This window comes from Leucoraja erinacea, chromosome 3 (genome assembly GCF_028641065.1).
Source record: "Leucoraja erinacea ecotype New England chromosome 3, Leri_hhj_1, whole genome shotgun sequence".
Lineage (NCBI taxonomy): Eukaryota > Metazoa > Chordata > Chondrichthyes > Rajiformes > Rajidae > Leucoraja > Leucoraja erinaceus.
The window spans coordinates 18,355,313-18,643,670 of record NC_073379.1 but is presented as its reverse complement, the minus strand read 5'-3'; the positions used below and the strand labels follow the sequence as shown (position 1 = coordinate 18,643,670).

At 44.5% G+C, this 288,358-nt stretch overlaps 1 protein-coding gene across 1 annotated transcript; it reads right to left on the bottom strand.

Moving 5' to 3' along the window:
* Positions 1 to 96,108: 96,108 nt before the first annotated feature.
* Positions 96,109 to 220,872, bottom strand: LOC129695357 (trans-2,3-enoyl-CoA reductase-like). Its single transcript, XM_055632232.1, has 12 exons — positions 219,649 to 220,872; positions 176,565 to 176,616; positions 171,632 to 171,676; positions 146,068 to 146,171; positions 134,007 to 134,122; positions 125,669 to 125,774; positions 122,816 to 122,888; positions 112,962 to 113,005; positions 99,900 to 99,957; positions 97,991 to 98,076; positions 96,904 to 96,949; positions 96,109 to 96,798 (listed from the first exon to the last, which is right to left on the bottom strand). The coding sequence occupies exons 1-12, from the start codon at positions 219,859 to 219,861 to the stop codon at positions 96,671 to 96,673; spliced, it is 1,071 nt and encodes a 356-aa protein (XP_055488207.1). The 5' UTR covers positions 219,862 to 220,872; the 3' UTR covers positions 96,109 to 96,670.
* Positions 220,873 to 288,358: the final 67,486 nt, after the last annotated feature.

Here is a 288,358-nt window from a genome sequence, read left to right as displayed (position 1 = left end):
TGCAATAATTGAATTTGCATAATCAGGAAACACATCAAAAGGATCAAAACTTGACTGAACTGGGCAATTTAGAAAAAAAAAACTAAAATCAGTAATTCTTTTACAACCATGTCTCAGATATATTGTGCAGTAAACCGCTGCTCATATACTTAGCAACAGTAATGCAGAAAAGTCCCAGATCTTTTTAGTTTTGAAGTTGTTACGGACAATATGAATAATCCTGAACTAGTCGAATGGAAACAGTTTTGAGTACACTTTGCAGTAAGCTTTGGCACTGATAACTCAGAGCCTAATGGACCTGTCCCACTTAGGCGATTTCTTTTCGGCGACCACCGGCAACAATCACAGTCGTAGCAGGTCACCGAAAAACTGGCGACTGGACCCCCCCTCCGACAACGTCTACGACAACCTACCACCTAGTCGACGTCAAGTCAAGTCAAGTTTATTTGTCACATACACATACGAGATGTGCAGTGAAATGAAAAGTGGCAATGCTCGCGGACTTTGTGCAAAAAGACAAACAAACAAACAACCAAACAAACTATAAACACAATCATGAACACACACGTATTCTTTTACATATTAAATATTGGAAGGAAAAACTTTCAGTAAAGTTAGTCCCTGGTGAGATAGGAGTTTACAGTCCGAATGGCCTCTGGGAAGAAACTCCTTCTCAACCTCTCCGTTCTCACAGCATGGCAACGGAGGCGTTTGCCTGACCATAACAGCTGGAACAGTCCGTTGCATGGATGGAAGGGGTCTCCCATGATTTTATTGGCTCTGGAGTTGTACCTCCTGATGTATAGTTCCTGCAGGGGGGCAAGTGAAGTTCCCATAGTGCGTTTGGCGGAATGCACTACTCTCTGCAGAGCCTTCTTGTCCTTGGCAGAGCAATTCCCAAACCAGATGGTAATATTTCCGGACAAGATGCTTTCCACAGCCGCTGCGTAGAAGCACTGGAGGATCCTCGGAGACACTCTGAATTTCCTCAATTGCCTGAGGTGGTAAAGGCGCTGCCTTGCCTTACTCACGAGTGCTGCGGCGTGTGATGTCCATGTCATATCCTCAGGGTTATGGACTCCCAGATATTTCAAACAGCTCACCCTATCCACAGGATCCCCATTTATACTCAATGGAGTGTACGTCCTCGGATGATGTGCCCTCCTAAAGTCCATGATCAGCTCCTTCATTTTTTTCATGTTCAAGAGGAGGCTGTTATCCTGGCACCAGAGTGCCAGATCAGCCACCTCCTCCCAGTAGGCCTTCTCATCATTGTCTGAGATCAGGCCCACCACCACAGTGTCATCAGCAAACTTAATTATTGAGTTGGAGCTGAACCTAGCCACACAGTCATGTGTGTACAGGGAGTACAATAGGGGGCTGAGGACGCAACCCTGGGGCGATCCTGTGCGCAGGGTGAGGGACTTCGATGTATTCCCTCCCATCTTGACTACCTGGGGCCTGGCGGTGAGAAAGTCCAGGACCCAGGCCCACAGGGAGTTGTTGAGCCCAATTCCATTAGCTTCCCGGCCAGTCTGGTGGGGACTATCGTGTTGAAGGCTGAACTGAAGTCTATGAACAGCATCCTCACGTAGCCCCCCTTCTGGCTGTCAAGATGAAAGAGAGCGGCATGCAAAACCTGGGAGACCGCATTGTCCGTGGATCTGTTCGGACGGTATGCGAACTGCTATGGCAAGCTACCGACACCTGGCGACCCATTAGGACATCCACCTACGACCACACAGGTGACAACCTACAACAACCGAAGTCAACCTACGTCCACCTGTGACAAACTACGACAATCTACAGTCCTGTAAACGACAACTGAAGACAATTCAGTCGCCGGTACCTGTTGCCGGTTGGCGTAGGTTGACGTAGTCCATAGTCGCCAATGGAATTCACAGATGTCATCACCTGGCGACAGCCTACTTTACCTGGTGACAACCTGTGTCATCCTGGCGACAAGCTACGACAGAACCTATGACAGTAGACAAGCTACGTCAAGCCCACAGTCGCCGAAAGGTTTCGAACATTTAAAAATCCAGCGGCAACAAGAAAAAAGCTACGACTCTTTAGGCGTCTTGAGGAGACTACTCAAGACCATACAGGCGGCACCCCGCGACCATGTGGTGACAGTCTAGTCACCTGTAGTTGCCGAAAAAATCACCTAAGTGGGACAGGCTCTAAAGTCTCACTGCCTTTCCAAATCCAAACTTTTGTACATTTGGTATCCTCCCCTGTAAAGCAAAATTCATGTTATTCACTGAAGAAGGAGCAGTTTGAGCAATTATAACATCACAATAAACTGGAAGCTGCACAGCTGAATTTTAAACATCATCAGCCTATGATTTATTGTTCCAAATCTCAGTCAAGTTCATCCAATTTCAACAGTTGTGCAAATGAGTTAACAATTAACTTAACTCTGTTAGGAACAGGCAAAGGTTAATTGTAGTTTTACCATGTCTATCATTCTATCCCTGGCATCATTAGCGTTAAACAATTAACTTAAGTATATCTGGACATACATACATTTGAAAACAACAAACATAAGCAGAGACAAAGGAACTCTAGATGTTGGAATCTTGTCTAGAGCACAAAGTGCTGGAGTAACTCAATGGGTCAGGCTGCATATCTGGAGGACATGGTTAGGTGATATTTTGGATCCTTCTTCAGACTGATTGTAGTAAGGGGAGCAAGCTGGAAACAATGTGGGGGGGTGGCGCAACAATAGACACAAAATGCTGAAACAACTCTGCGGGACAGGCAGCATCTCTGGAGAGAAGGAATGGGTGACGTTTCGAGTCGAGACCCTTCTTCAGACTCCAGATTCCAGACTCCAGACAACAGTCTTTCTGTTACTCCAGGTTTTTGTGCCTGTCTGTTACTCCAGGTTTTTGTGTCTATCTGTTACTCCAGCTTTTTGTGTCTAGCGTCGGTTTAAACTAGCATCTGCAGCTCCTTCCTACATGGGTGGAGAAAAGCCTGGCAAGCGATAGCTTACCACTCAGGTGATGGGAGTTTTGTTTGGCAGATACGTGGACAAATGCTTGAGATGAAAATGAGACAAAAGGGAGACAATTGTGTGAGATAGAGAGAAGATGGTGAAATATAGTCAGAGAGGGGGATATAGGCGTAGAGGACTAGGGTGTGGGGATGCGGAAGAGAGGATGGGAGGGACATCAGTGGAGGTCTTGTATAGTATAGCTGAATTTTTCCTCTTGGAACCAAACAGTGCAGAGGATGGATGTCAAGTTGAGTTTATTGCGATATGCACAAGTATAGAGAGGTGCAATGAAAATCTTGCTGACAGAAGCATTGCAGGCAATATAGACGTGTAGGAAAGAACTGCAGATGCTGGTTGAAATCGAAGGTAGACACAAATTGCAGGCAATATAGACTTGGACCGCACATGGGATATAAATTGTACATAAATTGTGCAAGATAGTCAAAAGAAAATGTGAAAAAAAACACAACGTTAGAGCAAAAACACAATTAGAAATAAGTCCATGTGGCAGTGTAAGATAGACAGAATATGCTGGAGTAACTCAGCAATGGAGTAGCCACCAGATTCAGGGGCAGTTCCTTCCTGTGTATTGGTGCCGTGTTTGATCACACAGCCATGGGTCCAACAAGCATAAAGTAGAGGTTAAACACATGGCATTGTGTTGTACCCATGTTGATGGTCATTGAGGGGGAGATGTTGCAACCAATCTACACTGATAGAGTCGAAGAGCAGGCTCGGCGATCATTTCGCTGAATAGCTCTGCTCAGTCTGCCTAAACCCAGATGATCTCTCAGTTGCTAAACACTTTAACTCCCCCTCCCATTCCCATCCTGACCTCTCTGTCCTGGGCCTCCTCCATTGTCAGAGAGAGGCCCAGTGCAAATTGGAGGGTCAGCACCTCATATTTCGCTTGGGCGGCTTACAACCCAGCGATATGAATATCGACTTCTCTAACTTCAACTAATCCTTGCTTTCCCTCTCTCTCTGTCCCTCTGACCAGTCTGACTGTCTTCCTGATTAAGTTTTATCTCTGTATGCTTTATTGTCACCTTCTCCTAGCTAACGATGATCTATTCTCCATTTCCCTTGATATTCGTCCTCTTTGATGTCTCGTTTTCACATCTAACCCTACCATATCTCTGTGTCTCCCTCTCCCCTGGAACTCAATCTGAATAAGGGTCTTGACCCGAAATGTCACTAACTCCTTCTATCCAGAGTTGCTGCCTGACCTCCTGAGCTGCTCCAGCATTTTATGCCTTGGGACTGGACTTTGCGCCTTCCCTCATAATGGGAACCATTGTGGGGGGATGTTTTTATGATTATTGTTAAATTCTTTAATGTCGTGTCTTATCTTTATCTGTGTGCTTCATGGCAAGACAAATTTCACTATACCAATTGGTGTATGTAACAAATAAATGTCCTTTGTTCTTTGTCCTTTGTTTGTCCTATCCACAGCTAGTGGTGTGCTGGTGAAAAGAGGTCAAGGATCCAGTTGCAAAAGGACGATAGAGGTTCAGGTCTTGGAGTTTGGTTATGAGTTTGGAGGAAATTATTTTGTTGTCCACCAAGCTGTAGCTCACGAACAGCATCCTGATGCAATAGTGGTTCCTAGTATCTAGATGGACCAGAGTAGAGTGAAGAGCCTGTAAAATAGTATCTGTAGTTGTTGATCTGTTGCGGCAATAGGCAACTTGAATCTAATCATCTCTTTTGTGGCAGGTTTGTTTAGCCTAGCCAGTCCCAAGTGTCATAGATAAATCCCGCAGCAGATTATGAAACTGAATAAATGAATGAATACTTTATAGTCACATGTGACCGTCACAGTGAAATTCTTTGCTTGCACACCCAAGGTATGCAAATAGTCATCACATAGAAGGCGCTGATAAAGTTATAAAGTACTCCCGCTCCAGTTCCCTCATTGTTCTCCCAATCTCCTTCTCCCTCATGATGGTCCCCCCACGCCAGGTCCTCCTTTGTTCCTTCCGTCGGCAGCGGCGTCCTCACTTCCACATGTCTGTCCTCGTCTGTCGGTCGGCGCCATCATCGACCGCCACACCGACCTCTCCACTATCGCCATCGTGTCCTCTCCAGACAACTCTGTGCTGCTGACCCAGCCCCCAGCTGCAGGCTCTGCAGATCCAGCGGGCTCCGTCGACCCACGATGCTCCACCTCCAACCCACGAGGACCCGACCCGCGAGGCCCGGGTTCTGACCCTTGAGGCTCTGGCCTTGGCTTATCAGTGGCACCTCGGGAAGGTGTCTCACTTCGCTCATCCAGGGCTTCTGGTTGGAAAAGACTCAGGATGTTTTTGTATGCGGTGTGGAGTCGAGGACAATGTTCGACAGTTCGACACAGTGACCGCACAAACACTGGCAGTAGGCTTAACTCGCGTGGTTTGTTCTATTTACAGTGGTAAGGAAGTCCAAGACCCTCACAAGAGCAATGACTTGGGCAATCTCAAGCTCACCCCAGCAGCTTAGTCCTGGGTCTTGAAAGCAGTAAACCTGGCAATGGCAGGCATCTTCCTGCAGTTTGCCCTTGCATAAAGCGAGAGGCTGACAGATAGACACAAAAAGCTGGAGTAACTCAGCGGGGCAGCCAACATCTCTGGAGAGAAGGGTCGAGACCCTTCTTCAAAACCTTCTTCAAAATGGAAACGCAAGATAGAGACGATGATGTAGAGAGATAAAGGTACACGTTTCTTGCTGGCGGTTCAGCTTTGAGCTTGGAGAGGCAACTCTGTTGGTCTTTGGATTATCATGGCAGCCAGTCTTTGCCTCTGCGTGTGTGTGTGTGGGCACAATCCCTCATTATCTGTGGGCAGGAAGAGTTTCTGGCATCTCAAGCTTGTCTCGGCCACTCAGTCTTAGCCTTAAGTAAAGCCTTAGCCTGTCTCGGCACTTCTTTGCCCAGCAGCCCAGTCCAGCCCATACAGTGGTGCTAGTGGTCTCAGGTCTGCCCCTGTGGCTCAGTCTTCCTCATACTTATGGCAGTGGAACACAGGTAGGAGCGAAGAAGCCCACTTTATCTCCCTTCCTCACTCTCCCCTTCCCCTTCTCCCCGCTCCCCTCCCCACTCCCCGCTCCCCTCTCCCCACTTTCCCCTTCCCCTTCCCCTTCCCCCTTCCCCCTTCCCCCTTTCCCATTTCCTCTTCCCTCTTCCCTCTTCCCTCTTCCCTCTTTCCCATTTCCTCTTCCCTCTTCCCTCTTTCCACTTTCCTTTCCTCCTCCCTATTTCCTTTCATTTTCCCTCTTTCTTCTTTGCTCTTTCATCTTTCTCTTCTGCTTTCTCTCACATTTTCACCCAGCCTGGCCTGAAAGTTTGGGTTTTGTAGCGAGTAGGCTGACAAGGTTTAAATGGCCCCACATTTGCACTAAAGCTGGGAATTGGCCACCTCACGCCTGCCAGCTAGTCAAAGGGATCAGAACAACCTGCAAGGGAGAGGGTGCTCTCGGGCCGAGGATGTCCTGGTTGGGTTGCACCTGGGCTTGGCAGAGCTGGCCATCCGCGAGTCACGGCGTGAGGAGGAAGAGGGCTCGGTGCCAGGAGGGAAGAGGGAGAGGGACTACGCGCTGTCCACGGGTGCCCTGGGGGATTTCCGGGACTGCTGGGCACCGCGGGGGGTTAAATGCATCCAGCCTGGGATGTCAGGACTGTCTTATGAAGAAAGACTGGATAGACTTGGTTTATACTCTCTAGAATTTAGAAGATTGAGAGGGGATCTTATAGAAACTTATAAAATTCTTAAGGGGTTGGACAGGCTAGATGCTAGAAGATTGCTCCCGATGTTGGGGAAGTCCAGGACAAGGGGTCACAGCTTAAGGATAAGGGGGACATCCTTTAAAACCGAGATGAGAAGAACTTTTTTCACACAGAGAGTGGTGAATCTCTGGAACTCTCTGCCACAGAGGATAGTTGAGGCCAGTTCATTGGCTATATTTAAGAGGGAGTTAGATGTGGCCCTTGTGGCTAAGGGGATCAGGGGGTATGGAGAGAAGGCAGGTACGGGATACTGAGTTGGATGATCAGCCATGATCATATTGAATGGCGGTGCAGGCTCGAAGGGCCGAATGTCCTACTCCTGCACCTAATTTCTATGTTTCTATGTTTGACAAGGAGTGTAAGATACAGTAATTGTATAATAATTTATAATTTGTCATGTATTATGGTGGTGGGTTCTGTTTGGTTTTTGCTGTACTGTATATATTAGTTTAATATTTGAATAAATATTTTTAATTAAAAAAAGGAACAGGGTGCGGTCACAGTAGACGCATCCATGCATTTCTTCATGAGTCAGTGATGATTGTGGCATATTCAGTCAGATCTCCTGACAAATCCTTGAACATGGCCTAGTCTACGTGTGCAGTTTTGTTCTCCTAATTTGAGGAAGGACATTATTGCTATTGAGGGTTTGCAGCGTAGGTTCACCGGGTTAATTCCCGGGATGGCGGGACTGGCATATGATGAAAGAATGGATGGACTGGGCTTGTAGTAACTGGAATTTAGAAGGAGGCGAGGGGATCTTATAGAAGCATATAAAATTCTTGAGGGATTGGACAGGCTAGATGCAGGAAAAATGTTCCTGATGTTGGGGGAGTCCAGAACGAGGAGTCACAGTTTAAGAATAAGGGGTAGGCCATTTCGGACTGAGATGAGGAAAAACATTTTACCCAGAGAATTGTGATCTCTGTGGAATTCTCTGCCACTGAAGGCAGTGGAGGCCAATTCACTGGATGTTTTCTGGAGAGAGTGGGATATAACTCTTAGGGCAAATGGAATCAAGGGATATGGGGAAAAAGCAGGAATGGGGTACTGATTTTGGATGATCAGCCATGATCATATCAAATGGCCTACGCCCACTGCACCAATTTTCTATGTTTCTATGTTTCCACCGATTGAAGTATTTCCTTAAGCCCCTGTCCCACTTACGTGTCCTTGGCACGCTAATTAGACGCGACGATCCCGCAAAGGTCGCTCGCGACTTCATGCACCCGCACAGCCGTCTGGAGCGCGTGACGTCATTTGAAGATGGAAACAAAATGCTGGAGTAACTCAGCGGGACCGGCAGCATCTCTGGAGAGAAGCAATGGGTGATGTTTCGGGTCGAGACCCTTCTTCAGTCTGAAAGACCTGAAACGTCATACATTGCTTCTCTCCAGAGATGCTTCCGGTCGCGCTGAGTTACTCCAGCATTCTGTGTCTATCTTCAATTTTCTTGGCCCCGCTCTGGGAGTAGAAGTGGGGACGGATCCGGACCGCAACGGCTCTGAGCCCCAGGCCGAGCTCGGCGATCGTTTGCCTGCTTCTGCTGCTGTTGGATATGAGACGTGGTGTCACACGAGGGTGTTGGGCCTTTCCCACTATGGCTGTCAATTACACGACAGGCCGGTGGTGCACAAAGATTTTGTTCGCTACAAAATTTCGGAGCGCCGGGCAATACCGCGCACAATTCCATACCCCTCCGCGATTCTCAGTGGGACCGGCCCCATGCGGCCACACGATGCCCGTGTGCCTCAACACGACGACAAGGTCGCGTAATTTGCATGCCAAGAGCACGTAAATGGGACAGGGCCTTTAATCGTCCTCTGCCTTCTCTAACCTGCTCTGGTTAGTCCTCCTTTGCTGGTGCCACCCTCAGGCAATGGAAAGAAATGGTTTGGAGAGATATGGACTAATTCTAGGCAAATAGGACGAGCCTTGGTCGGCATGGATGAGTTGGGCTAAAGGGCCTGTTTCCATGCTGAATAACTCTATGACTCACTTCATTAACAACAAGTGCTTGGACTTCCAACAAACACCCACTTACCTCAGCATAAAGCTGGACAGGTCGCTTACATTTCGTCAATACCTGGCTGGTCTCCGCGACAAGGTCATGGCACATAGTGGCCTAATCCATCGCCTGGCAGGAACAGGTTGGGGAGCCAGTCCATCGACTCTTTGCACCTCTTCCTTAGCTCTTGTGTATGCCCCAGCTGAGTACTGTGCATCTGTATGGAGTAGCAGTAGACAGACTAGCCTGGTAGACATGAGCCTGAACACTTATCATTGATGTCAAAACCTGAGACATCATCTCTGTTGTTGTCTGTTTTTTATCGTCTGGATCCTGTTTCCTGGTTCGTGGTTCTTAATTCCAGATTCCAGATACCAGTTACCAGATTTGAGATTTGAGATTCCAGATTTGAGATTTGTGATTCCTGATTCTTGATTCTTGATTCCTGATTCTTTCACTTCACACGGTGAATAGTGTAGAGCCAGGCGAAGATGGGAGTGGTCTTCTTGAGAGAGAGAAGTTTAAGGGGAATGTCATACGGATGTTGGAAATCAAGAAGGGTTTTTGTAATACAGATTGCCAGAAATTGGCAAAGGAGACAGCAATTAGAGGACAAAGATTTAAGTTAATCAGCAAAAACACGTGGAGATGTGATTTTTTTTTCTTCTGTGGGGTTTGTTTTAGTTTAGTACAGAGATACAGCGCGGAAACAAGCCCTATCGGCCCACTGGGTCCGCGCCGACCAGCGATCCCTGCACATTAACACTATCCTATACCCACTAGGGATGTTCTTTACATTTACCAAGCCAATTAACCTTCATACCTGTACGTCTTTGGAGTTTGAGGGGAAACCAAAGATTACAGAGAAAACCCACGCAGGTCACGGAGAGAATGTACAAACACCGTACAGACAGCACCCGTGGTCAGGATCGAACCCAGGTCTCCGGCGCTGCGTTCGCTGTAAGGCAGCAACTCTACCACTGCACCACCGTGATGAGGAATGAAACTCATTGCCTTTCCTGGAAGTAGACAGGGAATTTCAATATTTGGAAAACGTAATCATTCACTGGGAAAAAACCAAGAGAGCGGGATGACATGGATTATCTATTCAAAGTATTAAGATGGACACATTCATCTAAATGGTATCCAATTGCGTGTGTTGTTCTATTCTACATGGTGAACCTTTCCTCCTTCAGAAAGCTGGAAACACCGAGAGTATTGAATAAAGAATCCGCACAGTCATCACCCGTACACCATGAGCATTATGTAGTTAATTTAAAATAACTTGTACTTTGCATGCAAAATGTTTGATACTGGTGAAAGTTCTTGCTCGAATGAAAACATTTGTGCAAGATTTGATGAATATATTGCTTGCTTCCACATTAATTATTACTGACGGAATGAATATTTTATTCAGACAAAACCCTGTGATACAGTGATGTAATACATTTTCCACATTAACTGATATCTGTAATATCCCAAGCGGCCATGCTTTAATGAGGGACTTTTTCCTGCTCTGTACAGGTTGATTTTTTTCCGCACAGATTTGCATCCCATCTTGCTGTTCATTAGTGTGGCAAACACTGCAATTCTCTGTGGTAATTTACCATCTGACAAAGATCCAAGAGATTACACTATTACTACTTATAAACCATCTCTTGAATTTGACAAAAGAGCAGCTGACTACCAGAGTGAGTGAGGATATAAAATTTAAAGTAATTAGCATGTACACCTGCAAACCAGTTGTGATAGATTTGGTGCATTACTGCCATCTAGGGTTTAGAAGACATCAGCGCTGGCTCATTCCTAAATCCAACATATTCGCTGCGAACTGACTCTAATCAAAGCACGTCAGTAATCAAAGAGCCGTTGACCTGAGTCATTGTGTATCTCCTTAACCATCGCGTTGAAGGATTGTGAAATGAACAGTGAAATAAGAGTAAATTATGGCAGTGAATTCAATGTCAAATTAGGTACAGATAGGGAAGAGAGAAATAGAAATAACATTGAATCAAAGGGACAGAATTTAGAGGCATTATACTTTGAAAATCTCCAACAGGAATCAAACTGTGAAGGCATAATGTTTACAGCATCAAAGTATCCGGATGTGGTGATTAATAAATATTTTGTTGTAACAGAATCTTCGAATCATACGGTGCGGAATCAGGCCCTTCAGCCCAACTTGCCCTTGCCTACCAAGATGGCCCATCTACGCTAGTCCCACTTGCCCATATTTGGCCCATATCTCTCTAAACATCTCCTATTCATACACTAGTCCAGATGTTTTCTAAATATTGCTATAGTGCCTGCCTCAACTAACTCCTGAGGCACCATGTTCGATGCGCCCACCACACTATATGTGAAAAAGTTGGCCCTGAGGTTCCTATTCAATCTGTCCCCTCTCACCTTAAACCTATGTCCTCTGGTTTAATAGTAAGATTAAACGAGTACTTACCAGTACGAAGTTTGATCTGTATTTTATGAGGAGTTACGGTGAGGGATTAAGTGAAGACCCCAGCTCCAGTGCGCATGCGGCATACTTCGAAGCAGCGGTGTGAAATCACAGAATAGACACAATATTTGAAGTAAGATAGTAAAGATCACGAGACATCAGTTTATTAGCTTGATCTGTATAATGAGGGTGGGAGCGGCGGGCACTTAATCCCTCACCGTAACTCCTCATAAAATACAGATCAAACTTCGTACTGGTAAGTACTCGTTTAATCTTACTATTTTACTTCGGAGTCACGTGAGTGATTCCGTGAAGACTTCAAAGGTCTGTGATTTCAAACCGTGTAACAGTTTTTATTTCACTCACTGCCGAAGTTTATGAGGGAGGAAGTGTTATCGTAATCAACCAGTGGATCTGCTTTCAAAAGAAACAGAAAGGTATTTGTTAACAATAACAACATAACAGAGCTCCTCTGAGCTTAAATTAATATTGCAGTTTGTAATATTCTCCTGCAATTAAATCAGGTTTATCAACGGTTTATAATAAAAAATGTTCTGAACGCGGTTCCCTTGACCATTCTGCTGTATTGAAAATGTGGTCAACCGGGATGTCCATTCGTTCAGCCGCTGATATCAATGCTGCCCTAGTGGAATGGGATTAAATGTATTATTATCTATTCCGGCAGCTTTCAGTACCTGTTTGAGCCACCTTGGAGTGGTTTGGCTCGTACCCCGTTTTGGGTTACTGTGGTTGACCCATAGGCTTCCTCTCCCTCTAAGATAGTGGGTTGTGTCTATATATAGTAGTAGATGGGTCACCACACTCAACCTGGACTCTGGTGGGTAGGCCCGGAATCCCACCAGTGAATCGGGCGTTCCTGGTCCATATAGCCATATAACGACTACAGCACGGAAAACACAGGCGATCTCGACCCTGCTAGTTCGTGCCGAATCCATATACCTGCGAGTTAGATTTTACCAGACCTAAATATGAACTTGATGCGTCTGGGGTAATCACCATGTATCCAGTCTAGTTTATGGAGTGACCGGACTCTTTGAGCGTGTACGAGAGCCATAAGCATGAGCCTTTTTTAAAACATAGATTAAGCAAGCTGAGGGATCTGGCTGGTGCCATTCTCTGAGGTATGTCAATATCACACCAATATCCCATACATGGGTATATACCTGGGTGTTTGGGGCTTATATTATAGTTGCCCTTCATAAGTTTACCTTCAGTGGATGGGATCCCATGCTCTGCTGACATGCGGTTTTAGATAAGCAGATAAGGCGCTCCATGCTGTATTTACGGCACTGTAACTCAACTTTTAGTCATGGTGTAGATGTTCCAGGAACTCCAATACGTCAGTGGTTGAATAGTTCGTTGTCCCTGCGTCGTGGCAGTATTTTACCCATGTTAGCTTTTAGTGACTGTTCGCAGGGATGCCGACATGGTGGTAATGGTTCCTTTGGATAATCCCAGTCCCTGGTAAGGTCTATTCAGAACCTGCACCCAGGAGTTTGATGTTTCCCTGGCATGGGTGGCTTATGCCTGATACTGGGTTGAGTCAGCAACCATGGTCCACTAGGGAAATCCATAGGTGACTCGCCCACCGTGTCGTGATGAACTGGGAACCATGGCTGTAGGCCGGTCGGGCACGTTCAATATCTCGGAGACAGATCCCATCTGTATTGCGAAGTGCCCGACGGATGAGGCAGAAGGGAGGAAGGCAAAGCAGAAATTCCCCCTTCCAGCGTATAGGCATCTATCGCTGCTGCCTCTAATCTGGTTCCTAAGTCACATACATGGGTTACTGGTGATTCCGTCTTGTGCAACCAAATTGATATCTGGCTTTCAAACTGCTTAATAAATTTAGCAGATATTTTGGGTTATGACATCTATTCAATGTAATCATAAATTGTACCCCGTGACATGGTGTCTCCTACTGTGTTCTAGCTTCCTAGGACATAGGCAGCTGATAGTTAAAATGTCTTTTGACACACCATTGACAGATTTGTTTGACCAATTTGTTGCACAATAATGATTATTATGCTCCCCATATGGTTGATATAAGCCACCACCATAGTATTATCAATCCGTAACCACATATGTACGTGCTGCATTTGAAATGCATATGCTTTTTAGCCCAATAGGCGATCACCAATCCCAAGAAGTTGATGCCCGGTATGTGTAGTAACGATGTTTGTGACTTGGTCCATCTGTTACCTGTGCTGGATATGGAGTTTAGTTGCTCCCCAGCCTAAAGTACTGGCATTGGTTTTTAAAAATAACCAAGTTGGGATTGGTGATGATAATAGGGCTGAAAACTATGCCAAATATATGTCTGCCCACCACCTTAATTGTGATATAGCTTCAGTGGGTACATTCATGATTTGATTATAGTGACCCAAGTGTCTTGGCAAAGTAACAGTCATATGGACGGAATTGTTATTGAAGCCCAGATAATCCTTGGTAGTAACGCTTCAATCCTGGCTTATCTGGGCGTGGGATGAACCTCAGCTTTAGGGAGCTGTTTCGTAGCTAGAACTGCTCCACAGCTAATTCCTTTGTTTCCCCTAATATGAGGATATCATCCAATATGTGCCATGATTATGCTTGTTTTCTTAATATTTTCATGGCCATTTTTAATAGTTTAGGGCGGAGGTTTAGACCATATGAAATGCTATATGCTCCCATGGTTGCCCTAACCGGGATATCCATGATCCAGGTAAATATATTTAGGTATCTATAATGATCCTAGTGTATGGTATAAGATAGTTAGCATCTCCCATATCAATGCTCCCCATAGGTATCCTAGGGAGATCAGATGTCTGGCAGTGACAAAACTCCACCTCCATCTTAAAGTGGATATACTCAACAGATTTATTTAGTGATATTAGATCAATGATGATGCTACATTCATCATCTTTTATAGTTTTGGTGAATATATTCGATACAAATTCCAATCCGTTTAGTAATGTGCCTGTTTAGTTCAGCTTGCCTTCTCACTTCTCTTTTCTTAGAGGGAGAAACAGCCCTTTGGGCGCATTGCTGAACTGGCAGTAAAATGCCCAATTTGAATTCGTTTTTATCCTCTAATGCTGTTGAGTATATTTTGGTTATTTGTGACAGCATCCCATGCTTAGCCCACTCCCCATGCAGTTTAGTAGAACACCCTTGTTTTAGTGTAAACTGGGAGGAACCAGACTACCTACCTCCATGCTTGTTGTTTTTCATGAAGGCGTAGTTTGCTGGTATGCTGGTGCTGTCGGTGGGGCGGCGCATCTTCCCACGGCTCCGCTCTGGGCCCCGTCTAAAAAGAACTATGGGGATCTGCAGCGGTCACCAGGCTTTCACCAGTCCTTGTTTGATATTGCTGGTGGATGCCAAGGGGTGCTGCCAGCTGGGTGTTGGATGTGATGTCCTGCTCGTCCCATAGCCTGCTCCCTCTTCCCCGCAGCAGCGGTTTGCATAGCCCCATATATTCGGGGTTGCGGGCAGGTCTATATGCACCATCGTTCAGTCGAGTATCCCAAATATGGGAACATCTTAGGCGTCAGCACCAAAGGCGAGCAAAGGTGGTAACATCTTGACCTTCTGTAGAATTCGCTGCTTGTCTGTGAGTCTACGAGACCCAGCTGCCTGCGGATTTGCCTCTGGAAAGGCCTGTTCCTGCAGGGCTTTTGTTGGGAAGATGGTCGCGTGGAGGAGCCATGTAGTGGCCCACGACACCCAGTGGCTCTTCCTGATCCTGCTCCCCTGGCATACTGCTGTTCTCGTCCGCCTGCCCAGCACTTAAGCCAGCCCAGCCCTGGCCTCCTTAGCCCTTAAAAAAGGAGCATAAAGGATGCACTAAATGGGAGGAGGCAAAGCACTCCACTCCGCTGTTGCATCAATCCCTCGACAAGGGAGGTGGCTAGTGCAATAGCACTGGGGTAAGAGTCAGCTCCCTTGGCATTCAGCCAGTGCCCCTTTACACCGGCGGCACAGGGAGCGGCTCGGTGTCGAGTGAGCGGGAGCATTGAAATAGCTCCACCGCTACCGGTGGCTGCCTCCCAGATAAGGACCCTCGTGTGGAGTTGGGCAGGCAGTCCTTCTCCTGGAGGTGAACTTCATGACCTCCTCTGGCTTGGGGAGACAGACATACTCATTTTTGCTGTCTCCAACCTGTTCCAGCTTGGAGGAAGATGGCTCCTGTAGAACCTGTAAATTGGTAAGATTTCCCCTTACCTGCATGTAGAGGCTGCCTGCCGTTTTCCAGGCGGCGTTGTGGCGGTTCCCGGGCGGTGATTCTCCTGGTCAGGAGTCTGCAGGGCTGCCGGTCGGGTTTTTTTAAAATTTCCCGCAGGTCCGCGGCTGTACGGAACAGCTGTTCAGCGGACCGGCATAGCGCAGCTCCTAGCAGCGGTCCGCAGCGTTAGCGGTCCGGGTGGCACCTTTGGTCCGCAGCGTTAGCGGTCCGGGTGGCACCTTGTCCCCGTCACTGTCGGCCCCACGCTGGAGTCGAAACGGGGCCCGCTCACCATGCCTCACTTTGCTCCCCCTGGAGCAAAAACCACAAGGCCCGATTAAGGTAAGTACTTACCTCACGTCCTTGGATGCGGGAGCTGCCGACTCCCGCTGGGCCGCGTTCTGCACGCTGTGCGATAATGCCGCATGCGCACTGGAGCTGGGGTCTTCACGGAATCACTCACGTGACTCCGAAGTAAAATCTATTGGTTGGCACGGTAGCTCAACAATAGAGTTACTGCCTTACAACGCTTACAGAGCCTGAGACCCGGGCTCGATCCCGACTACGGGTGCTGTCTGTACGGAGTTTGTACGTTCTCCCCGTGACTGTGTGGGTTTTTGCCAAGATCTTCGGTTTTCCCCCCACACTCCAAAGACGTCCAGGTTTGTAGATTAATTGGCTTGGTATACATGTAAATAGTCCTTAGTGTGTTTAGGTTAGTGTGCAGTCGTTGCAGACTTGGTGGGTCAAAGGGCCAGTTTCCGCACTGTATCTCTAAACTAAAATAAAAACAAATATGTTGTTTAACAGATATTTAGACTTAAAATGCTTTAACTAATGTCCTCAGGTTCATCATTGCCTGCAGGTGCCCCAGCCTCAGTGGTGACAGGTCTCTAACATCTCCTCAGCTCCATCACTGTCCTCAACTCCATCACTGTCCTCAACTCCATCACTGTCCTCAGCTCCATCACTGTCCTCAACTCCATCACTGTCCTCAGCCCCATCACTGTCCTCAACTCCATCACTGTCCTCAGCTCCATCACTGTCCTCAACTCCATCACTGTCCTCAACTCCATCACTGTCCTCAACTCCATCACTGTCCTCAACTCCATCACTGTCCTCAACTCCATCACTGTCCTCAACTCCATCACTGTCCTCAGCTCCATCACTGTCCTCAGCTCCATCACTGTATTAGCTCAATCATTGTCCTCAGGAGATCCTCTTATAGAAACTTACAACATTCTTAAGGGGTTGGATAGGCTAGATGCAGGAAGATTGTTCCCGATGTTGGTGAAGTCCAGGACGGACAAGGGGTCACAGTTTAAGGATAAAGGGGAAATCCTTTGGGACCAAGATGAGAAAAACATTTTTTCACACAGAAAGTGGTGAATCTCTGGAACTCTCTGCCACTGAAGGTAGTTGAGGCCAGTTCATTGGCTATATTTAAGAGGGAGTTAGATGTGGCTCTTGTGGCTAAAGGGATCAAGGGGTATGGAGAGAAGGCAGGTACAGGATACTGAGTTGGATGATCAGCCATGATCATATTGAATGGCGGTGCAGGTTCAAAGGGGCGAATGGCCTACTCCTGCACCTATTTTCTACGTTTTCTATGTTTTCTATCTCCCTGAGGCTCAGCACTTCAACTCCCCGTCCCATTCCGAAACCGACCTTTCCATCCTGGGCCTCCTCCATGGCCAGAGTGAGCACCACCGGAAATTGGAGCAGCAGCACCTCATATTCCACTTAGGCAGCCTGCATCCTAGCAGCATAAATATTAAGTTCTCCAATTTCTGGTAGTCCTTGCTGTCTTCTCCCCTTCTCAGCTCTCCCTGAGCCCTCTGGCTCCTCCTCTTCCTTTCTCCCTTCTTCTCCCCTCCCCCCCTACATCAGTCTGAAGAAGGGTTTTGGCCTAAAATATTGCCTATTTCCGTTGATCCATAGGTGCCGCTGCACCCGCTGAGTTTCTCCAGCACTTTTGTCTAACTCCATCACTGTCTCAGCTTCATCACTGTCTCAGCTTCATCACTGTCCCAACTCCATCACTGTCCTCAGCTCCGTCACTGTCCCAACTCCATCACTGTCCTCGGCTCCATCACTGTCCTCAGCTCCGTCACTGTCCCAACTCCATCACTGTCCTCAGCCCCATCACTGTCCCAACTCCATCACTGTCCTCTGCTCCATCACTGTCCTCAGCTTCATCACTGTCCCAACTCCATCACTGTCCTCAGCTCCATCACTGTCCCAACTCCATCACTGTCCTCGGCTCCATCATTGTCCTCAGCTCCATCACTGTCCTCAGCTCCATCACTGTCCCAACTCCATCACTGCCCTCGGCTCCATCATTGTCCTCAGCTCCATCACTGTCCTCAGCTCCATCACTGTCCTCAGCTCCATCACTGTCCTCAGCTCCATCACTGAGCTCAGTCACTATCCTCAGGCCAGTCACAACCCTCGGTTCCATCACTGTCTCAGTTCAGTCACTGCCCTCAGGTCAATCTCTCTCTTTAGGTCCAGCATTCATAGGTTCATAAGTGATAGGAGCAGAATTAGGCCATTTGGCCCATCAAGTCCACTCCGCCATTCAATGATGTCTAATCTATCTCTCCCTCCTCACCCCATTCTCCTGCCTTCTCCCCATAACCCCTGACACAATGACTCCGACATTGCTGTTAGGTCCAACATTTCCTTAGATTCGACGGCTGCCACTCATTCCACCTGCAAAGAAGCTTGGGTAAAATGTACAACATTTTATTGATAAAACCATTGATTCTTCTTGTTTAGGTATATTTAGTTATACCTAGATACATTCATTAGAAGATTTAATCTACTGATGTTATCAATAAAACCCTTAACGTTATTTGACATTAAATGACAAATGCATTTGATCTCTCGATGCTGCGCAGTTATTAATAATGATCCTTTCTAACTGAAGTAGACAGTGAATTGGCATCAATAAAATCATCAACATAATTAAAATGTTGACAAAGAAATAACATTGTCTTGCTCAATATACCTAGGTTAACATATAGTTATAATTAAGAGTAAATGCCTATTATTTTTAATTGAGAGTTGTCTAAGATCCTAGAAAATGCAATTGTGAATGTATAACTTTCTTCAGAAGTATACCTGGAATATATCCTAATAAAAGAAAATCAATGTGCAGAAATAAACTACCAAAAGGAGAGGAAATGCCCCGGGATTATCAACAGGCTGAAATTTTGATCTTGTTAGTTTTTCCAGAAGATTTGTCAAATAGAGATGGACTGATAAAGCCCTGCCCCACTGCACGAGTTCATTCAAGTGCTCTCCCGAGTTTAAAAAAAAAATCAAGTTTGTGGTAAGCACGTAGAATGAACGTAGCAGGTACGTCGGAGCTCGGGGACGTCTCTTAGCGGCTCGTAACACTAACTGCAGGTACTCGGGAAACGCGGTAAGCTCGGGAAGACGTGAAGATTTTTCAACATGTTGAAAAATGTCCACGAGAGCCCCGAGTACCTACGAGTGGCCATTACCGTAAATCTCCGAGTTTGAATCAGGGCAAACTCGGGAGAATTCTTGAATGAACTTGTACCGTGGGACAGGTCTTTAATCCTACAAGTTGACCTTTTAAAATGTCTGCAGACATGATTACAGAACTACTGTAACTGCTCCTAAGGAGAGAAAACAAGACTGGCAATTATGCTATTGTCACCTTCAATCCCCAAAAAACGCTTGCAACATAACTTACTATTGCTTACACTTAACCAAAATAAGACAACCTAGTAACCAAAAATTAGTTAACTATTCATATCCATTAACCCAAACTGGGTCCACTAATAAAATCTATCAGCCTATAATAAGCTAACTAATAAAATCTATTTAGCTTTAATGGAGAGTGAATGCAGAGTAAACACACAGGCAAAAGAAGCAACCAACCTTGGTAAAGCCAAGGGTTTAGAGGTTATTTTGCTCAATGGTTTATAACTGCAATAATAATTATGGGCTTGTCCCACTTAGGTGAGTTTTCAGCAGACTGCGGGCGACTGTCAAGTTGCCGGCAGTCGCCTGAAAAACCAGCAACTGGAACGGGGACTGTCAGAGTGGAACACACACACACAAACACATCGCAAAGGTGGGACCAGGGCAAGCGCTGTCTGAAATTCACACAGTGCAAAGCCAAGGTGATACAGACACACACCGTGATGAACAGGAAGGTTGTAATTGTTGGCCCTCTGTAATTAAGACGGCTAAAGCACAGTGCACGGTAAGTCCTTTAAAAGAGGGGGTGAGAAGGGGGGAGAAGGGGGGAGAAGGGGGGCAAAGGTGTGAAGCCAACTTTTAAGAAGCCAGCCAACTTTGATTAAGACAGAGTTACACGCATGTGAAGTTCGGCGGACATTTAACATTACCGGTCGGTAATGCTTGGTTCTGAAAACTCCTGCTTACGTTTGTTTTTCCCCAATGTGCCAATGAAAATGACTTCAGCAAAGGCGATTAATTAAAACCACATACGACTACCCCCTCCACCCCCCCCTTTTCCCACACCGGGTCCCCGTCTGTTCTCCTACCGCCCCGCACGGTGGTCCCCCCCACACTGGGTCCCCATTGTCTTCCACTCCCCTCCCTTCCCTCACGCTCATCAGCCACTGATTATAGGTCAATCGTGAGGCCCCACCACCGCCGAGGCTCCCACCACTGCCGAGGCTTCCATTGAGGCTCTGAAGATAAACACAAAATCCTGGAGTAAATCAGCGGGACAGGCAGCGCTTAGGAGGGAAGAAATGGGTGACCTTTCGGGTCGGGACCCTTCTTCAGACTGAAGAATCTGATTTCCTCCAGCATTTTGTGCCTGTCTATAAGGTCGGAGATTGTGGCTTCAGGATGAGCCCGCTGAGCTGATCGTCTGCTCACACTGAAGGTCCAGCGGATCATAGCATCAGGGGAGCCGGCCCCATGTGGCTGAACGGAAGAGTGGGCGGATCGAGGCATGCAGGAGGAAGTCACCAAGCCGGCCCTCGGTTCATCAGACCCAGCGGACTGCCAGCCTGTAAGGGGAATCCGCCAAGCAAACCCCTACCATCCACCGTAGACCAGAGACTCTGAGGATGGTGCCAGACCAGGCAAGGAGTGAGCTCAGTGGAAGAGGAGAGGGAACCAGGGTCTGACCTCCCTCGTGATCAGCTGCGGGAGGCTCCTCCGGGGAACAAAGGTGGACGGGCGAGGAGAGGGACATGGCATCCAAGGAAGCAGAGGGCCAACAACAGCCTGGGTCTCGCCTGGAACAGGTACCACTCATACGAACTGGAGCATAAACTTTGAACATGCCCCCTGCATGCGACTCTGTGGATTATTCTGTACACTTGCCAATTGGGGATCGGGGGTATGGCGATACTCAACTGGACACTTTGTAAGGAGAATAATTTAAATTAATTAACAATTAAGGATTGCACGGTGGCGCAGCGGTAGAGTTGCTGCCTTATAGCGCTTGCAAAACCAGAGATCCAAGTTCGATCCTGACTACGGGTGCTGTCTGTACAGAGTTTGTTCGTTCTCCCCGTAACCTGCGCAGATCTCAGAGATCTTCGGTTTCCTCCCAAACTCCAAAGACGTAGAGGTTTGTAGGTTAATTGGATTGGAAAATGTAAAAAATTGTCCCATGTTTATAGGATAGTGCGGGGAGTGCTGGTCGGCACAGATCCCAGTGGGCCGAAGGGCCTGTTTGCGTGCTGCATCTCTAAAAAATGAAATAAAAATTACATATGTGACAATAAAAAGAACCATTGACCATTGACTCTTGGTTAGCGGGCAATACATTTGAATGGCTTACTCAGCGAACTTAGCGGGAAGTGAAAAGTCATTCAAATCAGTTTAGTTTCATTTATTATTGTCACGTGTACCGAGGGACAGTGAAAAGCTTGATGGTTTCAAGGTCTCAAAGAAGTAGATAGGATGGTAGCTCAAGACCGCTCTCCAGTTGGTGGTAGGGTGGATTGGTTGCTTGAAAACAGCTGGGAAGAAACTGTCTGCAGGTTACAATGGCATGTCCCCAACATCAATAAATAATTATTTTTCCCCAGAATAAGTACTTTAACTGATGGCAGATATTTTCAGATATTTAAACCTGGTCTCCATTTTTTAATTGGCCACATAATGATTGGCTTAAAAACACCCCCTTGCCTGTGTTCAACCTTCACCTGACATGCTTTATCCTGCCTCTCTTATTGAATTCATAGTCAGAGAGTGATACAGTGTGTAAACAGGCCCTTCAGCCCAACTCGCCCACACCGGCCAACAATGTCCCAGCTGCACTAGTCCCACTTGCCTGCACTTGGTCCATAACCCTCCAAACCTGTCCTATCCATGCACCATTATTATTCTAGCATTCTTGCCCCCACCCCTACAATCACTCTGAAGAAGGATCCCAACTTGAAATGTACCTATCCAAAGATAGACACAAAAAGCTGGAGTAACTCAGTGGGTCAGACAGCATCTCTGGAGAAAAGGAATAGGTGATGCTTCTTCAGAAAGAAGAGTCTCGACCTGAAACATCACCTATTCTCCAGTGATGCTGTCTGACCTACTGAGTTACTCCAGCTTTTTGTGTCTATCTTCAGTTTAAACTTGTAGGATAGAATCTGCAGTTCTATCCATCGTGTCCCTATCCATGTTCTTCAGGAATGCCGCCTGGCGTGTTGAGTAACTCCAGCATTGTGTCCTTCTTTGGTAAACCAGCATCTGCAGTTACTTGTTTCTAAATGATCATAATTTATTTTCTCTTGGTTATTAGTCCAGACTTGAGATTTTCTGTTTTAGTAATAAAGCCATTCCTCTACCTGTTGAGGCTGCTGATACAAATTATGCATGTGCAAAATGGGGCAAGTCATGTAATACCTTTAACTGAATCATCCCACCAACAACTAAAGAGCAGTGCTGAATTACTATCTACCTCCTTCGTGACCCTTGGACTATCTTTGATGATGCTGCCTCAAAAAGGCTGGCAGCATCATGAAGGACCCACACCATCCAGGCCACACACTCATATCCCCGCTACCTTCAGTTAGAAGGTACAGGAGCCTGAAGACTGCAACGTCCAGGTTCAGAAATAGCTATTCCCCCACAGCCATCCGGCTATTAAACTCAAATGAAACAAAACTCTGAAAATCAATAGACCATTATCTGTTTATTTGCACTTTATCTGTTTATTTATTCATGTGTGTATATATTTATATAACGGTATATGAACACACTGATCTGTTCTATATTCATGCCTACTATATTCTGTTGTGCTGAAGCAAAGTAAGAATTTAATTGTCCTATCTGGGACACATGACAATAAACTCTCTTGAATCTTTACTTTACTGGCTTTACCTTGCACTAAACATTATTCCCTTACCATGTGAATGGATCGATTGTAATCATGTATCGTCTTTCCGCTGACTGGTTAGCACGCAACAAAAGCTTTTCATTGTACCTCGGTACAATAAACTAAATTGATCTGAAAAAGATGCCTCTGGAGGACAAGAAGCCGTGGAAGGGTGAAGGATTGCGGGACGACCAGAATGGAGGTAACGGCTGCAAAGGGTCTTTGTGGCCAAGAACAGCTGTGACTATAATGTTGTAAGAAAGAACTGCAGATGCTGGTTTAAATCGAAGGTGGACACAAAATGCTGGAGTAACTCTGCGGGTGAGGGAACATCTCTGCAGAGAAGGAATGGCTGATGTTTATGTCCAAAGAATGGTCTCGACCCGAAACGTCGCCCATTCCTTGTCTCCAGAGATGCTGCCTCACCTGCTGAGTTACTCCAGCATTTTGTGTCTAAGCTAGGACTGTAAAATGAAAAATGAACTTGGTGGGCTGATCTGTAAACTCTGTACTGTCTGGTGGATTGTGCTAATGTACGTGGATATTCTTGCTGAGCTGTATGCAAAAATTTGTTTCACTGTACCTGGTACACGTGACAATAAGGAAGCTATTGACCATTGAAGTTAGACCCCAATGTGAATCACTGCTTTCCTCGTGAGGACTGTAGAGGTCGTGTGAGTCTTTGGCCCACCGATTACCGAGTACATTGACACTATCCTGCACACTAGTGACAAGTTACAATTGTTACCAAAGCAAATTAAATTACAAACCTGCACTTCTTTGTAGTGTGGGAGGAAACTGGAGCACCTGGAGAAAACCGCAGCATAACGTACCAACTCCAGACAGACAGAACTCTGAGTCAGGATCAAACCCACATCTCTGGCACTGCAAGGCAGTAACCCTACCACCGTGCCACTGCGCTTCCATTGACAAGAGGAAGCAAACTACTCATTAAAACACCTATCGAAAGTGGACGTATCTACTGTTGATGGGAGCAGTTCATAGTCGATGTGGAAGGAAACACTTTAGACAGGAGGACCTCTGTTAGACCCTCCTGTGGGTGAAGTGGAGAGTCAGGTAGAATGTCACTGCAGCAGCTAATTGGATCCTAGACTATCATTCAACTTGCTTTATTGAACCTCAGTGTAATACAGTAGATGTTGCCCCTTGCTACATCTGTAGGGTGAGCATTGGTGAGCCACCTGAAGGAGATAACAGATGCTTCAAACATGCACTGCTATTTTCGACAGATGAGCTCTGCTGCGGGTACATTCTGCTTCCAGCAAACATTGTGAACATTTATTTATGGTCCAGTTATTCAGGTTATTTGTAATAACCAATTGTTAAATATCTGTGGTGAATTTGTAAAAGTTTGTTACCAATTATTATTAGAGCCTCTGACAATAACTCAAAATCAAAATATTTGAAGGTCTCAAGTTAATTTAGCGCAAAACTGTAAAGGCAAGGGATTTATCAGTCTGACGAAGGGTCTCAACCTGAAACGTCACCCATTCCTTCTCTTCAGAGATGCTGCCTGAGTTACTCCAGCATTTTTTGTGTCTCTCTCGGGAAAGGGAGCGAGGCAATAACGAGTTGTTTTTTGTGATTTTTTTTCAGAAATTGTTCTTTGCTCAGCTGTTCAGATGAAAGCTGGACTGGATACAGAACTGATGCCTTCCATTTCTGATTGATTGATTGCAAGATACAGTATGAAACAGGCCCTTCGGCCCAACAAGTCCATGCTGACCATCGATCACACTGGTTCTATGTTATACCATTTTCACATCCACATTTACAGACGTCAATTAACCTACAAACCTGCACATCATAGACACAAGAAGCTGGAGTAACTCAGCAGGTCAGAGAGCATCTCTAGAGAGACAGCATAGGTGACGTTTCGGGTAGAGGCCCTACTTCAGACTCGACCCTGAAACGTCACCCATTCCTTCTCTATAGAGATGCTGTTTGATCTTACCCCAGCTTTTTGTGTCTATCTTCGGTTTAAACCAGCATCTGCAGTTCCTTCCTATACAAACCTGCACATCTCCACGATGTTGGAGGAAACCCTAGTAGTCATAGGGAGAACGTGGAAACTCCGTTCACAGACAGCACCTGAGGTCAGGATTGTAACCGGGTCTCTGGCACTGTGTGGCAGCAACTCTACCAGCTGCACCACTGTGCTGCCCGCAGGTGATTTGGAATATTCCTTTGTTTCTCTCATGTTATTAAGGTCATGTGATAGGAGCAGAATTAGGCCATTTGGACCATCAAGTCTGCTCCGCCATTCAATCATGGCTGATGTACTGTATCTCTCCCTCCTAAACCTATTCTCCTGCCTTCTCCCCATAACCCCTGATGCCCATACCAGTCAGCAATACTTCTATCTCTGCTTTAAAAATATCCATTGATGGCCTCCACATCCTTCTGTGACAAAGAATTCCACAGATTCACCACCCTATGATTAAAGACATTTCTCCTCATCTCCTTCCTAAAAGGACGTCTTTTAATTCTGAGGCTATAACCTCAATCCTAGACTCTCTCACTAGTGGAAACTTCCTCTCCCCATCTACTCTATCCAAGCCTTTCACTATTTGGATAAGATATTTTAAGATATGTTGTAAGATATCTTTTATTTTAAGATGAAATTTAAGACGTTTAAGATATTTTAAGAAAATGTTGAAGTGTCACCTCTCCTTCCGGATGCTCACTAGTCCCCGGCACTAGTCACTGGTCAGAGAAGGGGGAGTCCCCTCTTTCCCAGTTCTTCAACCAGTCCACTGGTCCCTCCTTCTCCTCGCCTGCCTGCCACTCCCCTCTCATCAGCCCAATTCTCCTCACCTGTTGCACTCAGTTGCCTCTGATCACCTGTTAATATAGTATATAGACTCTCCTCACCGTTCACACAGTGCCAGATTGTTCTCAGCATTCATGCAAGACTCTCCAGTGATTTCGAACCTGCCTGCCCTGACCATTCCGTCCTGTCGTCTTCCCGGATATCACCTCAGCCTTCTGTCCCCGACCACGGCCTTCGTCCCGTACCTCCTGGTTTCTGTCTGCCTCTCTCCTGGGCTGTTTGGTGTACCCCTGCAACGGCTCCTCGACTTCCTGCCTGGCTTCGACTCTCCTTTCGTCTGTCCCTCGCTGGTTTGTTTGCATCATGTGTTGGATCTCCTGGTTACCGGACCTTCTGCTACCCCAACTACGTCTCCTGCCTGCCCCTCTTGGGAACCCTCGCTCTATCCTGAGCCTCTGTGTGAGTACGGTGTACCCATTCCTGTGTTACTACTCTGTGTTACAGTATCGTAATAAAATTCATTACCAATTATACCTGCCTGATTCTGTGCTGCTATTAGGTCCAAGCTATACCCGTTACAAAAATGTAATTTTGAAATAATGAAATAATGAAAGATGGAATAAAAATGAAAAATAAAAATGATTAATGAAGGGTGGAATAAAAAGGCAAGACGAGAGAGTGAACGGACAAAGGAGAGTAGATTGATTAAAAGTAATGTGTAGGATGAAACTGCAGATGCTGGTTTAAACCGAAGATAGACGCCAAAAGCTGGAGTAACTCAGTGGGACAGGCTGCATTTCTGGAGAAAAGGAATAGATGACATTTCGGGTTGAGACCCTTCTTCAGACATTCAAAACTAAATGTTCTGCATTTATCATTTGAAGTTATGTGTGCTGTTGTAATTAACAACTTCAAATCCCTTAACATTAGTATTGTGAAATATTTTTAATTGTAATATATGATTGTTGCTTGGGAATTTTCATGGATATAGAATTGAACTGCATTTCATTTTAATAGTTAATGTAGGCTCCGCCAATGTAAAAACTCTCTGGTCAAAAAGCACATTTCTTTCCTGGTGAAGAAAACTGAGTGTAAACTATTCAATTTAATATTTTTTTTATTGGTTTCGGACTGTTGGCTGCTCACAATGCCTTCCTCTATCCCATGCAACCAGAGTTGATTACTTGTGTAAATATCCATAGTCAGCAGATTTGAAAGCTCTGGTAAGCCCAGCATCGATTAAAACTGCTCCTCAATGTCAGGGGAATTGTTTTAAGCTAATTAAAAAATGGAGCACTAAAACATAGCGAGAGGATGTTCAAGCGAAAGAAAGGAAAAATAATATTGCAAATACATTTTTATTTTAAAAGATGAAATAAATGAAAATATCTAGAGTTGAATAAAGTTAGATACATTCTTGGTAGAAAATCAGCAAGGTCTTGGTTAAAGAATGATGTGGAAAAATGAAGAGGGACTCCACGACCTTTGAATCATGAGGAGAACGATGGTCTCATTATTTACATGGCTAGAAACTCGCTATCCATTTCATTCTCTCCATTCATTATTAATTTTGAAATAAAGTTATTGTTTTTGGTGCATTTCCCTGACTGCAATATAGTACTTCACAGGCAATACAGAGGCTTGGTTGCCTCAGATGCAGTGTAAGAAATGTGGAAATGTGAAAATAAGAAATGGTGAGGGTGTAGTCTTGGGCATCATTTAAAAGGACAAAAGTTGACGATAATTCCAGAATATAATGGTTGTTCTTTAAACTTACCAATTACACAGTACTACATAGTATGCAAGGAAAATCAATATGATTACAGAAGAGGAAATTAGTTTAGTTTATTGTTGGCCCATGAACTGAGGTAAAATGAAAAGATTTTGTGTGCATGCTATCCAGCCAAAGAAAAGACTTGAAGGGCAACATTTTCCATGCAAAGGGTAGTGATGGTGGCGTGGTACAACATGTTAAAGCCATTTGGACAGGTGCTTGAATAATAAAGGTTTAGAGGGATATGGTCCAAAGACAGGCAAATGGAACAAGCTCAGATGTATATGGACAACTTGGTCAGCATGGATGAGTTGGGCCAAAGGGTCTGTTTTCATGCTGTATAACTCTATCACTTCACAAATTTATGAAACAATACATTGAAGTATAAAATATTTTTTAAAAACAAGGCAAATTAGATTAGGATGGTACAGTGGCTCAGCGGTAAAGTTGTTGCCTTGCTACACTTGCAATGCCGGAGACCCGGGTTCAATCCCGACTACAGGTGCTGTCCGTAGGGAGTTTGTGCGTTCTCCCCGTGACCGCGCGGGTTTTCTCCGAGATCTTCGGTTTCCTCCCACACTCCAAAGATGTACGGGTGTGTAGGTTAATTGGGTTGGTATAATTGTAAACTATCCCTAGTGTGTGTAGGATAGTGTTAATGTGTGTGGGTTGTTGGTCGGTGCGGACTTGGTGGGCCGAAGGGCCTGTTTCGCTAAACTAAACTAGAATGTGATTTGAAAAATAGGAGACAAGAAGGTCAAGGGGCTGTCCCACTGCGGCAATCTAAGTTAAGAAAAGTGCCTTCGACCTTCAAGCTCAAGGGCACATGCCTGGAAAACCTCGAGCTGGATCGACCGTCCGCGTTGAAACCGCGAGCTCGATCGACCGACCGCACACAGACACACACACACTCACAAACACATCACAAAGACGGGGGCTGGGGAAAGCGGGGGAGCGATGTCTGAAAGTCACATCCGCGATGAAGAGGAAGGTAAACAGCTGCACAATGTACGTAATGTAAGTCCTTTGGAGAGCGTGGGGGGGGGGGGGGGGGTGAGGAGAAAGGGGGAGAGAATGAGGAAGAAGGGGGGGGAGTTGGGGAGAGAAAGGGGGGGAAAAAATGGAGACTTTTAATAACGTTAAGCGGGCATTTTACTTGTTGGGTTTCCCTGGTCGTAAAAACTCCAATGAGCCAATCAATATGCCCGGTCAGGAAAGGAGATTGCCTACGGCTGCCCTCGACTGCCTGTAACTACACAGCGACCCCACTCCACTGCACTACGAGTTCAAAAAGAACCACGCCAACCAAATTTTACTTGCGGAAAATGTTTCAACTTGCTGAAAAGATTTCTGCGACCTAGCTGAGGCCATGAGTATTCGAGAACTTATCTCGAGCATGAAGGAGAGTTCCAGTGACCTCATAGGACCTCCCAGGACCTTGTGTCCACCATGCTGCGAGTTAGAGTCGAGGGCAAAATCATCTAAACGCGCAGATTAGGTCACCGTAATGGCATTGAAAGTGGGAAGAAATAAATATTTTGGGGAAGGAGATCGGAGAATGACTGGTCATTGGAAGTATGAGATGTGAATTAATTTTCAAACGTAACCAGATATATTAGATGATTGTCTGAATAGACATGCTGATACAAGTAAGTTGATATCTTACATTTATAACACTCTCTTAAATGTTGATACCCCACTCTCTGAGATGTATAGGCGAGCACGGGAAGACCATGGGAAGACGAGTTGGGTTTATCTATTTCAAAAGATATATGGGAGGAAAGGGGGGGGGAGCGGGGGGGGAGGACAGTGGGACATAGCTCAGTTTTTTTATTTTGGGGGGGGGGTGTTTCTCATCTTTTTTTCTTCTTTGGCAGTTCAGGGATCTTTTCTTATCTCTTTTTTGTATCTTTCTTCTTTTCATTCTTTCCTTTTTTCTCTTTTTCTCGATTTATCTATCAATTTATTCTTATCGATTTATGTATCAATTTATAATATGTTAAAAATGAAGCTGTACGAAAATTGTATAATTGTCATGCCGATTGCTTTATTCGTGTACAATTGCTTCTAATAAAATAAACATATTAAAAAAAAAAAAAAAAAAAAAAGAATTTTCAAACGTAGAAGTTGATTAATTGTAATCAATAAGCCTATTTTTGGAAGGCTATGACGGAATCAAAATGAATTGAGAGCAATTCGACAAGTGGTTGACTTGGTTACAAAAACTTAATAGCTCATTTGGGTGATTCAGGTGTGGTTTAAAAAATAATAAATCAATCTTTACACATTAATATCCCAGCAGTTTGTTTTCCACAAAACAATCAGTTGATAGAAGATGCACACTGAACTAATGTGACATTCAAAGGATTTTTATTGGAGTTATACAAGATGTGTGTGATTAAAATGCAAACTAAATGTTTTTTTCACTGATCAATGCTATTGCATTTATTCCAGGAATAATTACATTGGTTCTTGAATATATTTACATTGAGCAATGCTGTATCATGTCATCATTCAATCAAACAATCAGAAATGAAGAGATTGGCGTTGGTAAATGCTGACACTATCATTATATATTGTTACATTTAGTTATTGCAGCACTTCCTGATATTTAATTACCATAACTTTGAGCCTCTTTAACATAGTGATTTATATAATGTGCAGGAAGGAATTGCAGTTGCTGGTTTAAACTGAAGATAGACACAAAAAGCTGGAGTAACTCAGCGGGACAGGCAACATCTCTGGAGGGAGGGTGACATTTCAGGTCGAGACCCTTCATCAGTCTGACGTCAGGAGAGTGGACGGGATAAAGATAGAATGCAGTCGGTGGCAGTAAGACTGGTGGGGGGACTGGGAAGGGGAAGGAAATGGAGAGAGAAAGCAAGGGCTATCTGAATGTTAGAGAAGTCAATGTTCATACCGCTGGGGTTCAAACTACCCAAGCGAAATATGAGGTGCTGTTCCTCCATTTTAAATTGGCATTATAGTTAGCACAGACATTGTGGGTCGAAGGGCTTGTTCCTGTGCTGTTCTATTCTATTGCATGCAGGTCACACAAGACACCATTATTCACTTGAAGATAATCCAATAAATGCAGAATGGAACAGATATTGCGTGATTGTCAATTCTTCATAGAGATTAGCATCACTTGTACTGAAAAATAAAAACCATCCTTGATATTTGGCATCCTATGCATCCTATTGCAGACTGGATGCTACTAAGAATTATTCTTGATGTTACAATTTAGTCCTGGCAATTTATATTGCAGAGGACCATTTTATCACATACAACCTTGGGTCTGAAGAAGGGTCTCAACCTGAAACGTCACCCATTCCTTCTCTCTATAGATGCTGCCTGACCCGCTGAGTTACTCAAGCTTTTTGTGTCTATCTTAGAAGTGAGAAGATGTAATGTTATATTCAAGCAGATAACGATTTATCCTGAGGACATTTTTTTCGACTTATTATTGTGATAACGTCATTGTAGGACATCAGCTCAAATTCCACTGATGTACTGGCATTATCTTTTCTTGACCATTCGTTGTCTCAGAATATTATACTGATGTAATGAAGTGTTTTGAGCGACTGGTTATGCAGCATATCAAAAATAGTCTACCTGCCGACCTAGACCCACTGCAGTTCGCCTACAGAGCCAACCGATCCACTGAGGACGCAGTCTCAACAACACTGAACCTCGTACTGTCACACCTTGATTGCAAAAATACTTATGCCAGGATCCTCTTCATAGACTTCAGCTCTGCTTTTAACACAATCATTCCGCAGCAGCTGGTGGAGAAGTTGGAGCTATTGGAGGTTGATGCTGGCACATGTAACTGGGTCCTGAACTTTCTATCGCAACGGCAGCAGACAGTCAGGGTGAGCAGTAGGACATCAAAAACCATAGCCGTGAGCACTGGCTCGCCCCAAGGCTGTGTCCTAAGCCCCCTGCTGTTTAGTCTGCTTACACACGACTGTACTGCTAGATTCAACAACAACTTCATCAACAAGTTCGCTGATGACACAACAGTGGTGGATCTCATCAGTGACAATGATGAGTCGGCGTACAGGATGGAGGTGGAGCTGCTCACAGGATGGTGCAAATCCCACAACCTCATTCTCAACGTGGGAAAAACTAAGGAGATGGTGGTTGACTTCAGGAGGGTGGGAAAACAACACCATTCACCTCTGGACATCGATGAAGCTGATGTGGAAAGGGTCAGCAGCGTGAATTTCCTAGGACTCCACCTGTCAGATGACCTGACATCCACGACCAACACCACAGCCCTGGTCAAGAGAGCCCAGCAGCGACTACACCCTCTCCGAAGACTACGGAAAGCAGGTCTCCCCACTACACACCTACGAACTTTTTATAGGGGAACAATCGAGAGCACATTAACCTATGGCATCACTTCCTGGTTCAGCAGCTGCAAGGAGTACGAACGGCACCAACTAGACAGGATTGTGAAGACCGCCAGCAGGATTATTGGTGCTCCACTCCCTTTCCTGCTGGACATATAGAGGAAGAGATGTATCAGCAGAGCCATCTCCATCATCAAAGACCCCTACCATCCATCGCATCACGTATTCTCCATCCTGCCATCTGAGACGAGGTACAGGAGCATTACTGCAAAACCAGCAGGATGCTCCTCAGCTTCTTCCCGCAGGCTATAAGACTGATAAATGGACTTTGCCCCCTGCCAAAGTATCGCGCACCAACCACCAATCTGGACACACTGCAGCAGAGCCACTGTCGTGCCGCTGCCGATCAGAACGCCTGTTGATGTTTAGTAGAGAGTAGAGTGTTTAATTTGTTCATGATATATGTATTTTTATTTCTATTTGTTTTTCTACTGCACACTGAATGGACACTGGTTGAGCAACATTTTTTTGTTTCCTCTGGGTATGCGAGTACTCGGGAAAATGACAATAAAGATATACTACTATACTTATACTCCCTCTATCTATCAATCTTTTTTTTGTCTCTCTCTCATTTATTATATTGGTTACATTGTATTATGTTTACATATTCTGTTGTGCTGCTGCAAGTAAGAATTTCATTGTTCTGTCTGGGGCACATGACAATTAAACACTCTTGCCTCTTGACTCTTGACCATCTCGTGTGTAGCACCAGATTATCGGAAACTCCCTCAGGCCTAAATTGGTTTACTATCACTTCGTCATCGATTCCAACCTACTCCATTATCTCTGCCCAAGCTGACCGCTCGTGACCTTGGCATCTTATATCATCATCTTTTCCAATATGGCATATAGTGGCACATGGTGGCAGCACACTGGCTCAACTGTAGAGTTGCTGCCTTACAGCGCCAGAGACCCGAAATCAATCCTGACCTGCTGTCAGACAAATTGCCTCTCTCCTCTGAAACTCCAGCAAAAAACAATCCAAGTTCTTCCAACCTTTCTATGTAGCTCATTCATTCTGATCCTCTGCACCCTCTCCAATTCTCTACATCTATATTACTAAAAGTCTGATCTTGACCACTTCCTGTTGTTCTGTATATTGATTTTCGAAAAAACGCTGCCACTTACAGCTGTGACTTTTGGCCAACTTACTCGGTTCCCCTCTGCTGCATAGGGCAAGCAGATTTTTCTCATCGATGAAAAATAAAAGAGATATTAGTATTTAAAAAATGTTGAGATTTTCTCTCTCCTGAAGGCCACGCCCCTTCCGGAGGGGCGATAAAACCCGGAAGTGTTCAGTGCCTCAGTCAGTCTCTGCAAGATGGGGGAGCAAAAGGGTCACGTCTCTCAGCCTCGGCTGTGAATAACACTGAACACATGTCTACTAAACTGTGAGTGATTTTACTGATGTGTCAGTGCCCTTAATGTGGTTTGAAAATATATATAGTTTGGAAATGCTAAAGCTGTGTTGCCTTTGGTTTGGAAATGCTAAAGCTGTGTTGCCTTTAATTAAAGTTGCCTTGCCTAATTGAAGTTACTTTGCCCAATTAAAGTCGCCTTGCCTAATTAAAGTTGCCTGGCCTTCTATATAATTAAAAGTCTAATCTTAACTACTTCCTGTTTACGCTTTATATTTATTTTAGAAAAAAACGCTACCACGTATGGCTGTGATTTTTGGCCATCTTACTCGGTCCCCCTCCGCTCATCAGGTGCCAAGGATTTTATCCATCGATGAAAAATAAAAGTTATTAATGTTTAAATAAGGATGGGATTCTCACGCCATGAAGGCCACGCCCCTTCTTGTGGGAGGGGGAGGGACTATAAAACCCAGAAGTGTGGGCGTGGCTCAGTCTCTGCAAGATGGAGGAGGGAGAGGTCACGACTCGCTGTTTTTAGTGGCCTTGCACCCTGTTTGAAATGGTATAAAAGTGCACTTGAATTTGGTGGCCTTGCTCCCTGCTTGAAATGGAATTTCAAGGAACAGCCGTGAGTCAACTGCCAGCCCACCAGGCGTGAGCGAGTGAGCTGCCAGCACAACTGCTTGAGTGACTGAACCGCCAGCCCAGGAAACCATTCGGCCGTGATGTCAACTGCCAGCCCAGTCCCTTAGCCCTCTGGAACCAGTCCCTTCAGCCCACAACCCCCCCCCCCCCCCCCCCCCCCCCCCCCCCCCCCCCCCCCCCCCCCCCCCCCCCCCCCCCCCCACTGGCCATCAATATTGGAATTGGTGGAGAGGTGGAATATTGTGTTGGGGGAACAGCCCTCCCGTGTGATGCTGGGGCCCAACGGGTCCCACTTAGTCTAGTATTTCTTGGAATAGTGTCCCAAACTACACACAATATTTCAAATGTTACCAAACCAAAGTTCAACATGACTACCTGACTATTATACTCAATGCCCTGACTGGTGAAGGCAAGCATACCATATGCCTTCTTTATCATTTAATCTACACTTTCACATAGTTATGGAGTTTTGGTGCTGTCTGTATGGAATTTGCACGTTCTCCCCGTGACCTGCATAGGTTTTCTCCAGGTCCTTCAGTTTCCTTCCCCCCTCCAAAGACGTACAGATTTGTAGGTTAATTGATTTGATAACATTGTAAATTGTCCCTAATGTGTGTAGGATAGTGTTAGTCCGCGGGGCTCGCAGGTCCGCATGGACTTGTTGGGCCAAAGAGCCTGTTTTTGTACTGTATCTCTAAATTAAACTAAATTCCATCTCCGAAACATTGCCATTTCCACCATCTTTCATTGATACACAACCATTGTGCATTGTTATTCACCTCACCCACATTAATTCGAGTTTGTTTAAAACTGTTCATTTTTTAATCTTTGCACTCTGTTTATTTTGTCTTTTGCACAACCTGTTCAATTTAGTTTTTTGTCACGTGTACTGAGGTGCAGTGAAAACTTTTGTTGCGTGTTAACCAATCAGCAGAATGACAATACATGATTACAATCGAGCCATCCACAGTGTTCAGATACATGATACATTTAGTGCAAGATAAAGCCAGTAAAGTCTGATCAAGGATAGTTCGGGGGGGTTGATAGTACTTAGTAGTTCAGCACTGCTCTCTGGTTGTAGTAGGATGATTCAATGCCTGATAACAGCTGGGAAGAAACTGTCCCTGAATCTAGAGGTGTGCGTTTTCACACTTTTATATATTTTGCCCGATGGGAGAGGGGAGAAGAGGGAGTGGCCAGGGTGTGACTCATCCTTGATTATGCTGCTGGCCTTGCTGAGGCAGCATGAGGTGTAAATGGAATCAATAGAAGGGAGGTTGGTTTGGGTGATAGTCTGGGCTGCGTCCACAATTTGCTGCAATTTCTTGCGGTCTTGGATGGAGCTGTTCCCAAACTAAGCTGTGATGTACCCTGGTAAAATGCTTTCTACACCTGTTGTACTCGTATACGATTTCATTTCATTCTCACCGTATCTTAATACACGTGATAACAGTAAACCAATAACCAATAAAGTAAATCTATGTTATATGCAGAGTCGGTAATCTTTTTACACTTTATATATAATTAGTTATCGTATTTTGTAAAGATTTTTTCAAATCAGAAGATGAAAATGTATTGAAAATCATGAACTCATTTCAACCACTGCACATACTTTCAAAGTGCTCATATTATTGAACTGTCTGAGTATTACATTAAATGTGAAAGCACAGTGTCTGCTGATAGTCCCAAACTGAAGGATCATTGTGTTATATTGAAATTTTCATTAGGCGAGAAATAGTATTGGGTAGGCTAATGAGACTGAAGGATGATAAATCCCCTGGGCCTGATGGTCTGCATCCCAGGGTCCTCAGGGAGGTGGCTCTAGAAATAGTGGACGCATTGGTGATCATTTTCAATAGACTTAGGATCAGTTCCTGTGGACTGAAGGATAGCTAATGTTATCCCACTCTTCAAGAAAGGAGCGAGAGAGAAAACAAGGAATTACAGACCAGTTAACCTGACTTCGATGGTGGGAAAGATGCTGGAGTCAATTACTAAAGAGGTAATAATGGGGCATTTGGATAGCAGTAAAAGGATTAGTCCAAGTCAACATGGATTTATGAAAGGGAAATCCTGCTTGACTAATCTTCTGGAAATTTTTGAGGATGTGACAAGTAAAATGGATGAAGGGGTGCCAGTGGATGTAGCATATCGAGACTTTCAGAAAGCCTTTGATAAGGTCCTGCACGGGAGACTGGTGACTAAAATTAGAGCAAATGGTATTGGGGGTAGGGTGTTGACATGGATAGAAAATTGATTGGCAGACCGGAAAGAGTAGGAGTGAACTGGTCCTTTTCAGAATGGCAGGCAGTGGCGAGTGGAGTGCCGCAAGGCTTGGTGTTGGGGCCGCAACTGTTTACCATATATATTAATGATTTGGAAGAGGAAATTAGGAGCAACACTAGCAAGTTTGCAGATGACACAAAGCTGGGTGGCAGTGTGAACCATGAAGAGGATGTTAGGAGGTTGCAGAGAGACCTGGACAGGTTGAGTGAGTGGGCAGATGCGTGGCAGATGCAGTATAATATAGATAAATCTGAGGTTATCCACTTTGGAGGCAAAAACAAGGGGGGTGATTATTATCTCAATGGGGTTAGGTTGTTCGGTAAGGGGGAGATGCAGCGAGACCTGGGCGTCCTTGTGCACCGGTCACTGAAATTTGGCTTACAGGAGCAGGCAGTGAAGAAAGCTAATGGAATGTTGCCCTTCATAACAAGAGGATTTCAGTATAGGAGTAAAGAGGTTCTTCTGCAGTGGTATAGGGCTCTGGTGAGACCACATCTGGTGTATTGTGTACAGTTTTGGTTTCCTAATTTGAGGAAGGACATCCTTGTGATTGAGGCAGTGCAGCGTAGGTTCACGAGATTGATCACTGGAATGGTGGGATTATCATATGAGGAAAGATTGAAAAGACTAGGCTTGTATTCACTGGAGTTCAGAAGGATGAGGGGGAATCTTATGGAAACATATAAAATTATAAAATGACTGGACAAGCTAGATGCAGGAAATATGTAGGAATCCACAAACCTGACTGTCCCGGTAGACCCATTGTCTCTGCCTGTTCGTGCCCCACTGAACTCATCTCCACATAAGTTGACTCCATCCTATCCCCCTTGGTTAAATCCCTTCCTAACTATATTCAAGACGCCTCAGACACTCTCTGCCGCCTCTGCACATTCCATTCTCTAGGCCCTCACCCCCTCATCTTCGCCATGGACGTCCAGTCACTCTACACCTCCATCCCCCACCAGGATGGTCTCAAAGCCCTCCGGTTCTTCCTCGACCAGAGGAGCAACCTATACCCAGCCACTGACACTCTCCTCCGCCTAGCAGAGTTGGTCCTCGTCCTCAACAACTTCACGTTTGACTCCTTACATTTCCTCCAAACACAAGGCGTAGCTATGGGCACACGCATGGGCCCCAGCTACGCCTGCCTCTTTGTCGGGTATGTCGAACAATCCTTGTTCAATATTACCAGGGCCCCATCCCCGACCTCTACCTCCGTTACATCGACGACTGCTTTGGTGCCACCTCCTGCACCCACACACAACTGACTGACTTCATCCACTTCACCACTAACTTCCATCCGGCACTCAAATACACCTGGACTATTTCCGACACTTCCCTAACATTCCTTGACCTCACTATCTTCATCGCAGGTGATAGACTTCTGACCGATATCCACTATAAACCCACTGACAACCATGGCTATCTGGACTACACTTCTTCCCACCCTGCTTCCTGTAAGGACTCCATCCCCTACTCCCAATTTCTCCGTCTACGCCGCATCTGCTCCCAGGATGAGGCGTTCCACACCAGGGCATCTGAAATGTCCTCATTCTTCAGGGAATGGGGGTTCCCCTCCTCCACCATAGATGAGGCTCACACCAGGGTCTCTTCCATACCCCGCAACACTGCTCTCTCTCCCCATCCCTGCACTAGCAACAAGGGCCGAGTCCCCCTAGTCCTCACCTTTCACCCCACCAGCTGTCACATACAACAAGTAATCCTCCGTCAGTTTTGCCACTTCCAACGTGACCCCAACACTCACCACATCTTCCCATCTCCCCCCATGTTTGATTTCCGCAAAGACCGCTCCCTCCTAAACTCCCTTGTCAATTCTTCCCTTCCCTCCCGTACCACCCCCTCCCCTGGCACTTTCCGTTGCAACCGCTAGAGATGCATTACCTGTGCTTTTACCTCCCCCCTCGACTCCATTCAAGGACCCACGCAGTCGTTCCAGGTGTGACAGAGGTTCTCCTCCAACCTCATCCACCTATCTCCTCCAACCTCATCTATTGCATCCGCTGCTCTAGATGTCAACTGATCTACATTGGTGAGACTAAGCGGAGTTTGGGCGATCGTTTCATCGATCACCTACGCAAGAACCTACCTGACCTCCCGGCTGCTCAGCACTTCAACTCCCCCTCCCATTCCCAATCCGACCTCTCTGTCCTGGGTCTCCTCCATGGCCAGAGTGAGCAACACCGGAAATTGGACGAACAGCACCTCAGCACCACTTGGGGAGTCTGCATCCTACGGGCATGAACATTGAATTCTTCCAATTTTATTAGCCCATGCTGTCTCCTCCCATTCCTCAGCCCTCGGGCTCCTCCTCCTCCTTTTTCCTTCCTCCCCGCCACCTCCTATCAGTCTGAAGAAGGGTTTCGGCCCGAAATATTGCCTATTTCCTTTGCTCCATAAATGCTGCTGCACCCGCTGAGTTTCTCCAGCATTTTTGTGTACCATAGAAACATAGAAACATAGAAATTAGGTGCAGGAGTAGGCCATTCGGCCCTTCGGGCCTGCACCGCCATTCAATATGATCATGGCTGATCATCCAACTCAGTATCCCGTACCTGCCTTCTCTCCATACCCCCTGATCCCCTTAGCCACAAGGGCCACATCTAACTCCCTCTTAAATATAGCCAATGAACTGGCCTCAACTATCCTCTGTGGCAGAGAGTTCCAGAGATTCACCTTCAATTTTCCAGCAACTGCAGTTCTTCCTTGAACAATATGTTCTTAATGTTGGGCGAGTCCAGAAACAGGGGCCACAGTCTTAGAATAAAAGGGAGGTCATTTATGACTGAGGTGAGAAAAAACGTTTTTACCCAGAGAGTTGTAAATTTATGGAATTCCCTGCCCCAGAGGGCAGTGGAAGCCAAGTCACTGGATGGATTTAAGAGAGAGTTAGATAGAGCTCTAGGGCTAGTGGAGTCAATGGATATGGGGAGAAGGCAGCACGGGTTATTGATAGGGGACGATCAGCCATGATCACAATGAATGGTGGTGCTGGCTCGAAGGGCCAAATGGCCTCCTCCTGCACATATTTTCTATGTTTCTATGTTTCTTAATTCATTCATTTTTAGTCAATTTATTGTCCCATATATTATGCGACTATTTGGCTGTAAAAGATTATTCTGAACAAACTGTCTTGTCTAATATATATTTGATTACATTGTAAGTACTTCAAATGATGAAGTTTTGCATTGTATTAGAAGATCACGTCCATAGCCCAGTCAGTAAAATTATTTCTGATGCGCCTCAAAGCAATTAATTTAAAAAATGTCTCTCCACTGTTTGACCGATTGTTGATCGAATGTAAATAACGGCATTTGTTTGTAGCTAAACAGTGCAATCTTTTCAAGTTGAAATGAAAACAAATTGGTCGGGCTGTGTGTCTAATGGGGCCATTTATTTTCATCTCCCTGCCTAAGCACATTATTGCACAGGAACTAAGCACTTGCACGGTTTTCTTTTTGTTTGTGGAGATTTGTTATAATTATGTATGCCCAAAATAATAAAGATAAATTACTTATTGGTGGAAGTATATACATCATAGCATTCTTAGTTTCCATGTCAAATGTCTCCCACAGTGACTCATGCACACAAATAGAATGAAAAGCAGATTTAATATAAGCATTAACGATATCTTTAAAATCATTCTTCCACAGACTGAAGTACATTTATGCCCCTGTCCCACTTAGGAAACCTGAACAGAAACCTCTGGAGACTTTGCGCCCCACCCAAGGTTTCCATGCGGTTCCCGGAGGTTGCAGGTGGTTGCCGGAGGTTGCGGGTAGTGGAAGCAGGTAGGGAGACTGACAAAAACCTCTAGGAACCTCCATAAACAGCACAGAACCCTTGGGTTGGTCACAAAGTATCCAGAGGATTCCGTTCAGGTTTCCTAAGTGGGACAGGGGCATTAGGGTGGCGCAGCTGACAGAGATGTTGCATCGCAGCACTAGAGACCCGGGCCGATCTGCCTGTGTGGGCATTTGCACGTTCTCCCTGTGACCGCATTGGGTTTTTTCTGGGTGCTCTGGTTTGCTCCGAAATCCGGAAAAAACATGTGCGAGTTTCTAGGTCATTCGGCCTCTGTAAACTTCCCCTCATGTATTAAGGTGGAGATGAATAGGTGGGATATCTTACAACTAGGGTAAACAAGTGATCGATGGTCAGCGTGGACTCTGTGGCCTGAAGGGCCTGTTTCCATGCTCCATCTCTAAAGTAGACTAAAATTTACTATTGATAGACACGAAGTTCTGGAGTAACTCAGTGGGGTCAGGCAGTATCTCTGGAGAAAAAGTATGGGTGACGTTTCTGGTTGGGACCCTTCTTCAGCTATAAAATAAGGGTGCAGAGCTGGATGCAAGAAAAGAACAGGGTCATTTCCAGCTCTTCATAAAATCTTTCCCCCCCCCTCTACTTTCAGTCTGAAAGCGCGTTATTCCAAAAATGCGTAAATCAAAATGCCAGGCGTTTTGGCACCCTTTTGGCACAAGGACACAATCAGAAATGTCATTAAAAAATGATAATTAACAAGATTTTGTTGGTTTCAAGTTTAGGTAGCTCGGCATCCTTGATTGTTAAACTCGCTCAGAAAATTATCAATGGATACATTTTGATGTTTTTTGCTTAATCTAAATCAAAGTTGTCATCTCTTTAATTTGGCTCGGGAGAGAAAAAAAGATGGTTGTTATTAGACTTTGGTGACTTTCATCAGTTAATCACATACTGTGTGTCCTAATGATAGTTCAATCTTGCTATGAAAATTCAAAGTTACTGCCAATAATATGATGTCTCCTGCTGGGGAGTGTCAGTTGCTACTGTGACAGCTTTTTGCTGCACAGTGTCATGCCTCGGGCATCGAACAATCAAAAAAACCGTCTATTCATAGAAATGTAACAATGTAGTTCCCGAATTATTTCACAAGTTCACAAGTTATAGCAGTAGAATCAGGCCATTCGGCCCATCATGTCCACTCCACCATTCAATCATGGCTAATCTCTGCCACCTACTCCGATTTTCCTGCCTATGACCTCCCTATAACCATTAACACCCGTTCTAATCAAGAACTTGTCTATCTCTGCCTTAAAAATATCCATTGACTTGGTCTCCACAGTCCTCTGTGCAATGAGTTCCACAGATTAATTACCTTCTGACTAAAGAAGTTCCTCCTTACCTCCTTTTTAAAGGAGCACCTTTTAATTCTGAGGCTATGACCTCTGGTCCTAGACTCTCCCACCAGTGGAAACCTCCTTGGTACGGCACTGTAATGAAACAAGCCGGTTTCGAGGATACGGATCAATGATGGAGAAAGAATACTTCACCTGTTAAAAATGAAGCGTTTATTAAAAGAACAATAAAACAGAAGCATAACAACAAAACAATGAGCCTAGCTCTCTGCTACTGCATGTTAGGGACTTGTTTAACAGCGGCCTGGTCAATAGAACTCAAGGTCCCTGACACCAAGGGTTGCCAACTTTCTCACTCACAAATAAGGGACTAAAGGTCAAAATACGGGACAAATTCCCGACGGCAATTCGTTGACCGACTCGGCCATGGCTGGGTGAATGATGAGTAGGCCCGGGTGTTGAACTGTACACAAAGCCCAGCCGGAGGGCCAGCTGAGGAATTTTGGCCCCCGTGACATCACAAGCAAAGTCCAGCACCCCCTCCAACTCATGAACCGAGAATGTCCCGGCTAATACGGGACAGTTGGCAACCCTACTAGCATCATCTCACACATAGGAGATTAGTAGGCAACATTAGAGCACATGGTATTGGGGGTAGAGTGCTGACATGGATAGAAAATTGGTTGGCAGACAGGAAACAAAGAGTAGGGATTAACAGGTCCATTTCAGCATGGCAGGCAGAGACTAGTGGGGTACCGCAATGCTCAGTGCTGGGACCGCAGCTATTTACAATATATATCAATGATTTAGATGAAAGGATTCAAAGTAACATTAGCAAATTTGAGGAGGACACAAAGCTTGGTGGCAGTGTGAACTGTGAGGAGGATGCTATGAGAATGCAGGGTGACTTGGACAGGTTGGGTGAATGGGCAGATGCATGGCAGATGAAGTTTAATGTGGATAAATGTGAGGTTATCCACTATGGTAGCAAAAACAGGAAGGCAGATTATTATCTAAATGGTGTCAAGTTGGAAAAAGGGGAAGTACAACGGGATCTGGGGGGGCTTGTTCATCAGTCAATGAAAATAAGCATGCAGGTACAGTAGGCAGTGAAGAAAGTGAATGTCATGTTGGGCTTCATAACAAGAGGAGTTGAGCATAGGAACAAAGAGGTAATTCTGCGGTTGTACAGGGCCCGAGTTAAACCACACCTGGAGTATTGTGTGCAGTTTTGGTCCCCTAATTTGAGGAAGGACATTCTTGCTATTGAGGGAGTGCAGCATAGGTTTACAAGGTTAATTCCCGGGATGACGGTACTGTCATATGCTGAGAGAATGGAGCGGCTGGGCTCGTATACTCTGGAATTTAGAAGGATGAGAGGGTATCTTATTGAAACATATAAGATTATTAAGGGTTTGGACATGCTAGGAAACCTGTTCCCGATGGCAGGAAACCGGTTCCTGATGTTGGGGGGTCCAGAACCAGGGGCCACAGTTTAAGAATAAGAGGTAAATCATTTAGAACGGAGGTGAGGAAATATTTATTCACACAGAGAGTTGTGAGTGTGGAATTATCTGCCTCAGAGGGCGGTGGAGGCCAGTTCTCTGAATACTTTCAAGATAGAGCTCGATAGGGCTGTTAAAGATAGCGGAGTCAAGATATACGGGGAGAAGGCAGGAACGGGGTACTGATTGGGGATGATCAGCCATGATCAATTTGAATGGCGCTGAATGGCCTACTCCTGCACCTATTGTCCATTGTCATTCGAGATACAGGTGTGAGATGGTCCACACATGGCTTGGTCTTATATACTCAATTTACCATTGTTTCTTCCCTGATATATAAACACCAGTCAATCGTGCTTTAAACTAGGTATGTGAAGAGGGTGGATTCCGTTGAGCTAAATCTAAGATATTTGTGGGAAGATAAGTTTATCCGTAATGGCACCTAGGGCTTCCAGGAACAGAAACATTTGGGAGCTTCTTCAGAAATCTAGACTTGATGGCATCATTTAGATCACATGGGCCTCCTGCACCTGGTGCCCCTTTGATACCTCAGCAGAGTTTGACCTTTTTCACAGAAGCCTGCCATTTCCAAAGTACCCAAACCCCTGCATATCTACTGGAACCAACCAGAATTACATTAACCTGCCTGGTATAACCCTAAATTATAATTAAGAATCTTCACTGGAAAAAAAACCCAATGACATTTCAACTCCTGCCCTGAACACAAATTTATAGCTCAAAGACTAAAGCCATGTATCGTCTTCAGTGCAAATTCAAAAGTAGCCTTGATGGGCGACACTGTGGCACAGCTGAAGAGTTGCTGCCTTACAATGCTTGCAGCAGCAGAGACCCAGGTTTGATCCCAACTACGGGTGCTGTCTGTACGGAATTTGTACGTTCTCCCCGTGACCTGTGTTGGTGTTCGGTTTCCAAAGATGTACAAGAATGGAGTGGAATGGAAAGGAACACTTTACCGTCACATGTGACAAGTCACAGTGAAATTCTTTGCATGCATACCCAAGGTATGCATATAGTCGCCCACATACACGGCGCTGACAATGTTACAATGTACCTGTGTTTCCTCCCCCCTCCCAGTGATCCACCCACGCCGGCTCCACCTTACGAGGCTCCATCCAGTGTGGATTCTGACACAGCCCCCAACTTTCTCCAGATTTCAATCTCGCTCTTCTCTATTTTCTTTTTACTCCGAATAATATTGGTACAAAACCCGTCAAGGGCAAGAGACAAGGTATATGAGGAAACCCAATTTTACTCTAATGGCCTGTAATTGTATCAGTCAGCCACCCATTGATGTGATCAGGGAGATGGTGTGTGCCTCGGCTATCTGTCTCCTGTTACAAATGGATTCCTGATATTTTGATAATTGCTATTTGTACATTTAATTTCTGAACTGCTGTGAAGGACTCTTTCTTCTGCTCCTTGCTTCCAATGGAGTTAGATTTAGCTTTTAGCAGGAACAGGGTACTGATTTTGGATGATCAGCCATGATCATATTGAATGGCGGTGTTGTCTCGAAGTGCCGAATGGCCGACTCCTGCACCTATTTTCTATGTTTTTATGTTTCTATGTTTCCTTTACCTCATGGAAATGTTTTGTTCTGAGTGAGGTGGTCAAGTAATCGTAGGGGAAACCTGATTTTTCGACATTTTCCCTGCCTCCCTCACTATTCATTCCTTCGGTGTGGGAAGGAACAGCAGATGCTGGTTTACACCGAAGATAGACACAAAAAGCTGTAGTGACTCAGCTGGTCAGACAGCATCTCTGGAGAAAAGCAATAGGTGACGTTTCAGTTCGAGACCCTTCTTCAGATTCAAGACTTAGACTCAGACTCTGAAGAAAGGCCACTAACTGAAATGTCATGTGGATATATATCATGTTTCACAGAGCTCAGTATACAAATTACCCTCAATGAAGTATTAAAATATGCGATTTGCAAAGCATTGACTCGGGTTACTTCAGCAACTGAGCAAAGAAAACGTTTTCAAGTCCACACAAAATACAGGCAGCATCTCTGGAGAGAAGGAATGGCTAGAGTTTCGGGTCGAGACCCTTCTTCAGAATGAGAGTTGGGGGAGAGGGAAACTAGAGACATGGAAGAGTAAAGTGTGAAAATGACAGATCACAACAGACGATGATCAAGGAAACATAGAATAGTGCAAGGTGACAACGAGGCATTGGATCAGTAAAATTAATCAGTAGAACAACAAATCTAATGGGAGAACTGGGGTGGGGAGGGAAAGCAAGGGTTGCTTGAAGTCTGAAGAAAGACATTCTTGCCATAGAGGGAGTACAGACTGACAGTTCACCAGACTGATTCCTGGGATGTCAGGACTTCCATATGAAGAAAGACTGGATAGACTCGGCTTGTACTCGCTAGAATTTAGAAGATTGAGGGGGTATCTAATAGAAACTTACAAAATCCTTAAGGTGTTGGACAGGCTAGATGCAGGAAGATTGTTCCCGATGTTGGGGAAGTCCAGAACAAGGAGTCACAGTTTAAGGATAAGGGGGAAATCTTTTAGGACCGAGATGAGAAAAAACATTTTTCACACAGAGAGTGTTGAATCCGTGGAATTCTCTGCCACAGAAGGTAGTTGAGGCCAGTTCATTGGCTATATTTAAGAGGGAGTTAGATGCGGCCCTTGTGGCTAAAGGGATCAGGGGGTATGGAGAGAAGGCAGGTACAGGATACTGAGTTGGATGATCAGCCATGATCATACTGAATGGCCTACTCCTGCACCTATTTTCTATGTCAATGTTTCTATGTAAGTGAGAGAGTTTTCAAGTATTGACATTTTCAAGTACTGGCAACAAAGTAAAGAACAAAAGTTCTTGTCAGCAGTATCGGAACCAAAACCAAATTCATATCTAGCCTCTGTTATAGAATGTAAATCATGTATTTTCACATATCATTCTTTTTTATGGAGCATAATTTGAGTTGCTGGATTGTTAATACTCCGCAGTTCCTTTACCAGTTATCACCACTGATAAAATTAACTGAGCAAGAATTTTATGATGGAGAATATAGGCTGTTATCTCAGAGGTAAAGTGTTCCTTTCACTATAGTATTATTTGACTTAATACAAGTTACTTAGCTCTTTAGACTTTAGAGATACAGCACAGAAACAGGCCTTTTAGCTCACCAAGTCTGTGCTGACCAACGATCACCCCTTACACTAACATAATCCTACACACTAGGGACAATTTACAATTTTACCGAATCCAGTTATCCTGTACATCTTTGGAGTGTCAGAAGAAACCGGAGCACCCGGAGAAAACCCATGCATTCTTAAGGAGAACGTACAAACTCTGTACAGACAGCACCCATAGTCAGGATCGAATGCTGGTCTGTGGCTCTGTAAGGCAGTAACTCTAACGCTGCGCCACCATGCCGCCCTTGAGCACAACATTTAGCTTTCGCTGTGATTTAGATGCAAACAAACTAATGGAGTACGTTTGATTGACCCTGTTTTGTTTAATGGGCATTCAATTCACAATAAATGTCCCTTATGGTGTGTTAAAAGGGCAGAGGAGCTCTCAAGTGAGTGATCTTTGCTGCTGAATGTGGCCTTCTCTTGCAAAGCTTCCCTACTGTGGCACAAGAAGATGTGTCACCTGAAACTGTCTTCAAACAATTCAATTGTAACCTTTGCAACCAAGGTTCAAATCAAGTATATTTGGGACCTACAGATTAAGGACCACTCTGGGAAAAGTTGCTCTTGGCACCAGCTAAATGTCAACTGTTGATTGTGTTTTAGCTACCTGTCAAATACAATCAGAGGTGCTCAGTTTTCAGATTTAATTCCTGTTCTGAGGAATGCCTTGGAAGCAGAATGTAAAGGTCAACCACGGTGATATTGCGACCTTCTGACCCACTCACAGCTTCACCTTGCTGATTTACTTTCCAGGTGGCTCATGTCCAACAATACAGCCATCCCACAATAGTCATAGTGCTTACAGAGCTGCCAATAGTCTGGTTTTGACTGTCAGTAGAAAGGAAATGCACAGATTAAATGAAACAAATGTGTTCATCACTACAGAATGGAGACCACGTTGATATCCACATAGAGTCATAGAGCGATACAGTGTGGAAACTGGCCCTTCGGCCCAACTTGCCCACACTGGCCAACATGTCCCAGCTACACTAGTCCCACCTGCCTGCGGTTGGTCCATATCCCTCCATACCTGTCCTATCCATGTACCTGTCAAACTGTTTCTTAAACATTGGGATAGTCCCAGCCTCAACTACCCCCTCTGGCAGCTTGCTCCATACACGCACCACCCTTTGTGTGAAAAAGTTACTCTTCAGATTTCTATTAAATCTTTTCCTTTCAACAAACCTACAGGATGTCCTTTGGTCCTCGATTCACTGACTCTGGTCAAGAGACTCTGCATCTACGCGATCTATTCCTGTCATGATTTTATACACCTGTATAAGATCACCCCTCATCCTCCTGCGCTCCAAGGAATGGAGACCCAGCATGCTCACCCTCTCCCTATAGCACAGACCCTCTAGACCTGGCAACATCCTAGTCCTCATAAAGAGGTATAACCATTTAAAAATGGAGGAACAACACCTCATATTTTGCTTGGGTAGCTCACACCATAGCGGTATGAGTTTGATTTCTCTAACTTCAAGTAACCGTCACATCCCCTCTCTCTCCGTCCCTCCCCCACCCTAGTCATTCTACTAGTTTCACTGTCATCCTGCTGAGCTTCACTGTTTGCATCCACTCGTTATCACCTTCCCCACAGCCAACAATGGACCATTGTGGGCTCCACCTTTCCTTGATCACCGTTGCTGACTTTAATTTGTTTTTTTGTACCTTTCATTAATTTCTTCTTTGTACCTTTACATATCTCTAGTTTCCCTCTCTCCTGACTGTCAGTTTGAAGACAGTCCCAACCTGAAATGTTACCGTTCCTTTTCTCCAGAGATCCCACCTGACCCACTGAGTTACTCCAGCATCTTTTGTCTATATTCAGTGTAAACCAGCATCTGCGGTTCCTTCCTACACTAACCATTTTAAAAATTGTGTAAGATTACTGTGGGTGGCACAGTGGCACAGCGGTAGAGTTGTTGCCTTACATCACCAGAGACCCGAGTTCAATCCTGACTATGGGTGCTATGTGAATGAAGTTTGCATGTTCTGCCTGTGACCACATGGATTTTCACCGGGTGCTCTGATTTCCTCCCATATTCCAAAGACGTATGGGTTCGTAGGGAAATTGATTTTGGTAGATTGCCCCTACTGTGCAAGATAGTTTCATGTATTTTGTTTGTTTCATGTATTTTGTGACTGTTGGCAGATCAATTTCCCTCCTGGGATAATTAAAGTTCGATTGTATCTTATCCGAAAGCAATTGTACTGATGATCAATGGTCGGCATGGACCTGATGGGCTGAAGGGACTGTTTCTACGCTGCACTTCTAAACTGCAAATTAAGCAAAGCTAAATTTCAGAGAGAAACGTAACTGATGGAAATTTCTATTCCTTGCAGAAGGACCTTGGTTCAATTCCATATAGACAATATTGAGAGTGTATGAAATAAATGTGATTTCACAAGTAACCAAAAGCTGCAGCTTCTGAAAGGTTAAACATATCACATCGTGCAGAGTGGGGAAAAGTGATGAGCTGCAATTTACTTTTCAGGCACTGACATAAATCACAAAACACTATAGTGCCAATAAAGTGAAGTTGTTAAAAATAGAACTGAGACTGTGGGAGTTGTTGTAGCGACCTTTCTGCCCTGTGTTGTATGATTGAAGGAGAAGTGCACACCAATGTCCTAAATGACACTGGATGGTGAAAACAGCATTGCAGAGAAAATATTATGATAAATTAGGAACAAACTTCCACCCTCGAAGGGTTCTTTAACCCAAGAAAGAAGTGCCTGCTGTTTTACCAAGATAATGAGGGAGCACCTTTTATTAAATAACTAGTGGGGCCATCAGAAATGTAGAGGTAGTATCAGAGTCATAGAATCATAGAGTGATACAGTGTGGAAACAGGCCCTTTGGCCCAACTTGCCCACACCGGCCAACATGGCCCAGCTACATTAGTCCCACCTGCCAGCGCATCTACCCGATCTATTCCTCTCATGATTTTATACATATTGTCTCTGAAATTAAGCGCAGGAATCGGGATGACACCTTGGCAAGGTGGAAGAGTGAAGAGTGTAGTTATTGTGCCCTGTCTCCGCAGTTCAGTTCACCGATTGGCATAATCAGAGAAGCATGGAGATGTACAGATTGGAAACAGGCCCTTCGGTCCACTTTGCCCATGCTGGCCAGGTAGGCATACTGGGCAATCCCCATTGGGCTGCATTTGGACCATATCCCTCTCAACCCTTTCCATATATCAGTCCATTTTGGCGTTATCTTTCTCAACCCTTTCCATTATCTGTCCATTGAGTTTCTACATTGAAGAAAGAGTAGAATATTAAACTGTGGACCCGCGCTCCTCACAGATGGCCACAGAAGGTCTCTGCTTGGTACCATATTATCAGTTGAAGGAAAGTTCTCAGTTGCCCGATGGCATCATCTCTTTGCTTAATTTCTATCTTTGTGTTATGGTTTGCGGATGGAGATCCTGGCACTTCACGGACTTGTGAATGTGTAAAACTGCAATGGAAAACTATTCTTGGTTGAAATACAGAAAAGGAGGTCATAAGGTCATAAGTAATAGGAGCAAAATTAGCCATGTGGCCCATCAAGTCTACTCCGCCATTCAATCATGGCTGATCTATTCTCTCCCTCCTAACCCCATTCTCCCCATAACCTCTGACTAATCAAGAACTAATCAAGTACTAATCAAGAATTTATCTATCTATCTATCGGCCTTAAAAATATCCATTGGCTTGGCCTCCACAGCCATTTGTGGTAAAGAATTCCACAGATTCCAACCCTCTGACTAAAGAAATTCCTTCTCATCTCCTTCCTAAAGGAATGTCTTTTAATTCTGAGGCTGTGCCCCCTGGTCCTAGACTCTCCCAATAGTGGAAACATCCTCTCCACATCCACTTTATCCAAGCCTTTCACTATTGAATAAACGAAAATGGGGAAATTTCCTCCATTACAAGTTCACTGCTGTATAATTGCATGATGCTTTGCAAAATGTTAGTTTAGTTTATTATTGTCACGTGTACAGAGTTACAGTAAAAACCTCATGTTTGCATAAAGTTATTTGTTAATGCAAGATAAAGTCCGAATAGAGATAGCTCAAAGTCTCCAATGATCTAAACAGGATGTCAGGGTCGCACTCTAACTAATGAGTGGATCATTCAGCAGCCGGATAACAACTGGGAAGAAACTGTCCCTGAATCTGGACGTGTGCATTTTCAAACTTCTGTACCTCTTCCCTGTGGAGAGAGGGGGAAGACTGACTGACGGGGGTGTGGGACTGATTCTTGATTATGCTGAGGCAACGTGAAGTGTTGGTGGAGTCAATAGAATGGAGGTTGGAATGTGTTGGTGATATTTATTCCAGGCAAATGAGAAAATCGATTATGTTTATTGGATATTCAGATCATAAATGACATTTATTTCGCTGTGCTAACTTTCCTGTTAAATTGCAACTATTGTTTAACCCTCATTTGGAGGAGCCTGTGCAATTTTTTGTATTTTTTAAAATTATTTTATTTTAGTTGTAGGTGTAGGCCATTCGGCCCTTCGAGCCAGCACTGCCATTGACTGTGATCATGGCAGATCATTCACAATAAGAACCCCGTTCCTGCCTTCTCCCCATATCCCTTGACTCCACTATCTTTAAGACCTCTATCTAACTCTCTCTTAAAAGTGTAGACAATTGCCCCCCACTGCCTTCTGAGATATAGAATTCCACAGATTCACAACTCTCTGAAAATGTTTTTCCTCATCTCCATTCTAAATGGCCTTCCCCTTATTGTTAAACTGTGGCCCCGGTTCTGGACTCCCCCAACATCGGGAACATGTTTCCTGCCTCTAGAGTGTCCAATCCCTTAATAAGCTTATATGATTCAATAAGATATCCTCTCATCCTTCTAAACTCCTGAGTATACAAGGCCAGTCGCTCCATTCTCTCAGCATATGACAGTCCCGCCATCCCGGGAACTCACCTTGTAAGTATAGTTGCCCCATTACCAGGAGGATGAGAAGGCTTTGGAGAGTGTGCAGAAGAGATTTACTAGAAGGCTGTCTTGATTAAGGGGTATAAGCTGCCAAGAGAGGTTGGCTGGACAACTTGGATTGTTTTCTCCAGAACAGAGAAAGTTGAGGGGAGACCTGCTGGAAGTATATAATATAATGAGAAGCCTGGATAGGGAATAAAGACAGAAACATTTTCTCGGTATAGTTTATGGTGACAGGGGAAAAGTTTAAAAGAGATGTGCAGGGACATCTAACTGTGTGTGTAGACCGGTTTTGTGGTAGGAACAATTCCTGCTTCACTGAAGCCGCTGATTATAAAAGTGCAGTTTTCATTTGGTTCTCTTCCTCTCTCTAGTAATTGCTTCTCCTGCAGGGACGGAGTGAAGACTCCTGAGAAAATGATCAGTGTTCCTCCTTGTGGTGGAGATGATGAGGGTGACACCAATTAGGGCAAGGGATGACATCTCGGATGGACCGACGTCTCGATGATATATAACAGCGAGGAAGTAGCAATGTCCATTGACACAGAGGGATTGGTGGAGTTGCGACGATAAGTTGACAAATCTGACATTAGTTCTGGACAAGTGGCAAGTTGTGGACAATTGGGGATTTAAGAGAGAGTTAGATTTAGCTCTTATGGCTAAGGGAATCGAGGGATATGGGGAAAAAGCCGGAACGGAGTACTGATTCTGGATGATCAGCCATTATTATATTGAATGGCGGTGCTGGCTCGAAGGAACGAATGGCCTATTCCTGCACCTATTTTCTATGTTTCTATGTTATAAACCAAACCTACTGTTCACTTATTGATATTTACTGTCATCCATGTATTTCCTTGCAACTTGGAAATTAGCTACTGGAATGAAAACTAGAGAATATAATTATTTGCCCAAAATTCAATTGTTACAATTCTTACAGTTTTCGAGCAGGCCTTAGTTTAGATGGCAGGGATTCTGACCAGAAACAGGCATGTAGGTTTGATACACATACTTTGTTCACTATCTCATGATGTATTTAAAATTACAGAGCATATGTAATGCACAAGCCACTATCTGTGATGTTGAATATATATGAAAGATCAACCAATCTCTCATAAATCTGCTGTTGAAGGCCAGTTTATTTTAGTTTTTAGTTGTAGAGATACAGATCAGAAACAGGGCTTTCGGCCCACCGAGTCTGCACCGACCAGTGATTCCAGCACATTAATACTCTCCTGCACACAATTCTTAGTGTCACCTGCAAAATGACAAATCATTTTGTGTACGTTCTCATCTAAGTCACTGACGCAGATACCACATTTCAAAGTTGTTTGATGATTGATGAAACTGTAGGATGAAACACATCCTGTAACAGCAATACTGGATTTCGAAAATGGGTGCGCTGAAGGATAAAAAAAAAGATGTTAAGATGTATTTTAATCTCTTTTAAGAATCTCTAATGTCTAAAGTAAAGTATAAAGTTTGAGAATAATTGGTTTGGGCAGGAAACAATAGGGCTTCGTGGTTGCCAGTTATAGGTACATTCTTTCTACATTTGCATGTTTAAAAGAAAACTTTTCTGTGGAACAGGAATTGATAGAATGGAGCGGCTGGGCTTGTATACTCTGGAATTTAGGATGAGAGGAGATCTTATTGAAACATATAAGATTATTAAGGATTTGGGTTTGCTAGAGGCAGGAAACATGTTCCCGATGTTTGAGAGAGTCCAGAACCAGGGACCACAGTTAAGAATAAGGGGTAAGCCATTTAGAACGGAGATTGAGGAAAATCTTTTTCACACAGAGAGTTGTGAGTCTGGAATTCTCTGCCTCAGAAGGTGGTGGAGGCCGGTTCTCTGGATGCTTTCAAGAGAGTTAGATAGAGCTCTTAAAGATAGCGGAATCAGGGGATATGGGGAGAAGGCAGGAATGGGGTACTGATTGTGGATGATTGGCTATGATGACAGTGAATGGCGGTGCTGGCTTAAAGGGCCGAATGGCCTACTCGTGCACCTATTGTCTAGTGTCTATTACCATCTTTCCTTCTTGAACCTACGTTACAGCAGTTGATTTGAACATTAATCTTAATTCAAGAGCATCTTCCTTGTCTCTGAATTAGGCATTTACGGACCAAATCCTCCTCCCCGAACATCAATGTCAACACCCTTGCCTTGGACTGAAAGACACCTGCACTATATCCTACATTGCGGTCTCATCTTCTCCTGCAGGTAAATGCTAAAGATCCTGTAGTCTTATTCCAAAGAAGAACACAGAAACTATTTCTAGAGACCAGACCAATATCAGCCCTGCAGAATGATAAAGTATTAGGCCATGGCGGCATTGTCCAGTCTGTGAGACAGAGCTACAACAATAACTTAATCTCAAAGGTACTTCAGTAGTTAAGTACATAAACTGTTGTAATAACAATAGTCTTCCTTTTATCACATTGCACATGTGAGGATGAAATGTTTGAGAGATGTTGACCATGAAACTCATTTAATTAACAGCACTCCACCACAAAATAAAATGTTACACAGAGGACAGCTAACTCCCTAGTTCTTTGTGGAGAAGCCCTTTTAAAGTGCCCTAAACTTTATTTATTTTGAAATAGACTGGGTAGATGCTGGAAAAGACTGGGCAGATGGACAGAGCCTCTTGTCCAGAGAAGGGTAATCGAGGAGCAGAAGACATAGGTTTAAGGTGAAGGGGGAAAAATGTAATAGTAATCTGAATGGTGACTTTTTCACACAAAGGATGGTGGGTGTGTGGAAGGAGCTGCCAGAGGAGGTAGTTGAGGCAGGTACTATCACAATGTTTAAGAAACAATTGAGACAGATACATGGATAGGACAGGCTTGGAAAGATATGGGCCAAACACAGGCAGCTGGGACTAGTGTAGATGGGACAAGTTGGTCAGTGCAGGCAAGTTGGGCCAAAGGGCCTAATTCCATACTCTTTGACTATGACTCTGTGACCTGTGATGTTTGCGGCCCTGAGATCAATGAAAGTGAAAATGTCGCCAACCACACATGAACATCATGCTTTGTATGCATGTACAAAGATATGCATCTACAGTCTATAGCTATGCATCTATAGTTTGACATGCATCTATCGTCTTCACATTCAATTTTGAAGTGTATTGTCATTTCCAAAAAGTGTATCTGTTAAGCTTGACAAGATTAGCTCAGTGCAGTTCGCTGAGGTGCAAGGGAAGCAGATTAAATTTATCAAGCCTGAAGTCTTTTAAGTTGAGGGAAGTGTCAGGAATTGTTTGTCATTACTCAATGTATACACAATGGCCCTAAGTTAGACAAAGATAAATTTGAACCTTGAGCAACAGTGTAAAATGGATGATAGCAACTTGGCAACCCATTTAAAACCTTTGCCGTGTAGGAAAGAACTGCCGATGCTGGTTTAAATCGAAGATAGACACAAAATGCTGGAGTAACTCTGGGGGACAGGCAGCACCTTGGGAGAGAAGGAATAGGTGACGTTTTGGGTCGAGCCTTCTTCAGACTGATGTCAGGGGAGTGGTACAGAGATAGAATGTAGTCGGAGACAGTAAGACAGGTAGGAGAACTGGGAAGGGGTAGGGGATGGAGAGAGATGGAAAACAAGGGCTACTTGAAGTTAGAGAAGTCAATGTTCATACCGCTGGGAGGTAAACTACCCAAGCAAAATATGAGGTACTGTTCCTCCAATTTATGCTGGGCCTCACTCTGACAATGGAGGAGTTCCAGGACAGAAAGGTCAGTGTGGGAATGGGACGGTGAGGTGGTAAAGTGCTAAGTCATTGGGAGATCAGGTAGGTGGACTTGGCGAAGGTGTTCAGTGAAACCTGACTCCAAATGGTTGAAATTCTGGAGAGTTATCCAGCAGGAGCCATCTAACACCATTACTCCCAAATTTACCTGTTCCTACTTGTTAACCTGCAAAAAAGGCCGAGCATCTTTCGTGTCCAAAGTTCACTTAGTTTTTGCAAGTCCGTTCAGTGCACATGTCTGCAAACACAGCCCTGGCAGAGATCAATTAATATGGTGTCCACCAAAATAACGAATCAGGAGGGTACATGATAAGACCTGTAAATTGCATGCTTGGTAGCTGGAGAACAATTATTCATTATACACATTTAATTATGGCCATTTAATTAATTAATTAAGCATGTACTTAAATACTGAATTATTTGGGAGGCACGGTGGTGCAGCTTTAGAGCCGTTGCCTCGCAGCGCCAGAGATTCGGGTTCGATCCTGACCTCGGGTGCTGTCTGCACGGAGTTTTCCTGTTCTCCCTGTGACCACGTGGGTTTCATTCGGGTGCTCTGGTTTTCTCCCACATTCCAAATATGTAAATTAATTGGCCTTTGTAAAATTGCCCCCCCCCCCCCCCCGTGAGGAGGAAGTGGATGAGAAAGTGGGATAACATAGAACTATTGGCCTGGTCTTGGTGGGCTGAAGTGCCTATTTCCATGCTGTATCTCTGAACTAAACCCAAATAAACTAAACTAAAATATGTAAATCACTGTGTAAATTTGGCTGTCGTAATCTTCTCCAACTCCGACAAAAGTAATGAAAGTTCTGAAACAGCATCTTTCAAAAATCACTGCAAATCTTTATTTCTGTCTTCTAGACCACATGACCCCTGTAGGTTGTTTCTCTGTCCTCTTGGTTGGAGGAGCTTCCCTGACCCAGTCGTCTCAGAAGATGTTCATAAGGCCATAAAGTGATTGGAGCAGAATTCAGCCATTTGGCCCATCAAGTCTACTCCGCCATTCAATCATGGATGAGCTATCTCTCCCTCCTACCCGCTTCTCCTGCCTTCTCCCCCTAACCCCTGACACCTAAACTAATCAATGTTGTCTTCAGCAGTCCTTCAGCATAATTTCCATGATCTTGCCAAGGTTCCTGGTCATGCTTTGAATCATCCAGTAACCATTGCTTGAATTTGTCTAAGTGTAACATATACGTTTAGAGATACAGCACGGAAGCAGGCCCTTCGACCATCAGACCAGTGATCGATGACTTGCTGGTGGACAACTTGCCCTTCTGCTCCTGACAGTCGCCTTGAAGCCTCCTGCATCACACCAGGAACCCACTTCAATCCCAAAGCTGAAGCTACGAGCAAATACTAAAGGGCCTGTCCCACTTGGGAGTCATTTGCCCATCACGCAGGTGGTGCGTGAAGATTTCGTGAATCCCAAAATCCTGGGGCACCGCGTGAGACCGCGCATCACCCTCTACGCCACCACATCTCACCACACGCCATGCACGCGTAATGCTTGCCATGCGCGCGTCATGTGCGCGTCACCACGCATGCGTCGTGCATCGTGACGCGTAAATTATCCCACGTAGATTACGCGCAAATAACGCCCAAGTGGGACAGGCCATTAATTGTGCACTGCTATTGTGAAATTGTATTCAGTTCTATTTGTTTGTTCTATATTTTGATTTTCATGTTGGGAGTGGTAATATCTGTAGATGAGCTTGCCGTGAGTAACTCTGTGGGAGACTGTCTAGTTATTGAGTGCAGTGCAATGCGATAACCAAACAGGAATTACAACACTTTGATTTCAGAAGTGCCTCCTTCTTGTTTCATTTCTTTGTAAATCCAAACAACTCTCACCCGTACTCCATCAGAGGAAGTGACACATCATATGGGTTTGTACTACTTAGAGTTTATAGACAGGCCCTTCGGCACACCGAGTCCGCTCTGGCCAGAGATCCCTGTACACCAGCACTATCTTACACACACTGGGACAATTTACAATCTTTTATCAAAGCTAATTAACCGACAAACCTGCACGTCTGTGGAGTGTGAGAGGAAACCAGAGCTCCTGGGGAAGACCAACGCAGTCACGGAAAAAACGTACATTCTCCATTAGACAGCACCCGTAGTCAGGATCGAACCAGGTGTCTGGTGCTGTAAGGCAGCAACTCTACCGCTGTGTCACTGTGCCACTCCTTAATTTCAGTTGATGAACTCCTCAACCCCTTTGATTTTAAAGCAGGTAAGTGCGATTTTGGCAAGTCAGACCAAAGCAGGGCCTTCACCATTAATGGGAGGGCCCAGGGGTATGTTCTAGAGCAGAGGGATCTAGAAGTGCAGGTATATAGTTCCTTGAAAGTGGCTTCACTGGTAGATAGGGTGGTCAAAAAGGCTTTTGCTGCATTAGCATCAGTCAGGGTATTGGGTATAGACGTTGAGGCTTATGTTGCAGTTGTACAAGACATTGGTGATTTTCCAGTATCATGTTCAATTTAGGTTGTCCTGATTTAGGAAGGATGGTGTTAAGCTAGAAAGAGTGCAGAAAAGATTTACGAGGATGTTGCCAGGATGAAGGCCTGAGCTATAGCAAGAGGTTGGGCTATAGCAAGAGGTTGGGCAGGCTAGGATTTTATAGAGGTGTATAAAATAATGAAGGGAATATGTAGGGAGTTTGCAGTCTTTTACCCTTTTACAATCTTTTACAATAGGGGAATCCAGAACCAGAGGACATAGAATTAAGACAAGAGGGGATGGATTTAATGTGAACCTGACGGACAATTTTTCCACAAAGGAAGTGGTGGGTATATGGAATAAGCAGCCAGATTAGATACAGTGCATTCAGAAAGTATTCAGACCCCTTCACTTTTTACAAATATTGTTACGTTACAGTCTTATTTTAAAATGGATTACATTCTTTTTTTTTATCACCAATCTACACACAATACCCCAGAATGAAGAAGTGAAAACGGGTGTTTAGAAATTATTGCAAAGTAATTAAAAATAAATAACCGAAATATCACATTTACATAGGTATTCAGACCCTTTGCTATGGCACTCAAAATGGAGCTTAGGTTCATCCTGTTTCCATTGATTATCCTTGAGATGTTTCTGCAACTTGATTAGAATCCACCAGTGGTAGATTAAATTGATTGGACATGATTTGGAAAAGCACACACCTGTCAATATAAGGTCCCACAGTTGACGTGCATGTCAGAGCAAAAACCAAGCCATGATGACGAAAGAATTGTCCGTAGACCTCCGAGACAGGGTTGTGTCGAGACACAGATCTGGGGAAGGGTATAAAGCAATTTCTGCAGCATTGCAGGTCCCGAAGCGCACAATGGCCTCCGTCATTCTTAAATGGAAGTACTTTGAATCCACCAGGACTGCTCATAGAGCTGGCCGCCCGGCCAAACTGAGCAATTGGGGGAGAAGGGCCTTGGTCAGGGAGGTGACCAAGAACCTGATGGTCACTCTGACAGAGCTCCAGATTTCCTGTATGGAGATGGGAGAACCTTCCAGAAGGTACAACTATCTCTGCAGCACTCCACCAATCAGGCTTTATGGTAGTGGCCAGACGGAAGCCACTCCTCAGTAAAAGGCACATGACCGCCCGCTTGGAGTTTGCCAAAAGGCATGAGAAACGAGATTCTCTGGTCTGATGAAACCAAGATTGAACTCTTTGGCCTGAATGCCAAATGTCACGTCTGGAGGAAACCAGGCACCTCTCATCACCTGGCCATTACCATATCTATGGTGAAACATGGTGGTGGCAGTATCATGCTGTGGGGATGTTTTCAGCGGCAGGAACTGGGAGAGTAGTTATTATCAAGAGAAAGATGAATGGAGCAAAGAGTTCAATTTTGGTTTCATCAGACCAGAGAATCTTGTTTCTCATGCAGGAAAACTGGAGCTCTGTCAGAGTCTACATTCTTTCTCTACAGGGATATTGCCTGTCCCACTGAGTTACTCCAGCATTTTGTGTCCATCTGCCACTGTAACCTAGTCCCATTTACTCACAGTTAGCTTGAACCCTTCTAAACCTTTCCTATCCATGTACCATATATTTTAAGTGCTGTTATTGTACCTTTTGTAACTACTTCTTCCGGCAGCTTTATTTCATATACCCACCTCCCTTTGTGTGAAACAGTTGCCCATCAAGTACTTAAATCTTTCCCCTCTCACCGTTAAACTATGCCGTCTAGTTCTTGATTTCTCTTCCCTGGGAACAAGACTCAGTACATTCACCCCATCTATTCCCTTTATTATTTTGTACAGTTCTATGAGATCACACTTCAGAGCCTTGCTTATCAAAGAATAAAATCCTAGCCTGCTCAAACTCTCCCTGTAACTGAGGCCCTTGAGTCCAGGCAACAACCTCGTAGATTTTCTCTGCAGATTGACAGATTAGTTTTGATTGGTTTAGTTTGGGTTAGAAACAGCAAAAACTGGAAATAGGACCTTCGGCCCACCGAGTCCGTCCCGTTGAGGGAACACTGTTACACTGGCTCTATCCTGCACACTAGGGACGATTTACAGAAGTCAATAAGCAAGTTTGGTATTCCGACTGCACATGCCCCAGGTCACTTTGCATAAACCATTGCTGGATGTGTACAAAGAGACCTTCATTTCTTCCGTTTGTTCCAGATTTGATTCTTCTAGGTAAGAAAATACTGCTTTCAAACTATAAATTTGTTATATTTATTGTTCCTTCGTTAAAAGGTAAGATTATTTTGTCATTTTTGTTGCTTTATGCTTTGGTGAATGACCGAGATTGTGCTCGTCCGTGGTCGGGCCTGGATCTCCGACGCTGCAGGCGCTGTTGAGTTGCTGCTGGCCTGTATCCCGTCCCCTCCCAGATGTCCCATCGCTGTCCGGGGGTGGCCGGAGGTGGCTGGAGGTGTCAGGCCGGGCTCTGGGAGGAGGCGCTGGGTCGAGTTCCCTGGAGGGGGGGGGGGGCATTCCCCGGCAGGCCGGGGACCATTGGCTGTGCTTCTTTTCTTGTCCAGTGTCAAGAGTCAAGAGTCAATTTAATTGTCATTTGGACCCCTGGAGGTCCAAACGAAATGCCGTTTCTGCAGCCATACATTACACACAAATAGACCCCAGACACAACATAATTACATCACAAAACTTAACATAAACATCCATCACATAACTGTGATGGAAGGCCAAAAAAACTTATACCTCCACTGCACTCTCCCCCCCCCCCCCCCGATGTCAGAGTCAAAGTCAAAGCCCCCGGCTGGCGATGGCGATTGTCCCGCGGGCCATTGAAGCCACGCGCCGGGTGGTGTGAGGTCGCAGCACTGGTGCTCGCAAAGTCCCGCGGCCGGATGCGGGGCAATGGTGTTAGGCCCTGCTCCAGGAGCTCTTCGACCCCGCAACAGGCGGGAGAATTCGCCGTTGAGCGAAAAGGGTTGGCGCGTTTTTCTCCACCGCAGTGGCTGAGGGCCTGGTCCAGGGTCATCGGTCCAGGTTCGCCCCGGACGTTTCCGGCCGCCCCCCGGGCAGGGTTTGGACAATCGGGGGGGACGTGGGTGACGGGGCAGTCAAGTGGTGGTTCAGCAGCTCTTGCTGCATCGGGGACCCAGGTTCGATCCTGGCTGCGGATGAGACACGGGTCTGTGTGCGCACTCTGCCCCGTCTCTCACTCACATCGGCCCCCTCTCTTTCTCTCGCTGTTACATCCTGCTTTCCCACTACTGTTCTTTAGGGGGGGGGTGAGGAGTTGACCATTTATGGGAGTCTCTCTGTAATCGAGAATTTAATTGCTCGTTCGTATTCATAGATGAGGCTGAAAAAATCCATTGCCTTGAAATAGTGAAATTCGACTCAGAAACTATCATCATTGTGTTCCAGGGGAAACAAAAATGCTGGAGAAACTCAGCGGGTGAGGCAGCCTCTATGGAGCGAAAGAAATGGGCAATGTTTCGGATCGAAACCATTCTTCAGACCTTCTTCAATCTGAAGAAGGGTTTTGACCCGAAACGTTGCCTATTTCCTTCGCTCCATAGAGGCTGCTCACCCGCTGAGTTTCTCCCCTGGAAACAAAAACCTTCGATTTTCCAGCATCTGCAGTTCCTTCTTAAACTTCATTGTGTTCCAGTCTGAAATACATTAATTTTCCTATAATGTGACCACACGGCACCCCCGTTTCTCAGATTAAATACATTTCTACACATAAATTATGAATAAAGATAAGAATTCAAACACAGTTTCTTCAGCCAGCGCTTCATTCGCTTTTTCTTTATGGTGAATGACCTTTGACAAATCCCATGATTCCTTGCAATTTTTGGAATACCGAACTCACTTATTAACCTCCAAACCTGCACGTCTTTGGAATGTGGGAGGAAACTGGAGCACCTGGAGAAAAACCATGCAGGTCAAGGGGAGAACATACAAACTCAATACAAACAGCACCCATAGTCAAGAGCTAATTCAAGTCCCTGGCATTGTAAGGCAGCAAATCTACCGCTGCGCAACCTTGCCAGCCAATTCAGAGAAACCTTTGTAGAGAAGAGAAAATCTATCCTTCAGCACGGGTGGTACAATGGCACAATGGTAGAGTTACTGCCTTACAGCACCAGAGACCTAGATTCAATCCCGACTATGGATGCTGTCTGTACGGAGTTGTACGTTCTTCCCGTGAACTGCATGGTTTTCGCCAGGTGCTTCAGTTTCCTCCCACACTACAAAGATGCACAGGTTTGTAGGTTAATTGACTATAAAACCCCGGATGCCTGGACGTGACTCAGTCTCTCTGCAAGATGGTGAGGGAGTGGCCACGATTCTCATTCTAAGCTGAGAATCAACTGAACTGTGAGTCTGCAATGTACATGAATAAATTATTTGCTAGCCCTTAATGAAAATGAAATGAGTTGTTTGGCCTGCTGCCCTGTCTGTACTTGAAATTACAATGCTTTATTAGATCCGACTGTGTTTGATTCAAAAGTCCCGCTCATTTCGAGGCTTCCGCTTAGTGGACAGGTCGCGCTGATTGCATAATTTCTGGTGAGTGCAGAGGTCATGCAGATTGCGGAAGTGACGCTGACTGCGGAGGCCCCAAAGTGGACAGGCCGCGCTGAGCCATGCGATTAAATTCAAGATAGTTCACTGCCATATATATGGTGTCTGTGTCTGTGTGAGTGTGTCTGTGTGAGTGTGTCTGTGTGAGTGTGAATATGTGTGAATGTGTGTTAATGAGTGTGTGTTTGTGTGTATCTGTGTTTGTGTTTGTGTGTGTGTGTGTGTGTGTGTGTCTGTGTTTGAATGTATGTGTGTGAGTGGGTGTGTGTCTGTGTGTGGGTGTCTGTGTGTGGGTGTGTCTGTGTGTGGGTCTGTCTGTGTGTGGGTCTGTCTGTGTGTGGGTCTGTCTGTGTGTGGGTCTGTCTGTGTGTGGGTCTGTCTGTGTGTGGGTCTGTCTGTGTGTGGGTCTGTCTGTGTGTGGGTCTGTCTGTGTGTGGGTCTGTCTGTGTGTGGGTCTGTCTGTGTGTGGGTCTGTCTGTGTGTGGGTCTGTCTGTGTGTGGGTCTGTCTGTGTGTGGGTCTGTCTGTGTGTGGGTCTGTCTGTGTGTGGGTCTGTCTGTGTGTGGGTCTGTGTGTTTGTGTGTCTGTTTGTGAGTTTGTGTGTCTGTTTGTGAGTTTGTGTGTCTGTTTGTGAGTGTGTGTTTGTGAGTGTGGGTGTGTGAGTGTCTGTGTGTGAGTGCTGTGACATTGGATTTGCTGCCTGCACTCTGCTTGAAATGCTGTGACATTGAATTTGCTGCCTGCACTATGGTTGAAGTGCTGTGACATTGGATTTGCTGCCAGCACTGAGTGATGACTTTTGAGTGAAATTGTCTCTTTTTTTATGGACAGCAAAGAGACATCAAGAGGCAGTGAGCAGCAGAACACGACAAGAGACACAACAATAAATCATCTTTAACATTTAAATTGTTGTTATATTTCAAGAGTCATTCACATTTTAAACTTTAATAAATCCTTTTTCCACTAGCCATGCCTGCGTTTTCTTCATCAAAATGGGTACCTTATAGGCAGGAATGCCTGCGCTGTCAGAGCCACTAAGAGTGCATGGCGGGGGAGGTTGAGGGGAGATGGACTGAATGTGTGGGGGGAAGGAGCAGAGTGGGGGTGGGGTGAAGGGAGGAGGGGTGAGTGAGTGAACTGCCGCCACACCAGCTGTGAGTGACTGGACTGCCAGCCCACCAGCCATGAGTAAGTGAACTGCCATCCCACCAGCTGTAAGTGAGTGAAGTGCCAGCCCACCAGCCATGACTTAGTGAAATGCCAGCCCACCAGCCATGACTCACTAAACTGCAAGTCCAAGAATCCATTTAGTCCACAATGTCCATACTAGCCCTCTGGAAACCAGTCCCTTTGACCCACAACACCCATGCTAGCGCTCCAGAGATCCACGCAAGGATAAACTCTCCTCCTTCATTGGTGTGATCTAAAAAAAGATGAAAATGTCTTAAATTGATTGTCCACCCTCTCCCCCTTCTCTCTCACACAGTCTGTCACCTGTTTTCGGCAGAATATCTGGCAGTTTCTGAGCTGCCAACCCACCAGGTCTGAGTGACTGAGCTGCCAGTCCAAGGTTCCATTTGGCCCCCAATATCCATGCTGGCCCTCTGGAACCCAATCCCTTCCCAACCACACCCATGCCCCCCCCCCCCCCCCCCCCAATGGCCTGCAATATTAAAATTGGTGGAGAGGTGGAATATTGTGTTTGGGGGACAAGCCCTCCTGTGTGAAACTGGGACCCAACGAGTCCCATTTAGTCTAGTGAACATAAACTCAGAGCTGTGTCCAGTTATGTGCAATCAGCCATTGCACATGTAGACTGTTCCTCAAACACCATCTGCTGATATGCATGATGCCTATCCAATTTAATGAACTCCTTACATCTAAACTCACTGAAGATAATTCTTCCAATGTAGAAAAGTAACACTGTGAGTCGGAAGAAGTGTCTCGACCTGAAACGTCACTCATTCCTTTTCTCCAGAGATGCGGCCTGTCCCGCTGAGTTGCACCAGCATTTTGTGTCGATCTTTGGTGTAAACCAGCATCCGCAGTTCCTTCCTACACTATAGATCAGCAGTTCAATAAGTTGGATGAAACATGCATGTTGACAGTTAATGCTGAGGCACTGCCTCAGAGATTTTTCAGCTGGGCTGAAGGGCCCGTTTCCATGCTGTATCTTTAAACTAAACTAAACTAAACTAAAACCCGAAACATCACCTGTCCATTCCCTCCACAGATGCTGTCGAGCCCACTGTTCCCCCAACACTTTGTATTTTTTTCAAAAATTAAAAAGCCAATTTTCCAGAATTTCCTTTCACAATAAAATATAGGGATAAGTCTCTTAAAGTGTAGGCAAAGGGAAACAATACAAAATACATCGAACTCTCATTTGGAACTCAGGCACGTTTCCTTAAGTACAATGCAATAAGTATTGTTGAACATATGTATTTTTAATGTGAAGGAACTGCGGATGCTGGAGATTAAACTGAAGTTAGACACAATATGCTGATTGGGTCAGCTGGCAACTCTGCAGAAAATGAATAGGAGACGTTTCAGGTCGAGACCCTTCTTCAGACTGAGAGACTGGGGAAGGGATACTAGAGTTATGAAGAGGTACAAAGACCAAATGAAAGAAAGGTGTAGCAAGAATCTATGTGTTGGTTTAAATCGAAGATAGACACAAAAAGCTGGAATAATTTAGCGGGTCAGACAGCATCACTGGAGAAAAGGAATAGGTGACGTTTCGGGTCAAGACCCTTCTTCAAAGATATGAAAAGAACAACTCAAAGCCAGCAACGATGATCCAGGATAGGTGGAGCCCTCAATGGTCCATTGTTGGCTGTGGAGAAGGTGATAACGGGTCGATACAAACAGTGAAACAAAGCTGGATGGCAGTGAAACTAGTAGGATGACTAGGGTGGGTGAGAGACGGACGGAGAGGGAATATCATGTTTTTCTGACAGAACCCTCTCAAGCCTAAAGCTTTGACTAGTTCCCCACTGATAATTTCACAACATCCTGCCAAGACGAATGATGGCTAAAGCTGCAGGAGGCAACTCTAGCCTGTTACAAAAAGAGTATGAGTGAATAGACACCAATCCGGAGTTGTCAACTTAAACACAGAGAGGATTTCAGTATCAAGTGCCGTGTCAATGAGCAACAAGCCTGCTTCACACATGACTGCCACAAAAACTCTCTCCCAGTGAGTTCCGGACAGATACAAACGTGCGTGTGACCCGAGATGTGTGCAAAACATTGTCTATTCTTTTAACTTTCCTGCCAATTAATGATTTGAGTCAATGTGGGATTGATGCGTAAAGTTATCACTGCTGCAGTGCACAAACTATCTTCGACAATGTTAGCACGCCAACACCTTTGCCAATGAGACAAAATCAATGCCAGATTATAAAGGGCAGTATTTGCAACTTTGTGCAACATATGTTTGAATTGAGTATAATTCTTATCCAGAGATAGTGTCAAGTAAGCGTAATCATTTTACATGATTTCCATTATGTATGAATCCAAACTCAAACAAATGTTTATCATTTTGCATTTTCAACAGATGGGTATCCAAGAGGGTTAATCTTTGAATGTGAAGATTATTACTTTACTTTTAGTTTTGAGCTAGCCACCGTAGAATTGTTTGTAGAAGTGTGCGTGTGCGTGCTCTGTTTGTTTAGTTTTAGTTCAGAGATACAGCGTGGAAACAGGCCCTTCGGCCCACAAAGTCAGTGTTGACCAGTGATTCCCGCACACTAACACTATCCTACGCACACTCGCGACAATTTACATTTATGCCAAGACAATGAACCTACAATCCTGTATGTCTTTGGAGTGCGGGAGGAAACCGAAGATCTCGGAAAAAACCCACGCGGCCGTGGGGAGAACGCGCAAACTCTGTACAGACAGCACCTCTAGTCGGGATCGATCTGTTGCCACTGTGCCACCTTGCCGCTGTTAGTGTGTTCAAATTTAATGTCTCTACAATGGGCTATGATTAAAATATTAGCAAAACTGCTTCTACAAATTCTACAATAGCTTCTACAAATTCTTATCAATGCATACAAGATTTAAAGCATAAGCTTCACTGATTTCTGTAAGTGCTGATATATTGTGTTATACCAACTAATTATTTCAGCCATTTAATTATAACAGAAAAAACCTACAATTAGTTAGTTTTTAGATATGTAACAAAATAATCATTTATCTGCCTTCTCTACACTAATGTGCTAATATTATTTATATTTATTTCAATCATAAACTACAACAAAGCTTCTCAATCTTTCCGATTTAAATTGCATTTGCTGAATAAATGCCTTCTTATTGAAGAATTATTTTTCAGCAGAAGATCATGGTTTCAACTGCTGGTTTCTTTCCTCTGTTTCAAGGATCCATTGTGCATGCAAAATAACCCTGAGCCAGAGGAATGGGTCTGACAAAACCCAATTCAACAGGCACACTTTGAATGTGGCACAGCGGCAGAGTTGCTGCCTTACAGCACCGGAGACACAGGTTCAATCCCGACTATGGGTGCTATCTGTACAGAGTTTGTACGTTCTCCCCATGACCGCGTGGTTTTTCTCTGGGATCTTAGGTTTCCTCCTACACTCTAAAGATGTACAAGTTTGTAGTTTAATTAGCTTGGTATAAGTGTAGAATTGTCCCTAGTGTGTGTGGGGTAGTGTTAATGCGCGGGGATCGCTGGTCAGTGCGGACTCGGTGGGCCGAAGGGCTTGTTTTCGCGCTGCATCTCTAAACTAAACTAAACTAAACTTACCTTGACTATGATCTAACATGGCAATAAATATCACACCGAGGTTTTAGTCACAAGAGCACAATTTTGGGGATGCCACTTCCTTTTCTCGTATTTTAGAATTAATGGCAATAAAGTATGCTTTGACCTTCATCTTTCATTACTAATACATTCTGCTCCAAATACACTCTTCCATTAAACAAAGCTTTATGCCAAGAGTACTCGATCATAACAACCAACAGTATAAATAGACTGCAAAGCATGGATCAGTGTCTTATGGAAAAAGCATTATCTTTATCTTGATGAAACTGTTTGCTTCATGCCTATGGCTAGTTCATGCATTAACTAGTTAGCGTGCATTTTCCATAAACCATCAGTACCTCAGTGCATTATCTCCTAATTCTCGTCCCTTGTTCCTTTATTGTATGAGACGTATTTCTGTTTAATTAGTTGAATATTAATTTTATTAGGAAGAAATGCAGCTTGTGGAAAATTGGATGTTTGTCTGGGTTCATCGTGTCATCCCATATTCGGAGTATAAAGCAAAAATCATTCAGTTATATTTTATATCTATAGGATTTTAGGACGGCTATCAATAATCATGGGTTGAATTGGCAGCTCATTAAATAAAGAGTGCCTTTGTACATGGTTTCTTACTGATTAGGTAGGAAGGAACAGCAGATGCTGACTCCCCAATATATTTTATCTCTCTTTGCTTTGTTGTTACTGTACCTTCTCCCAGCTAACAATGATCTATTCTACATTTTCCTTGATCTCCATTCCCCTTTTCCTGTTTTCACACCTTACACTTCCATTTCTATATCTCCTTTTCCACTGACATCAGTCTGAAGAAGGGTCTTGACCCAAAACATCACCCATTCCTTCTCTCTAGAGATGCTGTCTGTCCCGTTGATTTTCTCCAGCATTTTGTGTCTATCTTCGGAACAATGTCTATTTATTGCAACTAGTCACGGTGGCGCAGCGGTAGAGTTGCTGCCTTACAGCGAATGCAGCACCGGAGACCCGTGTTCGATCCCGACTACGGGTGCTGTCTGTACGGAGTTCGTATGTTCTCCCCATGACCTGTGTGGGTTTTCTCCGAGATCTTCGGTTTCTTCCCACCCTCCATAGACATACAGGTTTGTAGATTAATTGGCTTGGTAAATGCAAAAATTGTCCCTAGTGGGTGTTAATGTTAATGTGCGGGGATCGCTGGTCGGCGTGGACCCGGTGGCTAAAGGGCCTGTTTCCATGCTGTATCTCTAAACTAAATTAAACTAAGCTAAACCATTACCTCGCTGTGCTGTAGTGGGAGAAGTTTATCAGCCTGTCGCTTCCCCTGTCAACCAGGCAGCGACATCAAGCATCATTTGGTGCAGATCTGCTCGAGAGGACTGTCCTCTCAGGGGACACCCCCCAAACAAGGGAAGGGATATCAATAGACAATAGACAATAGGTGCAGGAGTAGGCCATCCAGCCCTTTGAGCCAGCACCCCAGAGGACTGCATGAGTGGCAAAGGCGTTTCATGTTTGGGCAGGGACTAACACTACTGGGTATATCATGAGCAACATTGAATGTATAGATACAAAAAATGCATTAAGAGTTTTTCTATACAGTGTTTTTATTTTTGAATAAGTTTGACATGTAAATAAAAATGTTCTAGTCACCTAGTTAAAGGAAGGAAATGGAGGTTTTGGAGAAGGTGCAGACAAGGTTTACGAAAATGCAGCCTGGATTACAGGGTATTAGTTATAAGAAGAGGTTGGACAAACTTAGTTAAGTTTATTAGTTTAGTTTAGAGAAACAGCGTGGAAACAGGCGCTTCGACCCACCGATCTCCGCCGACCAGCGATCCCCGCAAATCACCTTCCCCGAAGAAAAAAAATCAATGTCACGTGATTTAATTTAATGTCACTGACTCCATCCCATACTGCCAATTCCTCTGCCTATGCCACATCTTAAGGATGAGGTGTTCCAAACCAGGGCATCGGAGATGTCCACATTCTTTAGGGAACGGGGTTTCCCCTCTTCGACTATAGATGAAGCTCTCTCCAGGGTCTCCTCTATATCCCGTAGCACTGCTCTCACTCCCCATCCCCCACTTGTAACAAGGACAGAGTCTCCCTAGTCCTCACCTTCCACCCTATCAGCCATCACATACAACAGATAATCTTCCGACGTTTTCGCCACCTCCAACGGGATCCCACCTCTGGCCACATCTTCCCATCTCCTCCCTTTTCGGCTTTCCGCATAGACCGCTCCCTCCATAATTCCCTGGTCAATTCGTCCCTTCCCATCCAAACCACCACCTTCCCTGGTACCTTTCCTGGCAACCGCAGTCGCTTTACCTCCCCTCTAGATTCCATTCAAGGACCCAAGCAGTCTTTCCAGGTGAGGCAGAGGTTCTCCTGCACCTCCTCCAACCTCATCTATTGCATCCGCATTTCTGGGTGTCAACTGCTCTACATCGGTGAGACCAAGCCCAGGCTTGGCGATTGTTTCGCCCAACACCTCTGCTCAGTTCGCATTAACCAACCTGACCTCCCGGTGGCTCAGCACTTCAACTCCCCTCTTATTCCGAATCCGACCTTTCTGTCCTGGGCCTCCTTCATGGCCAGAGTCCCACCGCAAATTGGAGAAGCAGCACCTCATATTTTGCTCGGGTAGATTACACCCCAGCGGTATGAACATTGCCTTTTCAGGTAGTCCTTGTTTCTCCCTCCTTCCCTTCCCCTTCCTAGCTCTCCCATAGCCTACTATCTCCACCTCTTCCTTTCTTCTTCCTGCTCCCCACCCTCCCACATCAGTCTGAAGAAGGGTCTCGACCCGAAACGTCACCTATTCCTTTGCTCCATAGATGCTGCCTCATCCCCTGAGTTTATCCAGTATTTTGTCTTTGATTTTTCCAGCATCTGCAGTTCTTTCTTAAACTTAATATCACCGATGTTATATTGAGCTTGATTGGAAAGTCCAAATCCATCAGTTGATTCTGTGACGTCAGAGCTGATCTGAAGCCACTAGTATTTAACATTTCTAACACGTGTGCTTTTACATTCCCATTTTAAAATTGTAATGATATGAGTCAACTATTCACTATTGATCTGGAAAATAATATTAATGAGTTCCCTGACTTGAATTCAATTTTAATGATTTTAATCATTAATCTTAGTATTTTTTGATTTAATCATTCCTAACAGTTTTCATAGTTTTAATGCCAACATTGATGTTTACATTGAAACAATGAAGAAGGTTCTCAACCCAAAACGTCACCTATTCCTTTTCACCAGAGATGCTGCTTGACCTACTGAGTCACTCCAGCTTTTTGTGCCTACCTTCGGTTTAAACTAGCATCTGCAGTTCCTGCCAACACATGATGTTTGCCATGTTGGTAATAATAAGTATAATGAATTACTTGCTGATAAATTGCATTAGTATAAATTGCATGAATTTTTAATATCTATTTGAATTCTTATTTGGTGGATTCTGTAACATAGGATTTTCTAGACCTACAGCTTTTATTAAATATAAAATATGTAAATATTAAATCTATCCGCTTGAAGTTATCTTTAGCAAAAATATAATGAATGGGCAGTTTCCATGCAATTGCGTGTTACTTTGCTTCGCGGATCAGGTGGACAATGTTTCAGATAAACTGCTGTCTTCCATGGTCAAATTTATTTGAGTCGATAACAGTTCTTTCAATAGTTATTGCCCAAAATAATTGCCGTAACCAACCAGAGATTAGTTATTTAAGAAAGAACTGCAGATGCTGGTAAAATCGAAGGGACACACGAAAAACTGGAGAAACAGCGGGTGAGGCAGCATCTATGGAGAGAAGGAATTGGCGACGTTTTGGGTCCAGACACTTCTTCAGACTGATGTCAGGACAAAGAAAGAATGTAGACGGAGACAGTGGAACTAGTGGGAGAACTGGAAGGAGGAGGGGATGGAGAGAGAAAGCAAGGGCTATCTGTAGTTAGAGAAGTCAATGTTCATACCACTGGGGTGTAAACAACCCAAGTGAAATATGAGGTGCTGTTCCTCCAATTTGCACTAGGCCTCACTCTGACAATGGAGGAGGCCCAGGACAGAAAGGTCAGATTGGGAATGGGAGGGGGTACTGAAGTGCTGAGCCACAGGGAGATCAGTTAGGTTAAGACGGACTATGCAGAGGTGTTCAGCGAAGCGATCGCCAAGCCTGCGGTGGTCTCGCTGATGTAGAGAATTTGTCACCTGGAACAGCGGATGCAGTAGATGAGGTTAGAGGAGGTGCAAGTGAAACTCTGCGTCACCTGGAAAGACTGTTTGGGTCCTTGGATGGAGTCGATGGGGGGAGGTAAAGGGGCAGGTGTTGCATCTCCTGCAGTTGCAGGCGAAAGTTTGGGTGGGAAGGGACGAGTTAACCAGGGAGTTACGGAGGGAATGGTCTCTGCGGAAAGCAGAAAGGGGTGGAGATGGGAAGATATGGCCAGCAGTGGGATCCCGTTGGAGGTGGCGAAAATTTTGGAGGATTATATGCTGTATGCGACGGCTGATGGGGGGGGGGGGTTGGGTGCGATTGGACCAGGGGGGGGATAGGATGGAGTCGAGGTATGTAGACATTAATTCAGTAGGGCATGAACAAGCAGTGGGTCTGCCAGGGCAGTTCTGTTTGTGGATTTTGGGAAGAATATAAAATCGGGCTGTGCGGGGCTGGGGAACGATAAAGTTGGAGCCTTTAGGGGGCAGAGAACCGGAAGTAATGGTCAGTTATGGTGCTCTAGATTAAGGCCTGGTGCTCGTCTGTGGGGTCATGGTACAAGGATAAGTAGGAGGAGATATCTGAGTGTTGTCACCTGGCCTCAGTACGCGAGAGGTTAGCGCGTTATAGGACTCGTTAAAAAGTGTCATACATATTGGTCAATCAACACCTAAAGATTAAAAACAAAACTCTGACCAAAAGAGGACTGGAAGAATTAGAGCTTAGATTTGAATTCTGTAACAATATTATTTTTAGTAGTTTTCTTTAGTTTAGACATACAGTGCGGAAATAGGCTCATTGGTCCACTGACTGCGTGCCGATCAGTGATCCCCGCACATTAACACTATCCTACACACATTACGAACAATTTACAAATATACCAAGCCAATTAAACTACAAACCTGTACGTCTTTGTAGTGTGGAAGGAAACCGAAGACCTCTGAGAAAACTCACGGGGCGAACGTATAAACTCCGTACAAATAGCACCCGTAGTCAGGATCAAACCAAGGTCCTTGGCGCTGTATGGCAGCAACTCTACCGCTGCGCCAACGTGCCACCCTTATGATTTGTAAAATTCTAATAGTTAAAACTAATTAACAATTGAGATAGAAGATTTAAGACATATGTTAAGAAAGGAGTAATGGTATGACTACTGTCATAGATATTCCAAGAAAATTAATGGATATTATTGCATTGCTGATATTACTGCAGCCAATTATAATATTGCAATCAGGGGGTTATTAATAAACTAGAAAATCGTGTTAGTAATTGAGAAGTGGGTATTTGTAAGTCTGTGGTTAATCTGCGTCCAATTAAAATACTAATTTTACAATTACTTAATAATAAAAGGCTCTAAGTTATACTTAGAAAAGCTGCAGGATACCTATATGATTGCTTTTGATTAAAAAGGTAGGATAATATTCAGGGCCACATATTGAAGGCCACATAATTATTGCCAAGAAGAATAGCAAGGTTGATATGGATGTGACTGATGTTGATATGGATGTGACTCATAATTTACTCAAAACTGAAATAAATAGGAATAATAGGAATATTACTATATATATTGGCTGGAAGGTCTTTTTTGAACAAACCTAGGTCTTTTAAAATTAAAAAAACAGAAGAAACTGATATAGTTTGATTTAGTTTAGTTTAGAGATGCAGCGCAGAAACAGGCCCTTTGGCCCACCGAGTCCGCACCGACCAGTGATCCCCACACATTAAAGCCCCTGTCCCACTTACGTGTCCTTGGCACGCTAATTACGCGACCTCGTGATCGCGTTGAGGTGCACGATTTCATGTGTCCGCACAGCCGTCTGGAGCGCGTGATGTCATTTGAAGATGGCACAAAGCTGGAGTAACTCAGCGGGACCGGCAGCATCTCTGGAGAGAAGCAATGGGTGATGTTTTGGGTCGAGACCCTTCTTCAGTCTGAAAGAAGGGTCTTGACCTGAAACGTCATCCATTCCTTCTCTCCAGAGATGCTGCCGGTCGCGCTGAGTTACACCAGCATTTTGTGTCTATCTTCAATTTTCTTGGCCCCACTCTGGGAGTAGAAGTGGGGGCGGATCCAGACCGCAATGGCCGTGAGTCCCAGGCTGAGCTCGGCGATCGTTTGCCTGCTTCTGCTGCTGTTGGAGGTGAGACGTTGCGTCGCGCCAGGGTCTTGGGCCGGTCCCACTTTGGCCATCAGTTACGTGACAGGCCGGTGGCACGCAAAGATTTAGTTCGCTACAACATTTCAGAACGGCGCGCGATACAGCGCACAACTCCATGCCCCTCCGCTCTTCTCAGTGGGACCGGCCCCGCGCGGCCACACGATGCCCGTGCGTCTCAACGCGACGATGAGGTCGTGTACTTTGCGTGCCAAGGACACGTAAGTGGGACAGGGCCTTTACACTGTCCTACACCCGCTACGGACAATTTTACATTAATACCAAGCCAATTAACCTACAAATCTGTATGTCTTTCGAGTGTGGGAGGAAACCGTAGATCTTGGAGAAAACCCACGCACTCAAGGGGAGATCGTGCAAACTCCGTACCAATAGCACCGATGTCAGGTTCGAGACAGGGTCTCTGGCACAGTAAGCACTGTAAGGCAGCAACTCTACCGCTGCACCACCGTGCCGCTTCATGTCTAAATTGTCCAAGGAAAATAATGAAATTGATATAAAGAAATTACTGTAGCTCTAGCATTAAATTGAAAATTAATGTGGGTATCCTGAATCTCATTGGATATAAAGGAAACTTTAAAAAGGGTACATCTTTTAGGAACTACACCTCATATTTTGAATGTGTAGCTTACAACCTAGCGGCATGTACATTGAATTCTCTAATTGTAATTAACTTAATCTCTTAATCCCCTCCCCTCACCCTCCCTCCTTGTCTCCTTCCCCCTCCCTAGTCGTTTTATCAGTTCCATAATTCTCTACATTGTTTCTCTTGAGATCATACCTTTCCTAGCCAACAATGGCCGTACCAGGCAACGTTCTGCCTGAGAACGTTTGTGGCTGGAACTGTTTGGTCCTGGTCTTTTCTCACCTCCAGTACTTCACCTTCCTTCCTCCTCCAGCCCTTGCTTTAACCTGACCCGAAACGTCACCCATCCTTTTTCTCCATAGATACTGCCTGACCCGCTGGATTTCCGCAGCACTTTGTGACTCTCTTAGGACCTGTTGGCCTTATCTGTGGACATAGGAGATTATATAGTGCAGAGATAGGACTTTCTTCCAAATAGCCCGTGTTTGCATTTTTTGCTTCTCTCAAGTAACCTCACATCTTTCAATATCTAAATACATCAGCAAAATCTCTGATAAGCAGATTTATGATGTGATGGATTAAAAGGAAAATGTACCCAGTATGATTTTGAGAAATGATTTTAATACATTTAAACACGAATAAAATTGGAGTCTATTACAGTAAATTCAATGTTGCTCTGATCGTTCACTAGATTTAAGATAAGGATATCTCTGAGATTATATCTTTAACTCTCAGGTTGAAGGATTCTATCTCTGTGATGCAGCAGTGAGACTTCAAAACGCAATAATGCGTATTCAGTCCTTGTCGTCTTTTAAAAAAATCAGTCAAGCAAAAGCATTTGCTTCCGTCGAACACAGTTCATATCGGAGCCAATTTATATAAATAAATATTGATCTAATTGGCGATATTTTTAAACATGAGCCTCATTATAGATGAGGGAAACAATTCACTGAGCCCGTTTTGGCTGGGAACATATTAAAGTCAGGTTAATAGTTACCTGCGAGATTTAACTTCCTGATAAAATGATAATTAGTGTACTTTTGGGAATAAGCAAGTTGGCTAATATTATGATAACATGACTTTAACATGCATCTCTTTCGCATTTGTTGACGTTATTGCTATATTTAGTGATTCACATAATGGTGTGGCTATTAGTCTAGGCTTTTTAAAATCAGATTTAAAATCAATATTAATAAAATAGCAGGATTTTACACGACAGCATGCAAAGAACTAATTTATAATTCAATATACATGTTGATTTTTAAGCTGCATTTTATTGACTCATGTTATATTGAAATGTATTTAGGCACATAATCAATCCTTGATCATGTGTAAGAAGTGATCAATGACATAGAAATACATCAAATTGCAGGACTAACTCAACTTGTCAGGCAGCATCCCTGGAGAACATGGATAGGCGGCATTTCAACTTGAGATCCATCTTCAGACCTGAAGAAAGGTCCCAACCCGAAACGTCACCTATCGATGTTTTCCAGGGATGCTGCCTCACCCGCTGAGTTACTCCAGCAATTTGGTGTCTTTCCTTGGCAAACCAACATCTGCAATCCCTTGTTTCATCATCTTGAGCAATGACATAGATAGTTTGATCAAAGACATAGAGGCTACTATGTTTAAAATCAATACACAGGCTTAACATTTTAAAAATCTGCATTATTGCCCAGGTTTTATTAACATTTATCCTCAGCCAAGATTTCTCATGATCCATTAACAGATCTACAAAAAAATGAGGTAAAGTCCTTCACCCCTCTCCAATGGCATTCATCATCACTTCCTAAATTGAATGTCCTGGTTCTACTTGCCAGGTTTAAAAATGGTTGACTTTAAGCCAAGCTCCACTCCATTACTTAAGATTCTTCCTGGGTTCAATCTGAAACAGAAAATTGAAATTTTAGAAATGTAATCATTTTTGGTGACGTCATAGAACCATTTCTTGATGCAGCAACTACAATGGAAGGCCCATCGAGTCATGGTTTGAATTTTAAAGAGAGTAAGCCAAGATGGAAACTGAATGTGATGCCTCAAATAGTTCAGTGATACTTTATTGTCACATGTACCTGGATACAGTGGAATCTCTTCTTTGCACGCAGTTTAGTAACAAACTTACTTAGCATAGGCACAATCATATTTAAGTACAAGAATATTAGATTACATTGAGACAGTAGACAAGAATCGCCACGTTACTGGTACCTTTTTGATCAGTTAATACGTACATAGGAGCAGAATTATGCCATTTGGCCCATCAAGTCTACTCTGCCATTCAATTATGGCTGATCTATCTTTCCCTCACAACCCCATTCTCCTGCCTTCTCCCCTAACCCCTGAAACCCATACTAATCAAGAATCTGTCAATCTCCGCCTTAAAAATGTCCATTGACTTGGCCTCCACAGCCTTCAGTGGCAAACAATTCCACAGATTCACCACCCTCTGACTAAAGAAATTCCTCCTCATCTCCTTCCTAATGTGTGATCCAAGTCCAAAGTTGTTCACAGTGTAGCGTCTAACCTTGGCCATAAAGGCCCATTGTCCTGGCGGCGGCACTGGGTCGGAGTTGCAGGGTCGACTTGACCAGGCGATGTTGTTGGTATCTTCCACTGCTGTTCCATCACTCCGTGCCACTATGGGCATCCGATGTCCAATGCCCCTTATCCTGTCGCTATTTTCTGTATTACTAAGGATAGAATGAACCAACTGCAACTACCGCAATTTAAGGAGACTTCGCCACCACAGCAACACATATTCGGTAATAATAACATGTGTAAGAAGGAACTACAGATGCTGGTTTAAATGTTCATTAATTAATAAGCCTTCCCAGAAAAACACATTTATTAAAAATATGGACGTGCACCTTTCTTAATGAGTGATTTTCTGGAATAATACTACTGGAAGGTACAGGCATATAGTTTCATTGTATCTATTTGTAAACCTTGATACAGCATTCAAATCACATATAAATCAGGTACACAAAAAAGCTGGAGAAACTCAGCGGGTGCAGCAGCATCTATGGAGCGAAGGAAATAGGCAACGTTTCGGGCCGAAACCCTTCTTCAGACCTAGGCAACGTTTCGGCCCGAAACGTTGCCTATTTATTTCGCTCCATAGATGCTGCTGCACCCTCTGAGTTTCTCCAGCTTTTTTGTGTACCTTCGATTCTCCAGCATCTGCAGTTCCTTCTTAAACACATATAAATCAGGGTCTGAAGAAGGGGCCCGAACCAAAATGTCACCCATCCATGTTCTGCAGGGACGCCGGCTGAACCTCTAAATTATCCCAGCCTTTCCTTGGAAAACCTGCATCAAAGTTCCTTGTCTCTACATATATGTCCATTGGGGACACATATTCTAAATTCATGCCAGAGACCAGGGAAATTGCGGGGGGAGAAGGGGGGGGGGGGTCTACATTGTATATCCATCACATTCATACTTTCTATTAACCATTAATTGAGGGATGGTCTTGGGAGATTTATACCTCTAAATACGGAAAATGTAAGGTTGTTCCATAGAATGAAATCTTGAGGAGCATTGCAAAATCCTAAAGTGACTGCAATGAATTAATTGCATTTGCATAGAATTTGCAGCGTTGAAATAAGATAGCACAATGAACTTAATTGGGCTATCTGTCAGAGAAATGGCTCATTAACTGACATCCTCATTGATAGTGTTTTGGCCTGTTGGGAGAAGGCAGTATCTCCAACCTCCAGAATACTGGCATGAGACATTTCTATAACCAGTGTAGATGTGTGCTTAAGTACTTACCCTTATTAAAATATATATTTACATGCCCCCGCTCCGATTAGTTTCAGTTTTCTCCTTGTTTTAATGAACCTCGTACCTTCAGCTGGAAGATCACATGAGCTTTCTACATTTGCTCTCACCCAGTTTTTGTGGCTATATCTACAATATCTCACAGTATGTAGTTCTTAGCTGTATAACAGATATCACAGGAGCTCTCTGTGCAAAGCGTCAATTTCCTCACCACCCATTCGTAGGAACAGTAGACATAACAAGGGCAATGACCAATCTTTTCCCTGGGTTAGAGAAGTCGAAATCTGGCGGTTAGACACAAAATTTTGGAGTAACTCAGCGGGTCAGTCAGCATCTCTGGAGAACAAGGTGAGGTTTTGTGTCAAGACCATTCTTTAGAGTGTCTGAAGCAGGGTCTTAAGCCGACACATTCCCCTATCAATATTTTATAGAGATGCTACCGGCCCTGCTTAGTTACTGCAGTGTTTTGAATGGTTGAATGAATGAATATGTTTAAGAAGGAACTGCAGATGCTGGAGAATCGAAGGTACACAAAAAAGCTGGAGAAACTCAGCGGGTGCAGCAGCATCTATGTAGCGAAGGAAATAGGCAACGTTTTGGGCCGAAACCCTTATGTTTGGCTGTGGCAGCTTTGACAGTCCAGAGTCACCTTCAGGAGGGAAGTGATTTCAAAAGGTTTGTGGCCACGGTGAGCGGGGTCACAGACGATCTTATCCGCTCGCTTCCTGGACCTTGCAGTGTAAAGTTCGTCAATGGATTGAAGGTTGCAGCCAACAACCTTCTCAGCTGATCGGACGATTCGCTGCAGCCTCCAGGTGTCGTGCGTGGTGGCTGAGCCAAACTAGGTCATGATGGAGAAGGTGAAAACAGACAACGATGGCCGTATAGAATTGGACCATCATTGCCTGTGGCAAATTGTGCTTCCTCAGCTGCCACAGGACGTACATCCTCTGTTGTGCCGTTTTGATTGTGGAGTCGATGATGCCCCCTATTTAAGGTCCTTGGAGAAGATGGTTCTCAGGAACTTAAAAGACTCCACAGATGTGACTGTAATGTTGTTGATGGTGAGTGGGGTGAGGGGAGGGGGAGCTCCCCTAAAGTCTATCTTTGGTATAAACCAGCATCTGCTGTTCCTTTCTATTACATTTTAAACCAAAACGAGAGGGCACGTTTAAGGTAGGAGGGGAAAAGGGTCCAGAGGGGAATGCTTTACACATGGTGGTGGATGGTGCACATATAGAATGAGCTGCCTGAGGGGAAGGTAGAGGCAGGTACCTTTACAACATTTAAAAGACATTTGGAAAGATTTAAGGATAGGAAGAGCTTGGAGGGATATGTGAAAAATGCATGCTAATGGGATTAATGTAGATGGGCATCTTGATTGGAAGTAGTTGGTTCAAAGTATTTGTTTCGGTATTGTGTAACTATGTGAACATATGAAGGGTGAATATATACAGGGTGCGAAGGATTCCCTGATGCAGGTATCATGGACTGGACGCTCACTGTTCTCTAGATGCCATGCCACAGTGGCGCAGCGGTAGAGCTGCTGCCATACACTGCCAGAGACCAAGGTTCTATCCAGACTGTGGGTGCCATCTGTAAGGAGCTTGTACATTCGACCTGTGACCGCGTGGGTTTCCTCCGGGTGCTCAGGTTCCCTCCCACACTAAAGACGTACAGGTTTGTAGGTTAATTGGCTTCTGTAAATTGTCCCCAGTGTGTAGAATAGAAATAGTGTACGGGTGATTGATCAGTGAGGGCCAAATAGCCTGTTTCTACGCTGTATCTCCAAACTAAACTAAACTAAACTCTGCCATGTACACCGAGTGAAAAGATTCAGTTTAGACGCAGTAACAAAATATATGTAGAATTCAAGGATTCGGTTCAATGAGCCCATCTTAAAGAGCACAAATAAATATTTATTCAATTACAAGTGAAATACAGAAAAACAATTAATAAAGAAACAGTACAAAATAACAAATCTTAATCATAATCATAATCGTACTTTATTAGCTTAGTATGTTTTGCAACATACGAGGAATTTGATTTGCCATAGTCATACCATTAAAAAGCAACAAAACACACAAAATACATTTTAACATGAACATCCACCACAGTGACTCCTCCATATTCCTCACTGTGATGAAAGGCGAAAAAAAATACAACGCCCCTCTGCATATTCACATTTCCTCTCTGCATTAGCTAACACTACTGTCCAAGTTCTCTCTCTCTCTCTCTCTCTCTCTCTCTCTCTCTCCCTATGGATGAGGTCCTCTCTCTCCCCGAAGGTGAAGCCCCCCTCTAATGGTGGAAGCATGCACTTATACAATAACTTTATCTCTAAGAACAACGGGTAACTATGTGTCAAACTAGCTCCCTTCCTTGGAACCATAATGGGGTGAGTTATTTGTCCTATCAGAAATCAAGCTAGACTAAGATGTCTCTGTTTTTGTCAACTGTACAGAGCAGTGATCAGATGTAAAAATCAGAAAAAAAGAATTGTTCATTTGTCCTTTTATCCAGCTCTACACTAACCATGGCCATGGCTGATGGAATCTAGGCCACATATCCATATTCCTGTCTGCTCCTCGGAAACCTTACTGTTTTACAACAAACATACATTTTCTTTAATTATATTCAATAATTCTGACTTCTCAGGTCTCCTGAATTCAAAGACCTATGCGCTTCTGAAAAAAAAAATGCTTTTCCCGTCCAATTTAATTAGATCTCTACTCCACGTTGCATGACCAGGGAAGATGTCTGCTAACATCTACTTTCTCAACCCACCCCCTCAAAAGGTTATATCTTTCAATGAGTTTGCCTATTATTTTTCTAACTTCTAATGAACACGTCATGAGAAAATAATAGGAGTAAGGTTGGTCCCAAAAAGACTACCTCACCATTCAATTGCATGTCTAATCCATCTCGGATCTCAATTCTGCACATGGTCCTCTTAATCTTTCAAAAATGTATCCAATTCCTCCTTAAATATCTCCACTTATCTAGTTTCCACAATTCTCTGGGGTACATAATTCCATCAATTCACCATCCTCTGAAACAAATTCCTAGCTTCTCAGTTTCCAATAAGCAATTCCTTGGTTTTTAACCTCATTCCCACTGGGGAAAAGGGAAAAGCATTTAACCTGGAAAGATCAACATTTTTGCACAGTTTGTAAGATTATTGAATGAAAGTGGAATTGTATTGTCTTTCATTATTTTATTGCGCATTCTGCTATTATTTTGAGTTTATTTTGTGACTGGTCATCTTTCCACTGCCCTCTCACATTATAACAAGAAGTACACAAAAACAATTGTCCTCACCTCACCTTTGTCGTTTTGCAAACATTAAAAAGCTGCTTTTATTCTCTCAAAGTTCAGTTCAGTGGACTCAATTGTGTTCAGTTCTGGGCACCATGTTGTAGGAAAGATGTCGAGCTGGAAAGGGTACAGAGAAGATTTACGAGGATGTTGTCAGGACTGGAGGGTGTGAGCTATAGGGAGAGGTTGAGTTGGATGGGACTCTATTCCTTGGAGCGCAGGAGGATGAGGGGTGATCTTATAAAGGTGTATAAAATTATTAGGGGAATAGATCGGATAGATGCACAAAGACCCTTGCCCAGAGTAGGGGAATTGAGGACCTGAGGTCATAGCTTTAAATTGAAGGGCAAAAGAAAAGGAATCTGAGGGGTACATTTTTCACACAAAAGGTGGTGGGTGTATGGAACAAACTGCCAAAGGAGGTAGTTGAGGTTGGGACTATCGCACCATTTAAGAAACAATTAGACAGGTACTTGGATAGGACAGGTTTGGAGGGATATGGAACAAATGCGGGCAGGTGGGACAAGTGTAGTTGGGACATGTTGGCCGGTGTGAGCAAGTTGGGCCGAAGGGTCTGTTTCCACACTGTATCACTCTCTGACTATGAAGCTTTTTCACTGGGAATCAAGTTTTTTTTTTTACTTAATTGAATTCCTTCCTCATTATGTGTGCCACTAGTAAACCTTCCCTTCACACAACGAGATTGATCAAGACCTTCAAGTACTTTATGCTCCTCATAAAGTCTTCACAATGTATTGAGAGGCAGAAAATACGTGTCCAAAAAGATAGATGTTCCTTCACACGGCAACCTTTAACTATTTACGTTGAATCTTTAAGCTGCAACTGTGTGAACAAGTATATAAATGTCCATAATAAAGATATATTGTTGAGTGTAAGGTGCACTACATCAATCTGGACCCCAAATGCTTCACAGTTCCGGGAATGGATACAGGGAAAACCAGTTTCCTTCAAAAACAAGGAACTACAGTTGCTAAACGCACATCACCAGATTCAGGGACAGTTTCTTCCCAGCAGTTATCAGGCAACTGAATCATCCTACCACAACCAGAGAGCAGTGCTGAATTACTATCTACCTTTTTGATGACCCTCAGACTATTTTTGATCAGACCTTGCTGGCTTTACCTTGCACTAAACGTTATTCCCTTATTATGTATCTGCATACTGCAAATGGATTGATTGTAATCATGTATTGTTCTTCTGCTGACTGGTATGCACACAACAAAAGCATTTTGCTGTACCTCGGTACACGTGACAATAAACTAAACTGAACTGGTTTACCAAAAAAGACAAAGTGCTGGAGTAATTCAGTGGGTCGGACAGCATCTCTGGAGAACACGGATAGGTGATGTGTTGGAAGAAACTGCAAGTGCTGGTTTATACCGAAGATAGACACAAAATGCAGGAGTAACTCAGCAGGTCAGACGGCATCTCTGGTGATAACAAAATGGATGGCATTTCGGGACGAGACCCTAAACATCACCTCTTAATTTTTTACAGAAATGCTGCCTGATCCACTGAGTTACTCCAGCATATTGTGTCAATCTTTATGGATAGATGATGTTTCGGGTTGGGACCCTTCTTCAGACTCAGCCTGGGAAATGAGGGTCCACGCCCGAAACATCACCAATCCACGTTCTCCAGAGATGCTGCCTGACCCACTGAGTTACTCCAGCACTTTGTGTTTTTTATTTATCTTCTAATATTTATGTCAGTACATCATTAAATGTTTCTCCGTGCACTACCTTTAAAATTGTATCAATTACAATTAAAGTCAATGGATATTTTTAAGGCAGAGAGATAGAGTCTTGATTAGTGTGGGTGTCAGGAGTTATGGGGAGAAGGCAGGAGAATGGGGTTGAGAGGGAGAGATAGATCAGCCATGATTGAATGGCGGAGTAGACTTGATAGGCTGAATAGCTTAATTCTTCTCCTATCACATGAACTTACAGACTGAAAATATAGGCAATGATGTAAAATAGAACTAGTGAAACAGTTGATCAATAGTCGATGTAGGACCCAAGGGGCTTCATCTTATCCCGTATCTTTAAATAACATGCTACGGTTAGCATTTATTTCTCATCCATATGTAACACCTTTAATGTGGTAAAAAAAATCACATCTCACTGTTAGCAAACAAAATTTGTTGCCAAATTTCATAGATGAATATCGAGGCAGATAACTGAAAGTTCTTGGAGACAACAGCTTCTGCAGATGTCAGAATCTGGAGCAAAGCTGTGGATTTGCTGCACTAGAGACCGGGGTTCGATCCTGACTCTGGGTGCTTGTCTGTATGGACTTTATATGTTCTTCCTGTGACCTATGTGGATTTTCTATGAGATCTTCTGTTTCCTCCCACACTCCAAAGATGTACAGGTTAATTGGCTTGGTATAAATGTAAATTGTTCCTAGTGTGTGTAGGATAGTGATAATGTGCGGGGATCACTGGTTGGTACGGACTTGGTGGGCCGAAGGGCCTGTTTCCGCATTGTATCTCTAAATTAAACTAAACTAAAGAACACAGGGGCCAGACAGCATCTGTGGACCCAGAGGGGAAGTCAGCATAGTACGTCGAGACCCTACCTCCACAGGCAGGCAAAGTACAAGCTGAGAATAGGAATCAGAGCTGTCAAGGAAAGGTATTCTGACAAGTTGATGAGCAGGTTCTCAGTTAGTGACTCTTCTTCACTTTGGAAGAGCTTGCAAGAAATCACCAGATACAAGAGGAAAGCCCCCCGCTCTTTGGACAATCGTCAACTGACCAATGTCCTGAATGAGTTCTACTGCAGGTTTGACAAGAAAAAACGTAACCCTGGTACCCCTTCCCCCCCCTCCCCAACCAACACAGCCAGACCCTGCAAAGACTGGACCCTTCTACACCCACTCCTCGCCATTCACCACTTCACACCTACTTAAAACAAGACTCCAGTCTGAAAAGACTGGACTCATTCCCACCCACCCCTCTCCAATCACCACTTCACACCCAATTACCCACCCCCTCCGTGCAGCACAACATCACTTTTCCATCATCAACCATATAAATGGAGGAGGTGGGGAGGCTGTTCAGAAGACAGAATAGCCAGAAATCTTCGGACCGGACAATGTTTCCCCCTCTACTGTCAAGTTCTGTGCTGAACGACTGGCACCGGTCTACACAGACATTTTCAACCAGTCCCTGCAAACCTGTACTGTCCCTGCCTGCTACGAAGTCTCCACTATTGTCCCTGCACACAAAAAGTCAAAGATTACTGGTCTTAATGACTACAGGCCTGTTGTACTGACCTCTGTAGTTACAAAGACCCTTAAAAGGCTTGTGCTGGCCAAGCTGAAAAATATTACGAACCCCCTACTGAACCCTCTGCAGTTTGCACATCGGGCCAATGGATCTGTGGATGAGCAGTCAACCTGGGCCTGCACTTCATCCTCCAGCACCTAGACCGCCAGGGCACCTATGCAAGGATTTTGTTTGTTGATTTTAGCTCTGCATTCAACACCATTGTGCCAGAGCTACTACACTCCAAACTTTCCGAGTTGACTGTGCCTGAATCCTTCTTTCGGTGGATCACCAGCTTCCTGACAGACAGGAAGCAGCATGTGAGGCTGGGAAAGCACATCTCGGACCCGCAAACACTCAGCATAGGAGCACCGCAAGGCCGCGTACTCTCCCCTCTCCCTCTACTCTCTCTACACCAATGACTGCACCTCCACTGATTCCTCTGTCAAGCTTTTCAAGTTTGCGGAGGTCACAACCCTGATTGGACTGATCCAGGATGGGGAGGAATCTGCCTACAGACAGGAAGTGTCACAGCTGGCGTCCTGGTGCCATCACAACAACCTAGAGCTCAATGCTCTTAAGAGTGGAATTGATTGTACACTTTAGGAGAGCTCCCCCTCCCCTCACCCCACTCACCATCAACAACACCACAGTCACATCTGTAGAGTCTTTTAAGTTCCTTGAAACCATCATCTCCAGGGACATTAAATGGGGGGCTACCATCGACTCCACAGTCAAAAAGGCACAAGAGGGGATGCACTTCCTGCGGCAGCTGAGGAAGCACAATCTGCCACAGGTAATGATGGTACAATTCTATAGGGCCATCGTGGTCTATCCTCACCTTCTCCATCATGGTCTGGTTTGGCTCAGCCACCAAGCACGATATCCGGAGGCTGCAGCGAATCGGCCGATCAACTGAGAAGGCTATTGGCTGCAACCTTCCCTCCATTGATGAACTCCATTATATAACTGTACACTTCAAAGGCCAGGAAGTGAGCGAGTAAGATCATCTCTGACCCCTATCACCCTGGCCACAAATTATTTGAATCACCTCCCTCTGGAAGGTGACTCCGGACTGTCAAAGCTGCCTAACCAGATATATACAGCTTTTTTCCCATGAGTGGTAGCTCTACTCAATAGCCAAAAATCTGTAGCCTCATTTTGCTCTGGTATTTTATTTAATTCACATGTTTAATCAATAATGTTTTATTATTAATGTTTAATGTGTTGTGTGTCATTCCTAACTGTCACTATATGTCATTGTCACTTGTGGGTGGAGTACCAAGGCAAATTCCTTGTATGTGAATACTTGGCCAATAAACGTACTCATTCATTCATTCATTCATAATGTGCGGGGATCACTGGTTGGTACGGACTCGGTGGGCCGGAGGGCCTGTTTCTGTGATATATCTCTAAATTAAAGGCAAACTAAAGAGCACAGGGGCCAGGCAGCATCTGTGGACCCAGAGGGGAAGTCAGCATAGTAGGTCGAGTCCCTACCTTAGGTCCTCCACACTTGCTACCTGTCCTGTTGAGTTCCTTCGGCAATTTATTTTCTAGCAACTGAAGAAACTCTTTATTGTTTGGAGATTATCTTATCAACAAATCCCAAACTTATGTGTTCCATGTCACAATCAAATCCTGGCAGCATAAAAATGTGCAGCTCTGTTTATCATGGCTACAGACACAATGCTAAAGTCGCCAAACTCTGCAAATACGAAAATAATGTAAAATGATCATACGAACAAAGCAAAACAAGCAAATAAAGTTTTGCTTTCACCTTATACAAAGGCCACGGAGGAATGTCAGGATAAAAACTGTTTTGCCATTTGAAGTGACACAGCACCTCCCCTCTAGCTTCCGCTTTTTTGGTGGGCATGACCTAGGAAAGGCAGGACTGATATGAGAAGAGCTCGACGGGGCACCACTTAGGGTGCAAATCTAGGCAGCCAGTAGAGAAACATATCATGCTTTTTCAGTCAAGAGCGAACCAGTACCGACCTAGGTTCAATCCTAAACAAACCTCGGATGGAACATTAGGCTGTGTGGAGTTTTGCACGTTCTCATTGTAACCGTGTGGGTTTCCTGCAGGTGCTCCAGTTTCATCCCAAAGATGTACAGGTCTGTAGATTGAATGGCCGCTGTGAAATTGCCCCCTAGAATGCAGGGAGTGGAAGCAAAAGTTGGCTAACATAGAACTAGTGTGAACAGGTGATCGATGGTCACCATGGGCTCTGTGGGCCAAAGGGCCTGTTTCCACGCTGTGCCTTTCAATCAAAATGACATTCTAAATTTACATTACAATGAACATGAATAACTTATTAAGAGAACTAATCAGCTTCCTGTACACATCCGAGTTTAAACACTTAAGCAGTAGTTCAGAAAATTCTGCATGGGTAGGATGTTACAGTGTTTACTGGTTAACAGTGTGTGCATAAACTCCTTGGGAAAACTATCATCTCACAAACTAGAAATTGCAGATGTCTGGCAAAACAAAATGTCGATATCTGTGTATTATTGTCTTCAAACAGACCCATGTTTTTCTGTCTTTTATATTTTGTGGTTTAGTTTAGTTTAATTTATTTAGTTTAGAGATACAGTGCGGAAATAGGCCCTTCGGCCCACTGAGTCCGCACCGACCAACCAATCCCCGCACTGATTTTAAATAAGAATTTATGGTAGGAACAAGGATATAATATGTATCGGGGGACTGCAGATGCTGGCTTTCACCGAAGATAGACAAAGAATGTTGGAGCAACTCAGCAGGACAGGTAGCATCACTGGAATAAAAGGATGGGTGACGTTTTGGGTCAGGACTTTTCTTGAGACTGAATACTCAGAGGGGAGGATACTGGAGGTAGGAAAAGGATATAATAATTGCTTATTGATAAGGTGGATGATTAGTTAACTGAATAATACTAAATGCCATAAATAAGCATCCATATATTTAAAGGTAGAAAGACTCAAGGGATAGTGCTATAGCAAAAGAGTAATTTGACAATTAAATGATTGTGAAACCTAACCAATTATAAATCTCTACTATGAATTCAATAGGTATATACAAAGTAACGTGTAACCTAAAATTCTCGTGTAGGCTTTATGTAATATAAAAGGGAAAAGGCTAGCTTTGAACTGAAGACTTTGTTCTAATTGCAGAATAGATGATAGCTCATAACTAACATCTGTAATTCAATGAGTTACAAAGAGAAAGATTCTGTTATGGTTTATTCCTCAATAATTTAAATTATGTTACTCACTGGTCTGTGAAGAATGTCAAAACTTTGCTTTAAATTGTTTAGTTTGTCAACATGATTTCCTAATTTGGAATACTTTGCCAATCAAATCAAACAAAGTTTCACTTATTCATGGTTTTATCCACAGAGTCTTACATCTATGAATCTTTTGTAGGTGCTGGCACATCATGTTATACACAGATATCAGACTACTCTTTTATGTGATATGGTACACAATGATAAGCAATGGAATTAAAGTATTGGCACTCCATCTTGACTTCAAAGAAAGCTGCTCAAAAGGAGCTTGGCATCTCTTTACAACACGTTTCATCTTTCTCAACGTTGCTTGGTGTCAGGCATCGGTCCTGTACCATGAAACCCTGGAGTCTGACAACCGTGGTGCCATCAAACTAGATGAGCAGCAATTCACACTGAAGAAATTTGATATCTCGGAAACCAGAAAGAGTCACACAGTCTTTAACTACTATTTAACTTGTTTGTTTATTGGCACGTGCACCGAGGTACAATGACAAGCTTGTGCTGCGTGCTAACTAGTTATTGGAAAGGCAAAACATGATTACAGTCAAACCATCCACAGTGTATAGATACATGATAAATGGAATAACGTTTAGTGCAAGATAAAGTCCAGTAAAATGCGATTGCAACTGAAGAAGGGTCTCGATCAGAAACGTCATCAATTCCTTTTCTCCAGAGAAGCTGTCTGAGCCGCTGAGTGGGGTGGAAGATTGCAACCTTCACCTGGTCCACCCTGTTTTGACGAATGCAATCAACCTGGCGTGCACAATAAAATAAGACCAAATAGTTGTCCTACAACTTCAGAATGCGCACGCCATATGCAAAAGGAAGAAGCTTTTTGTGTCTATCTGCGATTAAAGATAGTATGAGAGTCTCCAGCAAGGTAGATGGTAGCTAAAGACCGCTCTCTAGTTGTTGATAGGATGGTTCAATGAAAATGGGATTGTTGGAAGCAGAGATAATTATGAAATTTATGAAACATTTATGTAACCAATTTTATCTTTTATTATCTTAAATAATTTTGACATATTTATCATGTACTTTTAGTTTAGTTTAGTTTAGTTTAGAGATACAGCACGGAAACAGGCCATTCAGCCCACTGGGTCCGTGCCGACCAGTGATCCCCACACAATAACACTATCCTACACCCACTAGGTACAATTTTTACATTTACCAAGCCAATGAACCTACATACCTGTACGTTTTTGTAGTGTGGGAGGAAAAAGAAGATCTCAGAGAAAACCTACTCAGGTCGATGGTGAGAACGTACTAACTCTGTACAGACAGCACGACAGAACCCATAGTCAGGATCGATCCAGGGTCTCCAGCACTGCATTCGCTGTAAGGCAGCAACTCTACCGTGGTGCCACCGTGAATGGTATGCTTGCCTTCACAAGTTAGGGGATTGAGTACAGACTTAGAAAGTCATGTTGCAGTTTTATAAGTTAGATACATTTGTAGTATTGTGTGTAGTTTTTAGCATTCACAGTGTATTTCTTAGCATTCATAGCAAAAGGAATTTGAGTATAGGAGCAGGGAGGTTCTACTGCAGTTGTACAGGGTCTTGGTGAGACCACACCTGGAGTATTGCGTACAGTTTTGGTCTCCTAATCTGAGAAAAAAACATTCTTGCCATAGAGAGAGTACAGAGAAGGTTCACCAGACTGATTCCTGGGATGTCAGGACTTTCATATGAAGAATGACTGGATTGTATTCGTTAGAATTTAGAAGATTGAGGGGGGATCTTAAAGAAACTTACAAAATTCTTAAGGGGTTGGACAGGCTAGATGCAGGAAGATAGTTCCCGATGTTGGGGAAGTCCAGAACAAGGGGTCACAGTTTAAGGATAAGGGGGAAATCTTTTCGGACCGAGATGAGAAAAACATTTTTCACACAGAGAGTGGTGAATCTCTGGAATTCTCTGCCACAGAAGGTAGTTGAGGCCAGATCTTTGCCTATATTTAAGAGGGAGTTAGATGTGGCCCTTGTGGCTAAAGGGACCAGGGAGTATGGAGAGAAGGCAGGGGGAGAGAAGGCAGGTACAGGATACTGAGTTGGATGATCAGCCATGATCATATTGAATGGCGGTGCAGGCTCTGCATCTAATTTCTATGTTTCTATGTTTCTATGTTCTGGTCACCATATTACAGGAAGGATGTGAAGGTTTAGAAAGGGTGCAGAAGGTTTACTGGAATGTTGCCTGAGATTAATTATCAGGTAAAGTTGGACAAACGTAGACACAAAGAACTGTAAATGCTGGTTTTAAAAAAGGACATAAAGCACTGGAGTAACTTAGTGGGTCAGGCTGCATCACTGGAGAACATGGGTGATATTTCGGGTGGGAATTCTCGTCAGTCTGAAGAAGGATCTGGACTTAAAGTGTCTTCTATCCAAGCTCTCCAGGGATGGTGCCAGACCCACTGAGTTACTCTAGCACTTTGTATTTTTTTGGAAGAACTTAGATTGATTTATCTAGAGTCTTGAAAGTTGAGGGGGGACCTGATAAAGTATGTTAAATTATGAGAGGCAAAAATAGGGTTTGCAGGAGGCACCTGTCAAAGACTAGAGGCCATACCTTTAATGTGAAAGGGGCAAAGTTTAAAGGATATGAGGTAGGAAGGTTTTTGCACATAGAATGGTGAGTGCCTGGAATGTGCTGCCAGGCGTGATGGTGGAGGAAGACATAAGAGGTGGATTTAAGAAGCTTTTAAATAGGCCTATAGATATGCAGGAAATGGACAGGTGGGATTAGTGTAGATGGGGTATCTTGGTCAGCATGGGCTAGTGATGCAAAGAGCCTGTTTCCATGCTGTAAGATTCCACGCTGCTTCACTTTAGACTTTAGACATTAGACTTTAGAGATACAGAGTGTAAACAGGCCCTTCAGCCCATCGAATCCACACCAACTAGTGATCACCCAGTGCACGAGCACTATCTAACACTAGGAAAAATTTACAATTTTACCGAAGCCAATTAGCCTACAAACCTGTACATCTTTGTAGTGTGGGTGGAAACCGGAGCTCCCGGAGAAAACCCACGCGGTCAGAGGAGAGCCTACAAACTCCGTATAGGTGGCACCCATAGTCAGGATCGAACCTGGGTCGCTGGCGCTGTAAGGCAGCAACTCTACTGTGCTGCCACTCTATTGTGGGGAAGTCACTTCCGCCGTGAGGTTGAATAGTAAATTGACCTGGCAGCAACTAAGGATACATCTACAACTTAGGAGCGTGTGTACCGTCCAGGGCTGGTAGTGTGTTCCATGCCTTTGGCGTAGCTACGGTTCTGATGGAAAAGGCCACAGGTTAGGCAGCTGAGTTGCTGCAGAGTTTAGTTTTCCAGCTGGTGCTACGTGGTGGAAGCTGGGTGGAGGGATGGAAGATATTGAATGGGTCCAACATGCTTGGCCTTGATTAGTTTAGTGGCTCTTCAATGCTTTTGGATCTGTTCTCATTCAGGGGGGGATCAAATATTACTTTCAGATTCCTTCCTTGCAGATGGCCCTGTGCTCTCATCACACTGTGTACAACTTCATGAGATGCGGCCCTGGTCCACTGGGATGCACTTGGCTGATGAATGGAAATTATATGCGCTGTATAAATTATACATGTGGCATAAAAATAATGAGGTGTCTACCCTGAATGGCTCCCAGGCCAATACGATACATTTACAGCATGCAAGGCAAGGTCCTAATAGGCAAACATGCCGCACACTGTCAGCAGAGATGCGGGCAACGGAAGAGAGAGGTCCAAGCAAAGTTCCGGCCCCGTGCAGTCAATGTTAACGCTGTCTAATTCTCTGATCACTGATTCTATTTTGCTAATAACTTTGATGCAAGATTGAACTAATAAATTATAATCTGTTATACCTTAACCTTTGTCTTTAGAGATACGGGATTGAACCAGGCCCTTCGGCCCATCAAGTCCGCGACGACCGGCGATTGCCGTACACCAACACTATCCCACACACTCGAGGAAGAATTTACAATTTTTACCGAAGCCACTTAACCTACAATCCTGTACGTCTTTGGAGTATGGGAGTAAACCGGAGCACCTGGAGAAAACCCACGTGGTCACAGGGAGAACGTACAAACTCCATAGTGACAGCACCCGTAGTCAGGAACGAACCTGGATCTCTAGCGCTGTGAGGCAGCAACTGTACGCTTATGTCATTTCGGTAGAAAACTCAACCACACAATTCTCTGAAGAACTCAAGTCGGAAGAAGGGTCCCCTCCTAAAAAGTCACCTGTAACCTTCACACAAATGGTAATATTTGTATGGAACAAGCTGCCAGAGCTGTGTGGGGATCGCTTCTCAGCGCATCCTCGATGGGCCGAAGGGCCTGTATCCGCACTGTATATCGCTAAACTAAACTAAACTTACACTACACACTATGTGGCTGCTCCTTGGTTCAACTCATTCGAGACACACTTCGGGAGTTGGCCGGATCCTGACATAGTCTGTCACGATACTGATTGCCACAAAAACCAAAAATGTAGCAATCTCTGTTTCCGTTCAGTTAAGTTTATTGTAACCTCCACTGAGGTACAGCGAAAAGCTTTTGTTGCATGCTAACCAGTCAGCAAAAAGACAATCCATGATTACAATCAATCCATTTGCAATGTACAGACACATGTTAAGGGAATAACGTTCAGTGCAAAGTAAAGCCAGCAAAGTCCGAGCAAAGATAGACCAAGAGACATCAAAGAGGTCTATAGTAGTTCAGAACTGCTCTCTGGTTGTGGTAGGATGATTCAGTCACTTGATCACAGCTGGGAAGAAACTGTCCCTGAATCTGTACGTGCGCATTTTCACACTTCTATATTTGTTGCCTGATGGGAGGGGGAGAAGAGGGAGTGGACAGGGTGCGGCACGTCCTTAATTATGCTGCCGGCGTTGCCGAGGCAGCCTGAGGTGTAAATGGAGTCAATGGAAGGGAGGTTGAATCAATAGGAAGGGAGGCTGCGCTGTTTCGAGTCACTGTAACCGACCCATTGCACTCAGTTGGTCTTTTTTAAACAAGAGCACATACTTTGGTTGCTGTAACCTGCTCGTCAGCTCATCCAGCTGGGTGAAGGGCATCTACTGAACTGTGAAGGCGACATAATGAATGGACCTTGGGATTTACGCGGTGAGAGTCTGTACCTGGCACATGGATCCGTCGCTCTGGGAAATGACAGGGTCGTTTGATCACGAGTGTGTCGTTTGATCACACAAGTGTGTCAGGGACTGGCTGAAAGATGGACAAGGGGAGATGACAAGGCCCTTTCATTCACAACATTCTAAAGGAACCACTTAGTGACATTGGCATTCACTGTTGCAGCAGGTCCATGCTCGATATCATTACTGTGATGATTAACAGTGCCAATTTATAATGCCACCAACCCCCATGGTTGTCACTTGCTGTCGCCATTGAAGTTTCTATGACGGTGATTCGCAAAGAAGTATCATCCAGGACACAGTTCGTCTTTGAAATAATGATGTGCAATCTTTGATGTCTACCTGAGAAAGCAGACAAGGCCTCAACTTGATGCTTCACCCAAAAGTTGGCAGTCCAGCAAGGCAGCATCAATAATTTATATGGCTGTCAATGCTAGAATTCTAAGCTGATATCTCTGACATCCGAATGCTCCAGAGCTTCTGACAAAAGAGACTATCGTGCTACCAACTTGGACCAAAGCTGACAACTTACAGGCTTTTCGGTGCCTAAGATGAGGGCCTAGGTATTAGGCAAGGCTGTCACATAGCCGAAGGCCCCATGGCTTTGACCCACGGGCCCCTCAGCCCATCCTTCATCAAAACAATCTCCGGAAATTCAGCAAGATTACCCTGGTCGTTGTGTTCAGCAACATTACCCTGGTAAGGTGACTCCTGGTCACCTGAATTCACAGAGGAATGGGTGGAAATGGGAGGAGGAGAGAGAGGAAGATAACAGGATAACATCCAAAAATGGGTCAGTTTCCACACATGTTAGCTGATAATCCTCTCACCTCTGCGAATCCCTGAACTCTTTCTGGACCTATTGGTCTTGCTTGTTCGGCACCCAATTCGACACTCAGGATTTTCAGTTCATTAAACCTTGGGTAATCTTGAGCTCTTGCCCACATCACGTGCCACAGTCCACAACTATGGCTGAAATTTCTCAGATTGCCACAGGAGGGTAGTTGACAGTTCATTGCTATATTTAAGAAGTTTGATCCCTTTGCAGGGGATCAGAGGGTATGGAGAGAAGGCAGGTAATACTGAGTTGGATGATCAGCCATGATCATATTGAAAGCAGGCTCGAAGGGCCGAATTGACTCCTGCACCAGATGTTTCTATGTTTCTGACCTTGGGAACCTTGATCTATTTGCAGGTTCCAATGGACAGAAATAAAATCAATCTTCAGAAAGAAAGACATTAAGCCAGAATTCTCTGAAATAGATTCAGAGAGCCATAGAGTTATACAGCGTGGAAACAGGCCCTTCCGGCCAACATGTCCTAGCTACACTAGTCCCACCTGCCCATGTTTGGTCCGTAACCCTCCAAATCTGTCCTATCCATTTACCTGTCTAATTGTTTATTATACGTTGTGATAGTCCCAGCCTCAACTACCTCCTCTGGCAACTTGTTCCATACACCCACCATCCTTTGTGTGAAAAAGTTACCCCTAAGATTCCTATGAAATATTTTCCCCTTCACCATAAACCTATGTCCTTTGGTCCTCGATTCACCTACTCTGGGCAAAAGGCTCTGTGCATCTAGCCGATCTATTCCTCTCATGATTTTATGATTTCATGATTCTATACACAATGAAACCAGCAATGGCTGCCTCGCCAACAGTCTGTCTGTCCCTTCTTTGTTGTTTGACAAGTATGTGTTACATGTATGTCTGTGTTCTTTAGCTTGTTTTATGTATGGGGGGGGGGGGGGGGGGGGGGGGGGGGGGGGGGTGGGGGGGTTGGGGGAAAACTAAAAAAAAATTATCTTACCTCGACAGAGATGCAATTTATTTCTGTATCGTATCTCCAAATGCACAATGGCCTAACATTGGAGTTGGCGGCCTCTGCTAGAGACCGACTTCGGGAGCTCCAACTACGGGAGCCTGTGGAACTTACCATCATGGAGCTGGCGGTCTCTGGTTAGAGACCGACTTCGGGAGCTCCAAGCCGCAGAAGCTTCGACCGCCCCAACGCGGGAGCTTTGACTGCCGGCAGTGGGAGCATCGGTCGCCCTGACGGATGGTTCGACTTCCCCGACCGCGGGAGAATAAAGAGGAAGAAGATAGGACTTTATTGCCTTCCATCACAGTGAGGAACATGGGGAATCCGCTGTGGTGGATGTTTATGTTAATTTTCATGTAGTTGTGTGTCTTGTTGCATTTTTTTTTGGATGGCTGTATAGTAAATCAAATTTCACTGGACCTTAATTGGCACCCGTGAAAATAAACTGACTTTGACCTTGAAATCTTGAAACATCTGACAGCAATGAACCTAACTGGGATTGATGCCAATTGCATATCATGTTCTAGCAGCACCTTTTTCATGGAACTGCGAATGGACAATATTATTTAATACTAATGGCACAGAGTCAACTGAAAATTAAAATTCTCTTGTATAAGATGTTGAGAAACCAGTGGCAAGATGGGGTGGTACAGTGGTGCAGCAGCTGAGTTGCTCCCTTACAGCGCCAGAGACTCAGGTTCGATCCTGACTACGGGTGCTGTGTGTACGGTGCTTTTACATTCTCTCCCTGTGACTGCAGTACGTGGGTTTTCTCCAGGTGCTCCGGTTTCCCCCCACACTCCAAAGATGTACCGGTTTGTAGGTTAATTGTAAACTGACCCTAGTGTGAGTAGGTCAGTGTACTAGATGATCGCTGGTCGGCACGGACTTGGTGGGCAGAAGAGCCTGTTTCTGCACTTTACAGGGTAAAGTCTAAAGTCTACATTACCCTGTGACTTGTAAAGCTCCACAGTTTCTGGATTATTTGTATCAATCCACCATTTACCATGTAAATAGCAGACCATTCTCACAAAATTGTTGCACTTAAATCATTTTAATTATCAAGTCTAAATTTAAAGGGTGTAAACTCTTTCTAGAAATGTTTAACTATATTTTTACTATATATTTTTTTTCTAAAGTTCTCAATTACTCTCCCCAGGAGGAAATTGGACAAATGATGCTCCAAGTAGACTGCATTACTTGGTGAAGTGATTTGTTGCTATTTCAGCTAGGAGGGGCAGTTATTATTGCACGAATTGGCACCCATTAAAAATGTTGCGAGATTAATTTCTATCATCAATCACGCAATGTTACAACATGCCATAGCTGCCCAATGGTGGGAAGGGAGTAACATTGCAACTCTTTCATCAGAGCCATTAGATTTCTGTAGAAATGAAGAACTGCAGAGGCTGGTTCATACCAAAGATAGACACAAAGTGCTGGAGTAACTCACTGGGTCACGCAGCATCTCTGGAGATAAAGGATAGGCGACATTATGGGTTGGATACCTTCTTTAAACTGAACAAAATAGGTGGGGGGAAGGTGAGGGGGAAAGTCTGGAACAAATCAGGACCAGCAACAGATGACCTCAGGCAGGGTGCTTCCCTGATTCCTGGTCATATCCCTTTATTACAAACTAATCAGGACAAATGCCATTAATAGAAGATAGACACAAAATGCTGGAGTAACTCAGTGGGACCGGCAGCATCTTTGAAGAGAAGGAATGGGTAATGTTTCGGGTCGAGACCCTTCTTCAGGCTCCAGGGCACAGCGGAGGAGTTGTTGCCTCACAGCCCCTGTAGCGCCAGAGGCCCGGTTTCGATCCCGACTGCGGGTGCTGTCTGCACGGAGTTTGTACGTTCTCCCCATGACCTGTGTGGGTTTTCTCTGAGATCTTCAGTTTCATCCTACACTCCAAAGACGTACAGGTTTGCAGGTTAGATTCAGATTCAGATTCAGATTCAATTTTAATTGTCATTGTCAGTGTCCAGTACAGAGACAACGAAATGCATTTAGCATCTCCCTTGAAGAGCGACATAGCAACGATGTTCTCCCCGTAACCACATTGGTTTTCTCCAAGATCTTCAGTTTCCTCCCACACTCCAAAGACGTACAGGTTTGCAGGTTAATTGGCTTGATAAATGTAAACATTCTCCCTAGTGTGTGTAGGATAGTGGTAATATGCGGGGGTCGCTGGTCGGCACAGACCCAGTGGGCTGAATGGCCTGTTTCTGCGCTGTATCTTTAAAACTAAAAAAAACTAAAAGTGTCTCGACCAGCAATGTCATCCATTCCTTCGCTCCAGAGATGCTGCCTGAGTTACTCCAGCAATTTGTACCTATCTTCAATGTAAACCAGCATCTGCACTTCCTTCCTACACTCCCTGCCATCAACTTTCATCAGGTTTATCAGCAGCTTCTGTCTCCTTATGTTTGCTTATTGCTCACGTTACCATGGCTACACTGACAATCTCTGCTTCTTCCTGTCTAACACAATAGCACCACCGTTGCTCATGAGTTTGTGCAATAGTGCAGGCCCATTGAAAGCGAGTCACCATCTTTCCATTTATTTATTTTCACTGCAGTCGAAGCTTAACATCCTTTACACCAATGTATAAAAACTCTAGATCTACATGCATGAACTCAGGCGCTTAAAGTATGAATGGGATCAAGGCCGTTCGGTAGCTGGGATAATTTTTATAATCTTTCTGATATTGGTAATGCTTCCTTTGAGCCCACAATATCAGCTGGAGAGAGAGCATCAGAGTGAAGACGGCAACTGAAAAGAAATGAAAATAAGATTAACATTAGCATTCGGGTATGACGTCCTTGCAGGAAACTGTGTTTTAATCCGTTTGTGCCATGTGTGAGCAGTTTTGTTTACCTGGAAATGTTTGAGTCATAATGGTGAAGCTAATCCAGGCTCCCATCTGCAGATAAATTTGAGAACATGGATTAATTACCGTGGCATTATTGCAATAGCGTGGTGTAGGAACAGCTCCATCCAAGACTGCAACACATTGCAGGTAATTGTGGATGCAGCCCAGACCATCGCGCAATACAACCTCACATCCATTGATCCCATTCATACCTCGGCAAGGCCAGCAGCATAATCAAGAACCAATCGCACCCTGGCCACTCCCTCTGGTCCCTTCTGCCATCGGGCGAGATGTACAGAAGTGTGAAAATGTACACCTCCAGATTCAGTGAGAGTTTCTTCCCAGCTGTTATCAGGCAACTGAACCATCCAATATGAACAAGAGAGCAGCCCTGAACTACCTCCATCTACCTCATTGCAGACCCTGGGATTATCTTTAATTGAACTTCATCTTCACTTCCTTTATCCTATATCTGTACACTGTGGACGGCTTGAATGTAATCATGTATAGTCTTGTCACTGGCTGAAAAACATGCAACAAAAAAGCTTCTCACTGTACCTCGGTACACGTGACAATAAACTAAACTAAACTAAATTCTTCTTCTTCTGTGTTCTGTTCTACCAAAGTTAGTTAGTGATTTCTGGAAGGGAGGTGGAGTACATGCCCTGATTAGCACAATTGATGCAGAGGTGGAATTGATTGAGAGCTTTAAGTTGCTGGGCATAGCTATCATCAATGATCTGTCATGGATCAAACATGGATGTAACAGCCAAGACAGCACACCAATGTCCACTTCCGCAGGAGACTAAGTTCATTTGACACGTCTCCAATGAACCTTACAAATTTCTACAGATGCACCCCAGAGAGAGCTTGCTGTTGGGGTTGCATTAACAGCTTGCTTTGGGAACGTGACTTCTGTAAATTGCCTCTAGTGTGCAGGATAGTGCTAGAGTACAGGTGATCGCTGGTAGGCACGGATTCGGTGGGCCAAATGGCCTGTTTCCACACCATCTCTAAACTAAAAAAACTAAACTGAACCTGAGTAATAGGATAAACGATTAGAAGCAATAAAATGTTTGAAGAAATTATTACCTCGTATGTATAGTTGGGGCAAGAAACCAGTTTGAAAAGCCATGTTAAGGGGTTGTAAGTTGGTCTCACAAAATGATTCTTGGTACCTCGAGAAAAATAAAACAGACTGATCATTGAATTTGGCATAGGATAGTGTGCATTTGAAGTTTAAATGCGATTGATAGCAAAGGCATCTTCATTTTGGTCTTCAAGTTATACTGCGATGAAACATGTCCTTCGGCCCAACTTGTTCACATTGAAAGTCATGTAATATCATTACATTAAAGATTTACACAACAAAGTTGTATTACTGTCTGGAGAGCCTGACTTTGGCCTGAATAACAGGGAGATTGCCTATCCTCCCTCAGTATTATGTCCTGTTATGGAATATGGGAAAAAAGGCAGGAATGGGGGACTGATTCTGGATGATCAGCCATGATCATATTGAATGGTGGTGCTGGCTCGAAGGGCCGAATGGCCTACTCCCACACCTATTGTCTATGTTTCTATGTTTCTATGTTATATTTCTAGGAGAGGGCCAAGGGTTTAATGTTGGAACTGGAGACGCTGGTTTACAAAAGAAGACACACAGCACTGGAGTAAGTTAGCTTACTTCGTTACTGGAGAAACTAAAAGGCAGCATCTCTGGAAAACATGGATAGGTGGCGTTTTGGGTCGGGACTTTATCAGACTGATCGTGGGGGATGGGGAAGGGGAGATTGTGAAGAAAGCTGTAAGGGAGAAGGGGCAGGATAAACCTGGCACGGAATAAGGTCATACAGGTGAGAAGGGTTTTATGATCGGCATGGTTGGATAAAGGGCAGAGATGAAAAGATAGAAGGTGTGAGACAAAAGGATTGAAGAGTTGCAAACTGTGAAGCTGGAGGAAGGAATGTAGGTAAAAGGGGAGGGGGAGAGGAGTAATTGGTACAAGTTCTGCGGAACACAGTGATGGGAGAGGGTGGGGAAAGGAAGTTGGGTTGGGTATGTGGGGGAAGGAGAGGATGAAGGTTAGGTCGGTACCTAAAATTGGAGAATTCAATGTTCAAACTTAACATCAAAAAGACTTTCAGATCTTGCTCAGAGTTAACATAAACAGAGGGAGAAAATAGTTGTTGCAGGGCATCACAGTGTCACAGCTGGTAGAGTTGCTGCCTCACTGCGCTAGAGACCCGGGTTAAATCCTGACCACGTTTGCTGGCCTTTGTGGAGTCTGCATGTTCTCCCTATCACCGCACAGATTAACTGCGGATGCTCCAATTTCCTCGCACATGCCGGAAACATGCGGGTTTGTAAATTAATGGGCCTCTGTATATGGCTCCTAATGTGTAGGGAGTCGATGCTAAAGTGGGCTTGCTTAGAACTAGAATGGACGGGGGTTGAGGGTGTGGGGGGTGGGGGCTATATGGGGGGTTGTCGGTTTATTGGCCTCGATAAATTATCCCAGATATGTAGGGAATGGATCTTAGAATAGAGGGGAGGTCATTTAAGACTGAGGTGAGAAAAAACGTTTTCACCCAGAGAGTTGTGAATTTATGGAATTCCCTGCCACAGAGGGCAGTGGAGGCCAAGTCACTGGATGGATTTAAGAGAGAGTTAGATAGAGCTCTGGGGGCTAATGGAGTCAAGGGATATGGAGAGAAGGCAGGCACGAGTTATTGATAGGGGATCACAATGAATGGCGGTGCTGGCTCGAAGGGCCGAATGGCCTCCTCCTGCACCTATTTTCTATGTTTCTATGAAAGTGGGATAACATAGAACTAGTATTATGGGTGGTCGATGGTCAGTGTGAACTCAATGGGCCGAAGGGCTTGTTTCCATGCCACATCTTTCAATCAATCAGTGCAAGACAGTCGCTAAATAATTGCAAAGTGCCAAAATACAGGGCAATGGCAGACAACAAGTGGAATTAGATGGAAATTATACCTACCTGTTTTATGCACTTGGATTATAACAGCATTTGTAAAATAGTTTCCAGCTCCACAGACCTGAGAGAAAGAACATAACTCATTGTTGGTTGGAATTGCTCGTCAGCTAACGAATATAGCTAACGAATAACTATCTCCAATATTTGCATATGCATGGTGGATGAATTGGAAAATTTGTCTTGGTTAGGATGAACATTTGATAAACATTTTTGTTTAAATAAAGATATTCATCATTTATTATTGGTGTTTTTGAACAACCAAAGTATTTTCGCTGAAACAGAAAAACAATTTTTAGACTCTTTCCAAGTTTATATTTTATGCATTTTACATTAAGACAAAACCAGCTCTGAGTGAAATAAATTGATGATTTAATATTGTCTTTGACATCACCCTCTCACCTTGATATATCCCTTCTAAAATGTGTGCCAAAAGAAGAAATGTAAATGGTCGTTTGTCTCCTTAATTCATCTCACGTATCAATGCCACACAACTGCATATTTTGATAGCAGGTTTATGGATGTATACATAAAAATAATTAATCACTCATTACACAAGGGAGACTTTCACAGAAATTTACAGAACACTCCGCTCTCCTAAGCCACTGCTGAAATTGATTCAAACCCAATCCATTTGACAGAAGTGGGGCAGAATTGTATCATAAATTCATCCCAGGTTAGCACTCCACTGAAGTCATCTGGTAAATTCATTCATAAAGAAGCCAGCAGGTTTTGTATTCCAATGCCTCAGGAAAGAATCAAATGAAGTGGGCAGCTTTTTGCACAAAATCGCAAATCAAATTTGGTCTAATTCCACAAAATTTATTTGATACCGATTATTGATCTGTTTAACAATGAAAAAAGAGGCAAGAGATTATACATTGAGGGTATCAAGTCTTCAAAATTATCATTATTCCTACTTTTGCTGACATGTTTTCAAGAAATTTTACAAGAATTTTGTCTATCTTTGGTATACATCAGCATTTCGTGTCTATCTTTGTATTTATTTGTATCACACAAAATAATTTAGAGGTGATCTTTTTCATATTTTCATGTATATTTGTATTTCTTTGTTTATATACTGTAAAGAAATTGGTCATAAAACGTGGAAACATATAATTGCCTGGTGATATTGTTTCAGATTGATTCATTTTAATGTCCTTGTTGGAAAGAGATCGAAATGCATTTGCATCTCAATGAAATAGCAAACGATTTTGTAAAAATAAGTCCGTGGGGGGGTGGGGGGTGTGGGGGGGGGGGGGGGGGGGGGGGGGGGGGTGATTGGGTCTTTGAGTGATACAACGTGGAAACAGGCCCTTCGGCCTAACTTGCCTACGCCGGCCAATATGCCCTAGCTACACTCGGCCTAGCTGCCAGCATGGAGGGGAGCGTGGAAACGGTTGAGCCTCCCGTTGGGGGGGTGAGCCTTCCGGTCGGGACAGAGCATCCTTGGGATGCCATCGCCCTGGCCCATATCCGTCTACACCTGTTCTATCCAATTCAACAATACGGTTTTATTCGTCACATTGCACATAAAGTGCAAGTGAAACAAATTTGCCAGACAGCAGTTGTACAATGATGCAAAGGATGCTCTCGACACAAAGTTCACAGGATTGAAACAGAACCTTCTTCAACACAACGCTGATGAGCCTTCATCAGAGTACAGCATTGTTTATCACTGTGGTGGAACCTGAAGCTAGAAACACAAAATTGGCCAGTCCCTGAAGTCTACAATCTCCTTTTCTTCCCCAGGTTGGTCAGCGCACCATGCTCAAGCCTCCGCCAGCCATCGTTGTTGCGGGCGTTGTCCACTTGATGATGATGTGTACAGAGTCAAGGGAAGGAATTCCAGGTAGAGGTGTGCGTGTACCTGTCTAGAAAAATGTTTTCTTAAACATGGAAAATTGCGATAGTACCTGAACACCTCAAGTGTACTGCAAGGTGGGAGAGGGCTGCCGGCAGCTCGTTCCGGTACAAACCTACCACTCTTTGCGTGCAAAAGTTAGCTACCCGGCCTAGCTGCCAGCATTTTCCACATTCCAATTCAAATCGGTTTTTTCTCCCTTCACCTTAAGTTTAATCTATTTAACACAACCCCCAACATTTATCACTCCAAAGGCGTACAGGTTTGTCCACAGCCATCGTTGTGGGCGTCCAGATGTGCAGACAAGGTAAAAATTCCAGGTAAGTTTGTTATTGGCTTGGTTAATTGTCCCTAAACATAAATTGTGTGCAGCTGTCTTTGCATGGTTTAATGTTCCCCCCAACACTCCAATGCACAGGTTTGGGATTAATTCTGTTAATTGTGTCTGTGCGAACACAGTGGGCCGAAGGGCCTGTTTCCGCACTGTATCTGTAAATAAATTAAAGTAAACTAAACCACAAAATATAAAACACAGAAAAACATGGGTCTGTTTGAAGACAATAATACACAAATATCTACATTTTATTTTTGTGTGTGTAGGGCAGTGTTAATGTGCAGGGATTGCTGGTCAGGCTTGTTTCCGCGCTGTATCTCTAAAATTAAACTAAAACTAACCTTCCAGAGCAGCCAACCATAGCACCTCTTCTTCCGCTTGGGGAGTCTGCATCCTGGGGGCATGAACATTGAATTCTCCCAATTTTGTTACCCCTTGCTGTCTCCTCCCCTTCCTCCCCGCTGAGTTTCTCCTTCATTTTTGTGTACCTTAGAACCTTGTCAATGCCTTACTAATATCCATGTATACTCCATCTACAACTCTGCTCTCATCCACTTTTTGGTTATATGCTCAAAAAACTCAATCAGATTTGTGAGTCATGACCTCCCATGTATAAAACCATGTTGACTATCCCTAATCAGCCTTTGTCCATCTCTGTGCATGGCTGTACTATCCCTCAGAATACTCTTTAGTACCTTTCTGACCACAGATGTTAAGATCACTGGTCTGTAGTTCCCAGACTTTCCCCTGCAGCCCTTCTTGAATAGGGGCACATCATTTGCCACCCTACAGTCTTCCGGCCCCTTGCTTGTATGAGTAAAAGCCCTGTCCCACGGTACGAGTTTATTCCAAGAGTTCTCCCGAGTTTGCCCTGATTCGAACTCGGAGATTTACGGTAATGGCCACTCGTCGGTACTCGGGGCTCTCGTGGACATTTTTCATCATTTTGAAAAATCTTCACGAGTCTTCCCGTGCTTACCTGCCGTTAGCGAGTCTTCCCGAGTACCTGCCGTGAGCGCTAAGAGACGTCCCCGAGCTCCGACGTACTCGCTACATTCATTCTCCGTGCTTACCATGAATTTAATTTTTTTTTTAACTCGGGAGAGCTCTTGGAATGAACTCGTACCGTGGGGCAGGGCTTTCATTAATCTCCTGGAGGGCTCGTGCAATTTCTTCTCTCGCTTCCCGCACTGACCTTGGATATATCTGATCAATCATGATATCTGATCTGATCAACTTCCTCAAACAGCAAGCAGGATCTTACTAATACTGTATGTATGTGAATGCATTTGCACAAATCCCTTTGTCTAGTATTTAAATGAAAATGTTGATTTGATATCTGGAAATTGGTAGTTGTAATCAGAATATAAAGACATTGCCCAAATTTAGGGTTGCACAGTGGCGCAGCAGCAGAGTTACTGTATTACAGCTCGAGAGGCCTGGGTTTGATCCTGACTATGGGTGCTGTCTGTACGGAGTTTGTAGGTTCTCCCTTTGACCACGTGGGTTTTCTCTGGGTGCTCCTGTTTCCTCCCACACTCCAAAGACTTGGAGGTTTGTAGGTTAGTTGACTTCTGTAAATTGCTCCAAGTGTGTAGGATAGAACTAGTGTACGGCTGATTGTTGGTCAGCACGAACTTGGTGGGCCGAAGGGCTTATCCACACTGTATCTCTAAACTGAACAAAAACTAAATTAATGCAATGTCTTGACTGTCAACGATTCCTCTGCCTCCATGGATGCTGTCTGACTCACTGAGTTTCTCCCACATTTTTGCTCCAGATTTCAGCATCTGCTGTGTCTTGTATCTGCTTTGGAGAAATCAAGTTCCACAAATCACGCTCATATTCTGAAATACATTTTCATCTACAGCTCCTTGTGGTAAAAGTGTGGGAATGGAGGGAATGGCAAAACTGATGTTTTATCACCTAATTTACCCCTCCTCACTGGGGGATACATCTTTGGTTTGGCATTGCTAAAACTGGAATATATATATTTTTTAATATATCAAATCAAATAAATAAAATATTTCAGTTTCAACATTTTCAATTTAGACTTTACTATTAGACATACTTTAAAAATGCAATGCTGAAAAGAGACCCTACGGCCCACCGAGTCCATGTTGACCAGCGATCATCGCATTCACTTGCACTATCCTACACACTAGGGCCAATTTACAATTTTTTACCAAAGCCAATTAACCTACAAACCTGTTTAAGAAGGAACTGCAAATGCTGGAAAATCGAAGGTAGACAAAAATACTGGAGAAACTCAGCGGGTGCGACAGCATCTATAGAGCGAAAGAAATAGGCAACGTTTCGGGCCAAAACCCTTCATCAGACTGTTTTAAGTTTTAGTTTTAAAGATACAGTGTGGAAACAGGCCCTTCAGCCCTCTGATTCCACGCCAACCAGTGATCACCTCTATACTAGTTCTATCCTACACGCTAGGGACGATCTACAGAAGACAATTAACCTAAAAACCTGCACGTCTTTGGAATGTGGGAGGAAATGGGAGCACCATGCAGGTCACAGGGAGAATGTACAAACTCCGTACAGACAACACCCGTAGTCAGGATTGAACCCGGGTCTCTGGTGCTGTAAGGCAGCAACTCTACTGTTGCACCACTGTTCTGCCCTAATGCCATTGTGATTTACTAAATACACATGGTAGACGGTTAAAAATAGGGGAAATTAACCAGCATGTATTACAAAAATGGCTTTGCATGGAACATCAACATATGAATATTATTTGGTACACAAAAATGCTGGAGAAACTCAACGGGTGCAGCAGCATCTATGGAGCGAAGGAAATAGGTAACGTTTCGAGCTGAAAGCCTTCTTCAGACTGAATATTATTTGCTCTATTTTGGATTGCAATACATTCTAGCACCATTCTGCTGTTTTGCACTCATGCCTATGTTGAATATTGTATTTATCATTACAGTTGACTCTGCAAGCTTCATGGGAAGAAGGAATTTCATTGCACTCGGGTGTACATGACCACAAACTAATCTGAGTTGGAATTTGAGCTTCGACAGTCTGCACTCAGTAAATCCCTCCACAACACTCGCTATCATTTTACAGTTTAATGAGGTTCAAACAGCTGCGTTCAAAATCTGTAGAGATTCTTAAATCATTGCCTACAGGGGATTAGCAGGGTGCAAGTAGTTTATTGAGTGGCCTGCACTTAATCTACTTTGCAGGCAGTCTCCCGACACTTGAGGATAGCTAGTTACCACTCCAACTTGATAAGCTCTTGGTGGGATCTATCAACTAGGCTACAAGTGCAGTGGGAGTAGCCGCACTGTGTAGGAAGGAACTGCAGATGCTGGTTTAAACCGAAGATAGGCACAAAAAAAGTCTGAAGAAGGGTCACGACCCGAAACGTCACCGATTCCATCTCTCCAGAGATGCTGTCTGTCCCGCTGAGTTACTCCAGCATTTTGTGTCTATCTTGGGAGTAGCCATACGGTGTGAGTTTGTGAATTATTTGTGCTTGGCCTTCATGCTGTCCACTTGTAGATGACTGAGATGCACAATGTCCTCCTTTAAGGACAGATTATGAGTGGTATCACTGCAACTGATCTTAAGCAAACTAGATGTACAAATTGCCTTATAATACTGAAACCGAAACTGAAACCTGGTAACGGAACAAGGAACTACAGGTGCTAGATTACAACAAAAAAATAAAAAGTGATGGAGTAACTCAGTGGGTCAAGCAGCATCTCTGGAAGACATGGTTAGGTTCTAAATTACCTTAGAATTAACCTCCAATTAAAAAAAAACATTTTTTTGGTAGCTAGGTTCACATGAAATGGTTTTCCCTTCTGGAGATTCTGAAACAGGTATCACCAAAGCAGTTGTCCATGAATTGCTGCCACTTGCTATTTCTGCAAGGGCCCCAGTCTTCCTGGGACCTCGGAGACACTACAAAATGAAAACCATGAAGTCTCTACAGCAATGGAGAAACTTCCTGATGGTGGACTGTATAACCAATAAAGTTTTTGATACGAGCTTCACTTATGGGGTGGGTTGTCTGGGTAGCTATGACAGATACTTCACAAAAGTAAAAGACTCGTCCCAGTGTTCACACAGTGAGGCTGGGTGACTCGACAGTGCGTGACAGGCTGAGCTTAATTCATCAGCTGTGGATTAGTTGGATACACCCCTTGCTCCCGAATCAAAATGTGACAGGTTTAAGTCCTCTTCCAGAGATAAGCACAAAAACATTGTGTGACTATCCATGCAGTACTGAGTGAGTTCTGCACTGTTGAGGAAGATGGTAAAATTTGCCACGGGCTGGTCTTCAAAGCAGACCTTAAATATTCCATGATAATTTCCGAGGAAGAGCTAGAGGTTATTGCCCACGTCCTAGTCAATATATATTCCACCAAATAAAACATAAGAATTAAGTCAACTGTCTGATCTTTATCACCCTGAGATTCTGCTTGCAAATCAGTCAGCTTCCTTCCCAGACTCCGAAAGTACCTGTAGAAACACCACAAAAGTACCTGTAGAAACAAGGAACTGTAGATGACGGGTTACAAAAGAGACACAACGCTCTGGAGTAACTCAGCAGGTCAGGCAACACCTGTGGAGAGTTTCTTCAAACTTATCAAACCCATGTCCCAGACAGGAGCACCAGACCATCATCTCCCAGACGTGACAGCTTTTGGACACTTCCTCAAAACTACCCCTTGACCATGACCCCACAGACGGAAGGAAGGAAGGAAGGAAAAAGGAACCCCTTGAGGAAGGGAGGAAGGGAGGACGGAAGGACCAAAGGAAGGGAAGGAAGGAAGGGAAGGAAGGAGGGAAGGAGGGAGGGAGGGAAGGGAGGAGGGAAGGAGGGAGGGAAGAGGAGGGAGGGAAGGAGGGAAGGAGGGAGGGAAGAGGGAAGGAAGAGAAGGAAGGAGGGAAGGAAGGAAGGAAGGAAGGAAGGAAGGAAGGAAGGAAGGAAGGAAGGAAGGAAGGAAGGAGGGGAAGGGGGGAGGAGGGAAGGGAGGGAGGGGAAGGAGGGAAGGAGGGGAAGGAGGGGAAGGAGGGGAGGAGGGAAGGAGGGAAGGAGGGAAGGAGGAGGAGGAGGGAGAGGAAGGAGGAAGGAGGAAGGAGGGAAGGAAGGAGGGAAGGAAGGAAGGAAGAGGAAGGAAGGAAGGAAGGAGGAAGGAAGGAAGGAAGGAAGGAAGGAAGGAAGGAAGGAAAGAAAGAAAGAAAGAAAGAGAGAGGATCAGCCCATCGGATCCACAAAGGCCGTTGATGTGCTCTTCACGCTTGTTTTCTTCACTCGAACTGTTATACTTGTGTTTAGCTTGATTGTATTTGTGGTCATTGTTATTGATTAAACAGGATGGCATATAAACAGAAACTTTTCACTGTATCTTGGTGCACATGACAATAATAAACCTAAACGTAAGTTAGTTCCCCATGCGTGACACAAGGAAGTGTGCAGTATTGAGCATAACGAACATTCTTGCAACAAAATTCCAGGCACATATTCCCCACTCCTGCCTTCACTTGAGCCAGTACGGGAATCCCAAAGTTACTGCCAGTGACAAGAAGCATGTTGCCACCATTGTTACATGTTGCTACATCCAGGCCGTAAGGCACAGATAGCAATTGAGTCATAAATATACATTTATTCAGCAATACATCACTGATTAACAAACATGTAAAGTGAGTACTGCAGGGGAACTTTTTTTCACACTGATCTATGTTTACCTTGTATAAATGTGTTTTTAAAATAAATATATTTTCCAGAAATTGGTGTATGAAATGTTATCCCCGGAAGCAATGCACTAATTTAACAAAAAACGGAATGGCAGCACCATCTGTCAAAGAATGATTGCGTTTGGGATTCGTCTAAATGCCTGGTTCATAAAAGCAGCAAAATCATATTTCAAGAACTGCTGAAGTTAACCTTTTCCTTCCCATCAACAATTTTGATCCGGGTACTGAACCCAAGTAAGAATGTCATTGTTGGGGATATTGTCCGGGACATATGACAATAAAACACTCTTGACTTTTGACTTGTTTCTTGAACATTAGAACAAAAAATAAGCAGCAGAAATGGGTGGCATGGTGGCACAGTGGTACCGTTACTGCCTTGCAGCGCCAGAGACCCGGGTTCCATCCTGACAAAGGGTGCTTGTCTGTACAGAGTTTGTACATTCTACCCATGACCTGCGTGGGCTTTCTCTGAGATCTTCGGTTTCCCCCCACACTCCAAATATATACAGGTTTCCAGGTTCAGTGGCCTGAAGCATCGGGCTGCCATAGCGTAGGCCTCAATAGGCCCAACTATGGGTGAACAGGGGATAGGACTGGACTTTGTTGCCTACCCTCACAGTGGGAACCATTGTGGGGGGATTTTTTATGTTTATGTAAAATTCTTTAATGTAGTGTTCTATTTTTATTTGTGTGCTGCAATGGCAAGTTAAATTTCATTACACTGATTGGTGTATGTGATCATAAATGTCTTTTGTATCCTTTGGTATAAATGTAAACTTGTCCCTGCATGTGTAGGGTATTGTTAATGTGCGGGGATCGCTGGTCCGTGCGGACTCGGAGGGCCGAAAAGGGCCCGTTTCCGTACTGTATTTCTAAACTAAACTAAATTGGTCTGTCACTCACAAAGTCATACATCAGGGAAGGAGGCCCTTCGGCCCAACACATCCATGCTAACCAAAATGCCCCATCTAAGCTAGTCCCATTTGCTCCTTCGACCACATTCTCTGCAATTGATTCAGTAATAAAAATAGTAAGTGCTACAAACCGTCAAGTGTCAAACAATATTTGTGGAGAAAGAAACAAACGTAACCTCTTGTGTCCAGAACTGGGAAAGAGAGATCGTTAGTTTTGGTACTCACAGAGTCTTTCCAGCATTTCCTCCTTTTAGTTTTGATTTCCAGCAACTGCACTTTGTAGATTTTTCACTTATTGTCTTACAGTCAGACCATTTCCTCCCTCAATTCCACATTCCCACACCATCCCCATCCCTTAATTCCCTAAGGAAGCACAATACCATGGCCTACACATTCCAATTACTGGGATTCCACATCCCTCGGGAATAAAGAAATCTAAAAATTCACACTCCTTTGACGGAAGAGATTTCTCATCTTGGTCTAAAATAACCAACCTCTTGGCCTGAGATTGTATTTGCTAGTCCTAGACTTTCCAGCAAGATAAATATCTAACACTTACACTGCCAAGCCTTTTATGGTGTATTTCTTACATTTGTCTTAGAGACACAGCATGGAAACAAGCTCTTTGGCCCATTCAGTCTGATCATCCATTCACACTAGTTCTATGTCATCCCTGTTTTTCATCCACTCCTGATACACACTAGAGGCAATTTACAGAGGCCAATTAACCTACAATCCTTCAAGTCTTGGGAATGTGGGAGGAAACAAGAGGACACCCACGTGCACAAAGGGAGTGACCTCGTTCTGTCCGCCTGGACCTACCTGATCTCCCATTTGCTAAACACTTTAATTCTTCTTCCTATTCCCACTATACTCTCCTTTCAATCCTAGGTCTCCTCCTTTGTCAGATTGAGGCTAAATGTAAATTGGAGGAACAGCAACTCATATTTTGCTTGGGCAGCTTACAGCCAAATAGTATGAATATTGATTTCTCTAACTTTAAGTAACCCCCCCGCCATACCCTCTCTCTCCATCCCTCTCCCACCCAAGTAGCCCCAGCTTCTCGTTTTCACCAAACAAAGAGTTAACAATGGCCTGTTTCCTTTATAACCATGACTTTTTTGTGTTCCTTTCATCCATTGTTCTTAATCTCTCTACATCATTGCCTACATCTCTCATTTCCCTTTTCCCTGACTAGTTTGAAGTAGGGTCTCGACCCAAAACATCATCCATTCCTTCTCTTCAGAGATGCTGCCTGTCCCGCTGAGTTTCTCCAGCTTTTTGTGTCTATCTTTGGTCACAAGGAGAATGTGGGAACGTGGCTAATTCTGTTCGGAATGTTTGACCATTGGATCTGTTCTCTTACAACGCCCAAGCCTCCAGGTTAACTTCCTACAATTAATTATAGATTCAGAAAGTTATACAGGATGTAGACGGGCCCTTCGGCCCTACTCGTCCATGCCAACCAGTAGGTTTAGCTACGCTAATCCAATTTTCCATATGGGCCCATATCCTTCGAAACCATTTCCATCCATGTATCTGTCCAAATGTGTTTTATATGTATACCTGCCTCTACCACCTTCTCGGGAAGCTTGTGCCACATTTCCACCCAGAAAAAAGTTGCCCCTCGAGTACTCTTCAATTCTTGCCTTAAACCTGTGCCCTCTAGTTGTAGACTCCCATACCCTGGGAAAAATGACTCTGACTATCTCCTCTATCTATGCCCCTCCATGAGGTCACCCCTCAACTTTCTTTGCTCCAGGGAAGTAATTCCTAGCCTATCTAATCTCTACTTATGAATTAAACCCTCTAGTCCAGGAAACATTCACATGAATCTTTCCTTGCCTTTTCCAACTTAATCACATCCTTATGCTACAAATGATTTGTATTAATATATAAACTTGGTATCTTCACATCTAAAAGTAGTCATTAATTCAACCATGCATCGTGGGAACTCAGCTGCCATGTAAATTGCTAATTCTGAAGAATTGTGGAAGCGATTTGGACTAATCCTTTCATATTCAAAAAATTGCGAGGTGAAATCTTTCCAGGTGCAAGATCTGGACTTCCCTTGGGATTCAGCCAGCTGAAGATATGCGAAGCAAAGCTGACTGTGGATCAAAATGGCTTGTCTTTTAGTATGAAATTGTGACTCAGTGGACCATAACCTGCCCTCAGTGCCTTGGGACCCTGGCTCAGAGAATAGAGAACATAGAAAAGTACAGCATAGGAACAGACCCATCTGCAGCAATGTCAATGCCGAACATAATGGCAAAATAACCTGTAGACTGACAAAAAGCTGGAGGGGCATCAAGTCCACTCCACTATTCAATCGTGGCTGCCTTTCCCCCATAACCCTTGACACCCATTCCAATCAAGAATGTGTCTTCAATCAAGAAAAGTATGCTAAATACCCGTACACTTGTGTCAAAACGAAAGATAGACACAAAATGCTGGAGTAACTCAGCGGGACAGGCAGCATCTCTGGAGAGAAGGAATGGATGACGTTCCAGATCAAGACCCGAAACGTCACCCATTCCTTCCCTGCCTGTCCCGCTGAATTACTCCAGCATTTTGTATCTATCTTCGATTTAAACCAGCATCTGCCGTTCCTTCCTACAGCTTGTGTCGAAAAAGCAGATGGGTATTTTAAGTAAGTAGGAGTTGAAATGCATTGCTGCAAAATGCAGAAAGCCAAGTGACACAACCGGAGCTGATTACATTCCAAATGAAGCTTGCATTTCCCTAACCCCAGGTATGTTCCCTGCCATCAGATATAAGCACTGGATCAGCCTCTGGCTGGTTCAAAAGCAGAGTAAAAGCACAATAAAACTCTCTCATAGAATTCAACTCATATATTATTAAAACAGATGATACCAGTGTTATATCAAGGCTTCATCCAATCTTGCTGGGTCAGATGCCTGTCATAAATTACACGCCTCTCGTTCCTCCATTCTTTAATCATTTATCGTGCCACTGTTGTCTTGCTTCTTCCCAAGTCTGATCTGTTCTCTACGACATAACACCTTTATGACAAGGACAAGATGTAACCTCATCGGGGTGCGGATGTGTACACCAATCTAACCTTAATATGGCATATTTCTGTGACCCGGCATGAATAATTTCTTAGCAAAACATGCGGTCACATTGTCCAATAAAAATCCCAGAAACCAAAAAAAAGACATTGCCATTAGAAGAGTATGACTGTACCTTCGATAAAACTTAGGTGAGTAAAAATGATCTGAGGGAACCAAATACATTGCCAAAGGCTCGACTGTGTAAATGGTTGATATTTATATCCCTGCAAAAGTCTAGAAGTTGTGATGACAATCTCAATACAAGTGGTTGGTTATGTTGAAACAAGATGAGGATTCCTTAATCCAGAAGGTCATGAATTATTAGAATTATTTATTCCTGAGCGGTGTGGGAGCTCATCAAGTGGGCCGTGGAGGGCAGAGGACTATAGATTTTGGATCCTAAGGGAACTGAGGGACGAGGATGGTGATGAATGCGGAATTGAAGGAGGAAATGGATCGAATGAATGGCAACAAAGGAAAATCTAAACCAGTAGTTGCTGGAACTCTGAAATGAAACCAGAAGCAGCAGTAAACTCTCAGATAGAATGTATCTATATAAAGCAAAACTGTTAATACTTCTTGTGTAGGAAGGAAGTGCAGATGCTGGTTTACACTGAAGACAGACACAAAATGCCTTGAGTAACTCAGTGGGATAGACGGCATCACTGGGGAGAAGGAATGGGTGACGTTTCAGGATGAGATCCTCCCTGAGACTCATGTCAATTTCATGTCTGCAATTGGTGACTCAGTGGCACAGCGGTAGAGTTGCAGCCTTACTGCGCCAGAGACACAGGCTCGATCCTGACCACGGATGCTGTCTGTACGGAGTTTGTACGTTCTCCCTGTGACCACGCGGGTTTTCTTTGAGTGCTCCAGTTTCCTCCCACACTCCAAAGACGTACAGGTTTGTAGGGTAATTGGGTTTGGTAAGTTGTAAAATTGTCCCTAGTGTGTGTAGGGTAGTGCACAGGGTGATCACTGGTCGGCATGGACTCGGTAGACCGAAGGGTTCTTTTCGCACTGCATCTCTAAAGTCTAAATTCTTTGCAAACTTAAAGCACTGCTTTTACATTTCATCAAATGAGTGAGATCAAAATGTAGACAATATCAAGAATATAAAATGGATGCATCATAAGATCGGTTTGTACATACCAGAAAACAGACCAGAGCTGGCATGACTTGTCTATTGCCAAAGCCTAGAAGAAAGAAATAAAACAAAACATTTTGGCATCCTGCTTCAGGCTGGCCGAAATCACGTCAACAAATCAGAAAGAACAGCAAATAGAAACACAAAGACGTTCTATCTTTGTACATGTTGATTATTTTGTTTAACTCTCTTCAAGTACAGAGAGTTAAAAAAAAAAGTTTAATATTTCTAGGTTCTCAAACAGAATACTAATGCGATCAATTGTGAAACACTGCATGAAAGCGAAAGAGTTTAAACCAGAAAGAGTGAATTAATAAGATGAGAATTTTCCAATTTGCGCAAGAAATCTGATGCTTATTTCTAACTGACCTGGCCCAACGTAGAAGACTCAGTTTTATTTAGTATAGACAATAGACAATAGGTGCAGGAGTAGGCCATTCAGCCCTTCGAGCCAGCACCACCATTCAATGTGATCATGGCTGATCATCCCTAGTTTACTTTAGAGATACAGCTCGGAAACTGGCTCTTCAGCCCACAGAGTCCACGCCAACCAGCAATCCCCGCAGTCTAACACAATCATCACACTAGGACTAATTTTACCCCAAAAATTAACCTAAAAACATGTAAGTCTTTGGAGTGTGGAAGGAAACCGGAGCACTTGGAGAAAACGTACGCAGACACGGGAAGAACGTACAACCTCTTTACAGGCAGCACCTGTAATCAGGATCGAACCCAGGTCCCTGGCGCTGTAAAGCAGCAACTCTACCGCTGCGCCACCGTGCCAACTTCTGTTTGCTTCATTTGTTTTATCGGAGTTAAGTTAGTTTTGAATTGAGCTTAGTTTATTGTCATGTGCATCGCGGTGCACTAGAAAGCTTTTGTTGCGTGTTAACCAGTCAGCAGAAAGACTATACATGATTGGACATCTGCTGATTGTTCAAGGAGTTATTTGTTCACATTTTTTAAATGTTAACCTTTGCTTCCAGATCCCCCTTTTTATCTTTCCCCAGACATTAGCAACTGGTAACAAACTGGCAACTGGTACCAGGCCAGATCTGGAATGATTTTTCTGTTACCAAAGCCACCAACCAACAACGGGCCTTGTAAAAGACTGTACAATCCTAAAAATGCACGAGCAAGTCTCAGCAATTGCACACAACATTAGGAGTCTTAGTACACCAAATGATGACCCATTATCTTAATCCTCAAGGGTTACCATTGAAAGCCCAAATTACTACTGAGTTGCTCGTAACAATTGAAAGGAAATCTAAATAATACATTGTGGGAGATAATCTCGGTCTAATTATGACATTAAAGATGGATTCCATTTTAAAATTCACAAACCGTAATGGAATTCCCAAAACAATTTGCCAAATTAAAATTCTAAATCATTCCCAGTCCCGCATTAGCTTTTGTTAATCTTATATATATCTGAATGTTAAAACTGGCATGAATCCAAAAGTGAAAATTTCTGCTTGGTGCCCAGAGCTTCCCTCACCATTTGGTCAGTATTGTTTTCCGTTTTTCTGATAACGATTATTGATTTGTTTATTTACATTTACAGAGAACCTGTCTCCGTAAACCTGCTAAGCTCTGATTGCATTCTGTCCTCTTTTGCACGATTTGCACCCCCATCAAAGATCACAGGAGGCACGGTGGCGCAGCAGTAGAGTTGCTTCCTTACAGCACTTGCAGCGCTGGAGACCCGGGTTCGATCCCGACTATGGGTGCTGTCTGCAAGGAGTTTGTTTCAGTACATAAGAATGAATTAAGATATGATACTTATGTACTAATGGGTGTAGAAGCCTTAAAGGATACTCCAAAAGTATTAGTGTCATGTTGAGTACTGAACCAGCTGGAACTGGTTTGCTATCTGAGAGCAGACACGCTGAAAAATATTTTCTTTGTCCCACTCTCTAAGTTCCTGTTTAATAAAGTGGTGGTGCAGCAGTAGATGTAGCAGTAGAGCTACTGTCTCACAGCGCCATAGTCCCAGATCCTGAATACAGGTGCTGTCTGTACGGAGTTTGTACGTTCTCCCCGTGACCTCGTGGGTTTTTTCCCGAGATCTTCAGTTTCCTCCCTCACACCAAAGATGTACAGGTTAGTAGGTTAATTGGCTTTGTGTACATGTAAATTGTCCCTCGTGTGTGTAGGATAGCGTTAGTATGCGGGGATCACTGGTCGGTGCAGACATGGTGGGATGAAGGACCAGTTTCCGCGCTGTATCTCCAAACTAAACAAAACACAGATAGGCAAAAAAGCTGGAGAAACTCAGTGGGCGAGTCAGCATCTATGGAGCGAAGGAACAGGCGACGCTTCGGCTCGAGTCCCGAAATGTCACCTATTCCTTCACTCCATAGATGCTGCCTCGCTCGCTGAGTTTCTCCAGCTTTTTTGTCTACCTTTGATTTTTCCAGCATCTGCAGTTCTTTCTTAAACATAAACACAGAGAGGAATAAGTTATTTGGCCAATTATAGTTCTACTGACACTTTAAAAGATGTATACATTTTCCAAAATAATAGAGTAATTGAGCTCACAGGCCCTTTGGCGCACATTGTCCTGACAAACCCAAGCCTCTCATGCTTCTTATCAAATCTCTGTTCAGTGGCCTTTTTCTCCAGTGAAAACAGAACCAATTTATCAAATTTCCCTTTATAAATCAAGCCCTCTAATCTTGCAAGCTTCTTGTGAATATTTTCTGTACCCTAATGTATTTACACTCTTCTTATAGTGTGGTACCTGAACTGCATATAATAATGCAATTGCAGCCTGACCAATGTCTTGCAAAACTGCAACATCACATCCTATCTCTTATATTCAATGGAGACCCAAGGAACTTCAGATGCTGCAATCTTGCGTTAAAAAAAAAAAATGATGGCTTAACTCAATGGATCAGGCAGGTTCTGTGGAGCTTTAGTTTAGAGATGCAGCGTGGAAACATGCTCTTCGGCCCACCGAGTCCGCACCAACCAACGATCCCCGCACATTAACACTACCCTAACATTAGGGACAATTTAAATTTATACCAAGCTAATTAACCTACAAACCTGTATGTCTTTTGAGTGTAGGAGGAAACCAAAGATCTCTGAGAAAACCTAGGCAGTTATGGGGTGAACGTCCAAACTCCGTACAGATAGCACCCGTAGTCGGGATTGAACCTGCTTCTCTGGTGCTGCAAATGCTGTTCGGCAGCAACTCTACTGTTGCGCCACTGTGCCGCCCCTAGGAACCTTAAAGGGTTACTAGTTGAAACTTTGCAGACCCATATGGATCGGGCAGCTTCTGTGGAGGGAACGGACAGACGACTTTTCGGGTCGGCTCCCTTATTCAGTTTGAAGAAGGGTCCCAACTCGAAACGTCGTCTCTCCGTATCCTCCACAGAAGCTGCCTGGCTGATATGGATATGCAGAATTTCAAGTGTGAATCTTTCTTGTAACTGAAGAAGGGTCCCTATCCAACCTGACATCTGTCCAATCCTTTTCTAAATGCTGCCCGACCCACTGAGTTTCTCCAGTGCTTGGTGTGTATCTTTGGTATAAACCAGCATCTGCAGTTCCCTCCGACACACTTTGTGTTTTATTCTTATATTCAATATGTGTAATATGAAAGGTCCGATATAAATGCGTCTTCATTTTTGGTTTCGTTAAGATGAGGCTGCGTAAATGTTAACGTGAACCTTTCTGTGTGTGGATAACGCAGAATATGTATTTTGTCTCTTTGGTGGTTTAGTGAAGCAGAAGGAATGGCTGTATTCCAAACGGGGGGATATGTTGCTGTGTGTGTGCAACGCTTGTGCTGTGGGACAGTGGCAAGATCCATTCAGATTCCATTCTGGTCTCAGGAGAGGCATGTGCCAGCAGTCAGCTTTGAGAACACATTTGAGATTAGTCTCAATTTAGCTGCATGCACATGCAATATGTTTCCCATCTGTGGCTGTGTTTTGACTCTAAATAATAGTAAATCCTTGATTTAAGCTAATGCAAGGAACTCAGTAAAACCTGACAAAAAAATTGTGTGAGAGAGAATCACTTAATCTCTGAGACCTGCTATGGACAATCCTTCAGTCAACTTCTCACAGGCACAACTCTATCCTTAACCATTTGCGGTTAGCACAGGTAATTTACTGGATTCTTACACACTCCATAATGCCTTTCACAGAATTTCCCTTGAATGTCATAATGGTGCTGATTATATTTCTTCAGAGAGCAGAGAAGAGAAACAATTATCACAACAAATATTTCATGAGTAGTTTTATGTACAGGGGGGTTTAAATTGTCTCCAATGATGGGTAGATTTTGCTGTGTGCCAATTAGGTTTCTCACAGTAGGGCCATTTTACATCTGTGGTTTGCGTGTTTGTGTGCCATACATAATGCATGTGTCTTCCCTCGAAGAAAGCTGCAAATTGCCAAACAGGCCCTGACCTGGCCTTTGCATTGTTGAGATGAACACCGATGTGAAAGAGACCTTTTGTTGCCACAAATATTTCCCTCAGGCATTATTTTTAATTCATTTTGAGCGACAACAGCAAAGTTGCTTTTTTATTTCTCGATCGCGCGTCAATAGTTGCCCTTGGAAAGGTGATGACAGCTACCTTTTTGGAAGGGTCTCGATCCGAAACATCACCCATTCCTTCTCTCCAGGGAAGCTGCCTGACCCGCTGAGTTACTCCAGCATTTTGTGTTTACCTTTGTGCAGCATTGTTTAAAAATATGTGAAGGTACTCCTATAATATCGGTAGTGGCAGGTAAGTCTAGGGTTTTGATGTAGCAATGGTGAAGGAATGACTCAGCGGGTGAGGCAGCATCTATGGAGCGAAGGAATAGGTGACGTTTCAGGTCGAGACCCTTTTTCAGTCTGAAGAAAGGTTTCGACCCGAAACACCACCTATTTCTCCGCTCCATAGATACTGCCTCACCGGCTAAGTTTCTCCAGCATATTTGCCCACCTTTGATTTTTCCAGCATTGCAGTTTTTTCATAAACAATGGTAAAAGCCACACAGACTTATTTCATCCCTGCCATCGGGAAGAAGGTGCAGGATCCTGAAATCTGTAACGTCCAGCTTCAGGAAAACTCTTTCAAATTCAATAAGATAATTCTTGATTAGTACTTGTCAGAGGTAATGGGAAGAAGGCTGAGGAATGGGATTAGGAGGGAGAGATAGATCAGCCACAATTGAATGGCAGAGCAGATCTGATGGGCCAAATGGCCTAACTCTACTCCTATTCCTTATGACTTTATGAAAAGCTTCGTCCCGATGGCCGTTAGACTATTTTACTTCGGAGTGACGTGACTGACTACGTGAAGACCCCGCCAGCACGCATGTGCGCATTATCGTCTATGCGCATTGCACCAGCAACGGGCGGGGGAAGAGCGTTCCCACGGCAAAATTGAAAAACGAACCTAGAAGGTAGGAAAACTTATTCTAAGGTCGTATTTCTTCCCCTTGCTGTGCTTTGTGTTTCAGCACTTTGGACAAGGGGAAGAAAAACGGGTCGCGTTTCAATGGCTGCGGGGAACTGTGAAAGTTCTGACAGACCGACAGCCGGGGACGACCAGCGGCACCTGGACCGCAGTCTGCGGTCCACAGTCATGTAAATTCAGTGCAGCTGAGCCCAGCGTCGTGAGCTGTACGCCCGGAAACAGTGCAGCGGGCTGGAGGCAAGCAGAACAAGAGTCGGTCCGGCCGATAGACTCGGGGGAGTACGGCCCGTAGGACACGCTGCCCAAGGGCAGTGGAGGTGACCGTCTGGAGCGGTTGCTGAGGTCCACTTACTGACTTTAACTCTGCTAAGCCGAGTCCAGCGCCGCGAGCTGTACAGCTCGAATCAGCGCAGCGGGTTGGAGGCAAATCCCAGCAGGAATCGGCCCGGCCGATCATACTCATCTGAGGACGCGCTGCCCAAGTGCAGCAGAGGTGCCGCCTCTCCCGCGTAAGCGGTTGATGGAGCAAATGCTCCAACGTGGCTTGCTCCAGGAGATGGAGCAAGCTCACTATGGGAGTCTTTGCACTCCCATAACAGCACCTTATCGAGGGCTGTCAAACAATGCATCTCCCTCGACAGAGGGGAGCATTGTAGGCCAGGGCTGGGCTGGTCCTGAAGAAGGGGACGTGGCTGAAGAAAACGGCAGTGTGCTGAGGGCGCAGGATCCTAAGGAGCTACTGGGAGTGGTCACCAAATTTGCGGATCACCGGAATCAGGAGTACCAATGCAGACCAAGCTGGCGGCCAGTATTGACTACCTGTACTTCCATCCTCTGCAGGAACAGGTAGTTAACGAAATTAAGGAGAAGTATATGCCTCTTGTGAACTTTACTTTGTTAAAAGTGCCTGCAATAAACAATGCGATCTGGGGGTACAGTGGGACTGGCATAAGAACCCAGGAGGTCAAACTACACAAGATTCTAAAACTTCTGACAGCGGGCAAATCATTGGTTGCTCGTTCAGTCGATGGTACAGAGATGACGGACATTCAGCAGGACACTGGCATTGCTCCGCAATACCCAGTATGAAATCAATTGCTTGCGAGAGCACAGTAAACCTGCACTAAACCCCAAATTTGCAGGGTTGTGCGAAACAGCTGCAACACAACCGCAGATACTGCTGTTTGGAGGGGAAACTTGTCTAAACAAGTAAAAGAGCTTGACGAAGAGTTTAAAGCCGTCAGGCTCATGAGGGTATCATCAGCAACAGGCAAACCACACACCTCAGACGGCAGCACCCCTATGCATCCACCAGCAGGCATCAACACCAGGATGCTGGTGAAAGCATGAGGGCCGCGCAGCAACCACAAAGGTCCTTTTAGGCCAAGGCCCAGAGCGACCCTCATGGAAAATGTGCCAACCGCGCACTCTGGCGCCTCTTCCGCAGAAGAGGCAGAAGCTGAAGAAGAGGTAGGTAGATCTGGTTCCTTCCAGAACACAAAAGGTGTAGGACCTGTACTAAAAGGAGGAACGTTACACTTGTTTTGGGAGGCGTGGAGGTCTACTACCACTGTGGAAACAGTGTTACTGCCAAACAATTAGTTTCAGAGGGATACTTCATGACATGCATTGATCTAAAAGATGCATACTATTCAGTACCCATGCATCAGCTCAAAGGGTCCAGTCTCTACATAAACTGAGACTGGACAATATGATGGCATCTCCAGAAAAGATAACTTTCGCAGCTTGGAGCTGGTTAAACAAGATAGACCAGGAACATCAGGATAAATTTTGGAATTCCAGGCATACCCATCTGACACCCGACTGTGTGTAATGACACACCTTCTACCATGGAAGTGCTTATGGACCATATCCTGGCAACAGCAGGATGATCTAGAGAGAAGACCTTCCAATTATTTTATAATAAGCCAATAACCAAACCTGCGGTGTTGCAGAATCAAGTTTGAATTCTGTAATATATTTAGCCCAAGGGAGCATTATTTTGTTAAAATAAATTGTTATTGTTTGAATTTAGTACTCGCTAGAATTTAGAAGATTGAGGGAGGGATCTTATAGAAACTTACAAAATTCTTAAGGGGTTGGACAGGCTAGATGAAGGAAGATTGTTCCTGATGTTGGGGAAGTCCAGAACAAGCGGTCACAGTTTAAGGATAAGGGGAAAATCTTTTAGGACCGAGATGAGGAAAACTTTTTTCACACAGAGAGTGGTGAATCTCTGGAATTCTCTGCCGCAGAAGGTAGTTGAGGCCAGTTCATTGGCTACATTTAAGAGGGTTAGATGTGGCCCTTATGGCTAAAGGGATCAGGGGGTATGGAGAGAAGGCAGGTACAGGATACTGAGTTGGATGATCAGCCATGATCATATTGAATGGCGGTGCAGGCTCGAAGGGCCGAATGGCCTACTCCTGCACCGATTTTCTATGTTTCTATGTTTCTATAACATACTTCCTCCCTTGGATGACGTCGGTAGTGAGTGAAGCGTGGATTTGTTCCACGGCATGAAATCACGTGACTCGGAAGTTAAATAGTAAGATTAAACTAGAACTTACCAGTTTGAAGTTTGATCTTTATTTTATGAGGAGTTACGTCGAGGGATTATGTGCCCTCCACACCCACCCTCTTATATAGGTCAACTGGTATCCTAGTTCTTCTTATCTTACTATGTTTATTTCAACTACTATTACTGTGATTCCACACCGCTGCTTTGAAGAATGTCGCGCATGTGTGCTGGCAGGGTCTTCACGTATTCCCTTGACGTAACTCCTCGTAAATAAAGATCAAACTTCAAACTGGTAAGTTCTCATTTAATCTTATTATTAAACACTACACCCTCAAATAAGCTCTGAATGACATAGACTATTATTATTACCGTTGCACTAATATTGTTTGTTTGTTTTTTAAATGCGTGTGTGTGAACATTTTTTTCTCATTGATTATATTGTTTACAATGTACTATGTTTACATATTCTGTTGTGCTGCTGCGAGTAAGAATGTCATTGTTCTATCTGGGACATATGACAATAAAACACTCTTGACTCTTGACTCTTGAAATTTGGGATATTGAGTCTCTTCAGATTCAAACTGATGAGATTAGATTATTTTGGCATCATGTTCGGCACAGACATTGTGGTCCAAGTGCCTGTTCCTGTATTGTATTGTTTTAAGTTCTATATATGTCCTTCCAGTTGTAAACCAAGTGTCTGGTGACCCACTAAGTCTGTGTAGTAGAAGAATCTGCAACCTGAAGGGTACCTCTGCCAATGGAGTGTCACTAAAGGTAACCAATGTCGGGAGCTAGACACAAAATGCTGGAGTAACTTAGCAGGCCAGGCAGTATCTCTGCAGAGAAAGAATGGGTGACATTTCGGGTCGATACTCTTCTTCAGGAGCGATTTTTGATGTCCTCCTGACACGGCAATAATCCCATGAATGTGCAATTTAGTTTTGTTTAGATTAGTTTTGTTTAGTTTTGAGTTAAGGGCCTGTCCCACTGTACGAGGTAATTCAAGAGTTTGCACGAGTTCTCCCCTGATTCGAGTTCATGTAATGTACGTAGAGGGTACGTAGGGGCTCGTACAAGTAAAAAGTAACAATTTTTTCCATCACTATTTTTAACTCGTGGACATTTTTCACAGTGTTGAAAAAACACCACGAGTTTACTGGATTTCCCGAGTACCCACCGTTACTCGTACAAACCGCTATGTGACATCCGCCAGCTCCTACGTACCCGCTACGTACATTACACAAGCTCAAATCAGGAGAGAACTTGGGAGAACTCCTGAATCGCCTCGTACAGTGGGACAGGCCCTTTACAGTGTGACCACAGGCTGCCCTTCGGCCCACTGATTCCACGCGGACCAATGATCACCTGCTCATACTAGTTCTGTGTTATCCCAGTTTCACATCCTATACATGAGCGGCAATTTACAGAAGCTAATTAACCTGACACCTGCACATCTTTGGGAATGTGGGAGGAAACTGGAACACCCGGTAAAACCCATGCGGTCACTGGGAGAAGGTACAAATCCCGTACAGACAGCACCTGTAGTCAGGATCGATCCTGGGTCTCTGGTGCTGTAAGGTAGGAACTCTCCTCACTGTGCTGCCCAGTTAAAGGTCACGTGTGAGAGATGTACACTACACTGGAGCAAAAGGTTGGGTTTCTTCATCCTGGAGAAGGGTCTCGACTCAAAATGTCACCCATCCTTTTTCTCCAGAGATGCTGCCTGACCCGCTGAGTTACTCCAGCTTTTTGTTTCTATCTCAAGTTTCTGAACCCTCTTTTATCAGGAAATCAATTTAACTCAATATACGGGACAGTTGGCAAACCTAGTCCAAGAAGAAACATAAAAATTGGAAGACAGTTTGTGACAGATGAATTCTGAATTGTGAAACAAACAATATACTTACTGGGAGGTGTATACAGTGGGTGGTTGATGTAATAAGCCATCCATGCAGTAAAACCCCAGTAGAAGGCACAGCCCTGGAAATAGCGAAACAATAATATTGAACACCCTTTGTGGCTTTAAAATGTCTTCAATACAATTAACCTTTGAGTAAATATGATTTCAGATAACACAAAGCATCAGAATCGACTTCTACAATTTCTAACTCCAGAAGTGACTATTTTCAACGGTTGCTCAAACGTCAGTTTGCATCATCAATATAAAGAAAATGGTTGATCAATATACTTTGAGAGGAAATTAGATTATGGCTTCTCTCTTTCCAGTTGTGCCCTTTTCAAACAAACTCTAGGCATAGACTTACAGTACCTCTGTTACTTGCCACAAAATACATAATAGAAGAAATAGATTTAAACCTCAACTAATTAAACTTTATCCTCAAGGAGAAGTGTGATCGGTCAGTGCCTGCAAGGTGTGTGGACAAGATAATGCAAGCTGGTTCATGCATTCAATCCTCTCCTCACTCTTTGCATCCGTGCAGTTAAGTTTTGCTGCACCACATTGTTGAATGTTCAATCTTCTCTACAGTTCAGCAAGGAATTGAAAACTCTGCCTTAGAAAAATCTCATGTTTCTGAAGAAGGGTCTCGACACAAAACATCACCAATTCCTACTCTCCAGAGATGCTGCCTTTCCCGCTGAGTTACCTCCAGCTTTTTGTTTCTGAAGTTTCTGAAAAGTCTCTAACTCCAAGTATCCCTTGCTTTCCCTCTCTCCATCCCTCCCTCTGCATAGTTCTCTGACCAGTCTGACTGTCTACCTGATTAAATTCTATCTCTGTATCATACATGGTTTCATATCTCTGTATCATTATGCTTCATTGTCACCTACCCCTAACTAACAATATTCTACATTTGCCTTGATCTTTGTCCACTTGCATCCCTTATTTTCACACCTTACCGATTTAGGACTTAAGGGCCTGTCCCACCAGCATGCGATAGCATGTGTCTAGTGCAACCAAACGTGGTCGCTTGTGGCGTACGGCCTCGCGGGGCCGGTCCCACTTTGATCGGCGGAGGCATATGGAGTTGTGCGAGGCTGGTCCCGACATCACGCGGGGCACCAAAAATCTTGCAATGTTCAAATATCCCGCGCGACAACGGCCTGTTGGCCCGCAGCCGCATCAACGCCGTACACAGCCGCATCGAGGCCGTCGAGGCCGTACTCCTCAAGCAACCACGTTTGGAAGCGCTAGACGCATGCAATCGCATGCTGGTGAGACTGGCCCTTTAGACAGGGTAAAACCTGTTCAACTGGAGGGTGCGGAACCTTTGCGATTCTGTACCCATGATGGGTGTGGCGATTCAATCCCCAGAGTTCATTCACAACAGAGAGTGGGTGACATAATTCTCGATATGAACCAGGGTAGATAGAGCCAAAATGTTGGAGAAACTCAACGGGACAAGCAGCATCTCTGGAGAGAAGGGATGGGTGGCGTTTCGGGTTGAGACTCTTCTTCAGACTGAAGTAACCTGTTATACAGTCACATTTCTAGACTTAATTGATAGAGCTCCATGGCTTCCTATTGCGTATGGTCTGCCTTCACAGTGAAATAATATTTTGGATTAAGTTATCTCTCTTCCGTATACATTGCTTTAGCTTCACTGAATTAACATAACAGGTAATTTAATCAGCAATGGAAAAATAATTCAGACTGAAGAAGGGTCTTGACCTGAAACGTCACCCATCCATTCTCTCCAGACGTGCTGACGGTCCCGTTGAGTTACTCCAACATTTTGTGTCTATCTTCGGTGTAAACTAGCATTTGCAATTCCTTCTTACACATATGAACCAGGAAACGTGGGGGATACTGTGGAGCTAATGTAGAAGAACCATAATAATCTTGATAAATAACAGCGTAGACCCAAAGGGCTGCTTGACATGACCCTCATTCTGATTCTCGTGCTCCCCTGACGTTTCCGAGGTTGTGGGGTGATTTGTCCTGACCCAGAAACCACACCAAAGTGCACAGTATCGTAAGACTGCAAATAGCTGCAATTACAGGGAAAGTGACTGGGAAACCACATTGACATCGATGATTGAGGCACATAATGCTGGATAAAAAAACCTCTTATGCAGCCAAATTTCTAAACTTAATTGATAGATCTCAATGGCTTCCTATTGAGTGAGGGTCTGCCTTTACGGTCAAATAATATTGTGGATTAAGTTATCTCTCTTCCATACACATTGCTTTATCTTTGCTGAACTAACATAACAGGTAATTTAATTTAAGATATTGCACAGAAAAAAGAATTCTGTGCAATATGTATGCACTTCTTCATACATTTTCCAATTACAAAATTAACCAATTTTTTATGTCTGAAAAGATAATAAAACGGGTTTCTTTTATTTATGAAAATAAAACTAACAAAATGCTAATGTGGCTATGCACAGCAATCTGACTCTCATTTTTTTTTAAAGAAAAAAGATAAGCTGGGTAAATCCTAAGGGAAATAAAAGGCAGATTACATGTTGGTCCCAGCTCTGTTTCAACCTATCTATCTGCTCTGTGCTTTGCTCAGCATCAGTGCTATGCTCCTGCGACGCTATAATGGCTCTCTGTAAAACAAAATATCGAAGCCTCGGATAAAGATTTATTGAAACAACCTGCTGATGCTGTCAGATTTTTGGCGCGCTGAAGGTGATGAAAGATTAAAGAAGGAAATAACGTTGGAAGGCACAATAAAACTGCAGGTGGTGGCGGTGAAGGTCGGGGAGGGAGGAAGGAAGCACAAAAAAGTGAAAGACTTTGCAAACGGAGTCCATTTAACGGCTGAGTATTGCGTTGTGCCAATGCCTACCTTCAGCAGCTTCTCCAGAGCAGTATTCTCGTTAGAGAAGCAGTGCAGGAAGAGTGTTTCGAGGATCTGCTTGGTGTAGTGAAGAGAATGGCAGAGACAAGCCAAGCTTGATGATGAGGCAGAGGGAAAGAAAAGGCAAATATCAGTTGAAAAGAACTAATGCGAGTTGCAAATTTAATGTTCACAATCCAGGAGCAAAAGCCCTTTTCTTCTTATTGAATCATCATAACCATCCAGTTTAAAAAAAAAAAAAAATTCTTGACAGACTGAAATCTGGATGGTACTTTTGATTCCAGAAATTGTCTTGAGACGATAGGCTAACATATTCTGCAGAACCATAAACCACACCAGAGTCAGAGTCATCCTGCATAAGGCACACAGATGGCAATGTTATTCCCCAATGACAAAAGCAAGATGTTTATGCATTTGAATAGCTTTCAAACTCTGAAAAATGGTCTAATTGCCCAGTTTGAAACCCACATTTTTTAAACACATTCACAGTCCAATTGCAAACCCTTCTTTTAAGCACAGATTACAGAACACAAGGCGGCACGGTGGCGCAGCAGTAGAGTTGCGGCCTTACAGCGCCAGAGTCCCGGGTTCGATCTCGACTATGTGTGTTGTCTGTACAGAAACTCTGTAATGAAAGTTTGTACGTTCTCCCCGTGACCACGTGGGTTTTCCCTGGGATCTGCGGTTTCCTCCTACACTCGACAGACATACAGGTTTGTAGGTTAATTGGGTTGGTATAAATTTAATTTATTCCTAATGTGTGTAGGAAGGTTTTACATGCAGGGATCGCAGGTCGGTGCAGACTCATTGGAACAGAGGACCTGTTTCCAGGCTGTATCTCTAAACTAAACTAAACTAAAAATCATGATCAGCATATCTGTCTAATATAAACAATGCTACGGTGGATGTTGATATACAAAAGAAGATACAAAATACTGGAGTAACTCAGTTGGCCAGGCATCATCTCTGGAGAACACAGACAGTTGACATTTTTGGTCAGGAAATTTCTTAGGCATCTGTTTAACAGGCAGTCATTTGTTACATTGCAAACACATGTTTAACATTAGTTGTAGTACTGCCACTGAGTTAAGTATTAAAAATACCACGTCAGTTAGCCCTTGCCCGTGGAAATTAGAGATTCTTTTCCAAGATCCGGCTTGTTGCTGGATGGAGAAGCTGTTTTCTGATGGTCCAGGTCATGCCCTTCATCCTATGGAGGCAATATAACTCTCAGGCCAAATGTAGAAACAACAAACTGCAAACACTGGTTTACAAAAAAAGCAGAGTGTTGGGGAGCAAATCAGCGGGCCAGGCAGATTCCCCGGAGAACATGGATAGATGACGTTCTGGGTTGGGACCCTTTCTCAGAATGAGGCCAATTACTATGGGGCTAATCAAAGATTATGGGATGCTTAGAACCATTGAACAAGCAGTTATGTTTCCTTAGATCATGAACTAATCTGTGAATCCTTTCAATTATTTCAGGGTAGTTGAGGCCAGTTCATTGGCTATATTTAAGAGGGAGTTAGATGTGGCCCTTATGGCTAAGGGGGTCAGGGGGTATGGAGAGAAGGCAGGTACGGGATATTGAGTTGGATGATCAGCCATGATCATATTGAATGGCGGTGCAGGCTCGAAGGGCCGAATGGCCTACTCCTGCACCTAATTTCTATGTTTCTATGTTTTTCTATGTTTCATATTACCAGGTCCTGTTTATGCTCATGTATTTCTTCTAAATAATATTGGACTATTTTGCAGGTACATTGACCAAAATGAAACCGACCACATTCTTCTTTTATGTATCATGGATGATGGGATACCTCATTCCCCAAAGACTTGGGACTTTTGAGATACAGAGTGGATACAGGACCTTCAGCCCGCCAATTCCGTGCCAACCAGTAATCACCCAGTACACGAACACTATCCAGCACATTGGAGCCAATTTACAATTTTACTGAAGCCAATTAACCTACAAACCTGCACGTCTTTGTAGTGTGGGAGGACACCGCAGCACCCGCAGAAAACCCACAGGGAGAATGCACAAACTTCGTACAGACAGCACCCGTAGTGAGGATCTCACCTGGGTCTCTGGCACTGGAAGGCAGCAACTCTATGGTTGTGCCACCATGCCAAAGTCCCCTGCCTCTGATGTGATGATGCAGATACCGTAATTACACACCTAATCCTGTTAAATATCTGGACAAAGATAGACAATAGACAATAGGCAATAGACAATACGTGCAGGAGTAGGCCATTCGGCCCTTCGAGCCAGCACTGCCATTCAATGTGATCATAGCTGATCATCCCCAATCAGTACCCTGTTCCTGCCTTCTCCCCAGATCCCATGACTGCGCTATCTTTAAGAGCCCTATCTAGCTCTCTCTTGAAAGTATCCAGAGAACCTGCCTCCACCGCCCTCTGAGGCAGGTGAATTCCACTGACTCACAACTCTCTGTGTGAAAAAGTGTTTCCTCATCTCAGTTCTAAATGGCTTGCCCCTCATTCTTAAACTATGGCCCCTGGTTCTGGACTCCCCCAACACCGGGAACATTTTTCCTGCCTCTTGCGTGTCCAAACCCTTAATAATCCTATGTGTTTCAATAAAATATCCTCTCATCCTTCTAAATTCCAGAGTATACAAGCCCAGCCACTCCATTCTCTCAGTGTATGACAGTCTCACCATCCCGGAAATTAACCTTGTGAACCTCCGCTGCACTCCCTCGATAGCAAGACCCCTGGTTGAATTGAAAAGTTAGGGCAGCTAAGTATTTATCTTGCCTAACGCACGTGTGGTTCAAATCTTGTACGACAATTATCAGCCTGCGGCTTAGGTGTGTTACAAGAAAGAGAAGGCCCCTCTGCATTTCCCAACAATGTTCGACAATGTTATTGCTTTTATCCTGTATCAGTACACTGTGGACGGCTTGATTGTAATCATGTATTGTCATTCCACTGACTGGATAATACACAACAAAAATCTTTTCACTGTACCTTGGTACACGCAACAATAAACTAAGCTAAAATAATAGGAAGTCTGATGAAGGGTCTCAAACTCGAAGCGTTGACTCAAATTATTTTCCCACAGATGCAGCCAGACCTGCCGAGTGTTTCCTGTGTTTTCTGTTGTTATTTTCATACAGCACAAGCATCATTTATGGAGCAGGAAAGAGTTTCTACACCTTTGAAATGTGGCTGGTTTCAGCCAATCGGGGAAATAAATTGGACGTTTGCGAAGATTTCGCAGGCAAATCTGGAGATGGCTCAGAGAGAAAAAAAATATGGTTTCCGTAATGATCCCAAAGCAAACAAGACAAAGTCAGGAATTGTGTTTCAGGCATCGCGGCTAAGAGGTAAACAAAACATTGTTTTACAATTAAAGCAGGAGATTCAGGATACATGCGAGAAAAAAAACCCAATGCAGGTTAGTGTGTGCAGCCTTGGGTAAGCATTCATTACAACCATCTTTCTTACACAGAGGAACAAATTGCTTAATCTGCAGTCATAAATTCATTTTGAGGGAATGATGAGTAATTATCGAGCCACGGTTATAATTCAGTTGGGACTGGGAACAAAGTGCACCAGATTATAGAGTATCCAGCAATGATGGGGAGCCTGGTCAGAGGGGAGGATTATTCAGTGATTTAGGATGTAATCCTTTCAATGATAACGGTGCAAATAACAGTAGACAGGAAGGCAGTGGATAATTTGTAGGTAAAGTTAATTAAGGGTGTAGTCAAGAATTGTCTGCGTCTAAGGATTGATAAAACGTTCAGATGTGGAGTTGCAGCAGCATGTTTGTGAAACCATAATAGTTTCACTGAGGAGAATCAACAAAAGTAACTGTTAAATTTGATCACGTCAACAAGCTCACGTTGAAAAGCTGGTGAGTTGTTTGTGATTGTAGTTCAATCAGAGCAAGGGAAGGAATTCTTTAAGGGCCTGTCCCACTTGGCCGTTAATTCCGCGTCACGCAGATGGCACGCGAAGATTTTGTACATCACAAAATCCTGGGACGCCGCGCGCAGCTGTGCGTCACAGCCTGTGTCATCACACACCATGCACACGTAATGCGCACCATGCGCACGTAAAATGCACCATGCGTGCATCACGTGCATGTCATGACACGAGCGTCGTGCAGCGTGACGACTAAATGATGCCGCGTAAATTACACGCATGTGAAGGCCAAGTGGGACAGGCCCTTTACTCAGGAAGCTGGTGAATCTTCAGAAAGGTCTGTGCTAGACAACAAAGGGGTGACACAGGGGTAGAGTTGCTGCCTCGCAGCGGCAGAGACACCGGTTCTATCCCGACTACGGGCGCTCGTCTGTACGTTCTCCCTGTGTCTGCGTGGGTTTTTTCTGGTTGTTCCGGTTTCATCCCACACTCCGAAGATGTACAGATTTGTAGGTTAATTGGCTTTGATAAAATTGTCTATGGTCCCAACCTGTGTGGGATACTGATAGTGTACGGGATGATCGCTGGTCGGGGCAGACTCGGTGGGCCGGCGAGCCTGTTTCTCACTGTATTTCAAAAGAACTCTGTAAAATAATTCACTATATGTATAAGGCAATGACCAAGAACATGATAAGATTATAAGACAAAGGAACAGAATACGTTTATTCAGCCCATCGAGTCTACTCCACCATTTGACCAAGGTTAATATATTTTTCCCTCTCAACCACATTCTCTTGCCTTATGACGTCTTTACTAACCAAGAAACCACCAACCTCTGCTCTAAAAATACCCGATGACTTGGCGTTCACAGCCATCTTTTGCAATGAATTCCACAGATTCGCCACCCTCTGGCAAAATAAATTCCTCCTCATCTCAATTCTAAAGGGCCTGTCCCATTTACACGATATTTTCAGCGACTTGCCAGCACCCATCATAGTCGCAGAAGGTTGCCGAAAATGTTCAACATGTCGTGGGGTGATGGTGATGAATAGTCGCCCAGAGTCGCACCTTTCTCTGGTCATCGCTGGATTTTCAACATGTTGAAAATTTTCGGCAACCATCCGCGACTGACGGGTGCCGGCAAGTCTCTGAAAAAAATTGCGCAAGTGTGACAGGCCCTTAAAGGTACGTTGTTTGAGTCCGAGACTGTGCCCTCTGGTCCTAGACCCTATCAATACTAGAAACACCTCCTCCACATCCACCCTATCCAGGCCTTTCATGATTTAAAAATAATTCTGGCGTGCAGAAAAAGATATACCAGGATGTTGCTATGACTCGAGGACTGAGCTACAGAGAGAGGATGAGCAGGCTAGTACTTTATTTCATGGAGCGCAGGAGGCCAAGGGGCGATTTTATGGAAGTGTATAAAATCACGGAAAATAGATAGGTAGATGGACATAGCTTTTTCTCCCCCAGGGTAGGGGATGTAAGAAATAGAGGGCATAGGTTTAAAGCGAGAAATAATTTGTTTAAGTGGGCCAAAGGACCTGTTTCCATGCAATATGCCTCTATTAAGTACAGCAGGGGATACGGTGTGAGGAAGACATGATTTATCGAATGGAGAAGGAAGCTTTCAGGCTGCGTACGGAATTTGAAATCAGTACCACAGAGAAAAGGAGACAGGCTTGGAAATTGTCAACCTTGTGATAACTGATATGTGTGATAATGTCAGTGGAAACTGGGAAATGTGAAATCATTATTTTGCATCAGTATTCTTATTACTGGATGATAACATGTCTAATATCCCACGGAGTCAGCTATGAATGTGTTATGTGGATGGGGTCCAGGGGAGTAATGTAACAAATGCGAGGAATCAAATATTAGCATTAACAACTTACATATCATCCCTCCTCCCAAATTGCCTCCACCCCAGGGTTCTCCAGGATGTGGGTGAGGGCACTCGCAGGTACCCCACGATTTTTCAAAGTTTTCTTGATTTGGGAACTGTTCATTTCAAGAGTAAAATTGCACATGCCAAAATGATATTTGAGAAAGGTGAGAGAGGGGAACAAGGGAATTGCAGGCCAGATGGCCTGGCATCTGTTGTTGATAAATGATTAGAGTGTGATAATTAAAGGTAAAGTGGCTGAACACCTTCAACACGTACACTTGTCTACGGACAGCCAGTGTAGATACGTAAAGGGCAAGTCAAATCTGACGATGCTAACTGAAGTCTTCAAGGAGGTGACAGGAGTCGTGGACAGCGGAATGAATAAAGATGCCATTTAATAACGTACAGACACTCCCCAACATACATAAGGGCTACAACCCGCGGACCCTTGCGTAAGTCAGATGCTACGTAAATCCGAAATGGAAGTGCCACTGCTCACACATAAATTTACTATTTGACGTGGAGACCATGTGGGAGCTCCAGCATGGAGATTAGTTGGGAGCTCCGACACGGAGACTATGGGGGAGTTCTGATGTGTGGATCAGGTGGGAGCTCCAGCATGGAGACCTGATGGAAGCTCCGACACGGAGACCACGGGTGAGCTCCGACTCGGAGACCACTGGGGGAGCTCTGACACAGAGGCCACGGGGGAGCTCAGTCGTGGACAGCAAGACAGAAGCTCCGACACGGAGACCATGGTGGGAGCTCCATCACGGAGACCAGGTCATGGCATAAAGAATTGCATGCATAAGTATGAGTTTATGTAAAATCCTATTACATAAAGTCCTCCACTGTCAGAATGAGGCCCAATGCAAATTGGAGGAACAGCACCTCATATTTTGCTGGGCAGCTTACAAACCAGTGTAATGAATATTACATTTTTTAACCAAGTAACCCTTGCTTTCTCTCGCTCTATAACCTCCCCCATCCAAACTCTCTGAATAGTTGACTGATTAAATGTCACTGTTTGTATGGCTTGTTGTCACCTTCCCCTCAGCAAACAATGATCCATTCTACATTTTCCATAATCGTGGTCCCCTTTGATCTGTCGTTTTCACACTTTACCATTCCGTATCTCTATGTCTCCCTCTCCCCTGATTCTCAGTCTGAAAACGGTCTCTATCCAGAGATGCGGCCAGTCCTGCTCTATCTTCTACTACATCCCTCTAGAGATGCAGCCTGTCCCGCTGAGTTACTCCAGCATTTTGTGTCTATCATTGGTGTAAACCAGCATCTGCAGTTCCTTCCTACACAAACCTAGAAACAATCTTTGGAATATGGGAGCAAAGCAGAGCACCCAGAGAGAACCCACGTGGTGACAGAGAGAACATGCAAACTCTGTGCAGACAGCACGCGTAGTCATGATCAAACCCAGGTTTCTGGTGCTGAAAGGCCACAGCACTACTGCTGTGCCACCATGCCGTCCCTGCTGAGAAATTGTGCAAATATTAGAAAGAGCATTGGAGCAACTCGTAGCCAGAAGCAACTTTATTGACATATAAAATCAATTAAAGAATTGACAGTAGGCCTGCACAAAATTGTGACTAAATCAAAGTTTTTTTAGGGAAGCAAATGGGAGAGTTTCCATGTTCTATGATTATTTATTGATCGTATTACATTTATAGGAAATCAATTGATATGTTGAACAATAGGTTATGAATCAAGGTTTGGTACAACTTAAGAGATGCGGCCAGAACCATTGAGTTACTCCAGCATTTTGTATCTATCTTCTATTTATATCTATTTGTATGGTGTAAACCAGCATCTGCAGTTCCTTCCTGCATATGAATTTGTTATTAGCATCGAGTTAGTAAAGGGGCTGTGCCACTGCGACGACCTAATCCATGAGATCAGAAGAGTTTGCCCTCGACTCATACTCGCAGCATGGTCTAAGGAGATACATACTGAAAAATGACCGAGAGTAAAAAAAGGTCGCCATGGAAAAATCAATATATTTTTTACTCGTAGGTTTAGTCGAGGTAGGTCGGCATGTTATTCGTAGGTAATCAAGGGTAGTTAAAGGTAATCAAAGGTAGTCGTAGATAGTCTTCATCATAGTTGAAGGGAGATCGAAGGAGGTCGTCTTCACTCTCCTCTATTCGGTGTCCAATTTTCCCGAAGCTAGTCGCAGCTAGTCTTCAACATAGTCGAAGGAGGTCGAAGTCAGTCTTCTACATAGTCGAAGGAGGTCTTCAACATGACACTCTTTCAAACTCTCCTAAACTCTTCTAAACTCACAAATTAGGTTGCCGCAGTGAAACAGCCCCTTTAAGCATTTGGGCATTAAATCCAGTGGGGTGGGAGATTGCAACCTTCACATAGTTCACCCTGTTTCGACAAATGCAATCAACCCGATGTGCACAAATAAATAGATGTAGTGTTTTTCATGCCACTTAATCTACAACTTTAGGCTGTGCACGCCATATGCAAGAAGAAGATTAAACCCAGAATGAAAAAAAGAATAAAGTAAAAAGTACTTACTGCACCACGGGTTGGCGGCTATAGTGGTTTATGTCCTCCAAACCGTAAAGATTTGGCAAGCGAAAATAAAACAACAGGTAGATTAAGAGAGGCCCAGTGTATTCTGTTAGAAAGACCTAAAAGAGAGAAGGAATATATTCCAGTTTTACTGATGTGGTCTTAGAAGAGGCCGAGTCGGGAGCTCCATGCAATCCATCCCGACGCCAGGTTTCGATCATCCCGACGAGAGGGCCTGGTCGACTGACCGTCAGCAGCGGTGAACTGCCGAGGGTTCAAGGCCCTGACCACCATGGGTGAACAAAGAGGAAGATAACTGAACTTTATTGCCTTCCATCACAGTGAGGAATGTTGATTCCACTGTGGTGGATGTTTATGCTTTATTTATAATTTTTAATTTTATTTTATGTGTGTAATTTGTTCTTTTCACTTACTATGGCTCTAAGGAAACTCAAATTTCATTGTACCTTAGTTGGTTAAGTGACAATAAATGCAAACTTGAACTTGAACTTGAAAAGATTGACTTGAATAAATAACTTCATCAAATATCCACCACCCTTTGTGTGAAAAAGTTACCCCTCAGATTCCTATTAAATCTTTTTGCCTTCACCTTAAACCTATGTCCTCTGGTTCTCGATTCACCTACTCTGGGCAAGAGACTCTGGTTCTCGATTCACCTACTTGGGCAAATGTCTACCCGATCTATTCCTCTCATGATCTTATACACCTGTATAAGGTGGATAAGATCATGAGAGATCACTCCTCATCCTCCTGTGCTCCAAGGATTAGAGTCCCTGCCTACTCAACCTCACTCTATAGCTCATACATTCTAGTCCTGGCAACATCCTCGTAAACCTTCTCTGTACCCTTTCCAGCTTGACAACATCTTCCAATACCATGGAGTCCAGAAATGAACACAATACTCTAAATTTGGCCTCACCAACGTATTATACAACTGCAACATGACCTCCCATCTTCTACACTCAGGTTAAACAGATTTATTTCTTGGAAGGGGGTATTGTCCTTTGAGGAGAAAATAAGCATGTGGAGGTTTCTACTCTTTAGAGTTTTGAAGATCTCAATGAAAATTTCAAAACGTTTGTATGCTTGACGGGGAGACAATGGGTGATGTTTTCCTTGACCGTGGTGTCTACATGGTCTCAGTGTTGTCCATTGAAGACTGAGAGGAGAAGAAATGTCTTCACCCAGAGAGTGAATCTTCGAAATGAACAACCCAATAGAGGTTGAACGAAGATAGACACAAAATGCTGGAGTAACTCAGCGGGACAGGCGGCATCTCTGGAGAGACTCGTCTCGTCAAGAAAGGGATCTCGCATATTCAGCCGTGAAAGTGACCAAGGGTTATAGGGTCTGTGGAAGAAAGTAACGCCATGGTAAAAGATAATTCAAGCAGACACAAAAGGCCAATGAATAATTTCTGATCCTGCATGGATGTGCACACAAATTAAGTGTTGCAGAGGATGAACATTAAGTTTTAAATCTATACCAAAGCATTTCTAAACTAAACTAAACTAAACATGGCTCTCCATGGTGTTTTACCAATTCATAGTCATACAGCATAGAAACAAGCCCATGGGGCCTACTGACCCATGCTGACCAAGATGTCCCATATAGACTAGTCCCACCTGTCTGTATTTGGCCCAATCCACCTAAACCTTCCCTATCCATGTACCTGTCCAAATGGCTTTTAAATGTGGTTATAGTATCTGCCCCAACTACCTCCTCTGGCAGCTCGTTACATATATTCAACAGTTACCTATTAGTTTCCTCTTAAATCCTTCCCACAGTGTGTCAGTGGTGGAGTTGCTGACTTACAGTGCCAGAGACCCAGCTTTGATCTTGACCACAGGTGCTGCCTGCATGAAGTTTGTACATTCTTCCTGTAACCACGAGTATTCTCTGGGTGCGCCGGTTTCCTCCCACATCCCAAAGACGCGCAGGTTTGTAGGTTAATTTGCCACTGTAAATTATCCCTAGTGTGTAGGGATCGAATCGTTGGTCGGCATGAACCTGGTGGGCCGAAGGGCCTGGTTCCACGCTGTATCTCTAAACTAAACTAAGGTACGTAATCTGGTCCTCGATTCCCCTAACCATTATTTCAAACATTTCCTTTGAAACATTATTTTCTTGCGTAAGATTAAATTACTGCCCCAAGGTCACTTCTAACCTATTAGTTGAAATAGTTGTAATAAGCCTACAAACTCCGTACAGCCAGCACCCGTAGTCAGGATCCAACCCAGGTCTCTGATGCTGCAAGGCAGCAACTCTTCCGCTGCACCACCGTGCCGCTCTGATTTCCTCGCATCATTCATGCTACTGATCAATTAGATGCTTACTTACTGAGTAATTGCTCGCAGTATTTCAATGACATTCAACTTAAAAGTTACAATAGTTACAATTTAATAATAGTGTACAAAACAACAATGCAGCTGGTGATGTTGCTGCCTTCACAGCGCCAGAGACCCAGGTTCGATCTGACCTCAAGTGCTGTCTGTGTAGAGTTTGCACGTTCTACCCGTGACTTTGTAGGTTTCCTTCGGGTGTTCCGGTTTCTTCCCACCTCCCAAACGCGGGTGAGTTTCTAGCCTCTGTAAAATTGCACCTAATGCATAGTTAGTGGGTGAGAAAGTGGGATAACATAGTACTAGTATGAACGGTAATCAGAAGGAACCGCAGATGCTGGTTTAAACTGAAGATAGACACAAAAAGCTGGAGTAACTGAGCGAGCAGCATCTCAAGAGAGAAGGAATGGGTGACCTTTCAGGTCGAGACCCTGCTTCAGACCGAGTCACAGGAAAGGGAAACGAGAGATATAGACGATGATGTAGAGAGATTAAAGCTGTTGGGTGAAAACAAGAAGCTGGTGCGACTTGGGTGGGGGTGGCATAGAGAGAGAGAGAGAGAGAGAGAGAGGGAATCCCGGGGCTGCCTGAAGTGAGAGAAATCAATATCATACCACTGGGATGTAAGCTGTTCAAGCGAAATATGAGATGCTGTTCCTCCAATTTGCGTTTAGCCTCACTCTGATGGAGTCATCAGGCTGAAGGGTCTGTTTCCATGCTGCGTCTCTAAATTAAACTGTAATTTTAAAAAACTAAGGCCTGAAGTATGTTTTTAACTCTCAAACTTTTAACTTTAAATGATGGAGGATTTGGTTGACATCTCTCCTTCTCCTCTCTTCTCCTTTAAAGAGAACATTGACAGACAATCATTGGAAAATGGCATTTGTTCAATCAATGAGCTGCTAATTGGCTATCGGTTTTTTAAATGTTAACGAAATGGTGAAGTTGTCAATGCAAACACATTACAGATTTCTCCCTGTAACTCTTTAAGCATGTGACAACTCGTGCAAAATGTTCAATTATTGTTGATAAATAAGCAAAATCCCAGGCAAAAAACAAACTGTTCTAGGAACTCAGTTGGTCAGGCAGCATCTGTGCAGGGAATGGCAGATGTTATTTCGGGATAGGAGCCTTCTTCAGAATGTATAAGAAGGAACTGCAGATGCTGGTTTAAGGCGAAGATAGACACATAAAGTTGGAGTAATTCAGCGGGCCAGGCAGCATCTCTGAAGAGAAGGAATGGGTGACATTTTGGGTCAGGACAATTCTTCAGACTGAAAAAAGGTCTCGACCCGAAACGTCACCCATTCCTTCTCTCCAGAGGTGCTGCATATCCCGCTGAGTTACTATAGGTTTTTGTGTCTGCCTTCTTCAGAATGAACCAAATCCAAAACCATCTGCTTGCCCATTCCTTCCACAGATGCTGCCTAACCCATTGTTCCCACTTTACCTGGCCCTCCCTCCCCATTGAGTTCCTCCAGCACTTTTTTGTGCTCAAGATTTGAGCATCTGCAGTCTGGTGTGTTAAGTTTAGTTTAGTTTATTATTGTCACATGTACTGAGGTACAGCGAAAAATATTTGTTTGCGTCCTATCCACTCAAATAAAGGACAATACATGAATACAATCAAGCTATCCACAGTGCAAGATAAAGGATAAAGGGTACAACATTTAAGGCAAGATATAACATGTTTTTAGTTTCAGAGACACAGCATGGAAACAGGCCCTTCATCCCACCGAGGCAGCGCCAACCAGTAATCACCTGTACACTTGTTCCATTCTTCACAGTAGGGACACCTTACAGAGACAAGTTAACCTACAAACCTGCACGTTTTTGGCATGTGTGAGGAAACCGGAGCACCCGGAGATAACCCATGAGGTCACAGAGAGAACGTGCAAACTCCATACAGACAGCACCCCTAGTCAAGATCGAACGCGGCTCTCTGGTGCTGTAAGGCAGCAACTCTACTGCTGCGCCACTGTGCCACCCTAAATGTGCCCCCCATATCCAAGGTATTGGTCTTCAGATCAAATGTTGGTGGTAAGGTTAGTGAGGCAAATATCAGATAGAAACTGGGTAAGTGTGGAGCTCCTACTCCTCAGCTGGGAATGACAGCAGGGTTAGCACATGACAGAATGTGCAATAAATTCACGCCCTGTCAAGTTATTTACTGTAGTTCCCTTGACTGACCATCCGCACCAGGAGAACATGGTCAGATGTAATTGTCAGATGAAATACATGAGCCAACAATATTTGTTCCTGTTGCAGAAACTGAAGTTTAGCTTAGTTTAGTTTAGAGATACAGCGCGGAAACAGGCCCTTCGGCCCACCGAGTCCGCACTGACCAGTGATCCCCGCACATTATCACTATCCTACACACACTAGGGACAATTTACATTTATACAAAGCCAATTAACCTTCAAACCTGCACGTGTGGGAGGAAACCGGAGATCTCGTAGAAAACCCACGCAGGTCTTGGTGAGAATGTACAAACTCTGTACAGGCAGCGCCCGTAGTCACGATCAAACACAGGTTTCTGGCTCTGAAAGCACTGTAACTACCTGATTCCCAAATTATTTCCAAGTTTACAAAACTAACCAGATGTCAGAATGCCAGATGGTTGGAAAGATCTGTGTTAAGAAGACCAAGAGATATTACCTAAAGATCAAAGTCAAGCATCCTTTATTGTCATTCAGACCTTTCAGTCTGAACAAATTTATGAACCCTGCAGCCATAACACAGAATAAAATAACAAAAGACACAATGAACACAGATTTAACATCCACCACAGTGAGTCTACCAGGTACCTCCTCATTGCGATGGAAGGCAAAAGTCTTTGAGTACTTGTCTCTTCCCTCCTTGTCTTCCCTCTGCATTGAGGTGATCCAGACTTCCGATGTTGTGACCCTGCCGGGTGATGGTAAGTCCCGCGGCCGAATCCGAGCTCCGCGAACGGGCCGGATCAAACTCCGCGGCCTGGGACGGTCGAAACTCCCACCCTCCACTCCAGCAGACAAAGCTGTTGTTGCGGGAGTTCCGGAGAACCGGTCACCAACCTGTGACCTGCGAGCTCCTGACGTTGTCGTCCACTGGGCCCACGGCCGAGCCGCCGAGGCTCCGAAGTTGGGTCACTGCCACCGCAACACCACCACCACAGCCCCGAAGTCGGCCAACCCCGCATTGGTAAGACCTGGCTCTGCCTCCGGAGCCTCGAGGTCGGTCCCAGTTGGAGGCCGCCAGCTCTGCCATTAGGCCTAAGCGCAGACGGAGATGGGGGATACGACAAGAAAAGGTTGCATCTAAAAACAAGTTTCTCCCACGTCCCCCCCCCCACTCATACACAAATAAAATAAACTGAATAAACTAAAACAACAGGACAAAAGAAAACAAAAAAAATAAAAGACAAAAATAGACTGCAGGCGAACCGCAGCTGCAGTGTAGCGCCACCACTTCCGGTCTCCCACCACTGAAGATAGACACAAAACTCAGTAACAAAACTCAGACACAAAAATCAGTAACTCTGTCAGAAGAAGTGTCTCGACCCAAAGTATCACCTATTCTATTTCTCCAAGGATGCTGCCTATTCCGCTGGGTTACTCAAGCATTTTGTGCCTATCTTCGGTGTGAACCAGCATCTGCAGTTCCTTCCAATACCTGAAGAATGAAGATAGACACAATATGTTCATTGGGTCAGACAGTGTCTCTGGAGAAAATGGAAAGGTGACTTTTTGAACTTCAAAAAGTATTTTTCTGAAGAGCAGACGGTTAGTGGCAGGACCTTTCACCACACTGATGTTAGTCAATTTAATATAGACACAAGGAACTGCAAATGCTGGTTTACAAAAATAGACAGAAAGTGCTGGATTAACTACAACCATCTTGCAATCAACCTCCCTCCCCCCTCACCTCTGTATCCACCTATCACTTTCCAGGCTTTGCCCCTTCCCCACCTCTCTTCCAGCTTTCTCCCCCCTATTACAATCAGTCTGAAGATGGGTTCTTCAGCATACATGACTAGGTGACATTTCAGGTCGAGACCTTTCTTCAGACCGAAGAATTGTCCTGATCCGAAATATCATCTCTCCTTGTTCTGCCTGACCTGCTGAGTTACTCCAGCACTTTGTGTCATTTTTTTTGTAAACCAGCATCTGCAGTTCCATGTTCCTACACATGGTATGCCTGCCTTTATTACTTGGAGCATTGGGTATAAGAGTCAGGAAGTCTTGTTGCAGCTTTATAAAACTTAGTTTAGGCTGCATATGGAATATTGTATGCAGTTCAAGTTGCCCCAATACCAGAAGGATGTGATGGTTTTGGAGAGGGTGTACAGGAATTTATTTGGGTGTTGCCTAAGTGTTGCCTGTATTAGAGAGTATTCACTATAAGGAGAGTTTGGACAAACTTGGATTTTTTTTCTGTGGAGAGTCAAAGGTTGAGAGGGACACATTACCGAAGTTTGTAATATAATGAGAGTTACAGATAAGGTAGACAGTCAGAATCTCTTTTTTCCCAGTGTGGAAATTTCAAAGACTAGAGGGCATACCATAGCTTTTTTATGGGCCTTTTTTGATGGACACAAAAAGCTGGAGTAACTCAGCGGGTCAGGCAGCATCTCTGGATAGAAGAAATAGGTGATGTTTCAGGTTGAGACCTTTCTTCAGACTGAAGAATTGTCCTGACTCGAAATGTCACCTATCCTTGGTATCCAGAGATGCTGCACAGAAGATAGTCACAAAAAGCTGGAGTAACTCTGGAGTAAAGGAATAGTTGACATTTCGGGTCCAGACCCTTTTTCAGACTGAGAGTCAGGGAAGACCAGGCGGGAGAAGGGTCTCGACCCTGAAACGCCATCTATTCCTTTTCTCCAGAGATGTTGTCTGACCCGCTGAGTTACTCAAGCTTTTTGTGTCTATCTTTGGTTTAAACCAGCATCTGCAGTTTCTTCCTACACTGTGGTGTATTGCCCTATGTTCGGCATTTGCTGAATCAGTTGGAGGATTTCATCTCAGTGAATTCAACTCAAGGTCACCTGGATGCCACAACATGGTTTTGTGGCATCCATTTCTTTGCTGCTGAATGAAACCCACGGACGCTCTTACCTGTTCATTTCCCCTCCAAGTATTAACCAAGACCCAGCCTGCTTAGTTTCAGAGAATCTATGGGAAGCAGTCATTTGAATGATACTAATTTGAGTTCTCAGAATGCCAAAATAGTGACGTTGCCTGCTGGGTTGCACAGGAGTCCCTCCGTTATTTTGCACTAGGCAAAGTTTAATTCTCTGTAATCGCCACATATCATGTGTAATGCAGAATCCAAGGTGAGATGCTGGGAAGGCAGGAATTATTTCCACAGATGTGATTGATGATACCTCTGTGGACCGAACGGAGATGACAAGGACAGGCTGACACTGACACACATCCGTGAGCCTGAAGCATAACCAGAGGACCTCTGGCCTCTCACAACACTGCGAGTTTTACCCATTCATCCACTGGAAGTACAATGACACCCCCGGCGGAACCTTGGGCAACAATGCGAAAAGCACTTCTATTCTTGTAATGTTCCCCTGCCTATTGCTGAAAATCTACAATCTATGGTTGGCATATCATCCGGGGATGTGTTGAATAATGAGCTGAAATGAATTACAACACAGATTGTTCGACAGTGCACAGAAAGTGGCACATATATGCTTGCGGAAGAGATATGTATGAAAGAACTGCAGATGCTGGTTTAAAGCAAAGGTAGACAAAATGATGGAGTAACTCTGCGGGTGAGGCAGCATTTCCGGAGAGAAGGAAAGGACGACCCGAAAAGTGCCCCATTCCTTCTCTCCAGGGATGCTGCCTCACCCGCTGAGTTACTCCAGCATTTGGTGTCTACCTTGCTGAAGAGATGATGCACTGATACAAATCCCACAAAGACAATACATAACCCTATACACCAATGCCTAGAGGGCCAGTTCTGGCAGAATTGACCAAAATATTGCTTGGGTGTCAGCATATCTTATCTCTGTAGACAAGCACAGTGTAGAAGTATAGACGTACATATGGATATTTTTAAGGCAGGGGTTATGGGGAGAAGGCAGGAGAATGGGGTTAAGAGAGGGAGATAGATCAGCCATGATTGAATGAGCAGACGATTTGATTTGATTTGATTTGATTCCATTATTGATGGGCCGAATGGCCAAATTCTGCTCCTTTCACTTAATGATCTTATCTATATTAATAAAAGTCCGATCTTGACCACTTCCTGTTGTACTGTATATTGATTTTTAGAAAAAACGCTGCCACATACGGCAGTGATTTCTGGCCATCTTACACAGAGTACCCCTCCGCTGCGCAGGACAAGAGGATTTTTCCCATTGATGAAAAATAAAAGAGTTATTTGTATTTTTAAAATGTTGAGATTCTCTCTCCTGAAGGTCACGCCCCATCCGGAGGTGCGATAAAACCCAGAACTGTTGAGTGCCTCAGTCAGTCTCTGCAAGATGGGGGAGCGAGATGGTCAGGTCTCTCAGTATAAGCTGTGAAAAACACTGAACACATGTCTACTAAACTGTGAGTGGTTTTACTGACCTGTCAGTGCCCTTAATGTCGTTTGAAAATATAGTTTGGAAATGCTAAAGCTGTGTTGCCTTGTGTTGCCTTTGGTTTTGAAATGCTGAGGCTGTGTTGCCTTTGGTTTTGAAATGCTGAGGCTGTTTGCCTTATTAAAGTTGCCTTGCCTAATTAAAGTTGCCTTGCCTAATTAAAGTTGTCTTGCCTAATTAAAGTTGTCTTGCCTAATTAAAGTTGCCTTGCCTAATTAAAGTCACCTTGCCTAATTAAAGTTGCCTTGCCTTCTATATAATTAAAAGTCTAATCTTGACCACTTCGTATTTGCGCTTTATATTAATTTTAGAAAAAACGCTACCATGTACGGCTGTGATTTTTGGCTATCTTACTCAGAGTCCACCTCCGCTCATCAGGTGCCGAGGACTTTTCCCATCGATGAAAAATAAAAAAGTTATTAGTGTTTTAAAAATGTTGAGATTCTCTCTCCTGTCAATCACGCCATGAAGGCCACGCCCCTTCTGGTGGGAGGAGGGGGAAGGACTTTAAAACACAGAAGTGTGGGCATGGCTCAGTCTCTGCAAGATGGAGGAGGGAGAGGTCACGACTCGCTGTCTTTAGTTGCCTTGCACCCTGCTTGAAATGGTATGAAACTGCACTTGAATTTGGTGGCCTTGCACCCTGCTTGTAATGGATTTTAAAGGAATAGCCGTGAGTCAACTGCCAGCCCACCAGCCGTGAGTGAGTGAGCTTCCAGCACAACAGGCTTAAGTGACTGAGCCGCCAGCCCAAGAATCCATTCAGCCCATAATGTCCATACTAGCCCTCTGGAAACCTGTCCCTTCAGCCCACAACACCCATACTAGTGCTCCAGAAAGCCCCCCTACTGCCCATCAATATTGGAATTGGTGGAAAGTGGAATATTGCGTTGGGGGACCAGTCCTCTCATGTGATGCTGGGACACAATGAGTCCCACTTAGTCTAGTAACCTGATAAAAATTGGGAGGTCAATGTTGTTCTAACTTGAAGAAGGTTCTCGACTCGAAACGTCACCCATTCGTGCTCTCCAGAGATGCTGCCTGTCCCGGTGAGTTACTCCAGCATTTTGTGTCTATATTTGATCTGTAGCCCTGCTGGTTACTCCTGCAAGCACACACATATACTTTCTAACTATGATGAGGTTTTCTGTCTCCACCACCCTTTGGGACAGTAACTTCCAGAACCCAGCCATCCTCTGGGTGAAAATTGGTTAGTTTAGTTCAGAGATACAGTGCGGAAACAAGCCCTTCGACCCACCGAGTCCACACGGAACAACGATCCCTATACACTAACGTAATCGTACGTACATTAGGCATAATTTACAGTTCTACTCAAAGCCAATTAACCTACAAACCTGTACATCTTTAGAGTGTGGGAGGAAACTGAAGGTCTTGGAGAAAACCCACACAGTCACAGGGAGAACGTATAAACTCCGTACAGGCAGCACCTGTGATCAGGATTGAACCCGGGTCTCTGACGCTGCAAGACAGCAAGTCTACTGCTGTGCCATATTAACCTTTAACTTATTCCTTATGTTACTTACTTTACCTTATTCTCTTTATACTTTTCCGATCGGTCTAAAGGGGCTGTCCCACTTGGGCGACCTAATTGGCGAGTTTAGAAGAGTTTAGGAGAGTTTGAAAAAATGTCATGTTGAAGACCTCCTTCGTCTGCGTAGAAGACCTCCTTCAACCTCCTTCGACTATTTTGAAGACTAGCTTCGACTAGCTATGACTAACTTCGGGAAAATTGGACACCGAATAGTGGAGAGTGAAGACGACCTCCTTCGATTTCCTTCCATCTCCCTTCGACCTCCCTTCGACTATGATGAAGACTATCTACAACTACCTTCGACTACCCTCGATTACCTATGACTAACATGCCGACCTACTACAACCTACTACAACCAAACCTACGAGTAAATAAAGTATTGATTTTTTCCATGGCGACCTTTATTTATTCGCAGACATTTTTTAACAAATTGAATAAAACGCCGCAACCTATCTGAGGCCTCGAGTACACGGGGACTACTCTCGAGCATGAAGGAGATTTACAAAGACCTCCTACGACCTCGTGTTGACTATGCTGCGAGTATGAGTCGAGGGCAAACTCGCTAGAACTCGCGGATTAGGTCGCCCAAGTGGGACAGCTCCTTAACAATTATTACAAAGCCATGCCCCTGTTTTTGACCACTTAACCAAATCCAATGTCCATAATTTCATAATTCATAGGAGCAGAATTAGGCTGTTGGGCACATCAAGTCTACACCACCATTCAATCATGGCTGATCAATTTTTCCCTCTCCACCCCATTCTTTTGCCTTCTCCCTGTAATTTTTTGACACCCCTACGAATCAAGAGCCTGACAATCTCTGCTTTTGAAATACCCAATGTCTTGGCCTTCACAGTCATCTGTGGCAAATGAGACAGATTTGCCACACACTGGTGCTCCTCCGCTGTCCCTGGCCCCCACCTTTGGTGTATGTGCGTGTGCGCGTGCGTGTGCGCGTGTGTGTTTGTGCATGTGCGCGCGATCAGTAGCAAAGATCCTGGCAGGAACAGGGTACTGATTGTGGATGATCAGCCGTGATCACATTGAATGGCGGTGCTGGCTCGACGGGGCAAATGGCCTACTCCTGCACCTATTGTCTATTGTCTATATCCACCTCTTCCTTTCTTCTTCCTGCCGCCCCCCCCATCCCCACATTAGTCTGAAGAGGGGTCTCGACCTGAAACGTCACCTATTCCTTTGCTCCATAGATGCTGCCTCACCCGCTGAGTTTCTCCAGCATTTTTGTCTATCTTAAACTAAACATGGGGTCATTCTGCACATATCAGACTAAATGCGTGAGCCCCTTTTACTACTTTACACATGCATGGCATGTGTTATGTTATGTTTCCTGTTTAAAATGTTTGCAATAAGTAATTCCAAAATATCACTTACATTTTTACATAATTAGGAATGATGCCTCAATTTAAAAAAAAATGCAACATGCAAGGAATCCAGATTAAAAAAAAAAAAAATGACATCCTTTACCCCTTGTGGTAAATGAAGACATTCTTTCCATAAGATCTCAGCTGGTATCATTGAATGCCCAGTGTATTTAAGACTTACCGTGGTCCAGTTTATCTGTGTCCCCAGATCTCTGAAGTATAATGTAATAATGGATGAGGTTGCAAGGTTCTTAAGGGCTTGGGTTTCCCTCAGTGGAGGACCATCTGTGAACAAACAAGACCAGGGACAATGTTATGCCTCAGTAATCCCATTGTGGCAACTACAACCAGAGGATCAATGTGACATGGTATCGAAATATATTTTGAACTGGAGGTAGGTGAGAGTAGGGGGAAGGGAACTGTTGAGACTTCCCGAGGTGTCGTGGGCCTAACTCAATGAACCATCAGTGAAGGTAGGTGCCCATTTGATAGCCCCAATGATATACTTGCATCTACACGATCGGTTTTTACGTGCTTAACATGTAGGTAGATGATTATTGAATATGGAGTGAGTTATTGTCAATAGCATGTGTGTATAAGCAGTTTAGGTGATACTTTGGCTTTGGGCTGAAGATAGACACAAAATGATGGAGTAACTCAGCGAGACAGGTAGCATCTCTGGATCGAAGGGATGGGTGACTTTTCAGGTCGAGACCCTTCTTCAGACTGGTGACATAAGTAGGGAGGGATTGGACCAGGGGGGATAGAATGGAGTCGAGGAATGTGGAAATTAATCCTTCAACTGGCCACATCTTCCCATCTCCTCACCTTTCGGCTTTCCGCAGAGACCGCTCCCTCTGTAACTCCCTGGTCAAATCGTCCCTTCCCACCCAAAACCAGAAACAAAAGGTCTGCTATGGCAGTTCTGTTCATGGATTTTGGAGAGAGGATAATGTCCCCCATTCCTTCTATGCGGAAATGCTGCCTGTCCCGCTGAGTTACTCCGGTATTTTGTGTCTATCTTTGATGTAAACCAGCATCTGCTGTTCCTTCCTACACACTTTGGCTATGGGATTGGTTTTCTTGGTTGAGCACTTATCCTAGTGTTATAACACGTAGTTTGTGTTTTAATTGTAATTGAACATCTCACCCAGCTAGTGAGTAGAGCAGCAGAAAACTAGGGAAGACCTTCTATCCATAAGTTCTCAGCTAGTAACATTTAATGCCCAGAGGGAACTGGAAGATTGCGAGGCTGCCGAACTGGTGTGACAGGGTTTTAGGTACTTGGGTTTTTGGGATCACTTCTGGGGCCAGGTGTCAACGGCACAAGATGGGCCAGTTATACGTTAACTGGAAGGGGACAATGTATTTGAAGGCAATTTGTTCATGCTGCTTTGCTGGGTCTAAACAAATTTGGCAATGGCTGGGTCGCAGAGCAGCAGTGCGGCAAGCAGGGAGAAGAATGCAGAGGATGAATCGAGCAAATCCAGTGGGCAGAGCAGGTAAATGCAGGTTAGGGAGCAACGGCAGATCAATGCTGTTTAGTTTAACGCCAGTAGCCTTTCAGGTAGGTCAAGTGATGGATCAGCACTTGAAATTATGCTTCAGGAGAAGCAAGGTTGTGAAGGGAAGGACTAGCAGCTAAATATTCTGAGAAATAACGGTTTTAATCATGAATTTGGGGAAATGCAAAAGAGGAGTGAGAGTTCTCCTAATTACTGATTTAGGAGAACCTCATCACAATATTTAGAGAGGCTATTCTGGAGGCAACACAGTAGTTTACACTTGGAACTGACAGATTTATGATTAAGAATCTCTCATAGCACCTGTGGTTCTTAAGTTAATAAATAATAGCAGCAGAATTAGGCCATTTGGCCCATCGTCTACTCTGCCATTCACTCATGGCAGATTTATCTTCCTTTAACCCCATTCTCCTGCCTTCTATCCATAACCCTTGACACCCATACCAAACAAGAATCCATCTATCTCTGCCTTACAAAATTCCCATTGACTTGACCTCCACAGCCTTCTGTGGCAATTAACTCTACAGATTTAACAGCTTCTGACTAAATAAATTCCTCCTCATCTCTTTCTTAAAGGAACATTCTTATATTCTGAGGCTATGGCCTCTGGTCCTAGACTCTCCCACCAGTGGAAACATCCTCTCCACATCCACTCTACCCAGGCCTTTCACTATTTGGTAAGTTTCAATAAGGTTTGTAGGTTTGTTGGTTAATTGGCTTGATAAATGTGAAAAACGTCCAGTATAAAATTGTCCAGCTTCCAGTATGGTCCCTGGTCACCCCGCCTCCCCTCCCCCCACCCCCCCCCTCCCAGTGAGAAGAGACCCAGCGCCGTAAAACGCTCATCGCATGTTAACAAATGATGTGGAGATGAGTGATTGGGCCACATTTGTGGACCATTCTAATCACCAGTGCAACCGCAATAGAAACCGTGCGTGGATGCAGCTGATCCGTTGATGCCAGGAAATAAACTGTGCTGCAACATATCAACAAACCACTCCTTACTTGACACATTCATGAGGCTCTGGGCCATATTTATTGCTTCATACTAAAGTTGTTATCTCTTAAGGCAAAGAAATCTGTTACTGAAGGGATTTTTTGGAAGTTGATTATCATTTAAGAGTTCCTATTAAAAAAAATTATAGCTTTAATTGCACTTACAAGAGCATATAACACACTGAACAATTCAGATTTTCTTTTTTTTTAAGCTCCTAACTATGCATTTAAATGTGTCTATATTTTATCATGCTAAGCTTGTTATTGCATTGTAACTTTGCCGCACTGAAAGCTATTACAATTTAGCATTAAATAACAATATTAAATTTGGTCACATTAAAGATTGGGGCATTTGAATACTCCTGATAGGCTTTTGAAATGATGGATCTACCATTAATATTGTAGATGGATTGTTACAGTTCTCATAGTTACTGCTCAGGTTCATAAGTTCATAAGTGATAGGTGCAGAATTAGGCCATTCGGTCCATCGGTTTTACTCCGCCATTCAAACGTGGCTGATCTATCTCTCCCTCTGAACCCCATTCTCCTGCCTTCTCCCCATAAACCCTGATGCCCATTCTAATCAAGAATCTGTCAATCTCTGCCTTAAAAATATCCATTAACTTGGTCATCACAGCCATCACGCTCCCTCTGGCTAAAAAAATTCCCCCTCATCTCCTTTCTGAAGGAACATCCTTTTATTTTAAGGCTGTGCCCTTTGATCCTAGATTCTCTCACTAGTGGAAACATCATCTCTGCATCCACTCTATCGAGGTGTTTCACTATTCAGTAAGTTTCAACGAGGGGGCCCCTCATCCTTCTAATCTCCAGCGAGTACAGGCCTAGGGCTGTCAAATGCTCTCCGTACATTAACCCAATCATCCCTGGAATCATTCTTGTAAACCTCTTCTGGACCCTCTCCAATGCCAGCATACAATATTCTTACTCAGACATGAGGCCTAAAACGGATCACAAACTCCAAATGCAGTCTGACCAGTGCCTTTAAAAAAATCAGTATCACATCCAACAATTCCTTATATCCAAAGATGCTGCTTGTCCATTGAGTTACTCCAGCATTTTGTATCTATCTTCAGTGTAAAGCAGCATCTGCATAATAACAGGAGCAGTTGGTTACTGGAAGCTTTGTTATGAGATAATAACTCCGCTGTCTCCCAATTGGCACATTTCATATAAATGGACAATCCTTGTGAATAAAGATTTCTCGAACTTCATGTAGCCCCGGCATTCCCTCTCTCTCTATCCCAATCCCACCCAAGTCTCAATACCTTCTTGTTTTCACCCAACAAACAGCAAACAATGGCCTGTTTCCTTTATCATCGTTACATTTTATGCATCTCTTTCATTCATTGTTCTTTATCTCTCTACATCATCATCTACATCTCTCATTTCCCTTATCCCCAACAAGTCAGCAGAAGGGTTTCGACCCAAAACATTGCCCATTCCTACTCTCCAGAGATGCTGACTGTCCCGCTGAGTTACTCCAGCTTTTTGTGTCTATCTTCGGACAATCCTTCTGTTTACCCCAGATGTAAACAAGACTATAATGCTTTCTGAGCCTGAACAAGTGTTACCGATTCCCAAATTCAGTTACATAGGGACAGGATCAAGTAATAAAAAGGAGGAATTGAAAGCATTCCAAAAGTTTAATGGGTGTATAATGGCCCCATGCCAAAATTGTACAGTTAAATAATCAGATATCGGTAGCTATGCAGGGAAGCAGTGAGATTACACAACAGAATCCAGATGCTACAGTTTCCTCCCACACTCCAAAGACGTACAGGTTTGTAGGTTAATTGGTTTCTGTTAATTGTAAACGTGTCCCTAGTGTGTCGGATAGTGCTAGTGTACGCGGGAATCACTGGTCGGAGCGAACTCGGTGGGCTGGAAGGGCCCGTTACCGCGGTGTATCTTTAAAGTCTGAAGTCTAAAGAATTCAGGACGTGTCTTTTTTCTTTCCTAGGTTATTAATTTTTTTTTCAAATATTGCGTGGTTTAATAAATAAAAATAACATCTGTTCAAAAATATAATTTTTGAAAAACCCATCTTTGAGCCCAGTGCTTTATAAAAAAAATTGCCGAGTTTGTGTATTTGTATCTGTTGGCATGGCAGATGGTTTGTTTGCACTGGGTGATTCATCACATTGGTTTCTGTATGGAAAGTTCCAAATGTTTGCTTCCTCTTCTTTAAATCATTGTGCAAAATTCAGAAAATAATGCAACTTTAAAAAAACTCTTTGTATGAATGAAGTTCAAAACCAGCCTCGGAATACATTGACCAAGCAATCTCTTCAAAGGCAAGAGGAATTAAAACTCAGTGACATCAATCTTAGTGTGCAAAAATTTTAATTGGTCGCATCTTTATTTAAATAAAATATTTCTGCTGATGCAGAAAAAACCTGTTAGCTTTATTGATTTCTTTTCGGAAAGCTTTTCTGCCATCCTTATCCTATCCAACTAATGTGTGACTCTGAAATGGTGACTCTATTAGATCAATCTACTGCTGAGAAAGAAATCATGTAAGTAAGCAGGGCGGCACGGTGGCACAGCGGTAGTGCCACTGCCTTACAGTGCAAGAGACCTGGGTTTGATCCTGACTGCGGGTGCTTGTTTGTATGGAGTTTGTAAGTTCTCCCCATGTCATATGTGGGATTTCTCCGAGAACTTCGGTTTCCTCACACACTCCAAAGACGTACAGGTTTGTAGGCCAATTGGTTTGTTGTAAAGTTAAAATTGTCCCTAGGGTGTGTAGGATAGCATTAAGTGTAGGAAAGAACTCCAGATGCTGGTTTAAATCGAAGGTAGGCACAAAATGCTGGAGTACCTCAGTGGGACAGGTAGCATCTCTGGGGAGAAGGAATGGGTGACGTTTCGGGTTGAGACCCTTCTTCAGATTGGTACCATTAATATGCGGGGTTTACTGGTCAGTGCAGACTCGGTGGGCCGAAGGGCCTGTTTGTGCGCTGTATCTCTAAACTAAACTAAATTAAGCCAAAACAGACCATCAGATGTGAATATGAGAAAGATGCACAATTCAGAGTAGACCTTGCATTTTGGGAAGAGATGACACAAAGTGCTGGAGTAATTCAGCGGTGTAGGTGGCATCTCTGGAGTACATAGATGGACAATGTTTCAAGTTGGGACCCTTCTTCGGACTCAATTTATTTTTGCACGTGTCTACATTTGGAGAGCAGACATTGAGCCAGTCAAGCAAGAGGCTGACATGGCCAGACTCCGAATCATGCCATTCAGTCAATGTCCTGCCATCAGTTCTGTTACGGAGACACAAGAAACTGCAGATGCTGGAACGTTGAACAAAACACAAAGTGCTGGAGGAACTCAAGAGTTCAGGCAGCATCTGGGGAGGAATGAATTCCATTATGTGCACCACAGATGGATCCAGTTCAGTTTGGTTTTGTTTATTGTCACTGAGGTACAGTGGAAAGCTTTTGTAGCATGCTATTCAGTCAGCGGAAAGACTATACATGATTACAATCAAGCTATTTACAGTGTATCGATACAAGATAAGGGAATAACATTTAGTGCAAGGTAAAGCCAGTAAAGTCCGATCAAGGATGATCCGAGTGTCACCAGTGAGGTAGATAGTAGTTCAGCACTGCCATCCGGTTGGGGTAGGACGGTTCACATGCCCGGCACATTGGTGCAGATTGAGGAGGAGCATTCCCTGGTGATCTCAACATTATCTCTATTATATCGGCTGATGTCAAGATCACTCTCAGGCAAGAAAACTTGAGAATGATTATCGCCTGCTGTTTCCCCTCAACAAATGATTACAATAGTACTCCTACTCACATCCTATCCAACGTTATCGCACCCCGGTCACTCCCTCTTCTTCCCTCTCCCATCAGGCCAGAGGTACAGAAGTGTGAAATCATTGTCTATCTATGTACTCTAGGGATGTCGCCTGCACCGCTGAGTTTCTCCAGGACTTTGTGTGTTCTCTTCCCAAAAAGCAAGGTCTACTCTTCTCTGGGGATTGTCACCTTGTCGTGGCGGAGAAGCTTGTGTGGTCCAGAGATCCTGAGAGTGATTCCGTCTGGAGCTGTGCTCCTGGTAGAGCCACCCATGGCAGTAAGGTCGAGGGGGAGGCCTTTGACAAAGAGCAATCCAACCAAGACCTCAACGGTGGAACAGGCGGAGGACGATGGCTGACGCTGGGAAGGCGGATGAAGGCTGCAGCAGAAAAGGGTCCCCGGTCATCTTGGACTCTGCTGGATCCTGACCCAGATCTGTCAAGGACCGTGTGGCGGCTGCCTGTGCACCAGTCTCCCCACGTTAAACAAAGTCACACATGGGCGTCCTCCCAAAAGTAGACAGTCATACTCGTTTCGAGCGACCACCGATGACTGAGTTATTCATCTTTCTCATATACACGTCTGATGGTCTGTTTTGGCTTTCTTAGATTCAGAGACAGTTTCTTCCCAACTGTTATCAGGGAACAAAACCATCCTATCACTGACTAGAAAGCGATCCTGAACTACCATCTACCCCACTGGAGCCCTTTAGACTGTCTTTATACAATAGACAGTACACAATAGACAATAGGTGCAGTAGGCCATTCGGCCCTCGAGCCAGCACTGCTGTTTAATGTGATCATGGTTGATCATCCACAATCAGTACCCCGTTCTTGTCTTCTCCCCATGTCCCCTGACTCTGCTATCGTTAAGCCCTATCAAGCTCTCTCTTGAAAGTATCCGGAGAATCGGCCTCCACCGCCTTCTGAGGCAGAAAATTCCACAGTCTCACAGCTCTCTGTGTGAAAAAGTGTTTCCTCATCTACGTTCTAAATGCCTTACCCCTTATTCTTAAACTGTGGCCCTTAGTTCTGGACTCCCCCAACATCGGGAACATGTTTCCTGCCTCTAGCTTGTCCAAACCCTGAATAATCTTATTTGTTTCAATAAGATTCCCTCTCATCCTGCTAAATACCAGTGTATACAAGCCCAGCCGCTCCATTCTCTCAGCATATGACTGTCCCGCCATCCCAGGAATTAACCTTGTGACCCTATGCTGCACTGCCTCAATAGCAAGAATGTTGTTCCTCAAATTAGGGGACCAAAACTACACACCATACTCCAGGTGTGGTCTCACTAGGGCCCTGCACAACTGCAGAAGGACCTCTTTGCTCCTATACTCAACTCTTCTTGTTATAAAGCCCAACATGCCATTTGTTTCTTCACTGCCTACTGTACCTGCATGCTTACTTTCATTGACTGATGAACAAGGACCCCCAGGTCCCATTGTTCTTCCCCTTTTACCAACTTGACTGACTCCACTGGTCTTTATCTTGCACTAAAGGTTATTCACGCTATCCTGCACCTGCACACAGTGCATAGCTTGATTGTAATTAAATACAGTTTTTCCACTGACTGGATAGCATGCAACAAAAAAGTTTTTTGCTGAACCATGATACACGTGACAATAAACTAAACTAAACTAAACATCTGTCAGAAACACACATTGCTCTCTCCTGTCTTCTTTTTCTATCACAGACCGACTGATTTGACAATGCGTTGAAGGGAATTCTACAGATAGGGTCTGTTGGTAAGAGAGATTCACAAATCATTCTCACTGACAAGTTGTCATAAGATCATCATAAGAGATAGGAATAGAATTAGGCTATTCGGCCCATCAAGTCTACTCCGCCATTCAATCATGGCCGATCTATCTCTCCCTCCTAACCCCATTCTCTTGCCTTCTCCCCATAACCCCATACTAACCAAGAATCTAACTATCTCTGCCTTAAAAAATATCCACTAACTTTGGCTACACAGCCTTCTGTGGCAAAGAATTCCACAGATTCACCACCCTCTGACTGAAGAAATTCCTCATCATTTCCTTCTTAAAGGAACGTCCATTAATTCTATGGCCTCTAGTCCTAGAATCTCCCACTAATGGAAACATCCTCTCCACATCTACTCTATCCAAGTCTTTGATGGTACTGAACGATGTGGCCATTAAACTCATTATTCACACTGAGGGTGGTCTCCTTGCAGTGGTTGCATGACAGACTAATGTACTTAATGAGATCTAACAACTGCAATGTATTGATCTAGGACGTACTATGGACTTTCAGCAGCAACAGAACTATTTTTAACTTTAGACTTTTTAGAGATACAGATGGGAAACAAGGCCTTTGTCTCACCGACTCCACACTGGCCACCAATCAGCTCGTACACTAGCACCATCCTACACACACTAGGGACAATTTTACAATTTTTACCGAAACCAAGTAGCCTACAAACCTGTATACCTCTGGAGTGCGGGAGGAAGCCAGAGCACCCTGAGAAAACCTATGCAGTTTCAGGCAGAACGTACAAACTCGGTACAGAGAGCACCCATAGTCAGGATCAAACCTGGGTCCCTGGCACTATAAAGGGCTTGTCTCACTTTCACTACCTAATTCACGACCTCGCAGCATGGCCGTCACGAGGTCAATAGTCAATAGTCAATAGTCAATAGTCTATTTAATTGTCATTTGGACCCCTGGAAGTCCAAATGAAATGCCGTTTCTGCAGCCATACATTACACACAAATAGACCCCAGACACAACATAATTACATTTTACATAAACATCCATCACATAGCTGTGATGGAAGGCAAAAAAAAAACTTATCTCTCCACTGCACTCTCCCCCCCCCCCGATGTCAGAGTCAAAGTCAAAGCCCCCGGCTGGCGATGGCGATTGTCCCGCGGCCATTAAAGCCACGCCGGGTGGTGCGAGTCGCACACCGGGTCTTGGTGTTGGAGCCCCCGGTCTGCGCTCGCAGAGTCCCGCGGCCATTCCAGCCGCGCGGGGCAGTAGTGTTAGGCCCCGCTCCAGGAGCTCTTCAACCCCGCAACTCGGGTGGGAGAAGTCGCCGTTGCAGGAGCCCCGAAAAGCGGTCTCCCTCCAGAGAGCCGCGGGCTCCCGGTGCCGCCGTCCGCAGACCCGCAGTAGCAGCCTGCCTTCGCATCAGCAGCAGCAGCGGCATCGGCAGCAGCAGCAGCAGCAGCAGCGGCAGCGCTCCTCCACCGCTTCACCCGCTCCGGACTCGGCCAGCTCCACGACGGCGACGGTGAGTCGGCACCAGAGTCCCCGGCTTCTTCCCATTGTAGGCCGCTCCTCGTTGCGGCCCCAACGACAACTGAGACCCGACGAGAAAAGGTCGGGTCTCCAGTGCAGGGAGAGGTTCAAAAGTTTCCCCACCCCCGCCCCCCCCACACACACACACCAACATAAAATAACAAAAACTACATAAAAACACAGACAAAAAATAATAAAAACACGGACAGGCTGCAGAGGCCGCTGCTGACCAGAGTCGCGCCGCCGCCTACAGGTCATAGGAGGTCGTAGGAGGTCATCGGTGGGTTGTGATGCTGGTCATAGCTACTCGTGGTATCAAATAGGTTGGGCCGTTTTTCTAGCCTGACGAAAAATGCCCACAAGTAAAAAAGGTTGTAAATTCATTTGTGAAAGTGGGACAGGCCCTTAAGGTGCAACTCTACTGCTGTGCCACTGTGCAGCCCCTTAGTTGATACACCCTGGTATCCCCTGCTCTTCCATTACCATAGATAAATACAACATGCTGGAGTAACACAGCGGGACAAGCAGCATCTCTGAAGAGAAGGAACACGTGATGTTTCGGGTCAAGACCCTTCTTCCATTAACTTTGTCCCTCGTCCAATAAAGAATAATGAAACAGGAACAAGTCAAAGTGAAGTCAGAGGAAACCAATGAAAAGTTGCATACAATTACGTTAAATAGAATTTGGATGATCAGTGACTTAAATCATATTGGCCCCAGCAAGGGCTAAGAGCTCCTCAGAGCAGTGTGCCAGGATGCTTTACTAAGATCCTTTAGGGTGATACACTGATGCAGTGGTAGAGCTGCTATCTCACAGCACTAGAGACTTGGGTTCGACCATGGTCACGTGCTGTCTGTGTAGAGCTTGCATGTTCTCCCTGTGACTGCGTTCATTTTTCTTCCAGGTGAGCTGGTTTCCACCCACATCCCAAAGATACGCAGGTACGTAGATTAATGGGCTTCGGTAAATTGTCCCTATTGTGTAGGATAGAACTAGTGTACGGGGTGCTCATCACACAGACATGCTGGTTTGTAGCTTAATCGGCCTCGGTAAATTATCCCCAGTGTGCAGCGAGTGGATGCAAAAGTGGGATAACATAGAACTAGTGTGAATGGGTGATCGATGCACAACATAGACATGGTGGGCCGAAGAGCCTGCTTCCATGCTGGATCTTTCAATCAATCATGACATCATGAGAGGAATAGATTGGGTAGATGCAGAGTCTCTTGTCCAGAGTAGGTGAATTGAGGACCAGAGGACATAGGTTCAAGGTAAAGGAAAACAGATGTAATAGGAAGCTGAGGGGTAACATTTTCACACGTGGGTGTATGGAACGAGCTGCCAGAGGAGATAGTTGAGGCAGGGACTATTCCAACATTTAAGAAACAGTTCGACAGGTGGTGCCAGCAACAGCTGCCTTGCCAACAATCTGCATGACCCGATCCGTTATTGTTGTTTCATAGAATGTGTTAAATGTATGTTTTGGTGTTCTTTAGCTTGTTTTATGTGGGGGAGTTGAGGGAAACGTTTTTTTTTAATTTCTTACTTCGACAGAGATGCAATTTTTTTCCCCGTATCGTATCTCCGTCCACAATGCGGCCTAACATCGTGGAGCTGGAGACTAACTTCGGGAGCTCCAACTGCGGGAGCCTGTGGAATTTAACATCATGGAGCTGGCGGTCCCTGGTTAGAGACACCGACTTCGGTAGCTCCAAGCCACAGGAGCTTCGATCGCCCCGACGCGGGAGCTTTGACTGCCCCGACGGATAGTTCGACTGCAGTGAGGAATGTGGGGAATCCGCTGTGGTGGATGTTTATGTTAACTTTGATGTGGTTGTGCGGACCCTCTCCGTACACCTTGGGTTAAGGAAACTTTTTGTGTCCACAAGTTGCAGAAAATGTTCCTGAACTCACTCAAGAACTTTCTGAAGCATGTGTGCTTGCTTTCCCAAGCAATATGGTGAAAATTATAATAGTAAGATTAAACGAGTACTTACCAGTACGAAGTTTGATCTGTATTTTATGAGGAGTTACGGTGAGGGATTAAGTGAAGACCCCAGCTCCAGTGCGCATGCGGCATACTTCGAAGCAGCGGTGTGAAATCACAGAACAGACACAATATTTGAAGTAAGATAGTAAAGATCACGAGACATCAGTTTACTAGTTCGATCTGTATAATGAGGGTGGGAGCGGCGGGCACTTAATCCCTCACCGTAACTCCTCATAAAATACAGATCAAACTTCGTACTGGTAAGTACTCGTTTAATCTTACTATTTTACTTCGGAGTCACGTGAGTGATTCCGTGAAGACTTCAAAGGTCTGTGATTTCAAACCGTGTAACAGTTTTTATTTCACTCACTGCCGAAGTTTATGAGGGAGGAAGTGTTATCGTAATCAACCAGTGGATCTGCTTTCAAAAGAAACAGAAAGGTATTTGTTAACAATAACAACATAACAGAGCTCCTCTGAGCTTAAATTAATATTGCAGTTTGTAATATTCTCCTGCAATTAAATCAGGTTTATCAACGGTTTATAATAAAAAATGTTCTGAACGCGGTTCCCTTGACCATTCTGCTGTATTGAAAATGTGGTCAACCGGGATGTCCATTCGTTCAGCCGCTGATACCAATGCTGCCCTAGTGGAATGGGATTAAATGTATTATTATCTATTCCGGCAGCTTTCAGTACCTGTTTGAGCCACCTTGGAGTGGTTTGGCTCGTACCCCGTTTTGGGTTACTGTGGTTGACCCATAGGCTTTCCTCTCCCTCTAAGATAGTGGGTTGTGTCTATATATAGTAGTAGATGGGTCACCACACTCAACCTGGACTCTGGAGGGTAGGCCCGGAATCCCACCAGTGAATCGGGCGTTCCTGGTCTATAGAGCCATATAACGACTACAGCACGGAAAACACAGGCGATCTCGACCCTGCTAGTTCGTGCCGAATCCATATACCTGCGAGTTAGATTTTACCAGACCTAGAATATGAACGTGATGCGTCTGGGGTAATCACCATGTTATCCAGTCTAGTCTTATGGAGTGACCGGACTCTTTGAGCGTGTACGAGAGCCATAAGCATGAGCCTTTTTTAAAACATAGATTAAGCAAGCTGAGGGATCTGGCTGGTGCCATTCTCTGAGGTATGTCAATATCACACCAATATCCCATACATGGGTATATACCTGGGTGTTTGGGGCTTATATTATAGTTGCCCTTCATAAGTTTACCTTCAGTGGATGGGATCCCATGCTCTGCTGACATGCGGTTTTAGATAAGCAGATAAGGCGCTCCATGCTGTATTTACGGCACTGTAACTCACCTTTTAGTCATGGTGTAGATGTTCCAGGAACTCCAATACGTCAGTGGTTGAATAGTCCGTTGTCCCTGCGTCGTGGCAGTATTTTACCCATGTTAGCTTTTAGTGACTGTTCGCAGGGATGCCGACATGGTGGTAATGGTTCCTTTGGATAATCCCAGTCCCTGGTAAGGTCTATTCAAAACCTGCACCCAGGAGTTTGATGTTTCCCTGGCATGGGTGGCTTATGCCTGATACTGGGTTGAGTCAGCAACCATGGTCCACTAGGGAAATCCATAGGTGACTCGCCCACCGTGTCGTGATGAACTGGGAACCATGGCTGTAGGCCGGTCGGGCACGTTCAATATCTCGGAGACAGATCCCATCTGTATTGCGAAGTGCCCGACTGATGAGGCAGAAGGGAGGAAGGCAAAGCAGAAATTCCCCCTTTCAGCGTATAGGCATCTATCGCTGCTGCCTCTAATCTGGTTCCTAAGTCACATACATGGGTTACTGGTGATTCCGTCTTGTGCAACCAAATTGATATCTGGCTTTCAAACTGCTTAATAAATTTAGCAGATATTTTGGGTTATGACATCTATTCAATGTAATCATAAATTTTACCCCGTGACATGGTGTCTCCCACTGTGTTCTAGCTTCCTAGGACATAGGCAGCTGATAGTTAAAATGTCTTTTGACACACCATTGCCAGATTTGTTTGACCAATTTGTTGCACAATAATGATTATTATGCTCCCCATATGGTTGATATAAGCCACCACCATAGTGTTATCAATCCGTAACCACATATGTACGTGCTGCATTTGAAATGCATATGCTTTTTAGCCCAATAGGCGATCACCAATCCCAAGAAGTTGATGCCCGGTATGTGTAGTAACGATGTTTGTGACTTGGTCCATCTGTTACCTGTGCTGGATATGGAGTTTAGTTGCTCCCCAGCCTAAAGTACTGGCATTGGTTTTTAAAATAACCAAGTTGGGATTGGTGATGATAATAGGGCTGAAAACTATGCCAAATATATGTCTGCCCACCACCTTAATTGTGATATAGCTTCAGTGGGTACATTCATGATTTGATTATAGTGACCCAAGTATCTTGGCAAAGTAACAGTCATATGGACGGAATTATTATTGAAGCCCAGATAATCCTTGGTAGTAACGCTTCAATTCTGGTTTATCTGGGCGTGGGATGAACCTCAGCTTTAGGGAGCTGTTTCGTAGCTAGAACTGCTCCACAGCGAATTCCTTTGTTTCCCCTAATATGAGGATATCATCCAATATGTGCCATGATTATGCTTGTTTTCTTAATATTTTCATGGCCATTTATAATAGTTTAGGGCTGAGGTTTAGACCATATGAAATGCTATATGCTCCCATGGTTGCCCTAACCGGGATATCCATGATCCAGGTAAATATATTTAGGTATCTATAATGATCCTAGTGTATGGTATAAGATAGTTAGCATCTCCCATATCAATGCTCCCCATAGGTATCATAGGGAGATCAGATGTCTGGCAGTGACAAAACTCCACCTCCATCTTAAAGTGGATATACTCAACAGATTTATTTAGTGATATTAGATCAATGATGATGCTACATTCATCATCTTTTATAGTTTTGGTGAATATATTCGATACAAATTCCAATCCGTTTAGTAATGTGCCTGTTTAGTTCAGCTTGCCTTCTCACTTCTCTTTTCTTAGAGGGAGAAACAGCCCTTTGGGCGCATTGCTGAACTGGCAGTAAAATGCCCAATTTGAATTCGTTTTTATCCTCTAATGCTGTTGAGTATATTTTGGTTATTTGTGACAGCATCCCATGCTTAGCCCACTCCCCATGCAGTTTAGTAGAACACCCTTGTTTTAGTGTAAACTGGGAGGAACCAGACTACCTACCTCCATGCTTGTTGTTTTTCATGAAGGCGTAGTTTGCTGGTATGCTGGTGCTGTCGGTGGGGCGGCGCATCTTCCCACGGCTCCGCTCTGGGCCCCGTCTAAAAAGAACTATGGGGGATCTGCAGCGGTCACCAGGCTTTCACCAGTCCTTGTTTGATATTGCTGGTGGATGCCGAGGGGTGCTGCCAGCTGGGTGTTGGATGTGATGTCCTGCTCGTCCCATAGCCTGCTCCCTCTTCCCCGCAGCAGCGGTATGCATAGCCCCATATATTCGGGGTTGCGGGCAGGTCTATATGCACCATCGTTCAGTCGAGTATCCCAAATATGGGAACATCTTAGGCGTCAGCACCAAAGGCGAGCAAAGGTGGTAACATCTTGACCTTCTGTAGAATTCGCTGCTTGTCTGTGAGTCTACGAGACCCAGCTGCCTGCGGATTTGCCTCTGGAAAGGCCTGCTCCTGCAGGGCTTTTGTTGGGAAGATGGTCGCGTGGAGGAGCCATGTAGTGGCCCACGACACCCAGTGGCTCTTCCTGATCCTGCTCCCCTGGCATACTGCTGTTCTCGTCCGCCTGCCCAGCGCTTAAGCCAGCCCAGCCCTGGCCTCCTTAGCCCTTAAAAAAGGAGCATAAAGGATGCGCTAAATGGGAGGAGGCAAAGCACTCCACTCCGCTGTTGCATCAATCCCTCGACAAGGGAGATGGCTAGTGCAATAGCACTGGGGTAGGAGTCAGCTCCCTTGGCATTCAGCCAGTGCCCCTTTACACCGGCGGCACAGGGAGCGGCTCGGTGTCGAGTGAGCGGGAGCATTGAAATAGCTCCACCGCTACCGGTGGCTGCCTCCCAGATAAGGACCCTCGTGTGGAGTTGGGCAGGCAGTCCTTCTCCTGGAGGTGAACTTCATGACCTCCTCTGGCTTGGGGAGACAGACATACTTATTTTGCCTTCTCCAACCTGTTCCAGCTTGGAGGAAGATGGCTCCTGTAGAACCTGTAAATTGGTAAGATTTCCCCTTACCTGTATGTAGAGGCTGCCTGCCGTTTTCCAGGCGGCGTTGTGGCGGTTCCCGGGCGGTGATTCTCCTGGTCAGGAGTCTGCAGGGCTGCCGGTCGGTTTTTTTAAAATTTCCCGCCGGTCCGCGGCTGTACGGAACAGCTGTTCAGCGGACCGGCATTGGCGCAGCTCCTAGCAGCGGTCCGCAGCGTTAGCGGTCCGGGTGGCACCTTTTCCCCGTCACTGTCGGCCCCACGCTGGAGTCGAAACGGGGCCCGCTCACCATGCCTCACTTTGCTCCCCTTGGAGCTAAAATCACAAGGCCCGATTAAGGTAAGTACTTACCTCTCGTCCCTGGATGCGGGAGCTAGCCCGACTCCCGCTGGCTGCCGCGTTCTGCACGCTGTGCGATAATGCCGCATGCGCACTGGAGCTGGGGTCTTCACGGAATCACTCACGTGACTCCGAAGTAAAATTACACGTTAAATGCTTCTACTAATCACTGCACTTATATATTCACAGCTTCTATCGGCAAGCTCAGATACAATTCTCACAGCTGTCTAAAAGAATTATATTTTGAATTCTACCTGTAAAGCTTTGTGCCAGTATAGCTGTCATTAGGCACTCTCTTTAAAGGAATCTCACTGTTAATCATTAAGCTCTCTCTCGCTCTCGCCTCAATATGTTCTTAGATTTAAAGTTATCTTTTGTTGCTGTGATCTTTTAAGTGTTTCCTGTATTGTAGATTCAAGAATGGTCTAGCACTGGCCAGAAGCCAAATTCTAAATTAGCAAGCACAGTAACAGTGGGACCCACGTGAATTTATCTCATGTGCTTCCATTCATGGTAATACAGGTTGCATGGCAATAATTCAGTGAGATATGGCAGATGAAAATCATTAATGTGCTATATTTTATGGCCAACATTTGAAAATCCAATCACTATTTCATATTAAAAAAAAAATCTCAATACATCAGCAGATGGTAGAGCTGCTGTCTTACAGTCAGAGACATCGGTTTGCTCCAAATGCTGTTTGTGTGGAGTTTGCACGTTCTCCCTGTGGCCACATGGGTTTTCTCTGGGTGTCTCAGTTTCCGCCCCCAGTACAAAGAGGTGCAGCTATAATCGGCTTCTGTAAACTGTCCCTAGTGTGCAGGATAGAATAGTGGTCATTGGTCGGTGTGGACTCATCGGGCCGAAGGGCTTGTTTTCACACTGTATCTGGATATGCCAAGCAGAGTGACACAGCTGGTGGAGCTGCTGCCTTACATCCATGGACTTAGGTTTGCTCCTGTAAGGAGTTTGCACATTCTCTTTGTGGCCACGTGTGTTTCCTCGGCGTGCTTCGGTTGCCTCCCACATTCTAAAGATGTGCAGGTTGGTAAGGTTAATTGGCCTCTGTAAATTACCCCCCATATGAGGTGAGTGGATGCAAAGGTGGGGTAAGACACAACTGGTGTGAACGGGTGATCAATGGTCGGCGTTGAGTTCTTCAAACTGATTGTAGGGGGAGAGCAAGGGGGAGGAGAAGAAAGCTGGAAGAAAGATGAGACAGGACAGTTGATGCAGGCAAAGGGGGTGTTTGATAGGCAGATCAAAGGTCAGGGATTAAAGCATCAGGTCTGAAAGAGGATTAAGGAGTTTGTAATGTAAGGGTTCACAAGTTCACAAATTATGGGAGGAGAATTAGGCCATTCGGCCCATCGAGCCTAATCCGCCATTCAATCATGGCTGATCTCTGCCTCCTAATCCCATTTTCCTGCCTTCTCCCCATAACCCTGGACACCCGTTCTAATCAAGAATTTGTCTATTTCTGCCTTAAAAATATCCACTGACTTGGCCTCCACAGCCCTCTGTGGCAACGAGTTTCACAGATTAACTACCCTCTGACTAAAGAAGTTCCTCCTCGCCTCTGTTATAAAAGAGCACCCTTTATTTCAGACATCCAAGACTAGCTCTGAGTCTGATAGGACACATAACTCATGCCATCATGGTACCAAGGAGAGAGAGAGTGATACAGATAGAGGTAGAGGGATAGAGGGGTGGAGGTAGAGAGAAGGTAGAATGAGAGACAAAGAGAGAGAGGGAGAGAGAGGGAGAGAGAGGGAGAGGTAGAGAGAGGTAGAGAGAGGTAGAGAATGGCGTTAGACCTGTTATTTTCTATTGTTACTTTATTGATAGTTGATAGTTTTTCTGTGTTTCACTTGTATTCTGTGAAATTAATATTTATTTGTGCTCTTCACTACCTGCTTCATACATTCATTGATCCAAATCCTTGTTGATTTCCCTCTGAAAGTCTATTCTGCCAATCGTGCCCGATCTAAACTACGAGTGACTGTGAAATGGCCGACCTACCTACCTGTATCAATCTGTTCTGGAGAAAGATGGCCGAACAGAGTACTGGATGTGAGCATTAGAAAAGCACACAATCCACAGTAGACTTTGCATTTTGCTGCCCGATCTGCTAGGTTTCTCCAGCATTTTGATTTTTGCTCATGATTCCAGCATCTGCAGTCTTGCATTTCAGAATACTGGACTGACCAATACTTGTTTTGGTAAAATAGTTACAAAGTGATGGAGTTAGACGGGTCAGGCAGCATCTCTGGAGAAAATGGATAGATGACGTTTCGGGTCGGGACCCTTCTTCACACTGAAAGTAGATGGGGGAGGGGGGGGGAGGGGGGGGGGGGGGGAGGGGAGGGAGGAGGGGGAAATGGAGGGCAGAACTAATCATGGCTGGCAAAAGGTGACCTCAGGTGGGGTGCTTCCATAATAGCTAAATGGCTGGCTGGGGAAGGGGTGATCTCAAGAGAGATAAAATGTTGCGAACTGTGGAACCAACTAGAGTGCATAGTTTAGTTTAGAGTTTAGAAATACAGCACTGAAACAGGCCCTTCAGTCCACCGAGTCTGCGTCGACCAGCAATCCCAGCACTTTTTAACACACACCAGGGATAATTTACACTTGTACCAAGCCAATTAACCTACAAAACTGTAAGTCTTTGGAGTGTGGGAGGAAAGTGGAGTTCCCAGAGAAAACCCATCCAAGTCACAAGGAGAACGTACAAACTCCATACAGGCAGCACCCGCAGTCAAGATCGAACCCGGGTCTTTGGCGCTGGAGGCAGCAACTCTACCGCTGCGCCACCGTGCCGTGCGGTGCAAGGGAGCGTTTTTGTAGAATTTACTTAAAATTAGTGAATTCAACATTCATTTGTAAGCTACCAAAGCAACATGTGAGCAACTGTTCCTCCAATATACGTGTGGCTTCCCTCTGGAATAGAGGCCTTGCCCCTCTTCCACCAACTCTGGACAACTAATTAAAATATAAGGAGAAGATGGCTAAACAGCTGTTCAAATGAAGGAGAATAAAATTGTCAGCTTGGACAGTATACATCCTTACATTTCTAAGCAACTGGGAAGGAGATAATAAAATTATTGTGACACATATTTAATAATTGAGCAGTGTTTAACGTCTGGTAGTCAACATTGATTAAACCTGGATTTTTAAATGGAAATATTGAGGGAGTGCAGAGACGGTTCACCAGACTGATTCCTGGGATGTCAGGACTGTCTTATGAAGAAAGACTGGATAGACTTGGTTTATACTCTCTAGAATTTGGGAGATTGAGAGGGGATCTTATAGAAACTTACAAAATTCTTAAAGGGTTGGACAGGCTAGATGCAGGAAGATTGTTCCCGATGTTAGGGAAGTCCAGGACAAGGGGTCACAGCTTAAGGATAAGGGGGAAATCCTTTAAAACCGAAATGAGAAGAACTTTTTTCACACAGAGAGTGGTGAATCTCTGGAACTCTCTGCCACAGAGGGTAGTTGAGGCCAGTTCATTGGCTATATTTAAGAGGGAGTTAGATGTGGCCCTTGTGGCTAAGGGGATCAGGGGGTATGGAGAGAAGGCAGGTACGGGATACTGAGTTGGATGATCAGCCATGATCATATTGACTGGCGGTGCAGGCTCGAAGGGCCGAATGGCCTACTCCTGCACCTAATTTCTATGTTTCTATGTTTCTATATAACACATTGAGTAAACTAGAGAGAAACCTTGGGTGAACACAAAAAGCTGGAGGAACTCAGCGGGTCAGACAGCATCTCTGGAGAAAAATAATTTGTGACGTCTCAGGTGGTGACCCTTCTTCAGAATGAGAGCCAGGGGAAAGGAAAACTGGAGGTATGAAAAAGTACAAAGAATTAATGTGCGGTTTGAAAAGAGCTAATCATAGCCAGCAATGATGATTAAGTAAAGGTAACAGAGCTCACAATGGTCTGTGTGTTTAAGAAAGAACTGCTGGTGCTGGAAAAATCGAAGCAGTGGGTGAGGCAGCATCTATGGAGCGAAGGAATAGGTGACGCTTCGGGTTTAAAGATGCTGCCCTCACCCGCTGAGTTTCTCCAGCATTTTTGTCTACTCAAAGGTCCATTGTAGGTTGTGGAAAAGGTGATAACGAGTAGATACATAGAGTGAAACTCAGCAAGACAACAGTGGGACTAGTTGGACGACTAGGATGAGGGAGGGACGGAGAGAGAGGGAATGCAAAGGCTACTTGAAGATAGGGAAATCAATATTCATACCACTGGGTTGCAGGCAGCCCAAGCAAAATATGAGTTGATGTTCCTCCAATTTACACAGAAAGCTTGGGTGGTTGGAGGAGAAATGGAACCCTACTAAACATAAACACACACAAATAAAGCTGAAAGGCTAAATTATAATAGGGAACAGTCAATGGGAATTTGAGTGGGCAAGTCTTTCTCTACCCAACCTCATTGAATTCTTTGAAGAGCAAGCAGGGAAAACAGATAAGGATTAATTTATTTCATCTAGACTTCCAAAAGGCTCCATATACAAGGTGAACTGAATGGTCACTACGTGGAACATGAAAGTGAGAGGAATAGATTGGGTAGGTGCTCACAGAGTAGGTGAATCGAGGACCAGAGGACATGGATTTAAGGTGAAGGGGAAAACATTTAATAGGAATCTGAGGGGTAACCTTTTCACACAAAGGGTGGTGGGTGTATGGAACAAGTAGCCAGAGGTAGTAGTTGAGGCTGGGACTATCCTAACATTTAAGAAACAGTTAGATAGGTACATGGATAGGGCGGGTGTGGAGGGATATGAACCAAAAGTGGGCTGGTGGGACTAGTGTAGCTGAGACAGGTTGGCCAGTGTGGGCAAGTTAGGCCAAAGGGGCTGTTTCCACACTGTATCACTCTATGTAGAAGTAGCAGAATTGGTATAGGGGGGAACTGCATATGCCGGTTTAAATTGAAGACAGACACAAAAGGCTGCAGCAACTCAGCGGGTCAGACAACATCTCTGTAGAAAAGGAATAGGTAATGTTTCAGGTCGAGATCCTTCTTCAAACTGAGCTTCAGGGGTGTGTGGAACGAGAGATATAGACGGTAATTAGGATAAATAAATGGAAGACATGCAAAAAGCAACGATGATCAAGGAATTGTGGGCCACACAATAGGTCATTGTTGGTGGGTTGCTGAGCATCAGTATAAAAAATTATTCCATGCCTCATATTAGATGAACCGTTAGAATGGAGAAGAACTTCAGCATTTTGCAGAAAAAATATTAGTGTGTTAACAGAATAAGCACACAATTAACAGATTATTGAATTATTGAATCTATTGATTTTTTGTTTTGTTTTCAAATATTATGTATAAATATATTGTGATATAGGTCTGTTTTAGCAAATTTGCAGATGACACAAAGCTAGGTGGCAGTGTGAACGGGGAATTACAGACCAGTTAGTCTAACATCGGTGGTGGGGAAAATTCTGGAGTCATTATTAAAGATGGGATAGCAGCATATTTGGAAAATGGTGAATTCATTGGACAAAGTCAGCATCGATTTATGAAAGGTAAATCATGTCTGACGAATCTTATAGAATTTTCCGAGGATGTAACTAGTAGAGTGGATAAGGGAGAACCAGTGGATATGTTATATCTGGACTTTCAGAAGGCTTTCGACAAGGTCCCACATAAGAGATTAGTATGCAAACTTAAAGCACATGGTATTGGGGGTTCAGTACTGATGTGGGTAGAGAACTTGCTGGCAGACAGGAAGCAAAGAGTAGGAGTAAACGGGTCCTTTTCAGAATGGCAGGCAGTGACTAGTGGGGTACCGCAAGGCTCAGTGCTGGGACCCCAGCTATTTACAATATATACTAGACCAAGTGCAGACCCGTTGGGTCTGTTCCCCCATCGTGCGGTTGTGGGTGGGGGGAGGCGGCATGCAGCGTATAATATTGATATAATATTAATATGCTCCTTTTACCCCATAACCACCTGATCTACTGACGCATAGCCCCCAACTTGCAGTCACATCTAGAGAGGGACGGTGGGGGGGGGGGGGGGGGGGGGGGGGGGGGGGGGGGCGAGCGGGGGTAGAGAGTGAGGGCAGAGAGAGAAGGGGCAGAGACACACAGAGACACAGAGAGAGGGGCAAGAGGGATAGGGGAGTGGAGAGGAGGGTAAGAGGGTGGGTGGGTGAGGAGGGAAAGGTGGGGGAGGAGAGGGAGGAGAGAGAGAGGGTGAGAGTGAGTGGAAGAAAGAGGGGGTGCTGAGAGGGGGGTGAGGGATAGAGATGGGGAGCAGGGGGGGGAGGGTGGAAGGAAGAGGGTAGGGGTTGTGGAGTGGAGGGTGTTTAGGGGAAGGAGGAAGGGTGGGGGAGGGGATGGAGGGGAGGAGGGGAGGGGGAGAGGGGGAGAGAGGGAAGGGGCAGAGAGAGGGTGTGCTGAGAGGGGGGTGAGATGAGGGGAGGTGGGGAGCAGGGAGGTGGAGGGAGGGGTGGAGGGAAATGGGTAGGGGTGTGTGGGGAGGGGAGGGGGATTTAGGGGAGGGACGGTGGGGGCAGAGGATGTATGGGAGGAAAAAGAGGGGAGAGAGAGAGAGGGGGGGGGAGAGGAGAGGGGGGGAGAGGAGAGGGGGGGAGAGAAGAAGGGGATGGGGGGGGAGGAGAGGGGGGGAGGAGAGGGGGGAAGAGGAGATAGTGAGCAAATGTGGGGGGGGAGGAGGGGGGACTGGGGACAGAGATGGAGGAGGGGGGGAGAGAGGGGGGGGGAGGGAGAGAGGCAGGGAAAGGGAGGGGGGAGGAGGAAGGAGGGGGGGAGAGAGAGGGGGGGAGAGAGGAGGGGGGGGGAGAGAGGAGGGGGGGAGAGAGGAGGGGAGAGAGAGGAGGGGGGAGAGAGGAGGGGGGGGAGGAGGGGGAGAGGGGGGGAGAGAGGAGGAGAGGGGGGGGGGGGAGGGGAGGGAGAGGAGAGGTGGAGGAGGGGGGGAGAGAGTTCTCCTAGGGGGGGGAGAGAGGAGGGGGGAGAGGGGGGAGAGGGGGGAGATGGATTTCAATAACCTGAGCATATAATTTGCAAAGCTGTTGTCCAATAATTCATATCGCAAAAGTTGCAAAGAACACACAATATAGTAGCAACTGCACATTATATTGTCTTTGAAATTCATTCCTCTGAGGTCTTTAGACATATAGTGCAGAAATTGGCCCGTCGGCCCACTGAGTTTATGCCGACCAGCTAACAATCCGAGTACTAACTGTATCCTACACACTGGGGACAATTTACAATTTTACCAAAGGCAAATGTAGGAACAATGACAACATTTAAAAAACATTTAGACATGTACATGGTAGTAAAGGCTCAGAGGGATATGGTCCAAATGCGGGCATTCGGGACTAGTGTAGATGGGGCATCTTGGCTGGCGTGGGCAAGTTGAACCGATGGGCCTGTTTCCATGCTGTATGACTCCATGAATCTACAAACATTTTTTTCTTTACTTCCTGGATTTCTGACTGTAGGATTTCTTCAATCTGGTTGGCAACTTGGCCAACTGAATAACACCCCGGTCACACAGGGTGCTACAGGTGCTGTGCTCTACAGCTTTGTTTCAGCAATTGTGTCCACGTTTCTTAAAGGTCACCATTATTCTCAAAGACGGGGGCAATGTTAGATACCACAGTGGCATTGCTAGTGAGGCTTCTGCCTTGCAGTTCCAGCAACTAGATTTGATCCCAACCTCTGGCACCATCTGAGCGGAGTTTGCAAGTTCTCCCAGTGACTGCATGGGTTCTCCACCGGTGCTCCAGTTTCTGCTCACTTCCCAGAGATGTGCAGTTGGTGGGTTAATTGTTCTAACCTAGGTTGTAAATGTTCTGCTGTAAATTATCCCTCGTGTGCAGGTGTGTGATAGAATCTGGGGTGGAGGTTAATAGAAGGTCATAAGGTCAGAAGTGATAGGAGTAGAATTAGGTCATTCGGCCCATCAAGTCTACTCCGCCATTCAATCATGGCTGATCCATATCTCCCTCCTAACCCCATTCTCCTGCCTCCTCCCCATAACCACTGACACCTGTACGAATCAAAAATCTATCTTTCTTGGCCTTAAAAATATCCACTGACTGGTGTCCACAGCCTTCTGTGGCAAAGAATTCCACAGATTCACCACCACTGACTAAATAAATTCCTTCTCATCTTCCTAGAAGAAAATTTTGAGGCTATGACCTCTAGTCCTGGACTCTCCCACTAGTGGAAACATCCTCTCCACATCCACAATGTGGGTAGAATAAAAATAATATTAATACAGGATTAATGTCATTGAATGGTTGATGGTCGGCAGGGGCACAGTGGGCTGATGGGCCTGTTTCCTTGCTGCATCTCTCTATATACAAGCAGGGAAGATAGAGTTCAATATATTTATTCCACCTTTCCATTTACCTCTCGCCCATCCCCGCCAAATGTTTTCAGAGTAAAATTTATCAATTGATAACTGAATTTACTACAAAAAAGTAGTAAACTCTGTATTTATTTCCTCTCCTGATGACTCAATTGGATTTATTTTTACTAGTTACAAAACAAATCCCCCAATAATTAATCACATGTGTTCTTTCCAGTCCTAGTTATTGACTTCAGGAAGCATGCTGCCGTGGAAAAGCAGCTAGGATAATCAAAGTCATCCCGTCCCTGCTCACATCCGGCAGAAGGTACAGAAGCTTGAAAGTGCATACCTCCCCACCCCCCACCTCCCCTCACCCCCAAATCTTTGCACATCCCTAATCCTTTCCACTCATCACTTTGATTTAATGTTTCATGTATCTTGTGTTTTATTAGTAGACAGATCAATTTCTCTCCTGGGATAAATAAAGTTCTATCATATCGTAAAACAAAACTTTTCACTGTACCTCAGTACATGTGACAATAACAAACCTAAACCTAAGACTTTCGTAGCTTGAGACATGTGGCTGATAATGAGATCCACCCTTAAAATGTAAGTAATCATTTTGGCTTTTTGTTTCTATTTTTCTTTGTCAGAAACGTCTTCATTCAAGTTTCTTCTTGAAATTTCCATAAAGTAGACAATAGACATTAGACAGTTGGTACAGGAGTAGGCCATTCGGCCCTTTGAGCAAGCACTGCCATTCAATGTGATCATGGCTGATCATCCACAATCAGTACCCCGTTCCTACCTTCCCCCCATATCCCCTGACTCCGCTATCTTTAAGAGCCCTATCTACTCTCTCTTGAAAGTATCCTGAGAACTCGTGGGGGTGGCACGGTGTTGCAGCGGTAGAATTTCTGCCATCGAGTGCTTGCAGCACTGGCGATCCGGGTTCGATCCCGTCTACGGGTGCTTGTTTGTACGTTTGCCCCGTGACCGCGTGGGTTTTCTCCGAGAACTCCGGTTTCCACCCACACTCCAAGGACGTACAGGTTTGGAGGTTAATTGGCTTAGTTATAAAAGTAAAATCGTCCCTAGTGTGTGTAGGATAGCGTTAATGTGTCGGGATCGCCCAGTCAGTGCTGACTCATTGGGCCGAAGGGTCTGTTTCCACTCTATTTCTCTAAACTAAATCAAACAAAACAAAACTAAATCCCAAACCACTTGTTAGAACTTACTGGATTCAAGTTGCAAGCCGACCCGTGAAGGGTACCACTGGGGACCTGTAGAAAAGATGAATAAAGTAACAATTAATATTTGCATGCGGAGTTAGAAGCACTATCTTCAAACCTGCCAAAGTCAAGTGTCATCAATATTTTGAGCAAAATATTAATTACATTTCAATTCATTCTTTTTAAAATATTACTGACTAGAAATTGTTTGATTGGTTTATGTTTAGTTTAAAGATACAGCATGCAAACAGGCCCTTCGGCCCACCGAGTCTGCGCCAACCAACAATCACTGTACACAAGCACTATCCTACACACTGGGGACAATTTACAGTTTTGACCAAAGCCAAATTAACCTACAAAACTGTACATCTTTGGAATGAGGGAGAAAACCAGAGCAGCCAGGGAAAACCCAGGTGCTCACAGGGAGAAAGTACAAACTTCATAGCAGACAGCACCCGCAGGCAGGATCAAACCCGGGTCTCTGGCGATGTAAGGCAGCAACTCTACTGTTGCTCCACCGTGCCATCCATAATTGTAATATCTGTGTTACAATTCTGTAACACACACAAGCAAAGGGTGCATAACAGAGGAATTTATGAGTGATTGCTGCCATTATTCTGAACACTGCCGCCCCAGTTCCTACCCACACTGAGGCACTGCAGGGGGCCCAGATAATCACCATTCAATGGTCTTTGTTGGCAGACTGTCAGTCCATAACTGAGGAAGATAGGCCTTCTCTCCTTGTATATTTTAAACTTTTGGGTTTCAGTATCATGATCTGGGCACCATGTTATAGGAAAGATGTTGTCAAGCTGGAAAGGGGACAGAGAAAGTTTACGAGGATGTTGCCAGAACTCGAAGGTCTGAGAGCTATAGGAAGGCTGGAGTAGACTGGAAATCTATTCCTTGGAGTGCAGGAGGATGGGGATCTCATAGAAGGGTATAAAATTATGAGATGGAATAGATCGGGTAGACGCACAGTCTCTTGCTCAGAGTAGGGGGACAATAGACAATAGGTGCAGCAGTAGGCCATTTGGCCCTTCGAGCCAGCACTGCCAATCTATGTGATCCCAGAGGCAATTCGGACTGTAAACGCCTTTCTCACCAGGGACTAACTGTACAGAACGTTTTTCCTTCTATTATTTATTATGTAAAATAATATGTGTGTTATGATTGTGTATATAATTTGTTTGGTTGTTTTGTTGTTCCGCGAGCATTGCCACTTTCATTTCACTGCACATCTCGTATGTGTATGTGACAAATAAACTTGACTTGACTTGACTTGATCATGGTTGATCATTCACAATCAGTCCCCCTTTCCTGCCTTCTCCCCATATCCCTGACTCCGCTATCTTTAAGAGCCCCCTATCTAACTCTCTCTTGAAAGTATCCAGAGAACCGGCTTCCACCTCTGTGGGATCACGTACATAAGTTTAAGGTGAAGGGGAAAAGGTTAAATAGGAAGTAGACACAAAATGCTGGAATAACTCAGCAGGACAGGCAGCATCTCTGGTGAGAAAGCATGGGTGAAGAAGAGTCTCGACTGAAAAGGATTTCGACCCGAAACGTCACCCATTCCTTCTCTCCAGAGACATTGCCTGTCCCGCTGAGTTACTCCAGCATTTTATGTCTACCTTCGATTTAAACCAGCATCTGCAGTTCTTTCTTACACAGATTAAATAGGAATCTGAAGGTAACCTTTTCACACATTGGGTGGTGGGTGTATGGATCATGCTGCCAGAGGAGATAGTTGAGGCAGGAACTATAGCAACATTTCAGAAACATTTGGACAGGTACATAGATAGGACATGTTTGGAGGAATATGGACCAAATGCGGGTAGGTGGGACTTGTGGAGCTGGGGCATGTTGGCCGGTGCGGGCAAGTTGGGCTGAAGGGTCTGTTTCCACACTGTATCACTCTATGACTCTATCTGCAGTAATTTTCTTCAAAGGGCGAGACATCCGCCTGAAAGTGTAATTCCCAGATCCGCACACTCCATTGTAAATGCGATCTTATCAAATCTTTATACACCAAAAAAAAATCTGACCTCTACTGTACCATTCCTTGGGACATGAAAGCCTGGTTTCCAAAACCCATTCTGATTGTTCCCTTTACTCCTGCATCTCTATATAACTAAAATTCTCATCTTGGCCTCTTCCTGTCTGCACTGTATATTAATTTTAGAAAAACGCCACCATATATTGCTATGATTTTTTGCCATCTTACTCACAGTCCTCCTCCGCTGAGGCAGCCCTGAAGATTTTTCTGATCGATGAAAAATAAAAAAGTTATGAGTGTTTAAAAAATATTGAGATCAGCTGATTAGTCCTCTTGCCTGTCAATCACTATAATGAAGGTAACGCCCCTTTTTTGGGGGGGGCAGGACTATAAAACCCCAGATGCCTGCACGCGAGTCAGTCACTCTGTAAGATTGCATGGGAGAGTCCACGACTGTGATTCTAAGCTGTGAATCAACTGAACTGTAAGTCTGCAATGTACTTGCAATAAATGATTTGTTAGCCCTTAATTACAATGCAATGAGTTGTTTGGCAATTTGATTGCCTGCACTCTGCTTGAAATGCTATGAAATTGAATGTGGTGGCCTGCACTCTGCTTGAAGTGCTATAAAATTGAATGTGGTGGCCTGCACTATGCTTGAAATGGATGCTTCAGCCCACAACACACATACTAACGCTCCATAAACCACCCACTCCCCCCAACCATTGGCCACCAATATTGGAATTGATGGAGAGGTGGAATATTGCCTTGGGGAACTAGCCCTCTCATGAAAACATGGAACCCAATGGATCCCACTTAGTCTAGTATTAATATGATGTTCTGTGTGCTTGGACTACCTGCTCTTTTCTCCTTTATCTTTTCATTGTTTAAGAAAAAGAACAATATTAATATAGAATAGAACAGCACAGGGCCTTCAGCCCACATTGTCTGTGCCAACCATGATGTCAAAATAAACTCTTATCTGCCAACACATAATCCTTATCCCTCCATTCCCTGCATACCCATATACTTGTCCAAAATACACATAAATGTTTCTTTTGTATCTGCCTCGACCACTGCCCATGATTCCTTAATTGCTTATCTAGTTTCTCATTAAATGCATTTATTAATTGTTTCCACATATGGTGCTTTATGTCAATTAGTGATAAGTATTTTCAGGTGAGGCATATCAATTAGGAAGCACGTTACCTCGGTTTAAGGAGCAGGTTAAGGGAGTAGAAGCTTATTGAAGGAGTACAGAGTTGGCTTTGTTGACCAAAGGCCTGAGGTTGGCTAATGACTTTAAATGGATGAATAAAGCTGAGAGTGACTCTGTTGGGCTGAATGTTGTTTGTGATCCGAACCAGAGCAGTCTGTGTGTGTTCGCTCTGACATGTATTTAGATTACTTTAATTTAGAGACGCAGTGTAGAAACAGGCACTTCGGCCCACCGAGCCCACACACTAACACTAAAAAGCTGTTTTTCACCTTTTATTCCTGAACCTATCCAATCAGTGTTAATGTACAGTAGGTTCAAATCTGGTATAAAATAATTAATTATTATTTACTTTGTTGGCAATGTTAGCATCATGTAAATGTTTTTTTTTTAATTGTCAAACAAAATTGTCAACAAAATAGAGAGAGTACAGAGGAGATTTACTAGAATGTTGCCTGGGTTTCAGCAACTAAGTTACAGAGCGCAGAAGGTTAAGGGGGGACTTGATAGAGGTCTTTAAAATGATGAGAGGGATAGACAGAGTTGACGTGGATAAGCTTCCCACTGAGAGTAGGAAAGATTCAAATAAGGGGACATGACTTGAGAATTAAGGGACAGAAGTTTAGGGTTAACATGAGGGGGAACTTCTTTACTCAGAGAGTGGTGGCTGTGTGGAATGAGCTTCCAGTGAAGGTGGTGGAGGCAGGTTCGTTTTTATCATTTAAAAATAAATTGGATAGTTATATGGACGGGAAAGGAATGGGGGGTTATGTCCTGAGCGCAGGTATATGGGACTAGGGGAGGATACGTGTTCGGCACGGACTAGAAGGGTCGAGATGGCCTGTTTCCGTGCTGTAATTGTTATATGGTTATATGGTTATTATATGCTGATTTTGATTTGGTTTAGTTTTGAGATACAGTGTGGAAACGGGCACTTTGGCCCATCGAGTCTGTACCGACCAGCGATCCCGGCACACAAGCATTATCCTACACACTCTAGGGTCAGGTTACACTTATACCAAGCCAATTAACCTTCCAACCAGTATGTCTTTAGAGTGTGGGAGGAAACCGAAGATCCCGGAGAAAACCCATGCGGTCACGGGGAGAACTCTGTACAGACAGCACGCATCATCGGGATCGAACCTGCATCTCCAATGTTTTAAGGCAGCAACTCTACTACTGTGCCACCGTGCCGCCCACTATTATATATTATTCTGCTGTATGAAGTAGCAGGGAAATGCCCACTTCCTTTGTTCAAAGTCTTGTTATATTTCTTGAATGACTTGCCATCAGGGAAGACCATCACTAGCTTGGGGACAGAAGTTGATTCATCCCAAAACAGGGCTTCCCCCCCCCTTAATTACTTTGTGTTAACATCTCTATAACTTCCTGTAGTGGCAAGTTTCACATTCTCACCAGTTTCTGGGTGAAGTTGCTGATTCCAAACCCTTGGGGACTAACTATCCTGAATTGACAGCTTCTCACTTTCTACAAGTGAAAACATGTTCTTTGAACCCACTCTCACTTCTTTTTGCAATCTCCCCACTGGCTCATTGCAATGAATGCTGCACTTGCTTATTATGAAATCGGATGTTAACCTCACAATTTATCACAGTGCAGCTGCTAGATCAAACCATCCAGGGAAATCTATGAAATTATGCATTATATCTCCAAGAATATCCAGATATACAAAAGAAAATATAAAAGATGTATGTGTTACTTACACGCTTTGTAAAACTTGTGCTTCACATCAGCAATGGTAAACGAAGGAAGCATCTGAAAAAAAGTGAAATAATAGTTTCAGTTTCACCAGAAACTTTTATTACCTACGTCAGTCAGTTAACCAGATCTGAGTTTGTGTTTGAGTTTAGTTTATTGTCACGTGTACCGAGGAACAATGAAAAGCTTTTGGTGCGTGCTAAACAGTCAGCAGAAAGACAATACATGATTACAATCAAGCTGTACACAGTGTAACTGCTTTCAGTCCCATTACATACTACTTTTGGAATACGGTCTGGGTGGTGAAGTCTGGAACTGGAGGATTGAGCAGCGTCAGTGGAGATGTGGTTGTCGCTTTCCATTGGAGAATGTAGGAGCTAAAAGTACACAAATGCTGGAATAACTCAATGGGTCAGGCAGCATCTTTTGTTGAAATGTGTCGGAATTAACTGCAAATGCTTGTTTGCGCTGACCTTGGACACAAAATGCTGGAGTAACTCAACGGGTCAGGCAGCATCTCTGGAGAAAAGGAACAGGTGACATTTCAGGCCAAGACCCTTCTTCAGACAGCTCCCCAGTCCGAGTAAGGGTTTGAACCCGAAATGTCACCTATTCATTTTCTCCAGAGATGCTGCCTGACCCGCTGAAGTTACTCCAGCATTTTGTGTCTAGTATCTCAGAGAACATGGGTAGGTGACGTTTCGGGGAGGGACCCTCTTTCAAGGTCTTGAAGAGTTCCAATCTGAAGCATCAACTACACATGTTCTCCAGAGATGTTGCCTGACTTTCTATTGGAAGTAGGTTCATGTTCCCTTTGACTCTTCGGTCCACTTGTTGGGAAAACTAGGCTCTGATGCCTACATAGAAGCTGATTATTCCCTTTGTTTAGAATACTTGTATAAAAAGGTTCAGGATCATCTCAGATAGCTGCAAAAAAAAACTCCATAGTCATAGAAGGTAGCCAAAAATGCTGGAGAAACTCAGCGGGTGAGGCAGCATCTATGGAGCAAAGGAAATGGGCAACGTTTCAGGCCAAAACCCTTCTTCAGATATCTTCCATAGTCATAGAGCTATTTAGCAGGGATACAGGCCCTTCAGCCCAATTTGTCCATGTTGACCAAGTTGCTTAATTGAGCTCATCCCATCCATCTGGAGTTGGACCTGATCCATATAATTTCAAAAATGTTCCTATCCTGTTCAAATGCCTTTTAGAGACCATAATTAATCCTGCCTGTCGCACGTCCTCTGTCACCTCATTATATGTACGCACCTTCTTCTGTGTGAAAATAAAATGATCCCTCGGGTCTCCTCAGGTCACTGCTTTCAACTAACTAGTAGTCTTCAGTCAATATCTGAACCAGAATGTTGTTTTTCCCACTATAGATGCCGTCTGGCCCATTGTGTCCTCCAGAAATTTGCTTTCTTTTTCACTCCAGATTCCAGCAACTGCAGTCTCTTGTGCCTCTAATAATTTTTCATTTCTACTCGTGTCTCAGTCAGAATATCATTCCTTATCCCACAATAATTATGTTGCTTAAATGCAAATGGCTGATTTTGTTTGAACTTATTTCCGGCTGAAAAGACTCAGTGCTCTCAACTTTAAGGCTAAAGTCTTGTAGCAAATCAGTGAGAGATGCTGGCAACTGAGATGAACAATGAATGAATGATTGAGCCATGAATTGACTTTCACATGAAAGACCAAACAATGCCCTCCAGTAAAACACTCCCTTCTCTCTCTTTAAATAAACAAACAAACACTACAATGACAACATTGAAAACTGAAGCAAAATACTTCATTAATCAAATTTTAATAGGTCTTGTTCACTGGTTGTTAGTTCTCTCTTGACATTGAAAGTGAATGACACCTATCAGTTTAGAAATTGTTGGAGTGGAGAATCCTAACTTCTTTATGAATCTTTCTGAATTATTCATAGTTAATCAATGTCTATCCAATAAACATTTAACAAGCTGCTCAAGGGGAGGTTTGACAGAATATATTTCATGAAACAAAAACTGTCCTTTTCATGAGCTTTGATGATTTGAACAGCTAATAATAGTGGGAATTAAACCTCGTGACTGATTAGAACACCGTGGAATGTAAGCTTCATTACCAAACTTGAAACACTCAAAATTAGGGGGAAATTGAACAGTTTGTAACAAAATAAAAAACTGTGCCTTGCACATTCTTTAAAAAAATATATAGGCCTATCTTTGAGATGTGTTTTAATATTTCTGATTTCTGATTGTTTACTACAGTATAGCTTCAGTTCAGAGAATAAATGCATCAATGCACACCAAGCTCTATGAAGTATTAATCATCAATTGTCCAGCCTTAGTTCAGCCAAAGCCATCAAAATCAATCATGTTTATGAGATGCTCTTGTTCTGAATGCACCATTAATTAATAATGCACTGACTAATGATACTCATGATCAGCTTTGAATAGATGGGTTTTTCTTTCTCAATCAGCACTGATGCCATATGTATCATTTTAGTCATTACAAAAGTCTCAAGGTAATTACGTGAGCATGAGAAATTAATTGTCACTTTGCATTACCAATGTTATCTATACCTCAATTTATAAACATGGACATGTTTCTCTGTGATATTGATTTCCCATGGTAAGTTTTACATGTCAAATATTTAATTAAAGGGAATAAGAGTAATTTGCCACAAATATTCATTCTCAATAATGATTCCAAACAGAAAGGCAGGCCATGTCTATCTTCAAAGAGACCTGGTTCAGAAAAGGCTGAGGACAGGTTCCGCCAGGTGGAGGAGAAGGTTGGTAGAAGAGTATTGATTTGGTTCTTGTTCGAGGCAGAACCAGGCCATGGTGGCGCAGTGGTAGAGATGTTGCCTTACAGCATTTGCAGCACCAGAGACCTGGGTTCGGTCCCGACTACAGGTGCTGTCTGTACGGTGTTTGTACGTTCTCCTTGTGATTGCGTGGGTTTTCTCCAAGATCTTTGGTTTCTTCCCACCAAGGGAGGCAAGATGCAGCTTCAACGCCTTGCACAAATGCTTCATCCATGTACACTCCAGCATAGACACAAAGTGCTGGAGTAATAGCAGGTCTCTGGAGAAAAGGAATAGGTGACGTTGCTGGTCGGCACCCCTTCCAGCCCTTCTTCAGACATTCCAATATGAAATGTCACTTGTTCCTTTTCTTCAGAGATGCTGCCTGACCCGCTGACATTTAAATCTATCTTTGTATTAAACCACCATCTGCAGTTCCTTCCTACACACTCCAGCATAAATTGATTTTGGAATTGTGTCATGATGGTGCAGCAGTAGAGTTGCCACCTTACAAGGTTTATAGTGCCAGAGAACCGGGTTTGATCCTGGCTATGGTTGCTTGTCTGTAAGGAATTTGTACGTTCTCCCTCTGACCTGCATGGGTTGGCTCTGAAAACTTCGATTTCCTCCCACACTCCAAAAGACGTATAGGTTTGTAGGTTAATTGGCTTGGTATAAATGTAAAAATTGTCATTAGTGTAGGATAATGTTAACGCGCAGGGATCGCTGGTTGGTGCGGACTCGGTGGGCCGAAGGGCCTGTTACTGCGCTGTATCTCAAACATAAACTAAACTACACTAAAAACACAGCAGAATTATTGATGTTGCCCCTGACATGTCTGACCCTGTCATGGCTCTTATAATCTAAACCTTCAATAGCAAGAAATCACACAAAGTCCTGTTTATCAAGGACCCAAGTTCTTCCTATACCCAAGACAAAAACAAATCCTGATCTCAGTTCCACAATACTAATTCTCAAAGTGCCGCTTCAGGGATGTGCTAAGCTTTTTTGCACTGCACCTTAATCAGTGAACCTTTGGTGCTTTTAAATTATACTCATCCTTATAATTGGATTTGATTACTATTCTTGAAGTCCTTGATCTCCATACCCTGGAGGGAAAGGTTTTACCATCATTTTTGTATTCCCACTCCCACCAAAGTTTCAATCATTTAGATCATTCTCCATCTTACGTCAGTCATGTTATTGACAAGTCCTAGTAGAAATTGCTCAATATCAGGCCCTTCACTAAACTAAACCTGTGCCAACCCTAAGCCAACCATTGAATTTTACATTGTTTCCACATTCACATCAACTACTCCAAATTCAACCACTCTCTTACACATTTGGGACAATTTGGAACAGATATAACTCAGTGGGTCAGACAGCATTTCTAGAGAAAAGGAATAGGTGGTTTCGGTCCTAGACCCTTCTTCAGAGATGTTGTCTGACCCGCTGAGTTACTCCAGCTTTTTGTGTCTATCTTCTATTTAAGCCAGCATCTGCTGCTCCTCCCTACACTACCCACAGATCTGCACGACTTGGAGATCAGAAGTCATGGTGAACTATAGACTCATTCAGTGTGGAAACGGGCCCTTCAGCCCAACTTGCCCACACCAACCTACATGTCCTATCTACACTAGTCCCACTTGCCTGTGTTTGACCCATATCCCTCTAAACCTGTCCTATCAATGTACCTGTCCAAAGTTTTCTTAAACATTGTGATAGTACCTGCTTCACCTACTTCCTCTGATAGCTCATTGCATATACCCCCCCACCCTTGGTGTAAAACATTTGCCCCTCAGGTTCCTCCTTCCCTCACTTTAACTCCATATCTGGTTCTCGATTCCTCGATAAAATATAGTACATTTACCCTATTTATTCCTCTCATGATCTTGTACATCTCTATAAGATCACCCTTTCTCCTCCTGCACTCTATGGAATAAATTCCTAGCCTGCTCAATCTCTCCCTATAGCTCGGGCCCTCGAGTCCTGGCAACATCCTCGTAATATATATGCATATATATATATATATATATATATATATATGATCTGTATATATGTTTATTTGTGAGTATAATAATAATAATAATAATAATAATAAACTTTATTTCGGACTCAAGGTCCAGACAAAGGACAACATTCGTATAAAAACATCATAAAATACATATACAATCTTAGTATATCATTTATAAAGCATCATAAATTATATATTTAAAAAAAACGCAATACATGAATTAAAATCCAGAATAAAAAAGAATGATCAATGTCCTACAACGAGACAATGATACTAGTGACTGCACAACTGCGATTCATAATGTGTGGTGCTAAACCTTATGTTTGACAACATAACTCATCTGTCAATCCCCAAGAATTACATTTTTAGAGTCATTTATCCTGCAAATACATTTATACATATGATTTCTTAGGCTAGCTTCTAATGTACTGACTCCTGCAGACACAAACATGCTACTAGCACTACACCATCTAGGTTTCCTTAGCAGTGTTCTCATGGCATTATTATATGACACCTTTAGTCTCTGCAAACTTGTCCTTCCATAGTTCAACCACTTCTTCTTCTTCTTGCGTATGGCGTGCACAGCCTAAAGTTGTAAGACAACTTGTTCTGTTTGATCTTCTGTTTGTACACGCCAGGTTGATTGCATTTGTTGAAACGGGGTGGACCACGTGAAGGTTGCAATCTCCCACCTCAGTTCGACCACAGGTGCGCAGTATAGAGTGGTGTGCAATATGCTCTAAACAGCAACATCTTCGCCACATTTGTACATGCACCAAACTTACGCAAGAGAATATTCACCTGTACATACAGCTTACGTCGTGCCTATAAATATCCTCATCATCTGTCATTTGTTCTGTAATGAAATGTCCAAAATATTTTACCTTATAGTGTGTTTGTGTGTGTGTGTGTAATATACATATATATATATACTGAACTTTTTTTTCTCGTTTAATATATTGTTTACAGTGTTCTATGTTTACATATTCTGTTGTGCTGCAGCAAGTAAGAATTTCACTGTTCTATCTGGGACATAAAAACACTCTTGACTAAATCTTTTCTGCATGCTATGCTATCCAGCTTAAGATGTGGTAGAAAGCCCACAAGGTCACCGCGAGAAAGTACAATCTCTATGCAGAAAGTACTCAAAGTCAGGATAAAACCCATGTACCTGCCTCTGCTTAAAATGCCACCACGTTGCTGCCGCTGAATGTAAGCTTGAATGATATATATATGTAATTAACAGTCTCATCTTGACCACTTCCAGTCTGCACTGTATATTGATTTTAGGAAAAAAGATGCTATCCTATATCGCTATGATTTTTGGCCATCCTCCGCTGAGGCAGCCCTGAAGATTTTTCAGATCGATGAAAAATAAAAAAGTTATGAGCGTTTAAAAAATCTTGAGATCAGCTGATTGGTCCTCTCGTCTGTCAATCACTACAATGAAGGTAACGGGGAGGGCAGGACTATAAAACCCTGGATGCCTGGACGTGTCAGTCACTCTGAAAGATTGCGTAGGAGATGCCACAAATCTGATTCTGCTGTGAGTCTACTGAACTGTGAATCTACTGAACTGTGAGTCTGTTGCTTTCTGTGCTTTCTGTGCTTTCTGTGCTTTCTGTGCTTTCTGTTTCTGTGCTTTCTGTGCTTTCTGTGCTTTCTGTGCTTTCTGTGGTTATGTGCTTTATGTGGTTAATCTTTATGTGCTTGCAATAAATTATTTGTTAGCCAGCAATGTGCTTGCAATGAATGATGATTTGTTAACCCTTAATGTGCTTGCAATAAATTATTTGTTAGCCAGCAATGTGCTTGCAATGAATGATGCTTTGTTTACCCTTAATGTGCTTGCAATAAATGATTTGTTAGCCCTTAATGAAATGAAATGAGTTGTTTGGCCTGACCTGTGCTTGAAATGGAAATGGAAATGGAAATGGAAATGGAAAAATGGAAATGGAAATGGAAGTTGTTTGGCTTGCCCTGTGAGTTGTTTGGCTTGCCCTGTGCTTTTGCTTTTGCTTTTGCTTTTGCTTTGTTTTGCTTGAGCTCACCTGAAATGAAAGAAAATGGATTGTATTGTTGGCTGGCCCCGCCTGCCCTGTGCTTGACTTGACTTGACTTGAAATTGATTGACTTAACATGAAATGGATTGTTATCCCACTTAGTCTAGTATTATATGTGCGCAAAGAACTGCAGATGCTGGTTTAAACTGAAGATAGACACACAAAGCTGGAGTAACTCAGTGGGACTGGCAGCATCCCTGGAGAAAAGGAATAATTGATGTTTCGGGTCGAGATCCTTGTAGTTATTGATCAGCATTACTGTAATTTATACTATTCAAGTTAACTTTGTTCACACATTTCTCTGTAATGATAGTATTATGAAGGCGCCCTTTGGTATCACTAAGTGCATATATTTCTACGTTTTTATTCCCTTTTTGGACTCCATCGATCGGTACAAGGATGAAATAGATAACAGATCAAAGTCCTGAGGAAATGCCATCAATCTCATGATGTAAGAGGTTGGGATCTCTTCTACACTTAGTGGGACACAGAGCTCCATCTAGTTTTCAACCTAATCCCCTTAATGAACCTTAATCCCCTTAATTTTTAGTCAGATGATCAATATTTACTGAAGTACTTTAATGGGTTGCCTTCAACCAGTGCTTTGTACACATTGTAGCATGCATTTTATTCCTTGCATTGGTCTCCATGGCAGATTGCAATCTTACAGGACAGTTAAGATGTTTAAGGACCTGACCACCTAATTTAATGTTATTTTTATTTAAACTTTAGTCATCTTTTTGTTATATTAAATCTTCAAGAAATTGGAAAATCAAGGTTTTAAATTTTTTGAAGAAGCAAAAAAGCACTGTCTCCAATAAACTAGGATGGTAATAACATTGATGCGTATTGTAAGATGTTACAAATCATGCCTTTTTAATCTGATTTTAATATACTTGCTCCAAATTTTTAATGCATCTATTTAATTTGATAATTCCTTGATCTACAGTGAAGCCAATCCAGGGATTAATTCGTGGGTTGAACAATTTCTTATCACCAACAGGATCAATAAAATGGAGCCATTGTTATTGGTGACCCAACTGATCACTGTTAAAGAAAGAACTGCAGATACTGGAAAAATTGAAGGTAGACAAAAATACTGGAGGAACTCAGCGGGTGAGGCAGCATCTATGGCGAGAAGGAAAAGGTGACGTTTCGGGTCGAGATCCTTCTTCAGGCTGATCTGCCGTCAAATGCCGCCACCGCATCATCGGTCCACTCGATGTCCTTGCGGCTACCCGCCAGAAGATGATACAGCGGCCGCATGATGTGGGCCGCAGATGGCACAAAATGTTGATAAAAGGCCACTGTGCCGACGAACTCCTACAGGTCGCGCACAGTGTATGGTGGGTGAAACGGGCGGATGGCATTGACCCTGTCCGTCAGGGGAACTGCTCCTTGTGAAGTCACGCGGTGGCTGATGAAGTCGATGGTGGTCACCCCAAACCGGCACTTCGGAGTTTCGCAGCCAAACCATGCTCACTGAGCCGCTGACAGAGCTGCCGGAGGTGGGCACAGTGCTCCTGCCGCGAGGGGCTGACCACCAAGGTGTCGTCGAGGTAGATGAACACAAACTCGAGACCATGACACACCCCATTCATTAACCATTGAAATGCCTGCGCAGTGTTCTTAAGGCCGAATGGCATCCGCACGAACTCGTACAATCCAAACGGCGTAATCTTGGCCATATCCTCCGGGTGGACCGGGATCTGGTTATTGCCCCGCACCAAATCCACTTTTGAGAAGATAGTCGCCCTGGCCAAATGGGTGTTGAAGTCCTGGATGTGGGGCACGGGGTATCGGTCTGCGGCAGTAGCGGCATTCAGCCCCCCATAATCCCCGCAAGGTCGCCAGCCCCCGCTTGCCTTGGGGACCATGTGGAGTGGGGATGCCCATGGGCTGTTCGAAAGGTGGATCATCCCCAAGGAACTCCTGTGCAGAACAGCTGCCATGCCAGACATAGCTTATCAGGCGGCAGTCGCCGTGCTCGTGCGTGGAGGGGTGGGCCAATAGTTAATCTGAAATGCACCACACCAATTTTGTGGGTCGACGACTGGAACTGTGGCATCAGGATGGCCGGGAACGCGGCCAAGACCCGAGCAAAACGGCAATCCACGGACGACAGGGGGCGTGAAATCGGCTCATCCAGACTCAGCGCGATTGGCTCCATCGTGGCGGTGTGGACCAAGCGCTGCCGCCTGACGTCCACCAGGAGGGAGTGAGCCCGGAGGAAGTCGGCACCGAGCAACGGCTGGGAGACATCGTCGATGGTAAACTGCCAAAAATGATCTGGACTGTGCGAACCCCATATGTATGGATGGGGCTGTCATTCGCCACAGTGAGAACGGGCCTCCGCTTACCGGAATGAATGTCTGCCAGTGAAGGGGGCAGAATGCTCAGCTCTGCCCCGGTATCCACGAGGAAGCGACCGCCGGAGCATCGATCACAGGCGAAGAGACGGTGAATCTAGCCAGCCGCCGCGGGGACTATAGGCAGCTGGCCCCGACGTTTCCCGGGAACGTGCATGGCTTGCGGCATTGTCATGCTGCAGCACCCCAGCGCTGGTGGTAATAGCACCAGCGCCTCCGTTGAGGGAGATCGCACAGGCCTCCGGGGTGCAGCTGTCACTGCCTCCACAGCTCCCCCGCCCAACCGGAGGATATCGGGTATTGCCGTTGATGGACAGCGCGCTGATATCATCCTGGCGCGCCATCCACAGCACATCAGCACGCCTGCCGAGGGCCTGGGTGTCGGCGAACAAGGCCTCAGTGAGCTGCAGGTGGATGTCGGCCGGCAGCAGATGCAGGTAAATTAACTCAAACATGAGGTACAACGTGTGCCCATCCAGGAGCGTGACCATCTCATTAAGGAGGCTTGATGGCCGCCGGTCGCCTAGGCCTTCCATATGAAGGAGCGTGGCAGCCCGTTCCATCTGGCTGAGCCCGTAAACCTGGAGCAGGAGCTCCTTAAGTCCGAGGTATTTCTCGGCAGCCGGCCGGTGGCTCATTGAGAAACGTCGTGACTTCTCCGGATGTGTCCTGGTCGAGGGTTCCCACCAGGTAGAAGTAGCGGGTGTCATCTGCCGTAATGCCCCGCAGCTGGAATTGGGCATTCTCCTGCTGAAACCATATGCATGGCCGGGCGGTCCAGAATGTAGGTAGTTTAATGGAGATCATGTCGAGAGACAGGGCCTGGTCGGCCTGTGAGGCGAAAGGGTGGGCGGCTCTGTCTTTTGCCTCCATTATGACACGAATGGAGTGTCGGGGTCACCAATGTGGTGCGGCAATAAGCCCGAAATGAAGGCGAAGAGCCAGGTATTTCGGGAGGGAATTTTATTAGTTCTTGGTCTCTTGTCCAGTCGGGTTTGCAAGAGGACAATCAAACCTAAACCCTGCCCTTTAACCTTGTAGTTAAGGGCCTCCCCCGGACTAGTCCATTCCCGTGCCGAGGGGTTCGATAGTGGAATGGCCCGACCATTGGGAGCCGCCACAATAGCAATATTATTGACCTACACTTGTTTGTGAAATCAAAGACCTCTTTTAGTTTTTCAGTTTAAAGTACAAGTGTATCTCTGCTGCAATTAAAATGTGTGGAGTTGCGGAATCTCTGTCTGACTATTGGTATGATGACAATGGGTTTAGTTGATTACTTTATTCCTCTGATTGTGTTTGCATTCATACATATGCAAATATATACATTCTAATTGCAGCAGAGATATGCTGATATTCTTCAATTTAGGATTTATATATTTTCACTAAAATGCCATTGACTTTTGGTTTTGGGGGTAAATATTGGCAAGGTAATTGTCTACTGAAATTTAGTTCAGTTTTTTTTATGGCTACGTGTACCGAGGTACAGTGAAAGGTTTTTGTTGCGTGCTGTCCAGTCAGCAGAAAGCCAATGCATGAAACGAGCCATTTACTGTGTCTGCCCTTATCATGTATTCCCTTAATACATGATAAGGGAATAACATTTAGTGCAAGGTAAAGCCAGCAAAGTCCGATCAAGGATAGTCCAAGGATCACCAATGAGGTAGATAGTAGTTCAGGACTGCTCTCTGGTTGTGGTAGGATGATTCAGTTGCTTGATAACAGCTGGGAAGAAACTGCCCCTGAATCTGTAGGAATCTGCCCCTGATGTAAGTGTTGATAAATATGTGAGAAAGACAGATTAATCGGCAAATAATTGGAGGAATGGGCTGAAAGAGAGACACAAAATGCTGGAGTAACTCAGAGGGTCAGGCAGCATCTCTGGAGAACATGGATAGATGACGTTTTGACCAATGACCCCTCTTCAGTAGGAATATGTTAGCTGGGTTCACCAACATACACTCGATGGGCTGCGTGGTCTCTGTCTACACTGCGAGAAATATGTAACCTATATTTCACCATAAGGAATAATGTCCCACTCTCCACCCAACCCTTCCCAATAAGAACGAAATGAACAAAAACCTCTAACCCATTTTGTCAAGCCTTTTCGTTAACAAAAAGGTCAAATCCATTCCATAAATCAAGAAATGACTGTTTTGTTTGTTACCAATTAAATCAATAATTAGTTCCGTTCAGACCCATTCTGAGCAGTGGTTGTTAATTAGTTTTTGCTGCACAGACTTAAAGTCTTCTGTCAAATCAATTACAAACAATCAGAAGATACTTTTAGAATGTTTTGTGCCTTTTGCACACCCTAGAGTTGCAGAAATAGAGCTCTTCCGCCTAGGGGTTAGAATAATTGCCGTAGTAATTTGTTTTATCGGTATCTTGGTAAACACCCTCCAGTAACATTGATCACTGTTGAGTATCAATACTTTTCAAAATGTAAGTATCCTGAGTCTTCAACCTAAGGAACGGCTGTACTATTTTCCAAAGCATCAAGTTTATTTCCTGTTTTAATCCATAAGGTGACGAGTACAGCTATTGAGACAACCAGATTGTGGACCATTATCCAAATGTAAGGCTAATGGTCCAGAGAGGAGAGTTTTTTAACATTATCCAGGACATTTCTCATCTCATTGACTTCAATGGGATTGAGTGAGCCTGCATTATTCACTAATGTGATGCAAGGTAAATTCCTTAACATGCACTCATTGTGGCTATTCTACGATTTCTAATCATAACACTGTTTCATTTGGGTGATTTGCAAAAAAAGCTCTAGATTACCGCACAAATTCTCTCATCAGTTTCGCCATGATGTTATGGGAATCATTTTTGTGGGATAACGTTTCAGTGCTCTAAAATTGTTCTAATTTGTGGAATTTCTATTTCTCCAACTTTTACTGATGTTATTCACGTGGGGAAGCAGTGGCGCAACGAAAGAGTTGTCGCCTTATAGAGCCGGAGACCCGGGCTTGATCCTGACCTCGGGTGCTGTCTGCTGGGAGCTTGCAATTTCTCCTCGTGACCGCATGGGTTTCCCCTGGGTGCTCTGGTCTCCTCCAACATCACAAAGACGTGCAGGTTTGTAGGTTAATTGGCCTCTGTAAAGTGCCCCGAGTGTGCCGTGGGATAACTAGTGTGAATCGGTGATCAACGGTCACCAAATCTTGTTTCCAGGCTTATTTTTATGCTAAACTAAACGATTCATCAAATCCCTGCATCTCTTGGAGATAATTCCATATTTACAAATATTATTTTTTATTGAGTGTGATAGTCTTTAACCTAACTTGGAACCTGTCATTTCAATTCCACTCATTAAATCATGGTTATCATTTAATTTGTACTTGTCAAGCTTAACTTAATTGTTAATGACGGTTCCAATATAGACTTGCAATATCTTCAATAACATCACTGGACCACTCCTCTCCAATAATATTTTCTTTGTTACTTCAGAAATTGCATTTAATATATGAGAACAATGCACAACAACATGTTCACACCCGCAGTCAAACCTTTTGTTCTCATTTATCCCATTTAACTGATAATAAGAATCATAGAGTCATGGAGTAACACAACGTGGAAACACACCCTTGGGCCCAACCTGCCCGTGTTTGGACCATAAACCTAAACCTGTCCTATCCTTGTATCTGTCCAAATGTTTTTTTTTAAAATACTGGGATAGTACCTGCCTCCACTACCCCCTCTGGCAGCTCATTCCAAGTACCGACCACCCTCTGTGTGGAAAATGTTGCCCCTCGGGTTCCTATTAAATCTTTCCCCTCTCATCTTAAACCTATGTCCACTGGTTCGTGATTCCCCTACTTTGGGTAAAATACATTGTGCAAGCATTGTGTTGAGTTTAATTTAGTTTCATTTAGAGATAGATTTAGTGGTGAAACAGGCCCATCGGCCCACCGGGTCCCCGCCGACCAGCAATCGCCCACACACTAGCTCTATCCTATATACCAGGGACAATTTACAGAAGCTAATTAACCTTCAAACCTGTACGTCTTTGGAATGTGGGAGGAAATCGAAGCACCTGGTAAAAACCCACGTAGCCACAGGGAGAACTTACAAACTCTGCACAGACAGATCAGCGCAGTGGAGCACAGTGGTGCATCCATGGAGTTGCTGCCTTACAGCATTTGTAGCGCCAGAGAACCGGGTTTAATCCCGACTAAGGGTGCTCTCTGTATGGATTTCCTACGTTCTCCCCGTGACCTGCGTGGGTTTTCTCCGAGATGTTCGGTTCCCTCCAACATTCAATAGACATACAGGTTTGTAGGTTCATTGGCTTGGTATAAATGTAAATTGTGCGGGGATTATTGGTTGGTGCGCACATGGTGGGCCGAAGGGCCTGTTTCCAAGCTGTATCTTGAAACTAAACGAAAACTAGACGGCACCCGTAGTGAGGATTAAACCCGAGTCTCTGGCACTGTGAGGCAGCAACCCTACTGCTGCACCATCGTGCCACCTTCATTGATAGATTGATAGATTGATAGATTGATAGATTGATTGATTGATTGATTGACTGATCTTAACATTTAATATTGCTGAGTTACCCCCCCCCCCCCCCCCCCCCCTCTTTTTTAGTTCTAACAGTAAATTTGTACCTTCGATTGTCCAGGTAGAATATTCCCCTTTAAACTTTTGCCTAGTGATACTAATAGCTCTTTTACCATTCCAATTCTCTAAATAATTATAGTGTCGTCAAGTTCAATTTTTATACTGTAAAAGCTTACTTGAGTATAGACATTTATCTTTGTAGGATAGATACAAAAAGCTGGCGTAACTCAGCGGGACAGGCAGCATCTCTGGAGAGAAGGAATGGGTGACGTTTCGGGTCAAGACCCTTCTTCAGACTCAATTCGATTTAAACCAGCATCTGCAGTTCTTTCTTACATATCTTTGGAGGATGCCTGATTATCTCAGTCTAATTACTAACACATTTAGCGTGATAACAAGTGGCCATATGGAAATTATGATTTTATTACATTCACTGAATGTAACTGTAGTAATGTTAATTTAGTGTTTAATTTTTCAGTGTTTTGTAATGGCTTTCAAATTAATAATACTCTTATAATACAAATTACAATACGATATTTATAAAGCAATTTTTTGCCTTTTATTCTTGAACCTGTCTAATCAGTTTCAATGTAAGGTAAGTTTAAAATTTGGCATCAAATAATTAATTATTATTTATTTTGTTGGAAATGTTACCATCATTTCATGATTTTTTTAAAAAATTGTTAAACATGCTAATTTTTATTTAAGTTAGACACAAAATGCTGGAGTAACTCAGCGGGACAGACAGCAGCTCTGGTGAGAAGGAATGGGTGACGTTTTGGATCTCGACATTTCTTCAGACTGATGTCAGGGGAGTGGGCGAGACAGAGATATAATGTAGCCGGAGACAGTTAGACTGGTGGGACAACTGGGAAGGGGGAGGGAATGGAGAGAGGGGGAAATCAAGAGCCATTTGAAGTTAGATGCTGCCTCACCCACTGAGTTTCTCCAGCATTTTTGTCTACAAGCAAAATATGAGGTGCTGCTCCTCCAATTTGCACTGGGCCTCACTTTGACAATGGAGGAGGCCCAGGACAGAAAGGTCAGTGTGGGAACGGTAGGAGGAATTGAAGTGCTGAGCAAATGGGAGATCAGGATGGTTAAGGCAGACTGAGTGGAGGTGTTCAGCGAAACAAATGCCGAGCCTATGCTTGGTCTCACTGATGTACTGGAACAGCGGATACAGTAGATGAGGTTGGAGGAGGTGCAAGTGAACCTCTGCCTCGCCTGAAAAGACTGTCAGGGTCTTTGGATGGAGTCGAGGGGGGAGGTAAAGGGACAGGTGTTGCATCTCCTGCGGGTTGCAGGGGAAGGTACCTGGGGAGGGGGTGGCTTACTCATTTTTATTTAGTTTAGTTTAAAGATACAGCGTGAAAACAGGCCCATCAGCCCAATGAGACTACACCGACCAGTGATCCCTGCACACTAACACTATCCTACACAGATTAGGGACAATTTACATTTATACCAACCCAATTAACCTACACACCTGTACGTCTTTGTAGTGTGGGAGGAAAACGAAGATTTCGGAGAAAACCCTCGCAGGTCACGGGGAGAACGTACAAACTCCGTACATACAAGCACCCGTAGTCGGGATCGAATCTGGGTCTCTGGTGCTGCAAGGCAGCAACTCTAACGCTACACCACCGTGACACTGCTAATGTCTCCAACACTGCTAAGATCTTAATCAACATTGAGATCATGGTCAAAATAGTTAATAATTTTAAATCAACTGAAATGGCTAAAATTGTTAAGGACTCTGTAAATTCTTCAACATGATCATCAATTACTTGGAAGTAGATTAATTCTGATGAAGTTTCATTGACCTGAAATATTGACTCTATATCTCTCTTCATCAATGATACCTAACCTGTTGAAGGAAGGCACTGTGTTTAGCCACCAGAAAGAGAATGGACTACTTAGGGATAGTCCGCCCGGCTTTGTATATGGTTGGCCATGTCTTGCTAACTTGATTGAGTTTTTTTAACAGACGGGAGAAAGGTGAATGATGAAGGTAGGGTGGTGGATGTTGTATATATGGATTTTAGTTAGACTTTTGATAAGGTCCCTCAAGGTAGGCAAAATCAGAAGATAAACATGTAGCATATCAAGCAAATAATGTTGAGGGTACTGGGCAGTGGAGGTGTATTCTGGAGCATGAGGTTTAGGTATATTAAAGTCGCGTGTACTGAGCTACAATGCAAAGCTTTCTTTTGACTGCTATTCCAACAGATCAGATATACCAGACATAAAATGCAATCAAGTCAAACTCAAGTACAATAGATAGAGGAAAGGAGAAGATACAGCGTGTGGAAAATAGTTCTCAGCATTGTAGCGCATCAGTTCCATAGACAAAATCCACTGTCTGCGTAGGTGGAGATGAACCATTAATAAGGGTGTCAAAGGTTATGGGGAGAAGGCAGGAGAATGGGGTTGAAAGTTAAAGATAGATCAGCCATGATAGATTGGTGGACTGGACACGATGGGCCGGATGGCCTAATTCTGCTCCTATGAGCTATGAACCTCTGACATGCTTGCTCTTCAAGAACCTGTCAATCTTTAGTCAGAGGGTGGTGAATCTGTAGAATTCCTTGCCACAGAAGGTTGCGGAGGCCAAGTCAGTTGATATTTTTAAGATAGATTCTTGATTTGTATGGGGATTAGAGGTTATGGGAAAAAGGCAGGAGAATGGGGTTAAGGGCCTGTCCCACTTTCACGACCTAATTCACAACCTTTTTTACTCGTGGACTTTTTTCATCCTGCTAGAAAAACGCCCCGACCTACTTGATGCTACGACTAGCATCACGGCCTGCTACGACCTACCTACGGCCTCCTACAACCTCGTGACGATCATGCTGCGAGTATGAATCGAGGGCAAACTCGGCAGAGGTCGTGAATTAGATCGTGAAAGTGGGACAGGCCCTTTAGGAGGGAGAGATAGATTAGTCATGGTTGAATGGCGGAGTAGACTTGAGGGCAAATGGCCTAATTCTACTCCTATTCCTCATGTCTTTATATCCAATCTCTGCATTAAAAATACCCATTGATCTAGCCTCCACAGCCGTCTGTGGCAATGAATTCCACATATTCAACACTCTCCGACGAAAGAAATTCCTCCTCATCTCCTTCCTAAGAGTGCATCCTTTTATTCAGAGCTTCTCAGCATAGAGAACTTGCCTCTGGACCAACTCTGACTGAATGTTAAGTGCCGAGACCTCAGCCAGTGCCTGAGTCGGGCACGGTGGCACTGTGCCCTAGATTGATCATGTTGCACACGAGCTGTCAACCTCACTATGTCCCTGCCAACCACTTTACCCAACCACAGAAATACCATCTGGTGGATGTCCTTCAAACCTTGCTTATTCCAATGTATGACCAATTATCTCTGAAAGGTTAGATATGATCAGATTAGATTAGATACTTTTATTAGATGAAAGAATGGGTCGACTGGGCTTGTATTCACTGGAATTTAGAAGTATTAGAGGGGATCCTATAGAAACATATACAATTCTTAAGGGGTCGGACAGGCTAGATGCAGGGAAAATATTCCCGATGTTAAGGGAGCCTAGAACCAGGTGTCACAGTTCAAGAATAAGGGATAGGCCTTCAGGATTGAGATGAGGAAAAACATTTTTGCCCAGAGAATTATGAATCTGTGCAATTCTCTGCCACAGAAGGCAGTGGATGCCAATTCACTGGATGTTTTCAAGAGAGAGTTGGATTTAATTTTTAGGGCTAACGGAATCAAGAGATATGGGGAGAAAGCAAGAATGGGGTACTGATTGTTGATGATCAGCCATGATCATATTGAATGGTGTTGCTGCCTCGAAGGGCCGAATGGCCTACTCCTGCATCTGTTCTGTTTTTCTATAGTCACATGTGACAAGGCACAGTGAGATGCTTTGTTTCGCAAACCCAGGTATGCAAAGAGTAACCACGTATATGGTGCCGACACAGTTACAAAGTACCCCTTTTTTCGCCCCAATGGTTTCCCCCCTCCACCCACCTTAGTTCACGACGTCCACCCCCCCCCTCCCCACTGCCACGGTCCCCTTTAGTTATTGGCGCCCCCCCACACAGGGTCCCACCCTTTATTCTTGATGACCCTTCCCACTCCTCATCCTCCTTTGTCCACAGGCAGTGCCTGAACCTGATTGCACCATCTCCTCTGGCAATGAGTTGCATATGTCAACCACTCTCTGGCTACAAAGAGTAACACCTTAGATCCCCATTAAAATGTTTACCTCCACCATTAAGTCTATCCTTAACTCTTAACTCTTATCTTAACTGCATCACAGTATGGTATGGCAACTGCTCTGTCTCCGACCGGAAGGCATTGCAGAGGGTGGTGAAAATTGCCCAACGCATCACCGGTTCCACGCTCCCCTCCATTGAGTCTGTCCAAAGCAAGCGCTGTCTGCGGAGGGCGCTCAGCATCGCCAAGGACTGCTCTCACGCCAACCATGGACTGTTTACCCTCCTACCATCCGGGAGGCGCTACAGGTCTCTCCGTTGCCGAACCAGCAGGTCGAGGAACAGCTTCTTTCCGGCCGCTGTCACTCTACTAAACAACGTACCTCGGTGACTGCCAATCACCCCCCCCCCCCCCCCCCCCCCGGACACTTATTATTATTTTTTTTTTTAATTCAAATCGTTTGCTATGTCGCTCTTCAAGGGAGATGCTAAATGCATTTCGTTGTCTCTGTACTGTACACTGACAATGACAATTAAAATTGAATCTTGAATCTTGAATCTTGATCCTCTCTTTTTTAAGATGGCTTACCATGGGATGAAAAGTTTTACGATCTGCTCCATCCATGTCTCTCATCATCTTATAAACTTCATGTTTAAGAAAGAACTGCAGATACTGGAAAAATTGACCCCGAAACGTCACCTATTCCTTCACTCCATAGATGCTGCCTCACCCGCTGAGTTTCTCCAGCATTTTGTCTATCTTATAAACTTCTATCAGCTCACCCCTCAACTTCCTTCACTCCATGGAAAACAAACTCAGCCAATACAGTGGCACAGTGGGCAACACAGTGGTGCAGTGCTAATGGGCCTGTCCAACTTAGGCCACTTTTAGGCGACTACAGGAGACTATGCAGTCGCCACATGGTCGCCACATGTTCGCGGGTGGTTGCCAGGGAGTCACCTTCATGGTCGTGAGGAGTTCCCGCATTCTGGGAACTAGTCACGGCCTCATTATGACTAGAATGAAGCTGCTGTGGAAAGTAGCGAGAATTCTCGCGCCGCATGTGCAGTGGTAGTGGGTTGTCACCGGTGCTGACTGGTGAATTTCATTGGTTCATTGGGGAAAAAGAACATAAATAGTCGTTTACAGAACCAAGGATAAACGACCGGTAATGTTAATGTCTGCCAAGCTTCACAGCCGTGTATCTCTGGCTTCTTATATGTTGTCTCCACTCCTTCTCCCCACCCTGGCTCCCCCTTCTCCCCCCCCCTCCTTTAAAGGACTTAAGTGACCCTTCCCATACACTGTGCTTTCACCCTCTTCATGACAGTGTCAACCTTCCTGTACGTCGCAGTGTGTGTATGTATCACCTTGGCTTTGCACCATGTGAATTTCACTCAGACAGCATTCCTCCAGCTTGCCCTGTCCCCTGCCTGCATAACTGACTGGTGAAGGAAGTGGCCATGGTGTGTGTGTGTCTCTCTCTCTTTCTCTCTGCCAGTCACAGTTCCAGTCGCTGGTTTTCCAGCTACCTACGACTTGACAGTCGCCAGCAGTCACCTGAAAAATCGCCTAAGTGGGAAAGGCCCATAAAGCTGCTGCCTCGCAGCATCAGGGACCTGGGTTCAATCCTGACTATGTGTGCTGTCTGTATGGAGTTTGATCCTTCTCCCTGTGACTGCACGGGTTTTTTCCGGGGGCTCTGGTTTCCTCTCACTTTCGAAAGACTTGTGGGTATGTAGCTTAATTCTGTAAATTGTCCCTAGTGTGTAGAACAGAACTAGTGATTGTTTGTTCAGCGCGGGTTCAGTGTGCTGAAAGGCCAGTTTCCATGCTGTATCTCTGAAGTTAAAACTAAACTAAACTATCTTCCCCCATAATTTAAGTCATCCAATCCCGACATCTTGCATGACTAAGCGCAGGCTCGGCGATCGTTTCGCTGAACACCTTCGCTCAGTCCGCCTGGACCTACCTGATCTCCCAGTTGCCAAACACTTTAATTAATCTTCCCATTCCCACACTGACCTTTCTGTCCTCGGCCTCCTCCATTGTCAGAGTGAGGCCAAACGCAAACTGGAGGAACAGCATCTCATATTTCCCTTGGGCAACGAGAATATTGATTTCTCTAACTTCAAGTAACCCCTGCATTCCCTCTCTCTCCATCCCTCCCCCATGCAAGTCGTATCAGCTTGAAAGTCGTCTGTTGAGTCTCATTGTTTGTACTCGGTCTCACCTAGTGAACAGCTAACATTAACGTTTCCTTTATCAATGTTACTTTTTTGCATATCTTTCATTCATTTGTTCTATATCTCTCTCCATCACCATCTGTATCTCTTGTTTCCCTTTCCCCTGACTCCCAGTCTGCAGAAGGGTCTCAACCCAAAACATCACCTCTTTCTTTTCTCCAGAGATGCTGCCTGAACCGCTGAGTTACTCCAGCTTCTTGTGTCTATCCTGGTGGATCACCCCTGTGCTTTCTCCAACATAATCATGTTCATAAGTTATAGGAGTAGAATTAGGCCATTTGGCCCATTCAGTCTACTCTGCCATTCAATCATGCCTTTCTGCCTCCCAATCCCATTTCCTGCCTTCTCCCCATAACCCTTGACACCCGTTTTAATCAAGAATTTGTCTCTGCCTTAAAATTATCCACTGACTTGGACTCCACAGTCCTCTGTGGCAATGAGTTCCACAGATTAACTACCCTCTGACTAAAGAAGTTCCTCCTCATCTCCTTTCTAAAAGAGTGCCCCTTAATTCTGAGGTATGATCTCTGGTCCAAGACTTTCCCATCAGTGGAAACATCCTTTCCACATCCACTGTATCTATGCCTTTCATTATTCTGTTCATTTCAAAATGTCTCATCTTATAACCATATAACCATATAACAATTACAGCACAGAAACAGGCCATCTCGACCCTTCTAGTCCGTGCCGAACACGTATTCTCCCCTAGTCCCATATACCTGCGTTCAGACCGTAACCCTCCATTCCTTTCCCGTCCATATAACTATCCAATTTATTTTTAAATGATAAAAACAAACCTGCCTCCACCACCTTCACTGGAAGCTCATTCCACACAGCCACCACTCTCTGAGTAAAGAAGTTCCCCCCTCATGTTACCCCTAAACTTCTGTCCCTTAATTCTCAAGTCATGTCCCCTTCATGTCATCTTCTCCTTCATTCACTGACTGCAATGGTTTTGCTGCCAGAACGTGGATGTCTGAAAGAGCAAGGAAGTGGCCATGGTGTGGAGAGGTCTGGTATACAAATTTAACTGGACCGAAAGGATGTGGAATGATGTGGGCGTGTGAGTGCGTGAGAAAGAGAACCAGGAGCAGGAATGGGAAGTTGTGTATATGGAAATGGTGGTAGAGGACAAAATTATACTGGTGCATTGCACCACGATTTAGGACACAAGTCTTTCTCCTACATTTCCAACTGGTACCTTTATTGAGAGGAAAGCATTGAGTAAGACGCCCGAGTGATTTTTTTTTCCCTTGCATCAGTCATACAGCACAGAAACGGGCCCTTCAGTCCTACTTGACCACAGCGATCAAGATGCCACATCTACACCAGTCTCACCTGCCCACTTTTGATCCATAACTCTCTATACATTTCCAATCCATGTATCTGTCCAAATGTCTGTCAAATGTTGTTATCGTACTTTCCTCAACTAGTCCCGTTCCATATACCAATCACCCTCTGTGTGAAATGTTGCCCCTCAGATTCCTATTAAACCTTTCCCCCTTCACGTTCAACCTATGTTCTCTAGTTTTTGATTCCCACACTCTAAAATACTCTGTGCATTCACCCCATTGATACCCCTCGTGATCTTGCACACCTCTATAAGATCGCCCCTCATTCTCCTGTGGTCCAAAGAATACAGTCCTAGACTGCCAAATCGCTCCCTACTGTTCAGCACTTCAAGTCCTGGCAACATCCTTGCAAATCTCTTCTGTATTTAATATGTTAACGGGTCTGATATAATGCGATCATTAACAGAGAAGACTTACAGTAAATAAGAGCATTCTAAAACTGTGGACTTAACGATTCACTTGATCTTTTACGAAGAATGGTGTGAACTATGAAATGTAGGAGCCTGTTCCTATTTTCTATCAGTATTAATAAAACAAACAAGCTAAATTTGTTACATCAGGAGACTGCACTTTGTGCGGCAAACTAATACATGGTTTTAGATTTGGTTGTCAGAACTCAGAAGGTCATAACTGAGTAAGCAAGATGTTCATGCGGTTTAAGAAGCTACAGCCGATTTATATAAAGAAATACTTAAATTGGAGGCAATCTGGAGCAAGTGTAATGTTTATAACCTTTTAAAATTACCTTATTTCATTAATAAGCTGTAAAATGCCACCCACACTCCAATGAGAATGAGTCATGAGTGGTGCCACAGTACCATCTACTGGTGTACAGTAACAAATAACAAACAAGCATCAGATGCTGAGTGATGGGGGGGGGTGGGGGGGGGGAAAGGAGGGGGGGGGGGAGGAGAGAAGGAATGGGGGGGGGAGGGGGAGAGAGGGGGGAGGGGGAGATGAGGGAGGAAGGGGGGAGGGAGGGGGGGGATGAGGGGAGGGAAAGGAAGGGGGGGAGCAAGGGGGGGGGGGGGGGGGGGGGTAAAGAGGACGGGGGAAAGAGGGCGGGAGATACTGTGGGGGGGAGGGGGGAAGAGGGGGGTCACTTTTAACAATTCTTTGATATCCCGTATGACCAAAGAATTCACCAGGACGAACTCGCTGTGGGAGGAAACCAGAAAGTAAACCAGGGTAAAGATAAAAGGAGAAACCCCGTACTATTGACCCCAGGGCCCATTTGTATGTTAATGACGCAGGAAAATGTATTAATTTTTTCAGTCGTATTTTTCAGTCGTATTTTTCCTTGGATTCTTTTTTATGGGATCTGTGGGATTTTATGGGAAATACTGGAAAAGCCAGTATTTATTGCCATGGACATTTTAGACCTCGGGGTTTAGAGATACTGTGCAGAAACGGGCCCTTCGGCCCATCGAGTCCACGCTAACCTGCAATCACCCCATACGCCAGCAATGTGCTACACACTGGAGAAAATGTATAATTTGACCAATGCCAATTAACCAACAAACCTGTTCCTCTTTGAAGTGTGGGAGGAAACCAGAGAAAACCCACGCGGTCACAGGGAGAAAGTAAAAACTCCGTACAGACAGCACCCATTGTCAGGATTGAACCCGGGTCTCTGGTGCTGGAATGCAGCAAATCTACCGCTGTGTCACCATGCTGTCCTTAAAGGCAGCCATTAGGACACCAGATCTGACCTGCTGAATTATTGCAGCAGTTTATTCCCCCCAGGTCATCTCTTGTAAGTCCTCATCTAGATAAGTTTATCAAATCTGTTCTCATCTAGATAAGTTTATTATAGAGATATAGCATGGATACAAGCCCATCGGCCTACCAAGGCCATGCCAGCCATTGATCACCCATTCACACTGGTACTATGTTGCATCCCCTATCTAGACACTTTAGGCAATTTACAGAGGTCAATGAACCTACAAACCTGCACATCTTTGTAGTGAACAAAATCTTTGCCCGCCACCGGCCTGTCGTGTAGCTGACAGCCAAAGTGGGACTGGCCCAAGACCCTGGTGCGATGCAACGTCTCACCTCCAACAGCAGCAGAAGCAGGCAAATGATCGCCGAGCTCGGCCTGGGGCTCACGGCCGTTGCGGTCTGGATCCGCCCCCACTTCTACTCACAGAGCGGGGCCAAGAAAATTGAAGATAGACACAAAATGCTGGAGTAACTCAGCAGGACCGGCAGCATCTCTGGAGAGAAGCAATGGATGACGTTTCAGGTCAAGATCCTTCTTTCAGACTGAAGAAGTGTCTCAACATGAAACATCATCCATTCCTTCTCTCCAGAGATGCTGCTGGTCCCACTGAATTATTCCTGCATTTTGCAACCATCTTCAAATGACATCACGCGCTCCAGACAACCGTGCGGGCACATGAAATCGCGTGCGACCTTTGCGGGACCGTCGCGCCTCAATGCGAACACGAGGTCGTGTAATTAGTATGCCAAAGACACGTAAGGGGCTTTACCTTTCTCCCCTCTCTCATCAGGCGAGTGGTATAGAAGTGTGAAAAAGCACACCTTCAGATTCTGGGGCAGTTTCTTCCCAGCTGTCATCAGGCAACTGAATCATCCAACCAACAACTAGAGAGCGGTCCTGACCCAACATCTATCTAACTAGAGACTCTCGAACTCTCTCTCGGACCCTCGCAGACAGTGGTGCAACTAGTTGAGCTGCTGTCTCACAGTGCTAGTGACCTGGTTCAATCCCAACCTCAGGTGCTGACTGGGTGGAGTTTGCACGTTCTCCCTCTGACAGCAGGTGCTCCAGTTTCCTCCCACATCCCCAAGACGTGCAAGCTTGTAGATTAATTGGCCTCTGTAAATTGCCCCAAGTGTGTAGAGAGTGGATGATTAAGTAGAATAACATAGAATGGGTGATTGATGGGCGACATGGTCTAGTTTCCATCCTGTATCTATAAATTTAAAAAAAAAAAATTGAGATGCTGCCTGTCCCGCTGATTACTCCAGCATTTTGTGTCTACCTTCGATTTAAACCAGCATCTGCAGTTCTTTCCTAAACAAATTCAAGAATAGAAATAAAGGCAAATGCCCTACATATATGATTCCTACTGGAATTTAGATGAGAGGGGACTTTATAGAAATATATACATTTCTTAAGGGATTGGACAGGCTAGATGCAGATAAAATATTCCCGATGTTGAGGGAGGCCAGAACCAAGGGGGTCGCAGTTTAAGAATAAGGGGTAGGCCATTTAGGACTGAGATGAGGAAAAACATTTTCACCCAGAGAGATGTGAATCTGCGGAATTCTCTTCCACAGAAAGCAGTGGAGGCCAATTCACTGGATGTTTTCAAGAGAGTTAAATTTAGCTCTTAGTACTAATGGAATCAAGGGTAATGGGGAAAAAAGCAGGAATAGGGTACTGGATTTTGGTTTATCAGCCATGATCATATTGAATGGCGGTGCTAGCTCGAAGGGCCGAATGACCTACTCCTGCGCCTATTTTCTATGTTTCTATGTTGTAGCCTCAGTGTTGTGGTGGACAATGAAATTGGACCAGATAGAGTTGTCACAGGTAAAAAAGGCATCAAAGGCTAGACCTTCATACCTTGAATGGGATTGCAAATGGTACCAACGTAAAGAGCACTTTCATACTGAGGAAGGGTTCCGACCCGAAACGTCACCCATCCTTTTTCTCCAGAGGTGCTGCCTGAGCCGCTGAGTTACTTCAGCACAATTCAACCAGTGTCTGTAGTTCTTAGTTTCTACAGGTAAAGGAATGATGTGGTGCATGCTTACATACAAGGCAGGAGAGGAACATATAGTCAGCATGGAATAAGCCCAGGAATAGGAAGGGAAATCTATATTACAAAAAGTAAGATCTTGACAACTTCCTGTTTTTCTGTTTCATGATTTTAGAAAAAACACTGCCACTTACGGCTGTGATTTTTGGCCAGCTAACTCGGAGACCCCTCTGCTGCGCAGGACAAGACAATTTTTCCCATCGATGAAACATAAAAAAATTATTAATGTTTAAAAAATGTTGACATTCTCTCTGCTGCCCCTGCTGGTGGAAGGGGGGAGGGACTATAAAACCCAGAAGTGTTGGACCTCAGTCAGTCTCTGCAAGATGGGGGGAAGTGAGAGGGCCATGTCTCTCAGTCTGAGCTGTGAATAACACTGACCACATTTCTACAAAACTGTGTGTGTGGTTTTACTGACTTTGAATGCCCTTAATGTGGTTTGAAAATTAAATATGGTTCGTTTGAAGTAAAAGCACTGCAAATGGTTGGGTGGGGCTTTGTGTTGAAGTAAAAAACACTGCAAATGGTTGGTTTAGGGTTTTGGGTTGAAGTAAAAAGAACTGCAAATGGTTGGTTTGGAATTTTGGGTTGAAGTAAAATGCACTGCAAATGGTTGGTGGTCTAAACTTGACAACTGCTTGTTTGCACTGTATTTTAATTTTAGGTAAAACACTACCACTGACAGCTGTGATGTTTGGCCATCTTACTCAGTCCCCCTCCGCTCATCAGGTGCAGAGGATTCTTCCCATCAATGTTTCAGTGTTTAAAAATTGTTGAGAATCTCTCTCCTGTCAATCACGCCATGAAGGCCACGTCTTTTCTGGTGGGGTGGGGAGGGATTATAAAACCCGGAAATGTGGGTGTGGCTCTGCATGATGGGGGAGGAGGAGGTCACGACTCTGTCTGAGCTGTGAAGCAACTGAACACATTGAATGTCACCTGAATTGTGATTGTGGTGTTTTGTGTGGTTTTATGAAGGTTTTATGGTGGTTTCACCCTGTTTGAAATTGTATGAAACTGCATTTGAATGTGGTGGCCTTGCACCCTGCATGAAATGGTATGAAACTGCATTTGAATTTGGTGGCTTTGCACCCTGCTTGAAATTGTATAAAATGCACTTGAATTTAGTACCTTGCACCCTGCTTGAAGTGGGAGGAAACTGCACCTGAATTTGGTTGGCCTTGCTCCCTGCTTGGTGGTATGAAACTGCACTTGAATTTGGTGGCCTTGCACCCTACTCGAAGTGGTATGAAACTGCTCTTGAATTTGGTGGCCTTGCACCCTGCTTGAAATTGAATTTCAAGGAATAGCTGTGAGTCAACTGCCAGCCTACCAGCCATGAGTGAGCTGCCAGCCAGCACATCAGGCTTGAGCGACCACCCCCCCACTGGCCACCAATATTGGAATTGGTGGAGAGGTGGAATATTGTGTTGGAGGACCAGCCCTGCATGGGACCCAGCCTCATTGTGATCAGGGCTGACTGTCTCCAATTGTCCCACTTAGTCTAGTAAAACTAAATTCTTGATAAGGATAGTGTAGGAGCCATTTATGTTTGGGCTGGCTACTGTTGGCATATTATATTATTTTGTCTAGATATATTTTGCAGTATTATTTTGGACACTTGGAGGCGGTCATGACATGCACAGGGTTGCATATATATATATGTGTGTGTGTGTGTATATGTGTATGTGTGTGTGTGTGCGTATGTGTGTGCGTATATATATATATATATATGTGTATATATGTGTGTGTGTGTGTGTATATATGTGTGTGTATGTGTGTGTATATGTGTATATATATATATATATATATACGCATATATATATACACACACATATATACACTATATATACGCATATATATATATATACACACACATATATATATATATATACGCATATATATATATATATACGCATATATATATATATATATATGCATATATATATATATATATATATATGCATATATATATATATATATATATGATATATATATATATATATATATATATATCTATATATATGCATATATATATATATATATATATACGCATATATATATATACACACACACATATATATATATATACGCATATATATATATATATATACTAAATATACATACACACACACACACACATATATATATATACGCATATATATATATATATATATATATACGCATATATATATATATATATATATATATATATATATATATATATATATATACGCGCGCACACACACACACACACACACACACACACACACACACACACACACACACACACACACACACACAGTGGACAGGGAGTAACAGACACAGGGAGGGGGGGCATACAGTTCTCACCAGACCGGGGAGAACAGCCAGCTACAACTTGTATGGAGAATAATGAGAACCTGGTACGTTCATCTCTTTGTTTGTACAACTACTTCAATAAACAACCAATTCAACTGGAGTTAACAACTGGAGGATCTGCTCTAACTACTCCTACTTACCGGTGCAGTAATGGCAACTGAAAGGAGGACACTGGAAAAGTCATCAATTTTCCATGACAGATAGATTAGTTTAGTTTATAGATACAGCTTGGAAACAGGCTCTTCAGTCCACTGAGTCCACGCTAACAAGCGATCAACCATGCACTAGTTTTATCCTACACGCTAGGCACAATTTACAGGATTTAATTAACCTACATCTCCTCTTGAGTCTGAAGAAGTTTCTCAATGCAAAACGTTACCTATTCCTTTGCTCCAGAGATGCTGCATAACCCCCTGAGTTACTCCTAAATGTTATATCTATTTTCGGTATAAACCAACCTGCAGTTCCTTCCTGCACAACCTACAAACCTGCACATCATTGGAATGTGGGAGGAAACCAGAGCACCCGGAGAAAACACTTGAAGCCACGGGGAGAAGTTAAACACTCTGTACAGACAGCACCCCTAGTCAGGATCCAACATGAGTCTCTGGTGCTGTAAGGCAGCAACTCTGCCGCTGCACCACTGTGCTGCCCTTCTAAAGGGCCTGCCCCACTGTACGAAGTAATTCAACAGTCCTCCCCAGTTTCCCCTGATTCAAACTCGGAGAATTACGGTAATAGCCACTCGTAGGTACTCGGGGACTATTGTGGACATTTTTCAAAATGTTGAAAAAACTTTGCGAGCTTACCGCATTTCCCGAGTACTTGGCGTCAGCGTTACGAGCTGCTAAGAGACGTCCCGAGCTCTGACATACCCGCTACATACATTCTACGTGCTTACCACGAGTTTGATTTTTTTTTTAAACTCGGAAGAGCTCTTAGGTAAATTCGTATCGTGGGCCAGGCCCTTGACGGACAAACAGTTGGTACAAATATAGGAACTAATGGAGACAACAAATGTGATACTCCAATGAACAAAGTGTAATAAAGATTAATTATCAGGATGTTGGTGAGGAGAATGAAACAAAGTAAAACTAGTATTAAAAATATATATATTTTTATAACCTCTATCCGACAATATTTCGCAATCAGTCAGATAAGTTTGCAAATTTAATCATGTCGTAACGTACACTACACAACAGGCAAATAGTGTGCAGCAGGATTCTACTAACAGCAAAAGTAGCTTTGGTTGAGCATTAAATATTAGCCAGAATGCCAGGGAGAATTTCAATTGTACCTTAGAAAGTTTTATATACACTTGAAAACAACTGCTGTTACTGCCTCACTTGAAGCATAACAATTTCTTGCTGCCATCTATTGTGTTAGCCTTGAATACGTGTTCAAGTCTACGGAGAGTTAAAGGCTTGGATAGAGTGGATGTAGAGAGGATGTTTATATTAATGAGAGCATCTAGGACCAGAGGTCATAGCCTCAGAATTAAAGGATGTTCTTTTATGAAGGAGTTGAGAAGGAATTTCTTTAGTCAGAGGGTGTGGAATTTGTGCAATTCATTTGCACAAAATGCTGTGGAGGCCAAGTCAATGAATATTTTTTTAATGCAAAGATAGATAGATTCTTGATTAGTATGGGTGTCAGGGATTATGGGCAGAAGACAGGGGAATGGGGGAGATAGATCAGCCATGATGGGCTGAATGGCCTAATTCTACTCGTATCTTATGATTTTATGACATGAGTGGGTAAATTCTGATCTGGGGTTAATATTAAGCATAGGGGAAGTCTGCAATGATAATGATGAAGTTGAGGGTATTAGTTGAAAGGAATGAAAATTGATTCTGTCCTTTGAGGAAACTAACACAATTCCAGCTTCCCACAAACCTTTCAAATGTAGCGTTGAATAATTCTAGCTTTAACTCACAACTACAATGAAGCACTAAAAACAAGCTTGGAAACTAAAAATCATCGACTGATGTAAAGACAAGCAAAGTAGACATTGCTGTTTTGTGTAGGTCTTTCAAACTCCCACCACCATTTTGATCTTCATGTTACACAACACCTTTGTCATATAGAAACATATAAAATTATAAATGGACTAGACAGGCTAGATGCAGGAAAAATGTTCCCAATGTTGGGCGAGTCCAGAACCAGGGGCCACTGTCTTAGAATAAAGGGTAGGCCATTTAGGACTGAGGCGAGAAAAAACGTTTTCACCCAGAGAGTTGTGAATTCGTGGAATTCACAGAGGGCAGCGGAGGCCAAGTCACTGGATGGATTTAAGAGAGAGTTCGATAGAGCTCTAGGGGCTGGTGGAATCAAGGGATATGGGGAGAAGGATACGGGTTATTGATTGGAGACAATCAGCCATGATCACAATGAGGCCGAATGGCCTCCTCCTGCACCTATTTTCTATGTTTCTATTCAAATTGACACTCTTTTCAGCCTTTCCAGTTCTTATTCCGTTCATTGCCATCTAATTAGAACATAAAACAGTATAGTACAGGAACGGGCCCTTCGACCCACAATGTTTGTGCTGAACATGCTACTAAATTAAACTGATCTAACCTGGCTGTACATGATCCATATCCCTCTATTCCCCGCATTTCCATGTGCCTCATTTCCATCTAAAAACCTCATGAACACCACTATCATATCTGCTTCCACCACCACCCCAGGCTATGCGTACCAGGCCCCCAACACTCTCTATTAAAAAAAATAACTTGCCCTGCACATTGCCCTTTAATCTTTCCTCCCACTCACCTGATAGGTATGTGTAGGAAAGAACTGCAGATGCTGGTTTAAATCGAAGATAGACACAAAATGCTGGAGTAACTCCGCAGGACAGGCAGCATCTCAAGTAGAATACGTACTGCATATCCTCTAGTTTTGGACATTTCCACCCTGAGAAAATGATTCTGACTGGCTACCCTATCTGTGCCTCTCAATATTGTACGAGCTTCTTTCAAGTCTCCCCTCAACCTCTGACATTCCAGAGAAAACAACCCAAGTCTATCCAATCTCTCCCTGTAGCTGAAACCTTCTAATCCCAGAAGCATTTTGATAAACTTCTCTGCACCCTAACAATAGACAGTAGACAATAGACAATAGATGCAGGAGTAGGTCATTGATGGGATACTGAGTTGGATGATCAGCCATGATCATATCGAATGGCGGTGCAGGCTTGAAGGGCCGAATGGCCTACTCCTGCAACTATTTTCTATGTTTCTATGTTTCTATTTGGCCCTTCGAGCCAGTACCGCCATTCAATGTGACCATGCCTGATCATCCACAATCAGTACCCTGTTCCTGCCTTCTCCCCATATCCATTGACTCTGCTATCTTTAAGAGCTCTATGTAACTCTCTTGAAAGCATCCAGACTGGCAGTCGAGGGCAGCGGTAGGTAATCTCCTTCGCTGACCGGGTATTTTTAATTGGCTCATTGGAGTTTTCAGGACCAAGGAAAACCGACCGGTATGTAAAATGCCCGCTAAACTTTATTAAACGTTGTCGGACTTCTTAAAAAATGTCTCCACTTCTTCTCTCCCCATCTCCCACCTTCTTCCCTCAACCCCAACTGCTGATCCAGCTCAAGGCTTTCCAGGCGAGTGCCCTCGAGCTTGAAGGTCGAAGACACTCTTCTGAACTCGCGGATTAGGTGGCCGCAGTGGGACAGCCCTTTAATGCAATCTAATCCAGGCAGCATTCTGGTAAACCTCTGCGTCCTAGCAGTCTAATCTAGGTAGTATTCTGACAAACTTTCTCTGCAATTCTTGCAACGTGAAAAGCAAATAAATAGAAGCTCGCAAATAAAAAGAATGCAGCATTTCTGTGTTCACGTCTAATTGTAGCTTTCATTTTCAAATGAATGCATTGGGACTCTCAGCCCTGCCTTGGCAGTCTTCACCAGCTTAAATGATGTAATAGAACCCACAGAGGGCATTAGGCTCATTGGATACATCCCTGCTAACCCGCTGGAGAGCTCAGCCATGTCAAATTCCTCCACCCCTCCCCCTCCCCTCCCACCTCTTATTAGTCCTCTGTGCATATTATCACGCAACCTTTATGCCATGACTCCTGGCTCAGTCGAGGGCATGCAGATCTTATTAATAGAACTGCCAGTGATGTGATACAATTAATATCTCCGTTCGGGAGACTGACTACTTCTCTATGCCATTCGTGCTAAATTTAGACCGTTAAGTAGCTGCCTTGTTTATTGCCTCATCCTGTTCACTAATGCAACTAAATTTTCCACTTGCATTAAAGATTGATACGTGAATGGTGGCCATATTTTCCAGGAAAATGGAGTCGCAGAAATCTTTCAGTAAAGTCAGCTGCGAATCATCGGCTAGTTTATGCCGCCGTGGATTTCCTTTGAAATCATTTGGTGTTCCTCTGTAACTGAGCACGGATCCGACTTGTCTGCACCCTGCCAGAGGGAACAAATCATCAAAGCCTTATCAGCATTATACTGCAGCTCTGCTGCTTTCATTTCTTATCTCATTCCTCATGGATTTATGAAGTCGGCAGGGAACGAGAAGCTAAGAATAGAAAGTGCTGGCAACACGTTGCTTTGAATCGTGGCTGTCGCGTAGGAAAACAAAGAGTCGGAATGAATGAGGACACGAGGAGCTGCAGATGCTGGTTTACGGAAAAAAGGCACAGAGTGCCGGAGTAGCTCAGGCAGCATCAAAGATCATAGAGCGGAGCACCTTTGGGCAACATCTCTGGAGAACACGGATAGGTGATGTTTCAGGTCGGAACCCTTCTTCAGGCTCTGAGGAAAAGTCCTGCCCCAAAGCGCCACCTATACAGGTTGTCCAGAGATTCTGTCTGACCGACGGAGTTTAATTATAGTTTAAGAAGGAACTGCAGTTGCTGGAAAATCGAAGGTAGACAAAAGTGCTGGAGAAACTCAGCGGGTGCAGAAGCATCTATGGAGCGAAGGAAATAGGCAATGTTTCGGGCCGAAACCCTTCTTCAGACTAATTATAGTTTAGTTTAGAGCTCCTGCGCAGAAACAGGCCCTTCAGCCCACTGGGTCCGCGCCGACCAGCGATCTCCACACAATAACACTATCCTACACACACTAGGGATAATTTACAATTTTACCATAGCCAATTAACCTACAAACCTGTATGTCTTTGGGACGTTTGAGGAATCTGTTCACACTAGTTCCACGGAACCCCACTTTCTCATCCACTCCCTACACACTGGGGACAATTTGCCGAGGCCAATTAACCTACAAACCCGCATGTGTTTGCGACCTGGGAGGAAACCAGAGTACCTGGAGGAAACCCACGTGGTCAAACATGAAGAACGTGCAAACTCCGCACAGACAGCAGCTGAGGTCAGGATCAAACCCGGGTGTCTGGAGCTAGAAAGGTGCAACTCTACCGCTGTGCCACTGTGCTGCCCTTTGCGCCACTGTGCCGGACCTTACTCTAGCACTTTGTGTCTTTTTTGGTTGGAATAAATGGATGATTTTCAGGCTGGAGGAATGTAATGTGTGGACTACTCTAGCGACTGTCTCTTCCCGCTGATATTCACTATTTACATTAATGTTTCTAAATTTTCCAATGATATAAAAATAAGTGGTAGAATATGTTGTGATGAGGACATTGTGTTTCAGGAACGGGGATATAGATAGTGGCAGCACAATGGTGCAGCGGTAGAGTTGCTTCCTTACAGCGCCAGAGACCCAGGTTCGATCCCGACCGCGGGTACTTGTCTGTACGGAATTTGTACCTTCTCCCCCGGGTTTTCTCCGGAAACTCCAGTTTCCTCCCACGCTCCAAAGATGTACCGGATTATAGGTTGATTGGATTTGGTGAAAAATTGTACATTATCCCGAATGTGTAGATGCTGCTAGTGTACGTAGAGGTGCGTAGAAATTTCTTCATCGAGAGGATAGTGAATCTCCGGATATGCTGAGGGTGGTGGAGGGCAAATCATTTGGCATATGTAATGTGGAGATATTATAAAATGTGGGTTGATGGAAACCGGTACAGAAGAGGAGATGAAACCAACATAGATCAACTATTATCATGGAATCATAGTCATACAGCACGGAAACAGACCAATCATCCCAACTTGTCCATGTCCAATCTACACTAGTCCCAATTTGGCCTATATCCCCCTAAACATTTCAGATCCATGTATCTTTAGTTTAGTTTAGTTTAGAGATACTGCACGAAAAACAGGCCCTTCAGCCCACCTGGGTCTGTGTCGTCCAGCGATACCCATACACCAGCACTATACTGTACTATAATGAGGGACACTATACTGAGGGACAATTTACAATTTTTACCAAAGCCAATTTAACTTACAACCTGCACCTCTTTGGAGTGTGGGAGGAAACGGAGCACTTGGACAAAACGCACGTGATCACGGGGAGAACGTACAAACTCCTTATAGACAGCAACTGTAGTCAGGATTGAACCGAGATCTCTGGTACTTTAAGGCAGCAAATCTACCACTGTGCCATCATCAAGGATCGAACCAAGATTCTGCGCCACCGTGCTGCCCACTCAGCATTAGCAAACTAGAGCTGCAGGCAGTGAGAGGATTATAGAAGACCTGCACAGTGGCACAGCTGGCGGTGCTGCTGCCTCACAGCTTTGGAGGCCAAGGTTTGATTCTGACCTCAGCCATGTATGTGTGTAGTGTGCACCTTCTCCAGGTGACCACGTGGATTTCCTCTGGGTGCTCCGGTTTCAAAGACATACAGGTTTGTAGGTTAATTAGCCTCTGCAAATTGCCCCCAGTATGTTGGGAGTGGATGAGAAAGTAAGATAACATAGAACGTGTATGAATAGATCATCAATGGTCAATGTGGACTCAGTGGGCCCAAGGGCCTGTTTCTATGGGTAACTGAATTAATCTAAATAAAAAGACTTGATTGAAGAAAATCCAACTTTTCACGAATTATCCCATTGAACTGCAAATATGTACAAACATTCAATTTTGGCATGCAAATAAACTTGTCATGTACTTGATTATGGATTTTTCAAAGTTTAAAATAACATTGAATAATTTGAAGAAACGTCACCTATCTATTCAATCCACAGAGTTACATGGTCCACTGAGTTACTTTGTGATTTTCTCGAGAATCCAGCATCTAGTTGTGTCTCTCTTGGAGTCATAGTTATAGAGTGATACAGTGCGGAAACAAGCCCTTCGGCCCAACCTACCCACACCGGCCAACTTGTCCCAGCTACACGAGTCCAACCTGTCTGCGCTTGGTCCATATCCCTCCAAACCTGCCCTATCCATCCTCTCTTGAATAATTTATGGTAGAATTGGCTGTGTGCGGCAAATGGCCAAGTATTTAAACTGTGGTTTGATTAATAGAGACATGTCCTGTTGGGTTTCTGCTGTCGCTGTTGGCATTCAAATTCTATCATGATCTTATGTGCAGTGACTGGCTGAAACCTAGTCAACATTTGTTTTATTTCTGTTGCCTACTTGTTTTTCCTTGCTGAGAAATGTGTTTGTATCTGCCGTATGGAATGTAACTCAGGGACCACCTGCATCCCATTAGGTCCCCATGCTCTTGATTAGGGAATGGGTTGCACTGTAGGTTGAGAGAGATATGGGCCAAACAAGGCCAGTGGGACTAGTTTAGTTTAGTTACGTTTATTGTCATTTACAGTTGAAAAGCCTACGTTAGACACAACATGCTGGAGCAACTGGGCAGGCAGCATCTCTGGATAGAAGGTGATGTTTTGAGTCGGGACCTTTCTTCGACCCAAAACATCACACATTCTTTCTATCCAGAGATGCTGCCTGTCCCACTAAGTTACTCCAGCATTTAGTGTCTACCTTCGGTGTGAACCAGCATCTGCAGTTGCTTTGTACGCAAAAAACTTTGTTGCATGCTAACCAGTCAGCACAAAGACTATGTACGATTCCAATCAAGCCTTCCACGGTGTACTGATACACGTTAAAGGGAATAACGTTTAGTGCAAGATAAAGTCCAGTAAAAGGTAGCCCAAGGGTTTCCAGTGAGCTAGATAGTAGTTCAGACCCACTCTCTAGTTGTTGATGGGATGGTTTAGTTGCCTGATAACAGCGAGGAAGAAATTGTCCCAGAAACTGGAGGTCCACGTTTTCACACTGCCTGATGGGAGAGGGGTGAAGAAGAAGTGAGTGATGGTCCTTGATTTTACTGGTGGCCTTGCCGAGGCAGCATGAAGTGTAAAAGGAGTGTTACTTTAGATGGGGCATTTTGGTATGGGCATGTTGGGCCGAAGGGCCTGTTTCCATGCTCTATGACTGTAGGATATCTAAGTCTGTTTTTCCTTCTGAAGGGTCTTCAACCTGAATCTTCAATCCTTTTTCTCTTTCCATAGATGCTGCCTGATCTTTTTAGATTAGATTAGATAAGAGATACAGCGCGGAAACCAGCCCTTCGGCCCACGGATTATCCGTGCCGGCAAAACGATCCCGGTACACTAGCACTATCCTACACACTAGGGACAATTCATAATTTTTACCAAAGCCAAAGAAACCTACAAACCTGTACAGCTTTGGAATGTGGGAAGAAACCGGAGATCCCAGAGAAAATCCATGCAGGTTACGGGGAGAATGTACAAACTCCTCACAGACAAGCCCGGGTTTCTGGCACAGCTAGGCAGCAATTCTACCGCTGCGCCATCATGCCGACCTGCTGAATGTCTTGAACATGTTCTGTTGTTCTCTCCATGTGACCTGCTCATTAGTTCTCTCAGGGATTATAAAAGTCACTTGCATTTAACAGTGCCCTTTCCAATTTTACCGTGTTCGAAAACACCGTACAACTAATTAAACACTTTTGAAGAGCAGTCACTGTTACAATGTAAAGAAGACATAATAGGCACTTGCAATGTTTTATGTTGTATTTCTTGTGACACTCTGGCCCCAAACCAGGCTGTAAAATGATGGAAATCTGAGCTAGGTCTCAGGGGACATTCTGAAATTAGACTTTCTTTTGCAATCTTACCACAGCTAATATTTCCTTTGTAATCATACATTATGTCCAATTCCCACTTAATGTTCCATTGCCAACGTTCCCATCACCTCCCTGAGTTCAATCTCTTCCAAACTGCCTTGTCTGATTGTTAATTCCTTTGCTATTGGGAACAGATCCTTTTTATTTATTTCCCATTCAATCTTCCTGTGGTCTTAAGGACAACAATTAAAAGTCCTGTCCCATTGTACGAGGTAATTCAAGAGCTCTCCCGAGTTTAAAAAAAATTAAACTCATGGTAAGTACTTAGCATATACGTAGCGGTTACGTCGGAGCTCGTGGATGTCTCTTAGCGGCTCGTAAGGCTAACAACGGCAGGTACTCGGGAAACGCGGTAACTCGTGAAGTTTTTTAACACTGTGAAGAATGTCCATGAGAGCCCTGAGTACCTATGAATGGCTATTACCGTAGTTCTCCGAGCGAATCAGGGGAAACTCGGAAGAACTCTTGAATTACCTCGTACAGTTTGACAGGACCTTACATCTTTATTACTTTACTCCGACAAAACCTAGCCTTTATCAGTTCATCCACAACTGCCTCACATCCCTCTTATTACATTTAAGAATAAGGGATAGGCCATTTAGGACTGAGATGAAGAAAAACCTTTTAACCCAGAGAGTTGTGAATCTGTGGAATTCTCTGCCACAGAAGGCAGTGGACCAATTCACTGGATGCATTCAAGAGAGAGTTGGAATTAGCTCTGAGGGCTAATGGAATCAAGGGATATGGGGAGAAAGTAGGAACGGGGTACTGATTCTGGTTAATCAGCCATGATCATATTGAATGGCGGTGCTGGCTCAAAGGGCCAAAATACTCCTACACGTATTTTTCTATGTTTATAGTGCCATGTCCAGAAATGCTCCCATATATTAGCTCAGAAATCATTGATCACATAAAGACTTGGCATCATTACTTTTATATTCAATGGATCTACTTAATAGAAAATACATTGTGTGCAACTTTAAAAGCTGCATCAACTGTTCGACCACTCTCAAAAATCTCTATATATAAATCTTTTTTGGTTTACCACACAATTATTTAACTTTTGTCTTTACTTTCCTTCCAAAAACATCTTCTTTCATATTTGCTAATATTAATGTTAGGTTGCCATCTCTCTCCATCAGTTTCACCAATTTGTTAATGGTCAATTGAATTATGCAGATATTCTCCATAATGTTTATCACTTTCGAGTCGAGACCTTCTTCGACACAAAGTGTCACCCATTCCCTCTCTCCAGAGATGCTGCCTGTCCCACTGAGTTACTCCAGTATTTTGCGTCTATCTTCGATTTAAACCAGCATCTGCATTTACTTCCTACACACTCAATTCATTCAAGTGCTGGAGGAACACAACGGGTCAGGCAGCATCTTTTAGTTTAGTTTTAGAGATACAGAATTGAAACAGGCCCTTCAGCCCACCCAGTCCACGTCAATCAGTGATCACCCCATACACAAGCACTATCCTCCACATTAAAGACAATTTACATAAGTTAATTAACCTACAAACATGCGCGTCTTTGGAATGTGGAAGCAAACCGGAGCACCCGGAGTAAAACCCACACGGAGCGCGTACAATATCCACAAAGCATCCATAGTTAGGATTGAACCTGGGGCTCATGTGCTGTAAGGCAGCAACTCCACCGCTGTGCCACTGTGAAATGGACTCACAATGTATTGGGTCGGGATCCTTCTTTAAACGTATTTCCAGCTCATGGATGCATAGATGAACAGTCCTGGGGTTATAAACTGAAATAAGAACTATTCATAGAAACATAGACAATAGGTGCAGGAGTAGGCCATTCGGACATTCGAGCCAGCACCGCCATTCAATATGATCATGGCTGATCATCCAAATTCAGTACCCCATTCTGGCTTTTTCCCCATATAGAAACATAGAAACATAGAAAGTAGGTGCGAGAGCAGACCACCAGGTCCATCGAGCCCGCACCGCCATTCGCTCATGGCTGAACACTAAACAGACACACTTACCCACAAACAGTAGACACAAGACACAGAACACAAGACACTACCCTCCCCTTTATACCGCTATCACCCCTCTCCACCCCAAGAACCTCGTGATCTCCTGGGGGAGGCAAAAAACCGGATAAAAACCCAGGTCCAATTCGGGAAAAAAAATCCGGGAAATTCCTCTCCGACCCCAATCTAGGCGATCGACACTTGTCCAGGAGATCACTCAGGTCTTACTATACTAACCATACCTAGGTCCATATCCCTGCCCTCTCCCCGTAGCCCCTTATCCCCTTGGCAGCTAAAAAAACATCTATTTTAGTCTTAAATATATTTAACGTTTCTGCTTCCACTGCTCCCTGGGGCAGTGAATTCCATAAATTAACCACCCTCTGGGTGAAGAAGTTCTTCCTCATCTCAGTTTTAAAAGAGCCCCCCCTTATTCTGCAACTATGTCCCCTAGTTCTAGTTTCCCCGATCATTGGGAACATCCTCGGTGCATCCACCCGATCAGGCCCCTCACGATCTTATATGTTTCAATGAGATCGCCTCTCATTCTTCTAAACTCCAAAGAGTAGAGTTCCAGCCTACTTAACCTTTCCTCATATGTCAATCCCCTCATTGCAGGAATTAATCTTGTAAACCTTCGCTGCACTGCCTCCAGGGCTAGTACATCCTTTCTTAAGTATGGACCCCAGAACTGTACACAGTATTCCAAATGTGGTCTCACTAATACTGTGTACAGCTGCAGCAAGACCTCCGTGTTTTTATACTCAATCCCCCTAGCAATAAAGGCCAAAACTCCATTGGCCTTCCTGATTGCTTGCTGCACCTGCATACTAACTTTCAGTGATTCGTGTACTAATACCCCTAGATCCCTTTGCGTTGCATTACAACGCAGCTCCTCCTCATTTAGAAAATCCCTCGATTCCCTTAGCCCTAAGAGCTTAATCTAACTCTCCCTTGAAAACCCTTCAATCCCAGTCCTTTATCTCAATCCTCCATCTCTTATGATGTTTACATCTTATACCACTGTGTCATTGGCCTTTCGATCTATTACCTTAGGAAAGCCTGCACCACAACCTCAATGGATTCATATAAGGTATACAGCATGGAAACAGGCCCTTCAGCCCAACTTGTCCATGCTGACCAAGATGCCTTCCTTTGTCCAACCCTTTTGCTTCAATTTGACCCATACCTTTCCCAACCTTTTCTGTCCGAATGTATTTTTAAATGTTATTACTGTACCCACCTTGAACGAACCCACAACAGAACAAATGCACATTGGGAAGCCCAGTGAATGGCAAACTGAAGACAATTAAAAAAATACACAAATTGCTGGAGTAACGTTTTCTTTCCAAAAACATCTTCTTTCATACTTCCGGCAGCATCTTTTAGTTTAGTCATAGTTTTAGAGATGCAACGTAGAAACAGGCCCAACAGCCGACCGTGTCCGCATTGACCAACAATCACTCTGTACACTAGCCTCGATAGCACCCGCTTTAGAATAAATGCACATCAGGAAGTCCAGTGACTAGCTATTTAAAGACAATTAAAAAAGACACAAAGTGCTGAAGTGACTCATCGGGTCAGACGGCGTCTCTGGAGAATGTGGATCTCCTATCTATTACAATTTGGCAAGATCTACCCATCCACATTCCTCAGAGATACTGCCTGACCTGCTGAGTCACTCCAGCACATTGTATGTTTTTTGTTTGTCAACCAGCATTTGCAGTTTTTTTCCTTGGTTCTACAAATTCAAGATAAGGGTTGATTTATAAAATAAAAATAAGATTTGATGACTCAGCAGATGAGCTGCAGGAGTAGTTGCGTATAGGAGCAAAGAGGTCCTTCTACAGTTGTACAGGGCCCTAGTGAGACCACACCTGGAGTATTGTATGCAGTTTTGGTCCGCTAATTTGAGGAAGGACATTCTTGCTATTGAGAGAGTGCAGCGTAGGTCTACTAGGTTAATTCCCGAGATGGCGGGACTGTCATATGCTGAGAAAATGGAGCGGCCGAGCTTGTATACTTGGAGTTTAGAAGGATGACAGGGTATCTTATTGAAACAATTAAGATTATTAGGGGTTTGGCAAGCTAGAGGCAGGAAACATGTACCCGATGTTGGGGGAGTCCAGAACCAGGGACCACAGTTTAAGAATAAGGGGTAAGCCATTTAGAAAAGAGATGAGGAAACACTTTTTCACACAGAGAGTTGTGAGTCTGTGGAATTCTCTGCCTCAGAGGGCAGTGGAGGCCAGTTCTCTGGATACTTTCAAGAGAGAGGTAGATAGGGCTCTTAAAGATAGCGGAGTCAGGGGATATGGGGAGAAAGCAGGAACGGGGTACTGATTGGGGATGGTCAGCCATGATCATATTGAATGGCATTGCTGACTCAAAGTGCTGAATTGCCTACTCCTGCACCTATTGTCTATTGTACCATGATGCAAGAGGAGGCCTGCTATATGAAGTACAGCCACATGCGAGTCAAATGATGGTGAGCTTGCTTGTTGCTGGTCAATGTCATAGTCATAGAGACATAGAAACATAGAAAACAGGTGCAGGAGTAGGCTATTTGACCCGAAGGGTCTCAAACCAAAACATCATCTATTCCTTATATCCAGAGATGTGCCGCTGAGTTCCACCAGCATTTTGTGTCTATCTTCAGTGTAAAACAGCATCTGCAGTTCCTTCCTACACATAAATTGTGTTTATTCCCATTTGTTTGTTTCAATCGATGTAATGCATTAAAATATTGACGTCACCAAATATATGCCATAATTGTTTGGAAATCACTGTGGCTGATTACTGTTTGCTGTACAATTGCTGCTTATATTCACTCCCTTCTAACTTTGCGGTTGCATTAACCCATTTGTTTTAAATGTTTTATCGCCTTCAATCAAAGAGCAGTCTGAACAATTTATTAAGTGCTTGTGCAGTGGTGTCCCCAGCACATTTCAGTGCCAATGTCTTTTATATACAATATGGTGCCAGATCAGTTTTTTGCAAGAAACAGTTGAGAGCTTAATAAATTAATTATTTTGCGTTAGACTGAACCAGAATCCTTGTGCACACATGCCACTTAAAAAATATAGCAACTTGCCTGGAGCCAAACCTTTGTACAAATTTCTGAGTCAGATATGGGTACTGTATGCATTCTTTGTATCTACCAATCTATATTTTGCATGGGGACCTTTAGAATATTAGTATACAAATGATGCACAGGTCTGAGTGAATCGGTAGGAATTGTGTGCACACGGTAACTTTTGGAATGGTTTAAACACACGATGCACAGCAAAGTGTGTTTTAGACCATTCCAAAGTTACCGCGTGCACACAATTCCACCGAAGCACAAAATAGACCTGTGCATCATCTGTTTTACAGAAAGGGGGGGGAAAAGTAAAAATAAAAATCTGCTATTTTCCAAATCATGCTTCTGAATCATACCAAACCTGTTGTCTAAGTTCTAACAATAAAAGCTGAATAGGTGTTCAAGAAGGAACTGCAGATGCTGGAAAATCGAAGGTAGACAAAAATGCTGGAGAAACGCAGCGGGTGCGGCAGCATCTATGGAGCGAAGGAAATAGGCAACGTTTCAGAGCGAAACCCATCTTCAGACCCTTCTTCAGACAAATGCTGAATAGGCGGCTGGCTAGTAAAAATAATTACACCGTGCAGCAGTGGCTTTTAGCCAATCAGATTGCAGAGATTCTTAGACCGATTCTATAAATTATATTGACAGACTCTTGCCAAATTTTAAAATATTTAGTGAAATGTTTTAATTAACCTTGGAAAAAGTTCAATGAAAATAGCAAAATGACATTGCTTATTAGTTCATCAGATGCTTGCCAACTGATCTGCAGTAATCTCTCTTGGTCTTTAAGAGCCACATAGCTCGTAGTTTAATTTAAAGATACAGTGCACACTACACACTAGGGAAATTTTACAGCAGCCCATTAACCTACAAACCTGCACGTCTTTGGGATTTGGGAAGAAACCAGAGCATCTGGGGAAAACCCACACGGTCACAGGGAGAACATACAAACTCCATACAGACAGCACCCACTGTCAGGATCGACTCTGGGTCTCCGGCGCTGTAAGGCAGCAACTCTACCGCTGCGCACCGTGCAACCCCAATGGTCTTCTATACCAATTGTGTTGATTATTTACCAATACTAATCCTCGCCACACAGTCCTGCTTCACTTACTCAATCGGCAATAATATCGACTATTTGCTAATGTTAATCCCTGCTGCACAGTCCTGTGCCTCAGGCTCATTCACCGACTGGTTGGAGCAATGTGGGGTCGCCCATACCATAACAAAAGCCAAGCATTTACCTTTTCCAGAATGCAAATCTGCTTCCTTGTCTGAGCATCGAGAACTTCCACTTCCAGATAAGAAATTCTTGAATGTTTTTGAAAGGCGGGCTGTCCGGGCTGGCCAGAAGTCAATACAAACTGGGACAGGGAGAGCAATGATTTGAGGCTGCTTTGTTTGCTGGGTGGCTTGATCTCTTCAGTTGCAGTTCTGCTTTTATGAAGTGCGTGCATTTTCCACCTGCTTAAGTCGCCCGAAGGACAGGGAGAGCAGATATTCAACAAGAGAGCAATTCCCTAACATTTAAATAGACGCGGAGACGGACAATTCACCGAAAGGTCAGGTGACATTCCATTTCAAGTATATAATCTTATTTGACATGACTGAAAACAATGGCTCTGTAATCCTCTTCTATATTTAACTTGTCGTTGGGTGAATGTGTCGAGCGTGTTCCTTTTAATGGCAGAATAGCTTACAGGGAGACGGACTACTTTCCTGCCCTTATCACCAGGCCTTCAAAGTGACTGCTGGTGCTGTGTTACTGAGATACACAAGGCACAGAGCATTCAGAGTCCAGATTAAGCTAATACAACCCGATATCATTACACAGCAAGGGGTTGGGAACAGAAGCTGGCAAAGTTAAATCCAAAGTTGGAGTATTTGTATCCTTAAATTGTTACGTTAAAGAATGAAGCAACACTGGAGAAAGAAGGGACGGGCATAACTTTAGAGAGGAGATGAGAAGGAATTTATTTCGTCAGAGGGTGGTGAATCTGTGGAATTCATTTCCACAGAAGGCGGTGGAGGCCCAGTCAGTGGGTATTTTTAAAGCAGAGATTGACAGATTCTTGAGCACGAAGGAACTGCAGATGCTGTGTCATACAGGGATGCTGCCTGACCCGCTGAGTTACTCCAGCATTTTTTGTCTATCTTTGGGATAACAAGGAACAAGTATACAGGTGATCGGTGGTTGGCGTGGGCTCAGTGGGCCAAAGGACTTGTGCTGTATCTCTAAAACTAAAATACCAATGACATCGGTCTATTCAAATGATTAACATCTTGATGGAAGGCATTCAACAGTGCCATCAAGTTGAATCTCTGCTCAAATTATTTTCCTACCCGCGTTCAGTTACGGTTTGGCCGACACGTTTACAAGACTCATCACAGCCTCGGACCAAACCCAGTGGGGAGTAAAATCCCAAAGGAGCAGTGAAAGAACTCACCCTGAGGCGTTTGACCAAGCGCAATAAAATCCTGCCCTTCTCATGAAAGGATTTTTTTTTTTAAATCAGCCCAAACAAAAAAAAATGCAAACCAAAGCAAATCAAATACAGAAGAGAAAAAGCTGCACAAAAAGCAATGAAAATCCAGCAACTAAATGGGGATTTATTCCATGAAAATAATGTATTTCAGTAAAAGCCAAAACCCATTGCAGATCTTCCGGCTGAAGTGTTGATTTTGACAACTAGTTATATGTGTCGCATTAATTTCCAATCCTGCCTGTCAGAACAATCTTCTCCTCATATGACTGACAGTGAGCTTATAACCGCACTGAACTCAAAATACTCTCTGCAGCATATTGAAAGCAAGCGTTGGAATGAAAAAAGTAATTTAGCAACACATACAAATAAATAAAATGGGCTCACATTTCCATTTCAAAGCCAGTGAGTGTGTTTTGATATGAATTCATTAAAGATTACTTCATCCAGAGTGACTTCCAAACATGCTTGCTTGGAAGCCCAGCCCACGCCAGCTAAATCACACAAGCAAAATCAATCCATTGTACTTTGCTTGCATTCTGGGCACCGTGTTATAGGAAATATATTGTCAAGCTTGAAAGGGTTCAGAGAAGGTTTATGAGGTTGTTGCCAGGACTAGAGGGTCTGAGTTATAGGGAGAGGTTGAGTAGGCTGAGTCTCTATTCCTTGGAGCGCAGGAGGATGAGGGAGTGATCTTATAGAGGTGTATAAAATCATGAGTGGAATAGATCAGATAGATGCACAGAATCTCTTGCCCAGGGTATGGGAATCGAGGACCAGAGGACATAGGTTCAAGGTGAAGGGGAAAAGATTTAATAGGAATCTGAGGGGTAACCTTTTCACACGAAGGGTGGTGGGCATATGGAACAAGCTGCCAGAGGAGGTAGTTGAGGCATGGACTATCCCAACATTTAAGAAAAAGTAGACAGGTACATGCATAGGACAGGTTTGGAGAGATATGGACCAAGCGCAGGCAGGTGGGACTAGTGTAGCTGGGTCATGTTGGTCGGTGTGGGCAAATTGGGTGGAAAGACCTGTTTCCACACTGTGACTCTATTTGCTTTATTCTGCCCAATGAAATGCATCTCCAGCTCATTTTGTTCATAAATCTCATAGAACTGCACGATGCATTCAACAACACTTTCCATTTGGAGAAATGAGCAACTGCGGATTTTGGTTAACACAAAAGGCCCCAAAGTGCTGTAGTATCTCTACAGGTCATGCAGCATCTCTAGAGAACATGGATAGGTGAACTATTGGGTCGAGATCCCTGAAGATTGGTCTCGACCCGAAACGTCACCCATTCCTACTATCCAGAGTTGCTGCCTGACCCTGCTGAGTTACACCAGCATTTTGTGTCCAGCAAAGGTTTTTCACTGTACCTCAGTATGCATGACGATAAACTAAACTAACTAGTCCCACTGGCCTTGTTTGGCCCGTATCTCTCTAAACCTACAGAGCCACCCATTCCCTAAACAAGAGCATGGGGACCTAATGTGATGCAGTTCATCCCTGTGTTATGCTCCATACATTTGAAACAAACACTTTCCCACTGAGTTACTCCAGCATTTTGTGCCTTTCTTCATTGTAAACTAGCATCTGCAGTTCTGTCCTGCACATTTTGTCTGCTCCATTGCAAAATCCGCTCAAGGTATGCCTACTTTGAAGAAGTTCTCCTCCTCTCCCCAACAGTCTGAAGATGTGTCTCGACCCAAAACATCACCCATTCCTTCTCTCCAGAGATACTACCTGTCCCATTGAGTTACTCCAGCATTTTGCGTCTCTCTTCAGACCCTTCCAATTGTTTGAATGTGTCACACTTGCCACGCCTCCAGACACTTGAGACTCTTTCCACACTCCTCCCCTGAGCTATTTGGAGTTACATTTGGATTTAATCTGCTCCCCTAATCTTTCACTTGGTATAAATACCCGAGATTATCACCAGTTGGGTGCTAACTAATCAGTTCTGCATTCTGTCGTTTCGATAGCAGTTCTGAGTTCAGTAGTTTCTGGGTCTATATCTTTCAGTTCCATTTGAGTTTGGATTTTGGATTTTGGGTTTTCTTCAGTACTTCCCGGTGTGCCTGCACTCATGTCCTTTCCATTTCGGAGCCTTCTGACCGAATGAAGTAACAAATCGATCGTTATTTATAGGAAACATAAAAAATCAAGGCAAACAGAACTAAGAGTTTAAGGGTGTCTTGGTGGCGTAGCAGTAGAGTTGCTGCCTGACAGCACCAGAGACATGGGTTCTATCCTAACATTTGTTCATAGTCTGTACGTTCTCCATGTGACCACGTGGGTTTTGTTCGGGTGCTCCGGTTTCATCCCACACCCCAAAGCTCTTAAAAGCTGGCAGTCCTGCTCAAAACCTTGTGGCTTTTGCTGATTTAACCAACTGGAAGCTTTGAGCCCGGGAACAAAGTGTAAATTCCATTTGCTGACCTCCTCTTGCGACCACAGTCCTCTGCCAATGAATTCCTCATTGAGACTCCAACAATATTAAAAACATTTTAGACTTGAAGGGTACAACATGGCAACTAAAACATGTCAACTCTTGTGCATTTATTCTGTGTGGTCTACTATCTTACATACTTGATATGATTGTGCCTAATGTATATTAGGATAGACACATAGAAACATAGAGCAGGCCATTCGGCCCTTCGAGCCAGCACCGATGGCTGATCACCCAGAATCAGTACCCTATTCCTGCTTTCTCCCCACATCCCTTGATTCCATTAGCCCTGAGAGCTATATCTAACTCTATATATATCTAGTGAACTGGGCTCTCCTGCCTTCTGTGGCAGTGAATTCCAAAAATTCACAACTCTATGTGTGAAAAAGTCTCAGTCCAAAACGGCCTACCCCTTACTCTTAAACTGTGATCCCTGGTTCTGGACTCCCCCAACATGGGGAACATTTTTCCTGCATCTAGCCTGTCCAATCCCTTAAGAATTTTATATGCTTCTATAAGATCCCCTTTCATCCTTCTAAATTCCAGTGAATACAAGCCCAGTCGATCCATTCTTTCATCATATGTCAATTCCGCCACCCCGGGAATTAACCTTGTAAACCTACACTGCACTCCCTCAATAGCAAGAGTCCATCCTCAAATTAGGAGACCAAAACTGCACACAGGGCAGTCTCACCAGGGCCCTGTACATCTGCATTTGGACCTCCTTGCTCCCATACCCAAATTCTCTCGCTATGAAGACCAACATGCCATTTGCTTTCTTCACTGCCTATTGTACCTTCATGCTTACTTTCAGCGACTGATGTACAAGGACACCCAGGTCTCGTTGCATCTCCCCTTTTCCTAATCTGACACCATTCAGATAATAATCTGCCACCTTGTTCTTGCCACCAAAGTGGATAACTTCGTATTTATCCATACTGAACTGTACGCAACTAAAAGGATTGTCACTGCACACATGACAATAAAGTACCATTGCACCATTGGGTATAGTAAGGGATTGAGAACAATGACTGGAATTCTGCCCCTTAGTCTGTGTCGGGTTAAGCAAGCAGTCCATGTCTTTGTTTTCAATGAGAAGGCATAACTGTGAGAAGAAGCAGAGCTTCCAGGTTAAACATTAATGATTCAAGTGTGTTTATTTACTTTCAATTATTTTCAAGTATTTTGAAGTGTCTCTTTTCTTTTAATTCCTTGGCTCCTGAATAATACTACAGGATCCATTCCATGTCAGAGCTGGTCTAGAGGGACTTGGTATGACATCTCATCCATTTTTAGCTTGAGTATTCAGAAATATTCATTCTTTTGAGAGCTTGTGTACCTGGGTTGTGACTTAATTAGCTGTCAGATTATTACTAGGAAGATAGAACTTGCCTGCTGTTGTTTAGTTAGTTTAGTTTAGAGATGCAGTGCATAAACAGGCCATTCGTCCCACTGAGTCCGTACTGACCAGCAATCCCAACACACTAACACTATCCTGCACACACTAGAAACAATTTACAATTTTACTGAAGCCAATTAACCTACAAACTTGTACATCTTTGGTGTGGGAGGAAACCGTAGCACCTGGAGAAAACTCACATGGTCACAGGGAACGTAGAAACTCTGTACAGACAACACCCATTGCCAGGGTGGAATCCAGGTCTCTGGTGCTGTAAGATCGCAACTCCACCGCTGCACCACCGTGGGCCCCTAAAGAAGGGAAAGTAAAATGTCTGTTGATTTATTAAAAAAGAGGATTTGCCTCATCTGGAACATTCAATTATCTCACCACAGAAGCTAATAGATAAACAAGATACAAGATACAAGATACATTTATTTGTCACATGTGCCAGTTGGCACAGTGAAATGTGTGATCACCATACAGCCATACAATGAAAATAAAGAACCAAACACACGATAGAGTTCAACATAAAACATCCCCACATAGCAGAATCAAAAGTTTCCCACTGTGAGGGAAGGCACCAAAGTCAGTCATCTTCCACTAATGTTCCTGATGTTCGCCCGTGGTCAGGGCCTCCCAATGCCCCCGCTGTCGCCGCTTCGGGCAGCCCGATGTTCAGGTCCGCTCGCCGGGGTGTTTGAAGTCCGACGTCAGGACTGGAGGACCTCCTCAGCGGCTTGGACATCCGAGTCGGGCACCTCCTACCGAAGTCCGCGGCTCCCAAAATCCGCAGGCCATACTGGACGGAGATGCAAAGCTTGCGGCCCTCGGCAAAGGGCCCCAGTACTCCGCGATGTTGTTCAGCGCCACCCGCGCTGGAAGCTCTCCCGAACCACAGCTCAGCGATGTTGGAGCAGCGGCCCAACACTCTCGGATCTCCAAACGGCGATCCAGGTACGTTTCGTGAATCCAGCATTGCGCTGCCGCTGTTGAAGCTCTGGTCCGGTCCCCGGCAGGAAAGGTCGCGCCAATCCAGGTGGTAGGCCGCAAGGAGGGGGGCGAGGACGCGACTCAGAGAATAGTCGTGCCCCCGCCAGGAAGCGACTGGGAAACAGTTTCCCCCTTACCCTGCCCCCCACCCCCACATAGAAAAGTTGAAGATTCCCCAATACAAACTTTAAAATTAACTAAAAATTAAAAAAAGATTGAAAAACAAATGGACTGTAGGCAGAGGCTGTCTTCAATGCGGCGCTCCTAGTGGTCAGATATCACATTAATCTAATCAAGAATTTCAATAAATATCGTTCAAATCTGTAAGAAAGAAGCCAAAACAATCCTCAATGAAAAGATAATTTCCTGATATGCAAATATATTAGATATGTGCAGATGTGATTGGATCCTTAGCACTCACATGATTTCTAGTTGGGCCTGTGCGACTCTTGATGGAAATCACCTGCGACACCTGTCGACAACCTACGACAGTATCTACGACAACCTATGACAGCAAACATTGTCGCCACTGTCGCCCAAACATTTTCAACATGTTGAAGATTTTGCGGCAGTCGCCTGTAGTCGCCCAAAAAATCGCCTAAGTGGGACAGGCCCATAAGGCAGCAATTCTACCACCGCACCACCGGGCCGCCTCAAAAGGAGGTAAAGTAAAGAGTAAAACAGAGACCAGACAGTTATTGACAAGCAGGAACAGCGCAGCATAATGGCAGAGAGACACTAGTTGCAACAGAGTGAGACTAGTTTGCCTACCGTGTGGACAGTGTCAAGCATCATGCCACACGTAGCCATCTCCAGTCACCATCAATTCTAATCTGAGGGTAGACACAAAATGCTGGAGTAACTCAATGGGTCAAGGCAGCATTTCTGGAGAGAAGGAATAGGTGATGTTTCGGATCAAGACCCTTCTTGAAGAAACGTCACCTATTCCTTAGGCACCACTCATAAAAACTGGAGCGCGGACTGGACTTTGAAAACAGCGCCAAAAACTGCATGCGGTCTCAGTGGACTTTGTACACTTTGCTGGTCAGGGATTGTGCTTAGTTCTGGCAATACTTTACTGAGCTGTATGTAAGAACATAATTTCACTGTGCGTTTGCATCTGTGACTGTAGAGAATCATTGAAACTTAATCGCAATGGGCAAAGGGCCCAAAGGGCCTGTTTCCGTGTTGTATTATTCTACAACGCAAGTTTTAAACCACCAAAATGTTCCGTGTAGATGCTGTAGGTTAGAGACGGTTCTGCTGAATGTAGGAGGCCCTCCAAAAATTCTCTCCATCAGCTGGAAAGCACAACCTGGATGTCGTGCTTAATTTTTTCCAGTAGAAACATGACAGAAATTGCTGGGAAAATTTATCAGGGCAGCGAGCATCTGTGAAAGAAAATGAGCTAAATGTTTCAGGTCAATGAACTTTCATCAAAAATTTGTTGTTATCAGAACTATTTCAGCCTTCCAGCTCTGACAGTTTGGAATTAGTGCAGGCTGTGTGCCCCTTATGTCGTTAAGTACATGTTCAGCAGTGCAAAGTTAAGAGACGACACTATCTGCAGCCTGACATTCAAAAATGTCAGCAGAGAAATCTAATCACAAACATGTTAGAGTCATAGAGTGATACAGTGTGGAAACAGGCCCTTCGGCCCAACTTGCCCACACTGGCCAACATGTCCCAGCTACACTAGTCCCACCTGCCTGTGTTGGGTCCATATCCCTCCAATCCTGTCCTATCCATGTGCCTGTCTGTTGCTTAAATGTTGTGATAGTCCCAGCCTCAGCTGCCTCCTCTGGCAGCTCGTTCCATACCCCCACCACCCTTTGTGTGAAATAGTTAAGGGCCTGTCCCACTTTCACGATCTAAGTCATGACGTCTGCCGAGTTTGCCCTTGACTCATACTCGCAGCATGGTCGTCACAAGGTTGTAGGAGGTCGTAGGAGGTTGTAGGTAGGTCGAAGGTAGGTTGTGATGCTAGTCGTAGGTACTCGTGGCATCAAGTAGGTCGGGGCATTTTTCTAGTTTGATGAAAAATGTCCACGAGTAAAAAAGGTTGTGTATTAGGTCGTGAAAGTGGGACAATCCCTTTACCCCTCAGATCCCAATTAAATCGTTTCCCCTTTCACCTTAAACCTATGTCCTCTGGTCCTCGATTCATCTTCTCTGGACAATCGACTCTGTGCATCTATCCGATCTATTCCTCTCATGATTTTATACACCTCTATAAGATCATCCCTCATCCTCCTGTGCCCAGCTGACTCAACCTCTGCTTATATCTCAGACCATCTAGTGCTGGCAACATCCTCGTAAATCTTCTCTGTATCGTTTCCAGATTGATGGGATCTTTCCTATAACATGGTGTTTTAGTTAAGAGTCAGGTATTCATAGTCATACAGCATGGACAGAGACATTGCAGCCCAACTGTTTAGACTTTAGAAATGCAGCGCAAGAACAGGCACTTCGACCCAACGAGTCCGCTCCAAACGTTGATCACTGCATACATTAATACTATCCTACACACTTGGGGACAATTTACAATGTTTATTGAAGCCAATAAACCTGCAAACCTGTACATCTTTTAAGTGGGGGAAGAAACCGGAGCACCCCGAGAAAACTCACGTTGTCACTGGAAAACGTGCAAACTCCGTACAGCCAGTGAAGATCTGTGCTGTGAGGCAGAAACTCTACCGCTGTGCCACTGCGCCATCCTATCCATGCTGTCCATGGTGAGCAAAATTCTCCATCCAAGCTGCTCTCATTCGGACCATATGTGGTATTTGACTCGTATTCGTCCAAACCATTTTTAGCCATCTACCTGCCTTTCAAATGCTGTTATTGCATCTACCTCAATCACCCCCCCCTTTGACAATTCGGTCCATATATCCACCACCCTCTGAGTGAAAATGTTGCTCCTCAGATTTGTATTCTTGCCCCTCTCACCTTTTCTTGTTTTTTATTCCCTCCCCCCTGTATGAATTCCCCCCTCCTGCATTCCCTTCCACTGGGTGGCGCCAGCAATGGCTACCTCGCCAATAGTCTGTCTCGTTCTTTCCTTCTCTATTGTTTTTTTTTAGTATTTGTAATTATGTTTTTAATGTTCTTTAGCTTGTTTAATGTGGGGGGTGGGGGTGGGGAAAACTTTTTAAAATCTCTTACATCGACGGAGATGTGATTGGTTTCTGTGCCGTATCTCTGTCCGCACTGTGACATAACATCATGGAGTTGGCGGCCTCTGCTGGAGACCGACTTCGGGAGCTCCAACCGCGGGAGCCTGCGGGACTTAACATCGCGGATCTGGCGATCCCTGTCGGGCATCGACCTCGGAGCTCCAACTGCGGGAGCCTGCGGACTTTAACATCGTGGAGCCTGCGGTCCCTGGTTCAAGACTGATTTTGGGTGCTCCAAGCCGCAGGAGCTTCGACCGCCCCGACGCGGGAGCTTCGATCACCCCGACGTGAGAACTTCGACCGGCCCAACATCGAGGTTACGATCGCTGGCTGCATGAGCTTCGATCACCCTGACTTCGATCACCCTGACTGCTACGATCGCCAGCTGCATGAGCTTCGATCCCTGACTGCGGATGGATCGACTGCCCCGACCATGGGAGAATAAAGGGGAAGAAGATTGGATTTTATTGCCTGAGGAATGTGGGGAATCTGCTGTGGTGGATGTTTATGTTAACTCTTATGGAATTGTGTGTCTTGTTGCTTTTGTTTAGTATTGCTGTATGGTAATTTCAGTTTCACTGTATTGGTGCACGTGACAATAAACTGACCTTTGAACCTTTGTGCAAGAGACTCTGTGCATTCATCCTATCTATTCCCCTCATGATTAACTTCTTAATCTATCTGCTCATGCTAACGACAGTATTACGCTAGCATCAAAAGCAGATCCTGTTGTGTCAGTGTGTCTGCACATCTAGAAAAGGGACCACATCACCCCGATTCTGGCTCTCTCTCTACTGGCTCATAGTGCGGTTCAGAATCAATTTCAAGCTCCTCCTTTATGTATACAAAGCCCTTAACGGGCTTGCCCCCACCTACATCAAAAATCTGCTAACACACTATTCCACCTCCAGGTTCCTCAGGTCGGCCGACTTGGGGTTACTGACCATCCCGTGGTCCAGACAAATAAAGGATTCAATTCAATTTTTTTTTTAAAGTCAGGGGTGACCGCGCTTTTGTGGTTGCAGCACCTAGACTGTGGAACAGCATCCCTCTTCCCATCAGAACTGCCCCTTCCATCGACTCTTAAGTCTAGACTTAAAACCTATTTCTACTCACAAGCGTTTCTTGAGGTCTTCTGAGGGAGCGCTGTATAATAATAATAATACATTTTATTTATGGCCGCCTTTCAAGAGTCTCAAGGACCTACAAAAAAGTAGAGGAAAAACATGTAAGGGAATGAAATAAATAGTAGAGACATGACTAGGACACAAATTAAAGACAGAATTTGGTTCCAAACACTATATAAGGCAATTCAAGCACAGATGAAAAGGGAGGGGGACGTGGGGCTAAGGATAGGCAAAGGTGAAGAGATGGGTCTTGAGGCGGGACTGGAAGATGGTGAGGGACACGGAATTGCGGATCAGTTGGGGGAGGGAGTTCCAGAGCCTGGGAGCTGCCCTGGAGAAGGCTCTGTCCCCAAAACTGCGGAGGTTGGACTTGTGGATGGAGAGGAGACCAGCTGATGTGGATCTGAGGGACCGTGAGGGTTGGTAGGGGGAGAGGAGGTCAGTGAGATATGGGGGGGGGGGGGGCAGATGGTGGAGGGCTTTGTAGGTGAGGACCAGGATTTTGTAGGTGATCCGGTGGGAGATGGGAAGCCAGTGAAGTTGTTTGAGGACTGGAGTGATGTGATGCCAGGATTTGGTGTGGGTGATGAGTCGGGCGGCTACGTTCTGGACCAGTTGGAGTCGGTTGATGTAGGTGGAGCTGATGCCAAGGAGAAGCGAGTTGCAATAGTCCAGTCGGGAGGAGATGAAGGCATGGATGAGTCTTTCAGCAGTGGGAGGTGTAAGAGAGGGTCTGATTTTGTATGTATGTATGTATGTATGTATGTATGTATGTATGTATGTATGTATGTATGTATGTATGTATGTATGTATGTATGTATGTGTGTATGTATGTATGTATGTAGATATGTATGTATCTATGTATGTATTGTTAGATCTATTTACCACTGTATGTAGCACGTTAGTACCTGCACGGATGTAAAGCACTTTGGTCAATGAGAGTAGTTTTTAAATGTGCTATAGAAATAAAATTGACTTGACTAGTATTTGACCTTGAGGGGTGGTATTAATGCCGCCGTGTTTGGTGCCGCAGAGCTCAATTATTCCTTCCTATAAAAGGATGCAAAGAAACAACAACTTTAATCAACACATTTAGTGAAGAGAAACATCTCCAGGTGCTACACGTGAAGGTGATTAATCAAAGTCTGGCACTGGGACAGCAGAGGGAGGGAGTTGAGGAGATAGATAGATTCGTAGATTCAACACAGAAACAGGCTCTTCGGCCCAACTGGCTCACACCGACCAAGATGCCCCATCTACACTTGCCCCACCTGCCCATGTTTGGCCCATATCCCTCTTATGGGATATGGGCCATATCCCATAACCTTTCCGAAGATCCCCAACCTTTCCTGTCCACGAACCTGTCCAAATGTCTTTTAAATGCTATTATAGCATCTGTCTCAGCTACTTCTTCTGGCAGCTCATTCCAAATACCCACCACCCTCTGTGGGTGAAAATTGTACTCCTCAGATGCCAATTAAATTTTTCCCTCCTTACCTTAAACCTATGTCCTCTGGTTCTTGAATTCTCTTGTGTAATGTACGTAATGGGTACGTAGGAGCCCATGGATGTCACGTGGCGGCTTGTACGAGTAACGGTGGGTACTCAGGAAATCCGGTAAACTCGTGACGTTTTTTCAACACTGTCCACGAGTAAAAAAATACTTGTGATGATAAAAATTGTTACTTTTTACTTGTACGAGCAACTACGTACCCTCTACGTACACTACACAAGCTCGAATCAATGGAGAACGTGGGAGAACTCTTGAATTACTTCGTACAGTGGGACAGGCCCTTAAGAGTAGTGGCTTGTAGTTCACTTAAGAAGACTATTCTGGAGCTATGGGGTTGTCAGCTGAAAATAAATGAGGGACAGGTTTAAGTTGAAGTGGAAAAGATTTAATAGGAATCTGAGGGGTAATTTTTTCACACAAAGGGTGGTGGGAGTATGGAACAAGCTGCCAGAGAAGGTAGTTGAGACTGGGACTATCCCAATGTTTAAGAAACAGTTAGACAGGTACATGGATAGGACAGCTCCCAGTGGCTCAGCATTTCAACTCCCCCTCCCATTCCGTATCCAACTTCTCTGTCCTGGGTCTCCTCCATGGCCAGAGCGAGCACCACCGGAAATTGGAGGAACATCACCTCATATTCCGCTTGGGGAGTCTGCATCCTGGGGGCATGAACATTGAATTCTTACAATTTTGTTAGCCCTTGCTGCCTCCTCCATTTCCTATCTCTCCATCAGCCCTCGGGCTCCTCCTCCTCCTCCTTCCTTTCTTCCCCCCCCCCCCCCCCCCCCCCCAACCCTCCATCAGTCTGAAGAAGGGTTTCGGCCCGAAACGTTACCTATTTCCTTCACTCCATAGATGCTGCTACACCTGCTGAGTTTCTCCAGCATTTTTGTGTACCATGGATAGGACAGGTTTGGAGGGATATGGACCAAATGCAGGCAGGTGCGACGTGCAGATTAGTTTAGTTTAGTTTAGTTTAGTTTTAGAGATACAGCGTGGAAACTGGCCCTTCGGCCCAACCTCCCCACAATGACCAAGATGCCCCATCTACACTAGTCCCACCTGCCCATGTTCCATACTCCCACCGACCAGCGATCCCCACATATTAACACTACCCTGCACACACCAGGGACAATTTACATTTACACAAAGCCAATTATCCTACAAAACTACGTCTTTGGATTTTGGGAGGAATCCAAAATCTCAGTGAAAAGGTTACGGGGAGAACATACAAACTCCGTACAGACTGCATCTGTAATTGGGGTCAAACCCAGTCTCACGCACGGTAAGAGCTGTAAGGCAGCAACTCTACAGCTGCGCCACTGTGCCGCCATGTAGCAGGGACCTGTTGGTCGGTGTGGGCAAGTTGGGCCGAAGGGCCTCTTTCCACGCTATATCACTCTATGACTCTATGTCTCCATGACAAATGGGAAGTCATCCAAGTAACCAACAGTGGGGATGACCGAGATTGCGGTGGGCTGGAGACTTTTAAGGACATGAGATTGAAAACAATAATGAGAATCTGAAGAAGGGGGAGGTGTTTGGAGATTCAATCTGAATGTTGGAGGAGTCCAGAACCAGGGGTCACAGTTGAATAATAAGGGATAGGTCATTTAGGACTGAGACGAGGAAAAACGTTTTCACCCAGAGAGTTGTGAATCTGTGGAATTCTCTGCCACAGAAGGTAGTGGAGGTCAATTTCCCTGGATGTTTTCAAAAGAGAGTTAGATATAGCTCTTAGTGTGAACGGAATCAAAGTATATGGGGAGAAAGCAGGAATGGAGTACTGATTTTGGATGATCAGCCTTGATCATTGAAGGGCCGAAATGGCCAACTCCTGCACCTATTTTCTATGTTTCTATGTTTCTGCAGTTCCTTCCCACACTTGAGAATTTTAAGATCAAGGAGAAACCAGAGTAGAGCTAATGATTCTCATTCAGTTTAACTCTGTTTGAAGTCTATTTATTTTATCCAGTGATGCTTTCTAGTGTTTGCAGCAATGATCAAAACATCCTATTGATCCCGTTGACATCTGCACTTGTAAATTAGTGATAGTAAAGGAATCAATGCAACAAAACATTCTGGTGCATTGTGCTGTTAATTAGTCACAAACAATGCATCCAATGAGTTGCAAAATGACTTTCTGGTTCCAGGTCCCATAGAAAAGAATCTTTAAGGATTACATTTCCATTGTAAATATGTATTCCATTTGCTAAAAGATTTTAGTTCAGAAAGTTATCACCTAATACGCAACTAACAATGGCCTAAGGTAGACAAAAGTACTGGAGAAACTCAGTGGGTGCAGCAGCATCTATGGAGTGAAGGAACCCGCACCCGCTGAGTTTCTCCAGCACTTTTGTCTACCTTCAATTTTCCAGCAGCTGCAGTTCTTTCTGAAACTAACAATGGCCTGTTTCCTTTATCATCGTTACTTTTATGCATATCTCTCATTCATTTGTTCCCTTCAAAGGTATTCCTTTCTACATCGTCATCTTTGTCTCTCGTTTCCCTTTCCCTTTCACTGACTCTGAGTCTGACTAAGGGTCTTCTCCTGAAACGTCACCTATTCCTTTTCTTCAAAGATGCTGTCTGACCCACTGAGTTACTCCAGTTTTTTGTGTCTATTTTCAGTATGAATATTGATTTCTCTAACTTCAAGTAACCCTCGCACCCCCCCTCCCTCCGTCCCCACACTAGTCATCGTACTGGTTTTACTGCCGTTCAATTGAGTTCCTCTGTTTACTCGTTGTCACCCATCCCACACCCAACAATGGCTTATTGTCTCCCTCACATTTCCTTGATTATTGATACTTTTGCATATCTTCCATTCATTTCTCCATAGTATTGTCTATATCTCCTGTTTCCCTTTCCCCTGACTCTGTCTGAAGAAGGGTCTCGACCTGAAACGTCACCAATTCCTTCTCTCCAGAGATGCTGTCTGACCCACTGAGTTACTCCAGCTTTTTCTGTCTACATCGGTTTAAACCGGCATCTGTAGTTCCTTCCTACACATTTCAGAAAGTATAATAAAGATCATAAGATCATGTGATAGGAGCAGAATTAAGCCATTCAGCCCATCGGGTCTACTCCGCCATTCTATCATGGCTGATCTATCTCATCCTCCTTATCCCGTTCTCCTGCCTTCTCCCCATAACATCTAACACCCATACTAATCAAGAATCTATCTATGTCTGCCATAAATATATCCACTGACTTGGCCTCCACAGCCTTATGTGACAAAGAATTCCACAGATTCACCACCCTCTGACTAAAGAAATTCCTCATCTCCTTCCTAAAGGAGCTACCTTTAATTGTATGGCTATGACCTTTAGTCCTAGACTCTCCCACTAGTGGAAACATTCTCTCCACATCCACTCTATCCAAGCCTTTCACTATTCTGTACATTTCAATGTGTTACCCCCTCATCCTTCTAAACTCCAGCGAGTACATGCCCAGTGCCGTCAAACGCTCATCATCGGTTAACCAGCTGATTCTTGGGATCATACTTATAAACCTTCTCTGCACCGTCTCCAGCCAGCACATTCTTCCTCAGATGTGGTACACAAAATTTCTCACAATATTCCAAATGTGACCTAACCAGTGCCTTACGATACAATACGATACGATACGATATGATATGATAGAACTATATTTATCCCAGGAGGGAAATTAATCTGCCAATAGTCATAAAACACAAGATACAAGAAACATGAATTTAAAGTGCTGAGTGGGAAAGGATTGGGGGTGTGCAAAGATTGCGAAGGGGGGATGGAGGGGAGTCAGTCTACCCTATGACAGAAGGGGGAGGAGTTGTACAGTTTGATAGCCACAGGGAAGAAGGATCTTCTGTGACGTTCTGTACCTCATCTTGGTGGAACTAGTCTGTCGCTGAAGGTGCTCCTCAGGTTGACTAGTGTGTTATGGCGGAGGAGAGCTGTATTGTCCAAGATGCTCTGCAGTTTGAGGAGCATTCTCTCCTCCAAGACCACCTCCCCTGAATCTAAATCCACCCCCAGGATGGAGCCAGCCTTCCTGATGAGTTTGTTGATCCTAAGATTATTATAGAGCCTAAGTAAAGTGCAAGAGGGTGCTTTAATCTTCTCCTGTCATTTTATCTGTGATAAATCAAACATCTTATTTCCTTGTCACCGTGCCACGAAGCACAGATGATAGTAAGGGAAGATTAATGAGGCACAGGTGTTGATATCTTGCTGTTTAGTAAGTGTGTTTATTATCTGCAAAGGCTTCTGCAATCCAATGCCAAGCAGTTTATTCCTGTAACACACTCGCTGTCTCTCGAAAATGCAGGCTAGCCATTTAAAGACTTGCGCCTGGTTGCATGCTCATGGTATTCGCCACAAGCCTTAAATTAATCATAACATTTAGTTTGAATCCAAGATGAAGAATGGTTCCCAGCAAGTGCACCGCAGATTATGTTAAGCAGCATGAAACAACAGTTGGCCCCAAATTAAGCTGCTCTAATATATCAACAGTTGATACGAATTAAAGCAGTGAGACCCATTTGTTGCCTCTGGTAATATTAGGATCAGAGAGCTAATTAAGGGAATGTTGATGGAGGCATGGGGAACTACAGATGCTGGAATCTTGCATAGAACACAAAGCGCTGGAGTAATTCAGCGGGTCAGGCAGCATCTCTAGAGGACATGGGCAGGTGTTTAGTTTAGTTTAGAGATACAGCGTGGAAAGTGATACAGCGTTTGGCCCGCCGAGCCCATGCCGACTAGCGACCGACCACAAAGTGTAGGGATTAACGGGTCCCTTTCAGAATGGCAGGCAGTGACTAGTTTCCGGTGGTGGCGTCTTGTGGCTGCGGCTCGCCTGCAGTCCGTCTGTCTTTTTTCTTATTTTTTTGTCTTGTTAGGAGTATGTTTTTGGTTTATTTTTAATTGTGTATATGTGGGGAGGTAGGGGAAACTTTTAAATCTCTTCATTCAACAGGGACGTGACCTTTTCCTTGATGTGTCCCCGTTGTCGTTGGGGCCTAACATCGTGGAGCTGGCGGCCTCCAACCAGAATTGACCTGAGGGCTCCAGTCGTAGAGCCTGCGTACTTACCATCACAGAGCTGGCTCACTTCGGAGGCTGTGGTGGCACTGCAGCTGTGACCCGACTTCGGAGCCTCGGAGGCTTCGGCCGCAGGCCCTGTGGACGGTAAAATCAGGAGCTCGCAGGTCCCTGGTAGGAGACCGATTTTCGGGAGCTCCCGCAACGGCAACTTCACCCGCCCCGAATTGCAGGGTTTGAATCGGCAGCGCCTTACATTGCCCGGCGCGGCTTAATTGTCCGCGGGACTTACCATTGCCCGCCGGGGGCTTAAACAACAAGAGCCTCGATCGCCTCGATGCAGTAGTCTGACTGCCTGACCGCGGGAGAAGAACAGGGAAGAGATAAGACTTTTCCCTTCCATCACAGTGAGGAGGTGTTTGGAGATTCACTGTGATGGATGTTTGTGTAGAACTGTGTTAATTGTGTGTTATTTTTGTTTTTGCTGTTATGACTGCAGGGAATGAATTTTCGTTCAAACCTTTGTATGTTTGACTGACAATAAAGCCATTCTAATTCTAATTCCAAATCTAGTGGGCTCCCGCAAGGTCATCTAATACATCAATGATTTAGATGAAGGGATTCAAAGTAACATTAGCAAATTTGCAGATGACACAAACCTGGGTGGCAGTGTGAATTGCGAGAAGGATGCTATGAGAATGCAGGGTGACTTGGATAGGTTGGGTGAGTGGGCAGATGCATGGCAGATGCAGTTTAATATGGATAAATGTGAGGTTATCCACCTTGGAAGAAAAACCAGGAAGGCAAGTATTATCTAAATGGTGTCAAGTTGTAAAAGGGGACGTACAACGGGATCTGGGGATCCTTATTCATCAGTCAATGAAAGTAAGCATGCAGGTACAGCAGGCAATGAAGAAAGCGAATGACATGTTGGCCTTCATAACAAGAGGAGTTGAGTATAGGAGCAAATAGGTCCTTTGGCAGTTGTATAGAGCCCTGGTGAGACCATACCTTGAGTATTGTGTGCAGTTTTGGTCCCCTATGTTGAGGAAGGACATTCTTGCTATTGAGGGAGTACAGCATAGGTTTACAAGGTTACTTCTCGGGAATGGCAGGACTGTCATATGCTGAGAGAATGGAGCGGCTGGGCTTGTATACTCTGGAGTTTAGAAGGATGAGAGGGTATCTTATTGAAACTTATAAGATTATTAAGGGATTGGACATGCTAGAGGTAGGAAACATGTTCCCGATGTTGGGGGAATCCAGAACCAGGGGCCACTGTTTAAGAATAAGGGGTAAGCCATTTAGAACGGAGATGAGGAAACACTTTTTCACACAGAGTGTTGTGAGACTGTGGAATTCACTGCCTCAGAAGGCGGTGGAGGCCGGTTCTCTGGATACTTTCAAGAGAGAGCCAGTTTGGCTCTTGAAGATAGCGGAGTCAGGGGATATGGGGAGAAGGCAGGAACGGGGTACTGATTGTGGATGATCAGCCATGATCACATTGAATGGCGGTACTAGCTCGAAGGGCCGAATGGCCAACTCCTGCACCTATCGTCTATTGTCTATTATCACCCATTCACTAGTTCCATCCAGCACACTAGGGACAATTTACTGAAGCCAATTAAACTACAAACAGGCACGTCTTTGGAGTGTGGGAGGAAACCGGAGCACCCGGAGAAAACCCATGTGGTCACACTGAGAATGTGTGCAATCTCCATACAGACGTTATGCAAGATCAGGATCAAACTCAGGACTCTGGCGCTGTAAGAAGACATATCTGCCGCTGTGCCACTCTGCTGCCCCTAGTTTTCAGTCTGGACCTTTCTTCAGACTGGACATGGATAAAGTCTGACGAAGGGTCCCGCCATGAAATGACTCATATTCATTTCCTCCAGAGATACCACCACAGCACTGGAATAAGTGTTCTATGAGAATGTAAATAGTCCATGCAATGTTTTCTAAAGTGAAATTAAATTCTTCTAAGTTGTATGCAAGTCCTACAATAAGGTTGTATGGACAACCTTGAATACATTGAGATAACTTTGTTGCCGCATTTCTGCTACATGTTTTGGATAAAAAGTTTTGAGTGGTGTCCGATCACACATAAAATAACTGGAGTAATAAGAATTAAGAAAGAAATGCTCATCTTTGGCTACAAAACAGACCTAGATTTAAACTCTAGAGATACAGCATGGAAACATGCCCTTTGGCCCACGGAGTCTGCACAGATCAACGACCACACCATACACTAACGCTACCCTACACACGAAGGACAATTTACGATTTTGGGCAGCACGGTGACGCAGTGGTAGAGTTGCTATCTTACAGCGCCAGAGACCCAGGTTCGATCCTGACAATGGATGCTGGCTGTATGGAGTTTGCACGTTGTCCCCGTGACCTGCCTGAGTCAACATATAGATAGCAAACAACCAATATATTGATAGCATGGAGACGTGGTTAACACATCTGCTGTTGGAGGTGACCGTTGCCAGATATTGTTTTCATGAATTTTACTTCCAAGTTAAGACTCCACCCCTCCTGTCCATCAGTGAGACCAAGCGAAGACTTGATGACTGTTTCGCTGAACACATGTGCTCGGTCCGCCTAGGCCTACTGGATGTCCTGGTTGCTAACCATTTTAACTCCCGTCCCGTTCCCACACTCACCTTTCTGTCCTGTGCCTCCTCCATTCCCAGAGTGAGGCCACACACAAATTGCAAACCTCATATTCTGCTTGGGTAGCTTACACCCCAGTGCTGTGAAGAAGGGTCTCAACCTCAATCGTCACCCATTCCTTCTTTCCAGAGATGCTGCATATTCTGCTGAGTTACTCCAGCATTTTGTGCCTATCTTCGGTTCTTAGGCCCCCCTCGGTCATGGCTGACCATTAGTGTCTCCAGGGTTGGAGGAATTTGTGCGTGACTTTGTTTAACGTGAGGAGACTGGTGCTCAGACAGCCTCCACATGGTCCTTGACAGATCTGGGTCTGCATCCAGTGGCATGGAGTCCAAGACAACTGGAGACCCTTTTCTGCTGCAACCTTCATCCGCCTTCCCAGCCGTTGTGACGCTCCAGTAAGGTCAGCCATTGTCCTCCACCTGTTCCATCGTTGATGTCTTGGTTGGATTGCTCTTCGTCCGAGTCCTCCCCCTCAACTTTACCACCATAGGTGGCCCTACCAGGAATATTGCTCGAGACGGCATCGCTCTCATGATCTCAGGTCCACACAAGCTTCTCCACCGCGACAAGGTGACAATCCACGGGGATGACTTCGGTATGAACATTGAATTCTCCAATTTTTAAGCAATGTCGAACAAACCCTCCCCATCACCCCCCCCCCCCACTTAGCCCTGGCCACATACCCCCTTTCGCCCCCACATCCTCCTTTTTCTCCCCTTCCACTCCCCTCCCCTGTGCTCCACCTGGACTGCCACCTATTTCTCCACCGTCCCCCCCCCCCCCCCCCCCCCTCCCTCAACGTTTTACGAGAGAGCATATTAACGTATGGCATCTCTGTGTGGTATCTCAGCTGCACGGAGGTGGAGAGAAGAGCTCTTCAGCGCGTCGTCCACAGAGCGCAGAGGATCATTGGGACACAGCTACCAGCCTTGGAGGGCATCTACCACACACGGTGCCTCAGGAAGACCGTCAGCATCCATAAGACTCATCACAACCCTGTAATGGACTGTTCGAACTACTTCCCTCCGGCAGACGTTACAAAGCCTTCTACGCCCGAACATCCAGACTCAGAAACAGCTTTATTCCAAGAGCTATAGCGGCTCTGATACTGCCCTGCTGAGTGCCCCCCACTCCACCTGGACTGTCTCCCTCGGATGGTCACGCCACACAGCTTATTTATTTATGTTACTTTTCTTTTTCATCAGTTGGAGCTGCATACTAAATCTCGTTGCACTGACGTGCAATGACAATAAAAGATATTATTATTATTATTATTATTATTATTATTATTATTATTATTATTATTATTATTATTATTATTATTATTATTATTATTATTATCCTATTTTTCCTCCCTCTGGCTTCACAATTCGCAACTCCGTGATCTTGCCTCACACCTTCTGCTTTCTTCTCTGGCCTTTGTTCCACCATTTACCTATAAAATCCTACTGCCTTCCCCCTCACCTCTATTGATCTATCACTTGCCAAGTTTTACCCGGCCTCCCCTCACTTCCATCTTTCTTTCATCTACCTCACCTCCAATCAGTCTAAAGAAGGTTCTCGAGCCAATATATGTCACCAATCCTTGTTCTCCAGCATTTTGTGTCCTTTCAAGAGTCCACTTGTTCCCCCAATCCTGCAAGGAATGGGCTTCCTAATCTGAAGGGCAGCACGGTGGCGCAGCGGTAGAGTTGCTGCCTTACAGCGCACACAGCTCCAGAGACCTGGGTTCCATCGTAGCTACAGGCGCTGTCTGTAAGTAGTTTGTATGTTCTCCCTGTGACCTGCATGGGTTTTCTCCGAGATCTTCGTTTTCCTCCAACACTCCAGACATGCAGATTTGTAGGTTAATTGCCTTGGTATGAATGTAAAACTTGTCGCTAGTGTGTAGGACGGTGTTAATGTGCGGGAATCGCTGGTCGGCGCGAATCCGGTGGGCCTGTTTCCACGCTGTATCTCTAAATTAAACTAAAGTTTGCAATGAAACCAAATACTATACATAATTCAGTGAGTAACATCTTATTTCACTCTCCATATTTCCGTAAGCAAAAATAATGGATAATTTTGTTGAAGCAGATAACAGATTTCTTTCTTTCAAAATTACAAAATTATAACTGCATCTGATTAGCAGGCTACTAACGGAAGTCTGCATATACAAAGTAACATGTTTATCTTTTTTTTAATTGACATTTAGTATTATCTTGGGAAAGTAATAAAATATTGGCTGTAGGAAAAGACATAATCTTACAAACAATTTTTGTATGCCTTGATGTTTTTATGTACATTTGAGAGAGATGGGCTGGGATTAGGATGTTAATTTGGACAGGGCTGGAAAAAGTGCAGTGCTCAATTAGTTTTGTTTAGAAATTTGTTAAGAGATATAGCATGGAAACAAGCCCATCGGCCCACCGAGTCCATGTCAACCATAAATCTCCCGTTCACATGAGTTTGATGTTATCCCACTATCTTATCCACTCCCTACATACTAGGAACAATTTACAGAGGCCAATTAACCCACAGACCTGCTTGTCTTTGGGATGTGGGAAGAAAACGAAACACCCAGAGGAAACCCACACGGTCACAGGGAGAACGTGCAAACTCTGCACTGACAGTGCCCGAGCTCAAGATTAAATTCCGGTCTCAGGCTCTGTGAGGCAGCAGCTCCACCAGCTGAGCCATTGTGTGGCCCAATTAACCTGTGCCAGTTTTGTTCATGTCATAAGTCATTCGGCCCATTGAGTCTACTCTGCCATTCAATCGTGGCAGATTTATCTTTCATAGAAACATAGAAACATAGAAAATAGGTGCAGGAGGAGGCCATTTGGCCCTTCGGGTCAGCACCACCATTCATTGTGATCATGGCTGATCGTCCCCTGTCAATAACCCGTGCCTGCCTTCTCCCCATATCCCTTGATTCCACTAGCTCCTAGAGCTCTATCTAACTCTCTCTTAAATCCATCCAGTGACTTGGCCTCCACTGCCCTCTGTGGCAGGGAATTCCATAAATTCACAACTCTCTGGGTGAAAAAGTTTTTTTCTCACCTCAGTCTTAAATGACCTCCCCTTTATTCTAAGACTGTGGCCCCTGGTTCTGGACTCGCACAACATTGGGAACATTTTTCCTGCATCTAGCATGTCCAGTCCTTTTATCATTTTATATGTTTCTATAAGGTTTTCCTCATCCTTCTAAACTCCAGTGAATACAAGCCTAGTCTTTTCAATCTTTCCTCATAAGACAGTCCCGCCATCCCAGGAATCAATCTCGTGAACCTACGCTGCACTGCCTCAATCACAAGGATGTCCTTCCTCAAATTAGGAGACCAAAACTGTACACAATACTCCAGATGTGGTCTTACCAAAGCCCTATACAATTGCAGAAGAACCTCTCTACTCCACATTAAAACATTTTGGATAGGCATATGGATATATGAAACATATAAAATTATATAAGGACTGGACAAGCTAGATGCAGGAAAAATGTTCCCAATGTTGGGCGAGTCCAGAACCAGGGGCCACAGTCTTAGAATAAAGTGGAGGCCATTTAAGACTGAGGTGAGAAAAAAAGTTTTCATCCAGAGAGTTGTGAATTTGTGAAATTCCCTGCCACAGAGGGCAGTGGAGGCCAAATCACTGGATGGATTTAAGAGAGAGTTAGATAGAGCTCTAAGGGCTAGTGGATTCAAGGGATATGGGGAGAAGGCAGGCACGGGTTATTGATTGAGGACGATCAGCCATGATCGCCATGAATGGCGGTGCTGGCTTGAAGGGACAAATAACCTCCACCTGCACCTATTTTCTATGTTTCTATGTTTCTAAATGCCACTAATGTATCTACTTCAACCATCACCCCCGTCAGTGGCTTCCAAGCACTCACCATGCTCTGTGTAAAAAAAACTTGCCTGCACATCTTCTCTAAACTTTGCCCCTCTCACATAACGATGTCCTCTGGTTTTTGATTTTTCAATCCCAGAAAAAAGATTCCGAATGTGTATCCTACCTGTACCTCTCATAATTTCATACACTTCCATCAGGTCGTATCTTGCAAATTTATATGCCTGGACTAGGTCAACGTAAGGAGTGCTGACCAAGACATGCCCACTCCTCATCACAGGTGATGCTTATGAACTGCAATGACAAAGGTAACGACAGTAGCACAGTTGGTAGAGCTGCTTCCTCGCAGCAGCAAGACCCTGGTTCAATCCTGACCTCAGGTAGTGTCTGTGTGGTGTTTACATGTTCTCCCTGTGACCACGTGGGTTTCCTCCGGGTGCTCCGGTTTCAGAATCAGAATCAGAATCAGAATCACACTTTATTCACCAAGTATGTGTTGCAACATACGAGGAATTTCATTGGCCAGGTCAGTCATACAATTAAAAGCAACAGATCACTCAAAAACACATTTTAACATGAACATCCACCACAGTGACTCCTACTCATTCCTCACTGTGATGGAAGGCGAAATAAAGTTCGTCCCTTCCCTTTATTCTTTCTTGGTTGTGGGCCTCAAGCCTCCGTTGACAAGAAGATCTTGACTCCCATAGCCGGCGGTGTTCAGGCCCTATGCGTCGAGGCGATCAAGCTCCCGCATCACGGGGCTGTCAGCTCTCCTGCGCTGGACGATTGAACCTCGCATTGGTGCTGGCCAAACCTTCTGCAACATTGGAGCTCCCGACTACCCTCTCCTGACTGCGAGTTTTTGATGGTAAAGTCAGCGGTGGTCGCGGTGGGAGCGATCCCAGGCAAGAGATCAGCTCCAATGTTGTCCGCGCCCCTGCGGTTGCACTCACGATAGTCTGAGGAGGCTTCCAGCTCCAGCGATGGAAGGCCGCAGAGCGCGCCGGAGAATGTGATCCTAAAAATAATCACATCTCCGGCAAGGTAGGAACTTAAAAAAAAGTCTTGCTGCCTTACAAGAGATCCGGGTTCGATCCTGACAACGGGTGCCGTCTGTACAGAGTCTATACGTTCTTATTGCGAGTGTGTGGGGTTTCTCCGGGTGCTCCCACACTCCAAAGGCTTACAGGTTTGCATTTTAATTGGCTTCGATAAAATTGTACATTGTCCTGAGTGTGTAGGATAGTTCTGGTGTACGGGTTGAGCGCTAGTCAGCGCGGAGTCGTTGGGCCAAAGAGCATATCTCCTCGCTGTATCTCTAAAGTGTAAAGTAAGGAGTCTGAAGAAAGATTTCAACCCGAAATGCCACCTATCCATGTTCTCCCCGGATGCTGCCTGACCTGCTGGGTTACTCCTGCACTTTATACCTTTTCTTCTAATTGAATAGTCAGGTGGGATTTGAAAAGGGCTGTAAACAAGGAAATCTTGTAAATAAAGCTCCAAGGACACGAGGCTGTGCTAGAACAGCTATCGGTATTTGCCCCTTGTCTTCATTTATTCTGCCAGATGACCATATTCAGATTCATAAGCCAAGGATGACTGGTTTTCTGAGGTGGTTTTACTGTAACTGGGACACTCGTATCCCAGTGTAAGTAATGCCTTGAGAAGTCAAGAGGGGTGGCAAGGAAAATATCTTGAAGGAAATAATGGGACTATATTCAGCATCAATTTATTGCATAATAGCAAATATGTATTACTAGGAAATACCGAAGTTAATTGGACTCCAACCTTCAAGTAAACAGTGCAGGTAAATTAGAATGAACACGTTTGATCAATTCATTTCATGTGTTCTTTACGTGTATGAAGTTACAAGATATATATATATATATATATTCCATAACCTAAGGTCTTTCTTTGATTCTTATTGTCAATTAAATGCTGTTAATCGCTAATTACCCAAATAATGCAAGAATTATAACAATTAGTCTGTGCACAAACACAAATGCAAGAGTGCCAGGCTAATTTGTTCCTGTGATGTAATTTAGTAGATAAATAGATAAATAGTAGAGTCGGAGCCATAGTCCGTGCAGAAACAGGTCCTTTGGCTCACCATGTCTATGCCAATCATATGCCAACCGTGATGTATCATTAAGTATCATTCAGTCCCTGCTACAAAACATTTTGGCCAGAGTCTGCAATGCCTTGGTAACTCAAGAGCTTATGTGTTCTTAACAGATCAGATGTTCTTAAAATATCATAGGGGTAGCACTGTGGCGCAGCGGTAGAGTTGCTGCTTTACAGCGCTTACAGCACCGGAGACCCGGGTTCGATTCTGACTACGGGTGCTGTCTGTACCCAGTTTGTACATTGTCCCCGTGACCGCGTGGGTTTCGCCGAGTTCATCGGTTCCTCCCAACTCCAAAGACATACAGGTTTGTAGGTTACTAGACTTGGTATAAGTGTAAATTGTCCCCAGTGTGTGTACAGTAGTGTAATTGTATGGGATCGCTGGTTGGTGTGGACTCGGTGGGCCGAAGGGCCTGTTTCTGCACTGTATCCCTAAACTAAACTAAACTAAACTAAACTAATTACAGCAAAATAACAGTCCTTATGACCCACAAAATGTGTGTTGAACATGGTGTAAAGACCACCCACCTGTCTGCAGGCACCTAACCCATAATCCCTCCGTTCCCTGCATATCCATATGCCTATTTATAAGTTTTCAAATACCACTAACATATCTACTTCAACCACCACCCTTTGTAGCAGGTTCCAAGCACTCACCATGCTCAGTGTAAAAAAAATTGGCTCCTTTAAACTTTGCCCCTCTCACCTTAAAGCGATGCCCTCTAGTATTTGATTTTTCGATCCCGGGGAAAAGATTCAGACTGTCTATCCTATGTGTGCCTCTCATAATCTCATACACTTCTATCAGGTCTCCCTGCAACCACCGGCATTACAACAAAAATGATCCAAGTTTGTCCAACGTCTCCCTGTAGCTAATTCCCCCTGATCCAGGCATCATTCTAGTAAACCCCCTCTGCACTATTTACAAAGCTTCAACATCCTTCCTGTAAATGGGGCGATCAAAAATTCAAGCAATACTCCAAATACTCCAATACTCCAAATCATTGTGAATGCACATTGCTGCCGGCTTTGATCTCCCTACCATCGAAGGGATCTATTGAAGTCACTGCATCACAAAGGCAGCCAACAACATCAAAGACCCACACCATTCTGGCCATACACTCATTTCACCATTGCCATTGGGAAGAAGGTACAAGGACAAAAACTGCAACATCCATGTTCAGGAACAGCTTCTTCCCTACAGCCATCAGGCTATTAAACACGAGAACAAATAAGCTGTGAACTACAACATACTATTATTATTATTGCACTATATTTGTTTATTTGTTGAGTTACACATATGCAGGGCAGGCCAAACAACTCATTGCATTGTCATTACGGGCTAACAAATCATTTATTGCAAGCACATTGCAGACTCACAGTTCAGTTTAAAGTTGAATCTGAATCTAAATCTGATCTGAGTTAATTCACAGCTTAGAATCACAGTTGTGGATTCTCCCTCGCGAACTTCCAGAGTGACTGACTGATGCTGAACTCAAGATTTTTTAAACATTCATAACTTTTTTATTTTTCATCGATTACAAAAATCCTCAGGGCTGCCGCAGCGGAGTAGGACTGTTAGTAAGAAGGCCAAAAATCATAGCAATATAGGGTAGTGTTTTTTTCTAAAATCAATATACAGCACAGTCTGGAAGTGGTCAGGATGAGACTTAGTTATATAGATGTGTGAATGCACACACTGAATTTTTTTTAGTTAACTACTATGTTTACACATTCTGTTGTGCTGCAGCAAGTAAAAATGTAATTGTCCTATCTGGGACATATGACAATAAAACACTCTTGGCTCTTAACTGTTGCTAACTTCAAAATCTGAGAAAATTCTCCCTCAGATTCGTAAGGTCATAAGGTCATAAATGGTAGGAGCAGAATTACGTCATCAAGTCAACTCCGCCATTCAATCACGGCTGATTTATCTCTTCCTCCTAACCCCATTCTCCTGCCCTTTCCGAATAACCCCTGACACCCTTACTAATCAAGAAACTATCTCTGCCTTAAAAATATCCATTGACTTGGCCTCCACAGCCTTCTGTGGCACAAAAATACCACAAATTCACCACCCTCTGGCTAAAGAAATCCCTCCTCATCTCCTTCCTAAAAGAACGTCCTTTAATTCTGAGGTTATGATCTGTGGTCCTAGATTCTTCCACTAATCGAAGCATCCTCTCCACATTCACTCTATCCAAGCCTTTCACTATTCGGTAAATTTCAATAAGATTCCCCCCCTCAATCCCTCTAAATTATTTGCTCCTCTTCTGAATCTATGCCCTTTTGGCATCCTGACCAGTCTACTTTAGAATTCTTCAACTATATTAAATTGATCTTATACATGCACCTGGAGACTGATTTCTGATTAGAAATTCATCCATTCAGTAACACTGCAGAGCTAAAGTGTCAGTTTAGATTTTTGCTCAAATTTCTAGATTCAAACCTAAATTAACAACTTTCTTGGAGTTCATGGTGTTGCCTCTGACAGGTATCAAATCAAGTACATTTATCATGTGTTTCTGAAGAAGGGTCTTGACCCGAAACATCACCCATTCCTTCTCTCCAGAGATATAGCCTGTCCCATTGAGTCACTCCAGCTTTTTGAGTCTGGTTACACTTCGGTTTGGAGTTCTTTGTTTAAGAAAGAACTGTAGATGCTGGTAAAATTGAAGGTAGACACAAAATGCTAGAGAAACTCAGAGAGCGAGGCAGCATCTATGGAGAGAAGGAATTGGCGATTTTGGGTTGAGACCCTTCTTCAGATACACTTGATAAGTGTACTTGATTTGATACCTGTGTCAGTCTGAAGAAGGATCTTGATCCGAAATATTGCCAATTTCTTCTCTCCATAGATGCTGCCTCAACCGCTGAGTTTCTCCAGCATTTGTGTCTATCTGCAGTTCCTTCCTACACTTATCACCTCAATGGTTCAATTCAACAATTCTTCATTGTCACATATGCATAGCACAGTGAAATTGTTTTGCACAACTTACAAATGCACAGTTGCCGGATTTTGCCGCCATTTCCAAAGAAAAATTCCAAAGTCCAAAGACCAGTCCTCATGTTGGAAGTACTGGTGCACCCACGATCCAGGTAAGCCCAGGTAAGCCCCAGGCTGCTGCAGACCAGTGACCCAATGTCACTCACCTCGCCCGACGTCTTCAGTATCCTGGGGAGGGCACCTCCTGCAGACGACCTTGTAGACACTGGAGGCAATGACCCAGTCTCAGGTCTACAGGTAGAGGTTGAGTAGGATGGCACTCTATTCCGTGGAGCGCAGGAGGATGAGGGCTGATCTTAAAGAGATGTATAAAATCATGAGTGGAATAGATCGGGTAGACACACGGAGTCTCTTGTTCAGAGTCGGGGAATCGAGGACCACGGGATACAGGTTTAAAGTGAAGTGAAAAAGATTTAATAGGAAACTGAGGTGTAACCTTTTCACTCAAAGGGTGGTGGGTGTATGAAACGAGCTGTCAGAGGGGGTTGTTGAGGAAGGGACTATCCCAATGTTTAAGAAACAGTTAGGCGGGTACATGGATGGGACTGGTTTGGAAGGATATGGGCAACACATGAGGAGGTGGGATTAGTGTAGTTGGGACATGTTGGCCGGTGTGGGTAAGTTGAGCTGAAGGGTCTGTTTCCACCCTGGATCACTCTATGGCTGTAGGACCCAGTCCCATACCTACCAATCCTCATGTCCGTGGGAGGGAACTATCAAACTAATGATAATAAAGATAATCTTGAATTAAGAGTTTGATGCAACAGAGTAGGTCTGCTCACTGTTTGGAAGGATATGAGCCAAATGCAAGTCAATGGGACTAACTTAGATGGAGCATCTGAGTGGGCTTGGACAAGTGGCCAGTTTCCATGCCATATGACTCTAATGGGCCTGTCCCACTTTGGCTGTTTTTAGACGACTGCCGGCGGCTGTCGTAGTCGTAGCATGTTGCCGTAAAACCAGCGACTGGACCCACCTTCTACATAAAGTTTAAAAATAGAATCATTACTTTAACAACAAAAAAAAATGAAGTCAGCACCGGCGACAACCTACGTCACATGGCGACAACCTATGTCAACCTAGCGACAATTATGACAGCACCAACGTCAGGAGGTCAAGCTACGCTCATTGGTGTCAAACCCACTGTTGCCGACTGTCTCCGAAAAATTTTCAACATGTTGAAAATCCAGCGGCGACCAGAAAGTGGAATAGCAAGACGGATTCAACAGTGGCTGAATGGGAGATGCCAGAGAGTAATGGTGGATGGCTGTTTGTCAGGTTGGAGGCCGGTGACTAGTGGGGTGCCACAGGGATCTGTTGTTTGTCATATACATCAATGATCTGGATGATGGTGTGGAAATTGGATTAGTAAGTATGCAGATGATACTAAGATAGGTGGTGTTGTGGATAATGAAGTAGACTTTCAAAGTCTACAGAGAGATTTATGCCAGTTGGAAGAGTGGGCTGAAAGATGGCAGATGGAGTTTAATGCTGATAAGTGTGAGGTGCTACATCTTGGCAGGACAAATCAAAATAGGACGTTCATGGTAAATGGTAGGGAATTGAGGAATGCAGTTGAACAGAGGGATCTAGGAATAACTGTGCACAGTTCCCTGAAAGTGAAATCTCATGTAGATAGGGTGGTAAAGAAAGCTTTTGGTGTGCTGGCCTTTATAAATCAGAGCATTGAGTATAGAAGTTGGGATGTAATGTTAAAATTGTACAAGGCATTGGTGAGGCCAATTCTGGACAATGGTGTACAATTTTGGTTGCCTAATTATAGGAAGGATGTCAACAAAATAGAGAGAGTACAGAGGAGATTTACTAGAATGTTGCCTGGGTTTCAGCAACTAAGTTACAGAGAAAGGTTGACCAAGTTAGGTCTTTATTCTTTGGAGCACAGAAGGTTAAGAGGGGACGATAGAGGTCTTTAAAATGATGAGAGGGATAGACAGAGTTGACGAGGTAAGCTTTTCCCACTGAGAGTAGGGAAGTTTCAAACAAGAGGACATGACTTGAGAATTAAGGGACAGAAGTTTAGGGGTAACATGAGGGGGAACTTCTTTACTCAGAGAGTGGTAGCCGTGTGGAATGAGCTTCCAGTGAAGGTGGTGGAGGCAGGTTCGATTTTATCATTTAAAAATAAATCGGATAATTATATGGACGGGAAAGGAATGGAGGGTTATGGTCTGAGTGCAGGTAGATGGGACTAGGGGAGAATACGTGTTCGGCACGGACTAGAAGGGCCGAGATGGCCTGTTTCCGTGCTGTAATTGTTATATGGTTATATGGTTATAGGGTTATAAAGATGCTATGACTCTTTGGGCGACTGAGGAGACCACTCACGACCATACAGGCGACCCCCCGGCGACCATGTGGCGACAGCTTAGTCGCCAGTGGTCGCCTCAAAAATTGCCTACCTGGGACAGGCCCTTAAGTGAATTATGCCCAGAGAATTAAATGTGTGAAAAGCTATTATTCTGGAGCTTTCTATTGCTGTTTGTTATCCACTCCTATCGTCTCTATGTAGTGCCCTATTTTTGGGGGGTTTCCAGTCATTTTCCTCTTCAAAAGCATGTGGCTGCAGAACAGCATTAGTATTCTGCCAACTCTCTCTGAGGCATTTGTAAATCACCTCTTCTAAGGTTTATAATTGGAACCATGGTGTGAGCACAGCAAATAATTGCTTGAAGATGTTCCTGTCTCTCAAATGTGCATCGCTGCATGTTAGGTGATTGGCAGTGGGGACAGAACGAGAATTGCAAAGTGATTACATGAGCTGACTTCCCAATACAGTCTGGAGAAAATTCAAGCGGAAAAAGTAAGAAATTCCCTTATGATATGGATGTCCATGCCATGAAATTAAATATTTAGAAGGCAAGCATACAAACCATCACATTTTGTTTATCACTATTGCTCAACAAGTTTCATATTGATGTTAAGAAGAAGTCAAGGCCATTTATGGGATTTAGTGGACAATCTTTAGCAGACAATTTGTGGCGCGGTGGTTCAACTGTAGAGTTGCTGCCATACAACTCTGTGCCGAACAACCGGCACCGGTCTACACAGACATTTTCAATCGGTCCCTGCAAACCTGCACTGGCCCTGCCTGCTTCAAAGTCTATTGATCCCGTACCCAAAAAAATGGTCTTAATGACTCCAGGCCTGTCGCACTGACCTCCGTAATCATGAAGACCCTTGAAAGGTGGCCTGGCCCATCTGAAAAATAACAGAAACCGCCTGCTGGACCCTCTGCTGTTTGCATACCAGGCCAATAGACCAGTGGATGAAGCAGTCAACCTAGGCCTGCACTACATCCTCCAGAACCAAGACCGCCAGGAGAACTATGCAAGGATTTTGTTTGTGGATTTTAGCTCTGCATTCAACACCATTGTGCCAGATCTACTACACTCCAAACTCTCCAAACTGTGCCTGATCCCCTCTGTCAGTGGATCATTAACTTCCTGACAGATAGGAAGCAGCATGTGAGGCTCGGAAAACACATCTCGGACCCGCAGACCTTCAGCATAGGAGCACCGCAAGGCTGCGTAAACTCCCCCTAAACCAATGACTGCACCTCCACTGATTCCTCTGTTAAGCTTCTCAAGTTTGCGGATGACACAACCCTTATTGGACTGATCCAGGATGGGGAGGAATCTTCCTACAGACAGGAAGTGTCACAGCTGGCGTCCTGGTGCCATTGCAACAACTTGGAGCTCAATGCTCTTAAATGGTGGAATTGATTGTACACTTTAGGAGAGCACCCCCTCCTCTCCCCTCACCCCACTCACCATCAACAACATCACAGTCACGTCTGTGGAGTCATTTAAGTTCCTTGGAACCATCATTTCCAGAGACCTTAAATGGGGGTCAAAAAGGCCCAACCGAGGATTTACTTCCTGCAGTATCTGAGAAAAAACAATCTGCCACAGGCAATAATGGTCCAGTTTTATACGGCCATCATGCAGTCTGTCCTCACCTTCGCCATCATAGTCTGGTTTGGCTCAGCCGCCAAGCACGACATCCGGAGGTTGCAGCGCATCATTCGATCAGCCGAAAATGTTGTTGGCTGCAACCTTCCCCCCATTGACTAACTGTATACTGCAAGGGCCAGGAAGCGAACGGGGTAAGATCATCTCTCACCCCTCTCACCCTGACCACAAACTCTTTGAACCATTTCCCTCTGGAAGGCGACTCCGGACTGTCAAAGCCGCCACAGCCAGACATTTTTATTTAATTCTTCACATGTTTAAATTATAATGTTTTATTTTTAATTGTTTATTGTACATCGTGTTGTTACTTGCGAACAAAGCACCAAGGCCAATTCCTTGTATCTATACATATTTGGCTAATAAAATATATTCAATTCAAAATGTATTAAATTACAGCACCAGGTTCTACCCTGACTACGGGTGCTGTCTGTATGGAGTTTGTACGTTCTTCCCATGACCTGCATGGGTTTTTTCCAGTTACTCCGGTTTCCTCCCACACCCCAAAGATGTACAGGTTTGTAGGCTTCAGTATAATTGTAAGTTGTACCCAGTGTGTAGGATAGTGTTAGTGTGCGGGAATTGCTGGTTGGCACGGACTTGGCGGGCCGAAGGACCTGTTTTCACGCTGCGTCTCTAAACTAAACTAAACTAAGCATTGTGCATGGGCAAATATCTGATCATGCTCTGTTAACTCTGATGTTAATCCTGAGTGTGTGCTCAGATCCACAGAACATGGTCAAAGTTAAAAGTTAATTAAAGGGATACTTCAAGTGAGATTAGGTTTCAATACACTCTTTGAATAATCCTCACAAGAACTACTCTGCAGAATTGAAAGGTCCATTAATAAAAACAAATTTCACACTCAGATACTTTACACCCTTCATTTATTGCATTATTTAGCAAGTTCTGCGCTTTGCAGGAAAGTGAAGTGTAAATGCTCCGTTAGTTTTACTCTTCGCGATAAAGCACACAAACAGGCCCTTCGGCCCACCGAGTCCATGCCGACCATCGATCACCTGTTCACACTAGTTCTATTTTATCCCACTTTCTCATCCACACTCTTCACACCAGGGGTAATTTACAGCGGGCAATCAACCTACAAGCTCGCACGTCTTTGGGATGGGGGAGGAAACCGGAGGAAAGATATCCCATTCGGTCACAGGGAGAACACGCGAGATGCAGGAAACATGTTCCCAATGTTGGGGGAGTCCAGAACCAGGGACCACAGTTTAAGAATAAGGGGTAGGCCACTTAGAACTGACATGAGGAAAAACTTTTTCACACAAAGAGGTGGGGATCTGTGGAATTCTCTGCCTCAGAAGGCAGTGGAGGCCGATTCACTGGATGTATTCAAAAGCGAGTTAGATAGAGCTCTTTGGGCTAGCGGAATCAAGAGGTATGGGGATAAGGCAGGAACAGGGTACTGATTGTGGATGATCAGCCACGATCACATTGAATGGCGGTGCTGGCTAGAATGTATCTATGTGTCTACGTATCTATGTAGAATGTGCAAACTCCAAGGTCAGGATCGGGGCTCTGTCATCGTGAGGCAACAGTTCTACCCGCTGCATCAAAGTGACACCCACTCCGATCAAGCTTCACTGTCTCATGGATAAATGTCACCTCTTACCAGACTTCTCTCTTTGGCAAAATATAACAGGGGCTACCTGATTGACCAAACAAAATATATGGTGGCCACTCTCACCTATATCCACCTATCACTTAAGGTGGACATAAAATGCTAGAGTAACTCAGCAGGACGGGTAGCATCTCTGGAGAGAACGGATGGGTGACGTTTCGAGTTGAAACCCTTCTTCAGACTGAGAGTCAAGGGAGAGGGAGTCTAAAGATATGGAGGGTCACCCTCTCCCCTGACTCTCAGTCTGAAGGGGGGTCTCAACCTGAAACATCACCCATTCCTTTTCTCCGGAGACGCTGCCTGTCCCACTGAGTTAATCCAGAATTTTGTGTCTATCTTCGGTGTAAACCAGCATCTACAGTTCTTTCCTAGTTCACCTATCACTTGCCAGGCTTTGTTCTGCCCTCAACTTCATTTTCCAACTTTCACCCGCTGTTCTATTCCGTCCGAAGAAGGGTCACAACCCTGAAATGTCGTCCCAGATGCTGCACGACGTGTTGAGTTCCTCCAGCATGTTGTTACTTTGGTATTGTAAGTAGAAGGGTGTCACGGTGGCGCAGCGGTAGAGCTGCTGCCTTAAAGTGCTTGTAGCGCTGGAGACCAGGGTTCAAACCTGACTAAAGGTGCTAGTTGTACAAAGTTTGTACGTTCTCCCTGTGACCTCGTTGGTTTACTCCGAGATCTTTGGTTTCCTCCCACGCTTGAAAGATGTACAGGTTTGTAGGTAAATTGGCTTGGTATAAGTGTAAATTGTCCCCAGTGTTTGTAGGGGATTGTTGGTCGATGTGGACTTGGTGGGCAGAAGGACCTGTTTCCGCACTGTATCTCTAAACTAAACTAAATGAAACTAAAACGAATAGCGATTGGCATTTGGTTTGGGGCAATATTTTATTTGTTCTTGCTGTCAAGATGGAGATAGTTAGTTTTTTTTGTCACACCTGCCCCCCCCCCCCCCCCCCCCCCCCCCCCCCCCCCCCCCCCCCCCCCCCCCCCCCCCCCCCCCCCCCCCCCCCCCCCCCCCCCCCCACCTCTACTCTCACACGCAGAGCTAAAAGAGCACTTGGTTGATTGATACAGAATTAGGCACTGCATGTAAACTGATACTGTAGTTAATTATGGAGCCACAAATTAAGTTTGGAAAGAAAACGTGTCCTTGAAAAGTTTTACTGCACAACTGCTTATTGACTAATTAAATTTGGTTTGCAGTCGGTATTTAATTACAGGCTGTTTGCCAACATTATATTCTGGAAGCCCGAAAGCTTATTTAACAGACACAGTTAGCATGTTAAGCAGTTTAGCAGATAAGATTGGATGCAGAATCATCCATGGAAAGGGGTCTTCTGGTGGGATGCTTGAGTTGCTGTCAGTGCTGCCACAGCAGCGCCCTAACTATGCATTGCTGCTTTCTAAGCTTTGAAAGTAACTTAAATATTTCTCAGAAGATAGACAAAAATAGCTGGAGTAAATCAACGGGACAGGCAGCCTTTCTGGAGAGAAGGAATGGGTGGCGTTTCGGGTCGAGACATGAAGAAGAAGGGTCTCGACCAGAAAAGTCACCCATTCCTTCTCTCCAGAGAGTTTGCCTGTCCTGCTGAGTTACTCCAGCTTTTTGTGTCTATCTTCGGTTTAAATCAGCATCTGCAGTTCACCCGAAACATTACCTATCCAGTGAAAAGCTTATTTGTTGCATGCTATCCAGTCAGCGGAAAGACTACACACGATTGCAATCAAACCGTCCACAGTGTGCAGATACAGGATGAAGGGAATAACATTTAGTGCAAGATAAAGTCCAGTAAAGTCCAATTAATGGTTGGTCGAGGATCTCCAATGAGGTAGGTGGCAGGTCAGGACCACTCTCTAGTTGGTGGTGGGATGTTCAGTTTCCTGATGACAGCTGGGAAGAAACTGGAGGTGTGCATTTTCACACTTCTGTACCTCTTGCCTGACGGGAGAGGGGAGAAGAGGGTGATCTTGTGCAATCCTTTTTCATATAATACATGGGCTGGTTGGAGAAGGGAAAGGAAGTTCCACAGTCTCAATTCTAGAAGTCCAAAATCTTCTTGAAACCCCAAGAAGGCAACATCTATCATCAAGGATGCCCAACATCCACGCCAGGCTCTCCTCTTGCTGCCACAGTCAGGCAGGAGATACAGAAGTCTAAAGTTCCACACTACCAGGTTGAGAAAAATGCTGGTTTCCTACAACTATCAGTAGGTATGTTACAAAACGTACCTTCAGCGGCGCTGCAGCTCTGTCACTGGCCGTGTACGCGACTTTGGCGCCTTTGAGGGGGGGAGAGCAGGGTTAAAATGCGGTTTTCTACCGCCTGTCCTGGATATATTTTGTCGGGGAGCTAGGTAATGCCGAAGATTTGTTCCGACTGCCGGTCTGTGAAATATTTTTTTTAAATCGCTGGACCATTTCAGTGCTGGAGTAAACTAAAAAGCCACTTCTAATGCCGTGAACGCAGACAACGGGGACGGATTACAGGTACGGGACAGCTAAAGGAAAGCCGTTTATTTTACATATAAACATGCTTCTTAGGATTACTTTAATCCACATTTTACGTTGCAAAAAGGTGATTTAGGCCCCATACGAACCGGCAGTATTTTTCCTGCCGATATGGGGTTTAAATTCACCACAAATGCAACATTCCAATCGATTGCGTTCCACAAAATTCCACTCGCAAGATGATTAAAATGGCCATTAATTTACAGGAATTAAACACTAAATTACTTCCATTTGGCCTATCAATTCATGACAATGAGATTTAAAAATCATGTTATATTGTGAATTCTTGTGTGAATGTTATTTGGACACTTAGGCTATTTAAAAATGTTAATCTTTTCTTAAGAAATGGATAGATGTTTAGATCTAGTAATTGAATTTTGTAATTAGCTACAATTGGGTAACTAACTAATTATATGCTTTCATTTCAGGTCATCCAAATAAGATTGTTTCTTATTTCTTTCAGAATGTTTCAATCTATAATAACTTAAAATTTCTTTCAGTTCTCTTAATTTTTAAGAAAGTTATGGGCTTTTGACTGTCCTCGATCACAGCTTTTGTGTTAAGTCAATGGAAAAGCAATAGGGAACAAGATGCTAATTTCCGAGTATGAAAATGGCCATAACTTTTTTAATACTGAAGATATGAAAGTGAATTAGGTGTCAAATTAAACTTCTTTTTTTTGCTTTATTTGATGAGATAAATTGCAGACTTGATTTTTTAAATCTCAACATTTTGTAAGATTGCTACTATTAGGCCCTTGTACAGACCTGCACAGCCCTATTCTTAATTCAGCAACAGAACACTAAGGACCACTTCTTGCAACATCATGGACTTGCTTTCTAATTGTGTATTTTTCACTAATGCCTTGCATTTTGTAAACTATTTTTTTTACGATACGATGCGATATGATAGAACTTTATTTATCCCAGGAGGGTAATTTTCACTGTCTTGTAGAACTTGTATGTAAAATATATATATATGTATATGTGTTGTCTGAGTTTATGTCCTTGTTTAGTTTAGTTTAATTTAGTTTATTTTACTGTAGTTTAGTTTAGAGATATATTGCAAAAGTTCCGTTTAGTTTATTGTCACGTGTACCGAGGTACAGTGAAATGCTTTTGTTGCATGCTAAACAGGCCCTTTGGCCCACCGAGTCCATGCTGACCAGCGATCCCCATACACTAGCACTCACCTGCACACCGGGGACAATTTACAATTTTTACCAAAGCCAGTTAACCTACAAACCTGTAAGTCTTTGTAGTGTGGGAGGAAACCAGAGCACCTGGGAAAAACCCATGCAATCACGGGGAGAGTGTACAAATTCCAAACAACAGTGTTATGCTGCTGAAAGCAAGATTTCCTTTGTACCTGTACCTCACCGTACCTATGCACATGACAATAAATATAATTTCAGTTGGTTCTTACTGCACCAACATGACATTTTGTATTGCAACTTAATCCATACAAATGTTGTGACCATTCTAAATTAGCATAAACCAGGGGGCGTCACATTGGTGCAGCGGTAAAGTGGCTGCCTTACAGCACTTAGAGCACAAGAGACCCTTCATCAGAGAGCCTGTTTTTGGATTTATCTTTAAAGTAATTTTATGAATCTTAAAAAAACTTAAAATCGCTTTCAAATACAAATAAACATGATTATGCCACAATGGAAGTAATAATTGGCTATCAAAGAGTAAACTTGCCACTCACTAATAACGTGCCACTCCTTTTTATTCTGCTACATCATTCAATTTTCTTACATTTATTTGAAAATGATTTTAAGTGTTTTCATGAGGCAGATTAGTTCAGTAAAACTTGTTTCCTAAGGTGCTGCTAAGAAGATTTGAAATATTCCACGTTGCAAAAGCAAAAGCTATTTGCTGCGAAAAGAGGTTAAGTATCAAATGTTTTATTGTCATTTGTCCACAAACAGAACACATTTTTATTTTTATTTTTATCATATACTTGCAACAGCACAATAGAATATGTAAAGAGAGAGAGAGAGAGAGAGAGAGAGAGAGAGAGAGAGAGAGAGAGAGAGAGAGAGAGAGAGAGAGAGAGAGAGAGAGAGAGAGAGAGAGAGAGAGAGAGAGAGAGAGAGAGAGAGAGAGAGAGAGGGAGAGAGAGAGAGAGAGAGAGAGAGGGAGAGAGAGAGAGAGAGAGAGTCTTTCTCAGCTCCAGTGGCTGAGAAGTTTTAAGCAGCCTTTCAAGGATTTGGTTGATGGAGAAGGAACAGAGGCAGAAGGGCTTCATAGTTTAACTTATTGTTGGACTGTTGAAACTTTCCTTTGCTTTAAAAATTCCTCCATAAGTGTGAAAATCCCTGAGATTTCTCTACATTGTCGAGGGAGAGGCTGTCATTGGCGTACTGCCAAGAGTGCCTGGAGATCGAGGGTATGAAGTTTTCAGTATCTTTGTCGTGTTTTGGCACTGTTTCTCTGCCCTAAAGTCATTTTGCACAGTGCGGCTGCCTGGCTTAATATGAAGAAGGTGCTTTTGCGTTCGGCAAGAGAGGGTAAGGTGTTCTCGGCTGTGGATGAACTTGGAGACTTTCCTGCTTCAGCTGGAGGACTTTGCTTTCTGAAGATTGTTTTCAACTGTGACTGTCCCTGGGAATTAATGTGGAGCTGAGCTGCTGGAGTGCCGGGAGCTGGTTTGTGCCTCTGTCCGGATGGCAATGGCGGGGGCTCGGCCGAAGGAGAGGAGCTACTCAGCGGTGGCATCAGTGGCGGAAGCGAGGCCATCTGAATATGAGCCTCATGTTGACTTGGACTGGGACGGTTTTGGTATCTCGGTTCAAACTGGGCCCAGATGTCCAGGGGAGTAATTACGAAGGCTATTAATGCCCTTCTTGGGAGGGGGGCTATTGTCTCTTCCGAGCTCGAGAGGGGAAAGGTTGAGATGATATTGAAGACCCGGGAGGATGTGGCCACAGCGTTGGAGAGGGGGATTTCAGTGGGGGGGGTCCATAAACAGGTGGACCCATGGGTGTCCAGGGTGAGACCAGTTCTCCTGCGGAGTTGCCCTACATGTATTCCTGATGCGACACTCATTCCGTACCTGTCTCAGATTGGGAAGGTGCGGTCAAAGTGCTTTAGGCTCATGCACCCCGGGGGGGACCCGGAGGAAAAAGGGATCTTCAGTTTCAAGAGGAGGGTGTTCATGAAGGTGGGGGTGGGGTAAGGTGATGAGGGGAGCTTAGAGGTGGAGTGTAGGAGTCTCCCTAGAACCGTGCGTTGGAGTTGGGGAAAGGCACGGTGTCATGCGTGCGGTGGTTATGGACATCTCCATAGGGAATGTCCTAATCACGGGGTCACTGCTAGAACTTCTAGTGCAGCGGCCCAGGAATGCACTGCTGGCCCATCAGGGGTTGCTCATCATGTCTCGATGGGGCGGGGTGGTATTGCTGACCTGGCTGGGGCTGCCGGCTCTGCCTCGGTGATCCTCAGTGTCAGGTAAACTCCCTGCCAGAGCAGATGGCAATGTTTGCGTGGAGCACCACGTACCTCCACTATCTGGGGGTGTACCTGAGTCACTGACGATGCTTGGCTGGCAAAATGGCAGGAGTTGGAGATGAAAGTGGTTGCCCAGCTGTGGTGCTGGTCCGGCTTTCTTGGAGTTCTTTCTTTTCAAGGGAGGGTGTTGGTCATAAACCAGCTGGTAGCCTCCATGTTATGGTACCGGCTGGCTACTCTTGTCCCACCTTCCATTTTTGTAAATGCTTTACAGAAGAAGCTGGTGGATTTCTTTTGGGGAAATAGGAAGCACTGGGTTTCCGCAGCAGTCCTGAGACTCCCGTTAGAGGAGGGCGGCCAGTCCTTGGTATGCGTGCGTACCCAGGTGGCGGCTCTCCGTCTCAGGACTCTGCGGAGGTATATGTATGTAGAGAACCCCCCCAGATGGCACGTTTTGGCCACGTATTTTTTCAGCCAGGGTCGTTGTCTAAGGGGGGTCTTGCAGCTCCCGGTGGTGGGCATCAGTCGACCCGCCCTAAGGGGCTTGCCTGTTTCTACCGGGACGTGTTAAGAGTAAGGAATCTGGTTGTTTTCAGCCAGCGTGTTGCTCCACGAGGGGAGGGGGATGTTGCGGCTGCGGGAGTGGCCGGTCCTCACCCAGTCATGGCGGGTGTCGAGGAGAGGCGTGCGCCTAGAGTGGTTTTGAATGAGCTCTTACCCGCTCCGCCAGATCTGCTCATCGGGCCTCGGCTCTGGGATATTTCCCGGGCACCGGCTCCACACAACCTGAGCCGCTTTTCTGAGATGGCAAGAAACGCTCGCTGTATAGAATGTTCCTGCACATTCTGCACCTCCTTTCCTTCGTCTCCCGACCCGACACACCATGGCGGACGGTGTTACCACCTGAAGGCGGGGAAGGTCCCCAGTGGGGGTCCCTCTACAAGGGAGTTGTCCCCCTTTACGTGGGGGACCTGGGGTGGAGAGTGCCGCACCGAGCGGTGGCATGTAATAAACTTTTGAGTCGGTTCACGGGCTCGTCCGCTGCCTGTATTTTCTGTGGCGAGGAAGAGACCGTGTTCCACATTTATATGGAGTGTGAGAGGCTACTGCCCCTGTACCAATATCTGAAGGGGTTGTTCCTAAAGTTCTGGTTGCATTTTAGTCCTACGATTCTTGTGTTTGGACACAAGGCAGGGTGTGGGGAGAGCCGAGTGGGGGAGTGGGACTTACCTGTCGGTTTGCTCCTGGGCCTGGCCAAGATGGCTATTAGCGGGTCCAGGCAGCAGGCGGTCGATGGTCAGGCTAGAGTCGGCTGCCTGCCCCTCTTTCGGGCCTACGTCCATGCACGTGTGTCCCTGGAGAGGGAACATGCAGTGTCCACGGGGACTTTGGAGGTCTTCCGTGGGCGCTGGTCACCGCGTGGGGTTGAGAGGATTGTGACCAATGATTATAATGTTGTATTATAAAGACACTTGATATAGTGTAATTTCTTTTTTTGTTTATGACTTGATCTGTTGTATCATTTGTTGTGTCGAATAAAGTCTTGGAATTAAAAAAAAAAAAAAAAAGAGAGAGAGAGAGCGCAATGTACTGCCTCTTTATCTAATTTCATGATTGCATTTTTAATATAGTGCTCTAAGTGTTAGAATGCTTACCTTGAAAGATCTTATAAGAACAATAAATTTCTGCTTCTGTGTTCCCAATTAAATGGTGGATCTTTGAAGGATCTTACCTCTGTTACAACTTCTTGTATTTTCCACTTTATTTCTGCTTTGGATATATCCCTAGTGTTGTGGACATGACTTCTCCAGAACTTCGCATCCACACGAACATCAGATGATCAGATGGGCGATCATGTTCCCTCTTCTGCTTTCCCTCCTTCGTGGACATTACTATAGACAGGAACAACCATTGTAACCTGACTGTCTTCTACCTGAGTGACATAGAGTCACACAGCATGGAAACAGGCCTTTCAGCCCACAAACCTATGTTGACCATTTGTCGCCCGTTCACACTAGATCTATGTTATCCCACATTCACATTCTACACACGAGGGGAAATTTTTACAGAAGTCAATTAACCAACAAACCCACATTTCGTTTGGATGTGGGAGGAAACCAGAGCTCCTGGAGGAAGAATCAGCAAACGCTCTCCACAGGGAGAACGTGCAAACTCTACACAGCCAGCACCCAAAGTCAGGATCGAAGCCCGGATCTCTGACGCTGTGAGGCAGCAACTCTACCAGCTGCGCCACTGTGTCGCCTTGCATCTTTTGGGTGCAGGAAGGTTGGTAAAGTGTCAAACTGCATCAGCAAGTGCGGCCCAGCACTTACCATGCAGAGTTGCTCCAGTGCCCTTGTCCAAGAGAGATCCTATAGTCAACATAACAATTTCTGTGGCTCTCTGATCATAGATATTCAAACAGTAAAAGCTCTGCTGGTGGACTGTTTAAATGATAACAGATGATGTGACTGTCTGAATGGCAAACTCTAACCTGTCATTTGTTCTCTGTTTTGGAAATTAAAAATCTAAATTAGTCACACATTATCATTTCCAAAAGGGCTTAGTGGAAGAAGCAATGTATGAGGTTGCTGCTGCCACTCAGAAACACCGCTGCAATGAAATGGAGAGGCTGTTCATGCGAGCTACTGAAACGATGAACCATGGCATTCAGTTCATGTTGCTAGGGAACCGTTGAGGATGCATTGATGATCCTCCAGACAAAACCCCACTGCAACAAATTTTAACAACCCCCCCCTCCCCCGGCCCGTTCTGTGAATCCAGCAAAAAAATGAAATGGTTTAGGAGGTTGAAGCAGAGAAACCATTGGGTGGCATGGTGGCGCAACAGTAGAGTTGATGTTTTACTGAGCTTGCAGCGCCGGAGACCCGGGTTCGATCCCAACTACGGGTGCTTCTGTACGGAGTTTGCACGCTCTCCCCATGACCTGCATGGGTTTTCTCCGAGATCTCCGGTTTCCTCCCACACTCCAAAGACGCGCAGGTTTGTAGGCTAATAGGGTTAATGTGTGTGGATCGCTGGGCGATGCGGTGGGCCAAAGGGCATGTTTCCGCGCAGTATCTCTAATCTGAACTAAAAAAAAAATGGGGTGAGAATCCTGAAATCGGAGGTGCAAAGGGACTTGGGAGTGCTGATGCAGGATTTCCAAAAATGTTAATCTGCAAGTCGAATCAGTAGGAAAGAAAGCAAACGCAATGCCAGCATTTATTTCAAGAGGGCTTGTATACAAAAACCGAGATGTAATGCGGTGGCTCTATAAGACGCTGGTCAAGCCGCATTTGGAATATTATGAGTAATTTTGGGCACCATATCTGAGGAAAGATAAGCTGGCTCTGGAGAGAATCTTGAGGAGGATTACAAGAATGATCCCAGGAATGAGTAGGTTAACCTATGATGAGCGTTTGAAGGCACTGGGCCTATATTTGCTGGAGTTTAGAAGAATGAGGGGGCACCTTATTAAAATGTACAGATTAGTGAAAGGCTTGGATAGAGTTGAGGTGGAGAGGATGTTTCTACTAGTAGGAGAGTCTAGGACTAGAGGTCATAGCCTCAGAATTAAAGGACATTTATTTAGGAAGATGAGGAGAAATGTCTTTAGTCAGAGGGTGGTGAATCTGTGGAATTCATTGCCACAGAAGGCTGTGGAGGCAAAGTCAGTGGATATATTTAAGGCAAAGATAGATAGATTCTTGATTAGTACAGGTTTTAGGCATCATGGGGAGAAGGCAGGAGAATGGGGTTAGGAGGGAGAGATTGATCAGCCATGATTGAATCACGGAGTGGACTTGATGGGCCAAATGGCCTAATTCTGCTCCTATCACTTATGAACGTGGCTTAATTCAGTCATGTGAATTCAATAACTCGATGGTGTCAAGTGGGCTGACTTGTAATTATAAAGTCAGTAACAGTGAGTTTAACATTTATTGAAACTGCCTGCACACAGCTGGTGTTTACAGGAATACAAAAAACAGATTTCTGCCAGGGTCCTAGAGTTCTCCGTATTTTGAATCAGATATGAGCGGAGATTGGCCTTTTAAGATGAAATATGGGATCCCACATGGTTTGAGTGGTAATCGATTCTGTGGTGCTGTCGTAAAGGAAGTTTGTTCACAGTGTAAGCGGAATTCATTATGAAAGCCAGGCTAAGCCAGCCTGGTTACAATGAATCACTACATCCCAGTGGAGACAGAAGCAAATCGGCCAGTGATCCTGGCTTTAGCCGATGCCCATTGGCTATTGATTTTGGTGGAACTAGTGGGAGAGTCTAGGACAAGAGGTCATAGTCTAAAAATTAAAGGACGTCCCTTTAGGACAGGGGTCAGCAACCGAGTTCTGCATAGGGGCCAGGAGGCATGTCTGTGAGTGGATGGCGGGCCACATCTATCGCGTGTACACATGGATTCCCGCCCTCATCCAGACTCGGATGGCAGGCATCAAATCACGTGTTCACATAGATCCCGCCCCTTCGTGGACGCCACCTGGAGCACTGGCACCTAGTTATGGGCGCTCACGAACATGGCGCACCTACGGACCATTGCCTTGGCTCTGTCCTGAAGGCGGTGGCTCAAATACTCACACTAACTCGTCCCCGGTCTATTGACAACCCCGATCCCGACAGTGAAGCCCAGACACAGGAGGTGATCGACAATGCCGGTGGCTTTACGCAGGATGCGGTACAGCCAGAGCTCGGCGCTCGACCGCACTCGGCGGCTCCACCATTGCGGCTGCCAGCGCAGGCTTCCTTGAGTCACCATGCCTGGGTGCCACGGCCTCGGGCCCGGGAGGAGGAGCCCGGCCTAATGCAGGGTGGTGGCAACAGGATTAATACATCTTTTTCACAGAGTTTCATCGAACCTCGGCCCGAAAATCACCTTCCAGGTACCGGAGATGACAAAAGTCGGCAGGCCAGGTGATCACAGGGGAAAAAAATGCCTGCGGGCGAATGATTTTGGGTTACGGGCCGCATTCGTAGCATTCGACACCTGCGGGCCGTAGGTTGCCGTTCCCTGCTTTAAGAAGATGAGGAGGAATTTATTTAGTTAGAGGGTGGTGAATCTGTGGAATTCTTTGCCACAGAAGGTTGTGGAGGCCATCAATTAATATTTTTAAGGCAGAGATTGATATATTCTTGATTAGTGTGGGTGTCAGGGTTCAGAGGGAGAGATTGATCAGCCATGATTGAATGGCAGATATGACTTGATGGTCTGAATGGCCTAATTCCGCTCTGATCACTTGTGACCTTATGAAACAATAGATTGAAAGGATTAGCTACGGATCAGGGGCTGATCAGGCTGAGCATCAGTGGTTGAAACTAGATGAGACAGTGGCCCTTGCACTGACCATCAGCAAAATTAAAAGTCCTTTGCCAACGTTCTTCTGCTGCATGAAACAACCCTCCAATGATACAGATCCAGCATGACCACTTTCCAATGGGGAGCCACCTCTCTCTAAAGGTGAGCATTGTGTGATGAAATGCATCATAGTAGTATATGCCGTTGGACATCTGAGAAATAGTCAGTTATTCATAGAGTGATAGTGTGGAAAAAGGCCCTTCGGCCCAACTTGCCCACACCGGCCAACAATGTCCCAGATACACTAGTCCCACCTGCCCACGTTTGGTCCATATCCCTCCAAACCTGTCCTAATCCCTGTCTAACTGTTTATTAAATGTTGGGATAGTCCCAGCCTGAACTACTTCCTCTGGCAGCTTGTTCCATACACCCACCATCCTTTGTATGAAAATGGTACCCCTCAGATAATTTCCCCTTCACCTTAAACCTATGTCCTCGGGTCCTCGAATCAACGAATCCAGGTAAGAGACCCTGTGTATCTACCCAATCTATTCCTCTCATGATTATATACACCTCTATACGATCACCCCTCACTCTCCTGTGCTCCAAGGAATAGAGTCCCAGCCTACTCAACCTCTGCCCACAGCTCAGTTCCTCTATACCTGGCAAAATCCTCATAAATCTATGTATCATTTCCAGCTTGTATGTGTTTGTGAGTGTGTGTGTGTGTGTGTATGTGTGCGTGTTTGTATGTGTGTGTGTGTGTGTGTGTGTGTGCGTGCGTGTGTGTGTTTGGGTTTGTGTGTGAGTGAGTATGTGTGCATGCGTGTGTGTGTGTGTGAGTGAGAGTGGGTGTGTGTGAGTGTGTGTGTGAGTGTGAGTCTCAGTGACTGAGCTGCCAGCCCAAGAATCCATTTGGCCCACAATGTCCATACTAGCCCTCTGAAAATCAGTCCCTTCAGCCCACAATACCATGCTAGCACTCCAGAACCCCCCCCCCCCCCCCCCCCCCCCCCCCACTGACCAGCAACAATGGTGGAATATTGCGTTGGGGGACCAGCCATCCTGTGAAAAGTTGGGACCCAACGGGTCCCACTTTGTCTAGTCCTTCCTATAATATGGTGCCCAGAACTGAACACGATACTCTAAATGCAGGCTCACGACGTCTTATACAACTGTAATATGACTTCCCAACATCTATACTCAATACTCTGACTGATGATGGCCAATGTGCCAAAAGCCTTTTTGACCACTCAATCAACCTGTGACTCCACCTCCAAGGAACCATGAACCTGCGCTCCTAGATCCCTCTTTGAAATGGTGTTCAAAGATCAAGACGTCAAAGCTCCCACCAAGCAAGCATGTATGTTGCTCTGGACAGCAGTGCAAAGTCCCTTCTTTGTGTAGGGGACTGTGGCCCTGTTAGCACAAGCACCATCTTGGCAACAACAACCCACACAGGTTGGCCCTCATGAGAAGGACAGCAAACTTGTGCGTTCGAAAGGACTATACACAAGGGAATACCCAGGTGGGCAGCGTCAATCTAAAACAATGTCGGTATCTGGTGGACTATGATGCTAATCATCCCAGTTTTTTTGTTTTTCTAGCCCCTTTCTCAACGAGCCTCAAGAGTTCATGGAAATGAATAACATTTGTCCTTCTTATACAACTCCTTCTACAGAAGTTCTTCTTATTAACAATTTATCTTTAGGATTGATCATTGTAATTAAGCCTCAACAGCAATCTGTTGGTGCTATTATTCTGAAGTATCTATCTGAGACGGTGTTTGTTGCCTGCAGCCTGTCAGAGCTGCAGAAGCTGCCATTGATGGCAGGCACAGTGTTGCACCACAGGGGTTTGACAGCAATTGTCAGGCAGTGACTGCAGGGGGTCCCCTTCTCATTCAAATCACACACTCCCGAGTATCTCGCGTGCTTTCATGTCCCGGTGTTTTGTTTCTATTTAAAGTGCAGCAGTGCTTCCAAAGGGACATCGTTCCTCCTTTCGCAACCTCATGAACGAGCAACAGAATGAATGAGTCCTCTTAAGTGAATCTAAAAGGTAACCAAGGTTTGAAGTCTCCCCTGTGACGTGTGCTGTCTCCTTGGTCAATTTTTGAAGGTCGGTTAACGTTAGGTATCATTTAAAAGTTAATACCTTGAGCAACAAGGGGAGGGTGGTTAGACACAACAAGGTGGCACGGTGGCGCAGCGGTAGAGTTGCTGCCTTACAGAGCCAGAGACCTGGGTTCGATCCCGACTACAGGTGCTGTTTGTACGGAGTTTGTACGTTCTCCCCGTGACCGCATGGGTTTTCTCCGGGATCTTCGGTTTCCTCCCGCACTCCAAAGACGTGCAGTTTGTAGGTTAATTGGCAGTGTAGATATTAAATTGTCCCTAGTGTGTGTAGGGTAGTGTTAGTGTGCAGGGATCGTAGCCAGTGCGGGCTCGGTGGGCCGTTAGGCCTGCTTCCGCATTGTATCTCTAAACTAAACAAAACTAAACATGGATTGTTTTATCTGAAGCATCAGAGATCGAGGGGAGAACTAATAGAAGTATATAAAATTATGTGAGACATAGATAGAGTAGACAGTCAGAGCCTTTGTAGGTTAATTTTACTTCGGAGTCACATGAGTGACTACGTGAGGAAGGCCGTCATCTCATGGCACGTCATTACGTTGACTCGCTTTGCGCAAACAAGCCGACTGGCGGCAGCATTCGCGCTGTCCAGCGGTAAGTTTTAAACCAACAAGGTAAGTTTTTAAACCTACCTCTGGAATTACTTTTGTTTTGCAGGAAACTCATTTTCAGAGTTTGCTTGCTGGATTGGGGGCGAAGTCCGTACGTGCCACGGGTAAACTCTATGGACCGCGGGAACCCCAATCACGGATTGGGAATCCCGGTCATGACCTTGGGGATACCCAGAAATGGAGTGGCACCCACTACAGAGACCGCGAGACCCGCTACAAACACCGCGGCACCCACTACAGAGACAGTGGGACCCGCTACAGGGACCGCGGCAGTGCAGGTTGCGGTCAAATTACATGCCCACCGCTCCCACCCTCATATTATCAAGGTCATATGGTAATTCCAGTTCTCAAAATCTTACTATGTTCATGGTCAACTACTTGTTTCTGTGATTCCACACCGTTGCTTTGAAGTATGACGCGCCAAGTGGGATGACGGCCTTCTTCACGTAATCGCACGTGACTCCTCATAAAATCAAGATCAATCTTCAAACTGGTAAGTTCTCGTTTAATCTTACTATTTTATTTCATTCATCTAGTATTTTATTTCATTCATATGTTTAAAATATAATGTTTTATGCTTAATGTTTTAATGTTTTATGTGTCATTCTTGATTGTTACTGTATGTCGTGTTGTTACTTGCGAGCAGAGCACCAAGGCAAATTCCTTGTATGTGAACATATTTGGCCAAAAAACTTATCATTCATTCAATCATACATTCATTTTCCATAGATGACATTAGCAAGTACTACAGAGCATAGCTTTCAAATTCATATTTGGAAGGAGATGTGCGGAGCACGTTTATTACACAGAGGGTAGTAAGTTCCTGGAACATGCTGCTGTGGATGTTGGTTTTCCTGTTCATTTTGAAGGTCTGCACAAAAATTGAGAGTCTTAAATTTACCACAGAATTCTTTAATGCTTTACACAGTGCTGGCAGCAACACAACTCAAATTGGCTGCACCCTCGCACATTGTCTACAGACAGGATAAACTATATACAAATCATTTCCCTTTGTCCTGCGCAGCACCACCTGCAGCACGGGTGGAGTAATGGGTCCTCCCACCCCACACAGTCCACCAAACATCACATTTCCCCTTTCCAGTTTGAACATCTCCTTTTAGCTAGACATCGCTTCACTCTTTTTTTCCAGCCTTTTTTACATTTCACAACTTTTGTTAAAGGCTCAGAATCAACAAAGTTTTGAAGAGATATCAGTATTTGCTGTATGCTGTTCTTTCTCCATGACTGTAGTTTATCTCGGCGGTCGTCAGCGTTTTGGGTACGAACGCGATTGGTTCTTCCTTGCCGTTCGGCGCCGTTTGTGAAATTACAGCTCCAAGACCAAACGGCGATGCATCGGCGGCCAGCGAGATCGGCTTCGATGGGTCATAGTGGACCAAACGTATCTTCTGGGTGAGCATCTCCTTCAACCTGGTGAATGCATGGTTACACTCTTTAGACTCGATGTCCTGTTTTCGCAGGTTGTTGCGCACAAAGTCGAAAGTGCTGGTTCAAACTTGCCATAGTAGTTCACCTTGCCAATGAAGCGTTCAAGCTGCTTCACATTTTCGGGCGTCGGCAATTTCACAATGGCGTCCACTCTTTGTTCCGATGGCTTCAGGCCACTTGCCGAGATCACATGTCTGAGATATGTGACCTGTTGTCGGAAGAATGCGCACTTGCCCATGCGCAACTTCATGCCGTAGTTGGTCAGTGCCGTGAGGACCTGTTTTAGGTTCTGTAGGTGTTCTTCCTCTGTCCGGCCGGTGACAATTTTGTCATCCAGGTAGGAAGCTATGTACGGAACCCCAGCAACGAGATTGTCGACCAGTTTCTGGAATATGGCTGGCGCCAGTGCCGGTCCAAACGACAATCGGTTGTATCTGAACTGTCCCTTGTGCGTGTTGATCATGAGCAGGTTTTTGTCTCATCGTCCAATCCCACTTGGAGATACGCATTGGACATGTCCAATTTCGAGAAGTCCTGTCCTCCTTGTAGCTTGACAAACAGCTCGTCCACTCTTGGTATGGGGTGTTGATCAATGTACAATTGAGGGTTTACAGTTACTTTGTAGTTGTCACAGATGTGCACCTTGCCGCAAGGCTTCTGAACGACAACTATGGGTGTGGCCCATTCTGAATGGTCCACATGGGTGATATTTCCCATTTCTTCAAGACGGCAGAGTTCCTTGTCAACGGCGTCCATCCGACTGAATGAAACTGGTCTTGGTTTGTAGAACTTAGGGACGGCACCTTCTTTGAGTATGAGCCATGCCTTCATCTTTCTGTAATGTCCGAGTCCAGGTGCGAAAACGGCCAGAAACTGGCCAAGATCCTTCTGCAGGTTGTTCTCGCACTTGCTGACCATGTTGCAATCCGTGGTAGATGGCAATAATAATAATAATAATAATAATAATTTAATTTATAGAGCACTTTAAAAACAATCATAGTTGCAACAAAGTGCTGTACATCACTAATCATTACACACCAAAAGTTAATACACACCAAAAATAACAATCAAAAGAAATAGTAGGAAAAGACATGTAAAATAAAGAAACACCAAAACACCAAAAACAGAAGCAAAGTCTCAGACATGGTCAAAAGCCAGGGAGCACAAATGTGTTTTAACACTGGATTTGAAGATGGACAGTGAGGGGGCCTGTCTGATGTGCAACGGCAAGGTGTTCCAGAGTGCCGTAGCAGCAACAGAGAAGGCTCTATCCCCTCTGAGCCTCCGATTAGACCTCGGTACCTCCAGGAGCAGCTGACCAGCTGACCTGAGGGACCGGGCAGGAGCGTATGGTGGAGCAGCTCAGAGAGGTAAGGCGGGGCGAGCCCATTCAGAGATTTAAAAACAAATAACAGTAATGCCATAGTTCATCCATCGTAGATCAAGGCATTCATGTCAAGCTTGAAATCATGATTCAGTCGATGGTGCACAGGGATGTACCTTCTTTACCAACGACGATCAGCGGCAACATCTGTGTCATACCATTGTAGGAAACGGAGACAGTGCATTTGCCTTTTGTGGGAATGGGCTGTCGTCCATATCCGAAAAGACGGATGTTGGCCGGTTTCAGTTTGGGCGATCCGATCCTCTCCAAGATGTCCTGACCCTCTAGCAACGTAGCCGCACCAGAAAGTGTAGATCGACGTTCGAGACCTGCAGCAAAATCCTTGGCTTGTCGGTGATCGTAGACACCCCGAACACTTCAATAGAAATGGTCTCCACAATTTGGTCGACTGTGTTTTGCACTTTCTTGCCCTTTCTCAGCTTTCCTACACATTGACGCACTGCCTGGAGATTACCTTTTCGGTAACAAGCGGGTGGAGCGAAGGAAATAGGCAACGTTTCGGGCAAAAACCTTTCTTCAGCCATGACCAGTCTATCCCGCAAGGCATTGTCTTGGCACTTTTCATAGCATTTAGCTTTAAAATCACATGCCTTTGCCTTGGTGCGAAGTTCAGCAAGAAATTCAATAATCGATTGCCCTTCCTGTTGCACCGTCCTGTAGGAATCAAGGCGAGCTGATAGGAAATTTCAACTTTCTTCAAAATGCAGCTGCAAAGCTGTTGTGATTTCAGCATATGAGTCTTCAGTTACTTCTTCTGTAAGTACATTTTGAACCAGTGCAAAAGTTTCTGGAGATATTGATGAACACAAGAGAGCCTTATTCCTCTGGTCACTCATAATTGCCATACTTTCAAAATAAAACCCAGCGCGCATTAAATACGGCAAACACCTTTCTCGCTTGGGATCGAAACAATCGAATTGCAGACATGTTTGTTTGAATTCTGTTTTTTTTTTAATTTAAACAAATAGGCTAATATCTGGGTCTACGGACGAAATCTGAGGTATCCCACTCCTGACACCACTTTCGTATTTGTTTTCTAGGTCTGAAGAAAACTTGAGAGTCTTCAGTTTACCACAGAATTCTTTAATGCTTTAATCGATGCTGGCAGCAAGACAACTCAAAATGTCTACACACACACTCTCTACAGACAGGAAAAACTATATACAAAACACCTCCCTTTGTCCTGTGCAGCGCCACCTGCTGCACAGGAGGAGCAATGGGTCCTCCCACCCCACACAGTCCACGAAACATCACAGTGGTGGAGGCAGATGCAATTGTGGCAATTTAAGATGAGTGCATAGATATGCAGGGAAAGGAAAGGAAAGATATGTGTTATGTGCAGGTTAATGGAAATCTTTACTGTCATAAATTGACATAAAATGCTGGAGTAACTCAGCATCTCTGGAGAGAAGAACTGTACTTGCTTGTCACATGTGACCAGGCACAGTGAAATCCTTTGCTTGCATACCCAATGTATACAAATAGCGGCCATCTACGGTGTTGGGAAAGTTACAAAGTATGCAGGCTCCTCCTTTGTTCTCCACCCCCTCTCCCCCACAGCAGATCCCCTCACGCCAGGTCCCCATTGTCAATTGCCCTTCCTCCCCCCTCCCTCACATTGGACCCTCCATGCTCTCATTGACCGCTGACCATGGGTCGACCCATGGGGAAACCACTGGCGAGGCCCCACCGCCGCCGAGGCTCCACCACCGCCGCCGAGGCCTTGGCATCATGTCTGGTACAGACATTGTGGGCCGAAGGGCCTGTTCGTGTGCTGTACTGTTCTATGTTCTACGCTCAGAAATTGTGATGCCAATGAGACATTTCTCATCACTCTATTGATGATTGATGCGAGATTCATGGTGTGGTAATTAACTATATTTATTTTGTTATGGACAGGACCAACAAGGCCGTTTTCCAAGTTGGTGGACAAATGCTGATGTCGTGGCTACCTGTCCATCTAATACTTGGGCAGAGACACAGCTGGTTGTAAGCACAAATATTCATAACCGCAGCCAGGTTGGTGCCCAGCCCCGCACTGAATTTGCTGCTTCAGTGCTTTCAACCACGTCGTGAATTATCAAGTGAATTAATTGAATGGGAAATCAAAAACAAAGCAAAAAACTAGCATTGCAAACACTGGAGAGTATTTACACAAAGTCTAGTATTTCACACTGTGGGTGATGCTTCCATGAACAAGCTGACGGAGGAGGCAATTAAGGCAAGGAGAGTAACGACATTTAAAAGACATTTGTACAGGTATATGGTAGGACATGTTTAGAAGCATATGGGCCAAATGCAGGCAAACAGGACTAGCTTAGACGGGGTATCCTGGTCGTGTTGGACAAGAGAAGCTGAAGAACCTGTTTCCATGCCATATAACACAAGGGGCGCCACACAATTGGCAGCCCCGCCAACAGTCTGTTTGTTCTTTTTTATTTTTTTTATTTTTAGTGTTTGTTAAAGGTTTGTATAAATGTTCTCTGGTTTGTTTTATGTGGAGGGAGGGGTCGGGATCGGGGAAAACCTTTTTTTTTTCAGTTTCTTACCTTGTCGGAGATGCGATTAATTTTCGGATAGCATTCTCCGGTCGCTCTGCGGCTTACCATCAATGGAGCTGGACGCCTCCTCGGACAGACCTTGGGCCCCACCGCGGGACGTGAACTGACATCGGAGTAAATCCCTTGCCTGGGATCGCTCCAACCACGATCCGCAGTCTTTACATCAAGAGTTGGGTGTCTCCGTGAGGTCGTGGATGTCGGGAGCTCCAATGTCACGGAAGGTTCGACTAGAACCGACATGGGTTCAATCGTCCGGAGTCGGGGAGCTGACATATCCCCGATGCAGGAGCTGATCACCTCGGTGCGGAGGGCCCGCCACCGGCTACGGGGATCAAGATCATCCCGTCAACAGAGGGCTCGAGTCCCCGACGGTGGGAGAGCTAAGGGAAGAGATTGAACTTTTTTTTGCTTCCATCACAGAGAGGAATGTGGAGGAGTCACTGTGATGGATATTTATGTTAAAATGTATATTGTGTGTTTTATGTTGCTTTTTATTTGTATGACTGACTTGGCAAATGAAATTCCTCATATGTTGCAAAATATACTTGGCTAATAAAGTATTATTGTATTGTGATTGTGATTATAACAAGTTTGTAATGCATCATCAATGTTTCCTGTGGTGCCCGTATCTCTGCTCATCCACATGCTCCCTTCCCTCTCATCCTTAGTATGAGGAAAGCAGTCTACAATGAGCTGCAAATTCTCTGGAGGGTTTTTTTTCAGACTCTGAGCAAATACGAGCCTAAACACTGCTATGTTTTGGGGAAAAAACAGGATGTGATGGTTGGCTGGGATTGTGGACATGGCTCAGGATCATGTGCAGGAAGGAACTGCAGATGTTGGTTTATTCCAAAGATAGACAAAATGCTGGAACAACTCAATGGGTCAGGCAGCGTCTGTGGAAAAAAGAAACAGGCGACGTTTCGGGCTGGAACCCTGCTTCAGACATGCACTCTAAAGTCTCAAGAAGGGTTCCAACCCAAAATGTCACGTGTTCCTTTTCTCCGCGGACGTTGCCTGGCCCATTGAGTTGTTCGAGCATTTTCTGGCTCAAGATCTCGTTGATGAACTAAACGGCGGATCTTATCATTACTTCTTCCCTTCTCACTGTCCACAAAGCAACCCTAGGTGCAATTATGATGGAGAGGTACATGAACACTGCGCTCTGCTCCTGGTGAAGGGAGGTGATACTGGGGGGTACACATGCACAGAAATGTAGCAACAGGGAACGGCAGATACTGGTTAATACCCTGAAGGAGAAGTGTCCCGACCCAAAACATCACCTGGCCATGTTCTCCAGAGATGCTGCTTGACCTACTAAGTTCCCTTACATGCGCAGAAATGTCTGATATGACAACATATGTGAAGAGGGGAACAAAATGAATGTCCCTGGCCAAAACGTCATGGACCTGAAACTGTAATGCTATTGAAGTATCAGCAATGTTATTGCCTGAACAGTGGTGCAGCACGGTGGCGCAGCGATATGAGTTGCTGCCTTACAGCGCCAGAGACACGGGTTCAATCCTGACTACAGATGCTGTCTATATGGAGTTTGTATGCTCTCTATATGAAAAGAATCTTATTTCTCATGGGTGAAATGGGAAAAATACTTCTCATGTAGCTAATAATCATGATCTTGGAGTGTTTGCCAGAAAGTGTGGTGGAGGCAGATTCAAGAGTCAAGAGAGTTTTATCGTCATGTGTCCCAGATAAGACAATGAAATTCTTACTTGCTGCAGCAAAACAGAATATGTAAACATAATACAGAATGGGAGATAAAGTGCAGTGTGTCTATAGACCATATATATACACAATAAATAAACAGATAAAGTACAATAGTAATAATACTGTTATTGTTCAGAGCTTATTTATTCAACCTTCATCTTAAAGTTATTGGATAATTGAAAGAGAATTGAGCTGTGCCAGCAAGGTGGCACAGTGGTAGAGTTGCTGTCTTACAGCGCTCATGGCACCAGAGACCGGATTCGATCCTGGCTAAGTGTGCTTGTCTGTACAGAGTTTGTATGTTCTCCCCGTGACTGCGTGGGTTTCCTCCTCAACTCCAAAGAAGTGCAGGTCTGTATGTTGATTGGTTTGGTATCTACGTAAATTGTCCCTGGTGTAGGTAGGATGGTGTTAATGTGTGTGGATCGCTGGTCGGTGCAGACTCGGTGGGCCGAAGGGCCTGTTTCCGTGCTGTATCTCTAAAACTAAAAAAAACTAAAAAGAAACGACATGAGAAGATCTGAGTAACGTGAATGTAATTTAGGAACTGTCTTCCTAAATAACCACCTGCTGAGCTGTCATGCTTCGGTGATTATCAAAGAGAATTTCACAAAGTTGAGGATGGGGAGTGTTGAATGATTAATAACTGCTGGTTGTCCCTCCAAATATTCCGCAAACTCTGCAATTCACTGCTTGTATTCAAGGGAGAAAGTTAGATTTAGCTTTTAGGGCTAACGGAATCAAGGGATATGGGGAGAAAGCAGGAACGAGGTACTGATTTTGTATTATCGGCCATGATCATCTCGAAGAGCCGAATGGCCTACTCCTGCGTATATTTTCTATGTCTCTATGTTTCCAAGCAATCAGTTAACCTGCGTCCTTTTGAAGTGCAAAGGATTAGTGTCCATGAGGATCTGGAGTGGCAGATTTGGAACTGCAATTTATGCCAGTAAGATTCATAAAGAATGAGGCAGTAAGAATGAGGAGTTATCAAACTCAAACGTTTCACAGAGGATGGCCATTGGCAAGATCTATCAGAGAAAGAAAGATGATGTGCCAATATGTTTGTTGGACTGTCTTTGGATTGTATAGTCTAATATAATATTCAATATTTCCAATACATTTAAACTTAATTTTCTTTTCACTGATGTCATTTTGTTTGATACTTCTGCCATTATTAAGGCTAGATTGAAAGGTTGGCTCTGTCTTTAGACTTCAGAGATACTTCGTGAAAACAGGCCCTTTGGCCCACCGAGTCAACGCCGACCAAGCGATCTCCTACTTTAAAATTTCATAAAATGTGCCTAGTGTGTAGGATAGTACCAGTGTACTGTGATCACTGGTCGGTGCGGATTCAGTGGGCTGAAGGGCTTGTTTCCACGCTGTATCTGTAAACCAAACTAAAAAGTTAAATGAGGTGTCACCATTGAGATTGCCATGTCCCCACATCTCACACTTTGACGGAAAGCACAACATGCTGGAGGAACCCAGTTGGTCTTGGAGCACCTGAGGAAGGGATGGACCAATGAAATTCTAGTTCGGGATCTCCTTCATCAGGCTGTAGAAGGGTCCCGAACCGAAACGTTGCCTGTCCAGTCCAACCCTAGATGTTGCCTGGCGCACTGAGTTCCTCCAGCACTTTGCGTTTTTGCTCTGCAATCTCTTGTGTCACCTGGCCTTGATCAATCTGATGCCTTCTGCCAGACCCCTCACGCGCATGCCGTCAAAAGCTGAGGCCATCACTGCCATAAGTTAGAAAGTCCTTGTATTATTGAAATATCTGTAAAGCATTTAGAAAGTTTGCCAAGCTCTATTAGTATGTGTGCCCACCGCTGCTTATTCATGAATGGGCTATGATGCATACATTTTCATATTCTGTTTCCAATTTGCTTTGTCATTTTTTTTCCTCTCTAAAACTAAATGGCGCTGGAAACCAACTCACTTCACAAGGCATTAAAGATAAGTCAAGAAATTGGAAGCAAAAAGTTTGAAACCTGGCCAGAAAAATATTCCAGTGTGCTGATTTGAAGGCTTTGGATTAAAATTAATGCTTTGCTGCAGTGACAGATCTGCTGGCCTCCCTGGCCGTTTTCCAATCACGCAAATCAGCCCTTAATCTTTTATCTGTTGGTGTTCTACATGGTAAAGGCCACAGAGATAGTTAGGTTTATAGGATCATGGAATATTATAGAGCTGGACGCGGCCAATTGACCTCTGGTATTTGTGCCAACTCTCTGAGTTATCCAATTAGTTTCACTCCACTGCTCTTACCCTGGCAAATGTTTTATTCATTTCAAGCAATCATTCAATTGCTTCTGCCTCCACCATCCCCTTCAGCCAAGGCATTCGCAATCTCAACTACCGGTGGCTGAAGATAATTCCGCCAAGTTCTCATTGGTACCTTTGGTCAACAACTTCAGCCTTTGACTGCTGGTGCCAAGGACAGATTACATGTAATCAATCATAGACTTCATGGCTTTGTGGCCAAGCAAGGATAAAGGCAGCAGCATCTGCTGTTTGGCCAATGTTTCATGGTGCGGTGATTTCGTTTTGTTTAGAGATACAGCATGGAAACAGGCCTGGCAGCCCACCAAGTCCGTGCCGACCAGCGATCCCCGTACAATAGCACTATCCTACACACACTAGGGACAATTTACAAACTTTACTGAAGCCAATTAACATACAAACCTGTATGTCTTTGGGGTTTGGGAGGAAGCCGGAGCACCCGGGGAAAACCCACGAGGTCACAGGGAGAACGAACAAATTCCATACAGCCGGCACCCATAGTCAGGATCGATATCGGGTCTCTGGTGCTATAATCTACCGATGCGCTACCATGCCGCCTTAAATGTAACCGCCCTGATGTGAAATGTCATTGCTCATTTCTACTCCCTCGACATGGAATAACTAATCATAAAATGTTGTCCATTGTATTCACCAAGGGAATTCACCTCTACTGTCTGGTCAACAGTCTATGTAGCAGACAAGCCAACGTCAAGGTGGCATTGGATGAATTAAACTCAGACGCCAACTCTCCTGAAGCAGCAAGCCCTTACATCATTGCAGGTGTTTTGATCAACCTAACTTCAGGAACATCCACCCCAAATACATATCTCTTCACACATAGGGTGTGAACACTCTTGACCACTGCTACATCACCACTAAGTACACCTATCAGCCTTGATGCCTGCCTGTGCAGTGAATAGGCTATCGAGGCATGAGTGGCAGTTCATCTTTATCCAGTGTCTTGCCGTGAACCTTTATTCATAAGTTCACTAGTTCATAAGTTCTATGAGCAGATTTCGGCCATTCAGCCCATCAAGTCTACTCTACTCCAGCTGATCTGGACGACATGGTCAGGTGATGTTTCGGATCGAGACCCTTAATTCTGGGAGATGCTGAGATCTCTCTTCCATAGATGCTATCTGACCTGTTGAATTACTCCAGCAGTTTAGTTTAGTTCAGCTTAGTCTCGAGTTACAGCATGGAAGTAGGCCATTCGGCCCTCCGACCAACAATTACTCGTACACTGGTTCTAGTCCTCCACACTTGGGACAATTTACAGAAGTCAATTAACCTACAAACCCGCACGTCTTTGGAATGTGGGAGGAAACCCCTGGAGCATCCGAAGAAAGCCTGCGCAGTTGCAGGGAGAATGTGCACAAACTGCTGGATCAATGCTGGATATCTAGCACTGTAAGGCAGCAACTCTACCATTGGCCCACCATGCCGCCCACCACTTTGAAAGATACCCGTGTCTTTCTTGTGTGACACTTTCTTTGTAACTTCTTGTTCTTCGTACCTTTCAGTTTCTCTCCAGCTCTTGACACAGCTGATAGCACTTCCTGCAGTCGTTGAAAGTGGTGCGTAACCATTTTAACTGATGAGATATGATCCTCATATTCCATCAATGTTCTGCTCAAAGAGCAGTGAGTGCGATTTGTGGCACACTTAGGGAACAACACTGCACTGAAACATTTTGCATTCATTAACGACCTTGTCAACCTTTGGCATGTTTTTCAATCCCTCATGCGATGTTTACTCAATCACACTGCAGGTGTGAGGAATAATTTTCTGTATTTGGTATATCCTCCATTGTATGCCAGAGTTGAAATTATCCCTAATTATTCCACTGAAAATGAGTCCAGACTATAACGTGTTGAATGAATCAGGTAAATAAGCAACAGGATTACAATTATACAGCTCATCATGCCGGATGTGTGAAATGTGAAGTCATTGAAGACACACGGCATGAATACATTATGGAAATTTATGTATAATTTCACAGACCCTTGGAATAATGCAATTATAACTTGCCTTGCTGGGGAATTGCATTTCATCGACTCACCAAAATACAAAGTAATATTGTGTAGGCAGGAACTGCAGTTGTGCTGGTTTAAACCAAAGATAGATGCAAAAGGCTGGAGTAAAGGGCTTGTCCCACTTACGCGATTTTTTCGGCGACTTGCCGCCACCCGTCATAGTTGCAGCAGGTCTCCGAAAATTGGTGCTTGTGACAAATAAACTTGAACTTGAACTTGAAAATCCAGCGGCGAGCAGAAAAAGGTACGACTCTTTGGGAGACTGCTCACAACCATACAGGCGTCACCCCCCCTTCGGCTCCACACCCCCCCTACCTCCAGGCACTATAAAGTCCTGGAATAACCCAGAGGGTCAGGCAGCAACTCTGGAGAACATATCCATTTGAGGAAGAGTACATTTGTTCCCCTTCATCGCCTCATCTGCTTGTGGTGCATTCATGTCCGGTGACTAAGCTCTAACACTGTAACACCATACGCATAGGCTGGGATAGAGTGGAAGTGGAGGGGATGTTTCACTAGTGGGAGAGTCAAGGACTAGAGGTCATAGCCTCAAAATTAAAGAGCGTTCCTTTAAGAAGGAGATGAGGAGGAATTTCTTTAGTCAGAGGGTGGTGAATCTGTGGAATTCTTTGCCACAGAAGGCTGTGGAGGCCGTCAGTGGATATTTTTAAGGCAGAATGGAAGTACGGGTGTCAGGGATAATGGGAAGAAGGCAAGAGAATGGGGTTAGGTGGGAGAGATAGATCAACCATGATTGAATGGCGGAGCAGACTTGACGGGTTGAATGGCCTAATTCTGCTCCTATCCCTAATGACATTATGACCTTATGATGCATCTCCTCCCATCGCTAATTGGCAGCCAAAAGCGATGCTTCCGACCACCAGCTATTCAATCATCTCGACCTCTGCCACAGCCCACACTCCCGCAACACCACCACGGTAAACGATCAGCCCCATTTCCCTGTCACACCTTCTGACTCAACTACCTCAATCACCTCAGCCTTGCTGACCTTCCCAGATCTCTAATGGAGGTGCTCGACCATGGAGTCATAGTCATGCAGGAAACAGACCTTTTGGCCCAACTTTCCCACACCGACCAACAACCCCCATCTGCATTTGTCCCGCCTACATGTGTTTGGCCCATATCCCTCTGTACCTGTAATATCTATGATCTTGTCCAAATGTTTCTTAAAAGTCCGCACTGTATCTCTAAACTAAAGTAAACTAAATTAAACTAAACTAAAGTAGACTAAACTAAACTAAACTAAACTAAACTAAACTAATGGGACAAACCGTAGATGATATCCCATGAAAATGCTCGCAGATTGCCTAGCCTGTCTGAGAATCTGTGTTAGATGACAAGGGGCATGGGGAACTCCAACAACAAACTTGCATACGGTTCATTGTGGAGTCGGACCCCGTCCTCTCTTGCCAACCTGGGCCACAAAGACATCAAGTGAATGAACATCATCTCTAGACTTTGGTGGAAACAGGACCTCCGGCCCACCGAGTCTGCGCCGACCAACAATCCCCGTACACTAGCACTATCCAACGCACTCGGGACAATTTACAATTATACCAAGCCTACAAACCTGTATGTCTTTGGAGTGTGGGAGGAAACCGGAACATCCGGAGAAAACCCATGTGGTCACAGGGAGAACGTACAAACTCCGTACAGACAGCACCCGTAGTCAGTATCGAACCTTGGTCTCTGGTGTCAGTCTGCAACTCTACCACAGCGCCACCGTGCCAACCCACAAAATTGGCCAGATTTCCCCAAGTCACCTCCAGCATCTATCATCCACGCAAACTCCTTCTCTTCTCCTGCATTCGCTTTGAACTTTAAATCCACACCGACCATCGATCACACTAGTTCCATAGTGTTCAGCTTACTCATCCACTCCCTACACATTGAGGGCAATATATAGAGGCCAATTAACCTACAAATCTGCACGTCTTTGGGATGTGGAAAGTGGAGCAAGTGGAGGAAACATTCCTCCTGAAACCTACGTGGTCACAGGGGGAACATGCAAACTACACATGGGCAGCACCCGAGGTCAGGATCTAACGTGGTTTTCTGGTGCTGTGAGGCAGCAACTCTACTGTTGAGCCACCGTGCAGTCCTACATGTGACCACCCTGAAGTAATGGTCTCAGCTCATTTCTACTCCCTTGAGCTGGAATAAGTAATCATGTGACTCTGTCCCTTGTATTCACCAAGGGAATACACCTCAGATCTACCAGTTCTTGCTCAGTCTCTCCGTGATGATGGACCCACTGGAAATGCCTCACAAGGGAAACAGCCCTGTAAAAGTCACATTGCAAAGATGTATTCTCCTCTCCTTCTACCCTTACCGCTTCCCCTCTGCGCCAAGATGCAGAAGAACCTCACAACATTGGGCAGCTGATGAGGTGTCACTGATGTTGCTTGTACTCTTTTTGTGATGCTCTGAAAGCATGAGATCGTGGTCAAAACCAAAGTGTTGGAGCAACTCATGGGGGTCAGGTCGCATCGGAGGCAGCAATGGACACACGGTATTTTGGGTTGGGACCCTTCTTCAGACTCAGCTGAACCTTGACTTGATTGGTGGCCTTTTCAGTCTGAAGATATCTTCCTACTTAAAGTGTCGTTTGTCCATTCCCTCCACAGAAGCTGCCTGACAACTCTGATCTTCCTCCAGCACTTTTACACACCAGGAGTTTAAAATCATAAGAGGAATAAATCGGGCAGATGCACAGAATCTCTTGCCGAGAGTAGGGGAATCGAGGATCAGAGGGCATAGGTTCAAGATGAAGGTGAAAAGATTAACAGGTATCTGAGGAGTAGCTTTTCCACACAAAGGGTGGTGGGTATGTGGAACAGGCTGCCAGAGGAAGTAGTTGAGGCTGGGACTATCCCAACATTTAAGAAATAACTAGACATGGATAACACAAGATATGGACCAAACGCAGGCAGGAAGGACTAGTGTAGCTGGGATATGTTGGCTGGTGTGGGCAAGTTGGGCCGAAGGGCCTGTTTCCACACTGGATCACTCTGTGATTGTATGAGCACTTTGATTTTTGCTCAGGATTCCAGCATCTGCATAGTTTAGAGACTTAGCACGGAAACCGGCCTTTTGGCCCACCGACCAGCGATCCCCTCAAACTATTTTACGCACACAAGGGACATTTCCCCATTTTCCTATTTTTACCAAGCCAACTAACTTACAACCTGTTTGTCTTTGGAATATGGGAGGAAATCGGAGATCCCAGAGAAAACACACGCAGGTCAAGGGGAGAACATACAAACGCCATACACACAGCACCGTAGTAGGGATCAAACCCGTGTCCCTGGCGCTGTAAGGCAGCAACTCTACCGCTGCGCCACCGTGCCGTCCAGCATCTGCAGTTGTTCTGTCTCCTTGAACTTCGAGGTGATGGGGTCAAACTGAAACATGTTGTACTTTCTGCCCCTGACCAACATTTGGTGTCAATTATTACAAATTTACCAATAAGATCAACGTCTTAGTGCGGTGTGCAAGGTGACAAATGTTAAAAGCTTGTGGATCTTTAACGTACTAATCATAATCATAATGTTCGGCCAGTCCTGCCTGCAGGTCTAATCAGTTACATTTCAAAGCTGTGTAACACATTCTTTTAAATGAATCCACTCAGAGAATATAAAATGGCTTGACTTTTAAAGCTTTGTTTAAAAAGAGTAATTGCTTAAAATTGCCTGATGCTCGCAATACAAATGGAAGGATATGCTGCTATGATTAATTGTGATAATATGTAAGTGGAACACGGAGCAAAATATGCATTAAAATAAGAGCTAAGTCCAAGGAGATAAAAAAGTACTTCAGCTGAAAGTGCAGTGAGCAAGAATTAGTCAAAACAAGAGCTAGTTATCAACGGAGTAAACAATGATTTATGCAAATAATCAGTTTTGACAGAATTTGAATAAACTATAAATCCTGAAATAGATGTTAATGTTCAGCTTTACTAAATGAGCTACTGCATATATTTGACAAGAAGTTTACAGCAATTATTTAAATGTTAAAATGGTAACAGGATTATTTTCTACCAGAATTAATACAACTTGGATTCTATAGAACCATTTAATCTTTTTAATATATTTGTTCTTGGAAGCATCCATAAAGTAGCATATATTGCATCTCCATGGGTATCTCTCAGGCGTTAAGAACTAAACATGTATCACATTACGGCGACATGGTGGCAGAGACCCTGGGTTTGATCCCGACTACAGGTGCTGTCTGTACGGCGTTTGTATGTTCTCCCAGTGATCACGTGGGCTTTCTCCAGGTGCTCCAGTTTCCTCCCGCATTCCAAAGACGTAAAGGTTTGTAGGCTAAATTAAGTAAAATTGTAAATTGTCCCTAGTGTGTAGGATACTGCTAGTGTACGGTGTGATCACAGGTCGACATGGACTCGCTGGGTCGAAAGGCTTGTTTCCGCGCTGTATCTAAAGTCTAAAGACTGAAGTCACAAGAAAGATGAAGTGGTTTGGAGCTGATGGTTCCATTGCCAAAGCACGTTCGTGAGCTGGAAGTGGATTCTATAAAAATTGGCAGCTTTCCAGGTCAACTCTTAAACTACAAACTCAGTTCAGTTTCACAACTTGCCCTGTCTGGATTGAAACTCAGGGCTCTTGGGTTATTCCCATAAGAACTGGGTTATCATAGCCCATATAGTCATCTCAGTGGCGTAGCTGGTAGAGCAGTTGCCTCACAGCGCCAGAGACTAGGGTTGAATCCCAACCTCAGGTGCTGCCTGTTTGGAGTTTGCACGTTCATCCTGTGACCACGTGGGTTTCCTCCAGGTGCTCTAGTTTCCTCCCACATCCCAAAGACTGTGTGTGCTTTGTAGGTCAACTGACCACTGTAAATAGCCCCTCGTGTGCATTGAGTGTATGAGAAAGAGGGGTAACATGGAACTGGGTGTGAACTGGTGATTGATGGTTGCTGTGGACTCTATGGGATGAATTTCTTATTCCACCCCTCATCGAATCATTGGGTCGTTGACTAATGTACCATGTTTCTATCCTATTCTCAATGACTCAATGATTCAGTGAGATATGGAATCAAACAAAATAGAGAATTGTGGTGTGGAAGGGAAGGGTGGTGATGGATAGAGAAAGTGTTGAGGGCAGGGAGAAGAATGTAAGTCTTCAGGTCAGGTTAGGGGAAGTTCCCCCTGCCACGGGTACCATGTAATCCCGTGCTACCTGCTCCATGGTCGGATAGTCGGCGACTAAACCGTCTCCCCCACCTGGTTTGCCAGGTGAGGAGGGGGCTGTGGACCCCCAGCAGGACCAAAAACAAGAGCTGTCAAAGGGTGGATGAGCTTCTAGTGAGCCAACGGCCATTCGCACTTCAGTAGAAGTTGTGATCACTATCGTACATAGCATTGTAAGGAATAATGATAAAGCACACACACCAAAATCTTATACTTCGCAGGAACTGGAGGACAGAGGTGAGTGGTGCGTCCGTCACCATTCCCGTCGGAAACTAGCACCACTTCATCACTAATGTTTTCAACGATGATGAATGAATGAAAGAAGAGTGTAGGAATGAGAGGGGATAGGAAATAGGAAAGGAGAGAGAAAGGGCAGACGAGAATAGAGACAAGAAGAGAAAGGTAGGGAAATTATATCAATATAATTCCTTTCATTTCAATTGTGTTAGTTTATTTTAGTTTACTTTACTTTAGAGATACAGCATTGAAAAGCCCCTTCAGCCCACCGGTTAAACGCAGACCAACAATCAACCCGCACATTAGCACCAGTCGGCACAATAGAGTCAATTTGCAATTCTTATCGAAGGCAATTAACCTACAAACCTGTACGCATTAGGAATGTAGGAGGAATCCGGAACACCGGGAGGAAACCCACGCGGTCACAGGGAGAACGTACAAAATGTACATGCAGCACCCATAGTCAGGATGGAACCCGCGTCTCTGGTGACAACTCTACCATTGTGCCACTGCGCAAAAAAAAATCAGGGAAAGTGTTTCTGAAAGGATTTTTCTCCATGAATAAAAGAAAATCACTCTGAACTGCAACCTTATATGAATACTTCATAGTGGCATCTTCCTCGCTAAATTTTGAATCAATAGCAATCAACAATGAAGGTTGCAAGGTTGGAGATATTACATTAGAACATTAAATTCTGAAGAGGCTGTGCCTGCCCTTTCAAAGAAGACAGAGGAGGCTTTGAAAAATGTTGCAACAGAATGGAAGAATGGAGATAAGTAGGCAGTGAGGGATGAGCTTTAGAGCAGCAGCAAGTTACAACCATCCCTTCCACCTTCTGCCCCACACTGCTGCCCATTGAGGTCTTGCACACTTTAGTTGGCGCGGGTGGCCACAGTGGCGCAGTGGTAGAGTTGCTGCCTTATAACGCTTGCAGCACCGGAGACCCGGGTTCGATTCCGAGTATGGGTGCTGTCTATACTGAGTTTGTACGTTCTCCCCGTGACAGCGTGGGTTTTCTCCAAGATCTACGGTTTCCTTCCACACCCCAAAGACGTACAGGTTTGTAGGTTAATTGGCTTGGTGCATGTGTAAATTGTACCTAGTGTGTATAGGATAGTGTTTATATGTGGCGGTCGCTGGTCAGTGCGGACTCGGTGGGCCGAAGGGCCTGTTTCCGAGCTGTATCTCTAAACTAAACTAAACAAGCCTTTTCTCAGCTATGCGGATATTGGGATTCTTTAAGTTAGGGACAACGGCACAACCAGAGAATGTGAAGGACGGATGTGAATGGCCTTTATTTTTTCCGGAAAGGTTTTTTTATTAGATTTTTAAACAAATGTACAATTTACAAGGGAAGGTAGAAAGCTCAAACAATTTAAAAAACAAAAACAAAATTATCAAATTAAAATATTAACATTTTTATCTATAATATATTCAACCTGCTGCGGCGACCAGCGTTCACAGAAGGCCTCCAGAGTCTCCGTTGACACCGCGCGTTCCCTCTCCAGGGACACACGGCACGGACGTAACCCCGGAAAAGGGGCAGGCAGCCGACCGCTTTGTGGCCGTCGACTGCTCGCTATGTGAATGGCCTTGGGAGTTGTAATGTTGAATAAGTGGCACGCTGGAGGGCCAAGCCCTTATGTGGGTGACAGGTGGAAGGACAAGCAATTGGGACATCATCAGTCAGGAGTAATGGGACGATGAGCTTGGCTGTAAGATGATGGATCCCAGAGCAGCAGACCAGGCAGTGTTGGTCCCTTAACTCCCAATAAAGCAGGGTTCGGTCTTTCCATTCATGGATGCTTTGCAGTGAATACCCACTATATATGCTTCTAGCCCACAAATGCCTCAAAGTTATAGCCCCCTAAAGATGACAATACAAATAGACTGGGACTAAAGGAGGCTCATGGTATGCTTGCCTTCATTGCTAGAGGAATTGTGTACAAGACTCAGGATGTCTTGATGCAGCTCTATAGGATTTCAGGTCTGAAGAAGGGTCACAATCCAAAACATCACCCATTCCTTCTCTCCAGAGATGCTGTCTAACGCGTTGAGTTATTCCGGCATTTTGTGTCTATCTTTGGTGTAAACAGCATCTGCAGTTCCTTCCTACACATTTCGTCTACAGGACTTAGGTTAGGCCACATTCAGAATATTGCGTGCAGGTCTGGTCACTCCATTACAAAAAAAGAGGGTTTCAACTAGAGGGAGAGTCTGGTTAGATTTTTGGATGGTTTTCTCTGTAATGTTGCAGCTTGAGGGTAGACTTAATAGAAATATATAAAATGATGAGGGGGATAAATAGGTTGAACAGTCATAACCGTTTCCCCAGGGTGGAAATGTTCAACTCTAGAAGCATAGCTATAAGGCGAGAGAGGGAAAATTTAATGAAGATGCGCACGGCAAGTTTTTTTTACGGTTTAAGAATAAGTGGTAGGTCATTTAGGACTGAGGTGAGGAAAATCTTTTTCACACAGAGAGTTGTAAATCTGTAGAATTCTCTGCCACAGAAGGCAGGGGAGGCTAATTCATGGGATGTTTTCAAGAGAGAGTTAGATTTAGCTCATAGGGCTAAATAATCAAGGGATATGGGGGAAAAGCAGGAACGGGGTACTGATTTTGTTTGATCAGCCATGATCATATTGAATGGCGGTGCTGGCTCAAAGGGCCGAATGGCTGCTCCTGCACCTATTTCCTATATCTAGGGTGGTGAGGACCTGAGTGCATTGCCAAGTGTGGTGGCGGAGGCAAGTTATGTTAGTGGTTTAAGAGGCTTTTGGATAGGCACATAGAAACATAGAAACATAGAAACATAGAAAATAGGTGCAGGAGTAGGCCATTCGGCCCTTCGAGCCTGCACCGTCATTCGATATGATCATGGCTGATCATCCAACTCAGTATCCCGTACCTGCCTTCTCTCCATACCCCCTGATCCCTTTAGCCACAAGGGCCACATCTAACCCCCTCTCAAATATAGCCAATGAACTAGCCTCAACTACCTGCTGTGGCAGAGAATTCCACAGATTCACCACTCTCTGTGTAAAAAATGATTCTCTCATCTCGGTCCTTACACTGTGACCCCTAGTTCTGGACTTCCCCAACATCGGGAATAATCTTAAATAATCTTCCTGCATCTAGGAAGTGGATGGAATAGAGGGATATGAATCATGTGCAGGCCTGTAAGGTCAGTTCAGTACACACATTGTGGGCCGAAGCTCCCGATCTTGTACTGCACTGTTCTATGGTCTGTGCAAGTGTGGAAGTGAAGATGGTTGAGCTTTCAGTTGTCGGTGTACCAACTTCTTCCTCTGGTCTAATCTCATTGCCACCATGGCCGAGAGAGCACATCAAACCCTCTACCTCCTTGGAAGGAAATTCAACATTGGCTCTTATCAACTTCTACATTTGCGCCTCAGAAAGCATCCTTTTGGGACTCAGCGGGCGAGGAAATATCCATGGAGCGAAGGAATAGGTGACATTTCGGGTTGAGCCCCTTCTTCAGACTGATGTTGGGCTGGGGGGGAGAAGAAAGCCTTCTTT

What these genes read in the sequence shown, in the direction of transcription:
- LOC129695357 (XM_055632232.1), bottom strand. Translation starts at nt 219,861, where the DNA reads ATGCACGCACTTCATAAAAGCAGAACTGCAACTGAAGAGATCAAGCCA. An exon ending in AGATTTGCATTCTGGAAAAG is followed by an intron (nt 176,617 to 219,648) that starts GTAAATGCTTGG and finishes ACTTTTTTTCAG; the next exon opens with ATGCTTCCTTCGTTTACCAT. An exon ending in CTCTGGAGAAGCTGCTGAAG is followed by an intron (nt 122,889 to 125,668) that starts GTAGGCATTGGC and finishes CGCTATTTCCAG; the next exon opens with GGCTGTGCCTTCTACTGGGG.